Source organism: Pelophylax lessonae (assembly GCF_965119305.1).
Source record: "Pelophylax lessonae genome assembly, chromosome: 11".
Lineage (NCBI taxonomy): Eukaryota > Metazoa > Chordata > Amphibia > Anura > Ranidae > Pelophylax > Pelophylax lessonae.
Window position 1 is genome coordinate 182,322,466 of NC_138778.1, and position 288,358 is coordinate 182,610,823.

At 43.0% G+C, this 288,358-nt stretch overlaps 2 protein-coding genes across 6 annotated transcripts in view; one reads left to right on the forward strand and one right to left on the reverse strand.

The window, feature by feature from the left end:
* Positions 1 to 4,138: 4,138 nt before the first annotated feature.
* On the forward strand, positions 4,139 to 141,220 carry MARCHF10 (membrane associated ring-CH-type finger 10). 4 transcript variants are annotated; one of them, XM_082271269.1, is made up of 11 exons: positions 4,139 to 4,257; positions 14,613 to 14,718; positions 35,627 to 35,782; positions 42,834 to 42,990; positions 46,192 to 46,329; positions 50,437 to 51,475; positions 59,263 to 59,429; positions 75,655 to 75,764; positions 78,892 to 78,996; positions 103,124 to 103,166; positions 141,074 to 141,220. In XM_082271269.1, the coding sequence occupies exons 2-11, from the start codon at positions 14,629 to 14,631 to the stop codon at positions 141,100 to 141,102; spliced, it is 2,034 nt and encodes a 677-aa protein (XP_082127395.1). In that variant the 5' UTR covers positions 4,139 to 4,257; positions 14,613 to 14,628; the 3' UTR covers positions 141,103 to 141,220. The 4 variants fall into 4 exon arrangements, with proteins under 4 accessions (XP_082127395.1, XP_082127397.1, XP_082127396.1 ...); XM_082271271.1 differs by having other exon boundaries at positions 78,892 to 78,987; XM_082271270.1 differs by having other exon boundaries at positions 50,440 to 51,475.
* A 25,521-nt stretch (positions 141,221 to 166,741) lies between these two features.
* Positions 166,742 to 288,358, reverse strand: part of MRC2 (mannose receptor C-type 2) — a 128,527-nt gene continuing 6,910 nt past the window's right edge. Inside the window, exons 2-30 of one of the 2 annotated variants that reach the window (XM_082271265.1) lie at positions 231,229 to 231,618; positions 229,216 to 229,389; positions 227,345 to 227,509; positions 226,931 to 227,044; positions 224,783 to 224,920; positions 222,360 to 222,551; positions 212,274 to 212,428; positions 210,925 to 211,032; positions 208,204 to 208,319; positions 205,898 to 206,046; positions 204,505 to 204,719; positions 202,769 to 202,911; positions 202,583 to 202,685; positions 195,892 to 196,030; positions 191,376 to 191,408; positions 188,604 to 188,764; positions 186,967 to 187,034; positions 186,133 to 186,233; positions 185,523 to 185,668; positions 183,944 to 184,058; positions 180,218 to 180,375; positions 179,977 to 180,082; positions 179,521 to 179,759; positions 177,280 to 177,448; positions 174,065 to 174,214; positions 171,227 to 171,346; positions 170,365 to 170,544; positions 168,892 to 168,918; positions 166,742 to 167,286 (exon numbers count right to left, since the gene is read on the reverse strand). In XM_082271265.1, coding sequence (XP_082127391.1) covers positions 167,066 to 167,286; positions 168,892 to 168,918; positions 170,365 to 170,544; positions 171,227 to 171,346; positions 174,065 to 174,214; positions 177,280 to 177,448; positions 179,521 to 179,759; positions 179,977 to 180,082; positions 180,218 to 180,375; positions 183,944 to 184,058; positions 185,523 to 185,668; positions 186,133 to 186,233; positions 186,967 to 187,034; positions 188,604 to 188,764; positions 191,376 to 191,408; positions 195,892 to 196,030; positions 202,583 to 202,685; positions 202,769 to 202,911; positions 204,505 to 204,719; positions 205,898 to 206,046; positions 208,204 to 208,319; positions 210,925 to 211,032; positions 212,274 to 212,428; positions 222,360 to 222,551; positions 224,783 to 224,920; positions 226,931 to 227,044; positions 227,345 to 227,509; positions 229,216 to 229,389; positions 231,229 to 231,618 — 4,295 coding nt within the window. In that variant the 3' untranslated portion in view covers positions 166,742 to 167,065. Of the gene's footprint in view, positions 167,287 to 168,891; positions 168,919 to 170,364; positions 170,545 to 171,226; positions 171,347 to 174,064; positions 174,215 to 177,279; positions 177,449 to 179,520; positions 179,760 to 179,976; positions 180,083 to 180,217; positions 180,376 to 183,943; positions 184,059 to 185,522; positions 185,669 to 186,132; positions 186,234 to 186,966; positions 187,035 to 188,603; positions 188,765 to 191,375; positions 191,409 to 195,891; positions 196,031 to 202,582; positions 202,686 to 202,768; positions 202,912 to 204,504; positions 204,720 to 205,888; positions 206,047 to 208,203; positions 208,320 to 210,924; positions 211,033 to 212,273; positions 212,429 to 222,359; positions 222,552 to 224,782; positions 224,921 to 226,930; positions 227,045 to 227,344; positions 227,510 to 229,215; positions 229,390 to 231,228; positions 231,619 to 288,358 lie in introns of both variants that reach the window. The other variant, XM_082271264.1, reaches the window with a different exon arrangement.

Below are 288,358 nucleotides of genomic sequence, written 5' to 3' on the forward strand. Positions count from 1 at the left end.
AGGAAGGCGCAGTTGTGGCCCTAGTGCAATGGAGTCGTGCAGATGCATGTCTAGCAAGTGACATGATCCGCTTAGCAGCTACTTCTCAGAGGCCTGCAGTGAAGAAGCATGGCAGGGGAAGAGTTACAGTACCGCGCGGGAAAGAGCGCCACATGCAGATCTGCCCAGTAGGAGGAATCGTCGCCCAATATGGTGAAAGGGTGGAGATAGCGGGAACATCCGGCCAATCTGGAGTGACCCAGGAGACCCTATTAATATCCCCTCCTTCGGGTGTGGCCATGCGGGAGACATGTGTAGGAGAGAGAAGCATGTAGTTCATGAGAGAAGCGAAGAGTGTTCCCGTTATTACTGCCACCATGGATGAAGACCCTGCGAAGCAGAGCCGAGAGCAGACCCACCAGCCTGATCCCCCTCTAGTCTGGGATACCAGTATACGGATGGTGCCGGACGGTGGACTCACGCTGTGCACAGGGGGTGGCCATGAGTTCCTAGGAGTGGTATGTCCCCAGTGTGCCACTTTTACTTTGAGGGTGCAAGCGTGGGTTCAATGTGGGCAATATGGTGATCTGCTGCTCAGGGCAGAGAAGAGTGAGGGCTGCCCTAAGAAGCTCACCGTTATGTGGGAGACAGGCCTCACTCAGGTGACTGGGAATGAGTCAAAGTTCCTCCGCGGAGCCGGGAGGGGCATGTTCAGACTCATGTTGCAGCTGGAGGCGCTGCCAGCAGTCGGTGGGCCTGTAGTCTGTGGGAAGGGAGTTTGGTCGCATAACTCCATTGGGAGGGGATCCTTGTCCACACAGACAGTCGGAGAGTGGCCAGAGGATGTACCTACCTCAGTGGCCACAGCAGGATCCACCCCCATCAGTGTCCCACAGCCTGCTAAGCCGGCAGCGATTCAAGCATCACCTTCCAGCACAAGTAGTGAAGGTGAGAGATGTCCTGTGAGAGTTAATTCCCCATCTTTCTACATGAGACATGGCTCACTTGAAGAAGGATGAAAGTGGATGATTGGGGATCTATGGATGAGACTGAGTGGAAATGGGGGTCAGAAGCTGGGAACAGCTCCCCAGGTCCTGAAGTGACTGTGCCACTTGATCAGGAGGCTATAAAAAGAGGGAACTGGCTCAGAAATTGTGGTTCTGCGACTCTTACATCGAAAGGGTCCCAGACCTCACCTCTCCCGGGAACATTGCTAGGGCCCGAGGCCAAAATGCAGCCTATGAGGAAATGATCCAAAGGGTGTGTACCCCATTTTCTCCACCAAGGAGAGGAAACAGGAGAACTCTCCCCCGGTTGTCCAGGATGCAACGGTGGATGCAAAAGAAGGTTGCACTTGAATATGGATATGACTACCCCTACGCACAAAGGGAAGTAATGTTACTGGTGGAAAAGTTCCGGGACTTTTGGTGTGACAAGCTAATCTGAGACTTCCTGTTTGTTCCAAAACCCTACAAGGATTATCCTAAAGAGAGGCTAAAGGAAAATTTTACAAGGTCAAGGCTCAATGGAACTATGGACTCTCCATCTATATAGATAAGGTGGAGGTACGCCGCCCAGATGGATCAAGGCACGCTTAGTCCATCAGAGTCAAGAAAAAGCTAGGAGAGTATGTTTAGGTCCCTTACCCTGATTATTACATCTGAGGACTGCAAGTATTCCACTTCAAAGGAGAAGATTCAGGAGCAAAGAAAATAAATTGCGCGGCCGGCTGGCTACCACAACTGACCAAGGAAACTTAAAAAAAAAAAAAATGCTGAAGTTTTTCAAGTTTACAATTGTTTGAGTTTAATGCAGACCTCTTAGGGCCATCAGGCCCGGGTCTTCTGGAAGTTGTTTGCTGTATTAGATCCCTTGGGCCATCGGGCCAGGATCTCTGTGGATTACAAATAGCTGTGTGGGACGTCATCCACAGCTTTGACAAATGAAGATGTTGTTGATACAAAGTTCAAGTGTCCAGGAATTTTGGAGAGGGGTGCCCCACAGGCCCCCTGTGCTACTTCCCTGACTCAGCAGGACTGCAGGTCATACAGAACTGTGACTTGCCCTGTCTCCTTAAGGAGGTGCTTGGAAAGACAGCCAGAGGGCGCTGTGTTCACTTCAACAAAAGGACTCTGTATAGATAGCTATTGTCAGGGGACAAGCTCTTTTAGGAAGGAGAGGCCCCTGGCGAGTCAAAGCACTGGTTAGCAGAGGTAGTCAGGGAGGGAGTGGAAAGGTCACCCTTGCAGTGAAAAGGAGGGTCTTTCCATTCAACTGTCAAGATAGTTAGGCTTGCATTTTCCTATGTGTATGCAGTTGACTAACTTTTGCTTCCTTTATTTCTGTACAGGTGGGACCATCTTAGAGATAGTCAGTCAAGAAATTTGCATTGTATTTTTCTTTATTATTCTCCACCAAATGAGTTTGTTTGTTGGGGGGTGCATCAGTTCTCATGCACCTTAAGCTGTTTATAAAATTTGTACAGCAGAGTGTAAAGATCTATTTTTCCACCGTAATTTATTTGTAAATTCGTTTTTCCCTTTTCCCCCTTTCCAGGTTAGTGGGATACTCCTGATTTTTGGCAGAGTTTTTGACAGGAGACAGTTGCCTCAGAGTCAGAGGGACCTGACTCATTTTGGTGTGGGGTGGATGTAGCACCCTACAGGTAGGTGCTAGGTAAATGCATAGTGGGCCTTGTTTGCCTAATAGCAAGGCCATGATTTATTTTGGTCAGGGTGTCATGGCTCTCAGGTGTGTCTGCTGCGAGGGGAGTTTCCCCACTGGCACTGTGAGAGGCTTCTCATAGGGCAGTGGAGGAAATCCAATCAGGGACACATTCAGGCTTGTAACTACACCAGAAGGCAGATTCTGCCGCAGAGGATTCTGGGAGTGGGTATAAGTTTGAGGGGAGTGCATGACTCAGCGTCTTTGGCGGGAAGCAGAGTCCCAGGAGGGAGAGTACGGCTGTCTCTCCTCCTGTCAGAGGCAGTGGATGCCTCTGGGTGCTGCCTGGGAATCCAGAGGGTGCTGAGTTGAGCTGAAGGGGATCCGGTGTGCTGAGAACCAGAGGAGAGAGAGAGGGGTCCAATCCCAGGAAAGCCTACAAAGGTCGTGAGTACTGTGGATTGCCCCTGGGGGTATGCCTAGTGTCAGAGGGGACCACTCCAGAGAAGGTTCTGGGATCCAAGAGTCAGCTAGCAGTAAAGGGGGTGCCTGGTCGGAGGACCCTGAAGCAGTAGAGGGGGTACCTAGGTTGAGGTCCCTGAAGTAAGAGGGGGTACCTGCAGTTTGGGCCCTGAAGAGTCATTGTACAGTGTGGAGTGTACTAGTTGAGAGTTGCAGCAGAACAGGAATTTACAAAGTGCTACCTCAAGCCAGCGCAGGGCTGGAGGGAGCTATTCAGTGACTTTTGAGCAAAGCAGTGTCAGGACTCAGGGGTCAAGTGTTTTACAGTCCTGGATCTTCTGGGCTAAGGTCAAGGTTCCAGCACAGTTTTCAGTGTTAAAGTATATCCAAGCATCAGGAAGCGTTGGCTAGCTTCGGCTGGCATCAAGACAGCGCTGACAGCCAGGCATTTTTCTCTAGAAGAGTCCCAAAATTGTACCTAGTTGAGCCAGAGGAGTATCCCACTCATTCCCTTCTCCTATCCCCAAAACATAATAAAACACACAAACCAAAGATGCCGGAATTGTCATTGTCTCAGTTTTCACACCTGGAGTTACAGCTCAAATGGGCTGGGAGTGTTACCGGTAACAATGGCAGACCAATGCCTGGAAAACCTGCTACATATTAAAAATGTATATAAGTTTATTATTGTATATCATTTTTATGTCTCTCCCAGGATAATATAACAGAAAATACATGAACCATCTGGTAGTAAAATGCTCAGTAATGAAGGAAAACTGGCAGCCGTTGTAATTTTGTGATATGTAAACTACACAAACAGACAGTCTGTAATTACAGGCAAAAAAAAAACATGACAGACTGAACTGACACTGTCACTTTAAGCTTACTCTGCAGCAGGCTGCCTGTGTGATTGTTTCTGGCCAGGCCCCATTACTATGGATACTGTGGTTCCTTTCCTTTTATTACTTCCTATAGCTCCCCCTACTGTTACCATGGTCACCCAGAGACGCTTTTCTCTGGAGCAGGTACAGTAGAGCTCACCAAAACAGCTTCAACATTTCCAGCATAACAAAAACCTGTTAAACACAAGACCCCTGACTGAGGCCGGAGTTGATGTCCACAGGGAACAGTTACTATCGGTGTTGCATCACGGTATGTGAGATCTGCGTAACAATGTACTAATCTGAGTTCAGGCCAAGCTGTACCTTATTATCTGCTGACTACCGGCAAGCTGGTATTTTTAGCAAATTAATGGCAGGAAAGATCTGTTTTGACGATTTATGTAGCACAAACTAGAGGTATGCCAGGTTGCATAGTAACAAGCTTCTCTGGAAGAGACGAAAATGTTTTCTAGTACATAATGCAGTTCCGATTACAAATACAAAAATTAGAAGGCAGATGAAAGAAAAATAAAAAAGGCATACAACAGAAATATACAGCATACATTTAGGCTAGGTTCACATATCTGTGGGTGGGGAACGCACATGATTAGGCTAGGTTCAAATATCTGTGGGTGAGGAACGCACATGATTAGGCAAGGTTCACATATCTGCAGGTGGGGAACATGCACGATTAGGCTAGGTTCACATATTTGTGGGTGGAGAACACACATTGATTAGGCAAGGTTCACATATCTGTGGGTGGGAAAAACACACGATTAAGCTAGGTTCACATATTTGTGGGTGGGGAATGTGTACGATTAGGCTAGGTTCACATATCTGAAGATGGGGAACACCAGAGGTGGGGACTCGAGTCACATGACTTGACTTAAGTCAGACTTAAGGATTTTGAGCTGTTTGGGCATTCAAAGTGTTTATTTAATATGCCAAGAAAAAAGCACTAAGCAGTTTTGTTAATGTTGAAAATAAAACAAAACCTTTGCTGACCACTGACTTTTAACTGATTTCAAGGTGAAAATTGGGGTAGATCAGTATTTTGACTTGATTTGGCACTTGACCAAAATAAATGACTTGACTTACCTGACTTCTAGCAGGGACTCGACTTGACTTGCTTGCTTTTCGCCACAGTAACTTGGGACTTGCTTGTGACTTGCACATGTGTGACTTACTCCCATGTCTGGGGAACACATATGATTCACATATCTGCGGGTGGGAGAACACACGATTAAGCTAGGTTCACATATTTGGGGGTGGGGAATGCGTACGATTAGGCTAGGTTCACATATCTGCGGGTGGGGAACACGCACGATTCGGCTAGGTTCACATATCTGCAGGTGAGGAACGCACACGATTTGGCTAGGTTGACATATCTGCAGGTGGGGAATGCACACGATTAGGCTAGGTTCACTTATCTGCGGGTGGGGAAGGCACACGATTAGGCTAGGTTCACATATCTGCGGGTAGGAAACACACACGATTAGGCTACGTTCATATATCCGCGGGTGGGGAATGCGCACATGATTAGACTAGGTTCACATATCTGCGGGTGAGGAACATGCACGAATAGGCTAGGTTCACATATTTGTGAGTGGGTAAGGCAGCGCTGTATCTAGGCCTAGGCCGACAAGGCCCAGGCCTAGGGCGGCACTTTGCGGGGGGGCGGCAAAAAAGCCGCCCCCCCCTGCACGAACTCCCCCCCAACCCGTCCTCCCGGGACCCGCCGGGTACCGGCAATGTTCTGCATCCTTCCCGCGGCCGCCCTCTGCCGCACACAAGCAGTGACAGACAGTCCCAGGCGGCCGGCGGCTTGAATAAGTAAACACACTTGCGGCTTGTTTCGCTGCAGTCTGAAGCTGCTGAAGGGGCGGCGTCGCGGCGATGTACTTTGCCAGAGGGGAGGGACAGTGTCACGGTCCCCATAGATGCTTCTCCTAATTTAGGTGGTGGGGCGGAGCCTAATTCTCCGCCCACCCTCCTCCGCGCGGCCGCCATCCCTGCACATCCATTCCCGAGAGGACGAGGAGAGACCGAGAGAGACAGCACTACTTTGCAGGGGATAGAGTCTGAGACTGAGTGAGAGCAGTCTCAGAGCACGGAGCAGAGGAGAACCCGGGAACCCCCAGGCCAGGACAGCAGGAGCAGCGAGCAGGTACTGTGCTGCAGCCTGCAGCTGTTCACTGACTGCAGTACATTTTAATAGAATGTAAACTGTTTAATGATGTTGCATTGTGATTTCATCAAGTGTTTCATGCATGCTGAAATCAATGAAAAATCATTAAACAGTTTACATTCTGTTAAGGTTCATGTACTGTTAAAAAAATAAAAAAAAAATATTAAATCTGAAAAAAAAAAAATGTACTGCAAAATATGCTCTAATTACTACGCTGCCTGTATCTTGGCCTAGGCCGACAAGGCCCAGGCCAGGCCTATGGATGTTCTAGGGATTTTTTGCAGCCCCCCCACACAAAAAAGCCCCCACCCTGTCCCTCCCTGACCTGTCCCATGCTGCCTCCCACCGCCACAGGCTCCACATTACTCAGAATAACTGGATCTGATAAGATGCATAAATATGAGATCATTAAAATCACATAAAATCACATCCATAAAGTCCATTAATAAAGTGCATAGAGCATTTCAAGGTGCATTCATGAGGAGTCCAAAGTGCAATCATGCAGGATCAATGGTGTGAATTATAGGACCACCCTTGCATGCCACCACCTGGCTGTCGCGGCACTGAAGGTGGTGGCATGCAAGGGTGGTCCTATAATTCACACCATTGATCCTGCATGATTGCACTTTGGACTTCTCATGAATGCACCTTGAAATGCTCTATGCACTTTATTAATGGACTTTATTGATGTGATTTTATTTATTTATCTCATATTTATGCATCTTATCAGATCCAGTTATTTTGAGTAATCACATTGTATTGGCACTTGGCAGTGTGTTATAGTGGGACGTCATCACGGTCACCATCCCTGCGCTACTGAAATTCCAGTTAAAGAGCCAGTTCTTTTTTGGTAAATTTTATTTTACATGCTGTGAAATTATTAGGCCCCTTTCACACTATCCATCCGTCGGACGGATTCCGTTTTTCTCAGCGGGGGATCGAGCCGCTGATCCCCTGCTGAGCAGCAGGAGGACAGCTGTGTCTCCGCGCTGTGTGCGGAGACACAGCTGTCAGTTCCCCATGCATCTCTATGGGGGAAATCGGATGGGAATGGACCGCCTGTCCGTTCTCATCCGATCCCATCCGATCCGCTGGATGGATGGAAAATAGGGTACAAATACAAAACAATAAAATATACAAGTAGGCACTTGGTACCCACTTTTAATGTACAGAGAGGAAGAGGTTGGGCCTAAACAGGAAGGGGCGTGGTTTGCAGATGACAGGGCGGGTCTTAAACAGGAAGGGGTGTGGCCTTGACAGGAAGGGGTGGATCATATTTAAATTAGGGGGTGCACAAGATTAGTCAGGCCTAGGGCAGCACAAAACCTAAATACACCACTGGGGTAAGGCACACGATTAGGCAAGGTTCACATATCTGCGGGTGGGGAACACACACGATTAAGCTAGGTTCACATATTTGTGGGTAGGGAATGCGTATGATTAGGCAAGGTTCACATATCTGCGGGTGGGGAACACACATGATTAAGCTAGCTTCACATATCTGTGGGTGGGGAATGCGTACGATTTGTCTAGGTTCACATATCTGCAGGTGTTGAACGCACATGATTAGGTAAGGTTCACATATCTGTGGGTGGGGAATGCACACGATTAGGCTAGGTTCACAAATCTACTGTTGGGGAACACGCACAATTTGGCTAGGTTCACATATCTGCAGGTGAGGAACACACACGATTAGGCTAGGTTCACATATCTGTGGGTGGGGAAGGCACAGGTTTAGGCTAGGTTCACATATCTGTGGGTGGGGAAGGCACACGATTAGGCTAGGTTCACATATCTGTGGGTGGGGAACGCACACGATTAGGCTACGTTCATATATCCGCGGGTGGGGAATGCACACATGATTAGACTAGGTTCACATATCTGCAGGTGAGGAACATGCATGAATATGCTAGGTTCATATATCTGTGGGTAGGGAATGTGCACGATTAGGCTAGGTTCACATATCTGCGGGTGGGGAACGCACACGATTAGGCTAGGTTAATGGCAGGAAAGATCTGTTTTGACGATTTATGTAGCACAAACTAGAGGTATGCCAGGTTGCATAGTAACAGGCTTCACTGGAAAAGAGGAAAATGTTTTCTAGTACATATTGCAGTTCTGTTTTCAAATACAAAAATTAGAAGGCAGATGAAAAAAAAAAAAAAGGCATGCAACAGAAAGCCACAGCGCACAATTAGGCTAGGTTCACATATCTGCAGGTGGGGAACGCACAGGATTAGGCTAGGGTCAGATATCTGCGGGTGGGAAATGCACATGACTAGGCTAGGTTCACATATCTGTGGATGGGGAACACACACGACTAGGCTAGGTTCACATATCTGTGGGTGGGAAACACACACGATTAGGCTAGGTTCACATATCTGCGGGTGGGGAAGGCACACGACTAGGCTAGGTTCACATATCTGTGGGTGGGGAACACACACGATTAGGCTAGGTTCACATATCTGCAGGTGGAGAACGCACACGATTAGGCTAGGTTCACATATCTGCGGGTGGGGAAGGCACACGATTAGGCTAGGGTCAGTCACATATCTGCTGGTGGGGAAGGCACAGGATTAGGCTAGGGTCACATATCTGCAGGTGGGAAACGCACACGATTAGGCTAGGTTCACATATCTGCGGATGGGGAAGGCACACGATTAGGCTAGGGTCACATATCTGCTGATGGGGAACGGGCACAATTAGGCTAGGTTCACATATCTTCGGGTAGGGAACACACATGCTTAGGCTAGGTTCACATATCTGTGGGTGGGAACGCACATGATTAGGCTAGGTTCACATATCTGCGGGTGGGGAACGCACACGATTAGGCTAGGTCACAAATCTGCAGGTGAGGAATGCACACGATTAGGCTAGGTTCACATATTTGTGGATAGGGAACACACACGATTAGGCTAGGTTAACATATCTGTAGGTGGGGAACGCGCACGATTAGTCTAGGTTCACATATCTCGGCGTGGGGAGCCCGCACAATTAGGCTAGCTTCACATTTCTGTGGGTGGGGAATGCGCATATGATTAGGCTAGGGTCACATATCCGTAGGTGGGGAACTCACACGACCAGGCTAGGTTTACATATCTGCGGGTGTGGAACGCGCACGATTAGGCTAGATTCACATATCTGCAGGTGGGGAGAGTGCATGATTAGACTAGCTTCACATATCTGCGGGTGGGGAATGCGCAAATGAGTAGGCTAGGGTCACATATCTGCGAGTGGGGAAGGCATACAACTAGGCTAGGCTCACAAATCTGCAGGTGGAGAACGCACACGATTAGCCTAGGTTCACATATTTTGAAGTGGGAAGAGCGCACGATTAGGCTAGGTTCACATATCTGCGGATGGGGATCGCACATGACTAGGGTAGGTTCACATATCTGCGGGTGCGAAATGCGCAAATAATTAGGCTAGGTTCACATATCTGCAGGTGGGGAACGCACACGAATAGGCTAGGTTCACATATCTCCAGGTGGGGAATGCACATGATTAGGCTAGGCTCACATATCTGTGGGTGGGGAACGCATACTACTAGGCTAGGTTCACATATCTGCGGGTGGGGAACGCACACGACTTGGCTAGGTTCACATATTTGCAGGTGGGGAACGCACATGATTAGCCTAGGTTCACATATCTCGGCGTGGGAAGTGCGCACGATTAGGCTAGCTTCCCATATCTCTAGGTGGGGAATGCGCAAATGATTTGGCTAGGGTCACATATCTGTGGGTGGAGAACGCATACGACTAGGCTAGGTTCACCTATCTGCGGGTGGGCAATGCACATGACTAAGCTAGGTTCACATATCTGCAGGTGGGGAACGCACAAGATTAGGCTAGGTTCACATATTTGCGGGTGGGGAGCGTACACAATTTGGCTACCTTCACATTCTGCGGGTGGGGAATGCGCAAATGATTAGGCTCGGGTCACATATCTGCAGGTGGGGAATGCACACAATTAAGCTAGGTTCACATATCTTTGGGTGGGGAATGCGTATGATTATGTTAGGTTCACATATCTGCTGGTGGGGAACACAGACGACTAGGCTAGGTTCACATATCTGCTTGTGGGGAAGGCACACGATTAGGCTAGGTTCACATATCTGTGGGTGGGGAACATGCACAGTTAGGCTAGGTTCACACATCTTCGGGTGGGGAATGCATACGACTAGGCTAGGTTCACATATCTGCGGGTGGGGAATGCACACGATTAGGCTAGGTTCACATATCTGCGGGTGGGGAATGCACACGATTAGGCTAGGTTCACATATCTGCGGGTGGGGAAGGCACATGATTAGGATAGATTCACATATCTGCGGGTGGGGAAGGCAAATGATTAGGATAGATTCACATATTTGTGGGTGGGGAACGCATACGATTAAGCTAGGTTCAAATATCTGCTGGTGGGAAACACGTATGATTAAGCTAGATTCACATATCTGCTGGTGGGGAACGCACTAAATTACGCTATATATACATCTGTGGGTAAGGAATGCACACGATTAGGCTAGGCCCACATATCTGATGGTGGGGAACGTGCATGATTAGCCTATGTTCACATCTGTGGGTGGGGAACGCAACACGATTAGGCTAAGTTCACGTATCTGAGAGTTGGGAACGTGTATGATTAGGCTAGCTTCACATATCTGCTGGTGGGGAACACGTATGAATATGCTAGTTCAAATATCTGCGGGTGGGAAACGCACACAATTAGGCTAATGTTCACATATCTGAGGGTGGGGAATGCACACGGTTAGGATAGGTTCACATATCTGCGGGTGGGGAATGCGTACAATTAGGCTAGTTTCACGTATCTGCGTGTGGGGAACACGCACGATTAGCCTAGGTTCACATATCTGGGTGTGGAGAGCATGGACGATTAGGCTGGGTTCACATATTTGCTGATGGGGAATGCCTATGATTAGGCTAGGTTCACATATCTGCAGGTGAGGAATGCACATGATTATTCTAGGTTCACATATCTGCAGGTGGGGAACGTGTACTATTAGGTAGGATTCACATATCTGAGAGTGAAGAATGCATACGATTAGGCTAGGTTCACATATCTGCTGGTCGGGAATGCGTACCACTAGGCTAGGTTCACATATCTGTGGGTGGGTAATGCGCACGATTAGGCAAGGTTCACAAATCTGCGGGTGAGGAACAAGCACGATTTGGCTAGGTTCACAAATCTGTCGGTGAGGAATGCATACTATTAGGCTAGGTTCACATATCTGCAGGTGAGGAACAGACACGATAAGGCTAGGTTCACATATCTGCGATTTGGAAACGCACAATATTAGGCTAAGTTCAAATATGTGCAGGTGGGGAATGTGTACGATTAGGCTAGGTTCACATAACTGCCAGTGGGGAACGAGTATGATTAGGCTAGGTTCACATATCTGTGGGTGCGGAAGGCACACAATAAGGGTAGGTTCACAAATTTGTGGGTAAGGAATGCACACAAATAGGCTAGGTTCACATATCTCTGGGTGGGAAACGCACGTGATTAGGCTAGGTTCACATATCTATGAGTGGGGAACGCGTATGATTAGGCTAGCTTCACATATCTGCTGTTGGGGAACGCGTATGATTAGGCTAGGTTCACATATCTGCGAGTGGGAAATGCACATGATTAGGCTTGGATCACATATCTGCAGTTGGGAAACGTGCACGATTAGGCTAATGTTTACATATCTGTGGGTGGGGAACGCGTACGACTAGGTTTGGTTCACAAATCTGTGGGTGAGGAATGCACACGATTAGGCTAGGTTGACATATCTGTGGGTGGGGAATGCACATGATTAGGCTAGGTTCACATATCTGCAGTTGGGGAACGAGCACGAATAGGCTAATGTTTACATATCTGCGGGTGGGGAACATGTCTCTAACATCCACCAGCTCTGTGATCTCATCATGGAGGAGTGGAAGAGCACTCCAGTGGCAACCTGTGAAGCTCTGGTGAACTCCATGCCCACGAAGGTTAAGGCAGTGCTGGAAAATAATGGTGGCCACAGAAAATATTGACACTTTGGGTCCAATTTGGACACTTTCACTTAGGGGTGTACTCACTTTTGTTGCCAGCGGTTGAGACATTATTGGCTGTGTGTTGAGTTATTTTAAGGTGACAGCAAATTTACAGTTATACATGCTGTACACTCACTACTTTACATTGTAGTAAAGTGTAATTTCTTCAGTGTTGTCACATGAAAATATATAATAAAATATTTACAAAAATGTGGGGGGAAGGGGGGGTGGTACTCACTTTTTGTGAGATACTGTATCTGCGGGAGGGGAACGCGCACGATTAGGCTAGGTTCACATATCTGTGGGTGGGAAATGCACACGATTAGGCTAGGTTCACATATCTGCGGGTGGGGAAGGCACACGATTAGGCTAGGGTCACATATCTGCTGGTGGGGAAGGCACACGATTAGGCTAGGGTCACATATCTGCTGGTGGGGAACGGGCACAATTAGGCTAGGTTCACATATCTTCGGGTAGGGAACACACATGCTTAGGCTAGGTTCACATATCTGTGGGTGGGAACGCACACGATTAGGCTAGGTCACAAATCTGCAGGTGAGGAATGCACACGATTAGGCTAGGTTCACATATTTGTGGATAGGGAACACACACGATTAGGCTAGGTTAACATATCTGTAGGTGGGGGACACGCACGATAAGTCTAGGTTCACATATCTCGGCGTGGGGAGCCCGCACAATTAGGCTAGCTTTACATTTCTGTGGGTGGGGAATGCGCATATGATTAGGCTAGGGTCACATATCTGTAGGTGGGGAACTCACACGACCATGCTAGGTTTACATATCTGCGGGTGTGGAATGCGCACGATTAGGCTAGATTCACATATCTGCGGGTGGGGAGAGTGCATGATTAGGCTAGCTTCACATATCTGCGGGTGGGGAATGCGCAAATGAGTAGGCTAGGGTCACATATCTGCGAGTGGGGAAGGCATACAACTAGGCTAGGCTCACAAATCTGCAGGTGGAGAACGCACACGATTAGCCTAGGTTCACATATTTTGAAGTGGGAAGCGCGCACGTTTAGGCTAGGTTCACATATCTGAGGGTGGGGAACGCACATGACTAGGGTAGGTTCACATATCTGCGGGTGCGAAATGCGCAAATAATTAGGCTAGGTTCACATATCTGCAGGTGGGGAACAGCACATTTTCACCAGCGCCAAACCACATGGTGCCGCAGCATCATGCGTCTCAGTGCAATGATATTTTAACAAAGGGTTGGGGATTTCTTTCCTTGCATTTCTTTTGGGTAGGACAGCCCATTGAAATTAATGACCTGACGTGCATGCGCAAATGCATTTGCACATATCTGAACAGAGCCTTAATGGCACCCCCACACAATGACAAATTCACCACATGTTTGTACTTCAGACCACATGGTGCCACAGCACCATGAGGCTCCATTTGGCACAATTTTAAAAAAAAAGTGTCGGAGACTTCTTTCCCCACGTTTCTGTGAAATGAATGGGCTGTCCTGCACGCAGAATGCAGCCACACAAGTCTGAACGGAGCCTTACAAAATATCATACCAAAAAAACAAAAAGCAAATAAAATATCAGTAAGATCAACAGCAATGTATACCAACACAATCTGTACCCCTTTTAGGTAGAAAAGCTCAGATATAAAAATTAAGTAGCAGTCAGCTGGTTTCCTTAGAAATGTTTTTTTTTCCATTGTCAGCTCTGTCAACATAAGCTGAAGAAATGTTTTGTTTTTTTATTTATGTATTATAGGTATTTATATAGCACTGACAATCTATACAACTATTACATATTGTACATTCACAAGTCCCTGCCTTAAAAGAGCTCTAACAGTGACCACACACATACGCTTCAATTTTTTTAAATTATCATTCGATTTTGAGATCACATGGTGGAAACAGAGGTGTGATCAATAATTACCAATAATAAGTTACACTTATTATTTAACTATTGATTGAAATTCACATCCCCATTTGTGGCAGATCGATCAAATGGGCTATCAACCATAGATCGATCATTCCTATTGGAAACAATCGATCAGAAAATAAATCAATCAAATATCAAAGCATGTTTGGCCACCATAAGGTTCATATCTCATACACACAAATAATAGGGACCATTAATGTATCAGCATGTCTTTGGTGTGTCAGGGGAAGCCCATGCAAGCACAGGGGGAGAAGCATATAGTGTTCTGTAGATGAACCAGAAATCCCCAGTTTTGAAAGGCAGGGATGCTAATTATGAAGCTGCTCTAGTTTTTTTTTTTTTTTTTTTTTTTAAGCCTAGATATTTTTATCTTTTCTATACTGCCAAAATGTTGTACTATAAAAAAATTGCCTAAGCTGTGAAAAAGAAACTAAGATCTCCCAATTGTACTATGAATAAGTGTAACTTTCCAACAGATTGACCTTAGGGACAATGATGGACAGAAAGTGGGACAGAGGGAAGTCGATTGTCAATGGACAGCACATGAGAGCCATGAGGTATCAAACAGATACAGAATATCAGGTAATGTACCCAACAGGTCTACTGTATATGTGCTACAATAATTGGTTCCTGGCTGCTTACATCCCTTACATTAACCGGCATAAATAAAGATAACCAGGCATGTGTCAAGGTCTTACCTTACCTTCCTGTTGGCAGCCATCTTGGACATTTGCAGACTGCGGTCTCTAATAAATAAACTCTGTTTGCATCATCACTTGCCTGCTGCCTGGGCGTCGCTCAGTGATGATGTTGCACACTTGACTATATATATTGTATATATCACCTGATAGCTTGCAGTTCTTGCCCTTGTGTTTGTGCTCCAAGGTGCATCACTGCTAGCGGTCTTCTGTTCTCTGTGTTCCTCCGTGTATGGCCTGGCTTGGCTGACAACTTTCCTGGCTCTTGACCCCGCTTCGGCAGACAACCCCGCATCGGCAGATGATCCGGCATCGGTAGACTACCCGCTACTGGACTCGACCCCGGCTTGGATGACTACTCGCTTCTAGACTCGATCCTGGCTTGGATGACTACTCGCTTCTAGACTCTATCTCGGCTTGGATGACTACCCACTACTGGACTTGACCTCAGCTGTTCCTGATTTTGCTCCTCACTCTTGCTGTGCGTTTATTGTTGTTGCCCTAATGAACTGCTTTATTTTACCTGCATCTTCGTGTGGTCTGGTTTCCTGGCACCCTGACAGTAAACAAAGGCCCATGTATCCTGAGGATGCAGGTGCTCCTATGCTCCCCATACTGGTTACCAGGCTCGATTAACAAGATCACCTTTTGGGTCACTTTGCTCAGGCGTTGCAGACGTTGCTTGAACGCACAGCACACCTTGCTCCTGGGGCTGCTAGGTAGGTGGTCCCTCCTGCCGCTGCTCCTGTTGCCGCTTCTGCAGCTACAATCGCTGTTACCAGAGGGATGACTGGCTCAGCCCCCCTCCCGCAGCGCTATTAGGGGTGAACCGAGTCAGTGTCATGGCTTCCTAAACCAAGTGGGCATTTATTTTGAGATGGTTCTTTAGGCGTTTCCCTCTGACAGGTCCAAGGTGGGCTTCCTAATCTCGTTGCTCTTGGACAAGGCCTTGGCCTGGGCAAATCCCTTAAGGGAGAATGATATTCCTGTGATACTCGATTACCCAAGTTTTGTTGCCTCCTTTTGTAGGGTATTCGATGTGCCTGCTCGCACTGTCTCTGCTGCTAAGCTGCTCCTGTCCATTCAACAGGATATACGAACCGCTGCCAAGTATGCCATCGAATTCCGTACCCTGGCAGCAGAGGGGGCTGGAATAATGAGGCTCCGGTTGCTGTCTTCTCTCATGGTCTGTCCGATACATTGAAGAACAAGACTGCGGCCAAGGATCTCCCTGACGAGCTCGAGGCTCTCATATCTTTCCTGATTTTGATCAATACCAGGCTTAGGGAGAGACCATAATTTAAGGAGCGCCTGTGGAGGCTTCCTACCAGATTGGCTCCTACGTTTTCTTGGCCACCCATGCCTCCCTCACCTCCCACGCCTCCTGGGGATGGTGCGTCTGGCTGTGAGCCCATGCAGCTAGGGTTCACTCACCTTTCCGAGGCTGAGCGGGCCTTTAGGAAGAGGGAGGGTCGGTGCCTGTATTGCGACTTTGGTGGGGATTTTCTGGAATCTGGGAAACGCTTGCACCTAAGGACCTGTCGGGGGCAGATCTTAGGTGGAATTTCCTCATCCCCAGTTTCCCGTAAAGACAAACCACTAATCACAGTTGTCCTCTCCTGGGCAACAGGTTCCATGGTTACACAGACGTTGGTAGACTCCGGTACTGGCGGTTACTTAATTGACAGTACGATTGTTGTTGAAAATTCCATACCCTTGCAGCCTCGTGTTTCCTCACTAGTCATCGAGGCGATTGATGGCAGACCCCTGCAACCAGCACAGGTTACCCAGCAGACTGTTCTGGTTGATATAGTGATAGGGGCTGTTCACAGGGAGTCAACCTGTTTCAAGATTATATAGTCCCCACACTACTCTGTTGTTTTGGGGTACCCTTGGCTTCAGAAACACAATCCAACCTTTGATTGGCAGTCAGCCAAGATCCTCTCTTGGTCTCCACAGTGTGCCACTGTTTGTATCCATGGGCCTACTAAGGTAGTTTGTACCTCCTCCGATTCAGTGTTGCCTACTGAATATCATGAGTATCAAGATGTATTTGACAAGGTATGCGCTGGTATTCTTCCTCCTCATCGTCCATATGATTGTTCCATTGACTTGCAACCTGGTGCCATTCCCCCTCGTGGCAGGATTTATCCTCTCTCGGTTGCGGAGAATAAGGCCATGGAGTACGTGGCGGATGCGCTTACTCGGGGGCCGTTTTTTTTTCTTCTTAAAGAAGGGGGGTGAATTGAGACCTTGCATTGATTAAAGGGGCCTCAATCACATCACAGTCAAGAATGCGATTACTGCGTTGTTCGACCGTCTCAAGGGAGCAACGATCTTTACCAAGCTTGACCTAAGGACCGCATATAACCTCGTAAGGATCAAGTAGGGCGATGAGTGGAAGACCGCGTTTAATACCAGAACCGGTCATTACAAATATCTAGTGATGCCCTTTGGCTTGTGTAATGCGCCCGCTGCCTTCCAGGAGTTCATCATGATGTCTTTCATGATATGTTGCAGAAATGCGTGGTAGTCTATTTGGACAACAGTTTGATTTACATGGACTCCATTGAATCACACTACCTGGATGACAGACGAGTGCTGTTGCGTGATAATGGGCTTTTCTGTAAGCTTGAGAAATGTGAATTCCACCTGTCTCAGGTTGCCTTCTTGGGCAACATCATTTCTGCTGAAGGGTTCTCCATGGACCCTCAGAAGGTTTCTGCTGTTCTACCATGGCCTCGCCCTAGTGGTCTCCGTTCCATTCAGCATTTCCTTGAGTTTGCCAACTTTTATCGGAAATTTATCAGGAACTTTTCCTTTTTGGCCAAACTTATCTCAGATCTGAGTAAGAAGGGCAGCTATCACCACAATTGGACGCCTGCTGCCATCCAAGCTTTCAAGGCCCTCAAGTCTGCTTTTGCTTCGGCTCCCATTCTGTCTCATACCAATCCTGGTTGTTTGGTCTGTGCCCAGAACAAATCTCCGCAGCACCTTCCCTTGGGCCTACTGCATCCCATTCCCAATGGGGAGCGTCCCTGGTCTCACCTAGCCATGGATTTTATTGTGAAACGTCTCGAGGTTACGCAGTTATCCTCATGGTTGACGGCCGGTTTTCCAAAATGTGCCACTGTGTTCCGTTAAAGCGGCTGCCTACTGCTCAGGAGCTTGCCTCGGTGTTTGCCAGGGAGGTTTTCTGCTTACACGGGTTGCATAAGGAGATTGTCTTGGACCATGGGAGCCAGTTTGTCTCCAGGTTCTGGCACGCCTTTTGCTCCCAGTTGGGTATTCAACTCTCCTTCACCTCAGCCTACCATCTGCAGTCCAGTGATGCCACTGAGTGTTCCAACCAAGCTTTAGAGCAATAGCTCCCCTGCAATATCTCTGACTATCAAGACAATTGGATTGATCTGCTACCCTGGGCAGAGTTTGCCAGGAACTCTGCCATTAACTCATCTTCCGGAATATCTCCATTCATGGCCAATTATGGGTTCCAATCTGTTGTGTTGCCTGAACCGTTCTTGCCACAGGACATCCCGGCTGTGGAGGATCATCTTTGTGCCCTCCATTCCTCTTGGGTGCAGATTCAAGAGTCTTTACGGGTCTCTGCACAGTGTCAGAAGCTCCAGGCAGACCGGAGACGTTTATCTGCTCCTTCGTACCAGGTTGGGGAGAGGGTGTGGTTGTCAACCAGTAATCTCAACCTCAGGGTACCCACTCCTAAACTGGCACCCCGTTTTGTTGGGCCTTTTCGCATCCCCTGTAAAGTAAACCCGGTGGCCCATGCCCTTGATCTTCCTCTTGGCATGCGTATCTCCAATGTCTTTCACGTGAAGACACTGGTTTACAATCAATATACTTCTTCACTTCCTTGCCCTCGTCCCATTCCTGAGGAGTATGTGGTTAGCAGCATCTTGGATTCTCCTCTGTTCTGAGGTCAGGTTCAATACCTGGTGCACTGGAAGGGTTATGGTCCTGAGGAGCGCTCCTGGATTCCTCCACCGATGTTCATGCTCCTGCCCTTCTCTGCATGTTCCTCAGAATCCATTTTTTGCTCCGCAGAGGAGGGGCCGTTGAGGGGAGGGTACTGTCAAGGTTTTACTTTGCCTTCCTGTTGGCAGCGATCTTGGACATGTGCAGACTGCTGTCTCTTATAAACTCTGCATCATCATTTGCCTGCTGCCTGGGTGTCGCTTAGTGATGATGTTGCACACCTGACTATATATATCACCTGATAGCTTGCAGTCCTTGCCCTTGTGTTTGTGCTCCAAGGTGCATCACTGCTAACAGTCTTCTCTTCCCCTTGTGTTTGTGCTCCAAGGTGCATCACTGCTAGCAGTCTTCTCTTCCCCTTGTGTTTGTGCTCCAAGGTGCATCACTGCTAGCAGTCTTCTCTTCTCCATGTTCTTCCTTGCATGACCTGGCTTGGCTGACGACTTTCCTGGCTCTAGATCCCGCATCGGCAGACGATCCGTCATCGGCAGACTGCCCGCTATTGGACTCGATCCCGGTTTGGATGACTACCCGCTACGGGACTTGACCCTGGCTGTTACTGATTTCGCTCCTTACTTTTGCTGTGCGTTTATTGTTGTTGCCCTAATAAACTGCTTTTTTTTACTTGCATCTTCGTGTGGTCAGGTTTCGTGGCACCCTGACAGCATGATACACATCAGCAGAAAATATATATCTCTATGCGATCACATTGCAACGAAAGCTGTTATAAATTAATCTCATTCATAAAAACTCTGCTTCTACCAGCGAGCAGTGATTGGCCCACAGCTATCACATAGTTCCTGGGCAAATCACAGCAGCCTGTACCATGTGATTAGCTGTGACTGGGAACTGACTTTGGATAGAAATAGACAATGTTTTAATAACCAATAACCTTTCACTCCCACAGGCGTATGTCATACGTAGGCAGCAGCGTGGGGTTTTACAAACGCTGACATATCTGATAAGCCAAGTTTTGGCTTTCAAGGACCACCGTAGTGTGCTCCCGCATGCTATGAATCCAGTGCCCTGTTGTCCCACCTGCAGGCCCGGGACCCCGAGGCTGAGTACCATCACATAGACGGGAGGGAGACTAGCGTACATCCAATCACTGATGTTCTCTAGGTAGGATGAACACAGAATCAACCTGCATTACGTCAGTTCTGGGTTTGGCTGTCACTCACTCTATTAGATTCAGTGGATGGCGGGTGAGACATCAGGGGTCTGATATACCACCACCATTTTATTCCCTTTAAATTTTCTTATTTCAGAAAATATATGTTTGATAGTTTTACCTTTACATTTTATTATAAACGTTTGCAAAAAACACAAGAGACACACTGGCAGTGAAAGGGTTAGAAAATGTATTCTTTTCAATTCTAAAAAAAAGGCTGTCTGCACAGAGACCAACTAGCAATCAACAGCCTCCATTACTGGAGGAGATGTCAATGATGGACATGTGACATTTCAGGCTTTTTTTTGCTTGGAGGTGGGGGAGAAGCATTGAGTATTTTTGGCTGGAATTTACCTTTGCACATTGTGTTTAGTCAAGAACAGACTGGACAATATAGTAGCAGCACACTGATGCCATACCTCTGTTCTTTCCTCTTGTAAGTATGTGCACCCATTTCGACTGAGAACTGTGCAAACCAATAGGGCCCTGATTAGCTCAGAAATGTGATTTATTTTGTTTCCCCTTAGTAATATGAGGTACTATTGGAAGCTAATATTAAGACACTTAAACATAATTAGACACTGAGAGGTCTATGTATATAAAAAAAAACACTTTGCAAATGTCTCATCATTTGCATAAAAGAGTTAACATTTAACAAATAGAGAAATAGGCTAATATTATACAGTAGGCTGAGAACATTCAACCATGAGGGGAAATAATATGAGGGAGACTTCTGCACTGTGTACAAAGTGTATGGAGATTCTTGTGCAAACAGCCAAATGAACGGGTGTTCAGCTTAGCAAACCTTCAGTGAAGCATTTAGCAGCGGTGTTACTACCACTGCTAAATGTATTGCTCCTTGTTGTTAGGGTGCCTGCACCTGCCACTGTCCTAACAAACAAAGGAGCTGGGATAGTGTAAAAAAAAGAAAACGGCTTGAAGTTCCCCCTCCCAAAAACTGATTCCAAGCCCTTCAGGTTTAGTACGGAAGGTCCCCCCCCAAATTTCATACCAGATTCTTATCCAAACATGAGGCTTGAGTGGCCAGGAAGGGAGGGGGAAAATTGTGCACCCCCCTAACCCCTGAACTACTGCATACTAGGCTCCATGTCCTGAAAATAGGGGAGTTACCCCCTGGTAAAGCCCCTTATCCCTAAGTAGATGAGGTCAAAAGCCTCTACCCCACAACCCTGGCTCAGTGGTTGGCTTGTCTGTGGGCGGGGGGCTTATCGGAATCTGGAATCCTCTTTAAAAATAAAGGAGCCCCAGATACAGGTTCCTTCCCTCAGTGAACCAGTAAGGGGTACATGGTACTTATTCACACAAAAAAAAAAAAATGTCAATAGTAAATAAACACAGTCACATACACAGTCCCACGAGGTAAACCCCTTGTCAGTTACGTTGTTCAGTAATGATCTATGTCAGTCATGAAGAACCACGCCAGCCAACCTGCTGAAAGACAAAGAACTCGCTGCCTGTGGCACATACAATCCCGCCACTTCACTCCCACCACGCCCTGCCACTGCAATGTAAAAAAAGGGGCAGGATCTCCTGGATGAAGTCATTGACCATATATGGTCATGACCAATACTGATATGTTGCCTCATCATGGGCTGTTCTAACACTACAAATGTAGAACAGTACAAATGGTGGCAGCGCCATCATATACACTTAAACAGGTCGCATTTAGCAAGAGTAGCGCATGCTGAATGAGACATGCCACATCATGAGTTCAACCCTGGGCTTTCCATGCCCTTCTTTAGGTAGGTGGTCAGGGGACAGTAAAACCACATCTGCTTTTACCCTAACCTTCTAATGAAAATCTGCACTAGATTGATCAGATGAATATTGGTTTAACTGAAACTAGCAAAATTGAATACAGAGGGGTGCATCACTGTTGTGGTGGTGGTAAGAAGAGTGGGCGAGCGCAGAATGCCCTGTGTTATTGTGCATTGAAGTAATATGCAGTAAAATGCACATTACTGCAACACAGGTCTGAAGGGGACCTTGTGTCTGTCTACACTTCCAAATAACATAATTATTATTATATAGGCTTTATATGGAGCCACAAGCTTGTGCAGCGCTTTACAAATTAAACAGTACAGTTCCAATAAAATTCAAGACAAGAATTTTAGGTGCCCCTGATTCTATTGACCCCCTCTCCATGTTATATAAAACCTCTCCATGCTGTATAAAACCCCCTTAGATCAGTGGGCAATGGAATCCAACAGCCTACACCATATCTATTGTTCCTCAGTGAAAGAAGCCTTTCTGCAGGCTTACAAGTAAATAGCGTTTGCATGAAGAACCCAGTACCCGGGCATTCTAAACCGTGAGATCTACCTGACACCCATCACTCCTACCACTGCACCCCTAACTCTAAATGTCTCTACCTCCCAGCACCCCAGAAACTACACATTTCCAGAGATGTATAGTAACTAAGTAGAACTACTTCACTACTGTACTTAAGTACTGAAAGGCGGTATCTGTACTTTCCTGGAGTCAAATTTTTTTCTCCTACTTCCACTTTTACTTCACTACATCTTTTCGATGATTTTAATACTTCTACTCCAATATTTATTTTTTGTGCTGCATAGTTACTTGTTACAATTATAAATATTACCACTGCCAGAACAGTAGATGGCAGGTTTCATGAAGTTCAAAAAAATGTCATGTGTAAATCAGCGCATACGAAAATAAATGCTACTGTATGTATAAATAAAATGGTCTACATATCTGCTGTTAAGGGGAAAGAGAACCTCCCCCAACCAAGGAGAGTCACAAGTGTACATAGACCTTTTTTCTGGTAAGAGGCTGATTTTGCTTTTTTCACTGGAAGTTGAGAGCACAGGTATTGAAGTTTTGTTTCACTGGAAGAGTCTATTTGGATATTATTTTGCACTTACCTTTATCCGCCGGGTAAGGGGGAAATCCACAAGGTGGTGGGAGTCTGCACCTATTATTTGGAATAGCACCTGTTTGATTCCTGCACCTTTTAAAACATATTCATTTTGTTTTGTCACATATATATGGTATTATGGCATTATGGCATTATATATATATATATATGGACTTTTTATTGACTTTGATTTCATACACTCTTCCTTTATTTCATTATTGGAATATATTGTTGTATATCACATTGGTTTATATATGATTTTGCGCACCAATAAGCTGTGGAGAACAAAAAAACATGCAGGGAAGAGAAGGAGGGATGCTTTAAAGGGGAAAGGGAGCACTTGTACTTTTACTCAAGTATGGGTTTCGAGTACTTTATACAAGTGTGCACATTTCTACCATCATCTGGGGGCACTATGCCTAATGAATGTGTTCCCAGGAAAAGGAAGAAGGGGAAGAAGAAAAGTCAAATCCACTAACCACCTACATTACTTTGGAACCCTTCAAATTTGCCATCCATCATGTAGAAGTTCCACATTCAACAGTATTCTTTCTATTACTTTCAGGATATACATTTTATTTAAAATGGAACACCACTATTTTTTACTCCTGCTTCCTAAGCTTGATGTCTTTATGTTATTATTTTGCAATCTCTACATCTAGGAAAACTAAAACTTAATTTTACTTCTTGTATTATTTTGCAATAAGTATACAGTAGGAAGATGGCTGTCCTTCCTTGGTGGAGGTGGCAATAGTTTAAGGGCTGGTTCACACCAGCAGCGGCATTAGAAAGCAGCAGTGATGTCAATGCACTGAAAACAGCACACGGCACTGTAAAATTTTTTCCTTCACTTTACATGTCACAAAGTGAAATTTCATTAAGTTCTATTTGCTGCAGCAGCTATGCGATGTGCTGTACTATGTTGCAGCACGCTGCAATACATAAAGTACAGCAGTGTGTTTGTCTGAACTTACTTACCCTATCTTACTGTACTTACCTTACAATTTATCTTGCCTATGCATTGGGACTGCGATGGGAAAGGCTGCCCAGAGCAGGCCAATGCACCTGGTTTGAAGATATAGTATCTCACAAAAGTGAGTACACCCCTCACATTTTTGTAAATATTTTATTAAATCTTTTCATGTGACAACACTGAAGAAAACACTTTAATATGAAGTAGTGAGTGTACAGCTTGTATAACAGTGTAAATTTGCTGTCCCCTCAAATTAACTCAACACACGGCCATTAATGTCTAAACTGCTGGCAACAAAAGTGAATACACCCCTAAGTAAAAATGTAAAAATTGGGCCCAAAGTGTCAATATTTTGTGTGGCCAACATCATTTTACAGCATTACCTTAACCCTCTTGGGCATGGAGTTCACCAGAGCTTCACAGGTTGCCCTTAGAGTCCTCTTCCTCTCCTCCATGACGACATCACAGAGCTGCTGGATGTTAGAGACCTTGAGCTCCTCTATCTTAGAAAAGACAAAAAAGAAAAAGAGGGGCGCACCGACCTAGTGCATTACCATAAAAACATTTATTAAAATATTAAAAAGTGTACAAAGTACTCACAAGACTGGAGTGGTACAACACACATCAAGAATAGCATATACAGTCTCCAAGGTAGCCAGGTCCCAATTGTGACGAATGCGCATGCAGATAGTCGCATGGGGCTGCTGTGGCTAGACTGACGCGTTTCAGGGGCGAGCCCCCTTCCTCAGAGCCAGAAAAAATGCTGCAGCATTTTTTCTGGCTCTGAGGAAGGGGGCTCGCCCCTGAAACGCGTCAGCCTAGCCACAGCAGCCCCATGCGACTATCTGCATGCGCATTCATCACAATTGGGACCTGGCTACCTTGGAGACTGTATATGCTATTCTTGATGTGTGTTGTACCACTCCAGTCTTGTGAGTACTTTGTACACTTTTTAATATTTTAATAAATGTTTTTATGGTAATGCACTAGGTCGGTGCGCCCCTCTTTTTCTTTTTTGTCTTTTCTACCAGTGGTTCTGGATACCCTTGATCCTGAAGGGGGCAGCAAGACCAAACAGCTCTCTTTACATCTGAGTTTGTAGTGCACCTCTTTCTACTCCATCAGACAGCACTTGAGCGCAGGAGGTTTTGTTTTTACTTGAATATGCTCCTCTATCTTACTTTTGAGGATGCCCCACAGATGCTCAATAAGGATTAGGTCTGGCCAGTCCATCACCTTTGCCCTCAGATTCTTTAGCAAGGCAGTAGTTGTCTTGTAGGTGTGTTTGGAGTCGCTATCATGTTGGAATACTGCCATGCTGACCAGTCTCCTAAGGGAGGGGATCATGCTCTGCTTCAGTATGTCACAGTACATGTTGGCATTCATGGTTCCCTCAATGTACTGTAGCTCCTCAGTGCCGACAGCACTTATGCAGCCCCAGACCATGACACTCCCACCACCACGCTTGAATGTAGGCAAGACACACTTGACTTTTTACTCCTCACCTGGTTGCCACCACATGCGCTTGACCCCATCTGAACCAAATAGGTTTATCTTGGTCTCATCAGACCACAGGACATGGTTCCAGTAATCCATGTCCTTACTCTGCTTGTCTTCAGAAAACTGTTTGCGGGCTTTCTTGTGCATCATCTTTAGATGAGGCTTCCTTCTGGGATGACAGTCATGCAGACCAATTTGATGCAGCGTGCGGCATATGGTTTGAGCACTGACAGGCTGACCCCCCAACCTTCAACCTCTGCAGCAATGCTGGCAGCACTCACACGTCTATTTCCCAAAAACAACCTCTGGATATGATGCTGAGCATGTGCACTCAACTTCTTTGGTCTACCATGGCGAGCCCAATTCTGAGTGGAACCTGTCCTGTTAAACCGCTGTATGGTCTTCGCCACCATGCTGCAGCTCAGTTTCAGGGTCTTGTCAATCCTCTTTTAGCCTAGGCCATGTTTATGTAGAGCAACAATTCTTTTTTTCAGATCCTCAGAGAGTTCTTTGCCATGAGGTGCCATGTTGAACTTCCAGTGACCAGTATGAGAGAGTGAGAGCGATGACACCAAATTTACACACCTGCTCCCTATTCACACCTGAGACCTTGTAACACTAACCAGTAACATGACACTGGGGAGGGAAAATGGCTAATTGGGACCAATTTTGACATTTTCACTTAGGGGTGTACTCACTTTTGTGGCCAGTGGTTTAGACATTAATGGCTGTGTGTTGAGTTATTTTGAGGGGACAGCAAATTTACATTGTTATACAAGCTGTACACTCACTATTTTACATTGCAGCAATGTGTAATTTCCTCAGTGTTGTCACAAATGTGAGGGGTGTACTCAGTTTTGTGAGATACTGTATAAGCAGTACTTCAAGCAACCTTACAAATACTGTACATGAGGTGTGTGCTTAATACATGTAATCATGTCTCATTTTTGTTTAATCACACGTGCGTTTTGAACAAATCTAATTTGTAGAAAACATCTGTTTCCATTCCATAACTCAGCACTATTAACATTTTTATCACTGGGTGTAAGCCCAAACAACATTCCAGGAAAAAAAGAAGGACCCTATTGTTCCTTTTAGCTGTGTAATCAGCTTCCCCAAATATATTGATATTACAAAAATCTAATTAGCTTGCAAATTAGCAGTAAATCTGTTAAATGGATTCCACCCTTAGCAGTGTTGGAAGAAAGCATTAAAAAAAATAATAATCCATTCTATAAAGCCATATAGTACCAAAAGAGGAATAGAGAAAGATCTTTGTGTCCTTAAGCACTGTATTATTGTTAGTAATATAGGTTAATTTAATTGATATAGCTGCGCATGCGGCTCCAAAATGTAAGTGCTGCCCAGAAACAATAAAACTGGATTGGATCAGAATTAGATATACTGTATCCATAATTGTGGTACAGATATATCCGTAATAATGAAAATGTGGTAGGAAGACAAAAAGAGAAGTAAGTAGAAAGAGAGAGAAACAGAAAAAGATGGAGAGGGAGAGAAAAAGAACATAAAATGTTTTATGTTGCTTTAGTGATTTGAACGCAGCTCAGTGTATATCTATTCCTATGTGCTGGGGTAAATGAACTCCTGTGTGCGTTTGTTTCAGTTATTTCATACCTGTCTGGCCAAACAAGATGGCCCAAGCACCCCAGAACCCAGAAGCAGCCAGGAAGAATATGGTGAAAGCATGAAACCTTGCAGAGTGCATCGCTGGAGCAGAGGGGAGCATAGTTCCACTTCAAAACAAAACTTTAGTCTTTTTATGGAGTTGAATTTTTTTTAGATATATTTGCGGAAGCTTAATGTTAATCACCTTAGAACATTTTTAAACATTAAATCACATTGATAAGTTTAGTTTGTTTCTTTTTTTAATATGTATATACGTGGCAGTTTTCTGCCTAACTAAATTCCTGCATCTCTCAATATTGATCTACCAGTCTGCTCTGTCTAACTAAAATAATGTCCCTCTAATGTTCAACAAAATACAGATCACCCCCTAGTGGCTGATCTACTCATTTATATATTTTTTACAATAACAAAATGTGGGACACACCACCATATTAGTTACATAAAATATTATTTTAATGTAAACATCACTAGACTCCACACATGCTAAAGTGGTATCATAAATGAAATGCTGCTACCCAGCTAACAAATGCAGCCTCTTAGGCAGCCATTTACCTTAAAACAATAACGATACCCGGACATGATAATAATAATAATAATATACATTATTTTATATAGCACCTTTAAATTAGAAGTTCAGTCAAATCCTAACTACACTGCTCAAAACGTTTAAAGGAAATGTTTTTCATAAAGCATAGCATCAAGTCTATTAAATTCCTGGGATATTGATCTAGTCAGTTAAGTAGCAGAGGGGGTTGTTAATCAGTTTTAGCTGCTTGGGTGGTAATGAAATTAACAACAGGTGCACTAGATGGGCAACAATGAGACGACCTCCAAAACAGTTAAGGTTTTACAGGTGGAGGTTACTGATATTTTTTTTCCTGCTCATCTTTTCTGACTATTTTTTACTAGTTTTGCATTTGGCTAGGGTCAGTGTCTATACTGGTAGCATAAGGCGATACCTGGACCCTATAGAGGTTGCACAGGCAGTCTAACTCCTCCAGGATGGCACATCAATACGTGCCATTGCCAGAAGGTTTGCTGTGTCTCCCAGCACAGTCTCAAGAGCATGGAAGAGATTTCCAGGAGACAGGCTGTTACCCTAGGTGAGTTGGACAGGGCTGTATAAGGTCCTTAATCCAGCAGCAGGACCGGTATCTGCTCCTTTGTGCAAGGAGGAACAGGATGAGCACTGCAAGAGTCCTACAAAATGACCTCCAGCAGGCCACTGGTGTGAATATCTCTGACCAAACAATGAGAAACAGACCTCATAAGGGTGGCCTGAGGGCTCAATGTCCTCTAGCGGGCCCTGTGCTCATTACCCGGCACCGGGGAGCTCGATTGGCATTTGTTATTGAACACCAGAATTGGGAGGTCTACCACTGGCTCCCTGTGCTTTTCACAGATGAGAGCAGGTTTACCCTGAGCACATGTGACAGACCATAAAGGGTCTGGAGAAGTCGTGGAGAATGTTATGCTGCCTGTTACATCGTTCAGCATGACCGGTTTGGTGGCGGGTCCCGTTCTTAACCCCTTTACGACCACCCGCCGCAGATTTACTGGGGCAGGCAGCAGCTCCTGGGCAAACTGACGTAGCTCTAAGTCGCTCACTCTCATGAGGCTAGGGGGTGAGCGCGCTCTGCCGGCAGCGTGCTACCGCCCCTGCTCGTCAGCGGGGAAGTCTGTGCGTGTGTCAGCTGGCTCTGATTGCTGCCTGACACCGGCGATCTCTCCCCACAGACAGAGGACGGTCGGCTGATGTAAACACAGCCGTCCATCCTTCTCCCTGAAGTGATCACAGAGCCTATGTGATCCTACTATGTAGGATCGCATGTCTCTATGGTCACTTCACTGAGGAAGTCCAACCCCCCTATAGTTAGAATCAATCCCCTAGGCTTACATTTAACCCCTTGATCACCTATACTGTTAACCCTTTCCCTGCCAGTGTCATTATTACAGTAACAGTGCATATTTATAGCACTGATTACTGTAGTAATGTCACTGGTACCCCCAAAAGTGTCAAAAATGTCAGTTAGGGGTCCGATCTGTTCGCCGCAATGTGGCAGTCCCGCAAAAAATCGCAGATCGCCTCCATTACTAGTAAAAAAAAAAAAAAAACAATAAAAATTACATAAATCTTTCCCGTAGTTAGTAGACGCAATAACTTTTGCGCAAACCTATCGAAATACGCTTATTGCGATTTTTTTTACCAAAAATATGTAGGAGAAAACAAATTGGCCTAAAATGTTAAAAAATTTTGATTTTTAAATTTTTTTGGGAATGTCATATAGCAGAATGTGAAAAATATTGTTTTTTTTTTTTTCAAAATTGTCGTTCGTTTTTTGTTTATAGCGCAAAAAAAAAAACTGCAGAGGTGATCAAATACCACCAAAAGAAAGCTCTATTTGTGGGAAAAAAAGGACGTCAATTTTATTTGGGTACAGCGTCGCAGGACCACGCAATTGTCCGTTAAAGTCATGCAGTGCCGAATCGCAAAATAGGGCCTGGTCATTAAGCAGGAAAATCTTCTGGTCCAGAAGTGGTTAAACTTACTCCAACTCCCGTTCTAAGCCTATTCTAACTATCCTGTAAAGGAAAGATGTCTATACATGACCTCTCTAGCAGTCGGCTTCAATGAAGAGGAGAGATTGCCAACACGGTTGCAGGGTCTGGACGGTGACGTCACCCATAGGCTTACTATGGGGCATCCATTCCAGGCTGTCCCTCCTCTACACTGAAGTTGGCATTGGGGTTCGATCATGTGACCGGACCGGAGCACTCTCAGCATAGGTAAGTATAGACATCTTTCCTTTATGGGGAAGATAGAATAGGCTTAGAATGGGGCGGGAGCAAAATAGGTATAGTTAGGATTTGACTGGGTTTCCACTTTAATAACAGTATCTTCTCAAAGCACTTCACAAAAGAAACAAAAACAAGTGATACACAAAAAAAGGAATAAAAGAACAGTTAGGTGAAGGCTTGTGTAGCACCCTACTAGGTAGGTGCTAGGAAGAAGCATATGGGTGGCCCTGTCTGCATATCAGGGGAGCCTGATCATTTAGTTAGGCTGTCACATGTTTCAAGGTGTGACCTGTTGTGCCTGGGGAGTCTCCCCACTGTGTCCAATGAGGGCTCTTATTGGACAGTGGAGGAAACCTAGCTAATAGTACACCAGGGCTTGTGGCTATCTCAGTGGGTGGAGTTTACCACAATGCATCCTGGAATGAGCTATAAGTCTGAAGGGAGCACGTGATAGCATCTTTGGTGGGAAGCAGAGTCCCAGGAGGAGGGTGATGGCTGTCTCTCCTCCTGTCAGCGATAGTGAAGGTGTCCTGGGCAGTCAGCCTAGAGAATGAAGGTTGAGCTGGGCTGCAGAGAAGGATCCAGAGTGCTGTGGACCGAGTGGAGCTGCTGGGCAGATGTTTCGGGGAAAAACAGTGTCGTGAGTACTCAAAACCTCCCAGGGGTCTGCCTAGGAGAGGGGACCACTCCAGAAGGTCAGAGGGATCCTGGAGCCAGCTAACCTGTGGAGAAGGTTTAGAGAAAGGGGGTGCCTGTGTCTAAGCCCTGAAGATAAGTGAGAGAAAGAGGGTGTCGGTGTGTGCCCTGAAGTGTTTAGCAGCACAGCAGCAGTACAAGTAGCTACCTCAGTAAGAAGTGCTTAAGGGAGCTCAAAGAGGACTTCTTTATGTAAGAAAGCAGTCCAAGGTCAGTTTGTAGTTAACAGGCAGTAAGTCAGCGTTAACCAGCGTCAACCGGCGTTGACCGGCATCTAGCCAGCGTCAAGTCAGCGCCAATCGGCATTTTCATTTGTCCCCAGCAAATTGTGCATAGTTGAGCCAAAGGAGTATCCCATTAATTTCCTTCTCCCATCCAAGTTCTCAATAAATACAAAAAACCCAAAGATACCGGACTGGTCATTGTCTCAGTGCCCACACTTGGAGAAACATGCACAAAGTTACTTTTGTTGCACCCGGTGACCCAGGGGGACCCATATCCAGCAAAACGGCTGGGAATCCTGCTACACTTGTCTAAGAAAAGTTTTTAGTTTTGATTTAAGTTTTTAGAAGGCAAATCTCTGATGTGCTTGGGAGAATTCCAGAGCTTTAGGGTATTACAAGAGAAAGCCCTGTCCCCCATAGAGTGTAGATGGGTTTGCAGAACACACAGAAGAACAAAATTAGAGAAGCAAAGGTTAAACGGGGGGCTAGGGTGGTAACATTTCAGACAGATATGGGGAGCCAAGCTGTGCAGAGCCGTATGTGAGCAAGAGGGTTTTGAAATCAATGCGAAGCCTGACAGATATCCAGTGCACAGTCTCAAATATAGGAGTAATATGAAAGTATTTTATAATATCTTTTCATGTGACAACACTGAAGAAATGACACTTTGCTACAATGTAAATAGTGAGTGTACAGCTTGTATAACAGTGTAAATTTGCTGTCCCCTCAAAATAACTCATAACACACAGCCAATAATGTCTAAACCTCTGGCAACAAAAGTGAGTACACCCCTAAGTTAAAATGTCCAAATTGGGCCCAAAGTGTCAATATTTTGTGTGGCCACCATTATTTTCCAGCACTGCCTTAAGACTCTCTTGGGCATGGAGTTCACCAGAGCTTCACAGGTTTCCACTGGAGACCTCTTCCACTCCTGCATGATGACATCATGGAGCTGGTGGATGTTAGAGACCTTGCGCTCCTCCACCTTCCATTTGAGGATGCAGATACTCAATAGGGTTTAGGTCTGGAGACATGCTTGTCCAGTCCATCACCTCTACCCTCAGCTTCTTTAGCAAGCAGTGGTCGTCTTGGAGGTGTGTTTGGGGTCATTATCATGTTGGAAAACTGCCCTGCGGCCCAGTCTCCCAAGGGAGGGGATCATGCTCTGCTTCAGTATGTCACAGTACATGTTGGCATTCATGGTCCCCTCCATTAATTGTAGCTCCCTAGTGCCGGCAGCACTCGTGCAGCCCCAGACCATGACACTCTCACCACCATGCTTGACTGTAGGCAAGACACACTTGTCTTTGTACTCCTCACCTGGTTGCCACCACACAGGCTTGGCACCATCTGAACCAAATAAGTTTAACTTGGTCTTATCAGACCACAGGACATAGTTCCAGTAATCCATGTCCTTAGTATGCTTGACTTTTGTAAACTGTTTGAGGGCTTTCTTGTGCATCATCTTTAGAAGAGGCTTCCTTCTGGGACAACAGCCATGCAGACCAATTTGATGCAGTGTGCGGCGTATGGTCTTAGGAATGACAGGCTGACCCCGCCACCCCTTCAGCAATGCTGGCAGCACTCATACGTCTATTTCCCAAAGACAACCTCTGGATATGATGCTGAGCACGTGCGCTCAACTACTTTGGTCGACCATGGTGAGGCCTGTTCTAAGTGAAACCTGTCCTGTTAAACCACTCTATGGTCTTGGCCACCGTGCTGCAGCTCAGTTTCAGGGTCTTGGCAATCTTCTTATAGCCTAGGCCATCTTTATGTAGAGCAACATTTTTTTTTCAGATCTTTAGAGAGTTCTTTGCCATGAGGTGCCATGTTGAATTTCCAGTGACCCGTATGAGAGAGTGAAAGTGATAACACCAGATATAAAACACCTGCTCCCCATTCACACCTGAGACCCTGTAACACCTTGTAAATGGCTAATTGGCCCAATTTGGACATTTTCACTTAGGGGTGTACTCACTTTTGTTGCCAGCAATTTATGTTGAGTTATTTTAAGGGGAGAGCAAATTTACACTGTTATATAAGCTGTACCCTCATTACTTTACATTGTAGCAAAGTGTCATTCTTTAGTGTTGTCACTTGAAAAGATGTAATAAAATATTTATAAAAATGTGAGGGGTGTACTCACTTTTTGTGAGATAATGTAAGTTAGTCTGTTTAGTATGGAACTAGGTACCCCAGTAAGTAGAGCAATGCAGTAGTCAAACTTGGGGGAAAGCAAATGTTTTGATCAACTTTTCAGTGTATTATACCATGGGGAAAAGTTGAGCAATGTTTCTCAAAAGGAAAAGAAGATGCTCTGACAACATTCTGTATATATAAATCAAATGTTAAGCTAGCATCAAAAATCACTCACAGATTTTTTCAATTTCGGCTTATACTCATGTAGGGTACCATCAACATATACAAATATAAGATGTGGGTGCCAGTATGCATGACTTTAGTCTTGTCAAAGTTTAGTTGAAGGACTCATCCATATTTTTATGTCACAGATACAGTTGGATAGGAAAGAAACTAGTGTATTATGGATGTACAGTATATCTTATTATTATCAGCATAGATGTGGAAATCTATAAATGCTAAAAATGAAGGGACCCAAGACAGAGCCCTGAGGGACTTTGAACTTAATTGGACTGATTTAAGACTGGAATACCACCAAGGGAGACAAATTTAAAACAATGTAACGCTCCTGCGTTTTTATATGGTGTGGATTTTCAGCTGCAGAAATAGTTCCACGTCAGTAGCCATGTAAGAGATATGCTGAGATACCATTCCCAACCTCAATGACTCATCATGTGTGGAAGGTCTTATTTCAGCCAGTAAATACACACAATTAGCAAGCTGGTTCTTAGAGTGACTTTATGCATGTGGTAACACAATGATGAAGGTTGAGGGATAGGTTGAGTGGAGGTGGTAGGTGATAGACACTTGAAGGTGAGACAGTAGCAGATGGATGCAGGAAGGTTTAGCAATGTTGTATGATAGCAGATGATAGAATAGCAGGTGGACATACAAAAGAGATCAACCCAGTGCAGAAAAGTAGCAGTAGTCTCAAGAGCTAGCAATCTAGTTTATGCAGATGTGATAAACAGTCTCTACTATGCAGAGCTAGATAGTGTAAGCTTAGTATAAGTTTATAGAGAATTCCCCTGCGGGGTACTTAGCACTATTAGCGATACAGCCGAAGGGTGGTTCAGGAGAGGCGGATGATCCAGTAGCGGGATACAGGGATCAGCGCAGCGAGGTTCCGTCAGCGAAGTAAGCTTGCAAGCATGGAAGCTTCAAGCAAGGTTAGCATCCAGATAAGGGTGTTTGAACGAACACATGTGAGTGAGAACCGACGCCTTAAATAGCCATCTAGTCCGGCGCTGAGTGATGACAGCTCCAGTCTTAAAGGTGTATGCGCACCTTTCCATAAGTAAATGGTAAGGCGCATACACTTGTGGAAAGTGTCATTTAGGGTACCAAAAGGTACCGGAACATTACAAACAATCAGTAAGACATGACATGAAGCATTTCATAGCAAACTCTGAAATTTCAAATATTGGTTTCAAGGCAAGAGAATAAAGTACTTATTCTTATCAGAACATTTATTAACTTGAATGTCATTTTGAAAGTATTTTGTTTGCTTTTAACATTTGATTTTGTCATTCCCTGAACAAAAACCACATTGTTAGAGATTTGTTTGTTCAAGTAAATTTTTTTTCATCCTGCTCATTCAAATTTTCTTGTCACTGTGGTCAAAAACGAACATTGATTTGACCTCTAACAATTGGTAAATTGAATGATCGTTCCTAAAACAAAAGTAATTTTAAATAAAATTCTTCTAGTGCATGGTCACCTTAAGAGATAATGATCTACATCAAGGGTCCCCAAACTTTTAAACCAGTTTTATGTTCCTTTGGCTGTGGGGGGCAGACTGTGGAAAACAAGAGTAAACAATGCCCCATCCTTAGTTTTAGTGGGAGGAATAGTGTCTCATCATTGGCGTCAGTGGGGGAATGGTGCCTCATCATTGATATCAATGGGAGGAAGATTGTCTCAAGGGCCAGGTAAAGGCAAGTAAGTGGCCACATCTGGCCCCCGGGCCATAATTTGGAGACCACAAAGTGTCTATGGTCAAAAAGAGTCAAAAGCTAATAAACGTCAATATTGGTTTTGACCAGAGCAGCTCCTTTGCTATGCAGTTGTAGAAATCCAATTCAGTCTATAACCAAAATTCCTAAAATGCTGGACTTAACTTTTGGCACCTAATGCTACCAGTTCCTCACCAAACACAAAAGCACAAAATACCTAGCACTATAAATGCTAAAGTGACCATAGATATAAGATGAATGTGCCAGATGATCACTATTTGCCTGAGAACAATCAGATTTTGGTGCCAGCAGAAACTACCAGCCACCCTTATCTAAGCAATCAAAGCAGAATAGACAGCGTCGTTATGTAAGCCATATAATTCATGTGTTCATTTTTTCATTAACAATTACAATGTGTTATGTACCACCTTTTCTGTCTCCAGCTCTTTTATTGACTGTAGCATTTGGTTTGCTTATTACAGCAGATTGTGTATGATATAAAATTAGATTTTTAATATCCAGCCTCTAGGGTCTACCGACTACCAATTAAACAGAGTGGCATGGGAAAAGAAGGCATGCAGCATATATATAGAAAGAAATGTCAGGGAATTTGGCAGTGCAGACACTGCAAATGATATCTAGACAGATGTATAGATCTGAGGGAGAAACAGATGTCACGGTAAAGAACAGTCTGCGCTCCCGCATGGGTTTTTTCTATATAGTCCTGAACTATTCCTGCATCTGGTGATAACGATATAGTCATTGAGCTTAAGAATCACACCTGTTTTTCCAGGCCTATTTACGTCACCAGGAACAGGAGAGGGAGCAGGCTGAGCGTGTAAGAGAGAAACAGGCTGCATTAAAACACAGCTCTCAACATGGTAGATCTATCTACTCAACTCGAAGTTACAACAAGCCTTGGCGGACTGGGGTGACCGCAAAAGAACAGGTAGGACTATAGATGTTTTGTAAGAACATTGGAATGACACATTTGGCTGTATGTAATTCTCTTCATATCAAACTGAAGAAAAAAAAACAGAAATGTAAAGAAATGTAACATTTGGGAACTTTTCAAGAACCTCCTTAACTGCAGAAAAACAGTACCAAGGGATTTTGGAAGGCTCCCTGGCCCTGTGACTGTTGCCAGTATGGATCAAGGCTGTGAGCTCTGGAATATTAAAGTCTACAGGATGCCCTTGATCAGCAAAATAAGCTCTGTGTTCAGCTCAAATTATATGTATATCCATTTTTTTAAGTTTTGGATAAAATAGGGAAGGATTGAAACCACTGTTTTTGCTGTGTGTCTCACTGGGGAGAAATTTCCATTCACTTCCTGTCCCAGAGATGCAACAGGAAGAAAGAAAAAATCTCTACAAAGTGATAAGAATTCCGATAGTTTCCAGAACAGGTGTCCTATTAGAAGATTAACTCTCAACTCTGAATCTGCTGCCTCTTACTGCTTTCATGACCATGGTCGCTAGGACATATAGAGAGGGTAACTCTATCTAGTTGGGACCTTAACAGCAAGAAAAACTCAACAAGGTTTCCAATTCATCCAAAACAAAAAACAAAAAAATGTTTTGGTTACACGTACACTTATTGAGTTTTGTGAAGTCATAGACCAGAGTCTGTAGGTGTGCTGTAAAAGAGATGTGTGATGATTGATTTATGGGGGATTTGAGGGTCCTAATCATTTTTTATTAGCTGTCTAATGTTGCATTTCCAAGTTGTTGGGTAAAGAGTTGATATGATTCCCTGTGTTATATGTGTTACCAGGATGAGGAGCCATAGTTCAAACTCTGTTGTCAAGTGGATAAAACACTGTGAGCAAATGAGAGTCTGTTCTGTTGCCAATTGGACAGCAGCAAATGGACCTGCAGCTTCATCTCAGTTTTACACTATATCTGCTGAGTGCATTCAGGGCAAAATAACAGGTTAAGCGAATAGCAGGCACCCTCTTGACCTTACCTCCACTTAACAGCAAGCATTCAAGGCAGCATTGTGATATGCAAGGTAAAAAGTCACATGTTTCTACATAAACAAAGCAAGGATCTAATAACACCGGATGGTACCTTCTGTCTAGCTAACCATTTTTTTACCCGGAATGGACAAAGTACAGGTTTGCTTTTGGAAGAACTCTGCTGATCTATCTGACAGTAACATCCAAGACACTATTTGCTATTGCATTTGGCTTTGAGGCAACCTGAAGCATTATGAAATGTGCAGTACCATAACTTAAGCAATAAGACTCTGTACTTAGGTCTCTTGAACTGTAGGCACTTGCACCTAAATAGTTATTTTATTGCACACTAAGGTGATCCACAGGTTTGCCCTTGCAGGGTGCCGCATTGTAGATGGCCTAAAAGTGTCCGTGAATGGCCTGACATTTTTACATTTCAACTGATTGCCTGTACATATGTATGCTGGATGTACTTACTATACATAGAAATTTTTAAAAAGTAAAGTAAAGAAAATCTGTTACTGATGGATAATTATTATCAGCGATGCAGGTCTATTCGTTAGCAGGGTTGGGAAGAAAAACAGAGGCATGAGTTTCAAGCGAGAACAACCACTATTCTCAGTGAGAGATCTGACAGTTCTAACGCATCATAATTATTTTATTCACTGATTATAATTATCTCTTGTACACAAGTTAAGGGGATGGCAAACACACCCAATCTGAAATGTTTAAATCTGGAAAAACAAGTCTATTACAAACGGTGAAGATGGCATGAATTTTCTCAACTAAGATCAATACGTCCTGTCCTCAGCTGATTGTATAATTTTCAGAATGTGCTGATTCTCCACAGCTGCATCTCACTCAGCAAGTCTGACCACAGCAAATAATTTATAGTGCGTGACACATATTTAGGTCTGCAATCTGCAAACAGAAAATATAGCATCCCAGTGACCCTGTGACAATGCTATGAAATATAGCAATATAAATTATAGAGATAGAAATGACAAATACATAGCAAACCTGTACTACACTGACTATCAAGCAACATCCACATGCCTTGAAGGCCAAGGTTATCAAGTGCCCAGGGTTAAGATGCCAAACTGTGCCATGCGCCCCCCTTTAACTTCCCCTTACCCACAGCCCCTCCATTCAGTTTGTTACACATGAGTCAATGCCAAGACAGAAAAATATTTAAAATTGTAATAAAAATTGGTTTAATTAAGTCAAACCAGATTTGACTCACAGCTGCCACCCTAGTCCTGAGTGTATACATATATTTAATGAGCAGTATTGCACATGTAGCATGTCACAATGGGGTTGATTTACTAAAACTGGAGAGTGCCAAACCTGGTGAAGCTGTGCATTGTAGCCAATCAGCTTCTAACATCAGCTTGTTCAATTAAGCTTTGACAAAAAAAAAAAAAAAAAAAAACCGAAGCTGATTGGTGTTTATGCAGAGCTGCACCAAATATTGCACTCTCCAGTTTTAGTAAATCAACCCCAGTGTGTACATGTTCATGAAGGCAGGTTCTGTGTTATATGTGTAGTTTAACCAGTGTATATCACATGTAGTTGTGAACAGGGATACTATGAAAACTGAGTTTATTACATGAGTATTGTATATGGCTGGGTACACAAGGGCGAAAACATTTGGTCAGTGTGTCCAGCAACCTGTCCGACAAAAGCTGGTCTGACTACCAGCTTTTGTTGAAGGGACCTGCTGGAAAACCAGCATCCAATCAGCGCTTGCTGCCATTGGCTGACCAGTGTGTTCTGGGGGTAAGTCCCCCTGTTAGAACACAAGAGCACTGGGTGGGGAGATTGCTGCGCCAAAACCGCTTGTGCTAGTAGGGCGATCTCCCGTTTTTTTTTTTTTTTTTTCGTTTAGCCCACCGGGTTGAATAAAAAAAGCTTAGTGTGTACCTGGCATTTGCGCGTATAAATATATAGAGAGAGATTGCTGTAAATTGAGTGTGTGTACAATATGGAGGTAGTGGACGGCACAAACTCTGTAATGGAACACTTGACCTTTATTATCAGTGCAACCTATTTTTCCAGAAAATTCCACAGAGGGAGTGGTTAAAAGCAGGTAAAGCCACCCTATATTTTGATTTGTAGGTCTACCTGTATTTGGATGTGTAGTACTTACCTGTTTTTAATCATCAATGGTTTAATAGCATTATCCTACAGCTCTGGCTCCCCTATGTCAGTGAGCAGCTGTTGCAGGGGAGGGGAAGCTTCAGGAGCACAGAATTTACAGCCGTTGCTGAGCGCTTCTTTACACAGGGCACTTGGAGCTGCGTGAGCAAGTGCCCAGACCGGATTAAAAAAAGGTAAGTATACAGATTTATTTTATGCATGCAGGATAGGTAGGTTGAGGGGGAGGGATGTTTTCAAGAATAGTTAGTGTTGAGCAATACTATACCTTTAAACATTTTACTATCATTTACTTTAAATGTTTATACTCTGTGCATATAATAAACATGCTGTATTCGTGTTTGCTCAGGTCTAGTCAGCAGGAATAATTATATGTTGGAAGGATCATCCAGCTTCTCCAAGCCTCAGTCACAGACAGCGCCACACTTTACTATTATTGTGCACCTATTATGTCCAGTCCCAGAGGTTGTTAAGGAGCGAGCTGCATTAAGCGTTGGCTCCTTTACTGAGCAGTGATGTGAAAGCAAGAAGTTGCTAGACTACAGATGACAGGACTAGGTGCTAAGACAGGGACACTGCATCTGTCCCTGAAGCCCAACAGAAGGGAGGGTAGGTTCGCATGAAAACACTACAACCGGGGCAGCTGACCCTCCAGCACCCCTTCCCCCATTTGCCCTGGCTCTGCCCAAACTAAAACATAACTAAAGTTCATTTTATTTGGAGGGAGGGATTTTAAACAACTTCATGACCCAGTGTCACACCTGGGAGTAAATACATTTCCTTAAATGGGCCATAGACAGCAGAAAAAAACAACATTTCTAAGGTTCTAAGATTATGACAGACGGTGACTGTAGCCATGAAATTAAAATATGCTTGCTTCTTGGGAGGAAAGCAATTGCAAACCTAGACAACATTTTAAAAAGCAGAGACATCACCCTACCGACAAAGTGCCGTATAGACAAAGCTATGGAAACTCCTGTAGTAACCTTTGGCTGTGAAAGCTGGACCATAAGGAAGGCTGAACGCTGGAGAATTGATGCTTTTGTACTACGGTGTAGGCGAAGACTCTTGAAAGTCCCTTTGACAGCAAGAGGATCAAACCAGTCAATCTTGAAGGAAATCAACCCTGAATATTCAATGAAAGGACAGATCCTGAAGCTGAAATTCAAATACTTTGGCCACCAAATGTGAAGTGAGGACACATTGGAAAAGACCCTGATGCTGGGAAACATGGAAGGAAAAAGGAGAAGAGGACGACAGAAAACAAGATGGATAGATAGCATCATCAAAACAATGTAGATTAATGCCCCGTACACACGTACCGATCGTCGGCCGAACGATCGGCCGTCTTTTGTCCAGGGCTGTCGGTGTCTGTTGAAAAGTGCAAAAGACTGCACAAGAATTTTGTCCGCCGACTACAGCCGACTGCAGAAGTGATGTCATGTAATGGTTAACTTTCCCTGTGTTTTTTCTTTTCTGAGCATGCCCAGTCTTGCAAATCTGCTGTCTGTCGGCCGAATTCTGTACTGATTGGTGAACAATCGGCCGCTCTGGTGTCGGCATACAAAAATTTTCATGCTTGCAAGACAGATTCTTTTCGGCCGAAAGTGCGCTGTCGGCTGTCGGAAGCATCATACTAACAAGCCTACAATCGGCAGATCGGTCGTTGGCCGAAGCTTTTCGGCCGACGATCGGTAAGTTAAGCAAGCTCCAGAAGGCAGTGGAGGACAGAAAAGCCTGGCGTGCTATAGTCCATGAGGTCACGAAGAGTTGGACACAACGAAATGACCGAAGAACAACAACAACCCTTCTTGTTCCAGTGAAACAACAGCAATAGGGGCAGCAGTAAAGAAATGTTTTGGGACCCTGCAAAGCAGAAGGACATTTCTAGACACTGAAACGTGATTAGCCTGGCAACTCTTAAGATGTCCATACACCTCTCAAATGTCTAATTTCTGCGTAATTGTCTGTTCGAGCTGTGAGTAGCCCTGTTGGCACCACCAGGTTCGGCAAAAGTCAAAAGAGCCAGATGAAAAGTTATCAACCAAACAGTGACTACTTCCAGTCAGACATAGTCACTGTTTGAGTATTCAGCACCTGCAGACTCTGATGGTTGCTGGATACCATAGCTGGCAAGGAAGACTGCTTCAGCCATTCTGTTTAGCATGAATGAAGGCAATTATTGGATTTCTCTTATTCAGCTTGCAAACAAACCCTATAACGCTGATGGGATGCTTACAGCAGTCAGCTTTTATTTATATGTTTTAACCTCTTAAACAAAAACAAAAACAAAACTGCTGTTTTAGCTGCTAGCCTATCTAGCGTTAGGCTTTAACTTATTTGTAGCTTACTGTCCATCCAAAACTACATGTCAATATAAGACTACCCTATCAACAGACTGACAACGCAGGTGTGTGGTTTTTCTGCAGAAGGAACAATGTTGTTAGCTTATCAAAGGAAAAAATAACAGGTAATACAATTATTACAGACAGGACTCATAAAAACTAAAATTGCCGTGTTAATGCCAGCGGTCATCTGCATCATATTTGTGATTTTTGATTTAGCCCATATTTTTCTTTAATTGGGGGAGTACTGTGGGATACAAAGATCAAAATATAGATATGTTTTTGTACCTCAGTATACAGCTTGGATGTTTTTTTTTTCTTTTCATAAACAAACTGATTTATAAAACTGAAATGACATTTTTTATAGCAAAGGTATCTCTTGTTTTTAAATTATACCAGTAAACAACACCTACACAAAATAGGGAAAAAAAAATCCCAGCAAAAAACAAAATGAATCTGTTAATTTTATACATTGTGAACACATTTAAGTGATAATCACTGCACCAGACAAAAATAGATAGTGAGATTATTAAATGTGAAGCAAATTGTGTTTTGTGTGATTTAATTATAATACAAGATTCAAGGTTGTGTAATCTCAATTTCATGTGTGTGGGGGGATAAATGTGCTGTGGGGTCATACTGTAGAGAAGGTAGTGCCTAAGCCAGGGAATGCACTGATCTACCTTTTAACATGGCAAGATTCAGGACTATTCAGAAGATAGCAGCAACTACAGAGAGGTAGCCAGTAATGTAGATGGCTGCAGAATGAAAATTAGCCACAGAGAACCTGAAACATCTTCAAACTTAGTCTTAAATAAAACATAGTGTTTTTCTAGTATGTTATTCATTCAATGCTTTGACTTAAGGCCCGTACACACGTACCGATTGCCGGACGTAAATATTCGGCCAACGTCCGATCGGCCGATTGTCGGCTTGTTAGTATGATGCTTCCGACAACCGACTGCGACTTTTCGGCCGAACAAAATCTGGTGTGCATGCTATAAAATTTTTGTTGGCCAACACCAGAATGGCCGATTGTTCGTCAGTCAGTACAGATTTCGGCCGACAAAAGCCAGATGAGCAAGACTGGGCATGCTTAGAGAAGAAAAAACACACGGAAAGTTAACCATCACATGACATCACTTCTGAAGTTGGTTGTTGTTGGCCGACAAAATTCGTGTGCAGTCTTGAGCACTTTTCAACCAACACTACAGCACTGGACAAAAGACGGCCGATCGTTCGGCCGACAATCGGTGCGTGTGTACGGGGATTTAGTTTCATTTTTGCTTTTTTTCCCCCCAATCACTGTGTAAAATGGTATAGGTTTCACCAGATGGTTTTTCATTGCAGGGCACAGTAGTGATGTGGCAACTAGTGGAAGGAACAGCAGCTCCCAGCATGGGACATGCCATCTGACACATTGAACATCTAAAAATAATAGAAAAGACTTCAACCTCCCGTTAAATGATTTGAAATGATTTTAATTTATTTGCCTGGAATGTGATTTATTATCTTAATAATTTTCCTCTGCCATACAGATTTCTGGGAGGTTGGCAGATGAGAATGGTGACATGAAACATCGGTACACCAGCACTGTGTCCAAACTACCCTCTATAAAAAAGGACAAAGAACCTACAGGAAAGAAAGTTGTATTGCATTCTAGTACAATAAACAGAAAACAGAAATCAAATACTGGTAAGCTGAATATTATATCACTACCATGTTAGGATACATTTCTAAAGTACACAATAATGTACTGTGCTTAAAACATGCTGAAGTATTTTTGTGTTCTTGGTGCTAGTGTTAACACTTCATACATACAGTATCTCACAAAAGTGAGTACACCCCTCACATTTTTGTAAATATTTTAATATATCTTTTCATGTGACAACACTGAAGAAATGACACTTGGCTACAATGTAAAGTAGTGGGTGTACAGCCTGTATAACAGTGTAAATTTGCTGTCCCCTCAAAATAACTCAACACACAGCCAATAATGTCTAATCTGCTGATCTGTGAGTACACTCCTAGGTAAAAATTTCCAAATTGGGCCCAATTAGCCATTTTCCCTCCCTGGAGTCATGTGACTCATTAGTGTTACAAGGTCTCAGGTGTGAATAAGGAGCAGGTGTGTTCAATTTGGTGTTATCGCTCTAACTCTCTCATACTGGTCACTGGAAGTTCAACATTGCTAAAAAAAAGCTAAACAACACTACCGCTGAAAAAAAGCTGAAAAATGCTACTGCAAAAAATTTAAAAAACTCCTTCTACAGCTACAGCTTTCTACTGGCATTTTGATAACGTCCAATGTGCATAAGGCATAAATGTAAGGAGCATCTTCCTTTTGACCCTCACACTAATGTACAGTGAGCTGTAGAAACAGTATTATTAGCAGAGGTTCCCTGAGACCAGAAAGGTATTTCAAGGATTCTTCCATGGTAAAAAGATTGAGAAAGGCTTATCTGGGGCAAATGGTGAATGGAAACAAATGAACCTACACAGGCATAATAAGAATATGCAAACTGCTTGGAGATATCATCTCTGTAAGGAGAGGAATGCAAAACAGTGGGCCCCTTCAACTATAATGATACGATTAGTTATGGTCTTTTTTTGGTGTGGGGGGGGGGGGGGAGATGCAACTTGTATAAAACAATGAACCAGAGTTCTGCAAGTTCAAATAACACTCATTCCCAGATGTAATAATAACTTTCAAAGCAAATACAGCCTTAAAGCTGAACTGAACACAGTGAACAATGGAAATACACAATTGTTTGCTGTCTTAGGAGTGAGGCACCACTTTCTCTTTTAAACTTAAAGTAAACCTGTCACATTGCATATCTTGGGCAAAATAACAGGCTCTCTTTATAGTGCACCCGCTCTGCTTTTTTTACTCACCTTTCCCGTGACCCTCTCCCGCCCCATTCCCCACCAGTCAAAACCCTTAGAAATATGCAATATGGGGGAGTATATGTCTGCCCCCTTTTTATCACTATACAGTTCAGGGCACCAACTATGTCAGTATGGAAGGAATAAAAAGGGTTAAGGACCTTCCTCCCATCCTCGCATAGCAGGTAAAATGCACTGCATAGAGGGAGGAAGTAGAGAAGATCGCATGCTTTCCCATACCTGGAAGTATCAGTTATTTCCAAGGGCTCTGGATGGTGAATATAAACATACAGCTCCAAAACAGACAGACACTAGCCATTTTCTTGTCAAGGTCTTATTCACACAGGTACTCTGTCTGTGTGAATGTGAGTGCTTTGTTCATGCAGCTGAAGCTGCCTGTTATTCTATGACAGGGGTCTCCGAACTATGGCCCTCCAGTTTTTCAAGAACTACAATTCCCATCATGCCTAGTCATATCTGTGAATGTCAGAGCTTTACAATGCCTCATGGGACTTGTATTTTCGCAACAGCTGGAGGGCCATAGTTTGGAGATCCCTGCTCTATTGGGGATACATTGGCTGTATTTTTACACCTACACCTACATACCTGTCAAATTAGGACCTGTGGAGGTGTCCATACAACCGCTGGTCTCCATAGCCTAACATAGGCTGCATGCACACAGCTTCAGGCGGCTCTAACCACATAAACTGCTGATTTACACTGTACAGGCCACAGTGCCCATGTGATGAACCTAGTGGAGCACTGAAATCCCAAACTCAGGATGCAGTTAACCAATATATTTTTTTAACTAATTGTATTATATTCGACTTTTTAATTAATATCATGGTTTTAAATTAATATGAATTTATTGTTGGCCATTATCGGCACCTTTTGAGGCAGTGTTAAAAATTCTGCTTGCTGCATTTTTGGTGAATATTTGGCAACTGGTACCAAAAAAGCACCTCCCCATTGAAATGCATTGAAAACGCAGCAAGAATGCATCACAAATAGACCTGTGTTGCTTTTTTTGATAGATTTTTTGAATCACATGACCTAGGAAAAACATACCATAAGCAAAGTAAAATTGCTGCAAAATTGCGGGTGTTTTCCACAGCCATTATTGGCACTTCTTTTCTTTCAGCACAACGCTGAAAACTCTATTTGTGTCCGATAATTTTCTGCGAAAAAATTTCCGTGCATTCCTAGAAGAATCCCAAGACTTCACTCACACAGAGATTTAGCTTTATTTATTAATTCAATACAGTTGTATCCTTTAGATTTAGCAGGAATTTTGTAAGTTATGTAGTGTTTGTGTCCAATAATATGATTTTGTTTATTATTAGCAAAAATATTGTTTTGATTTTATCAGTGGGGGGGGGGGGGGGGAGATATTTTTGGTTCTTCTTCAAAGTTCACTGACATGTGGTTTACTCACTGCATTACTACTCCTCCTGGGGTAATAGATTTTTTCCCCTCCCGGCCATTGAACCACACCCAATTTTAAACCATATCCATTTTGTGCCACGACACGCTATATGCGCCACTGGTCACTGTCCCCCTGAAATGTCCCACATTATCAACTTATCAACTAATATTTGTATATATATATTTATATATTGTATATATATTTGTAATATATTTTTTTTTGCCAAAGACCACACATATTTTCTAATTCTTATAATGTATGTATCTAAATTCAGCATCGATTTCATAGGCATTATTTAGCAAGTAAGCATTGTAATGAAATCAGGGGCCACATTTTTGTTCTGCTTGATAATTGTTGTTACTTGCTTTTTCTCTAATCCTATGCAGTTCCTTATGACAGGTGGAAAGCAGCTCCCTTAAATGAAATGTCAAATGACACATTGATGTTACAAATCGAAGCATGCACATCAAAAATCTTTGATGTGCGAGGTGTCAAGAGGCATGCAGCCTCAGGGATCTTGCAACACAGTGACATATTAAAACCATTTTCAATTAATTTCTGTTTTATTTCCTTCATGCTGCTAGTTTCTCAACCACCTATTACAGTGGAAAAGAAAAGAGTACATGTACGACAGCCTTCCTCGAAGTCCAATGTCACACATTTTAATAATGCCACAGGCAGGAGAGAGTGGCAGAAAAAACCTAGGGAACCAAGGAAGCAGGGTGAGTCTCAGCTTGACTTGTGCCAGCCAGGTTTTCCATATCATGTTTATGTGTTGCTTCTATTGTTACACCTCCTTCAGCTGTTACACCTTTAAGGCACAGTGTCACATTTTATGGAGATGCCACAAGAAGGAAAACAAAGGGTTAAAGTGGCAAAAAAAATCCAGGGAACCAAGGAAACAGGATGAGTCTCAGTTTTGCCATCTCATGTTACTGTCCTGCTCCTATTATCGCACAGTACTCAGTATATCTCTGTTTCTAAGTGTTGTTTACTGCCCATTACCTTGTTTAACTAACTGGATGTTAGGATTCCCTTTGATATAATATAACATTTACAAGAAACATACAATCTTGAGGTAAATGTTTTTTTTTTGTTTTTTTTGTTTTTTGTTTTTGTTATGTTGAATCTATTTTTTATTCATTTTCAAATGAAACAGCATAGAAGTAAAAAAGTATACATTGAGATTTAACCAGTAGGCAAAGTTATAAAAAAAAGCAGGTATGATATCTCAAATTAGCAAAAATCCAAAGTACAGTTTAAACATGTAAAAGGTTCTTATATACAGCATGTATATTTTTTGTAAACATGTTAATATGGCAATAACTATGACCAATTAATAGTAAACAGAGCAAGACAGAAAAATACGACCATACATATCCAGTACTTTGCTAACATTCCCACCCAACTAAAACTATAGATAAAAGGAACATCCAGAGTGAACATGTATTATTCCATCATCCAGAAGAAAAAAGGCAGAAAAGATGAGAATGGTAGAAATAAGTGAAAGGGGAAAAGAGAGGGAGAAAAAGGGGAGGGGGAGAACAAGATAAGGCGTGATGGGAGACAGTGGTGTATTTTGATTTTGTGCTGCCCTAGGCAAGACTAAAATTGGGCGCCCCCCCTCCTCCTATGTAAATTTGTCCCACCCCTTCCTGTTTAACGGATGTGACTCCCTCCAAAATTAAAGGACTCCAAGTCCCAGCAAGGACCCCTGAGATCTCACGAGGGGGGATGGGGGTTATAGGGGATGGGAGAGAGAGAGGGGAATGGTAAGGGAGGGTGAGTGGGAGATGAGAGAGAAAGAGGGTGGGAGAAAGAGCGAGAGAGGGAGAGATCATGGTGGGAGAGAGAGAGGGGGGATGAGAGAGAGACAGAGGGGAGTGAGAGAGAGGGGGAATGGAGAGAGAGAGGGGGGGTAGGAGAGAGCGCGAGAGAGGGTGTGGATGGAAGAGAGAGAGGGGGGGTGGGGGAGAGAGAGGGGGGTGGGGGAGAGAGAAGGGGGGTGGGAGAGAGAGGAAGAAGTGAGTGGGAGAGAGAGAAAGAAGGGAGTGGGAAAGAGAGGGAGAGGGGGTGGGGGGAGCTCTGGGCGCCGAGGAGGAGGAAGTTAAATCCTCCTCCACTTTGAATTATGGGCAGGGCCAGGGAGTCACGGCCGTGACGCCACTGGTTGCTAGACGCCAGGCAGCTCTAGCAACCAGTGGCCAATAGAGTCTCAGATGGAGGTGGAAGCTGCTATTTTGCTGCCCCCCTGCAAAGTGCCGCCCTAGGCCTGGGCCTTGTTGGCCTAGGCCAAAATACAGCACTGATGGGAGAACCGAGTGCCATCTATTCACGAGAGGTCCTGGGAACAACATTGTGGTAAACCAAATTAGCTATGAATGGCTCAAAACCAGAAGAATATCGAAAATGTGACCAAACAGTCCACATGAGAGAATAGAATTATTTTTTTCTAAATGTTCAACCCTATCTAGTTCACAAGGCCAGTCAGTTATCGTGGTATCTGATCAACGCCAATGTCTGCTAATAACAGAGCGAGCTGATGTGAGGAAATGTCTAATTAGACTTTGATTCGTTTATAGGAGCCTGGCACCATAGATAACAGAGTAATGTGGGGTTAATTAGGGATTTCGTCTCCCACTAGTCTGTCATACAATTGGAGTATCTTCTCCCAGAATAGGGAGATATTAGGGCAGATACCCCAGATATGGGTCATAGTGGCAGGAGCCTGCAAGCATCTCCAACATATCTCCGAGACAGAAGAATCAATTTTATTCTAAGACAGTGGGACAACGATACTTGAGGTGGATGTTAACCTAAAAAATATAATTGGCTCAAAACTTCTTTGGTATATGAGCACCATCAGAAAAATAAATCTGTATAATTAAAACATCCCCCATTTTTTCATCAGATTAACAATTTCTTCACATTTCAGATGTTGCTCTGTTGTCTGTAGATCCCCTAATATTCTGAGTTTAGTTGTGGCTTTGTATCATGTGACGCTCTGTATATCTTGCTGACAGACTCTGTCCCTTCCACAGCCACTTCCTTCAGCTGCTAGAATCTATAACACTCCCCTTTGTAGTCTTTCAGACTCTGCAAATTATGTAATTTCCTTCACAGCTCTGATGATGGCAGGGATTGAATACATCCTGATAAGCAATCAATCCTACCAGGTCACACCTACAGGAGGAATCCAAACTTCCCATGTCCTGCCAGATCACAACATAATTCAAGAAGCTAGCTGTGCTGCTGCTGTGCAGGATTGAATAGATCACAATTAGAATTCCTGCCCAGTTAAATATTCCGACCAGTGAGGGAGAGTCCCACCCCTCATATCCCACCCTCCAAGAACCCTGCTCTATGTGAAGTGATTCATTTATACTGTAACAGTGTAAATTTGCTGTCCCCTCAAAATAACTCAACACACAGCCATTAATTTCTAAACCACTGGCAACAAAAGTGAGTACACCCCTAAGTGGAAATGACCAAATTGGGCCCAATTAGCCATTTTCACTAGAAGTTCAACATGGCACCTCATGGCAAAGAACTCTCTGAGGATCTGAAAAAAAGAATTGATGCTCTACATAAAGATGGCCTAGGCTATAAGAAGATTGCCAAGACCCTTAAACTGAGATGCAGCACGGTGGCCAAAACCATACAGCGGTTTAACAGGACAGGTTCCACTCAGAACAGGCCTCGCAGTGGTCGACCAAAGAAATTGAGTGATGCACGTGCTCAGCATCATATCCAAAGGTTGTCTTTGGGAAATAGACATGCACTTGCTGCAGAGGTTGAGGGGGTTGGGGGTCAGCTTGTCAGTGCTCAGACCATATGCTGCACACTGCATCAAATTGGTCTGCATGGCTGTCCTCCCTAAAGGAAGCCTAATCTAAAGATGATGCACAAGTAAGCCCACAAACCGTTTTCTGAAGACAAGCAGACTAAGGACATGGATTACTGGAACCATGTCCTGTGGTCTGATGAGACCAAGATAAACTTATTTGGTTAGATGGTGTCAAGTGTGTGTAGCGGCAACCAGGTGATGCGTACAAAGACAAGTGTGTCTTGCCTACAGTCAAGCATGGTGGTAGAAGTGTCATGGTCTGGGGCTGCCTGCACTGGGGAGCTACAATTCATTGAGAGAACCATGAATGCCAATATGTACTGTGACATACTGAAGCAGAGCATGATTCCCTCCCTTCCCTTCGCTCTTCTCCCTCTCTGCTCTGCGGCGCCGGCATCACTGGTGTGGGCACCCGGCTGTGAATCCACAAACTGTCACAGCCGGGTACGCACTGCGCATGCGCGAGTTGCGCTATGCGTCGTAATTGGCCGGCAATCTTCCAGGACCTCTGACATGTCCCAGAAGATTGCAGGGAGGGAGGGAGGGGGAGAGGAGAACTTCCGCTCAGGGCCCTGCGGCGCTCCGAGCGGAAGTGGGAGCGGGTACATGTCAAAACTAGGTACCCGCTCCCCCCCCAAAAAAAAATGACATGCCAAATGTGGCATGTCAGGGGGTTATTCCTACCTAAAACGGAAGTTCCACTTTTGGGTGGAACTTCGCTTTAATATATATAAATGAATATAACAATCACTCATACAAGCTCTGTTGGGGATTTATAAATACATAGAAGCATATTTAATGTCATTTTAGTCCACCTTTAACCACTTACAACAAACTTTTATTCTGTCCCACCCTTTCCAAATGAGAAAACAAAGGATCAAGGCAACCTACCACCAACAGTTTCTTTTGAAATTGACTGAAAATTGTTGTGTCAAAAAAACACCTTCTATCTTTTTCCAACAACTATTTATTTTCTGTCCAGCAGAGATTAAAAAACACAGATTTACAGAACAAGAGAAAGAAAGTGCAACTGAAAACCAACCGCCTTGTTTGGAGCAGAACATGAAAAGTCACAACAACCATCATGATCGGGTCTTGGCTACTTCCTCTGCACCATTACTTGATGATCTTCAAACCATTTCAGAACCAATTAATTTCAGGCAGTCTCCAATCTACACAAGTGATGAAAGTTTTAATAGAATTCTAGAAATAAGCACTGAAGATGATATAGAAAATGGAGAGTCAAGTAATAATGATGAACATAATGATAACGTATCTCTTTCTGATAGTGTGCCTTTGCCTCTGGGACCACAGTCTTATGGTACACCACTCATTGATCACAATATTTGGAGAAACAGCTTTTTAGAGTTGGATGAGGAAGCCAGCAGTGACAGTGAAACTGAGGATTTTCAAGTCATACACAGATTAAACCATGACTTCAATGCAGAGACTACCAGAAACAGGTTGAATATTACAACAAGTTCTGTGAGAAATTCCAATAATCTTCCACCCTTATCATCACCTAGAAGTTTGGGATTAAGGACGACACTTCAACAAGTTGCTGACAGTTCCCAAAATAATACTCAAGTTTCTTTTTTTAACTTGAGGGATATGATTGAGCTTCGAAGGATCGGTGTTGCAATAGCACCCCAAACTCAAGAGCATAACAGGCAATCTCTTGTAGCAGAGACCGCACTACCCCAGCTGCATATTAACTCAAATACCAGCAATGTGCAGAACCACGAGTATCATTCTAATCCCCAAACAACTTTTAGAACAGAAGAGAGCAGAAACAGGACTAATCCTACCAGTGAAGCCTCTTCCAGCTCACATGATGCTACTCTAAGACCCAGCCTGCCTTCTACAGCACCCTCTATTACACTTCTGCATGAGAACCTTGATTTGATTGTCCATACAATCTCCATGCAGAGACAGACTGAACGAAATATCAACATGACACCAGAAAAAGAGAACGTGAAGCCCAAACCAGACCCTGAGAAGCTTAAAAAAATTCAGGAAAGGTAAGCAGGTTTGACATAGTGTCATTTTCTAACAATCAGCTGTTAAACTGAACATACTTAGAAGTTAGAGATGTTTTTTCAGGAAAAATAAAACTGGACCGAAAGTCCCCCAGGTAAACACAAAGGTGTCTCCTGTCTTGCATTGCACTACAAACTGCAGCTACAATTTTAAATGTCTCTTTCTTTACATAGTTACATAGTTACATAGTAGGTGAGGTTGAATAAAGACAATAGTCCATCCAGTTCAACCTGTGTAGGTGTGTGTGACCGTAATCATCTCACATACCCCTGAATGTTCTGATCCTTGAGATGTACGTCTAAGAGTCTTTTGAAATAATAAACACCTGACAAATATTCTAATCCCTCTTCACTCCATCCAAAACAAAACAAAAAGTTTTCATTTTAGTTATACTTTAACCACTTCCGAACCGCCCGCCGGTCGCACTTTGGTCGCGCGCCTGCAGCTAGGGGGCGAGCGCACGCTGCGCTCCCACCTCCACTTGTCAGCAGGGACTCCGATGCACGGGGAAGTCAGCTCTGATTGCCACCTGCCACCCATGATCGCTCCCTGTGTTGTAAACACAGCTGACTGTTCTTCTCTCTGAAATGATCACAGAGTGCCTGTGATCCTTCTATGTAGTGTGTATATTTTTTTTTTACCAAAAATATGTAGCAGAAAACAAATTGGCTTAAAATGTTAAAAAATTTTGATTTTTAAATTTTTATTTTTATGTTATATAGCAGAAAGTGAAAATGATTGTTTTTTTTTTTTTTTCAGAATTGTTGCTCTTTTTTTGTTTATAGCGCAAAAAAAAATAATTGCACAGGTGATCAAATACCACCAAAGGATAGCTCTATTTCTGGGAAAAAAGGACATCAATTTTATTTGGGTACAGCGTCACACGACCACGCAACTGTCCGTTAAAATAACGCAGTGCCGAAAAATGGCCTGGTCATTAAAGTGGAAGTATCGTCGCTTTTTTACCTTTTATATAATAAGGTTTACCTGTAGGTAAAATTAATATCTCCTAAACCTGCAAGGTTTAGGAGATATTCTAAAAAGAAAAAAATCCGCGCTTAGGATAATTACAGTTGATGCTGGCTGCAGCCCACCTGTACACTATATTCCTAAGAGTATAGTAAGATAAAAAATGCAAGACCAGGTTGATGGCGCTGCCAGTATATACCTGCTAATCCGTTTGCTTTCTGATGATGCTAAAATAAATGTTAAAATGTAAAATTGATAAAGTGTGTTGTGCTTCAAAAATAAATATTGAATATGAAATAAAGTGTCGGGTGCTAAAAAAATTGGGGTTAAGTGCAAGGAATGGGTGATCCAATTCTGTGAAAAATGTACAATTTTACTGGTGCAAGCTCCAAATATAAATAAATGAATTAGTTCCTAGGTGAGTGAACCTTAAAATAAGTAAGCCAACCCGGGAAGGATTGGTAAAAATATTGAATCAACCTAAAATCATATATTATAACATACGTGAACTGTGAGATCTTTAAAAAGTGAAAATCATTAAAAAGTGCAAGTTTTGCAATAGGAAGCATCAAATGTTAAAACGCAGGTATACAAATAAAACGCTAAAGATGTAACATCAGAACAACAGGTACTGGTAAGTCCGTAATGGCTAAAAGTCCTAGAGGAAAGGTGAGTCCCACTATGGTGAAACACTCCCTAGATTAGGGGTGCAAAAAAGTGACTGGTGCAGGTGCTCTGGCAGAAGTTATGGTGATACTCGAGTGCCGGTGACCATTCAGTGCTCCCCGCACCCCTTGGACCGCACTCACCAGATTTGATCACCCCTGCAGGGGTATCAGGCCTTGGATCAATAATCCTGGGGGTCCCCTAATACTGTATCGCTAATATGGTCCAATGTCCTGCCCGAGTCCTCCGGATCGGGGTCCTCGCAGTTAGGATCCACGGGTATATATATGGGGGAAGAAGGCTTCACATAGAGTAGTACCGTTTGTGTAAACAGGCTTTATTTAAACAAAAAATGGGTACTTACAAACGTGACAAGTGAATAGGCAGGTGAAAACAACAATCGCCGCGGACTTCCGGGACGCCGTGCGAGCCACGGTCCGGATGTGCGTTCCACTTGGGCGGATGTGGCGTGATGACGCTCTACGTACGTTTCGTCGATTGACGTCTTCAGGAGACTTTTAGCCATTACGGACTTACCAGTACCTGTTGTTCTGATGTTACATCTTTAGCGTTTTATTTGTATACCTGCGTTTTAACATTTGATGCTTCCTATTGCAAAACTTGCACTTTTTAATGATTTTCACTTTTTAAAGATCTCACAGTTCACGTATGTTATAATATATGATTTTAGGTTGATTCAATATTTTTACCAATCCTTCCCGGGTTGGCTTACTTATTTTAAGGTTCACTCACCTAGGAACTAATTCATTTATTTATATTTGGAGCTTGCACCAGTAAAATTGTACATTTTTCACAGAATTGGATCACCCATTCCTTGCACTTAACCCCAATTTTTTTAGCACCCGACACTTTATTTCATATTCAATATTTATTTTTGAAGCACAACACACTTTATCAATTTTACATTTTAACATTTATTTTAGCATCATCAGAAAGCAAACGGATTAGCAGGTATATACTGGCAGCGCCATCAACCTGGTCTTGCATTTTTTAGGAGATATTCGCCTGCATGCAGCCGCTGAAACCAGCGGCGCATGCGCTCTGAAGGTCCGGCGGACCTTCAGAGCTCTTTGCCATCTCCTTGCCAGATAGTGACTCCCGCGCGCAAGCGTCATCGCGGCTCCGGCCACTCAAAGCGCCGGAGACGCCGAACCCGGAAGAGACGCTGAGGGAACATGACAGCGATGCATACTAGCTCATTATGCCTTTGTCCTGCAGGGTTTTTTGGTTTTTTTTTTCAGTGAGGATACAACCGCTTTAGGGGGGATATCTTCCAGTCTAGAAGTGGTTAAATTGGTTGTGAACCTCAGACCTTGAAATACAGTGCATCCGAAAAATATTCACAGTGCTTCACTTTTTTCACATTTTGTTATGTTATAGCCTTATTCTAAAATGGATTAAATTATTTTTTTTTCCTCATAATTCTACAAATAATATCTCATAATGACAACATGAAAGAAGTTAGTTAGAAATCTTTGCAAATTTATTAAAAAAACAAAAAAACAAAACAAATGTTTATAAGTATTCACAGCCTTTGCTCAAAAGCAAAAAAAAAAAAAAAGCACCTTTGGCACCAATTACAGCCTCAAGTCTTTTTTCAGTATGATGCTACAAGCTTGGCAAACCTATTTTTGGGCAGTTTCTCCCATTCTTCTTTGCAGGACCTCTCAAGCTCCACCAGGTTGGGTGGGGAGTGTCGGTGCACAGCCATTTTCAGATCTCTCCTGAGATGTTCAATTGGGTTTAAGGCGGGGCCACTTAATGACGTTCACAGAGTTGTCCTGTAGCCACTCCTTTGTTATCTTGGCTGTGTGCTTAGGGTCGTTGTCCTGTTGGATGATGGATCTTCGCCCCAGTCTGAAGTCCAGGCTGCACTGGAGCAGGTTTTCATCAAGGATGTCTCTGTACATTGCTGCATTCATCTTTCCCTTGATCCTGACTTGTCTTCCAGTTCCTGCCCCTGAAAAACATCCCTACAGCATGATGCTACCACCACCATGCCTTACTGTAGGGATGGTATTGACCAGGTGATGAGGGGTGCCTGGTTTCCTCCAGACATGACACTTGCCATTCAGGCCAAAGAGTTCAATCTTTGTTTCATCAGACCAGCGAATTTTGTTTCTTATGGTCTGAGAGTCATTCAGTTGCCTTTTGGCAAACTCCAGGTGGGCTGTCATGTGTCTTTTAATGAGGATTGGCTTCCGCCTGGCCACTCTACCATACAGGTCTGGGGGGTGGAGTGCTGCAAAGATGGTTGTTCTTCTGGAAGGTTCTTCTCTCTCCACAGAAAAACACTTGAGCTCTGTCAGAGTGACCTTCGGGTTCTTAGACACCTCCCTGACTAAGGCCCTTCTCCCCCGATCGCTCAGTTGGGCCAGGGGGCCCGCTGTAGGAAGAGTCCTGGTGGTTCCAAACTTCTGCCATTTATAGATGATGGAGGCCACTCTACTCATTGGGACCTTCAATGCTGTAGAAATTTTTCTGTACCCTTCCCCAGATCTGTGCCTCGATAAATCCTGTCTCGGAGGTCTACAGACAATTCCTTGGACATCATGGCTTGGTTTGTGCTCTGAAATGCACTGTTAACTGTGGGGCCTTATATAGACAGGTGGGTGCCTTTCCAAATCCTGTCCAATCTACTGAATTTACCACAGGTGGACTCCAATCAAGTTGTAGAAACATCTCAAGGATTTTCAGTGTAAACAGTATGCACCTGAGCTCAATTTTAAGTGTCATGGCAAAGGCTGTGAATACTTATGTACATGGGATTTTTTCTGTTTTTTATTTTGAATACATTTACAAAGATTTTGAAAAAAACTTCTTTCACGTTGTCATTATGGGGTATTGTTTGCAGAATTTTAAGGAAAATAATGAATTGAGTCAATTTTGGAATAAGGCTGTAACATAACAAAATGTGGAAAAATTGAAGCACTGTAAATACTTTCTGGATGCACTGTATGAACAAAGCATATCCTTCTATAGTGTGTACTTGTCTCATTTAAAAGCACTAAGGCTGGCCATACACTATACAATTTTCTTGTTCAACTTTCCTTTAGATTTACCAAAACCATATAATATAAGGTCAAACCTAAACACTTTCAATTTGTATGCAATCAGGCAGGCCCTTGCACTACATAGTTGAAGGTAAATCTAAAGGAAATTGAATAGGTTAAATTGTATAGTGTATGGCCAGCCTAAGTGTCATTTCTGTCTGCTGATTTGTTCCTCTGCTATCAGCAATAATCACTGACAAGTTTTCCTGACACCAAGAGAAAAATGGTAGTAGAAGAGGGGACCTCCAGCTGATTGACAGCCTCAGCTCTGTTCCTGTGTGCTGTGTGAACGCATTTACTACATGTAAAAAATACAATTCCTGCCTCCTCACTGCCAAGCAGACCTATTTTATCACTTTCATTAATAACTTAACATCCCGTCCCCATAAACTCTTCTCTACCTTTAAAGCTCTACTTCATCCTCCACTGCTTCCACCCACTAACTCACTCACTGCCCAGGAGATCACCAATCACTTCAAACATAAGATTGATACAACTCATGAGGAGATCTCCACTGCACAAATACCTTCTCCACCTAACGCCCCATGTGCATAGGTGCAATCATTATGCACAAAAATGTTATATATTAACTACCTACAGACCACCCTCCAAGGGCACCCCTGAGGAAGGAGTCCAGTTTACACTCCGAAACGCGTCGGGTCAAACCCGGGGGTCAAGTGGTCTAAGTTTCACTGTTCTATGTGGAGTAATTTATAGCTTGCCTACTGTTTTTACATTTCTGTATTATTGAATAAAATTTTCTCTTTTTATATATCTTTTTTGTCATATGTTTTGGTGCCTTTAAAATCCCACCCAAGGGGAACCCCTTTTGGTTTGAGGTGCAATCATTAGTTCCTTCATTCAACTCCACCACTTTAAACAAGGTTGCTAAACTTTTCTCTAACGTCCACCTTACCGCCTCCCCCTCTACCCTGTACCCACACAAATGCTACAGTCACCCTCTGGCTCTATCCTACACTCTCTAACTCACATCTTCAATCTCTCCCTCTGTTCAGGCATCTTCCTCAACTTTTTAAAACATGCACTAGTCACCCCCATACTTAAAAAGCCATCACTAGACCCCACCAAACTTAACAACCTATGCCCCATCTCCTTGCTCCCATTTCTTTTCAAACTCCTTGAACATCTAGTCTACAACCGACTGAACGACCACCTCGCCGAGAATAATCTTCTTGATTCCCTTCAGTCTGGATTCCGCCCTCAACACTCCACGGAAACTGTTTTCCTAAAACTCACAAACGATCTGCTAACAGCTAAATCCAATGGACACTATTCTGTACTCCTACTTCTGGACCTCTCTGCTGCCTTTCACACAGAGGATCACCCCCTCCTCCTCAAAAAACTCCACGCCTTTGGTCTTCATGACCGTACTCTTCGCTAGTTCTCATTCTATTTATCCAACCGCACCTTTAGCATTACTTACAATTCTACTTCCTCCTCTCCCTTTCTCTGTCGGGGGTCCCCCAAGGTTCTTTTCTTGGACCTCTCTTATTCTCCATCTACACCTCCTCCCTGTCTCAGGTAATAGCCTCCCATGGCTTCCAATACCATTTCTATGCTGATGACACCCACTCTCTCTACCCCTCAGCTCACTCCTTCAGTCTCCTCACGTATTACTAATTTACTAACAGACATATCAGCCTGGATGTCACACCATTTCCTCAAACTCAGTCAATCCAAAACTGAGCTCATGATTTTTCCTCCTCCACGTGCCTTTTCCCCTGACTTCTCTGTCAAGATCGATAGCATGGCTATCATCTCGTCCGCACATGACACGGTTCTAGGTGTAACCATGGACTCTGACCTATACTTTCAGCCCCACGCCCAATCACTGTCCAAATCTTGCTGCCTCAACCTCCGCAACATCTCCGAAATACGCTCCTCCCTAACCAATGACACCAGAAAGCTCCTAGTTCACTTCCACCTCGACTCCTGCAACTTCCTCCTCATGGGATTACCTTTACATAGGTTATCCCATATCCAGTTCATCATCAATGCTGCTGCCAAACTCATCCACCTTACCAACCATTCAGTCTCTGCTTCCCCTCTCTGTCAATTCCTACACTAGCTTCCACTCACCCAACAAATTAAATTCAAAATAGTAACAACAATTTACAAAGCCATCCACAACTCAGTTCCAGCTACATCACTAACCTAGTCTCAAAATACCAACCTACTCTTTCCCTTCATTCCTCCCAAGACCTCCTGCTCTCTAGTTCCTTTGTCACTTCCTCCGATGCTTGCATCCAGGACTTTTCTCAAGACTCTCTTATCCTATGGAATTCCCTACCCCAATCTGTCCAACTATCTTCTACTCTGTTTGATTTTAGACGATCCATGAAAACCCTTCTATTCAGAGAAGCCTATTCTGCCCCTACCTAACAACTGTACTTTTATTTTCTCCATAAGATCATCTCCCACAGTTACTACCTTTTGTATCACTTGACCCTCCCTGTAAGCTCTAACAAGCAGGGCTCTCTGATTTCTCCTGTATTGAATTATATTGTAACTGTACTCTCTACCCTCATGCTGTAAGGGTTTACAACCACTTTAAGGCTAGGTTTCCACTAGTGCGGCTACGAAGTCGTGCTACTTCTAGCACGACTTCGTAGCAAAAGTAAACCGCGGCTTCAGTTAGACTTGTCCCTCATATATAGAGGGAAGTCGCGCTCAAAAGTAGTACACGATTTACTTTTGAGGTCGCGGCAACTGAAGCCGCGGCAGTGGAAACGGGCCCCATTGAAAACAATGGGTTTTGACTTGCTGTGCGACTTGACATGTGTCAAGTCGCACCGCAAGTCGCACTAGTGGAAACCGAGCCTTAGTCCTAAAGCTGGAATCTAGTGATTTGTGGGACTCATACTGAACAAATATGAATATATTGCAGCAAATATGAATAGTTTCAAACTACAAAAAAAATAATGTAAAAGACATGACCGGGTTTGGTTGTTTCTTGTTCATTTCAAAGTGTTGAAAGTTTACTTTATTTATGCAGATAAGTCTTCAGAGTTAATTTTTATTTCTATCCACGTGTCCAGTTTACTAGAAGAGGACTCAGAAGATGAAGGGGATCTGTGCAGGATCTGTCTTACAGGAGACAAAACCTCAGAAAACCAACTTTTAGCACCTTGCAGATGTAAAGGGAGCTTGAAGTATGTACACAAAGAATGCATGAAGAAATGGCTGCTCAGTAAAATTAAATCAGGTGAGGACAGAATATTAAAGTGATACTAAAGTCTCCTTTTTTTTTAGTTATGTAGCACTACTCCCTTGGGGGTTTCTGGTATTTGCATGTTCTTCTGTGTTGCTTTGACCCTGTGAACTGTCTAGCCCACCTGACACTCTAAGTTCAGACGTGTTGTGATTCATGGACACAAAGCAAATCTGTTTATCCTCTAAACTATACTTTACTCAAAAGAAAAGGCTTAAAGAAGGTATAAATCAACTAGGCCCTACGTAAACTCCCAGGACTTAGTTGAAATAATACTAAAAGAAAAGTTAAATAACCAGTTATAGTAACAAGCAAATAACACCACTACACACAGTATCAGACAGTAAGTGAATGAATCTCTCAGAAAGCTATGTATTGCTATATGATCTATTCCTACTAAAGGGGAACCCCAGGCCGGCCTACAGCACCTTTATCCTAATGAGAGATGAGGTCATCTAGATACCAGTAGCATGTCCCCTTTAAAAGCAATAAGATAGGAATGTTCAAAATGCAAGGCCTTGCAATTATCTTCACCAGTAGTTGCAGCTCAAAGAACAAATGATTCCAGAGTGTAGCACAGTGTGAGACAGGCAACGCTAGTTCCCCTAACTGATCCAAAATGCAAAGTGACTGTATACAGTGTTCAAGAGATGCTGTAACAATTGATAACTTGACTTTGAGCAGGTGCTCTCTCACCAATCCTGAAGACCCTCTTATAACTCCTGGACAGACAAGCAAAGTCAACTCCCCACGCTGTGAGACTCTGAGATAGCCGTGCTCTGCTGATTCAGTAAGTCCCAGCGACTACGGCACGATCAGAGATGCTGCAGGGATGTCCGTGATTTGGCGTGTGTCATCCATCCGGCCTGAGTCTGCTGAAGGCTGGGTGGCGTGCAGTAGGCCATAGTTCTCTATCTCTCTGCGGCAGACCGATGCACACACGATGGATCCTAGGAAGCAAGAGAACGTGGGCCTGATCAGCTGATCTGTTTATAGTCTCTCCCAGAATTCTCTTGTTAGGAACCTGTCAGGAAGGCTCTGGCAGTGGATGAGTTAAGACTCACAGGCTATTCCGGCTCCACCCCTCTCATCTAGAAAGAGCTCTATTTAAGCTGGATCAGCACACAGGTTCAGTGCTGTCTTGTCTTCAGCTCCTGCCGTTGTTCCTGAACCTGTGACCTGTTTGCTGCTGATTTCCCGTTGACCTTTTGGCTTGTTCCTGACTCCGCTCGTCTGCTGCCCGTCCTGACCCCGGCTTGTTTGACCATTCTCTCGGATCTCCCTTGCCTGTTTACCCGCCTTCGGACCTTGATCGGTTCACCCGTGGTGGGGCGACCCTGAGGACCGCGACCTGGTATCCACATGCAGCGAACTCCATCCTCACCACTAGAGGCTCTGGCGAAAACCGGTGGATACTTAGACTCCGCACCTCAGGCTAGCCTGTGTCACTTACCTTGGGGGTTCCGTCCAAGCTCTGCCCTCTAGCGGACATCGGGGTCTATCTCTGTCGCCAGGTTACCACCAGCACCCTAACATCTCTCCTGGAGCGAATGGTCTGCTGGGAGGTGTAGTCCACAAACAGTTCAGCAGTGCAGTAATACCTTTCAGGAGATTAAAGTTCCCACAATGCTCTCTTCCAGTCTCAGGAGTATGATGGATGAAGATCTGAGACCAACACTAGGAGAGCACAGTCTGAGAGAGCAAAGAATAAGTCTGCAGTGTCAGATAACTGTAGTCTGCTCCCTGATACATCCTCCCTCCAATTGAAAGTCTTTGGTCCCCGAAGTCAAATATAACTTCTTTAACCACTTAAGCCCCGGAAGATTTTACCCCCATTCCGACCAGGGGGTATTTTGCGATTAGGCACTGCGTGACTTTAACGGACCATTGCGCGGTCGTGCGACGCTGTACCTAAACGAATTTGGCGTCCTTTTTTTCCCACAAACAGAGCTTTCTTTTGGTGGTATTTGATCACCTGTGCGATTTTTTGATCACGCGCTATAAACAAAAAAAGAGCGTCAATTTTGCAAAAATAACAATATTTTTCAAATTTTTTTATATGAAATTCCCCCCCAAAAAAATGTAAAAATCAAAATTTTTTAACATTTTCGGCCAATTTGTTTTATGCTACCTATGTTTGGTAAAAAAAAATCGCAAAAAGCGTATTTTGATTGGTTTGCGCAAAAGTTATCGCGTTTACTAACAAAGGGAAAGATTTTTGTCATTTTTGTTGTTTTTTTTTTTAACGCGTAATGGCGGCGATCTGCGATTTTTTTGCGGTACTGCGACATTGCGGCGGACAGATCGGACCCTTGACTGACATTTTTGACACTTTTGGGGTTACCAGTGACATTTCTACAGTAATCAGTGCTATATATATGCACTGTTACTGTAAAAATACACTGGTAGTGAAGGGGTTAACTTTATTTGGGAGGGAGGGGCTGTGTGTGTCCCTAGGGGTGTGCTTTCTACTGTGATTGGCTGTGGCTTCAGCTGTAAGGACACTGATCAACGGATCTACATAGTAGATCCATGTGATCAGTGTCTTTGCAGCGAGGAGAATGACAGGCAGCTTGTTTACACAAGCTGCCTGACATTCTCCCTCTCCCCCGCCGATCGCCGAGTGACCGGCGGACATCGGGTCCGCTGGTCACACGCGCGGGGGGGTCCGTGACCACGCGGGAGCGCGCCTCCGGGGGCGCGCGCTCGCTCCCTAGACCCTCACAAGCAAGCAACGTAGCCCTACGTTAGTTTGCCTGTGAGGGGCTGACCGCCGACGTAGATAGTCGTGCGGCGGTCGGCAAGTGGTTAAAGTAGTTATTAAGAATTATCTCAAAAAGAATTGCAAATAATTATTCTGCTAACCCGAACCTACAGTAGCAAATAGCTAATAGAGGGATTTTCCAACAGTAAATGATATAAGTCATCAGACAAAGTTTAATCATTTTGATAACAGGCCAATAATAAATTAGTGGTCCACCCAGAAGTGTCAAGGGGTGGAACAAGGTCATCCTCCACCAAAGGTTCGGTAGAGGAGGCTGGCACTTGACTAGAATGTTGAGCTGTAGAAATATGTTAATCTGAACTTTCTCCAAGAGTGTCGTATCTTAGTCTCTTGGGTGGGTGGATTTCCTGCCTAAGCCTGGAATACATGTTTTCTATGGGTTCAGGCTCACGCCCCAGGCCACAAAAACTACAACCAGGCTCTGGTTCTTCTGAACTATTGGGAGCAGTTCCTTCTCCTTCACCTTGGATGGAAGGGATTGGGTCTTCTCCAATATTTTGTACTTCAGGATTGTCAGCTGGTTCTAGCTTAATTCCTCCAGTCTTTTTTTCAGGGGATGGTACAGGTCTCTCTATCTCAACAGGCTGATGTTCTACCCTTTCAGATGGAGACACTGCTCCTACATCTTCCATTGAAGGCCGAGAAACTCTGGAGGTGTCCTCAAGTGGGGGAACCCACAACCAGTCAAGAGTCAGTTCTTTTTAGTCACTCTCCTCTTTGTCATCCTCTCAGAATGCTGGTTTGGGTGTTTGAGAGGTTCTAGGCCTTAAAACAGGAGAGCAGGGTATATCGGAACAAGGGGTGAAGACACCAGAATAGCCTCACATATGGGCAGAAGGCGGTTTTGATGCCAGGTTTTAAGGGGACCAGTCTTTCCCTCTGAGTGGATTTGATACACAGGAAGCTCAGGTAGCCATCTGCAGACAATGTAAGGTTGGGAACGCCATTGATCAGCTAGTTTGTGTTTACCTGGCACTCCCAGATTGCGTAATAACACTCGATCGCCTGGTTGCAAGTCCTGAACTCTCACTTTAAGATCAAAATGTTGTTTGTTTCTTTGTTCCCTTGCAGTGGGTGCCTCCTGAGCTTTCTCATAAGCAGTCTTCAAACTCTTTTGAAAGTCTATGAACATACCGTTGATAAGAGGCCTGAGAGGTGTGATCTGGTGACGTCCCGAAGGCTAGGTCCACAGGCAGACGGGCCTCCCTCCCGAACATGAGTCGGTAGGGAGAGTACCCAGTGGAGTCGTTAACCGTGCTATTGTAAACGTGAATTACAGCGGCAATGTAGTCACACCAGTGCTATTTCTTCTCTAACAGTAAAGTTCCCAACATGTTCAACAAAGTGCGATTGAAACGTTTTGGTTGCGTATCCCCTTGAGGATGATAAGGGGTGGTCCTGGACTTTTGAATGATTAGCAGTTCACACAGTTGTTTTACTAATTTACTTTCAAAGTCCTGACCTTGATCCGAATGGAGACGCTGGGGCAGGCCGTAATTAATGAAGAACTTCTCCACCAGAGTCTTGGCAACTGTACTGGCTTTTTGATCCTTGGTCGCGAAAGCTTGAGCATAACGGGTAAAATGATCTGTCACAACAAGGACATTACTGCGCCTACCCAGATCACTTTCTAGACACAAGAAATAAATGCACACCAATTCCATTGTCCCTTGACTTCGTAGATGCCCCGCTGGGGCAGCCCTGCTGGGCAGAGTCTTCCTTTGGATGCACCGAATGCAAGAGCGGCAGTAACTTTCAACTTCAGTCCTCATGAATGGCCAATAGAAATGATCCCTAACTAGCTTAAGGGTTCTATCCGGTCCCAGGTGTCCATGATCATCATGAAGAGCCATCAACACTATCAACCTGTGCTTTTCAGGAAGAAACAATTGTCGAACACCTTCTGGTTTTATAGATGGGCACTTCTGATATACAATACCATCTTCCAACTGAATTCATTCCAATTCTTTGTAAACTACGTTAGCACCATCGACCAAACTTTTCAACAGCATCTGGGAGTCTCGAGCTACCAATGCCTTCTTGACAAGGTCACATAGTGGATCTTCCTGCTGATCCCTTCTTAGATCAGCCTTTGTCAGGTGAGGCATTTCTTAACTGCAAACTTGAGTCAGGTCACGGCAGTACCAAAGTACTCCAGCAGAGGTACCTCCCACAGCTTCAGGTCCCATGGCTCCCTTTAGATGATGCTCTACCCCCTGACATACTGCATGAACTCCTTTGGGGGTAAAATGTATCCAATTCCTAGCACCATCATCCATCCGGTCTTCGAGATAAAGCATCTGCATCCCGGTTTCCTTTCCCTGGCTGATACTTCAGGCTGAATTGAAATTTGGACAGTGCAGCCAACCACCGATGTCCAGTGGCATCCAACTTAGCAGTAGACAAAAGATAGGTCAAGGGATAGTTGTCTGTTTTAACCACAAACAAAGCTCCACTAAGGATTCAGGGTGACAGGTTGACCTGTAACGTTTAAGACACTGACCGGGACTCTCCCCCTGGTTCTCGACAACATCTTCGTGGGCACAAGTTCTGGTCCTAGTTCTAGGACCAAGTAATCTTGCAGCTTGTCTACTACTGCCCAACTGAGGGCCAGAAACTCTAACTTGTGCACAGGGTGGTTTTTCTCAGAGGGAGTAAGACTTTCACTCACATAAGCTATTGGACAAAGCTTCCCTGCCTTCTCTTGATACAGAACTCCACCGAGCCCATCTCGGCTAGCGTCCACATGTAACTCGTAAGGCTTAGAAGGGTCAGAGTAGGCAAGAACTGGGGCTTCCCTAAGGCTCTCCTTCAGGCGCCTAAAAGCCTTTTCACACTTTGGCATCCATTAAACCTGAACAGACTCACTTAGTCTTCTAGGCGTTGTTCACCTGGACACAACTTGTGCGAGTCTTCATTCCCTTCCCTCTGCAACAACTCTTTTAGAGGTTTTGCAATTTGCGCAAAATGTTCTTTACAAACCTTCTATAATAAGAGCAAAATCCTAGAAAGGACCTCAGCTCTGGAACTGTCCTTGGTCGAGGCCAAGTGGTGACAGCTTCAAGTTTTCATGGGTCAGTGGCTACTCCATTAGCCGAGACCACATGCCTCAAAAAAGTTACTGACGTTTGGTAAAATTGGCACTTCTCCAATGACAATTTCAGGTCCTCTGCATGAAGCCTCTGAAAAACCTTTTCTAGTCGTGCCTTGTGTTTCTCTAGGGTCTTGCCAAACACGATGATATCATCCAGGTACACAAGCATCTCCATCTGTGTTCTCCATCAACCTCTGAAAGTTGGCTGGGCTCCTGCCAATCCCTGTGGCATGTGATCAAACTTGAAGAATCCCAATGAAGGTCGTCTTTTCTCGTCATCAGGGTGCATTGGTATCTGGTAATATCCGCTCTTCAGATTTAACACACTGAACCACTTTGCTCCAGACAGACACCGCAAAGCATCTTCTATCCAAGAGATAGTGTACTGATCAGGTATGGTTCTTCGGTTTAGCATTCTATAATCAGTACACATTAGAATGGTTCCATTCTTCTTGCGCACCACCACAATGGTGGATGCGTAAGGGCTTCTGGATTCCTTAACCTCCCTGGCGGTCTGATTATGTCAGAATTTTTGATCTCAAAGCGGTACATTGTTTTGCATGGAAATCTGTTGTTTTATATTTTTTAGTGAAAGAACAGAAGATGTTGCTATTCCATAATTGCTGTATTTTGGATCACATTTTGTTCCTTTTCCAGTGTATATCACTGAATTCCAATGTAGCCAGTTGACAATTCGCATAGCATGTAGGATTTTACGCCAAATGGTGCCCTCTTTAAAGCAATGTATTGCACCCAGCTGAGCCTTCCCTTGTAAGCCATTAGACTTGCATCTATGCTGATGTCTCTTTCTGGCACATAGCTCCGTTGGAAATTCTGTAGAATCATTTGATATACTTCTCCAATGGTCCTTTACTTTTTTTGCAGGATGAGTAGTTTCATCAAATTCTTTATGGTTTTCGAAGTGGCGATATTTCATTATGAGGGAAAATCTATACTCTGACATGACCATGCCAAAGAATGGAGTGGCAAGTAATGTATTGGTTGTCCAATACCACTGCTGCAGGGATTTCCCCACCACTCCCTGAAGAATTATTAGGCCCAGAAATTTCCAAATGTTATCTTTGGTCACTGGTTCCCACTTTCTGCATCTTGCAAACTTAGCCAATTGTTGCTCTTTGTACCGGTTTGTCTTGGTAACTATTTTTTCAATAACCTCATCGGAAATATTTGTAGATATGTCAAGGGATTGTCATGGTCAACATCAACTTTCATACTAGGTACTCCAGTAAATGGGAATCTTGGGGGTGCTGCCTGATCCATACCGCAGTCATACCGCAGTCAATAGACCACCAAGTTCTCACATCGCTGAGCTCAGTCGCAGAATCGTCGCTGTCCTCACTTTCAGTACCTGATGACGAATTTTTCCACAAATCACTATCGCTCAGTTCTTCAAATAATTACGATTCACTGTCGCTTTTTTCCAGTTAGTCTAAAAGCACTTTTGAACTAAAAGAACGCTTTTTGGATGCTATGGACGTTCCCAATTTTCCAGGCACAAAGAACCGCAAAAGTACAGGCAGAGCACTGAAAAAGCCACTAGGTGAAAAACTGTGGTGAAATGGCTTAATACAAAGTTGTAATCCTAACAGATTACACTGTATCATGAAATTTGTTTTATTTACTTTTTTTAAATTCCCGCCGGTTCCACCCCCTGTGTCCCGGCGCTCACAGGGAAAGGAACCGGAAGACGTGCCAGCATCAGCCGGAGAACACAGCGGGAGGATGACTGAAGATCGTAGCGGAAGGTAAGTGTGATTGTGGGGTAATCTCGAGTGTGGTTCGCAGTTACCACTTTTGGCACTGTAAATTATCCCCGAGCCACACTCTGGAATACCGCCAGTGAGGTTAATGATCCCTGACCTCTTCAACACAGCTAATTGCTCCCGAAGGTCTTAAATGTCACTAAAAGGGATCCACCGAGCTCTCCCCCAGAAAAGTTTGTCTTCACTCAGCCAAATTCAGTGTTGGGCCCTCTTGGCACAATCCACATCAAATTAATTAATAGAAAACATCTCTTCCCATCTTGCTAACTGGGCTTTGAACCTCTCTTTCCAGTTGAGAGGCATAACAGGAAATTCCACTTGTGTAAGGAATATACTAGGGTATATGCCCCGCGCCTGGTGTTTTAAGATAAATATGTGAGTATATAAATAGTGTAGGTAAATAAATTGAATAAATAAGTACAAAGATGTGCGTTTGCAGCAGCTGCTATAGAGATAATGTGAACGGGATGTAGGAAAATAGTCTATGGTAGACTACCTATAGCGCTTGCTAAAATTGATTTAAATAAAGGTGTTCAGTAAATGTAGATAAAAAATAGATAAAATAAATAATCCTCTAGTTATATATGGTGATATACACAAAAATAATTCATACATAAAAATTCATTAAAGGTGACTGCAGTGAAAATATCATATAGTGATATACACAAAATAATTCATATATAAAAGTCCATTAAAGGTGACTGTAGTGAAATATCATAAGAAAGTTCAATAAGGTTCCCAAAATTTTAAAATCCAAAGTAAATGGTGAGTCTCTTGTGCAAACAATGCTTATTCACAAACAGTAGGTGCAAGTGCTCAGCGTGGTGATTTCTCAGTTCGCTCTGTGATTATCGGTGCAGTTTCTATTTCCACTGTGATAAATGGTAAGAGTGGGTCACTTACCAAAAGGTGTGGGTCATGTATGCCTTATGGCATCAAGACCAACCAGGCTTAGATAGCCTTCCAGGCTATGATAAGGATCTCCTCGTGGCTTGTTTTGGGTAGATAGGACGGCGGGCTCGCCCTCTCTCTCCTCTCACCTCAGGCTGCTTTATCGTTCCAGTGAATTCCCCATAATGCAGCTTCCTTGAATGGTCTTCTGAACCATATTATCCAACATCGCAGGAGTGGCTGCACTCACCTGTCCTAGCACCATACAAGGCTTTAGGCTGACAGGTTGACCTGTAACAGTTTGGACACTGGCCAGGACTCTCCCCCCAGTTCTTGAAAACATCTTCGTGGGCACAAGTTCTGGGACCAATTCTATCCCTGTCTCTTCTCCCAATGGGTCAGCTTCCAGCACCACGAATGGTTCTGGCTGGTCCAAGACAATTTGACAGTGGCTTTCATACATACTCTCTCTCCAGGCTGCAAAACTTTCTCTCGAGTATCCAATGACTAAAGTCTTCCCACTCCTTCAGCCGCTGCCCTTTGTACTTGGACCACACGCTAAAAGGCTTGTCTCAGCTAAGGGTGTATCTTCTCTGCAACCGAGCCCTTTGTGCCCAGCGGGATGAGTAGCCTTCGCACTAGGTCAGTGTTTTTTCCTATTAACAAGAAATTCTGTCCTGCTCCTGGAGGCCGAGGACAAACAACCGCTAGCGTATCAAAGGTATCTGGCTTCCCAGCCAATGAAAGACTCAGACTCAAATGTTATCTTTATAGGTACAGTATCTCACAAAAGTGAATACATCCCTAAGTGGAAATGTTCAAATTGGGCCCAAAGTGTCAATATTTTGTGTGGCCACCATTATTTTCCAGCACTGCCTTAACCCTCTTGGGCATGGAGTTCACCAGAGCTTCACAGGTTGCCTCTGAAGTCCTCTTCCACCCCTCCATGACGACATCACGGAGCTGGGGGATGTTAGAGACCTTGCACTATTACAGCTTCCATTTGAGGATGCCCCACAGATGCCCGTTAGGGTTTAGGTCTGGAGACATGCTTGGCCAGTCCATCACCTTTACCCTCAGCTTCTTTAGCAAGGCAGTGGTCATCTTGGAGGTGTGTTTGGGGTCCTTATCTTGGAATACGGCCCTGCGGCCCAGTCTCTGAAGGGAGGGGATCACGCTCTGCTTCAGTATGTCACAGTACATGTTGCCATTTATGGTTTCCTCAATGAACTGTAGCTCCCCAGTGCCGACAGTACTCATGCAGCCCCAGACCATGACACTCCAATCACCACGCTTGACTGTAAGCAAGATACACTTGTCTTTGTCCTCCTCACCTTGTTGCCACCACACATGCTTGACACCATCTGAACCAAATAAATGTATCTTGGTCTTATCAGACCACAGGACATGGTTCCAGTAATCCATGTCCTAAGTCTGCTTGTCTTCAGCAAACTGTTTTCAGGCTTTCTTGTGCATCACCTTTAGAAGAGGCTTCCTTCTGGGACGACAGCCATGCAGACCAATTTGATGCAGTGTGCGGCGTATGGTCTAAGCACTGATAGGCTGACCCCTTCAACCTCTGCAGCAATGCTGGCAGCACTCATACATCTATTTCCCAAAGACAACCTCTGGATATGACGCTGAGCACGTGCACTCAACTTCTTTGGTCGACCATGGCAAGGCCTGTTCTGAGTGGAACCTGTCCTGTTACACGACTGTATGGTCTTAGTTATTGTGCTGCAGCTCAGTTTAAGGGTCTTGGCAATCTTTTTATAGATTAGGCCATCTTTATGTAGAGCAACAATTCTTTTTTTCATATCCTCAGAGAGTTCTTTGTCATGAGGTGTCATGTTGAACCTCCAGTGACCAGTATGAGAGAGTGAGAGCAATAACACCAAATTTAACACACCTGCTCCCCATTCACACCTGGGGCCTTGTAACGCTAACAAATCACATGACACCGGGGAGGGAAAATGGCTAATTGAGCCCAATTTGGACATTTTCACTTAGAGGTGCACTCGCTTTTGTTGCCAGCGGTTTAGACAATAATGACTGTGTGTTGAGTTATTTTGAGGGGACAGCAAATTTACACTGTTATTCGAGCTGTACGCTCACTACTTTACATTGTAGCAAAGTGTTATTTCTTCAGTGTTGTCACATGAAAAGATATAATTAAATATTTTCAAAAATGTGAGGGGTGTACTCACTTTTGTGAGACACTGTATGTATTCATCGTAAGGGAACTTTTGGGTGCCAATGCCCCAGATCTCCAGCTATTCCAGCTTGCACAAAGGGATATGCTAAAAGTGCTTGTCATAGAAATCCCTGTACAATAGTGTCACTTAGGCTCCAGTATCAAATAGAGCTTTAGTGTAGATCCCTTCCATTTGCAGCAAAACTATTGGAGAGGGTCCTACCAAGTTCTTCGGCACGTTTCTGGCATGTGCACCTATAGGCTGGGTCCTAACTAATTTCCTTTGTGGCGATAGAGTCCTCTCTACAACTTGTTTTGGCACGTTTCTGACTTGTGACTCTGTAGCCTGAGCCCTAACTAACTTCCTCCATGGTGATAGAGTCCTCTTCTTAACTCTAGGAGAGGGTGCATTGACCTCCTGTGTCTTTCCCACTAACCCGGGTGACTCATTTTTAGATACAGGTGAAGAGGTAGAAAGACAAGCAGATGACTTTGTCTACTGCTTTTTCTTTGATACTTTTCTGACTTTGGAGCTCTGTTTGGTCTCGGGACGCTCAATTGGCTCCTTCACTGAGGTCCCCAGGAGTTTACCTCCTTCTTTGGAAAGAGTATCTTCTGTAAGGCTTTTAACACTTCTACCAGCAACTCTGGGCTGGCTTCCTTCTTGGGGCATTTAGTCTTGAAATGCCCAACTTCTCCACATTCAAAATATCTCCTTTCCCTGGGAAACAGCCCTGATCCCCCAGGGTTGAATCTTTGTTCCTGCGTCTTGCCTTGGGTCTCTATCACTCGCATCAGAGCCTGATATACAGTATCTGAGTTTGAAGTTGAGCGACTTGAGTCATCAATTCTGCTGATTTCCGGGCGACAGCCAACTTCTTGCTGTCTGGGCTTTCATGCCCTTCCTGGTCTGCTTCGGTCTCACTATCTTCATCCGAGAAACTAAGTTCCGCATAGACAACACGGGCAGAAGCTTTCTGCTTCTTCCCCCTCCTACAACCAACTCTCTCGCCCCTTGACTCTTCTCTACCAACAAAGCTTCCTCCTCCCTTACTTCTCTCATCAGTTCAGGGTAAGTAGAGACTGTTCATGCTCTTTTCAGCAGTAACTTTAACACAATGGGATGATTTGGACAGGCCCCTTGCAAAACCCGATCCACTCAAGCCTGGTCAGCATCCTTGGGGGTCTATGCCTCACTTGAGGATGATCTGGTGTAACATCCTGTCCACTTGAGAAATATATTCAGAAAGTCTCTCCCCTCTTTGTTGGTGGGTGTGGTTGATCCGGGGTCTTCTCTACCTATCCAAAAACCGCATACAAAGCGACTATAAAATCCATAGCCACACAGTCCTTCTTTCCCAAATTACGTATAACTTCGGTTGCTGGACCTCTGAGGCTCTCCACTAAGCCGCTGTCTCTTCACAACCTCTGGCACACTTCATTCTTCTATGACCTGACTCATCCATGTCTCGAATTCCTCTTCGCCAACGGGAGTCGGTAGCTGCCCTGAGAAGAACTGGAGTTTCCTATATCCTTGGTTCGCATTGCGGGAACCATTCTTCCCAAAACTCTGAACTAGCCAGCTCATGTCTTTATAGAACAAAATGGGGAGGCACCAGCCCCACAGAAGTCTGCACCAACTGGTCCTGTTATCCCCGCATTGGCTTGCAGTGGTGATAGCCCCTCTGTGGCCTCCTCCCTCTCTTGCAGTGGGTCCACCGAACAATTACCATTTTCGTCAAGGATACCTCTTCTTCCCGGAAACAGGAAAGTATATCTTCCTGCCACTCCATCAACACCCACACATAGTCCAGAGTAAACTCTGCCTTCACATCCAAGATGTAGGCCCTCTGCTCTGGCACTAAGACACTCACCCACTATCAGATCTCCTTCCCTGTACACTCACTTCCTGAGATCTCTAGAACAGTGCTTCGCTCCATCCGAGCTCCTTGTGCCTTTACCCAGGCGGCTGCAGCAACTGGTCCATCTCTTTCTCTCTCAATGGGTCGTGACTGGGCTGACTAGGGTCTGCAGAAGCAAAGAACATCCTGGATGAGCCCCGAAATGTAGCACTGTCCCTGTAGGGCTTGCTGATTGATGACTTCTTGGGCCTCCTCTGATTACCTGCACACAGTCACTTAGGGACAGTTCACAGATCCATCCTTACTCCCAATGGCTCATTACTCAATAAACAGTCCAGGGGTTTTGGTTTTATATTTATTGTGGAACTTGGATGGGAGAAGGGAATAGTGGGATACTCCAACTGGAACTATCTAATGTTGATAAGGACAAATCTCACTTGGCCTCACCAGGTTATTTGTGGAAGTAGTCACACTGCTTTAACCATACTGCCACTTGTATAGAAGAGTTAAGTCTTCTTGCTCTCTCCAGCAGCAGCAGACTTTCTCTAGCATCCCTGTGACGGTGTTCACCGTCACTGGGAGTGAAAGACAGATAATTAATGGTTCGAATTGCTTCAGATTGGACAGTAATATTTGTCAGCAATATCTTCATATAGAAATATGAAGATTTATTCCCACTTCACACTGGAAGACTTAGACTGTTATAGACCATTGCCATGAAGTCTGAATTCTAAATAATGTGTGTATTCCATGTCCCTGCATGCCAGACAGGCTTCCCTATTTTATTGAAATGGAATGTGGATTGTGCCTGTCCCATTGTTAAATGTTAATGACCTCATATTGTTCTGTCCAGATGGCTAGATAATTAGTTTAGGTTAATTCTGTTCCTCTATACACTTTTATCTGCATATGCTACTGTAATCAGGCAGGGGAGGGATCTTAGATTGAGAATAGCATGTCCTGTTCTCCACAAGGTCCACCTAGGCGGAAACCTTGTGCGGGAAAACTGTATAAAAGTATGTTTCTTGTTCAAAAAAGAGTTATACTTCACCCTCAGTTTAGAGTCCTGTCTCTTATTGGGGGAATCGGTTACAAGGGATTGCTATGCTGTTCATACTCCCTTGTATCATCACTAAGCTCTTGTAAGAGCTTGTAAGAGCCTGTACCTGTTCCTGCTTCACTCTCTGGGGAAAGAGGGGTTCACAAACTGGAACCTGGAGCCTTGTCGTATCTCCAGGGTGGGTAGGGGACAGCGAGACCCCAACCAATCTGCGGCGGTTCGTGGGGTCTGACATGGTTATGGTGTCTGGTGGAGTGCTTGGAGCCCTCGGGAAGCACTAGGAGCATCCGTCAATGGAGGTACCCAGTTGGGGTGCCGGTTTATCCGTTACAATCCCCTTGACTGACATCTGTCGACTGACTCTTCTAGCTGAAGGGATGGCCCTCTCAGGACAGGCCCCATGACAGAGATCTGTATTCACTATATGCAGAATCAGATCCTTTCCAGTGTCTTCCTTCCAGTCAGCTCTGCAGGACCTCTGGGTTCAGCTCCTTTCTGACTCTCAGGCCCTCAGGTCGACCACCTGAGGCCACATGGCCACTTCTACAGAGGAGGGGCTGCCACCCCCGCTCTCCAGCAGAAAGACCCTGAGCACATGTGCCCTTGGTATTTATACAGTATCCCAGCATGCACCAAGGAACTTTCCTCTGCCAATCACCAGGGCTTTACTAAATGCCTGTGCACTCATTTGTCAGGTTTCCTCCCACTGTCCAATATGCCTTCCTATTGGACCAGTGTGAAAAACTTTAGTCAAACTGAGCTGTACCTGAGCACCATGAGCAGACCTCACTAGGTGCAAAATCTAAAAATAACAAACATCTTAAAAGTACCTGCTCTGTGCAGTGGTTTTGCACAGAGCATCCCAGATCCTCCTCTTCTTAGGTCCCTCTTTGGTTCTCCTAGCCCATTCCTCCTGTTGAGTGCCCCCACAGCAAGCAGCTTGCTATGGGGGCTCCCCACACAGAGACATGGTGTGGCCACGGCCCCTTTCTCTCCTCATTGTCTGACTGACTTTGATTGACAGCAGCGGGAGCCAATGATGCCACGCTGCTGTCTTAGCCAATGGGAAGGGGAGTTCCAGGCAGCCGAGACACTTCTGCAACATCGCTGGATCTAGATGGACTTCAGCTAAGTATTAGAGAGGCTGAGGGGTGCTGCTGCACACAGAAGGCTTTTTTATCTTCATTCATAGAATGCATTAGGACAAAAACCTTCTGACTTTGCAACTACTTTAAATTGATGTGCTTGGTTTTATATTTTCTATGAAATAAAGGTAGTTAGATAGGGAGAAAAGCAGCTCTAACGTGCATAAAAGCCAGGCAGACCTAAGACTCCAGAAGCAGATATGTCAGTGCTGCAGAACATCAGGAAAGAAAAAAAGAAGCTGGTAGATGGCCCAGAGCAAGCTCTGAGCCAGATTTGGAGATTTTATTTTGCACTTACTTAAATACTGAAATCACCCTCCACTTTCTTAATTCAATCAGGTAGGACTGCTGAAATCTCTGAGATTGAAGCTCTGCCCTCCTGCCAAAAGCCACTAGGAGATGATCCTTCTTTCCTGGGTTTATATTTAATTTATTTCATAGAGAAAAGAATGCATTTGAAAGTGGTCTTTTCTAGACTATACCTTTGATTTATTCCTCATAATTGTGTGATACATACACACACACACACACACACACATAAACCATAGTTGCCAACATTTGAAAAAAATTTCCAGAGACACTTTGCAGCGCAGCTATCAATTACTTACCACACCCACTTCCCCGAAGCTCCGCCCACTCTGCATAATTAATCCCTGCCTACTTATCAGATTATAGGGTCTACTTCATAAAGAGAGAATTACAGGAATTTGAAAAGGGAATTGAAAACTTGAGGCCAAAGTAGCAGAGTTGGAATAATTCTCGCATTCAGCTGCACTACTTCTGCCTAAAGTTTAAAATTCTCATCACAATTCCCTGCAATTCTAAAATGTCAGCTTGTCGGAAGGTGCTCTGCCTCCCCCTGCTGGCGGATTTGGGAAAGTGCACCATGCTGACACCCTGCCTCCGGTGACACGTTAAATTTGCGACAGGCGGGAAGAGTGAGCGGGCACAGAGAGAGAGACAACCTGCTGCCAGAACTACAACACATAGCTGGGGTGAGTGCGACACTGTGTGGAACAAAATTTAAAAAAAAAAACATTTTTTTTTTTTTTTTTTTATGATTTACATTGTCCCTGATTAACAGGGACAATGTAAATTACCCGGGACAGGCTCCTATTTGCCGGGATTGTCCCGGGAAAAATGGGACAGTTGGCAGGTATGATAAACACACACACACTAGGTCACTTTCAAAGCATATACACTGCATAAAATTACAGGTCTATGGCCTCAGTCCTTATGGCCCCATTATGTTACAAGATCACAGAAATCTTTGGAGACATTTACCACCTTCTACTGTCTCCTACAGTCTCACTTGAAGTTCAACAAGCCAGAGATATGTTTCCTGTTAAATAAGCTGTCAGCCTTAGGAAATGTCTCTCAATCTATAATTATTTCATACTTTAGGAGCTACACTGAGTGCTGTAAAAACCTGTGAGATGTGCAAACAAAACATGGAGTGTAATTTTGAAGAATTCGATGTGGATGAGCACTACAGAAGACATCAGGAAACTCAGGTAATTCAGCATGATGGTAAAAATAGAGGGGGGGGGGGGCATACCAGCCTTACCCATGGGATGCCGACAGCGCTATAGCACATTCCTTTTTTAATTCAGCATGATGGCATTGGCAGACGTGAGTGCTACAGTTCTCGCTAAGAACGGTTTAAACCCCAAGAAAGATAGAAATGTTTATGGTATCTTGAAACTTTAATGGATGAATCAGCACAATGTGAACCTGAGCACCTAGGTCTTGAGTGTATGTTCTACATAGGCCTCAACTTCCTAATGCAATTCTAAGTGCAATTCTAAGAGCCTGTACTGGCTAAAGAGGCCCTTGAACAGAAATAGTTAATGCTAGATGCAGGGCTTAGCTCAGAGTCAAAAGGCTCCCTGGGAACACAGAACACTGATTCTGAAGATTAACAAGATGTGTGCTGTTTGGTTTTTGCTAGTTTGGACACTTGACAGGTCAACTTTAGTTTGCTCAGAGCCAGGGTTTTTTTTCTCAGAGAATAGGTGCAGGAACTCCTCCCTTCTGAGTCACCCCTTGACTCCGTCCCCTACCCACCCCCAAGCACCGTTCCTTGGTTTCACCTCCAACCCACCTCCCAGTACCAACCCTTTTAGAGAATTAACAATAATAAGAAAGGCAATATAATAGATCTAGAAACAATGGACACCCATAGCGTCAATGGACTTCCAACATCAAGCATCAATTGACTCTCTAGCAGCCAGCAGCATTAGACCCCACCCTCAACAGTAGATCCCTCCCAGCAATGACTGATTCCCTGCAACAAAAGACCCACCCAGCAACAATAAATCCCCATGAGCAACAGAAGACCTCCCAAGCAACAATAGACCCCCATCCTCTGCAAAAATAGCAGCAATAGATTCCCTATTAGCCAGCATCAATAGACCCTCCAGGACACCCCAGCACCCCTTGCCATTACATACATTCAGTTTTGGAGGTGCCGGAACTGCGTTCCCCCGCGTTCCCGCTGAAAAAAAGCCCTGCTCAGAGCTATACAGTAAGTGGACACCAAATGCTTTCTGCCTCTTCCATTGTTCTAAACAAGATTATGAATACACTGTCTTCTAATAAATAGCTTCATTATCTGTCTAGACTCAAATTATCACATCAATAACTGTTGCAAATCTGTCATTGGCATGACTATGAAACCAAATCAATTTACCAACCAACAGTATAAAACTAGTGGTTAAATATAGCTGAATATACTTTTATTTCTGTTACCTTTTGACCTGTCCAATGTTTGTAGCCATAAGTGGTGGAAAACTATAGTTGTGCAGTGGATTCATACTGAACAGCTGCACATCACATCAGGAAAGGTTGATCAACCAAAATCTTCTGCTATATGAATTTACATATGAGGCAGGAGGTTGTCCGAGGAAATTCCATTAACTCTGGGGCCCTTGGCTGGATACCCATGATATCAGTGATTCCCTCCTCTCATTGATTTCTGAACCTGAGCCATAGAATACCTTTGTGTTGTGTATTACAATATCTTATGTATAGATTATGTGTATGCCATGTCTTAAGCCTAGTACACATGGGCCAAATGTCGGCTGGCATCGACCGGTTCAATAGAAACGACAGCGGTGTCCCCCCATCAGGACACAATAGCAGCAGGGGAGATCGCTGTACTAACATTGAATTGTTAGTACAGCGGCTCCAACCTAAGCCATCAGTTTGAGGTTTAACAAAAAAAACTAGTGCTGTGTACGAGACATTAATGTGATACTGCAAGTATTTTCAATGAATGACGAGATGTCAGCTTTCTGGGTAGAAGTATTTATTCCAGTTCAGGGGAACACAAAGACCTTACATAATTATCTTTAATTTGGTTGTACAGGTTGGTTTGGCTTGATAATGGCGCAATTCTTGTCTACATTCACTTGTGCACTGTATGTCTTCTGCTATAATCCCTTGTAAGGACTTGTATAGTGCTATTCTTGTCATTTTCTCCTGAAGTGTATCTACAACAGCAATTGCTTTGTGGATTTATGTCTTATTTATATGTACATTTTCAATATTTTCTGTTACTGCATGTTAATCTATGGGAACACACACACAGATAAACTATATTACCAAAAGTATTGGACGCCTGCCTTTACACGCACATGAACTTTAATGGCATCCCAGTCTTAGTTTGTAGATTCAATATTGAATTGCCCCACCCTTTGCAGCTATAACAGCTTCAACTCTTCTGGGAAGTCTGTCTATGGGAATGTTTGACCATTCTTCCAGAAGCGCATTTGTGAGGTCAGGCACTGATGTTGGAGAGAAGGCCTGGCTTGCAGTCTGCGCTCTAATCCATCTAAAAGATGCTCAATTGGGTTGAGGTCAGGACCTTTGCAGGCCAGTCAAGTTCCTCCACCCCAAACTCGCTCATCCACGTCTTTATGGACCTTGCTTTGTGCACTGGTGAGCAGTCATGTTGAAAAAGGAAGGGCCAACCCCAAACTGTTCCCACAAAGTTGGGGCGCATGGAATTGTCTAAAATGTCTTGGGAGGCCAAGCCCAGCCCCTGAGAAACAACCACACACTATAATCCCCCTCCACCAAATGATTTGCACCAGTGCACAAAGCAAGGTCCATTAAGACATGGATGAGTGAGTTTGGGGTGGAGGAACTTCACTGGCCTGCACAGAGTCCTGACCTGAACCTGATAGAACACCTTTGGGATGAATTAGAGTGGAGACTGCGAGCAAGGCCTTCTTGTCTAACATCAGTGCCTGACCTCACAAATGCGCTACTGGAACAATGGTCAAACATTCCCATAGACACACTCCTAAACCTTGTGGACAGCCTTCCCAGAAGAGTTGAAGCTGTTATAGCTGCAAAGGGTGGACCAACTCAACATGGAACCCTACGGACTAAGACTGGGATGCCATTAAAGTTCATGTGCATGTAAAGGCAGGCGTCCCAATACTTTTGGTAATATAGTGTAGTTTATCTACAACTTACCACGTCTATATTTTTCATAAAAATTGCTAAGCAATTAGCCAGCAGACAAGTGCAATATACAAAAAAAATATATTGCAACTTTAACTAAATGTGTTATTTTTTCAATTTAAATCTTTATACAAGCATATAGTGACATGCTTTTTGCACAAAATACAGGCCACCCTAAACCCAAGCCTCTACCTGGTCTTACTGCTTCACTTGTATCAGCAACGGTATGAAGAACTCCTGAGATTATCCAACACTCGAGACCGGGTAAGTGAGGTAAGTAAAAATCAAATCTTTATCAATGTGACAAATAGTAACTGTATAAAAGCAATGAGTTTACTGTATTCAGAAAAATAATGCAATAAGGCAATCCCTTAGGTTAGACAAATCAAAACAGCCACATAACTCATGTACCTAAAACAGGCATGTGCTTAACGGTCTTCCTAGGTTACTCTGTTTTAGGCCTATTCATAAAAATCCTGCTTTAGGAAAATCACAAATGCTGACACTGCTAAAAATTCCTGGCTGTGCTGTCAACCCTTTGGCTTCAATAATGTTCAATAATGTTTTGCCACCAAAGTTTTTATAATGGAAATAATACAATTATACAGCCATATCCATAACAGATGGTCCCTTTTAGGGAGTTTACAATTAATAAAAACAGAAAAAGACCACTTTCCAAAATAGAAAATTCTAACTTATAGTATCAGCACTTATAAATAAAATGGCAGTAAAAAGAAACCTAATAATGAACGTCTAAAATCGACCATACCTTTAATTTGAGAATACATTTCTCTATCGTTCATTGACGGACGCAGTCTCTGATCTTCATATCAGTAGGGTTATACTGCCCCCTACAGGAATAGGACACTAGGCAGAAAAAAGTTCTGGCTTCGTCTATGGGCAGTCCCAGGGGGTATACCCTCTCTCCCTGCTATAGGATGTCAGTTTGCTTGCTGGGATCTCTGGTCCTGGCAAAGTTTCCTGATAGTTTTTTCTTGTTAGCTTTTTCTCTGGATTTTTTTCCTCTGAGATCTACAAGCAACTAAGCCAGATCGGGGCGACGGGCTGGATATATAGCTCCAGTGGTCACCCCAGTCGGCCAGCAAGCGTGCGCAGACCCCAGCTCCGCGCTAAGTCGACTGTGACATAGTCCCACTGGACAGGGACTGGCCCCGGGAGTTAAACGTCTCACCAGGTCACACACGACCGAGTCTAGGCCTGAGTTGCAGCACTCCTATTGGCCGACAGCCCCCCCACTTCGGCAGAGAGGGGTTCTGTCAGGAGATGGTGCCCGCCTGTTCCTGGTATAGTGAGTAAATGACACGCTGGTGGCCCTGTGGGGTCAGTATCAGCTAATGTATGCCTTTCCTCCTCTCAAATTAATGCCAAGACTTCTTGGCAGGATCGAGGCGGAAGGGATTCTGGTCATTCTTGTGGCTCCGGACTGGCCTCTCTGAGCTTGGTATGCCGACCTGGTCAGGTTAGTCGCAAAAGCTCCTTGGAGACTTCCTCTCAGAGAGGATCTACTGTCTCAAGGGCCAATCTTCCATCCTGCTATACAGTCGCTGGCTTTGAAGGCTTGGCTGTTGAAAGCCAGGTGCTGAAGGACAGGGGTTTGTCTGCTTCAATGATTCCTACTCTGCTTAAAGCGAGGAAAGCGACTTCTAAGAAGATCTATCATCATACATGGAAATCGTATATTGCGTGGTGTGAGTCTCTTGGGGTTCCCTCTCGCTCTTACTCGGTGACTCTGATCTTGGCTTTTCTTCAACGGGGAGTTGATCAAGGGTCAGGTTTCGGCCTTGGCAATTTTCTTCCAAAGGCCACTGGCCACCCATTCACTGCTGCAAAGCTTTATCCAGGGGGTGCGACACTTGGCCCCTCCAGTGCGGCCTCCGCTTGCACCTTGGGACCTTAATTTGGTGCTGTCGGTTCTCCAGAAACCTCCCTTTGAAAATATTCGGGAGATTCCTCTGCTTACTTCTGCGCTCAGGGCGTTCTCCCTATCTGGTGGTTCACATGGATAAAGTGGAACTTCCTCTGGATTCGTCCTTCCTTCCGAAGGTGGTTTCCACTTTTCACTTAAATGAGGACATCGTGTTACCCTCTTTGTGTCCTAAGCCTAAACATCCTAGGGAAATTGCATTACATACTTTGCATGTGGTTCTGTCACTCAGGGTGTACTTGGCGACTACTGAATCTTTTTGAAAGTCAGATTTGCTCTTTGTACTCATGGATGGCCCAAAGAAAGGGCTGCCTGCATCTGCTGTGACTATTTCCAAGTGGATCAGGCAGACAGTTGTGCAGGCTTATTCAATTAAGGGTCAGGTTCCACCTTTCCCTGTTAAGGCGCATTATACTCAGGCGCTTAGGGCTTCCTGGGCTTTTTCGCCATTAGACATCTGTGCTTCAGGTTTGCAAGGTGGCTACCTAGTTGTCTGTTCATACTTTTACAAAGTTTGCAAGGGGGATGTGCTGGCATTTGCAGATGCCTCTTTTGGCCGCAAAGTTTTGCAGGCTGCCGTTTAAGAGTGTTTTCAGTCTCCCTTGAGGGTGTTTAATGTTTTTTTCAGGTGGGTCTCATCTTGTTGTTCTGATGAGTCCTATGTTGCCTGGTTGGCTATGGTTTAGCCTTGGGGAATTATTTTTCTGCTGTTCCCACCCCTCATTTTTATGGCACTGCTTTGGGACGTCCCTACTGATATGAAGATCACAGACTGCGTCCGTCAATGATCGATAGAGAAAATTGGATTTTTGTCTATTTGAGTTGGGTTGGTATTATTTTCTCTGACAATTCTTTGATACAAAACTGACATCCTATAGCAGGGAGAGAGGGTATACCCCCTGGGACTGCCCATAGGCATAGCCAGAACTTTTTTCTGCCTAGTGTCCTACTTCTGTAGGGGGCAGTATAACCCTACTGATATGTAGATCAGAGACTGCGTCCGTCAATGAACTCAGAGAAAAGGATTTTACGGTAAGACAAAAATCCAATTTTTACAAGATATTGGGGATCAAATAAAACTGACAGAAATGTCAAAGGCTGGTGTAGGCCATGAATGTGGTAGTAATCAATCTTTGGCTGCCATGCTCTTTTAACCACTTCCCGTCCGCCGTATAGCAGATTGACGGCGGGAATGTGGTTGCATTATCCCGACCAGACATCGAGCGGCGATCGGTGATGCGGCGTGTCACACTGACGTAGGCTCTTTACCATGTGACCAGCCATGTCCAATCACGGCTGGTCACATAGTAAACAGGAAGAGCCGTTGATTGGCTTACCTCAGTACGTGCCTGACAGGCACGAGTAAAGGAGCACCGATCGGCGGCTCCCCTGCCGGGGGGGGGTCGGCACTGGTAATCAGATCATTGATTACCAGTGCAGACCCTCGGGGGGGGAGCGGTGCCACTAGAACCACCAGGGATGCCCACCCATGACCCCAGGGATGCCCACTATGGCCACCAGGGATGGCAATCAGGGCTCAGGGAGCCCCCCATTGCCCTCCCCATCAGTGCTGCCCACCAGTGCCCTGCCCATCAGTGCTGCCTCAGTGCCCATCATTGCCATCTATCAGTGCCGCCCACCAGTGCCCATTATTTCCACCAGTGCCGCCTTTCAGTGCCCATTATTGCCCATCAGTGGCGCCCGTCAGTGCCAATCAGTGACGACTATCAGTGCCCATCAGTGCCCACCAGTGCCGCCTATCAGTGCCGCCTAACAGTGCCCACCAATGCTGCATATCAGTGCTACCTATCATTGCCACATATCAGTGCCCATCAGTTCTGCCTATCAGTGCCGCCTATCAGTGCCGCATATCAGTGCCACCCCATCAGTGCCACCCCATCAGTGCCTCCTCATCAGTGCCTGTCAGTGCAGCCTCATCAGTGCTCATCAGTGCAGGAAAAAACTTATTTATTTACAAAATTGTATAACAAACAAAAAAAATTTTTTTTTTTTTTTTTCAAACTTTTCGGTCTTTTTTTTATTTGTTTAGCAAAAAAGAAAAAACCTTGCGGTGATCAAATACCACCAAAAGAAAGCTCTATTTGTGGGGGGGAAATTACATAAATTTGGTTTCGGTACAGTGTTGCATGACCGTGCAATTGTCATTCAAAATGCAACAGTGCTAAAAGCTGAAAATTGGCCTGGGTAGGAAGGGGGTAAAATTGCCCTGTATTGAAGTGGTTAAAAAACAATGTGGTATTAAAACGGATGAAATATATTTTTTTAGCAGTCGAAGTAGAATTATTTCTGTTTTTCACTTGTTCCATTGAAAGAGTGTGTTCTTTTAACCTAGTTGCCATATACATTTTAGCTACCATAGCTGCAGGTATAAATAGTGTTCATATAGGACATGTTTTTTTTTTTTTTTTGTTCCTGGATATTTGTTCTCTAGGAGAAAGGCAGAAGAAAGCTATTGAAATCTTTTGTGGCTAGCATTCTGTCCATTTTCTAATATCTATGGTAGATGGCCTGGGTTCAAGAAAGTTTGTCTTCTGTTTTGTACATTAAGAGTGCAGGAATTTAAAGCTCAGAATTCTGGAGGTAGCTGGAGGGGTGCTACTAGTTTGCAGCTGTGAGATGGAAACTTTTGTTCCAAGTTGTTTTTAATTTCAAATCTTTCTTTTTATCCTAGCAGCAAATGAATAAACAGCTTGTAAGTGGCTTATGGGTGAAAGAAAACATCAGATAGATTTGTGGTAAAAAGTTTGGGATATTAATTTGCATTTGGACAGTGGTATTAGTTAATAATGATTGAGATGCCATCTATAGGAAGATACAGAATGCATTAAAATGGGTCAGTTTACTATAATGATAAATCTGCTTCCAAACTGTAATATCAGGTATGGTGCATGGTTTGCTATATATCAGTACAACGAAGCTTTGGACAAAGCCAGGGCAGTTTTGTCTATATCCGATCTGTGTTCTCAATACAACTTGTATTATTGATTGCCTCCTTTTAGTTATTCGTCGTTAGGGTGAAATCTGCAAATATTTGAGCCAAGCATCAAACATTCCTGTGAAGTCACCTTTTATGTAAATTGTAGCCACAATTCTTGTGTCCCTCATAATGCACCTTTAATAACCCATCCCTGGATAGATAGGGACTCTGCAGTCTGACCTGTTCTCCATGAATGTACATCATTTATTTTGGTTGACTTTTGGAAAAAGAGCTGCAGATAGGTTGAGTGTTGTTTCTTTTAGGGATGTAATAGACTCTGGTAGACCTTGAATTTTGGGATTCTAAGTTATTTTGCACTTGAAAAGTGATTGTAAGCATAAAATGATTTGTATCCTGAGCCATTAAATAAACAAAGAAAAAAGTTTTCCACTGCCCACCTTATTTCTGGTACTTTGGCTTCATAGCCTCAATACTCTCTAGCTGGGCACTGGATGATTCTCTTGTCAGCAGCAAATGTGTCAACCTCCTTATCGCTGCCTAATTTCTTGGCTCTGCTTAGAATGTCTGTCAGAGATTATGTTAGGTGTGCTTTTAAAATATTTTGAACTAAAGATGGTAGGTTAATGGTGGACACCCAAAACTTTGACCTCACAGCACAGGTTGTCCCCTATCAGGGTTTGAATCAGCTAGGAAATGGTAGGGAGGACTAGTGTCTGCTTGTTCTTGTGTTAGCCTCATATCCTCATGCAGAAGAGGTCCTAGGTTGTGCAGCTGTCAGTCGCTGGGATGCTCAAGCTTTCAAGTCATCTTCCTGATTATCTCTGCTGAGAAAAGTGAAAGGCGGTTTGCATTGGCTGTGATGTTTTTAAATAATAGCTTAGATAATGGCTTGTGTGGCGCTCCACCCCAGTAAATCCATCCAGCTGGGTAATATGCATGTACCCTCTGTGCTCTCAATATTTTTTTTACTTGCTAATCAAAGACAAGCATGCAACTAGTGAAATTAGTTCTCCAGATCTGCATACTTGTTATGGGTCAAAAACCAAGAAAGTATTGATGTCAGAAAGTGTCAGGGCTGGGCTTACAGCAGCTCTCTTCTCTGTGCTCAGGCTGCTCAGCTGCCAGATAATTGTCAGCACTCATTGTTTTCTTGGTGGCTCACCTGGTTATCATTATCTGCTCGTCAGTCCCGCCTACAGCCAACCCCTTCTGGCTATTTAAGCTGCCTTGTTCATTCCTTTTCTGCCTTCTCCTTGGTCTGGATATCTTGAGTGTCTCTGCTGTGTTCCTGCCAAAGATCTTGCTCAACTGACATCCCTTCTGGTTCCTGATCCTGACCTTCTGCATCCAACTACGCTGTTTTCTGGCTCCCTGATCACTGGCTTTTCTGATTTCCCATTTAGGCTTCCGAACCCTGGCATATTTTTTGTTTTGACTACGATCTGTACTATTTTCACTATTACATTAATGGTGTGATTTTTATTGCATTTTCTGTCTCAGTCTGATTCATGGTTTCTGACAGAAGGACAGCATTACCACCAAGCAACTAGCATTTTTTTTTTTGGATGGAAGGCACACTAAATGTGTCCCTCATTACAGGTTTCATTGAAAGCAGAATTATACTCACCTCCCCTTAAGTGATGTCCACAAGCTCCCTTACCAGTGCTGACATTCTCTCACTGGCTTCTTCTGGGTGCTGAGTAGAGATGTCCCGAACTATTCTCCGGCGAACATCACTTGTTTGCGTTTGCAGCGGCGGGTGAACATATGCAATGTTCGGTCCGCCCCTATACGTCATCATTGAGCAAACTTTGACCCTGTACTTCACAGTCAGCAGACACATTCCAGCCAATCAGCATACCCTCCCTCCCAGACCCTCCCACCTCCTATAAAAAAGCAAGGACAGCATCCATCTTAGATTCATTCTGAAGCTGCAGCCTTAGTTAGAGCAGGGAGAGTGCTGCTGCTGCTAAATTAATAGCTAGGCCAGTGTTCTGTGTCCACTCCAGTCCTCAAAGACCCATCTGCTGTAAGGACAGCGTCCTGACAGCACCCCAAAAAGCCCTTTTTAGGGCTGGTACATCAGTCTGCTTTTTATATATATATATATATATATATATATATATATATTGCAGTTGCCTGCTCATGTGTGTGAGAGGCCACAGGCCCACAGACTGTACTGTGTGCACACCACTCATATAGGGTGGCACAGTACCTTGCACGCATAGTACCACTAATCTAAAAAAAAAAATGACAGGTAGAGGCTGTCCATACACTGGCCCCTGATAGGGGACGTAACAGGGATTAAACTGATAAGAATAGTACTACTTAACACACCACTCATATAGGGTGGCACAGTACATTGAACGGAGCATGCGCAGTGCCCCAAATTGGAAGTAAGAGGACCGACCAACCATCTTTTTCCATCTCCCGGTTCCTAAAATCGATTCCATACACTGGCCCCTGATAGGGGACGTAACAGGGATTAAACTGATAAGAATAGTACTACTTAACACACCACTCATATAGGGTGGCACAGTGCATTGCACGGCACACGCGCAGTGCCCCAAATTGGAAGTAAGAGGACCAACCAACCATCTTTTTCCATCTCCCGGTTCCTAAAATCTATTCCATACACCAGCCCCTGATATGGGACGTAACAGGGATTAAACTTATAAGAATAGTACTACTTAACACACCACTCATATAGGGTGGCACAGTACATTTCACGGCGCACGCGCAGTGCCCCAAATTGGAAGTAAGAGGACCGACCAACCATCTTTTTCCATCTCCCGGTTCCTAAAATCTATTCCATACACCGGCCCCTGATAGTGGACGTAACAGGGATTAAACTGATAAGAATAGTACTACTTAACACACCACTCATATAGGGTGGCACAGTACATTGCACGGCGCACGCGCAGTGCCCCAAATTGGGAGTAAGAGGACCGACCAACCATCTTTTTCCATCTCCCGGTTCCTAAAATCTATTCCATACACCAGCCCCTGATAGGGGACAAAACAGAGATTAAACTGGTAAGAACAGATTTTTTTAATTAAAAAAAAAGAGGACAGCCTCCTCGGAGCTGGGTATTTTTTGGCCGCGTTACTGAACGCTCATGCACAATGGCTGTATGCTCATGCTTTCTTTTGCGGAGGTGACAAACCTGGTCAGTCAAACCCAAGGCAACATCATCAACCTCATCCCATATGCGTTTTTTCTGGAGCGTGCCCTGTGAAGAGTGCTGGATCAGGCCGTAGATGAGCATGAAGAGGAAAAGTTGTGGTCACCATCACCACCAGAAGCAGCCTTGTCGTTGTCGATTGTTGGACCTGTGGCAACGCAGAGAGAGGAGTCTGAAGAAGAGGAGTCAGAGAAGGAAGGTGGCTTTGAGGAGGTGGAAGACCAACCACAGCAGGCGTCCCAGGGGGCTTGTTGTCACCTTTCGGGGGACCCTAGGTGTTCTACGTGGCTAGGTGGAGGAAGAGACCTTCAATGACGACAGTGAGGACAAGGTATGGTACATGGCTAGCTTGGTATCTAACCTTGTGCAAATGGGGAGTTTGCGGTTGTGCAAATGGACTGTTTGCGGTGCGTTAAACGGGGAGTTTGGTCTTTCAGAGTTTGGTCTGTCACTGTGAAGCGGGCGTAACCCTTACACTACCCGATCAATACAACATCATACCTGATCGTATACACACACTGGATGTTTTAAAGCACGTTATTCCAAACAATTTAGGAATGTTAGGTGATTTATGCCCTTTATGGATTAAAACCCGACTCTGCGTCAACTACGTAATTTTTCCATGGGAGTTTTGCCATGGATCAACCTCCAGCATGCCACAGTCCAGGTGTTAGTCCCCTTAAAACAACTTTTCCATCTCTATTGTGGCCAGAAAGAGTCCCTGTGGGTTTTAAAATTTGCCTGCCTATTGAAGTCTATGGCGGTTCGCCAGGGTTCGCGAACATTTGCGGAAATTCGAGTTCGCCGTTCACGAACGGAAAATGTTATGTTCGACATCTCTAGTGCTGAGTGTTCTACCATCTTGACTGACCTGGCCAGGATGACATAACTCTGTGCATGCACATAGGAGTTTATTCATCCCAGCACCTAGTAGCTCAGTGTACAGATTGAGACATAGGAAGACAAGAATCCTTTTTTTTTTTTATTTATTTATATTTCTTTATTAAATTTTCCAGGTAAAAAATTATTTACAACACTCCAATCGCTGGAGAAGTTTTTCATATACATTTTACACATATTACCTTTTATCCCTTTTTTTTCCCCCCTCCCTTCCTTATCCCTCCCCCCCCCCCCCCCCGTCTCTTCTTATCATTCGACTCCTATTATTTCTCTGTATTCCCTTGTGTCCTTAAACTCTTGCCACTCATCCCAAATCTCCTCTTCATTCCCCTGTCCCTCCTCCTCCCAGGTCCTCAGCTGCTCCAACTTTCTTATTTTCTCTACTTTTAACAGCCAATCTTTCCTGGAGGGGGCCTCTTCTTTTTGCCAATTAAAGGGAATCAAGCTCTTAGCTGAGTTTAATAAGTGAGGGAGTAATGTTTTTTTATATTGCTTCACTGACATATGGGTTCCATGAAACATGCATTTCCAAGGATCCAAGGGAATATCTATTTTAGTAATTTTACTTATTAATTCTATAACTTCACTCCAGAATACTTTAATTTTTGGGCACTCCCACCATATATGGGCTATAGTCCCTACCATCTGACATCCCGTCCAGCAAAGTCTTGAACTCTCTACCTGAATTCTTCCCATCTTATCAGGAGTATTGTACCACCTTGTGATCAATTTATAATTCATCTCCTCCGTGTTGGTGTCTATCGCGGATTTATGTACTAATTGAAGGCTCTTATCCCACTGTTTGTTGTTACTACACGGGCCGAGGCCTCTTTCCCATTTCTCTTTTAATGATATTCCTCTCTCTTTTGTTATTGTTAACAGTATTTTATACACATTCTAAATATTATTTATTATCTTATCCTTAAGACATAATTGCTCAAAAGGGCGGAGGTCGTTTATATCTCTCAATGGCTGCGGTAGTGACAATGTGAAGTGCTTTAGTTGGATATACCTCCACTCATTTATCTTCCAGTTTTCTTTCCTTTGTTTCAGCTCCGCCAAGGTTATAATTTTCCCCTTCTCTACTACTACTACTACTACTACTACAAGAATCCTTTATTGCAAAAAGAACAAAGTATGTCTTTCTGCTATAAACAAAAATCCTTCTTGCAGATTTTTAAATTTGGACTAAAGTTAAGCTTCAAAGGATGGAACTAGAATTAGTGACTTCCAAAAAATTAGTTTTCTGAATCCTGAGGCCAAGAGAGAAATCCAAACTACGGTGCCTTGAAAAAGTATTCATGTCCCTTGACATTTTCCACATTTTGTCATGTTACAACCAAAAACGTAAATGTATTTTTTTTTTGAGATTTTATGTAATAGACCAACACAAAGTGGCACATAATTGTGAAGTGGAAGGAAAATAATAAATTGTTTTCAATTGTTTTCAAAATGTTTTACACATATATATCTGAAAGGTGTGGTGTGCCTTTGTTTTCAGCCCCCCTGAGTCAATACTTTGTATAACCACTTTTCACTTCTTACAGCTCTTTTTTTGGTATGCCTCTACCAGCTTTGCACATCTAGAGGGTGGCAATTTTTCTTTGCAAAATAGCTCAAGCCCTGTCAGATTGGTTGGGGAGTGTCTGTGAACAGCAATTTTCAAGTCTTGCCACTGATTTTCAATTGGATTTAGGTCTGGCCTTGACTGGGCCATTCTAACACATGAATATGCTTTGATCTAAACCATTCCATTGTAGCTCTGGCTGTATGTTTAGAGTCGTTGTTCTGCTGGAAGGTGAACCTCCAACCCAGTCTCAAGTCTTTTGCAGACTCTAACAGGTTTTCTTCTAAAATTATCCTGTATTTAGCTCCATCCATCTTCCCATCAACTCTGACCAGCTTCCCTGTCCCTACTGAAGAAAAGCATCCCCACAACATGATGCTGCCACCATCATGTTTCACTGTGTAGATAGTGTGCTCAGGGTGATGTGCAGTGTTAGTTTTCCGCCACACCTAGCATTTTGCTTTTAGGCCAAAAAGTTAAATTTTGGTCTCATCTGACCAGAGCACCTTCTCCCACATGTTTGCTGTGTCCCCCACATGGCTTCTCACAAACTGTAAACAGGACTTCCTATGGCTTTCTTTCAACAATGGCTTTCTTCTTGCCACTGTTCCATAAAGGCCAGATTTGTGGAGTGCTTGACTATTAGTTGTCCTGTGGATCCACCTGAGCTTTAGATCTCTGCAGCTCCTGCAGAGTTACCATGTGCCTCTTGGCTGCTTCTCTGATTATATTTCTCCTTGCCTGGCTTGTCAGTTTAGGTGGACGGCCATGTCTTGTTGGGTTTGCAGTTGTGCCATACACTTTCCATTTTCGGATGATGGATTGAACAGTGCTACGTGAGATGTTCAACTCTTGGGATATTTTTTAATAACCTAACCCTGCTTTAAACTTCTCCACAACTTTATCCCTGACCTGTCTAGTGTGTTCCTTGGCCTTCATGATGCTGTTTCTTCACTAAGATTCTCTAACAAACCTCAGAGGGCTTCACAGAACAGCTGTATTTTTACTTAAATAAAATTACACACAGATGGACTCTATTTACTAATTACGTGATTTCTGAAGGCAAATTTTCAACTAGATTTTATTTAGGGGTATTAGAGTAAAGGGGACTGAATACAAATGCACACCACACTATTCAGATATTTATTTGTAAAAAAAAAATGTTAAACCCGTTTTCCTTCCACTTCACAATTATGTGCCACTTTGTGTTGCTCTATCACATAAAATCCCAATAAAATACATTTATATTTTTGGTTGTAACATGACAAAATGTGGAAAATGTCAAGGGGTATGAATACTTTTTCAAGGCACTGTAAGAAGCAGAGCAGCAGTGCTTCTAGCAAAATATGTTCAAATTACATTCTGAAAAACACTATCTTATATTCTACTACTCCCAGTACCCTTCAGTACAAGCTGCTGTTGGTTTTAAAATGTTGCATGCTCAAAAACCCTTGAGTGTAAAATTCACTGCCTTTTTGGAAAGTCAATAATCCTTCATATTTTCTTTCAGGGAACTTTAATATATTTTGAAATTAAATTAGGCACATCAAGTTGCTTTATCATAAAATACAGAGAATATCCAATGAGATAAGCGAAATAGGATTTTCTCCTACACTTACCACTGAATTACATTACTGAAATTGCTTTACAGCTGCTGCAAACAGAAGAAACAAATCAAGTCTGTTCTAATATACACTGACCTGTCACTACGATCAGGGAGGTGTTTGCATTCATGAGCTGATAGTATAAAGTTGAGATGAGAGGAATAAATATTTGAGGAATAAAATAAAAAAGACAACTTGGCTGACTCAGCATTTGAAAAAAGGCAATGAGCAGCCCTCCTCTAAACTCACTTAAAATGAACTTGTCAGAGTAGGAATATTCAGGCTGGCATTGCTGACTTGTTTTTAAAGATGGAGGCTCTTGGATAGTCATTCTTATCCTTGCAAGTCAGTAAACCTAGAACAAGCATGCACATTTAGGGTTCTGTGACAATAATAAGCAAAAGCTTGTCCCGTGACGCACTAAGAAGTGAAGGATTATAGCCCTGCAGTATGTATCTTCAAAAATAAGTCAGCAATGGCAGCTTGCATATGCCCATCCAGGTAGGTTCATTTTAATTGAGTTTTCAACCTGCTATGCATATCTTAACCACTTCCCGCCCGCCCTTTAGGCAAATGACGGTGGGAAGGTACATTATCCTGACCGGACATCATATGACGACGGCAGGATGGGGGGCGCGCAGATCGGCGATCAGTGCTGCGGTGTGTCAATCTGACACACCGCATCTCCGATCTCGGTAAAGAGCCTACTGACGTAGGCTCTTTACCGTGTGACCAGCTGTGTCCAATCACAGCTGGTCACATAGTAAATAGGAAGTGCCGTTGATCGGTTCTCCTCAGTTCGTGCCTGACAGGCACGAGTAGAGGAGAGCCGATCTGCAGCTCTCCTGACAGGGGGGGTCTGCACTGGTAACCAGAGCATTGATTACCAGTGCAGACTCTTGGGGGGGGTGCCACTAGAACCACCAGGGATGCCCTCCCATGACCCCAGGGATGCCCACCATGGCCACCAGGGATGGCAATCAGGGCTCAGGGAGCCCGCCAGTGCCCTCCCCATCAGTGCTGCCCGCCAGTGCCCTCCCCATCATTGCTGCCCACCAGTGCCCATCATTGCCCACCAGTGCTGCCTATCAGCACCGCCCATCAGTGCTGCATATCAGTGCTGCCTATTAGTGCTAGCCCATCAGTGCCATCCCATCAGTGCCTCCTCATCAGTGCCTCCTCATCAGTGCCTGTCAGTGCGGCCTCATCAGTGCTCATCAGTGCAGGAAAAAAACATATCTATTTACAAAATTGTATAACATAAACAAAAAAATTTTTTTTTTTCTTCAAACTTTTCGGTCTTTTTTTATTTGTGTAGCAAAAAAGAAAAAACCTTGCGGTGATCAAAATACCACCAAAAGAAAGCTCTATTTGTGGGGAAAAAAAAATACATAAATTTGGTTTAGGTACAGTTTTACATGACCGCGCAATTGTCATTTAAAATGCAACAGTGCTAAAAGCTATAAATTGGCCTGGGCTTGAAGGGGGAAAAGTACCCGGTATTGAAGTGGTTAAAACAGCAACATGCATCAACAGAAAGCTTACCCCTTACAGAAGTGAATAATTCTATGTTTTCTCTAAAGAACTGTATAATATGTATAAAAAAGTACTGTAATGGTGTCGAGTGTTCGGACACCATCTTGTCCTCTCGACATCTATTTTGTTTAGTGACCCAGGCTCCTTGAGCGAAAATAGCCCCCCCCCCCACTGTTCGCTAATCAGTGGAACCAAAAGGCACTCATTCACCCCCACCCAACCTCAATTAGTGTCACTGAATGCCAGGTTTCACACCTTTAATATACACAAGCAGCTTGACCAAGCAGGAGTTGTGTCTCCGAGGACAGCAGGGGGGCAGATTAGATGTCCAGTGAAACTGCCTTGTAAATTCCCAAAGCCAAACTGTTAAGTTACATCTCACAATCCGTGCTCAAATCATATCTTTTTACCCGAACATAACATATTAACAAAAAGTAGATATTTGGGTGCCCCATAAAATACCAATCGAATTAAGTCCCAACACGGACACCTTCATGCCTAGGAAAGACAAGCTAGCGATCCGATGCCGTACAGGTCAGAGGTTATTCCAAAATAACCCATGTTTAGTGTCTAAAGATAGGACATTCCAAACCGGACCATAAGATATCAGTTTCAAGTATGGAGTTATGAAACGGTTACAGATATGAGTGCTTTTATTAATCTGTCAAACGGGGAGGTCCCTTAGCAGTTTATAAGACTCCGAGCCTATTGGCTAAGTACTTCTGATGACACCCCCTGGAGGGTCAGAGAAAAGGACAGGGACTGATAGAGAGCTGAGTTCTCATTCTAACATGGAAGCCATAACATCGCCCAAGGGGAACCAATAATACCTGTTCAGCTTCTGAAACTAAGGTAATACCAGGACCGTTTAATGCAAGTATTTTCATCCTTTCTCTTCATATTTCTCAATTGCTGTATTGTCTCTATTTCTTTGTAACCCATTTTTTCTGTAAATATTTTTATTCACACCAATTTTAAACCTTTCTTATAATTAAACCTTATTTTGAAAAGTGTTAACTTTGTCTCTAAGCTCTTAAACGCAACTTGACCCAAACGAACCTGCCTCCTGAAGCGCGCTACTGTGTGTTACAGACGGTTATTTTAAAGTCATAATTGATATTTGTACTGTTTAGGCTAACCTATCTGGTGACAGTGGGTGTGTTACAGATGGTTATTCTAAAGTCATAATTGATATTTGTAAAATCACGAGCGTCCGCTAAGCTCAGACGTAGCGGTGGTGGCAGAGAAAGGGTTAATCGTTTAATTAACCCGGTGACAATCGCTCTCAGTCTGCTGGCATCTAGATTGTGGTCCTGCAAGCTGGACAATCTGGGTGCTGGGTGCAGCTGAGAGTGGCATTGTTACGCAAGTGACGGCAGGGTGTGAGATTGCTTGGTCTTTGGTCACGAGGTGGATGAGAAGGCCAGGGGTCTGATACCAGCCACCATCACAAGTACAAGAAATACATAAGTATAACATAACATAAACAACATTGTGTGCATGCTTAAAATTAACCAGATTGTGACTAAAAAGTGTCTAAAGTGAAGACACCACTCTATACTTGGCCTGTTAGGGCATTGCTATGTAATGGTTCAACAACCTTTTCTTTTTTGTGGTATGATTGAAGTTTACCCTTTCAATTCCAAGTACACTGGATTGTTTTATATTGTCAATAAAACTTCTTTGATATAAAAAAAAAAAAGTGAAGAAACCGTGTGGTGCTTGCAAGCTCCTATGTTTTTCTCTAACCACTTACCGACCGCCTAACATACATGTACTGCAGCAGGTCGGCTCTATTGTGCGAAATCACGTACCTTGGGGGCTCACGCTCCCTGCTGGAGGCACAATTGCGCACTGATTGGACAGAGCCAATTAGCGTGTCTGGCGGACTTGAAGTCCGCCAGCCATCCGTGATCGTTCCCGAGACAGGCAGAACAGTGGTCTGTCTATGTAAACTAGGCAGATCACCGTTCTGTCAGGGGAGAAAATGGGATTCTTGTGTTCTTGCTAAGCAGGAACATGGATCTCTCTCTTTCCCAGTCAGAACAACCCCCACACAGTTAGCAAGCACCCCCTAGGGACACATTTAACCCTTTGATTGTTCCTGATATTAACCCCTTCCCTGTCAGTGTCATTAGTACAGTAACAGTGCATATTTTTAACCACTTTAGCCCCGCTCACATTGCTGCTACTGCGGCAATGTGGCTCGTTCCCGTCCAGCGACGTAGACCTACGTCGTTGGACTCCTCCCCATGTGGGCTGCGCGCGCGCGCCGCCGGAGGCTCGCTCCCGCTGTTTTCAGTCACAGCGGGAGTCGGGCCAGGGGAGGAGCGGCGGTGATCACCGCCGCTCTTCCCCGATCGTCGGGGAATCGAGTCTGGAGATCCGCCCGCTTGTGTAAACAAAGCGGACAGATCTCCTAAGTGACAGGCAGGGTCACATTGCAGGGTTCAGCATAGCTGAACCTGCGATCTGTCCCTGTGTCACTCAGTCCCCTCCCCCCACACATGTCAGTAAGCACCAGGCATACATTAACCCCTCCCTCTCCAATAAAATTAACCCCTTCCCTGCCAATGTCATTTTTACAGTAATAGTGCATATTTATAGCACTGATTACTGTAGTAATGTCACTGGTACCCCCAAAAGTATCAAAAATGTCAGTCAAGGGTCCGATCTGTCCGCCGCAATGTCGCAGTCCCGCAAAAAAAATCGCAGATCGCCGCCATTACTAATTAAAAAAAAAACACCAAAAATGACAGAAATCTTTCCCTTAGGTAGTAAACGCAATAACTTTTGCGCAAACCAATCAAAATACGCTTATTGCGATTTTTTTTACCAAAAATATGTAGCAGAAAACAAATTGGCCAAAAATGATAAAAAATTTTGATTTTTACATTTTTTGAGGGGGAATTTCATATAACAAAATATGAAAAATATTGTTATTTTTTCAAACTTTTCGCTGTTTTTTTGTTTATAGCGCAAAAAGTAAAAATCGCACAGGTGATCAAATACCACCAAAAGAAAGCTCTATTTGTGGGGAAAAAGGGACATATATTTCGTTTGGGTACAGTGTTGCACGACCGCGCAATTGTCAGTTAAAGTTGCACAGTGCCAAATCGCAAAAAGTGGCCTGGACGTAAGACAGCAAAATCCTCCGGTGGTAAAGTGGTTAACCCTGATCACTGTAATAATGTCACTGGTCCCCAAAAAAAGTGTCAGGTGTCTGATTTGTTTGCTGCAAGTTGCTAAAAATTGCTGATCAACACCATTACTAGTAAAAAAATAAATTAAAAAAATGCCATTAAAATATCCCATAGTTTGTGGACACTATAGCCTTTGTGCAAACCGATCAATAAACACTTATTGGGATTTTTTTTTACCAGAAACATGTAATAGAATACTGGCCTAAACTGATGTAGAAATTTAATTATTTAAATTTTCCTATTGGATGTGTTTTATAGCAGAAAGTTAAAGATCATGTTTTATTTCTCAAAATTGTTGGTCTTTTTTTGTTTATAGCGCAAAACATAAAAACCGCAGAGGTGATCAAATACCACCAAAAAAAAAAAAAAAACCTCTATTTGTGGGAAAAAAAGGACAATTTTATTTGGGTACAGCATTGCACAACCGCGCAATTGTTAGTTAAATCGCAACTCCACTTTTGTTGGGAAAAAAAAACATTCCCCTCTGGGTGATTTATGTACATTGTAAGGATTAAAACAACCTTTGTTGCTGATTACTACCTTTTTTTTTATTCTGAAGAAATCACTGTGTGTACCTCTGTGCCTCTGTACTGAGTGGGTCTAATGGGAGTGGTTTCATAATTATCTGTCAGCTGTGCAGCTGCAGAACACTAATGAGTAAAGCTGCTGGGCTTGCATCCCTTTAGACCTGTTCCTATTGGGAGTATCTCACCAAAAATAACATTTTCGTTTCAGGGGATGCCCGAAATCTGACTTGTATCTTAGTGCAGACTTCTGGGAAAATTGGTGAGCCAATCACACAAGCAGGAAATTATGTTTCTGGGGTGTGGTCAGTATACATTCTGCGTACAGAACACCTCCAGGTAGCCATATTGCATTGCATTTTCGGAAAATTACAGCAGCTGCAGATTGAAAAGGAAAGGTCATTTTAAGCATTCAATTACAATATGGTTTGTGTCGCAATTGTATACGCTATATTATTTTTTCTTTATTTGCTATTTTTTCCTCACGAAAGTGGAGTTACCCTTTAAAGTAATGCTGTGCCATATCGCAAAAAATGGCCTGGTCATTATAGGGGTAAAACATTCCAGGGCTGAAGTGGTTAAAATAATCTCTGTGCCTTGGTGGAGCTTCTTGGGTCCTAGGCTCAGGATGTAAGCTTGATTTCAGCTTCCCTTTAGTCAACTGTCAAATTCTGGAATTTTAGTGGGCAGTAGAGGTAGTGGTGTTTGTCAGGTGAGAGCTGAAGGGGACTTACAGTGGAACTAAAGTAAGAAAATTTTAAATTGTAAACAGGCAGAGTCTTATGAACATTGTATGCCTCTTTTGCAATAGAATACACTTACCTGCATACACGCCATCAGACTGCTCATAGATGGACAGGCTGATTGTACCCGAGTTGATCCATCTATCGACTTGGGTACAATCTGCATGTCGGATTTTTACATGCATTTACATGTTATTACCAACAGCTATAGGCACTAGCAGTAATCAGTGTGTTCTCCTGGCAGGGATGGCTCAGCGCCCCCTTGCCAGAGGAACACAATGGCTCTACAGGAGGGATTCCCCCCGACTGTGTTGATGAGGGAATCAAGAGATTTCTTCACATCATATGATGTCAAAAGGAGCGGTGCCACCTGGTGACATAGCCGGCTGGTCCCACCCCTTGCCTATATAAGAAATGTCAAAGCGCGGACCAGCCATACAGCAGGAGGCCTCCCAGGAGGTGAGAGCATTTTTGTTTTTTACTATTTTTCGGGTCAGCGGGTGGCGTGATTGACAATGGATTTACATCGAGGGACACAATTTTTTTTATTTTTTTTTTTAATAAAGGATTTGTCAAAAACTGCCTCGTGTGTTTTTTTGCTTTTGTGAAATTTTTTGGTGAATGGGTAGGGGTACAATGTACCTGAAACCCATTCACATAGGGGGGGGATCTTGTTATAGGGGGCCTCCAGATTCCAATAAGCCCCCCCTGCCCGCAGACCCCAACAACCACAGCACAGGGTTGTTGGAAAGAGACCCTTGTCCCCATCAACATCCCCCCCGCCCCAAAGCACCCACTCCCCCATGTTGAGGGTATGTGGCCTGGTATGGTTTGGGGGGGGGGGCACTCGCACACCCTCCCCCTTTTTCTGACCTGCCAGGCTGCATGCCGAGATAAGGGTCTGGTTTGGATTTTGGGGATGTTTTTAAAATCTTGGCATGGGGTTCCCCTTTAAAATCCATACCAGACCCAAAATCTGTTTTTTTCTTTAGATTTTTTTATAGACGGGTGCTGGCATTTATAATTAATAAGTCATTTTAAATGGGATTTGACTCATTTTTTTTTCTTTAGAAATGTCATTTTTGCTATAGAATGTTTTATGCATGCTACAGATGCACCACTTTACAGGCACATTAAGGGGACCCCCCCAGGCACTATATTTAAAGGAATTTTTTATTTTTATTGTTGCACAAAAAAAATCACTGCTCCTGGTACTCAGACCTCCATACCCCTATTATGGCCAATTACTTGCATATACGTTTTCAAAATGGGCACTTTTGTTTTTTCCTGTTCGGCTCATATAGACTTCAATGGGGGTTCACCGTTCGAGTTAGAACATTTCCCCTGTTCGGGAGGTCTGCTACGAAACGAACAGGGGAGTGTTCAGCCCATCCCTAATCCCAACTTCTGCCATAGAAAAAAATAAAAATGCAGGGTTAGTGTAAAAAGATATATACCTTTAAAACCTAAAATTTCCCTCTGGTTATTCCCTTGCCTTGGAAAATGTGAATAATGTAGTAGTACTGCACATGTCCTTTTACTGTTATGCCATGCAAAGTATCAAGTTTAGAATATGAATTTGGAAAAAAAAATAAATGTATTTTGTTAATAGATTGTATACAGTGATAATACAGTGTAATACAGTGTATACAATGTACTATATTCAATTTCATTTTACAAAGCAAGCTAGACCACAGTAGTAGTAATGTACTGTACTATAAATTAGGGAAGCCCTGTGAGAGTTGTATGGCAACATTAACATTTTATTGGGCTATCAAAGAAGCTACACACTATAGAGTCAGCAATATAATGTTCTTTGGCAAGGTGTAAATGTGGCAGATGGCTTTATGAATACACAGAATTATTAGGAATCTCTTAGATACACATGAAATGCAAACTTCAATTATTCAGGTTGTGTTGGAGGTCATTCTTATCATTTTACAAAAAAGTATGAAAATTATACAAAATAGTTTTTTTAAAATATTAATCCACATATAAGTCCACAGCCTCGCGGTTGATACATGTATTTGAGGCCCCCTCTATATGTGCAGCAAACATCTTACATGTTGGTCAGTTACATTGACCATTTGGTCCCCTTTTTCTTATCCTTGGATGAAATCGTTTCTGATTCCCCTGGAATGGGATTCTGTCGGACTGGCTGGCTTACACATGGTCCGAATGTCGGCCGATTTCTATTGAACCGGCCAATGCTGCCCAACATTTGGCCCATGTGCACTTCGGTATTCTCCCAATTGAACCTCCAGAGGAAGCAGGCCTGTACCCCGTAAAAAACGTAGAGGAAGTGAATAACAGGAACCCTGTGATAAGTTGTCGAATGCTAAACCATATTTAGGCAATGGCCCTAATAAATTACCCTAATAGGACTCTTTCACACGGTCTGCCTCCGTAGGCGGATCCGTGCTGCTCAGCGGGGATCGATCCGCGATCCCTGCTGAGCCGGCGCATGACAGCTCCGTCTCTGCTTGCAGTGCGGAGAGGGAGGTGTCACAGCCCCCGCTGCTCTCTATGGGGGATCAGATGAGAGTGGACTGCCTGTCCGCTCTCATCCGATCCGATACCTGAACGGATGGAAAAATAGGGTTTCCATCCGTCCAGATTTCACGGACAGGATCGGATACGGGTGTCAGCGGGTGTCAGCAGAGGTGTCTCCGCTGACATCCGCTGCCCCATAGAGCTGCATGGAGGATCCGATCAGATCCGACTAAAAAACTGACAGGCGGATCTGATCGGACCGCCCGTGTGAAAGAGCCCATAAGCCTCTAGAATTCACATTCAGGATTCCTTATTTTCGGATGGGAGATTTACCAATGCAAAGTTGTTTCTAAAGTTTTGTGTAACATGTATGGTATCTCCATTTTATTTTAAATTTGTTACTGAATAAAACTATTTTTTCTATAAAAATATATTTTAGTAAACATAGAGCAGTGATGTCTTTTACTATATAAATATTTATTCTCAGATGCTTTGAATAAGGAATCGCATATTCCTTTCTTTTTATAATATTGTATGGCAAGGATAGCATTACGACTTCCGTATTTTATAACACCATTAAAGTATAAAAACTGTGTTTTTAATGTAGGCAGTATAACATACTGCTGATAGAATAGGCATTATAAAACACTGTCACTCGCACTTAAATCATTCACAGTCTAATAATACAAGACAATTGTTATTGAAATGGCACAGTCCTGCAGACTTTACAGTACACCACAGAGAATGATAGATTTATGAAATCATGCAGGCCACTGTTCTGTTCTTCAATAGCACAGAAAGAGTTCAAAGCTCTATTCATGATAATTTCAGGCTTATGCTCAATTATTACATTGGTATTGCATATACAAATAAGGAATTTAACCACTTTACCACCGGAGGATTTTGCTGTCTTCCGTCCAGGCCACTTTTTGCGATTCGGCGCTGTGCGACTTCAACTGACAATTGCGCGGTCGTGCAACGCCGTACCCAAACGAAATTTACGTCTTTTTTTTCCCACAAACAGAGCTTTCTTTTGGTGGTATTTGATCACCTGTGCGATTTTTACTTTTTGCGCTATAAACAAAAAAAGAGCGTTTATTTTGAAAAAATAACAATATTTTTAACATTTTTTTATATGAAATTCCCCCCAAAAAAGATGTAAAAACCAATTTTTTTTTAAATTTTTGGCCAATTTGTTTTATGCTACATATGTTTGGTAAAAAAAATCGCAATAAGCGTATTTTGATTGGTTTGCGCAAAAGTTATTGCGTTTACTAACAAAGGGAAAGATTTCTGTCATTTTTGGTGTTTTTTTTTTAACGCGTAATGGCGGCGATCTGCGGTTTTTTTTGCGGGACTGCGACATTGCGGCGGACAGACCGGACCCCTGACTGACATTTTTGACACTTTTGGGGGTACCAGTGACATTACTGCAGTAATCAGTGCTATAAATATGCACTGTTACTGTAAAAATGACACTGGCAGGGAAGGGGTTAATTTTATTGGAGAGGGAGGGGTTAATGTATGCCTGGTGCTTACTGACGTGTAGCGGGGGAGGTGACTGTGTGAGTCATGGACAGATCGGATGTCCAGCTATGCTGAACAGTCTGATCTGTCACTCCCTGTCACTATGGAGATCCGCCCGCTGTGTTTACACACAGCGGGCGGATCTCCAGACTCGATCCCCGACGATCGGGTAAGAGCAGCGGCGATCGCCGCTGCTCCTCCCCTGGCCCGACTCCCGCTGTGAATGAAAACAGCGGGAGCGAGCCTCCGGCGGCGCGCAAGCGCCGCCCAGAAGGGGGAGTGTCCAATCACGTTAATACTACGTGGCTGGACGATAACGAACCACTCTGCCGCAGTAGTATTACTGTGAGCGGTTGTAGAGTGGTTAAAGAGGCAGTAAACTCTGGAAGATTTGCCCAAATATAGGCAGGCTGAGAAAAAAAAAAAAAAAGAATAGTACCCAATAGTCATGATTAGGGCCATTATTGACTGAAACACATTGACATTTTGTGGCTGTTACCGTACATACTTACTGAATAAAGCCCATGTTTGAAGAGTATACACCATGGTGCCGTGGATAGTCCCCAATATTGCCTTTGGTTTCCCAAATCTTTTCCCCATTACTTATATACCATCATTTGTTCTTCTCTCTGTTTCTGTGGGGGGGGGGGGGGTGACACCTATCTTGGTAGAGGCAGGACTTTGCATCTTCATGCCAGAGTTCCCAAAAAATAGGCAGCAGTGCCTTTGGTCTCGCACTGCAGATATACAGCTATGAGGCTTTAGGCCCAGTTCAGATATCGTTTTGACGAGCATTTGCGATTCTGACGCAAGATTTACTCATGTTTCTGTGTGTTGCACATAGGGCAGCCTATTTGCTTCAATGGTTTGCTCTATGCGTTTTCGGCACTCAAAAGAAACTCCTGCTCCTATTACGGAAGACAAGCTTAGCGCGATTTTTAAATGTGAATTTTGCCAATTGCGCCAGAATAGCATCCATATTCACACTACATGTTTTGACATGATTTGGAATACAAATTGCCTAATGTGAACAGGGCCTTAGGTCTAGGAGTGTCTTGATACCCCAACATAGCAAGAAGTGCACAATTTTTCAGAAGGAATTCCAAACAAAAGGTACATTTTTTAAGGTACTGCTGAGGCAGAATTCAGAAATGTTTCCTTTTACATAGCAAATCTTCACTTTTTGAGCTCAAGTTCATTGGAATGTACATGCAGTTCTTTTTGAAAAATAGTAACTAATAGTCATACAGGAACGATGGGGCTGCTGTTGTTGCATGACACTTGGAGAAGTATGAGCCATTAAGGCATTATCTTTCATGCATATGCAGTGATATACTCCATTTTCAGTGATTCTCTATATCAGATTTGATACTCTGCAGAGATTCATTGAGATTTAATACTTCTAAAATAAATAACAGGGAAAGAACATTTTCAGGGATTCCATAGGATTTGAACTGCAGTTTCAATCTGTGGTGTATTACAAATTCACCTGCTTTTTACCTGCCCTGGCAGACATAGGAGATAAGCAGGAACAAAGTTACACACGTGGAACCCAATTTTAGAAGTCTCCAATATTTTCAGTGGGAAAAAATGAAATACAGTACATGTACATTTCTGAAATGCAAGTCTATACAACTGTATACCTAGCATATACACCAGCAGCAAGGACTGCCATTTCTCTGAAAAGTAAACCAGGCTTGGACTGCTTTTCAGAGCCGTTTGACAGGCGGTGAGGAGGTGATATTTCACCCCTCATGTCCTGTATTTACCCCCTAAATGCCCCCACTACCTTGCTGCATGCATTGTGCGCGGCCCCATTCACCTGAATGGTGCCCACCAAAGATGATAGGGAGTAAAATTCTAGGTGCAGTTGTGAAGCACAGAATCTCAGCTGTGACACGTGTACAAACAGGCACTGCTTTTGCAGTCTAAGGGGGAGATTTTTGGGGGTGGTAAAAATACAGCTTAGCTGTTAAAGAACAAGTATGAACTTTCGCCCTATAGCTAAACCATCCAGACAGACAAGGTTTGCTTTCTGTTTCTTACCTTTTATTAAGGGTCAGCAAGATGAAGGCAGCAGGGAAAAATCAGATACTCTTGGAGGGTGTGCACTGATCCAGCTAAGCCAGCACTTTACCCGAACTGTACCTGTTGGGGTATATACTGTACATAGTGAGTATTGGATGTAAAGTAATATAACTGTTCATTTTGCAGATTTCAAGACGATTTTCCAATCTGAGCTTACACAGGCGTGAAAGTAAGTAAATTCACTTTATGATAAATGTAAACATGTTGGCATAGAAATGTACCTAACTGAGCCCCATGGCAAAATCATGACTGGGAACCAACAGTATATCAGTCCAGCAAGTGAAACTTTGTTCTAGAAAACTACTAATTGATATCCTAGTAGTCTGTTGTCCTTTCAAGTCTTTGATGTGTGGATACCCACCTAAAAAATTTTATATTGATTTTATTAAACTGTCAATTATATTAAACAATGAAAAAACAAATCCCTCCTTAAGTAAAGCAAAGGTCAGGATTTTATTGGAAGCATTTTGGCGTAAAATAAATACAATATTAAGCTTACTTTGTTGCTTTTTGAAATGAAGGGCACGGTGCACAGAGCCACTCTTTTGAACTTCTTGCCTGCCATAGCAGCTGGCACAGGACTACACATCTCTTGTTCCCTCATACCACCACTGTCATTTACTAGGGTTCTGGACTGGTCAGTGCTAAATGAGAAGATCTGTCCTGTAGGCAGACCTCAGTGTGAGCAACGAATCAGAAGACAATGACGCTGTGTGCCAACACATGAGTTTGTAGTGTAGAGGAGGAGTTTGCATTCCTATGGTGACAATGCTTCCCCTGCTCAGGGAGCTGCTAAAGCTGCCCAAACTTTGGTGCATTTTTGAATGATACAAACAACTATATGAAAATTCTATATATATTTGGCTATTGTCATTTGAAAGTACTTCAAAATTCCATTTGCTTTTCACATTTGACTTTGGAATGAATTTATTTTCCCGAGTGAAAACCACAGGTGCTCATTCGAGAAAAAAAAACACCCATCCTGCTTCTCAAAGTTTCTTGTTGCTGCGGTCAAAAACGCCTATCGATAAAAAAAGATTAGGCATAAAAGAAATTAAAATTTGGAGTGAAATTCTGATACTTTATGGCCAGTTGTGGGCAGCATTGTCACACTATGTAAATGACCATGCTTATTTGCATTGTTAATTTCCCTTGCATGCATGTTTGACATATTTACCAAACATAGAAGTTTTGCATTTGCAAAGCATGTTTGATGCGCATGCACAAGTATACGCCAATGCTTTTTAGAGTTTCAAGAATACGGCTGCATGCAGTCATTCACTTGTACGTATAGCAGGCTTTCCAGTGCCTTGAAAAAGTATTTATACCCCTTGAAATTTTCCACATTTTATCATCTTACAACCAAATTAGTTATTAGAATTGTATGTGATAGACCAACACAAAGTCGCCCATAATTGTGAAGTGGAAGGAAAATGATAAATGGTTTTAAAATTTTTTTAGAAATAAATATCTGAAAAGTGTGGCGTGCATTTCTATTCGGCCCCCTTTATTCTGATACCCCTTACTAAAATCTAGTGGAACCAATAGCCTTCAGGAGTCACGTAATAAGTAAATAGAGTCCACCTGTGTGTAATTTAATCTCAGTATAAATACAGTTGTTCTGTGAAGCCCTCGGAGGTTTGTTAGAGATCCTTAGTGAACAAACAGCATCATGAAGGCCAAGGAACAAACCAGACAGGTCAGGGATGAATTTGTGGAGAAGTTTAAAGCAGGGTTAGGTTATAAAAAGATATCCCAAGCTTTGAACACCTTACAGAGCACTTTTCAATCCATCATCTGAAAATGGAAAGAGTATGGCACAATTGCAAACCTACCAAAACATGGCCGTCCACCTAAACTGACAGGCCAGGCAAGGAGAGCATTAATCAGAGAAGCAGCCAAGAGGCCCATGGTAACTCTGGAGGAGCTGCAGAGATCCACAGCTCAAGAGGGAGAATCTGTCCACAGGACAACTATTAGCTGTGCACTCCAAAAATCTGGCCTTTATGGAAGAATGGAATAAGAAAGCCATTGTTGAAAGAAAGCCATAAGTAGTTTGCAAGAAGCCATGTGGGGACACAGCAAACCTGTGTGTAGCACTGTCCCCGTAGGGCTTGCTGTATGATGACTTCTTGGGCCTCCTTTGATTACCTGCAGACAGTCGCATAGGGACAGTTCACACATCCATACTTATTACCAATGGCTGATTACTCAATAAACAGTCCAGGGGTTTTGGTTTTATATTTATTGTGGAACTTGGATGGGAGAAGGGAATAGTGGAATACTCTAACTCAGGGGTGTCCAAACTACGGCCCTGCAGCTGTTGCGGAACTACACATCCCATGAGGCATTGTAAATCTCTGACATTCCTGGACATAACTAGGATGATGGGAATTGCAGTTCCTGAACAGCTGGAGGGCCATAGTTTGGACACCCCTGCTCTAACTGAAGCTATTTAGTTGATAAGGACAACTCTCACTTGGTCTCACCAGGTTATTTGTGGAAGCAGATACACTGCTTTAACCATACTGCCACTTGTATGGAGGAATTAAGTCTTCTTGCAGCAGACTTGATGCAACTACATTATCTTTAGGACACTCTCTAGCATCCCTCTGACTGACACCCGTCCACTGACTCTTTTAGCTGAAGGGATGGCCCTCACAGGACAGGCGCCATGACACAGATCTGTACTTACCATATGCAGAATCAGATCCTTTCCAGTCTCTCCCTTCCAGTCAGCTCAGCAGGACCTCAGGGTTCAGCTCCTCTCTGACTCTCAGGTCCTCAGGTCGACCACCTGAGGCCGCATAACAACTTCTATAGAGGAGGAGCAGTCACCCTCTCCCTCCGGGACTCTGCTCTCCAGCAGAAAGACCCCGTCAAGCACTTCTGCCCTTGGCATTTATACAGTATCCTAGAATGCACAAGGCACTTTTCTCTGCCAATCAACAGGTCTGTACTAAATGCCTGTGCACTCATTTGTCAGGTTTCCTCCCAATGTCCAATATGCCTCCCTATTGGACCAGTGTGAAACAATTCAGACAAACTGAGCTGCACCTGAGCACCATGAGCAGGCCTCACTAGCAGATCCTGCTTTCTGGTAGGCAGAGAACAATACAGATTTACCTGGCTATCTCTGGAGTAAGCAGAAAGGATCCAAAACTGTACATACAGAATCTCACAAAAGTGAGTACACCCCTCACATTTTTGTAAAAATTTTAGTATATTTTTTAATGTGACAACACTAAAGAAATCACCATTAATGGCTGTGTATTTCTAGGGGATGACAAATTTACTGTTATACAAGCTGTACACTCACTATTTTACATTGTAGCAAAGTGTAATTTTTATTCAGTGCTGTCACATGAAAAGGTATAAAAACAATATATAAATATTATATATATATTTACAAAAATGTGAGGGTTCCAGTAATCCATGTCCTTAGTCTGCTTGTCTTCAGCAAACTGCTTGCAGACTTTCTTGTGCATCAACTTTAGAAGAGGTTTCCTTCTGGGACAACAGCCATGCAGACCAATTTGATGAAGTGTGCAGCCTATGGTCTGAGCACTGGCAGGCTGACCCCCCCCCCCCCTCCCACCCCTTCAACCTCTGCAGCAATGCTGGCAGCACCCATACGTCTGTAGCACCACCCCCGCAGGAGCTGCTGATTATGTTATTGGGTCTACACCCTGCCTAACAACCCTATAGAACTGGCTCGATCCCTCCTCAGGCACAACTGACCCAGAATAGGACTGGACTATCAAATGGATACACAGGTTGGAATACAATACTTCAATATGCAACAGTGACTTATTACCTTCTTGGTGGTAGTCCTTCTGGGTGACACGATAGAACAGCACACAGGATTGTAATTAACCAAAGCTTAATTTACTGTATATCAAATTGAACAAGGGAGATACAATAAAACACAGTTCCTTAAAATGGGTCACTTAAATCAGCTTTAAAAGATAAAAGAAATACCCCACACTACTCCCTCATTGATGCTAGACACAGTACCAGATAAGTAGGCCTATCTGAGTCCCAAAGTCCTCTTCCTTCTTCTTCTTCTTGAGTCTTCGCTAGCAAGAGTATTGAATAGAGCTCATTTGTAATCCAAATTAGGAATGAAGATCAAGAGAGAGAAAAAGAACAGTGGACTGTTGATTGCCACTGCAGGGTGTCTGTGTAGCTGAGCGGTAACTTCCGTGAGTGAGGTAGGCCTCTGGCGGCTCCTTTAAAGTTATTATTGATTGTCTAAGAATGTCCTGAAGTGATATTCTAATCTACCCCGGGGTATATCACCTTCTATTGCGCTATCGCTATATGTAAGTAAAGCCACTTCCTTGACAGACAAAGTCAGTCTTTTTGGGCAAGTGCCCTCTCACCACAGGAGTTTCCCTTTCGCGCGCTCCACTGCGATCTCAGTCCTTTGGCTCGATATCAGCCTTGCGTGGTCTTTCTGGTGGATGGCTCCGGTCTCTGCGAACAGAGGTAAGGGGCTCCGGGAATGTGTCTCGTGCTTGAGATGGGACGGTTCAACGTCGTCACTCCAGGCTTAGAAACTTTGGCCTAATATCCAGCATCAGTCCTCAGCTCCAGCTTCTTAGTTCCTCGGAGTCCAGCGCAGAAGGGCCGAGCTTGGCTCCTCCCTTCCTTTAAATAACTTCCCCCAGAAAGCTGTGCGGTGCACCCTGGGTCTTACAATGCACACTGGGAGATGTAGTCTTTTCATCAGGCCAAAAAGGAAGTCACAGCCCGGGAAATTCCATGCAGCTACCACTAGAGGGAGCCTAATTCCTTCTCACATATCAACAGTATCTTTAGGCATATTTAACCCCGCTACACACTCCCCCCACTTGAGAAACTTTGGTCCCCAAAGAGGTCAACAGTATGGACCCTAGTGCATAGGTTGGCATAAGATAACAAAAACATTAACATATGCCTAACAGGGAGTTATCTGGCTTTTCAGGAGCAGAAGCCAAACTCAACAACTGCATATTACAACACAGGTTCGACAAGGGAACCTCCCACCAATTGTCGGGGGAGGGAAGACAAGTCTGGTTACAGACCCCCGACACTTGGGTGGCTTGTACAGATGTGCCTGGGGGTGAGCTAGGGTTGTCTTCCACCAAATCGGCGGTGGAAGAGCTAGGCTGGTCAGGAGATCTTTTTGAGGTAAAGACAGCTTCTTCTGAACATTCACCCAATTGATCATAGGTCAATCTCTTTGGTGGATGAATGACTCTCCTTTCCCTCTGTTCCTGTGGAGGCATGCTCTCAGAGGTACTAGGACCAGGCAATTCAGCGGATTCATCATTGTCCACCTCTTCATGTCCCCACACATAGGAATCTGATGGTTCAAGAGCAGTGAGTTCTTCTTCAGAGAAAGGTGCAACCTCCTCTTCAGGGTCTTCTTCCTCAGCTACTTCTTCTGGAAGCATGTGGGAGGGTATGAATTCAGGGGCTTCTGCCCGAAGGGCTCCTCTGTCAGCCAAGTCAGATGAAGACAGGGAGGCAGGTGTGGGTTCTGGCAACTGAGATGACCACAACCAGTCAGGTACCTCCTCTTCATCTTCCAAATCTTCAGATGGAGAACTTCCCTCTCCCTCCTCTGGGAGCGTCGTCTGAGATCTGGTAACTGGTCTGGACCGGCGAGAAGTCGAAGGGGCCTCTGACAAATCTTCCACAGGGGGCATACGAACCGCTTCAGAAAGAGGTAGCAAATGGTTCCTATGCCAAGTCTTCAATGGACCCACACTTCCTTCAGGCCGAATTTGGTACACAGGAAGGTTCGGCAGTTGCTTGCAGATAACATAAGGTTGGGACTTCCAGCGGTCTGCCAACTTGTGTTTACCCGGGACACCCAAGTTTCTCAACAAAACCCTGTCCCCTGGTTGCAAGTTATGGATCCGAACTTTTAGGTCAAATTTTTTTTTATTCCGCAGTCCACGTTGATCAGAGGTGGCCTGAGCATTGTCATAGGCTGCTTTCAGACTCTTCCGCAGTCGGTCCACATATCCTCTATGCGATGCTGAAGAGGTATGATCAGGCGAAATGCCAAAGGCCAAATCCACTGGTAACCGAGCCTCCCTCCCAAACATCAGCCGATAAGGGGAATAGCCAGTAGCATCACTGACAGTGCTGTTGTAGGCATGCACAATGGCAGCTACATGTTTGCCCCAATGCTGTTTCTTCTCTGAGCTCAAAGTTCCCAACATGTCCAAAAGAGTCCTGTTAAATCGTTCAGGCTGGGCATCCCCTTGTGGATGGTATGGAGTGGTTCTAGTCTTTTGAATGCCTAACACATCTAACAGTCTCTTGATCAGTCTGCTTTCGAAGTCCCTTCCTTGATCAGAATGGAGGCGTTGTGGTAGCCCATAGTGTACAAAGAACTTCTCTACAAGAACTTTGGCTACCGTTGAGGCCTTCTGATCCCTTGTTGGGAATGCTTGAGCGTATCTGGTAAAATGGTCTGTTACCACAAGGACATTCCCTTGGCCACTCAGATCAGGCTCTAAGCAAAGGAAATCAATGCACACCAGCTCCATGGGTCCCTGGCTTTGCAGATGGCCCATTGGGGCTGCTTGATGTGGCAGAGTCTTCCTTTGTATACACCGGACACAAGAATGACAGTATCCTTCAACTTCGGCCCTCATACAAGGCCAGTAGAACCTGTCCCTGACAAGCTGAAAGGTTCTTTCGGGCCCCAGATGGCCATGATTATCATGAAGAGTGGTCAGAACTCCCTCTCTGTATTTAGCTGGTAAGAATAGTTGCCACTTCTCCTCCGGATCTTCAGATGGACCTCTCCGGTAGGCCACTCCTTCTCTGATCTGTAACCGGGTCCACTCTTTATGCAACAAACGGGCCCCTTGAGGGGAGTCAGTTAGAAGTAACTCAGGGCGCTGGATCTCCAAGGCTTCCAACAGAAGTTTTCCCAAAGGGTCTTCCAACTGCTCCTTCCGCAAGTCCCTTTTGGACAGCCGGGGCAAATCTTCCCCTCCAACCTGGGTCACCCTGCAATAGTATTTGGGCACTCCGACAGCCGAAACCCCAATCTCTTCTGCTCTTGACCCTCCTCTGGATTGGAATTCCGTTCCCTGATATAGGGCACGCACCCCTTCTGGAGCCAAATGAGTCCATTCTTCCTCAGGTTCCTGTGGAGCATGCAACCTTCTGGATAGGGCGTCTGCATCCCTGTTTCCAATTCCTGGCCGATACTTCAGGCTAAAATTGAAACTAGAGATGGCGGCCAACCATCTGTGTCCTGTTGCATCCAGCTTGGCCGTAGTCAACAGATAAGTGAGGGGATTATTATCCGTCTTGACAATGAATTCAGCTCCATACAGGTAGTCTTTCAGTTTGTCAACCACTGCCCACTTCAAGGCCAAGAATTCAAGTTTGTGGGTAGGGTAATTCCTTTCAGCAGGTAATAGGCTTCTGCTCACGTAGGCGACAGGTCGCAGATGACCCTCATGCTCCTGGTAGAGTACCCCCCCAGCCCATCTCGGCTGGCGTCGACATGCAGTTCATATGGTTTTGTGGGGTCCGCATAGGCCAACACAGGGGCAGTGGTTAAGGTCTTCTTCAGCTGAACAAAGGCCTCTTCGCATTCTGGGGTCCACTGATCCTGGATGGATTCCTTAGCCTTCCGGGGTCCCATGGTGGACTTTGCCGGCTTTACCAACTCAGGAACATCATCTTCTTCGTTCTTCAAGAGCTCATTTAAGGGTTGGGCAATCTGGGCGAACCCCTCTACAAACCTCCTGTAATAGGAGCAAAAGCCCAAGAACGACCGGAGCTCGGTCACATTTGTGGGTCTCGGCCAGGAAGCGACAGCATCCAGCTTGTCCGGGTCGGTGGCCACCCCTTCTTCAGACACGATGTGGCCCAGGTAATGGACCAAGAACTGATAGAATTGGCACTTCTCAGGAGAAAGTTTCAGACCTTCTTCATGTAGCCTCTTCAGGACCTTTTCCAGCCTCTCCTCGTGTTCTTCCAAAGTTCTGCCAAACACGATAACATCATCCAAGTACACCAGTACCTCTATCAAATTCATATCTCCGACGGTCCTTTCCATCAGCCTTTGGAAGGTAGCAGGGGCCCCGGACAACCCCTGAGGCATGCGATTGAACTCAAAGAACCCCACAGGGGTGATGAAGGCCGTCTTCTCCCGATCTTCAGGGTGCATGGGGATCTGATAATACCCACTCTTTAAGTCCATCACACTGAACCACTTCGCCCCCTGACAGACTCTGTAGAGCATCTTCGATTCGAGGAGTGGTATACTGGTCTGGGATGGTTCTTCTGTTCAGCGTTCGGTAGTCGATACAAAGCCTCAGAGATCCATTTTTCTTCCGGACCACCACTATCGGAGAAGCATATGGGCTCCTGGACTCTCGGATAATCCCAGTCCTCTTGAGTTCTGCCAGCTGTTGACGTAGATCTTCCAAGTCACCTAAGGGGACTCGCCGGACTCTTTCCCTGAAAGGCTTGTCCTCACTCAGGCGGATCTTATGAGTGGCACTCCTGGCACATCCCACGTCAAACTCGTCCTTAGAGAATATTTCCCTCCATCGAGCAAGTTGTGCCTTGGCCCGCTTCACCCATTCCGGTGGGAGGGAAGCGTTTCCAGAGCAGAGCTCCTCTATGACAGCTTCGCCCTGTTCATTTTCTTTAAGATCAATGGGGGCAACTGGGGTAGCCGGGTTAACTTGACCCAGGAGCACTCTGGCCGGTACCTTCACCGGTGTAGTGGAGGTGTTTCTGACACTCACTAAAACCCTTCCACGGTTTTTCTGTAACTCCTTCAAAGGGATCACTTCAGGGATCACTTCTATCCCTCTCTCTCTTTCCTTTTGACCTGATTCAAAGATGATAAAAGGACCCGGTTGTTGCCATGTGAGTTTAACAGAAGCCTTAAGACAGGCCACCTCTCCTGGCTGTAGGACTTTTTCCGCTCTGTCCAACTTCCAGAGTCGTCCAACACCTTCTGCGGGGGTCTCTTGTTCCAAAACTAATCGTTGGTAGGCCTGCCGTAGCATGGGGTGGATCCTTGGCGCTGGAGCATCTTTTCCCTGGACCAGCTGTATCAGAAGGCGCCTTACCAGGTCAGTGTTTGTTCCTACGATAAGAGAGCTTTTGTTGGCCCCTGGTGGACGAGGACAGACCACCGCTAAGGTGTCGAAGGTTTCCGATTTACCAGCCACTGATGGATCAAAGGTCAGCTTGATTAGCAGATACCCGTCATAGGTGAAACTTTTAGTCCCAATGCCCCATATCTCCAGATCTTCCAACTTCTGCAAAGGTAGATGGGTAAGATGTCTATCGTAGAAATCTCTATACAAAAGAGTCACTTGGGCCCCTGTGTCAAGGAGGGCTCTTGTGTAAATTCCTTCTACCTGAACTGAGACCACTGGGGAGGGCCCGACCAAGTTAGTTGGGAATTCTCTTGATGTAGCCTTGTTGTCTGATTCAGTTCTCTGTACCCAGGCCCTCTTTTCCTTTTTCTTCCTTGGAATGGGCCCCCGCTGAACCCGGTGTGCATTGATTTTCCTTCCCTCAGTAACCCGGAGTCTATAACTGGGGGTATTGTATTTGGGCTTGACCCCCTGACTCAGTGTCCCTGAACCGGTGAGCCTCCTGGAGTCCCTGAAAACTGACGGACACCCGGTTGACTCCTTCACCGGTGTCCTCTGAAGTTTCCCGCCGGCTTGCGAGGTTTCGTGGCAACCTTTCCTGGGCTGGGACATACTCCTCTAACATGCCCAATTCCCCCGCAGTTGAAACAAGTTAGCAATCTTGCAGGTCTTGGCTCTGGATCTGCGCTGAGGCCAGCAGGTTCATCTGGCTTCTCCGATATACCCCCCTTGGGCAGAGTGGATACCTGACCAGTCAGAATGGACACCATTTCTATTAACTGAGACACTTGGGTCTTTAGGAGTTCAACTTGAGAGTCACCCTCTTCTACACTTATCACTCTAACTCGGGCGGTTGAGTCAAACTGCCGACTTTTCTTTTTGTTATCCAACATGACCTCTTCCTCTCTGACCATTCGAATCAGGTCGGGGTATTCTAGAATGCCGCCATCTTGACGAGTTCGTAACAGTATGGCAATGGGATCTAAAGGTTGAGCCCCTTTCAGAACCTGTCGTGCACGAGTCTCATCTACTTTCCGGGGGTCTATTCCTTTCTTTAACAGGATCTGGTGGATAATCCTATCCAGGCGTTTAATGAATTCGGACAACTTCTCCTCCTCTTCTTGATAACAGTGGTCCAACTGGTAGAGAAGTTCAGCCGCGTTCTCCGTCCGACCAAACACATCTTGCAGAATGTCCAAATAATCCTGTGCAGTGCAGTTCTTCTTGCTAAGCTTTAGATTACGTACAGCCTCTAATGCAGGTCCCCTTAAACTCTCTGTGATTCTCTGCTTCTTGTGCTGTTCTGGTACCTCCCATTCCTCCAAAGCCTGAGTGGCGGTGTCTAACCACTCCTCGAACCCATCTTCTGTTGAAGGCACAGGCTGTTTCCCAGAGAATGTCCGGAGTTTCCTATATCCAGTCATCAGATAGCTTGGGGAGTCCTTACTACATTTTGCTACAATCTCCCCAAGAACAGCACACAGTTCTGAGCTGAAAGTCGACAAGGGTGATGACTCAGGATGCCCTTCTTGGACACCTGTTTCTTGGCTGGATACCCCAGGAGTGGTGGATGAGGGACCCGTGGTTGGAACTCCTGGATGTATTAGGAAAAGTTCTGTTTGGTCAGTAGTTTTTACACTGTTTCCATTAAAATAGTCAGGGACCCCCTTCCTCCACTCACACAGTGCATACGTGTGTGGGACGGTGGTGTCGGTTTTTATGTCAATCACCCAAAATTTTCTGTCTGTGGATAGTGCCCTTAAGACAAGGAGGAGCTTTTCTTCAGTCCAGGCTTCTCCTTTGATTTCAACCACCAGGCCATTTTCCACTGTGACATTCTCTTCCTTGCACCACTCAGCTGCAGCGGCAGGATCCATTTCTGCGTGGGAGGGGATTCTGTAGCTAAGAGGGTTGTGTTGCAGGACTGTAGATATCCCGGACGAGCCCCCACGTGTAGCACCACCCCCGCAGGAGCTGCTGATTATGTTATTGGGTCTACACCCTGCCTAACAACCCTATAGAACTGGCTCGATCCCTCCTCAGGCACAACTGACCCAGAATAGGACTGGACTATCAAATGGATACACAGGTTGGAATACAATACTTCAATATGCAACAGTGACTTATTACCTTCTTGGTGGTAGTCCTTTTGGGTGACACGATAGAACAGCACACAGGATTGTAATTAACCAAAGCTTAATTTACTGTATATCAAATTGAACAAGGGAGATACAATAAAACACAGTTCCTTAAAATGGGTCACTTAAATCAGCTTTAAAAGATAAAAGAAATACCCCACACTACTCCCTCATTGATGCTAGACACAGTACCAGATAAGTAGGCTAATCTGAGTCCCTCCCCCAAAGTCCTCTTCCTTCTTCTTCTTCTTGAGTCTTCGCTAGCAAGAGTATTGAATAGAGCTCATTTGTAATCCAAATTAGGAATGAAGATCAAGAGAGAGAAAAAGAACAGTGGACTGTTGATTGTCACTGCAGGGTGTCTGTGTAGCTGAGCGGTAACTTCCGTGAGTGAGGTAGGCCTCTGGCGGCTCCTTTAAAGTTATTATTGATTGTCTAAGAGTGTCCTGAAGTGATATTCTAATCTACCCCGGGGTATATCACCTTCTATTGCGCTATCGCTATATGTAAGTAAAGCCACTTCCTTGACAGACAAAGTCAGTCTTTTTGGGCAAGTGCCCTCTCACCACAGGAGTTTCCCTTTCGCGCGCTCCACTGCGATCTCAGTCCTTTGGCTCGATATCAGCCTCGCGTGGTCTTTCTGGTGGATGGCTCCGGTCTCTGCGAACAGCGGTAAGGGGCTCTGGGAATGTGTCTCGTGCTTGAGATGGGACGGTTCAACGTCATCACTCCAGGCTTAGAAACTTTGGCCTAATATCCAGCATCAGTCCTCAGCTCCAGCTTCTTAGTTCCTCGGAGTCCAGCGCAGAAGGGCCGAGCTTGGCTCCTCCCTTCCTTTAAATAACTTCCCCCAGAAAGCTGTGCGGTGCAGCCGTGCACCCTGGGTCTTACAATGCACACTGGGAGATGTAGTCTTTTCATCAGGCCAAAAAGGAAGTCACAGCCTGGGAAATTCCATGCAGCTACCACTAGAGGGAGCCTAATTCCTTCTCACATATCAACAGTATCTTTAGGCATATTTAACTCCGCTACACGTCTATTTCCCAAAGACAACCTCTGGATCTGATACTGAGTACATGCACTCAACCTCTTTGGTCAACCATGGCGAGGCCTGTTCTGAGTGGAACCTGTCCTGTTAAACCGCTGTATGGTCTTGGATACCGTGCTGCAGATCACTTTCAGGGTCTTTGCAATCTTCTTCTAGCCTAGGACAATTCTTTTTTTTTCAGATCCTCAGAGAGTTCTTTGCCATGAGATGCCATGTTGAACTTCAAGTGACCAGTATGAGAGAGTGAGAGTGATAACACCAAATTGAACACACCTGCCCCCCATTGACACCTGAGACCTTGTAACACGAATCACATGACATCGGGGAAGGAAAATGACTAATTGAGCCCAATTTGGACATTTTGACTTAGGGGTGTACTCACTTTGGTTGCCAGCAGTTTAGACATTAATGGCTGTATGTTGAGTTATTTTGAGGGGAAAGAACATTTACACTGTTATACAAGCTGTACACTCACTGCTTTACATTGTAGCAAAGTGTAATTTCTTCAGTGTTGTCACATTAAAAGATATATTAAAATATTTACAAAAATGTGAGGGGTGTGCTCACTTTTGTGAGATACTGTATATGGACCACCCTAGATTACAGTTTGCCTTGATAGTGTAACGCTCCTGCGTTTTTGTTATAGGCTGGATTTACAGCTGCAAAATCTCCACTCAGTAGTCATGTAGAGATGTGTTGAATACCAGATCCAACTCTCCAGGACTCATCACCGTGGGCCTGTCAGCTTCAACATACAGATATATACACACTCAATGAGATGTTCCTGGAGTGATAGGATGTATATGATAGTATGAAGGTGATGTGCTGAAGGGACAGGTGTGAACAGTGACAAGGATGGTAAGCACTTGATAGGTTTGTACAGGAGAGTTCAAGATGGTATTTAGGAATGCAGATAGGTTAGTATCGAGTATGCTAACAGGTGGTGAGGACAGCAGATGACAAATACAGGATAGACTAACCCAGTGCAAGGATAGATAGTAGTAGACAGGAGAGCTAGCAATCTATGCAGCAGTGCAGATGATAGATGGTAGTAGACAGGAGAGCTAGCAATCTATGCAGCAGTGCAGATGATAGATGGTAGTAGTCTCAAGAGCTAGCAATCTATGTAACAGGGCAGATGATAGGATAGTATGGATAGGTAGTAACAGTCCTTAATGCAATAGTAGTAGTGTAAGTTATGGAGGTTTCCCCTGCGGGGTACTTATCACTATAGTATAGTAGTAGAAGGGTCCGGTGATGAGGAAGTGATCCAGTAGCGAGATACAGGGATCAGTAGCGAGGTTCGGGTCTGAGGAAGTGATCCTGGTAGCGAGATACAGGGATCTGTAGCGAGGTTCCACAGCGAGACACGCTTGTAAGCATAGATGCAAGGCAGGTTGAACGAATATGTGAGTGAGAACGCCGGCGGTTGAAATAGCCGCTCTGCGGCGCTCAGTGATGACAGCATTGGTCTTAAAGGTGTATGCGCACCTACCAGAAGAGAATGGTGGGACGCATACACGGAATGGAAAGTGGAATAAGGGTACCAGAGGTACCAGAACATTACAGATAGACAGGCAGGTGTACCACAGCTGAGGCCTGGATTGGTTCCGATGTGGCTTGGGGACATATAGGCTGTCCCAAACAGCCTCTTCACACTAAGCCCCCCTCTTGCTCTCGATTTTTTCCATTATCTCCCGGGGAACATATAAATATCCGTACTCCACGGCCACCTTCCTTTGGACAAGGTACTGAAAATGTGAGAACCTGGGAAGTGTCTGCCTGTCTCCTCTCCCAGGTGGGGTATAAGGGGTCTCCACTTTGGCAGTCAGCTTGGAGTAGGCATCGTTCTGCGCCCGAGCCAGGGCATAAGTGGAAGGTGTGGATAGGTCTGGGACCCTAGTGGCATAGGCCTCACAGTGTAACGCTCCTGCGTTTCTTATATGGTGTGGATTTTCAGCTGCAGAAATAGTTCCACGTCAGTAGTCATGTAAGAGATATGCTGAGATACCATTCCCAACCTCAATGACTCATCATGTGTGGAAGGTCTTATTTCAGCCAGTAAATACACACAATTAGCAAGCTGGTTCCTAGAATGACTTTATGTATGTGGTAACACAATGATGAAGGTTGAGGGATAGGTTGAGTACCCCCCCCTTAAGGCCGGCTCCGGAAGGCCTCTAGAACTGGTTTTTCCGGGTATTTCGAGTGAAAATTGCGAATCAGTCTAGGGGCATGTATATCAGAGGTATCCAGCCAGGTGTCGTCTTGGGGCCCATAGTTCTTCCATCGTACTAGATATTGGAGTCTTCTTCTGTGGATACGAGAATCCAGAATCTCCTTTGTCTCAAATTCTTCTCCGCCTTCAACTTGTACAGGAGGTGGAGGTGGGATGGTAGGCCTTATTCCTTGGTTAGGAACATGTGGCTTCAATAGCGACACATGGAAGATGGGATGGATCTTGAGATCTGCCGGTAAGGTGAGCTGTACTGCAGCTTTTCCAATTAGTTTCCTGATTGGGAAGGGTCCCAAGAATAAAGGCCCAAGCTTTTTGCTAGGGATCTTTAATCTTAAATTTTTTGTTGATAGCCAAACGAGGTCCCCAATAACATACTGAGGAGAAGGTCTTCTACGAAGGTCGTAGTACCTTTTGTGTTGACTATGAGCGTGTGATATGGTAGTATTGAGTAAACCCAAAGAGTCTTTTATTTGGGTAAGGTAATCCGAGGCTACTGGGTTACTGATATGTTCCGGTACCTTTGGTACCCTAAATTACACTTTCCACAAGTGTATGCGCCCCACCATTTACTTTTGGAAAAGGTGCGCATACACCTTTAAGACTGGAGCTGTCATCACCCAGCGCCGGACTAGATGGCTATTTAAAGCGCCGGTTCTCACTCACATGTGTTCGTTCCAACACCCTTACCTGGATGCTAACCTTGCTTGAAGCTTCCATGCTTGCAAGCTTACCTCGCTGACGGAACCTCGCCGCGCTGATCCCTGTATCCCGCTACTGGATCATCCGCCTCTCCTGAACCACCCTTCGGCTGTATCTCTAATAGTGCTAAGTACCCCGCAGGGGAATTCTCTATAAACTTATACTAAGCTTACACTATCTAGCTCTGCATAGTAAAGACTGTTTATCACATCTGCATAACTAGATTGCTAGCTCTTGAGACTACTGCTACTTTTCTGCACTGGGTTGATCTCTTTTGTATGTCCACCTGCTATTCTGTCATCTGCTATCATACAACATTGCTAAACCTTCCTGCATCCATCCTCTACTGTCTCACCTTCAAGTGTCTATCACCTACCACCTCCACTCAACCTTTCCCTCAACCTTCATCATTGTGTTACCACATACATAAAGTCATTCTAGGAACCAGCTTGCTAATTGTGTGTATTTACTGGCTGAAATAAGACCTTCCACACATGATGAGTCATTGAGGTTGGGAATGGTATCTCAGCATATCTCTTACATGACTACTGACGTGGAACTATTTCTGCAGCTGAAAATCCACACCATATAAGAAACGCAGGAGCGTTACAGATTGAACGAACCAAAAATGGATTCAGCAGAAATAACCACTCAGGTGACACAATTAAAAGAGCAAGTATCTGCGTTAATACACGCACTTGCTGAATTAAAAGAAGACAATCAGGCTCTGTCGCAGCAGGTAATTAGACTGACACAACTTACCTCTGCTCAGTCCCCTGAACCCAAGAGAAATCCCCCTTTGGTATTTACAGGCGATCGCAAAAAATTTCGCGAATTTAAAAAAGCATGTGAGTTACTTTTTTTGCTAAAACCTCGTACCTACCTTACTGATCACATTAAGGTTTGTACTATTATTTCTTACCTATCAAGCGATCCTCGAGCCTGGGCAGATTCTCTTTTTGAGAAAAACGACCAGCTTCTCAACTCCTATGCCTTGTTCCTGGCAGAGCTCACTAGCCTATATGATGACCCCAATAGGCAGAGTACTGCTGATCTTCAGTTAAGATCCTTGAAACAAGGAAGGAGGCCTGTAGAAGACTTTGTCGCAGAGTTCAAGAGATGGACCCTTGATTCAGAATGGAATGATGCATCTCTGAAAACCCAATTTAGGCTTGGCCTATCAGAAGCCGTTAAGGACGAGCTCGCCCGAGCGGATCTGCCAAAAACCCTGGATGCATTAATACAACTCAGTATTACCATAGATAGAAGACTACGAGAAAGAAAGGCTGAAAAGATGGGAATGCCATTATCCGTTTCCTCTCGGAGTCTGGCCGTTCCTATGGAGGTAGGAACCATACGCCCACCGCTATCAACTATGGAAAAAGCCAAAAGACGAAATGAAAATCTCTGCTTGTACTGTGCATCCCCGGATCACAAGATAAACGTCTGTCCCCTAGTCAACAAAAAGAAGGGTGAGTGTTCACATGTCTCTCTAGGAGGATTGACAACTTCATTCACTAACCCCTACATTTCTGTTTTTTTTGACATTACAGTGGGACCAGAACAGGATTACTACTAAGGCCATGATTGACACAGGATCTTGTGGAAATTATATGGATATATGTTTTGCTGCTTTAAATAAAATTCCTATTATTTCTAAACTCAAACCTGTCTCCGTTATCCTCTGGTCCGATCACCGATCAGACACAAGCACTTCTAGTCACTATTAACGAGTCTCATAGGGAGACTTCTACCTTCGATTTAATACCATCACCCCACTTTCCCATTGTGTTGGGACTTCCCTGGTTGCACACACACCAACCAACCATAGATTGGAAGAAACGGTCCTTGACCTTCCCTTCTTGTTATTGCGAGGAAACGTGTAACCTCCCGTTTTCCGGGAAGATTCTGTCTGTGGTGACAGATGAGATTGCACCACTATGTTATCAGGATCTTTCTGAGGTTTTTCTTGAGAAAAATGCTCAAGCATTACCTCCTCATCGAGACTATGATTGTAGCATTGATCTACTCCCAAATAGCAAATTGCCGTTCGGTCATGTATATCCTCTTTCACAGGATGAACTTGCCCATCTCAAAACCTATTTGGATGAGAACTTGGAAAAAGGTTTTATTAGACCTTCCACTTCTTCCACAGCAGCAGGACTCTTTTTTGTTCGCAATAAAGATTCAAGTCTCAGACCTATCATCGACTACAGGAAATTGAATGCTATCACAATAAAAGATCGCTATCCTCTACCGCTTATCCCTGAGCTCATTGAGCAGGTGCGTGGAGCTACCTATTTTTCAAAATTAGACCTGAAAGGAGCATACAATCTCATTCGAATCCGTGATGGACACGAGTGGAAGACTGCATTCAGAACTAGATACGGATTGTTCGAATATCTTGTGATGCCATTCGGCCTATGCAATGCCCCTGCAGTTTTCCAACGATTTATAAACGATATTTTTAAAGACTTACTAGATGTCTGTGTTGTGGTATATCTGGACGATATACTTATATATTCACGGACCCTGTCTGAACACATAAGACATGTAAGACTTGTATTATCGAGATTGCTTGCACATAATCTTTATGTGAAGCTGAAGAAATGCTTGTTCCATAAAGATGAGGTACTCTTTCTAGGCTACATCATATCCAAAACAGGAATCGAGATGGACATGAGTAAAATATCCTGCATTCAGGATTGGCCTACACCAACTACACGCAAGGCGCTACAGCGATTCCTGGGATTTTCACATTTCTACAGGAAGTTCATAAAAAACTTTTCTGCTATTGTGAGACCCCTCACACAGCTCACTAGCATAAAAATACCATTTAAATGGTCAGAAGAAGCAAATAAGGCTTTCCACTTGTTAAAGACAAGGTTTACTTCCGCTCCCATATTACGCCATCCAGACCCATCCCTCCAATACATTCTGGAGGTAGATGCGTCAAACATGGCAGTAGGAGCAATACTCTCCCAACGACCTACCCACACTTCACCACTTCATCCAGTCGCTTTTTTTTCTAAATCCCTGAGCAGTCCCGAGATAAATTACCCCGTGGGTGAAAAGGAACTGCTTGCTATAAAATTGGCTCTGGAGAATTGGCGACATTTACTCGAAGGCACCCAACTACCAATAATTATATACACGGACCATAAAAACCTCCAATATCTTCAGACTAGCAAAACTCTCTCGCATCGACAGGTACGATGGTCACTATTCTTTCTAAGGTTTAACTTCCTAGTGACCTACACACCTGCAGATAAGAACAAAAAGGCGGATGCACTATCACGACTAACTGAAGAAAATTACTTTGAAATCCCTTCCGTTCCTATAATACCTCACAAACGCATTATTGGAGTTGTCCGTTCCTTAAAGGAAGAGGTTCTGCATGGTATAAGTTTGGATTCACCCCCACCACAACTAAATACTGATGCAGAAGGCTTCCTCTACTACAACGACAAACTTTACATACCACCTACCCTACGCACCAAGATCTTGGAATTATCGCATGATGTGCCTATGGCAGGACATATGGGTATGACAAAGACTTTCAATTTGATTTCTCGACAATTCTGGTGGCCTGACATGAAAACATCTATACAAAAATTCGTCTCTTCATGCAATGTCTGTGCCAGGTCCAAAATTGACACTACGAGACCATCCGGTCTACTATGCAGTCTACCAATACCCCAAACTCCATGGGAGGTTTTGTCATTGGACTTCATCGTAGAATTGCCTCCTTCTAAAGGATTTAATACCATCTTGGTGTCAGTGGACCATCTGACAAAGATGGCACATTTCATTGCTATTCGCAGACTACCTTCGTCCAAACAAACGGCAGAACTCCTGATGAAACATGTCTTCAGATTACATGGTATCCCAAAAACTCTTCTGTCTGACCGTGGATCCCAATTTATTTCTAAATTCTGGCAAGAACTATGTCACATACTACGGATTGAGCGGAAGCTCACTTCTCCTTACCATCCGCAGACCAACGGACAGACTGAAAGAGTCAACCAATGCATCGAGCAGTATTTACGTTGTTACACTTCTTACCAACAGGATGATTGGTTGGATCTTCTCCCCCTGGCAGAATTTGCCTACAACAACGCAACTCACAGTACAACCAAGCAGAGTCCGTTCTACTTGAACTATGGGTTCCATCCCTCTATTCTCCCTCCACGCATCCTTCCTTCAAATAACCCAGTAGCCTCAGACTATCTTACCCAAATAAAGGATTCTCTGGGTTTACTAAATACTACCATTGCACACGCTCACAGTCAACAAAAGAAGTACTATGATCTTCGTAGAAGACCTTCTCCACAGTATACTATCGGGGACCTCGTTTGGCTCTCAACAAAAAACTTGAGACTGAAGATCCCTAGCAAAAAGCTTGGACCTCTGTTCTTGGGACCTTTCCCAATCAAGAAACTTATTGGAAAAGCTGCAGTGCAGCTTACATTGCCAATGGACCTAAAAATCCATCCCATTTTCCATGTGTCGCTACTAAAACCCCATGTTCCGGACCAAGGAATAAGGCCTAATATTCCACCTCCCCCTCCTGTACAAGTTGAAGGTGGAGAAGAATACGAGATAAAAGAGATTCTGGATTCTCGTATCTACAGAAGAAGACTTCAGTACTTGGTTAGATGGAAGATCTATGGGCCCCAAGACGACACCTGGCTAAACACCTCTGACATACATGCCCCTAGATTAATCCGCAATATTCATGCGAGATACCCAGACAAACCAGCTCCAGAGGCCTTCAGGAGCAGGCCTTAAGGGGGGGGTATTGTAATGTTCCGGTACCTTTGGTACCCTAAATTACACTTTCCACAAGTGTATGGTGCAAAGTGTGTTCCTGCTGAGAGCCTCAAATTATGTGCCACATCCCGATATGTAATGGAAAAAAGGGGGTTCCCCTGGGATTGGGACTTTTTAGGCACTGGTTGACAAATCTTAGACGAATAATAAAATGTAAATATTTTAATGAAAAAATGCACAAAACAGAAAAAACATATGAACAAGCAAATATTGTATAAAAACAATTGCAAGCGCAAATATATGTGCAATGTAACCAGAGAAAACTCAACCAAAGGACCAGGAGATCCGACGCGTTTCGGGGTTCTTGAGACCCCTTCGTCAGGGATAACGCTGGTGTCCTATCTGTAGGTATTTGAAAAGACATAATATATAATATTTTGGCAGACCATATCTGTTTATACAGTACATGCATGACAAATTTCTGTAGATGGTATATTACTTACATGGTTGGTTTACACAAAGGTTTTAGAGCTTGCAAAATTAAAAACAGGAAGAAAGCTGCGATCCAAGTGTCACCGTATGCCTTAAGGGTTTTTTGTCTTTCTTAGGCTGTTATACAGCCATCATAAGATGGAGGTAGGGAGAGGAGAGATAAACTTTTGCTCCACTGAAGCTTCCGATTCAGAACAGCTGGAGTCCAAAGGTAGCTTAGCTTAGCGGGACATGTCAGACATGAGCCTGTCCAAATTGCTGAAAAATCATAAAAAGAAAAAGATGTAGATACCAAAGAGCACTAAAACCTTTTTCTCCTTCTTTCATGTTTTATAGAGATATATGTCCCTGGTGGAGAAAGAAAAGGGGCAGAAATATATGTCCCTGGTAGAAAAGGAAGGACTACCAGAACAATGGTGTATCTATATTTTCAAAATCCCAATGAACACCACTATATTTGGCTGGAGCCAATTGTATTTTAAATTGTAAAAAATGCCACAAAGAAAAACCATATGAAAAAAATAAATCATTTTCTTACCAATTGAATATACATTGAATACAATATGTTCAATGTGCTTATATGGCAGTGGGCAAAGAGATACCTATCTCAAAGTAGAGAAGGATGAATACATAGTGGTGTATCATAGGAATCCGAAAAGATACCATTAGTAGGAAAAATTGGTTGCTCAAATAGTACTCCATAAGGGTGAAAGAATGAGGAATAAGATTGGAATGCAGAAAAACAAGATCAGATAAGTAAAAGAAGCTTTTGAAAAGGTTACCTTTAAAACTGACAGAGGATCAGAGATCTGCATGGACATCCTTCTCCCAGCAATGGATCGCACAAATGATCCATGCTGGGAGTCGGTATTAATAGTGTCCATGCAGCTGATCCTCATAAGGCTGATGAGAGCAGATCACCGCCGCCAGCTGAGGGCTCCCTGGGCGGTGTCTGCCGAGTGACGGACACTGCGCCCGACGTATTGGGGTGCGTCATGGCGCCGGATGTGGGCGTGACCGGCACGTCATCGCCCACCGACACGGAAGTGATGTCAGCGCATCGCACAGGAAGTGCGTTCGCTGACATTCCGGGGATGTGGCTGACACTGAGAAGTGTCAGCAGAGTATGTATCCATCTACCCGGATAGGAGGGGGCCTGTCAAAAATTGACAAGTCCCGCTTTCCGTGCCGGGCTGTGCTGGAAAGGAAGCAAGCAGAGGAGCACTGTATATCATAAATGACTCCATGTCATGAAAAAGCTTACAAAGCGAGCTGCTTATGATGGATAATATATCATTATATTATAAAGAAATGATCATGTCTGATCAATAAACAAAAGGCATTTGGTAAATGGTGAGCACAGCTGTCTACCTGTTTTTTTACAAAGGGCGAAAAAATATATATATACACGGGCATTGGTATGTATAGAACATGATACAGAGGAATAGTGATAACAGAATATAAAATATAATATATAACAGGTACAAAATATGTATGACAAAGCCCAATGAGGTGGATAGGATGTGATACAAAAGATACATAGAATTGTGTTTTTACTTCTCCATCCCACCCGAATGAAAGCCTTCCAAAAAGGGCTTGAACGAGATTGCCTCGTTAAGTCCAGGGGGCTCAGTAGCTCTAAGTGAATATATCCATCGAAGCTCCAGCTGCAGGAGACGTTTATGCGCCCCGCCATTTACTTTTGGAAAAGGTGCGCATACACCTTTAAGACTGGAGCTGTCATCACCCAGCGCCGGACTAGATGGCTATTTAAAGTGCCGGTTCTCACTCACATGTGTTCGTTCCAACACCCTTACCTGGATGCTAACCTTGCTTGAAGCTTCCATGCTTGCAAGCTTACCTCGCTGACAGAACCTCGCCGCGCTGACCCCTGTATCCCGCTACTGGATCATCCGCCTCTCCTGAACCACCCTTCGGCTGTATTCCTCCGCAGGGGAATTCTCTATAAACTTATACTAAGCTTACACTATCTAGCTCTGCATAGTAAAGACTGTTTATCACATCTGCATAACTAGATTGCTAGCTCTTGAGACTACTGCTACTTTTCTGCACTGGGTTGATCTCTTTTGTATGTCCACCTGCTATTCTGTCATCTGCTATCATACAACATTGCTAAACCTTCCTGCATCCATCTGCTACTGTCTCACCTTCAAGTGTCTATCACCTACCACCTCCACTCAACCTATCCCTCAACCTTCATCATTGTGTTACCACATACATAAAGTCATTCTAGGAACCAGCTTGCTAATTGTGTGTATTTACTGGCTGAAATAAGACCTTCCACACATGATGAGTCATTGAGGTTGGGAATGGTATCTCAGCATATCTCTTACATGACTACTGACGTGGAACTATTTCTGCAGCTGAAAATCCACACCATATAAGAAACGCAGGAGCGTTACAGTTACTCGATGGCAGGATGCGTGGTGGAAGAAGAGTGGGATGAAACCCATAGTTCAAGTAGAACGGACTTTGCTTCGTAGTACTTTGGGTTGCGTTGTTGTAAGCAAATTCCGCTAGAGGAAGGAGATCCACCCAATCATCCTGCAGGTATGATGTGTAGCAGCGTAGATATTGCTCAATGCACTGGTTGACTCTTTCAGTCTGTCCGTTGGTCTGAGGATGGTAGGGAGAAGTGAGCTTTCGCTCAATGCGTAAAATTTGACAAAGTGCTTGCCAAAATTTAGAGATAAATTGTGAACCACGGTCGGACAAAAGAGTCATTGGAATTCCATGCAACTTGAACACATGTTTCATCAGTAGTTCCGCTGTTTGTTTGGATGAAGGTAGTCTACGGATAGCGATGAAATGTGCCATCTTTGTCAAGTGGTCCACTGACACTAGGATGGTATTAAATCCTTTGGAAGGTGGTAGTTTTACTATGAAATCTAAGGACACAACTTCCCATGGAACCTGGGGTATTGGTAGACTACAAATAGTCCAGATGGTTTTGTAGTGTCAATTTTGGACCTTGCACAGATGTCACATGAAGAAACAAATTTTTGTACAGACGTCTTCATATCAGGCCACCAAAACTGCCTGGTGAGCAAATTAAAGGTTTTCGTCATACCCATATGTCCTGCCATGGGTACATCATGCGATAACTCCAAGATCTTGGTGCGCATAGTAGGGGGTATGTAAAGTTTGTCATTGTAATAGAGGAAGCCTTCTGCATCAGTACTTAGTTGTGGTGGAGGTGAATCCATTCCTATACTGTGCAAAATCTCTTCCTTCAAGGATCGGACAACACCAATAATGCGTTCATAGGGTATTATGGGAATGGAAGGGATTTCGGCGCAGTTATCTTCGGTTAGTCGTGATAGCGCATCCGCTTTTTTATTTTTGTCTGCAGGCGTATAGGTCACTAAGAAATTAAATCTTAAAAAGAATAATGACCATCGTACCTGCCGGTGGGAAAGAGTCTTGTTAGTCTGGAGGTATTGAAGGTTTTTATGATCTGTATATATGAGTATTGGTAACTGGGTACCTTCGAGCAGATGTCGCCAATTCTCCAGTGCCAATTTTATGGCAAGCAACTCCTTTTCACCCACTGGGTAATTCACCTCTGGGCTGCTTAGTGATTTTGAAAAGAAAGCAACTGGGTGGAGTGATGAAGTGTTTGTTGGTCGTTGGGAGAGAACTGCTCCTACTGCCATACTTGACGCATCTACCTCTAGAATATATTGGAGGGATGGGTCTGGATGGCGTAGTATGGGAGCAGAAGTGAAGCTTGATTTTAACAAGCAGAAAGCTTGATTTGCTTCTTCTGACCATTTGAATGGTTTTTTTATACTTGTCAGTTGTGTGAGAGGTCTCACAATGGCGGAAAAGTTCTTGATGAACTTCCTATAGAAGTTCGAGAATCCTAGGAATCGCTGTAGGGCCTTACGAGTTGTTGGTATAGGCCAGTCTAGAATACAGGATATCTTACTCATATCCATCTTAATTCCAGTTTTGGATATGAAGTATCCTAGAAATAATATTTCTTCTTTATGAAATAGGCATTTTTTTAATTTCACGTATAGACTGTGTGAGAGCAGTCTGGACAACACAAGTCTTACATGTTTTATGTGTTCAGGCATAGATCGAGAATAGATAAGTATATCGTCTAGGTATACTACAACACAGACATCAAGTAAGTCTCTAAAGATGTCGTTTATGAATCTTTGGAAAGCTGCGGGAGCATTACATAGCCCGAATGGCATCACAAGGTATTCGAATAGTCCGTATCTGGTTCTGAATGCTGTTTTCCACTCATCCCCGTCACGGATTCGGATTAGGTTGTATGCCCCTTTCAGGTCTAATTTGGTGAAATAAGTAGCCCCACGCACTTGTTCAATAAGTTCAGGGATAAGCGGCAAAGGATAGCGATCCTTTATCGTAATCATGTTTAATTGCCTATAATCGATAATAGGCCTGAGACTGGAATCCTTATTGCGGACAAAGAAAAGTCCTGCAGCAGTGGAAGAAGTAGAGGGTCTAATGAACCCTTTTGTCAAATTCTCATCCAAGTATTCCTTGAGGTGAGAAAGTTCATCCTGTGAAAAGGGATAAACATGACCGAAAGGCAATTTGCTGTTAGGGAGTAGATCGATAGTGCAATCGTAATCCCTATGGGGAGGCAACACTTGAGCATTTTTCTCAAGGAACACTTCGGACAGATCCTGATAGCATAGTGGTGCAATTTCATCTGACACCACAGACAGAATCTTCCCATAAGATGGGAGGTTACACGTATTCTCACAATAGTGAGAAGGGAAAACCAAAGTCCGTTTTTTCCAATCTATGATTGGTTGGTGTGTGTGTAACCAGGGAAGTCCCAAAATAATAGGAAAATGGGGTGAGGATAGTATATCAAAAGTGATGGTCTCCACATGTGACTCGTTGGTAGTGGCAAGGAGTGCCTGTGTCTGGTTGGTGATTGGACCAGAAGACAGTGGAATACCATTAATGAAACTAACAGAAACAGGCTTAGATTTTGAAATAATAGGTATTTTATTTAAGGTAACAAAGCGTGTATCAATATAGTTTCCACAAGATCCAGTGTCGACCATAGCCTTGGTGGTGATCCTAGTTTGGTCCCACTGTAATATTAAATGAACAAAAAGATAGGGGTTAGAAAAGGAAGTCGTTAATCCTCCCAGCAAGACATGTGAACACTCACCCTCTTTTTTGCGAACAAGGGGACAGGTGCTTATCAAATGATCCGGGGATGCGCAATACATGCAGAGATTTCTGGATGTTCTTCTAGCTCGTTCAGTAGTCGTTAAAGGTGGGCGTATGGTTCCTACATCCATGGGAGTAGGGTCAACGGCCGAAATCCGAGAAGGACTAGACAATGGCATTCCCATCTTTTCAGCCCTTCTTTCTCGCAGTCGTCTGTCGATGTTGATACTAAGTTGTATCAAGGCCTCCAATGTGCCAGGTAAATCCGCTCGGGCGAGCTCGTCTTTAACAGCTTCCGATAACCCAAGTCTGAATTGAGTTCGCAAAGATGTGTCATTCCACCCTGAATCAAGGGTCCATCTTTTGAACTCAGATACAAAGTCTTCTACAGGTCTCCTTCCTTGTTTCAAGGCCCTCAACTGCATATCAGCAGTACTCTGCCTATTGGGGTCATCGTTTAAGCTGGTGAGTTCCGCTAGGAATAAAGAATAGGTGTTGAGAATCTGATTATTATTCTCAAAGAGAGAGTCTGCCCAGGCCCGTGGATCACCCGTCAAGTATGAAATAACGGTACAGACTTTGATTTGATCAGTGGGGTATGTACGAGGCTTTAACAAAAAAAGCAATTGACATGCGTTTTTGAATTCCCAAAATTTTTTCCGGTCGCCTGTAAACACTAAAGGGGGGTTTATTTTAGGTTCAGGAGGCTGAACAGCAGTAAGCCGTGAGAGCTGGGTTACCTGCTGTGTTAAAGTCTGATTCTTTTCTTGTACGTCAGTCAGAGCAAGTATTAACGCTTTTACTTGTTGTGTTAATTGTGTCACTTGAGTGGGTAATTCTGCTGAATCCATTTTTAAGGTTCGTTCAATCTGTAACGCTCCTGCGTTTTTGTTATAGGCTGGATTTACAGCTGCAAAATCTCCACTCAGTAGTCATGTAGAGATGTGTTGAATACCAGATCCAACTCTCCAGGACTCATCACCATGGGCCTGTCAGCTTCAACATACAGATATATACACACTCAATGAGATGTTCCTGGAGTGATAGGATGTATATGATAGTATGAAGGTGATGTGCTGAAGGGACAGGTGTGAACAGTGACAAGGATGGTAAGCACTTGATAGATTTGTACAGGAGAGTTCAAGATGGTATTTAGGAATGCAGATAGGTTAGTATCGAGTATGCTAACAGGTGGTGAGGACAGCAGATGACAAATACAGGATAGACTAACCCAGTGCAAGGATAGATAGTAGTAGACAGGAGAGCTAGCAATCTATGCAGCAGTGCAGAGGATAGATGGTAGTAGACAGGTGAGCTAGCAATCTATGCAGCAGTGCAGATGATAGATGGTAGTAGTCTCAAGAGCTAGCAATCTATGTAATCTAGTGCAGATGATAGGATAGTATGGATAGGTAGTAACAGTCCTTAATGCAATAGTAGTAGTGTAAGTTATGGAGGTTTCCCCTGCGGGGTACTTATCACTATAGTATAGTAGTAGAAGGGTCCGGTGATGAGGAAGTGATCCAGTAGCGAGATACAGGGATCAGTAGCGAGGTTCGGGTCTGAGGAAGTGATCCTGGTAGTGAGATACAGGGATCTGTAGCGAGGTTCCACAGCGAGACACGCTTGTAAGCATAGATGCAAGGCAGGTTGAACGAACATGTGAGTGAGAACGCCGGCGGTTGAAATAGCCGCTCTGCGGCTCTCAGTGATGACAGCATCGGTCTTAAAGGTGTATGCGCACCTACCAGAAGAGAATGGTGGGACGCATACACGGAATGGAAAGTGGAATAAGGGTACCAGAGGTACCAGAACATTACAGATAGACAGGCAGGTGTACCACAGCTGAGGCCTGGATTGGTTCCGATGTGGCTTGGGGACATATAGGCTGTCCCAAACAGCCTCTTCACACTAAGCCCCCCTCTTGCTCTCGATTTTTTCCATTATCTCCCGGGGAACATATAAATATCCGTACTCCACGGCCACCTTCCTTTGGACAAGGTACTGAAAATGTGAGAACCTGGGAAGTGTCTGCCTGTCTCCTCTCCCAGGTGGGGTATAAGGGGTCTCCACTTTGGCAGTCAGCTTGGAGTAGGCATCGTTCTGCGCCCGAGCCAGGGCATAAGTGGAAGGTGTGGATAGGTCTGGGACCCTAGTGGCATAGGCCTCACAGTGTAACGCTCCTGCGTTTCTTATATGGTGTGGATTTTCAGCTGCAGAAATAGTTCCACGTCAGTAGTCATGTAAGAGATATGCTGAGATACCATTCCCAACCTCAATGACTCATCATGTGTGGAAGGTCTTATTTCAGCCAGTAAATACACACAATTAGCAAACTGGTTCCTAGAGTGACTTTATGTATGTGGTAACACAATGATGAAGGTTGAGGGATAGGTTGAGTGGAGGTGGTAGGTGATAGACACTTGAAGGTGAGACAGTAGCAGATGGATGCAGGAAGGTTTAGCAATGTTGTATGATAGCAGATGATAGAATAGCAGGTGGACATACAAAAGAGATCAACCCAGTGCAGAAAAGTAGCAGTAGTCTCAAGAGCTAGCAATCTAGTTATGCAGATGTGATAAACAGTCTTTACTATGCAGAGCTAGATAGTGTAAGCTTAGTATAAGTTTATAGAGAATTCCCCTGCGGGGTACTTAGCACTATTAGCGATACAGCCGAAGGGTGGTTCAGGAGAGGCGGATGATCCAGTAGCGGGATACAGGGATCAGCGCAGCGAGGTTCCGTCAGCGAAGTAAGCTTGCAAGCATGGAAGCTTCAAGCAAGGTTAGCATCCAGGTAAGGGTGTTTGAACGAACACATGTGAGTGAGAACCGGCGCTTTAAATAGCCATCTAGTCCGGCGCTGGGTGATGACAGCTCCAGTCTTAAAGGTGTATGCGCACCTTTCCAAAAGTAAATGGTGGGGCGCATACACTTGTGGAAAGTGTAATTTAGGGTACCAAAGGTACCGGAACATTACAATACCCCCCCCTTAAGGCCTGCTCCTGAAGGCCTCTGGAGCTGGTTTGTCTGGGTATCTCGCATGAAAATTGCGGATTAATCTAGGGGCATGTATGTCAGAGGTGTTTAGCCAGGTGTCGTCTTGGGGCCCATAGTTCTTCCATCTAACCAAGTACTGAAGTCTTCTTCTGTAGATACGAGAATCCAGAATCTCTTTTATCTCATATTCTTCTCCACCTTCAACTTGTACAGGAGGGGGAGGTGGAATATTAGGCCTTATTCCTTGGTCCGGAACATGGGGTTTTAGTAGCGACACATGGAAAATGGGATGGATTTTTAGGTCCATTGGCAATGTAAGCTGCACTGCAGCTTTTCCAATAATTTTCCTGATTGGGAAAGGTCCCAAGAACAGAGGTCCAAGCTTTTTGCTAGGGATCTTCAGTCTCAAGTTTTTTGTTGAGAGCCAAACGAGGTCCCCGATAGTATACTGTGGAGAAGGTCTTCTACGAAGATCATAGTACTTCTTTTGTTGACTGTGAGCGTGTGCAATGGTAGTATTTAGTAAACCCAGAGAATCCTTTATTTGGGTAAGATAGTCTGAGGCTACTGGGTTATTTGAAGGAAGGATGCGTGGAGGGAGAATAGAGGGATGGAACCCATAGTTCAAGTAGAACGGACTCTGCTTGGTTGTACTGTGAGTTGCGTTGTTGTAGGCAAATTCTGCCAGGGGGAGAAGATCCAACCAATCATCCTGTTGGTAAGAAGTGTAACAACGTAAATACTGCTCGATGCATTGGTTGACTCTTTCAGTCTGTCCGTTGGTCTGCGGATGGTAAGGAGAAGTGAGCTTCCGCTCAATCCGTAGTATGTGACATAGTTCTTGCCAGAATTTAGAAATAAATTGGGATCCACGGTCAGACAGAAGAGTTTTTGGGATACCATGTAATCTGAAGACATGTTTCATCAGGAGTTCTGCCGTTTGTTTGGACGAAGGTAGTCTGCGAATAGCAACGAAATGTGCCATCTTTGTCAGATGGTCCACTGACACCAAGATGGTATTAAATCCTTTAGAAGGAGGCAATTCTACGATGAAGTCCAATGACAAAACCTCCCATGGAGTTTGGGGTATTGGTAGACTGCATAGTAGACCGGATGGTCTCGTAGTGTCAATTTTGGACCTGGCACAGACATTGCATGAAGAGACGAATTTTTGTATAGATGTTTTCATGTCAGGCCACCAGAATTGTCGAGAAATCAAATTGAAAGTCTTTGTCATACCCATATGTCCTGCCATAGGCACATCATGCGATAATTCCAAGATCTTGGTGCGTAGGGTAGGTGGTATGTAAAGTTTGTCGTTGTAGTAGAGGAAGCCTTCTGCATCAGTATTTAGTTGTGGTGGGGGTGAATCCAAACTTATACCATGCAGAACCTCTTCCTTTAAGGAACGGACAACTCCAATAATGCGTTTGTGAGGTATTATAGGAACGGAAGGGATCTCAAGTAGTTTTCTTCAGTTAGTCGTGATAGTGCATCCGCCTTTTTGTTCTTATCTGCAGGTGTGTAGGTCACTAGGAAGTTAAACCTTAGAAAGAATAGTGACCATCGTACCTGTCGATGCGAGAGAGTTTTGCTAGTCTGAAGATATTGGAGGTTTTTATGGTCCGTGTATATAATTATTGGTAGTTGGGTGCCTTCGAGTAAATGTCGCCAATTCTCCAGAGCCAATTTTATAGCAAGCAGTTCCTTTTCACCCACGGGGTAATTTATCTCGGGACTGCTCAGGGATTTAGAAAAAAAAGCGACTGGATGAAGTGGTGAAGTGTGGGTAGGTCGTTGGGAGAGTATTGCTCCTACTGCCATGTTTGACGCATCTACCTCCAGAATGTATTGGAGGGATGGGTCTGGATGGCGTAATATGGGAGCGGAAGTAAACCTTGTCTTTAACAAGTGGAAAGCCTTATTTGCTTCTTCTGACCATTTAAATGGTATTTTTATGCTAGTGAGCTGTGTGAGGGGTCTCACAATAGCAGAAAAGTTTTTTATGAACTTCCTGTAGAAATTTAAAAATCCCAGGAATCGCTGTAGCGCCTTGCGTGTAGTTGGTGTAGGCCAATCCTGAATGCAGGATATTTTACTCATGTCCATCTCGATTCCTGTTTTGGATATGATGTAGCCTAGAAAGAGTACCTCATCTTTATGGAACAAGCTTCACATAAAGATTATGTGCAAGCAATATCGATAATACAAGTCTTACATGTCTTATGTGTTCAGACAGGGTCCATGAATATATAAGTATATCGTCCAGATATACCACAACACAGACATCTAGTAAGTCTTTAAAAATATCGTTTATAAATCGTTGGAAAACTGCAGGGGCATTGCATAGGCCGAATGGCATCACAAGATATTCGAACAATCCGTATCTAGTTCTGAATGCAGTCTTCCACTCGTGTCCATCACGGATTCGAATGAGATTGTATGCTCCTTTCAGGTCTAATTTTGAAAAATAGGTAGCTCCACGCACCTGCTCAATGAGCTCAGGGATAAGCGGTAGAGGATAGCGATCTTTTATTGTGATAGCATTCAATTTCCTTTAGTCGATGATAGGTCTGAGACTTGAATCTTTATTGCGAACAAAAAAGAGTCCTGCTGCTGTGGAAGAAGTGGAAGGTCTAATAAAACCTTTTTCCAAGTTCTCATCCAAATAGGTTTTGAGATGGGCAAGTTCATCCTGTGAAAGAGGATAAACATGACCGAACGGCAATTTGCTATTTGGGAGTAGATCAATGCTACAATCATAGTCTCGATGAGGAGGTAATGCTTGAGCATTTTTCTCAAGAAAAACCTCAGAAAGATCCTGATAACATAGTGGTGCAATCTCATCTGTCACCACAGACAGAATCTTCCCGGAAAACGGGAGGTTACACGTTTCCTCGCAATAACAAGAAGGGAAGGTCAAGGACCGTTTCTTCCAATCTATGGTTGGTTGGTGTGTGTGCAACCAGGGAAGTCCCAACACAATGGGAAAGTGGGGTGATGGTATTAAATCGAAGGTAGAAGTCTCCCTATGAGACTCGTTAATAGTGACTAGAAGTACTTGTGTCTGATCGGTGATCGGACCAGAGGATAACGGAACACCGGTAATAAGACTTACTGAGACAGGTTTGAGTTTAGAAATAATAGGAATTTTATTTAAAGCAGCAAAACATATATCCATATAATTTCCACAAGATCCTGTGTCAATCATGGCCTTAGTAGTAATCCTGTTCTGGTCCCACTGTAATGTCAAAAAAACAGAAATGTAGGGGTTAGTGAATGAAGTTGTCAATCCTCCTAGGGAGACATGTGAACACTCACCCTTCTTTTTGTTGACTAGGGGACAGACGTTTATCTTGTGATCCGGGGATGCACAGTACAAGCAGAGATTTTCATTTCGTCTTTTGGCTTTTTCCATAGTTGATAGCGGTGGGCGTATGGTTCCTATCTCCATAGGAACGGGGTCAACGGCCAGACTCCGAGAGGAAACGGATAATGGCATTCCCATCTTTTCAGCCTTTCTTTCTCGTAGTCTATGGTAATACTGAGTTGTATTAGTGCATCCAGGGTTTTTGGCAGATCCGCTCGGGCGAGCTCGTCCTTAACGGTTTCTGATAGGCCAAGCCTAAATTGGGTTTTCAGAGATGCATCATTCCATTCTGAATCAAGGGTCCATCTCTTGAACTCTGCGACAAAGTCTTCTACAGGCCTCCTTCCTTGTTTCAAGGATCTTAACTGAAGATTAGCAGTACTCTGCCTATTGGGGTCATCATATAGGCTAGTGAGCTCTGCCAGGAACAAGGCATAGGAGTTGAGAAGCGGGTCGTTTTTCTCAAAAAGATAATCTGCCCAGGCTCGAGGATCGTTTGATAGGTAAGAAATAATAGTACAAACCTTAATGTGATCAGTAAGGTAGGTACGAGGTTTTAGCAAAAAAAGTAACTCACATGCGTTTTAAAATTCGCGAAATTTTTTGCGATCGCCTGTAAATACCAAAGGGGGATTTATCTTGGGTTCAGGGGACTGAGCAGAGGTAAGTTGTGTCAGTCTAATTACCTGCTGCGACAGAGCCTGATTGTCTTCTTTTAATTCAGCAAGTGCGTGTATTAACGCAGATACTTGCTCTTTTAATTGTGTCACCTGAGTGGTTATTTCTGCTGAATCCATTTTTTGGTTCGTTCAATCTGTAACGCTCCTGCGTTTCTTATATGGTGTGGATTTTCAGCTGCAGAAATAGTTCCACGTCAGTAGTCATGTAAGAGATATGCTGAGATACCATTCCCAACCTCAATGACTCATCATGTGTGGAAGGTCTTATTTCAGCCAGTAAATACACACAATTAGCAAACTGGTTCCTAGAGTGACTTTATGTATGTGGTAACACAATGATGAAGGTTGAGGGATAGGTTGAGTGGAGGTGGTAGGTGATAGACACTTGAAGGTGAGACAGTAGCAGATGGATGCAGGAAGGTTTAGCAATGTTGTATGATAGCAGATGATAGAATAGCAGGTGGACATACAAAAGAGATCAACCCAGTGCAGAAAAGTAGCAGTAGTCTCAAGAGCTAGCAATCTAGTTATGCAGATGTGATAAACAGTCTTTACTATGCAGAGCTAGATAGTGTAAGCTTAGTATAAGTTTATAGAGAATTCCCCTGCGGGGTACTTAGCACTATTAGCGATACAGCCGAAGGGTGGTTCAGGAGAGGCGGATGATCCAGTAGCGGGATACAGGGATCAGCGCAGCGAGGTTCCGTCAGCGAAGTAAGCTTGCAAGCATGGAAGCTTCAAGCAAGGTTAGCATCCAGGTAAGGGTGTTTGAACGAACACATGTGAGTGAGAACCGGCGCTTTAAATAGCCATCTAGTCCGGCGCTGGGTGATGACAGCTCCAGTCTTAAAGGTGTATGCGCACCTTTCCAAAAGTAAATGGTGGGGCGCATACACTTGTGGAAAGTGTAATTTAGGGTACCAAAGGTACCGGAACATTACACACAGAACCCCAGGTTCCTTGCACACTTCATCTGAACAACTGCTGCCTCTGTCTCCTCACTAAGTGAACTAGAACTTGCAGGACTTATTCTTCCTTCAGTTCCCCAGTCCCACTCAGCTTCCATGTCTGATCCCCAGTCATTGATTCCCTCTTCCAGGGATCCATAACTATACACAAAACTGGGTGACTCCACATCAATGGCCCCTGCCTCCCCCTCACTGGACAAACTGGAGGACTTCAACTTCTGGGCCCATTGACGCCCCTCTGCCTCTTTAAGAGCTGGACTGTTGGTTGCTGTAACTGCCACCAATTCACCTTGCAGCCACTGCTTAGCCCTTACAACTTGTGTGCAATACACCTCTGAGATGTGGGTCTCCCTGGTTTGGCAGATGGTTGTGGATGTTTGCACCACTGGTCCCGGCCCCAGCGATACTCTCGGCACTCGCTGTCCTCTCCCAAAAGAAATGGCCACTATAGGTGTCAGCAGTTTAGATGTGGTTCCTACTTCCCAATTCACATACAGTCTTTTGGGCTGGCAATCACTCTGCTCCAACTTTAGCAACATGTCACCGCAGTGTCCACACTGTCCCCACGCTTGCAGTCACACAAACACATTCAGGCATCTGCCACATACCAGTCCAAGGTGTTCCTTGTCTCCCCCGCTACGCAAAGCCAGACTTCCCTTGGGCATTATTCGGACCCCTGTGTTCAACAGGGTCAGATTCTGCGATTTAGTCTGCTCTGCAGGTTCTCCGCCTACATGTGGGATAGCCCCTGCACTCTGGCTCACTCTGCCATCTTGCTCCTCTACACACATGTCTGCTCCTCAGCTAAACCTGACGACAAGGTTGACGTCTCAGCTCTCATCCTCCATTCCAAATGGCGGCCCGCATACGGCGACTCCGCCCATGTCCCCAGACTAGCTGACTCTCCGGCGGTGGCTTATCCTGCAGGGCAAATTTTTTTGGCGCGCTCTCTCCCGCGCTCTGCAGTAACCCCTTCGCTGCTGCCATAACGCTGCTCAGCCTGCTCGAATGGTACTGCAATGCAGATTGTGTTCCCTGCCACAGATATACATACATCTGCCTCTTCTGTCTTGACTTGAGCTCCGGTTGCACTTTCTTGTTCCCAAGCCAACTGAACTCTCTCACTGCTGTTAGGAATTGTCCTGCTGTTACCGACTCCACGGCAGACATTCTCTTTCACAGCACATGTCCTGACATACCCCCTGATGCGCCGATGCCCACGCCCTGGGTCACTGCTTTCTTCACCATAACCTGAAAGCTCACATGCACTGATTACTATAAAGCAGACACGATTTTCTCATACAATACAGCACATCCTTTCTCCATCGACAGTCTAGCACTTTACTTGAGAAGACATGACGTTTCTTGAGTAAATGTCCAGGTGTTGCCTGTAGCAACCACTGCCATGACCATGACTTGAAAGCACACTTGCACTGATCACTGTAAAGCAGACATTACTTTGTCCTACAATACAGCACATCCTTCCTCCACCGACACTCCAGCACTTTTCGCGAGAAGACATAGCGCTACTTGGGCAAATATCCGGCCGTTGCCAGTAGCAACCACTGCTGTAACTCAGAGGAAATCATGGATGACGCCCCCAAATGTAGCACTGTCCTCATAGAGCTTGCTGTATGATGACTTCTTGGGCCTCCTCTAATTACCTGCCGACAGTCACTGAGGGACAGTTCACACATCCATCCTTATTACCAATGGCTTGTTACTCAATAAACAGTCCAGGGGTTTTGGTTTTATATTTATTGTGGAACTTGGATGGGAGAAGGGAATAGTGGGATACTCCAACTATTTACAGTTGATAAGGACAACTCTCACTTGGCCTCACCAGGTTAATTGTGGAAGCAGACACACTGCTTTAACCATACTGCCACTGTCTTGCTCTCTCTAGCAGCAGACTTGATGCAACTACATTCTCTTCAGGACACTTACCAGGGCTGTACTAAATGCCTGTGCATTTGTCAGGTTTCCTTCCACTGTCCAATATGCCTCCCTATTGGACCAGTGAGAAACACTTCAGACAAACTGAGCTGCACCTGAGGACCATGAGCACACCTCCCTAGCAGATCCTGTTCTCTGGTAGGCAGAGAACAATATAGATTTACCTGGCGATCTCTCTGGCAAGCAGAAAGGATCCAAAACTATACTCGCTCTACCACCTACCTAGGAGGGTGCTACATGTGGAAGAAAGTGCTCTGGTCAGATAAAGGCAAAGCTGAACTTTTTGGCCTAAAAGCAAATCGTTATGTGTAGCGTAAAACTAACACTGCAAATCACCCTGAACACACCATCCCCACAGTGAAACATGGTGGCGACAGCATCATGTTGTTGGGATACTTTTCTTTAGCAGGGACAGGGAAGCTGGTTGGAGTTGACAGGAAGATGGATGGAGCCAAAGATTGAGCTATTTTGCAAAGGAGAATAAGCAAAATCTTCACTCTCTAGATGTACAAAGCTGGTAGATACATACTTGTGTTACTATAGATATTTGATAGTTGGATTCTGTATTAAGAAGCTAGGTTCCTCCACCACCATTGATATGCAAATAAACCATTCCGATTGGTTTTGGAGCTAAACAGAGGTATGGGGAGGTGGGGTTTAGGACTTTTGAAACAAACATGTGTTTAGGCAAAGGAGAGTTGTTTTTGGAACACAAAAGGAACAACATGTCTGCTTTAGACTTGAAATGAGGATTTTGGAGAAAGCAGTTCATCTCCATAAGAAGATATAAAGAAGAAATATTTAAGAAGGAATATTTACATCCTGTGGGTGGTCTCTGGTCTACAGGACTATAAATAGAGTCTCTAGCTTAGGGGAAGGGAGGTTCATTTTGAGAGGTTCATTTTTTGGAGCCGTGGAAGGAAAGCATGCAGCAAAAAAACTCACTGTCCTGTTCCAGTTATCGAGTGCAAGCTGTTGTCAGAGTTAAGTATTATTTGACCTTTCTTTGGGATATTGGGAATAGGAGTGTCTGTTTGAGTCTTTTTTTTTAATGTTTATGGTAACTTTTATGTAAGGAATCTTTATTTTGATGTCCAGTAAAGTTTTGTTTTATGCTTTTTAGCAAAACTGCTCTTGGTGTGTCAGTTCATTTTAAATATTCACTAGATATTTCAGTGGCTGTCCAGTATACCTTCATTATAAATTTACCTTTATTACAATACCCAAAAAGCTGTAATTGCAGTGAAAGGTGGTTCTATAAAGTATTGACTCAGGGGGGCTGAATACAAATGCACGCCACACTTTTCACATATTTATTTGTAAAAAATGTTGAAAACCATTTATCATTTTCCTTCCACTTCACAATTATGTGCCACTTTGTGTTGGTCTATCACATACAATTCCAATAAAATACATTTACGTTTTTTGGTTGTAACATGACAAAATGTGGAAAATTTCAGGGGGTATGAATACTTTTTCAAGTCATTGTATACACTATGTGCAGCTCACTGGGCACGAGAAGGCACCTGGAGAATAACACTCTCTATGTAATCAATGCTATTAAAATCACATGAGGGAGGAAGAATGGACAAAAAAATAGATAAACTTGTTTACTAGTTATATTTTGTGATTTCAAAAGCTCCCCCATGAAACAATAGAATGCATTTCAGTTAGATAGTGTTCTCTTCTGCTCTAGAGTGTCTTTGCTTGGCCTCTGAGGATTAAAGAGTAACTCCACTGTTTTTGAGAAAAGAAAACTCCCCTGTGGGTGATCTACTGTACGTACATTGCAGGGATTTTAAAAAATTTGGTAGCAGATTCCTGCCTTTTGTTATTCTGAAGTAATAGCTGTTTGCTTGCCTGTGTCCATGTGGAAATTGAATCTAATGGGAGTGATTTTATACATATCAATCATCTGATGCACTTGCAGAGTTCTAATGAGGAATGTTTCAGGGTCTGCATCCCTTTAGATGTGATTTCTTATTGGTAGTATCTCACCAAAAATGACATTTTGTTGCAAGGGATGCCCAAAATCTTACTTGTATCTTAGTGCAGACTTCTGGGAAAATCAGTAAGCCAATCACACAAGCAGGAAATGACACATCTGAGGTGCATTCTGTACACCATCTGTGTACAGAACACCTCCAGGTAGCCATATTGCATTGTATTTTACAGGGCATTAGAGCTCTGCAGATTGAAAACAAAAGATAATTTTTTTACCAACATTCAATTACAATATGATCTGTGTAGCAATTGTATATGCTATAATAATGTTGTTGTTTTTTTTATTTGCTATTTCTTTCCCACAAAAGTGGAGCTACCCTTTAAGATAACCCAGAAACTGCCTCTAAGAAAAATGTACAATGACAAAATATTTCTCTTAACAGATTCTAGAGAAGATAACCAGGACACCTAAAAATGCAAATTCTACTGAAATTGGGCTGAAAAGCTATACAAAAAGAATTTGGTGTGAAGATGTTACAGAATCCTCACTGGTCATCCTCATCTGCAATTCATTCCAACATTGACAAACCTCCACAGATTTACTCTAAGCCTAATCAATAAAATAATTATTTATGAGTCAATTAAATTAAAAAAAATAATAATTTAAATGTGAAAAAATATTTACAGTTGTTTCAGATAAGGTTGAGATGGTGAAAGTTGTGAGGAAGTGAGTTTAAGCTGAATTACAGACAATCAGCTAAACACAAAACTTTAAAGAATAGTCATTGATGTTTTAAATAGCTTGAACCAATGTAAGTACGTATATACCATACTTGGCTGATACCCCTGGAAGCAGTGGAGAGTTGGGGCAGTGACGTCAGACTCCCCACCTCATCCAATCAGAAAAAACTTTGTATTCATTCAGAAAAAAAACAAAGCATTCCATGAATGGCACCCATGCCACGCGCCCATCCTTCTGTGCTCACAATGCAGGAGAGCAGCAGCTCTGCTCAGGCCCCTCAATCAAGTGGAGATCCGTGTAGTAGCAGTATCTTCTTCAGTGATTTCTATCTTCCAAGAGTATCTGCCAGGTATTGTATATACATATTTACACTGGTCCAAGTTGGACCAAAATCGATGCCTGATCAGCAGCTAGCTCAGCGCTCAGCCTATTGCTGATAACCGGAGCCAGCTGTTCCCATCTCTGCAGCCTGGAGCTCCAGTGAACACTGGAGGAGCAGAGCAGAGAGAGCGGTGACTGGCAGTGACCACTCTCTCTACAGACAGTCCCTGGGTTATGAACAAGATAGTTTCTGTAGGTTTGTTCTTAAATTGTTACTAAACCCAAGTTTTGGATAACATATGGAAGGGTTAACTGGCCATACAGTGATGTGGGATTGCTGTCCAGTCCGCCAGACAGTAGGTGGCAGCATGTGATGAGCAGCAAGAAGGCAGCCTGGTGGTTTCCAGAACCGACATGACGTCATGCTGCCTGTGTTCTTAAGTACAAGTCGTATGTAGGTCGGATTTTTATAACTCGGGGGTCTGCCTGTATTCTGAGCAGGCCGAGAACTAAGCGGAAAGTGATTGCTCAGTTCTCGGATTTAGAGCTGGAGGGGGACAGCTGCAGCAACACAGGGATGCTGCAGCATGGAGGTGAGTATGTAGGTTTTTTTTTCTTTCAAACACTTCTTCTGTAATGCCTAAAATAAATGGAATTTCAATGTTCTGTGTACTGTGGGAGACCAGATAGTAAATTCAGGGTCCTGGGTTTAGTAACACTTTACGTTTAATTTGTGTGTACGTTGGAATTTGTGTGTACGTTGGAACAGGTACAGATTTAAAGTGCAACTCCAGCCAAAAAATTACATTTAAGTTTTTTGATAGCATATGGAAGGGTTAACTGGCCATACAATGATGTGGGATTAATTGTTTAATTAGGCATTCCACGCTATGGTAATTAGGGAAGGGCTGCTGCCTACCCCAGAGATACCACACAAGTGGGAAATCAGGAATAGAAATTAAGAAAGAGGGGAGGTAAAAAATAGCGCTGCCAATGATATACAAAAAAAAATAAATAAAATGTAATACTTTTTGGACCATAAATAAACGTGTTTGCAATCTAAATCGTGTGAATGAACAAATAAGTGATGTAAGTGGAAGACACTCCACTGTAAAAAGCTAAAAACAAAAGAAAAATGTATACACATGCAATAAACATAAGTGTAAAAAATATATACATATACTAGTGTTATGTAACGGTATCAGCCAAATGATCAGACCAGTGGTGATGTGCAATTACTACTTTACTTAACAATGTGGAACGTAGATTACACAGGAGATCATGTGAACAGGGGTTTGCAGTACAAAACAGCAATATGAGGAAGGGAGAAACATTCATAAAACATGTGAAAACAATTCTATTGCAGTTCTAGTAATGGCCACTAAATGGCAGCAGAGTGTTCTGAGTTCAGTTTACAGATAGGATAAAGATCTGAAGATTTCTCACGTGTTCCCAGAGATTGATCGTTCATTCAGCAGACTGGGAGCCGTGGGGTTTTCCTGCTGGCACAGACTTCACACAGTCACTGCTGATGCTGACTTTGGTCAGGAGGCTCTGGGGGCCATAGATAGGACCAACCTACTGCTTGGAAAGCTTCTCCACATGGACTGTAACAGAGTCCTCTCCAGTGACTGGGGCTTGGATAGATGCTGCGTGCTCTTGTGCTCACTGCTGGTGGCCCACACACCAGACCGATCGAATGAGGACCCAGCACCTGGGGACAGCTCACTTGCCCAGTCACTGCTGTCCCATCAGGCAGGATCTCTCTGAGCACAGGAAGCTGGGCGGAGCTGGCATTTATACTCCCTGGGCGTGTCCTGGAACTCAGGGGATGCTGGGAGCCCAGGGGATTGTGGGGAATAGAGTTAAAGGGACTTGCACCTGCATCTGGATAAAGGGACACACCACTACACTATTAAACCATAAGTGCAAAAATTGTATATATAATATTAAAGCAAAATGTGCAATAAAAACAGTCCAAGATATGTGAATCAAAGTCCTTAAGATATGAGTCAAACTTTGATGGAAATCACACATTTAAAACGCTTTTATCAAAAAAGCGGCAAGTGAAAAAACTGACTTGTGCCTTAATATTCAGTGGGAGATAAGTGATGTTCACTCGTGCTCCCCCCTTTTGGGCCCACACTCACCACAGAGTCGCACCCCTGCAGGGGCAAAGAGCATAAAGATATAAGCCAGATGCAGATCCTCTCTCCTCTTACTCCTTATCTGTCTGGCTGCTAGATCTCTGAATATACTCACACATGGATAGGTAGACAAAAGAAACAATCCATAGTGTGAATCTATAAAAACTGAGTTTTACTTACTTAAAAGCAGCTAAATGCACACTTTCATTCTCGCTGTGCAATCAGAGCATGGACAGGTACAGTTTCCAAGGCTCCGTGCGTTCCACGGACCGGGCTATCCAAAACCGAGGGTGACGTAATGACGCTCGAAGTACCTCCCAACACGTTTCATCAGAAAGACGTCATCAGGAGCGCATATAGTAATGTGGGATTGCGGACTGGTCTGCTGGACAGTAGGTGATAGCATGTGATGAACAGCAGAATGGCCTCCCAGGAGTTTCCAGGAACAGCGTGACATCACGCTGCCTGCATTCTTAAGCATGAGGCGTATGTACGTCGAAAGTTTGTAACATGGGGACTTCCTGTATTCTGAGCAGGCCGGGAACTGAGCGGCATGTGATTGCTCAGCTCTCGGGTTTTGGCGGGGGACAGGTGCAGCAACACACTGATAATGCAGCATGGAGGTGAGTATGTAGGTTTTTTTTTCAAACACTTCCCCTTTAACTACTTGCCGACCACCCCATGCAGACTTACTGCAGCAGGGCGGCTCAGCTGCACATAATCACGTAGATCTACGTGATTATGTGCACGCGGTCTCGGTCTGATTAGACACAGCGGGAGCCAGTCCACGGGAGGAGTGGGCACGATCCCCACCGGCCTCCTACGATCTTTGGGGAAACTGACCGGAGAGCCGCCTGCCCATGTAAACAAAACAGGTGGCTCTCCTGTCAGACGGGCACAGTGAGATCGCGTGTTTCAGCTAAGTTGAAACACCGATCGCTGTTTGCCTGTCACAGAGATCTATTTTCCATCCTTCTAGAGCACAGGTGTCAAACACAAGGCCCGCGGGCCGAATCCGGCCCTCCAGGCCATTTTATGTGGCCCTCGCACCTCTCCTGTAGCTGCTGGAGAGTTCCAGTTCTCCTCCAGACCTTATACTTTCTGCTTTCCAGCAATGCCTCCAGCTTCTTCCCAGCAGCAGCACAAGGTAAGGGAGGTGTACTGTGATGTAAGGGAGGGTGGGGGACTCAACTTTTGATGGTGGAGAGGCTCTTGACGTCTTATGTAAGGGTAGGGGATGCTCTTGACATCTAGTCTTACAGATACAACCGGCCCTTTTGAGGGCAATCATAATGCTGATGCGGCCCGCGATTAAACTGAGTTTGACACCCCTGTTCTAGAGGATTGGATAGGATCGGATGAAAATGGACAGGTGGTCTGTTTTCATCCGATCTCCCATAGAGTAGAGGGGGCTCTGACAGCTCCATCTCTTCAAAGTAAGCGGAGACGGAGCGGTCATCAGCCTGCTCAGAGGGGATCGTCGGATCGATCCCCGCTGAGAAAAACAGAATCCACCGAGTGGACCTCTCATGTGAATGGACCCTTACCCTATCCTTCGCTCCCCTTTGCTGTGTTGGCCTTTCCTTCAGCATTCTCATGTCCAATGCAGGACTGTGGTCCCAACATCAGTCTTGATGACATCAGAGAACCATAGACTGCTAGAGCATAGGGGAGAAAAGGCTGCAGGGATGAGTCTAGCAGCACAGAGGAGCCTGCCGAGTGAGGAATCAGGCAAGAAAAAGTCCTTTACCAAGTCCCCTAGACATAAATGAGCAGTTAATCCATGCAGTGCCAGTGCAGCTCCACTGCAAAGGAGGAATTTTAGGTTTCCTGTAAATCGGTTTTATCAATAAGGCAGACAGAAAACATCTGCTGTCTATGTGCCCTGCTCATACCACAAGGCTACTGTGAGGTGTGCTGCACATCACCACACTACAGCATGTTGCAACAATGTGCATAAACTTGAATGAAGTGTTATTTTGTGACACAGAAAAAAAAATGTTAACAGCGAAATATGTTGCACCGCCCCTACACAACACAGCCTGCAGCATGTAAGTGTCCATACTGATGTAAACAACACTTAATGATTATAGTATCATTGCGACATGTGTACCTTTAAACTGTCAAAAGTTCCAGATGATGAAGACCTCTTAGAGTCACTTCTTGTCTTCTTTCACTGTAAAGAGTACCTGAGGCTGATATCACACGGCGATCTTGACCCTATTGTTAAATTACTAGTGTCAGACTCACTAAGGCTGGCCATACATTATACAATTTTCCTTTGGATTTACCAAAACCATATAATATCGTGCCCAGGAACAAAATAAGTGTGGGACGAAATGCGTCAGCTGGAGGAACGTGCTGACGTCACCACACTTCATATATCCCGGAAGGACGGGCAGCTACACAGAGCCAGCCGGCATGTACAGTATATTATTGATGCAAATTCTAAGTAGCTTTGTTGGAAGTGCAATCTCTTTTTATTATAAATAAAACGTTTAGGCTCCGTTCACATGTATGCGTTTTGGGGCGTTTTTGGAGAGTTTTTCTGCTCTAGGATCAGCTCTCAAAACGCCCAACAAGACAAATCCTATTCATTTCAATGGCCCCTGTTCACATCTGAGAGTTTTGACGCTGTGAGCAAAACGCCCAACGCTTAAAAAAGTACATGAGCTTCTTTTTGGGCAGATTACAGGCGTTTTCCATTGGTCTCTATTCAATCTAAAAACTCCTGCACAAAAAAATGCCTGTAAAAATGCCTGTGAATCGCGGTAAAAATCGCGGTAAAAATCGCGGTAAAAAACTCGGGAAAACGCTACGCTCAAGTGTGAATGTAGCCTTAATGATTTTTTTTTTTTTTTTTTTTTAGCCTTAAGGATTTTATGCTTTGGCGAGTTTTTTGGGGATCTTCTGTAATCAAGTCTTCTTGAGGGTGGATTTCTTTGTTCCAACTTAAAGCTCCCCTGGATGGATAGAGGCCCTGGCTGGCACTCTTTAAGGTGGAGGTGTCCACTAAGGATTATGCGATTTTCTGGTGATGAATGGTGTGCTTATCGTTTGAAGGGCTTTGTTTTATCACAATTTGGACTTTACATTTTTTATTAATTTTTTTATTTTTACAATTATATTTTCACATTTCTGTATTAATTTTCCTATCTTCTTATCATAATTTATTGCAACTCTATTAGGGTTTGTAGTTGTTACTGTGTGTATCTCACAGGAGAGTTGCAGCTCCATAGGCTGGCCATACACTATACAATTTTCTTATTCAATTTCCTTTAGATTTACCTTTAACTATGTAGTGCAAGGGCCTGCCTGATTGCATACAAATTGAAAGTGTTTAGGTTTGACCCTATATTACATGGTTTTGGTAAATCTAAAGGAAAGTTGAACAAGAAAATTGTATAGTGTATGGCCAGCCTTAGGTGTAATATTGTAAGGCAGCCTTTCTCAACCTTTTCAACACAGAGGAGCCCTTGAAATAAATTTCTGGTTTCGGGGAACCCCTGCTAACAATTAAAAATCTACAACTCATGACACATTAGTGTGACAGTCAGTAAGAAGAATGCTCCTTACCCTGGTCATCATTGGGAGGAATTACCCCCTTAGTGCCAGTTCACATATATGCAATGTGGGAACCCTGCGAATCCACTGCAGGTTCCCGCATCGCATTAGACCCACAGGCAATTCACACTGACAAATGCAAATTGCTGGGGGTGTCAATACGAAGTTAACTACAACCCCAGATCAGTTTGCATATTGCAGTGCGAACTGTCAGTTCGGACATGAATCGGATCGCATAGGTTTGAACCACCATGCGATCCGATTCTGCTGCGGACTCAAAAAAGGGTCCTGTGCGTGTTGTGTCCGAATCCGATGCAAATTCAGCCATACAATGCACTACAATACAGTGCACTCTGAAACCACATGCAATATCTGTCATCGCACTGATGTGAACTGGGGCTTACAGATAGCTAAAAGGAACAATGGTGTCATTGGAAACTTATCGGAGAGGCAGAAATTGCCCATTGCTCAAAAAACCCCTAGAAACCTCAGGAGGAACCCTGGTTGAGAAACCCGTTGCATGATAATAGAGCAGTTTTTTCCTTGCTGAAATATAATCTCAGAGTTTAACCACTTTACCACCGGAGGATTTTGCTGTCTTCCGTCCAGGCCACTTTTTGCGTTTCGGCGCTGTGCGACTTCAACTGACAATTGCGCGGTCGTGCGACGCCGTACCCAAACGAAATTTACGTCCTTTTTTCCCCACAAACAGAGCTTTCTTTTGGTGGTATTTGATCACCTGTGCGATTTTTACTTTTTGCGCTATAAACAAAAAAATAGCGTTTATTTTGAAAAAATAACAATATTTTTAACATTTTTTTATATGAAATTCCCCCCCAAAAAGATGTAAAAACCAATTTTTTAAAAAATTTTTGGCCAATTTGTTTTCTGCTACCTATGTTTGGTAAAAAAAATCACAATAAGCGTATTTTGATTGGTTTGCGCAAAAGTTATTGCGTTTACTAACAAAGGGAAAGATTTCTGTCATTTTTGGTGTTTTTTTTTTTAACGCGTAATGGCGGCGATCTGCGATTTTTTTGTGGGACTGCGACATTGCGGCGGACAGATCGGACCCTTGACTGACATTTTTGACACTTTTGGGGTTACCAGTGACATTACTGCAGTAATCAGTGCTATATATATGCACTGTTACTGTAAAAATGACACTGGCAGGGAAGGGGTTAATTTTATTGGAGAGGGAGGGGTTAATGTATGCCTGGTGCTTACTGACGTGTAGGGGGGGAGGTGACTGAGTGAGTCATGGACAGATCGGATGTCCAGCTATGCTGAACAGTCCGATCTGTCACTCCCTGTCACTATGGAGATCCGCCCGCTGTGTTTACACACAGCGGGCGGATCTCCACACTAGATCCCCGGCGATCGGGGCAGAGCAGCGGCGATCGCCGCTGCTCCTCCCCTGGCCCGACTCCCGCTGTGAATGAAAACAGCGGGAGCGAGCCTCTGGCGGCGCGCAAGCGCCGCCCAGAAGGGGGAGTGTCTGACGACGTTAATACTACGTCGTCAGACGATAACGAACCACTTTGCCGCAGTACTATTACCGTACTCGGTCGGCAAGTGGTTAAACCTAAACACTTTCAATTTGTATACAACCAGGCATGGATTTGCACTACATAACTGAAGGTAACTGTGCAATGTTTGGCCAGTTTAAGAGACTCCCTGCTAGTCTCTGTAGAATTGCTCCCTCGCTGACTCATTTCTGACGAGGGAAATTCAGCAACGTTCGGAGCTGGCAAGATTCTGATTCCACAGAGGTAAGTGCTGTGTCATATCGATAGAGTCACCTGTGTGACATCAGCCTGAGTATAGGAATATCACCTCCTCATCCTAGCTCCCTAATGAGTCAATGGCCTGGAACAGGCCAGCAGGATGCCAGTTTAACCTCTTCAGACTTTAACCACTTAAAGCGGAGCTCCACCTAAAAGGGGAAGCTCCACTTGTTTGCTCCCCCCCCTTCCTCCGCTGCCACATTTGGTACCTTTATGGGGAAGGGGGGAGCGGATACATGTCAAAACCAGGTACCCACTCCCACTTTCAGGTAAGATTTCCACACAAAGATTGTGGCAATCTGAGCAATTTCCAGCCTTCTGGGAGACGCACAGGTCCCAGAAAACGGCGGGACCATGCAGAAAAGCACAGCGCGACTTGCACATTCACAGTAGGAAACAGGCTGGGAAGCTGCAAGGCTTTACTTCTGTTTCCCTTAGTGAAGATGCAGACGCCTGCACCCAAAGCCGATGGAAGAATCAGCTAGGGGTGACGACATCGCGGGATACCTGGACAAGTAAGTGTCCTTATATTACAGGTCAGCAGCTACAGTATTTGTAGCTTCTAACTTTTCATTTATTTTTTTTTACAAGCTGGAACTCCACTGGTTAACCACTTAAGCCCCGGAGGATTTGGCTGCTCAAAGGCCAGGGCCTTTTTTTTGATTCAGCACTGCGTGAATTTAACGAACAATTGCGCGGTCGTACGACGCTGTACCTAAACAAAATTTACGTCCTTTTTTTCCCACAAACAGAGCTTTCTTTTAGTGGTATTTGATCACCTGTGCGGGTTTTATTTTTTGTGCTATAAACAAAAAAAGAGCGACAATTTTGAAAAAAATAACAATATTTTTCACATTTTTTATATGAAATTCTCAAAAAAAAAGGTAAAAATCAAAATTTTTTAACATTTTCGGCCAATTTGTTTTCTGCTACATATTTTTGGTAAAAAAAATCGCAATAAGCGTATTTTGATTGGTTTGCGCAAAAGTTATTGCGTTTAATATGTACGGGAAAGATTTATAGCATTTTTATTGTTTTTTTTTTAACGGAGAATGGCGGCGATCTGCGATTTTTTTTTGCGGGACTGCGACATTGCGGCGGACAGATCGGACCCCTGACTGACATTTTTGACACTTTTGGGGGTACCGGTGACATTACTACAGTAATCAGTGCTATACATATGCACTGTTACTGTAAAAATTACACTGGCAGAGAAGGGGTTAACTTTATTGGTGATCAGTGGGTTAAATGTATCCTTAGGGACGTGATTCTAACTGTGGGGGGGGGCGTGGCTTGTGATGTAACCACAGAGACATACGATCCTACATAGCAGGATCGTATGATCTCTGCAGTTACACCAGGGAGAATGACAGGCGGCTTTGTTTACATTAGCCGTCTGCCTTTCTACCTCTCCAGCAGGAGATTGCGAGTGGCTGGCGGACATCGGAGCCGCCAGTCACTCGCACGGGGATGGCCGGGAAAGAGCGGGGGCGGGAGCGTGCCTCCGGCGGCGCGCGCTCGCCCCCTACAGGCTCCTGGGCGAGCGACGTAGTACTATGTCAGTTTGCCCAGGAGCGCCAGACTGCCGCAGTAAATGTACTTGTGGCGGTCGGCAAGTGGTTAACCACTTAAGCCCCGGAAGATTTTACCCCCTTCCTGACCAGGGGGTATTTTGCGATTCGGCACTGCATGATTTTAACGGACAATTGCGCGTTCGTGCGACGCTGTACCTAAACGAATTTGATGTCCTTTTTTTCCCACAAACAGAGCTTTCTTTTGGTGGTATTTGATCACCTGTGCGATTTTTTGATCATGCGCAATAAACAAAAAAAGAGCGTCAATTTTGCAAAAATAGCAATATTTTTCAAATTTTTTATATGAAATTCTCAAAAAAAAAAAAGGTAAAAATCTAAATTTTTTAACATTTTAGGCCAATTTGTTTTCTGTTACATATTTTTGGTAAAAAAAAAATCACAATAAGAGTTTTTTGATTGGTTTGCGCAACAGTTATTGCGTTTAATATCTACGGGAAAGATTTATGTAATTTTTATTGTTTTTTTTTTAAGGAGTAATGGCGGCAATCTGCGATTTTTTTTTTGCGGGACTGCAACTTTGTGGCGGACAGATCAGACCCCTGACTGACATTTTTGACATTTTTGGGGGTACCGGTGACATTACTACAGTAATCAGTGCTATACATATGCACTGTTACTGTAAAAATGACACTGGCAGGGAAAGGGTTAACTTTATTGGTGATCAGTGGGTTAAATGTATGCCTAGGGGCTTGCTTCTAACTGTGGGGAACGTAGCTTGTGATGTAACCACAGAGACATACGATCCTACATAGCAGGATCGTATGATCTCTGCAGTTACACAAGGGAGAATGACAGGCGGCTTTGTTTACATCAGCCGCCTCCTTTCTCCCTCTCCAGCAGGAGATTGCGAGTGGCCGGCGGACATCAATGCAATTTAAAAAAAAACACACTTTGATGAATTTAAAAAAATCTAACATATACCCCAATTTTTCTGTATAAAACGAAAGATGATGTTACGCCGAGTAAATAGATACCTAACATGTCATGCTTTAAAATTACGCACGCTCGTGGAATGGCGCCAAACTACGGTACTCAGTAGGCACTCATAACAAGCCGCAAACTGATGACACACAAAACTGCTGGAAAATAAATCTTGGGCATCAATTTGCTGCCTCTCTCAAAGTGCTGCCTGCCTGGGTCTAATGGGTCCTGGTCCAGAGGAGGGTTAGTGCTAGAATTATTGCTTCTGCTCAGACGTTCGTGGGAATTTCTCACATGTGTGGTGCAAACACTGTTTGCATATGTAGGCGTGACCTATGTATGCGTTCACAACTGCGTGCAAGAACAGGGGCAAAATAATGTTTTTAAATGTATTTTATTAATTTTTTTTAGTTTTTACACTGTCCCTTTACATTTTTCTGGCAGGTGGCATAAACTCAGCTCAACCACGGGGTTTTACTGCCCCCCCCCCCCCCCAACTGCTTGTGTGATTGAGCTCCAAGGCCTGGCTCACACTGGTGCAACTGCGATTTTATCTAAATTTCTAATGTGATTATGCAGTGCAACTGTAGTACGACTTGGTGTGTTTTGATGTGATTTCCATACTACTGCGATTCCTGGATGTGGAGGAGAATAGTTGGGGGAAAATTCACCACAATCGCATAAAAAAAACAAGTGTTGATGCATTTTTGATGCATTTCCATTGAAGTTTACATGGCACAGTAGAACAGTTTCGTTGCCTTGATGTGAACAGGCCCAATTAAAATGGATGTGATTTCCGGTGTATGCCATTCTGTGTGACCCGAGTCACATCTGAAATCACACCAGTGTGACCCTGGCCTAAGGCAGACTATAGATGGTGCAAATTTCTTTCCTGCAACCACGGGTTGCAAGAAAGAAATTGACACAATTCCCCCAATTTAAAAACAGTGCTAACAGGGGAATCCCTCCTGCCGAGCAGGAGGCTCACGGAGCTGTCCCCGCCGGGAGAAGAGTGATTATTAATAGCGATAATCGCAAGTGAATCCAGCAGGCTGCTTGTACCCAAGTTGATCGATCAATTGATCAATCACCTTGGTACATTCAGCCCGCCCACACCCAGTTCAAATCTCAGTAGGAACTGTCTATGCCCGGCCTAAGAGTGTGTCCACATGTACAGACAAGAAACGATAAAAATAGGCAGCCGAGCCACGCTTTTACTGCCCTTCTTAACCCAACACAGCAGTCGGAGTGGTTTATAAATACATTGAAACAAAATTATACCCCCCACTGAGAGTTGCGGGCGATACCACTGCAGAATGCAAACTATTCACGTGAATGGGGGCTGTGCCGCAACCGCAGCTGTGGTATGACGGTGTGGGCTTTTCAGGGTTAAATACAGACGCCGAGGAGGCCTAGTGAACGGACATTACTAGAATACTAACTTTATACTTTTCTATTAAAAATATTAAATAAATGTAGACATTTCTGGAAACAAACACATATGTGCAGAAACTTTCCTCATTCCAATAAATGTGAAGTAAAGAAGTTCCTGGGGTTCAAAAAATAATACGATGAAATAAATGGTATGATCTCATAATGAGGACTAATACAATTACAAATAAAAATAAAATAATAGAAGAAATAAAAAATAAAATGAAAGAATAATAAAGACGCACCTGGGGTTCAAAAAGTAATACGATTAAATTAACCACTTTACCCCCGCTCACTGTGCCTCTACTGCGGCACAGTGGTTAGTTCCCGTCCAGCGATGTAGACCTACGTCGCTGGACTCCTCTCCTTGTGGGCGGCGCTCGCGCGCCGCCGGAAGCTCGCTCCCGCTGTATTCAGTCACAGCGGGAGTCGGGCCAGGGGAGGAGTGGCGGCGATTACCGCCACTGTTCCCCGATCGACGGGGGATCTAGTCTGGAGATCCGCCCGCTTGTGTAAACAGAGTGGGCGGATCTCCTAAGTGACAGGCAGGGACAGATTGCAGGGTTCAGCATAGCTGAACATCCGATCTGTGCCTGTGTCACACAGTCACCTCCCCCCACACACGTCAGTAAGCACCAGGCATACATTAACCCCTCCCTATCCAATAAAATTAACCCCTTCCTTGTCAGTGTCATTTTTACAGTAACAGTGCATATGTATAGCACTGATTACTGTAGTAATGTCACTGGTAACCCCAAAAGTGTCAAAAATGTCAGTCAAGGATCCGATCTGTCCGCAGCAATGTCGCAGTCCCGCAAAAAAAATCGTAGATCGCCGCCATTACTCGTTAAAAAAAAACACCAAAAAAAAAAACAAAAAAAACTTTCCCCTAGTTAGTAAACGCAATAACTTTTGCGCAAACCACTCAAAATACGCCTATTGTGATTTTTTTTTACCAAACATAGGTAGCAGAAAACAAATTGGCCAAAAATTTTTAAAAAAATTTAGATTTTTACATTTTTTTTTGGGGGGGGGGGATTTCATATAAAAAAATTTGAAAAATATTGTTATTTTTTTCAAAATTTACGCTCTTTTTTTGTTTATAGCACAAAAAGTAAAAATCGCACAGGTGATCAAATACCACCAAAAGAAAGCTCTGTTTGTGGGAAAAGAGGACGTAAATTTCATTTGGGTACGGCGTCACACGACCGCGCAATTGTCAGTTAAAGTCGCACAGTGCCAAATCGCAAAAAGTGGCCCAGACGTAAGACAGCAAAATCCTCCGGTGGTAAAGTGGTTAATGGTATGAGCTCATAACAAGGACTAATACAATTACAAAAAATAAAAATGAAAATAAAAATAAAATAATAAAAGAAATAAAAAATAAAATGAAAGACTAATACGATAACGTAAATGGTTTGAGCTCATAATAATAAAATAAGAAATGTTTTTATGCAAATTTGAATAAATAAGCAAAAATTAAAATAAAAGAGACTTTGTGTGATTTATTCTGGAATCGCTATATTTGTCACTTTTAAAGAAAAATGGTGAAATGTGAGGTAGAAATGTCCCCTGCATGCTGTGAGCTCGGTGTGTTCTCTCACCTGTCCTGAGGAAAGTTCCCTCATTTACCTCACGGTGATTGAAGGCGGGAAAACTCCCTCATAGAAGTCTATGCTGTGGGGAGCGGCGCCATCTAGTGCTCTATTTTATGTACTGCACTGAACACAGGGTGCTTTACAGTGAATGGTGGACACGTTAAAGTGATACTTTTTTTTTTTTTTAATAAACAAGATACTTTTTTTTTTTCCTAATAAACAAGATGTTGTAGCTAACTGCTCTGCGCAACAATATTGCACAGAGTGGACCCTTACCTCCTCTTTTGGAAGTCCTCCATCGGCGCTGTTCGTTTCTCCCTGCTGCTTAGCAAGCTGGATGCTACTACAGAAGCACATCAGAGCCCGGGCTGTGTGTGTCCAAAGACACAAACAGTACTGGTAAGCCACACCCCCGCTCCCTCCTTACAGAAGTTTGACTGACAGCAGCAGGGAATGCAGTACTGTAATCTAAAAACATTTAGACTTTAGAACCACCTAATAGCGGCAGGGCTGATGATAGAAATTGCGGGGGGCCCCATACAGACTACCTGATCGGGCCCCCCCCCCCTAATGAAATATTAAGGCTCCATTCACACATAGGCATCACGGATCGCAGGCAGAATTGCAGCGATTCTGCTCACGATCTCGAACCATTGCAAGTTGCGGGACGCCCGTGCGATTCAGAGGTCCAACTCGCCAGCCTGTATATTTTTTTAATCTCATCTTCATTTTATTTATTAACTGTTTTTTCTTTTAGATTTATCAGAAATGATGTGAGTTATGTTGTACTTGTGTCTGCTATTAATGATTTTATTGTAATTTTAGCTAAATATATCTTTAGGCTTTATTCACATATAGGCATCTCGGATCATGGGCAGAATTGCCGCAATTCTGCCCGCGATCCCGAACCATTGCAAGTCGCGGGACGCCCGAGTCATTCCCGTGACTTGCAATGGCATCCCAAACGTGGCACAATTTTGCTGCGATTGTCGCCCAACGAATACCAGGAAATTGCACAAACAGAATTGTGGGATGCCTGTCACCCAAAAAAGTACAAGAGCTTCTTCTGGGCGACAGGCGTCCTGCGATTCTGTTTGCGTGATTTCACTGCGGTTCGTCAGGCGACAATTGCAGCAAAATCGCGCTGCGTTTGGGGTGCCATTGCAAGTCACGGGAATCACTCAGGCGTCCCGCGACTTGCAAGCATTCAGGATCGTGGGCAGAATCTCGGCAATTCTGCCCGCGACCCGAGATGCCAGATGGGAATAATAAAGCCTAAAGATATATTTAGCTAAAATTACAATAAAATCTCCCAGCTGCTTTAGGGGATGTGGCCAGGTGGGCACTGCCTTCCACACATGGTGGGCTTGTGCAAAAGTCAGACGGTTCTGGATCCGCACGTACAATTTTATTTATTCTCTTATGCACATTAATCTGGTAAAATCCCCTCAACAGGCACTTCTAGGCAACCCATTGAGGGAGTACCAAAACATGCCAAAGACCTTATAGCCTTTATATTTACAGACACCAAAATAGCGATAGCCCGCTCTTGGCGGACTCCAGTGGTACCGATTGAGCTGCTAAAGGCCAAACTGACCTGGATCATGATAAATGAGAGGATGGTGGCGATGCTCCATGATAAAATGCATTTCTTTGAGAAATCATGGGACCCTTGGGTACGATACCTAGCTGGCCCTCCTTAAACTGAGGAGGAGCCTTCATCTACCAAGACCGCATACCCTGTATATAAACCCCGACTTCGGGGGCATGAGCCTGGGCACAGACTCTTTCCTGCCGCTACTATTTCCCTCCTACTATCTACCCCCTACTGGTTTTCCCCTGTCTTTCATCCTCTCCTTGTCTCTCCCCTATCTCTCCATCTCATTCTCTCTTTTTACTTTTTATATTTGAACTGTTCGACACAATGATATGGATGTTAACGGACCACGGTTGGTCCTCAGTTTTTCATTACTGTGGCCTCTACCTCTGCCGACCATGCAGGCGGCATTCCTGTGGACTTGCAGATGGTGGACGCCTCCCTTGTTAATAGTGAAGTAATAGGTTGGGGGTTGGGGGGCCGCTCTCCCCCTTGGGGCGCAGTAAGTTCCCATGGGGGCGCCGGAGGGGGGGTGGCGAGGCCAGACTGGCCTATGTTGACTTGGTTGGCATGGGGGTTGCACTTTTTGCTACAGTTTGTGCTATTTCTCAACCATTTTCACTTCTATATCTGCTGTTTTGAATGGTTCCTGTTTGTGATTTTGTTTCATGGTCATGGACTGATTGTACTTTTGTATTTTTGTGATATTTTCACAATAAAAATATTGAAATCTAAAATTACAATAAAATCATTACTAGCAGACACAAATACAACATAACTCACAGAATTCATTCTAAATCTAAAAGAAAAAAGTTAATAAATAAGAATGAAGATTAGATGAAGAAAATATACAGGCTGGCCAGTTGGAGCTCCAGGATCAGAGAGACAGAGGGAGAGAAACAAAGTTAGACATATAAGACTGTAAGACCTCGCGCTTGTGGTAAAAAGTGCTATAAATAAATTAATAGAATCTGTGTAAGCTGCCTGCTGCAAGAAAAAAGTGCTAGTGCTTTTTTGGTATGTCGGTCAGTGGTTGCAGCGCTGCTTATAAATATCTGTGCCAAATAATTTAAATATACATATATAACAACAAGTGCATCTCTGAATATCAAAAAATATCAAAATATAAAGTGCAAAAAATATCACATTATAAAGTGCAAAAAAGGTGCATAATCAATGTCCATAATACAGTCCTTTAAAGTAACAAAAGTGCTTGGTGCTTGATCCGTGCTTGATTTGGGGTCACCCCCTGTGATAATCTACTTACCACAATGTGGTCAAAAACAGGCAAGGAATGCTGGTCATCATATACTTGAAATCCTTTAGGACTGTTAGGGCGATTGATGCCGGAAAGATCCTTTTCAAAGCTTAGTAATCCCGGGTTTCCTCACAAAAACCGAAACTGATCATGGTGAAGATCGTTTGAATAATTGCGTTTATTGAGGCAAACAAAGGGAATACTCACAAACATAGTATAAAAACATGTAAGGATAGAAACTCGACACGGTGGTCAGCTGCTCCCGCAGCGTGCGCCTCACCGGCCGGAAGTGACGTGGCAATCCGCTCGGCCAATTGCTAGACGCGTTTCGCTGTCAATCACATCGTCATCTGTAGCTCCATGTTTGTGAGTATTCCCTTTGTTTGCCTCAATAAACGCAATTATTCAAACGATCTTCACCATGATCAGTTTCTGTTTTTGATATTCAGAGATGCACTTGTTGTTATATATGTATATTTAAATTATTTGGCACAGATATTTATAAGCAGCGCTGCAACCACTGACCGACAAAGTTAGACATAAACTCAGGAGAAGACCTAACATTAGAGCCAGGGCTGGGAGGGGAGCCCACACAGGGAGGGGGATTAGTGAGGGACAACTGTACCTTTCTCAGCAGATAAAAGCTGGCAGCAGGGAGAGGGAGAGAGTTCAGCTTTCAGCTGCTGGAGGAAGAGTTCAGTATTTGTTGTCCATCACTAATCCCCCTTCCTGTGTGGACCCCCCTGTGTGCTTAGGTCCCCTACAAGAGGACCGGTGGTCCCCCCCCTATCAGCAATGAATAGCGATAGTAAGCTCTACCATTTTTTAATGGGTTTATGCTGTAATGTGCTGCTTTATTTTTATGCCCATATTCGTGGGGCCTTTGGGCAGAATGCGTCAAGGACTAATGGCCGAGACACAGACTTCTTGCATCTCTTTAGATTGTAAGCCCATTGAGGGCAGGGACTAATATGAATGTACAAATTATGTGTAAAGCGCTACAAAAATTGACAGCAGTATATCAGTGCAGTACCTGTAAAAAAAATTTTTTATATTTCAGGCATTCGTCCCTGGGCGCCTACTGCCCTAAATGTTCAAATTGCTAGGTGCACCCTCCAGCCTGCAGGTGGGGACGGGCGATCATCCCTGGTCCGAGGACAATCATCTTTCTGCTACTGCAGGTAATCACTCCCTGTGCAATTCCCAACACTGCCTGCGGTCAGCCTGGCTGTCATTGCTTTGTACAGACCTCCTAGCTGTGACTGTCCGCACACACCCAGGTGCAGGTTTTCACAACATGCTTTCCACCCCACTACCGATTTGGCCACGTGGGCTATTTCTCCTCACTTCCTGTCTGAGTGGTCACCAGGGCCGGGACAAGGGGTGGGCAGGAGGGGGCGGTTGCTCTGGGTGCAATGGTTAATTGCAGGGATGGAGGGGCACCTTGAACCTAACCCTAAGGAAAGGGGGGGCACAGTTTGGCATTCTTGCCCTGGGCGCTGGATGACCTTGTCCCGGCACTGGTGGTCACTGAATGAGGAAGTGACCTGAAATCTTACCAGTGGTGGTATAGAGAGAAATTTAAAAAAAAGAATTTCTAGTGCATTACCACTCTCTTCAATGAGAAATAAAAAAACAGAATTTCTAGTGCATTACCACTCTCTTCAATGCAAAAAATTTTTCATTTTTGATAAATGTGTAATTTATCCAACCTCATGAATTATCAATAGAGATAAAATTTGTTGTACAGATCATTACTCTATGGGCCTTTTCAGACAGGTGACCTGTAGGTGGCTGATAAATAGATATGTATACAGCGCTATATAAAATCAAATAAAATGACAATGTGCATCATATAAATCAATAAACTCGCTTAAAGTGTAATATATATTCCTCTTAAGTGCAATAATTATGTCCATAAGGTGCATTCAAAATAAAGTGCATAAGAGTCCACTAAAATATAAATATAACCGTGGATTAAAATTCAATAAAGTGCTTGATAGATGTTTCATATAGGGGGAGGAGACCTGGACGGACGAGCAGCGACCCACCAGCATGGCTCCCGACAGCTACTGTTTTTGGCGTGTACGGCCCGCACAAGCCCATTGTGCCGATTCATGTGAGTGCAATTCTACTTTGAATGTGAATCAATTAAAGGATAATAGCAGTGTACACTTAGATGCCTCATTATCTTTATTCACATATCATGTCCATGGGATGGTGAGAGATCGATTCAGGAAGTGGTCATATTGAGGATTCAATGCTGGTTTAATGCTTCAGTGAGGTGAGAGGCCATCTGGTGGCTAAACGGTGGTGGTGTCACTTGCACTTTTATATGAAACATCTATCAAGCACTTTATTGAATTTTAATCCACGGTTATATTAATATTTTAGTGGACTCTTATGCACTTTACTTTGAATGCACCTTATGGACATTATTTATTGCACTTAAGAGGAATATATATTGCACTTTAAGCTAGTTTATTGATTTATATGATGCACATTATCACTTTATTTAATTTTATATAGCGCTGTATACATATCTGTTTATAGTTCATTTCTCCCGTTATTGAAGAAGGTTTTATATAGCTGCTGTATTTTCTTTATGTGTCCCAAATTATTGGGTCTTAACACTACACCCCTTTATATTTAATTGCGCTGATTTACTTTTTTGCACAACTGTAGGTGGCTGAGCCATGGATTTTCCTCCCCATGGCCACCTACCCAAGTTATAACGAAACAGCCAAACAGGGCTGTACACGTGCTGCGGCTGTAATGCTTTGTGCCATTGGTCAGACTCACCCATTGAGTTCAATAGGACCACACTGCAACCGCGAGCCAAACACTCAGACTCGCAGTTGTGGTGCAGTCCCAAAATGTAAACTTGAGTTTTAACAATTTAAAAATAAAAGTAAAAAAAAGAAATAGGCTTTAAGAGGTGCTGCTGCTGCTATACTGCCCTCTGAAAAGCATTTCACCACAGATAATTTTTCAGAGGGCGGTAAGCAGTGCCACTTATGTTAAAGAAGTCTTAGTTATTTGTTAGGCTAAAGGAGACAACACAATAGTATGCTAAACACTTCTTTCATTTTACAAATATTATTTTACATATCCACTCAAAAATTGTAATAAAAGCTCAGCACAATACCACCAAATAGATTTTTGAATATATGTATGTGTAAGTTTTAGCACTTTAAAGTGGACCTAACATCAGAGGTATTTTTTTCATGTGCATTTATGCTATGTGTAACAGTGACAACATCTTCATTTGCTTCTTTCTCCAGAAAGACAGAGCCATCTTTGTTCAGGCATCATTTGAGTTCACATCTACTTACTGGGCTGAGATGCTGGCTCAGAGAAGGCACACTCATGTAAATCCTGGTTCTTGGGCGGTCTTGGGCTATAATCACAATTGCCTGACACAAATCAGACTCTGTTGCAGCCTCTCACCATTTGACATGTGTGACAGGAAGTCAGGTAAATCTGTGGGTGTTGTCACAGACGGGAGATACATTTCTGTCTTGTTTAGACAATTCACCAATTACTATCAGGTGTCGGCTGCAGAGGTAGCCAGAAAGGTTTAAGGACTTTGGAAAGCTTCAGCTATTCAGAATGAGGCAATTAAGGCCTCTATGAGTTATCCAGAGGATGACTACTGATTGCTGCATCCTGAGGCTTTGTGCGTTAAGGAGAGCAGTGAGCTGAGAGACTTCTGAAGGTGAGGTGGTGTTGACTTTTTCTGTGTGAAAAAAAAACAAATAGACTATTGGTCTTCTGCTGTATGACCAGCAGTGTCTACCCAGCAGTAGGTTGGGACAGACACCATAGGTAGGTTCCTGTGTTGTGAAGGTAGACGCCCCAAGTTTATTTTATGTTTGTTTGATTTATGCTGTTTAGATGCTTGCACTTGTTTCCAGCAAATTGGAAGAATAAAACCATAGACCGTTGTTTTCAACCACTCCTCGGCTGTCTCTCTGTGTAATGAACCAACCCAAGGGGTCACCCACACCCGCTACCGAGCTAACCCCTTACACATGTAACAAAGTTACAATGTTGCAGTCGGATCAATGGGGAAAGGAGACTGAAAAAAAGGAGACTGAAAAAATGCTCTCTCCTGCCTGTGGCAGACTGATGACGAAAAAAGCATCTAAGAGGAGCTGGGCCTTTGATGTAGTGGGAGGAGTCGGAGGACAAAAACATTCACTGACTTAGGCAAGGCTGCTCAAATCAGGCAAGGCCACCCTCCAGTGGGTACCCCAAACAGGTTACCAGAAAAAACACTAATGGAAGAAGCGCCAGTCCAAATTAATTGCCTTTGGATGGCTCTCCCAGGCACTGTGACGTACAGTACCTGTACATCATGGTGAACTTCCTGGTTTAGAGGTGCGATTACACACTCCCCCTGCTGATCTAAGCTGTGATTGGACAGGGCACAAGTTTGTCAGCAGGTTACAGCCATGGATTTGGTCTGTATACCTGCTGGTCGGCTGTGGTCAATCACAGCACAGAGAAAAAGGAGGAAAAGTAACTTGACTGAAAACTGAGGGTCACTTTTAGAATTAAAGTGGTTGTAACCTTAAAAATAAATTCACTGCCAGCCCCTCTTTTTTATCCAGCCATAACACACAGTGTGTTTTTTTAAAACGATGTCTTTAAAGTGGAGTTCCAGTGGAGTTGTCACCTTTCAGGGGGGAGGGGGGAACGGGTACCCGTTTTTGACAGGTACCTTTCCCCACTTCCAGGAGACAGCGCCGCGGCGCTGTCCCTCGGGAAGCTTGGCCCCTCCTCCTCCTTCCCCCGCCGCCGAGCCAATCCGAATGTGCAGCGCGCTTCGCGCATTAGGGATCAGCCCAGGAACCTGTAAGGCTTCACTGCCGGGTTCCCTCCTCGGCAATGGCGGCGGCAGCACTTGACAGCCGATGGAAACATTGGCTGCGGTACCGACATCGCTGGACTCCAGGACAGGTAAGTGTCCTAATATTAAAAGTCAGCAGCTACAGTATGTGTAGCTACTGACTAATTTTTGGAGGGGGAGGCTGGAGGCTGGAACACCGCTTTAAACACCTTTTTTCACATATCTTCAGGCCGGTCACATGGCTCCCGGCCAATCTCCTACTCTGATCCAGGGCTGCAGCTGGAGGCCGCTCAGCCCCTCCTGCTGTAGCCCTAGATGAAGGAAATAGAGCGGACGGGGGTCACGTGATTGGCCTGAAGATCTCTGAAAAGAGGCTTTCGTTTAATAAAAAAACACTTACAATGTGCATTATGGCTAAATAAAACAGAAGGGTTGGCAGTGACATTTTTAAAAGTTTTTTTAGTACTAATCGCAGGAGGCGTGGGGGCAGCTCCCAGCTGACAGGCAGGGAGGAGGGGGAGAGAAGAGTGCAGCGAATGCCGGAGGCATGTAAACTGACCACAGTAGTCAGGGCTCAGCAGCCATAATTACCGTGGTCAGCACACAGAGGGGGACACAGGAACTGACAGGATCATCCAGGTTTTTTTTAAAGCTTACAGAGGGACAGGTTAGACAGCAAAAGCACTGTGCTGTTTAACCTGCTATGAGGAGGGACCAGGATGCTTTTTTTTTTTTTTGAAGGTTACAACAACTTTAAGGTACATTGGTTTTAAAATAAATATACTGTTTTCAAGCAAAATTACAAAGAGGTCTGTTTTAAAGATCTAGTGTCATGCACAAAATAACAGAAATAAGAGATAACGTAACACATGAATGCGGTCATGTTTATTGCCATTGAAAATATACCAATACGTCATACCCGGACATATGGGTATACATACATAGTGTTTTTATGCCTGACTCCCAATTTTAGCACACGGTGCTCTGGATGTGGGACTCCTGGATTAACCCCTTGCCTTTCTACCAGAAGGTGCACTTTAGCAAATATGGCTCATAGAGGCAAGGGGCGCGCATACATTTACTAGCCATGGGCTGCAGCAGACAAGCTAGCTTTGGCTCATCCTTGATATTCTCCTACTGACATCTCTCCTGCTGGCTTTAAAGGCAAGGGCTAGCTGTGTTCACTCTTAGCATATGTGCAATTTCTGTTTGATTGCTGACAAGGTGCAGTATAAATTGGTATACAGTAGTGGCAAAATGTCACAATTTTGGTCCTTATATATAAAAAAAAAAAACACAAAGAAAAAAAGAAAGAAAGATGCCATAAAGGCTAAGCATTACTAATGAGACATCAGAGGAAGAATGGACAAAAAACGTTTAAACTTGCAGATAAAGTCGTAACACCTATGATAGACTAGTCCACTTTTTCCCAAATGTTGCCCCCCTTTATGATGTTGCCAAGTAAAATCTTTCATTCCGATTTTTGTATTCTGTCATCTCTAAGATTAATCCCCTTAACTTGCCAAGCACATGAATCCTCCATGACAGCTAACAAGGTAACCAATCTGACAGCTCAGATCAAACCCCATTATAGGTATCTTGTTTATTTCTCACTGCTAGTCCAAACATATCCACAGGGTTTAATTTGCCCCACCAGGCCATTTTATGCGGTCCCCGAACCTCTCCTGCAGCTGCGACACCCCTCTCGTCTCCGCCCCCACCTTGTCTTAGCAGTCAGCGCCAGAGAGGAGGACAGAACTCCTCCTACAGATCCTGTGCCTCTCTGTGCAGCCTCAGCACCTCCTCGTCTCCACCTCCCCTGGTCTCAGCATTCAGCAGACTCCGGCAGCGGACTCCAGCCCTCCCCTCTGGTCCTCCTCCAGACCCTGCACTTTCTGCTTACCAGTCCCACCCCAAACTTCTTTTCCCGGCAGCAGGACAAGATAGACATTGTGATGTAAGGGAGGGTGGGGGACGCATTACTTCTGATGGGGGGGGGCTCTTGACATGACATCTGATTTAAGGAAGGTTGGGTACACTGGACATCTGCTTATAATTATTGTGAGAATAAAACAATTCTATGTTTGACACCCCTGGTCTAGACCCATAAAAATTTGGACTAAAACTGCTGAAGTGTCATGAATGTTGTTCTTGGGCGCTCCTCAACACCCAACCCATAATCAAGGTACTCTCTCCAAAATGGCTACAGGAGCCCACAGTGACATTTCCGCCCACAGAAAGAACCTCAGTCAAAATGATCCTAAAGGCAGAAGTGTTAACTCTAAATATCACTTATTAGGAATTTTAATTCAAAATTATTTGCTGGCTGTTATAAACTGAAATCACTACGCTAAAGATTAATCCAAAACGAAATAGTGATACCGCTACAGCTAAACCAAAGATATCCCAGGATACAAGCACAGATATAAATCCAAAAATCTCAAAAAGTATGAGCGCAAGGTATCAATTTTTCTTCCAGCGTTGAAAAAAATATAACAACCATAAAGCTGTGACATAATATTACACCAATATAAAAAATGTCCATGTGACAGTCCAATACTAATGCTGAAATCCACCAATGTGAATCGTAATGTATTTAAAGAGTCCAAATCATGCTCCAATCTTGCAGTAAATTGTGCTGTAAACATGTCCTCTGCAATTCCATGCCCCCCTCTTAACATACTGACACTCACCAGACACTTTGACCCAATATTGTCTGGGTCTGCTTGCGTTTTAACATGACAATCTCAAACTCTGTATCTCCACTTACTTCCTTGTGGTCTAAGCTCCAATAAATTACTTAGGGATAAAAGTTTAGAAATGCTCTCATAGTGCAACCAGATTTTATTATTAAAATCTGTGATATCAAGGTGTTTGAATAAAACTCACATTTGCCTGTGCCCAAGCTGGCACTGAGTGATTTCAGCAGTGTATCTGTATCCCCTATGCCAGCCTTTCAGGAAGATAGTGTAGCTAATGCTAATTCTCATACAGCTAATGCTAATTCTTCACAGCCACCTTCTTTCAAAATGGAGACTCGGTGTGCGTTCCACCAGACGGAAATTCCGTCAACCAGAAGTGACTTCAGAAGCTACATTACCCGGCTTCAATGGTTTCTGATGATGCTATTAGGGTAAAACGCGTTGAGCCGGGGTTACGTAGCTTCTGACAAACTGTCTGGTGAGTATTAGTGTGTTAAGAGGGTGAAGTAGAATCGCAGAGGACACATTTTACAGCACAGTTTATTGTATGATTGGAGCACGATTTTGAGTCTTTGGATACATCAGGATTCAAATTGTTGGATTTGAGTATTAGTATTGAGCTATCACATGGGCATTTTATATTTGGTATTACATGTCACAGCTTTAAGGTTAAGTTGATTTTATATATTTTTTGAAAATTATACCTAGCACCCATACTTGGTGAGATTATTTGCTGTCTGTGCCTACTTTTAGAAATGGGCTGTCAGTAGAAGCCATACTGTGTCCAGCTCTAGTGCTGCATGATCATGATTGACGCAACGAAGCGTAGAATGGAGAGCTCAAATTGGCTCATGAGAGCTGAACATCTCCGATTGTTCCTGATTCAGACCTTCAAAGTTATGGAATCTCACTGGCCAGTTTTAGTAAATTCTTCTACGAGTGTTTGACAGAGTCATGGGGAATCCACAGCATGTTTTTTTAAGAATGGGGTTTTTTTTTTTGTTTGTTTTTGCACTGAGGTCATTTTATGTGGACTGGGTGGATAAAAAATGGATAGCCGAGGACTTTAAAAGACTATTCCCTAACATCATATGTTCACTCCTGCGATGACTGTAGGCAAACGAGAAAGCAGGCAGATGTAAACCTCAGATGAGCAGAGGACTGTGATGTTGAATCTTGCAGGAAACCATCCAGAGGAGAGGCATGAATCACCATTATAAATGTCCCACATTTTGGGGGTCTATTTATCAAAAAAATCTGTGCAAATATCGCAAGCATTTTCACAGCTGTCACAAATAATTCCCTTAATTTGTATAGTATGTTTTTTACTTCCTATGATCATCGGTGCCATGTGGTGGGCATGATGCCGTATTTTCCTGATAGAGGTATTTCAGGATAATTCAACATTATTAAAAGATGACACTGGCAATCATAGTAAGTAAACCGATTTTGATGATTATCCTTGACGGCTGTGCGAATGCTTGAGACATTCCCATAGCAAATTTTTTATAAAATAAAGACTGTACTGTTCTTAATACCACACGGGAAATACAAGCACTAAACTTTGGTCAAACTCAAAAATTTAGAGTGAACACAGCTTAAGCCCAATTTATTCCCCCCAGTCTCAAAGAAAGGTCTGCTTTGGAGTTTACAATGGTAAGGAGACTATTGGGAGTAAGATGGCGGTACCGTTACGGCTTCTTTGATGTCGGAGCAGCTCGAAAACCATTGCTCAGCAATGTACGACGGCCCCCAAGTAACACTGACAGTGTAGAAATCCATTTTCAATAAAGGGGGCATCCTGCACCCTCTGTAAAATCAACAACTACCATGGTCACCAGGTAGTGGGAAGAATTAAAAGTCTTGAACGACCCAAACCCCCCTTGTATTTTAACATGACGTCCCTTGAACCCTGTCTTATTCCTGCTCATTCATTTCCATGTCTGACACCAGTATGTTCTTATCAGCTGATCCTCCTGGCCCGGTACTGGCACGGCTGTATCTTGCACTTTCGAATGCTCCTTGTTCTGCTGCAAGTTTTCTGCGTCGGTACAGGTAGATGATCACAACCACTAAGATGCAAAGGGCAAAGGTAGAGAGGACCACTATTGCCACTGCCGTGCTGTGTGGTGGTAAAACTGCAGGAAATAGATCAGCATAAGAAATTAAGAGTGACATTAGAAAATATTTACATACAACTAAAGAGGAACTAAGCCCACAATAGAAGACTCAGTTTTTTTTGTTTTTTTTATAGTGGTTCGTAAGGTCTCGAACTGGACCCAGCTGGGCTACTGTAACTGGCTGTAGTAATTTAGATGGTACGGAGCATGAGAGCTCTATCATTTGTTCTTTAGTGGATTTTCTATAGTAAAATCTAAAGAAACTACCTTTCACTGCTGACAAAGGTAACTTAGATAAAAGCCTAGCTAAACTCAGTCCTGTTGGATGTGAGAAGAGACCACAGTAAATACCAGAGGGAAACTAAAACCTGCCACACTTCACCGATTGCTTAGGAAAATATAATTCCTGGCACTAACATGGCAGCCAGAGGTGTAACTAAAACCTTCAGGGTCCTGGTACAAGAATCCATAATGGGCCACCCTGACCCTTAGACAGAGTCCAGTCACAAGTGTGACCTTTGTGACCCTGGTAGTTCTGCCACTGGTGTCAGTAGTTTTTTTATTTTTGTTATTTTCTTTTTTTATTATTTTTTTCCATTTCATTTTTTTTGCAATTTTATTTATTTTTTATTTATTTTTTAGGAGCCCTGCTGGGGGGTTTTGGTCAAATATCAGAAGTCTAAACAGACCTCTAATGTTTCACTTCTTGAGACAGAGAAAGGAGATTGAGGACACAGCCCTCAATCTCCTTCTCTGCAGCCTCAGGAGCCTAGAATGAAAGGACAGGAAAGCTCTGTGCAGAGCTTCCTGTCCATTCATAAACACAGTTTACTATGCCTCAGTTATCAATGAACAAAGTGGACTGATATGTTCATTAAGACAAGGAGGGGGCCGGTAAATGTCACACTTACAAGACCCTTCCCCGCTCTGCTTCCTGGCATATCCTCTGCAGCAGCCGGTGGGAGAGGGAAGGAGGGAACCCGGCAGCACTGCGGTATATGAGGGATGGGGGGCCAGGTGATCACACAGGGGCCTGATAACAGTAGGAGGTGGATAGGAGGGGAGGCAGGGTGGCATATAGAGGAACTGATCCCCTCCATTCTGCTCTTGCAGCCGCTGAAAAGCTGCAGTAGGAAAATTGAGAGGATTGGTTCCTCTACATGCTGCCCCTCCTATCCAGATGTACAAGGGCCGCATGGGCCCCCTGGAGCATAGGACTGGGTCTCTGTTGTGACCCCTGCCACCCTGTAGGTATGCCCCTTATGGCAGCATACTACCACATGTATCCTGCCATGAATTAGCGCTAAGAAAATTTCAAGGCCGGTTCACACTAGCAGTTAAGGGGCATTACAATTTGCAACTGAGCTGCGTTCATTTTTACCACCCTCAACAGCTCCCTCTTTAACTGCAGAGTCATCGGCTGGGACTATACACATACCATGGCTGTGAGGCTTTGCTTCATGGCCACAGCGGGAAATATATCACCTGTTGATTTTTTTCAAATATAGTGTATTTATAACTAAAACTCTGCTTTTGGGGGATTCAACTCTCTGTTTTTCCTGGTACAATCCAAAATGTTACAGGTATACAGAGTTATTCAAATTTGTTTAAACTCATACTTACTAGATTTAGCAATGTTTTCTTCTTCCGCTAATAAAAAGCAGGATTTTGGATAAAGAAGAGATAAAAAAAAACAAATAATTAGCTATGAATTGCAAAAAAAGACATCAGTATGTGCAATAGTAAAGTTAAAGTGGAACTAAACTCTCTCAGTCATTAACTATTTTTAATCTTTATGCTGCTAGCAATAGTAAATAGATAGAAAGATATATTATATTTACTTGTTTTAAACTTTTTTTTTACATTTCTTCAGTTGCCTCCTGGTTTCTGGCCTAGGCCAAAATTATGTCATAACTCCCCAAAATCTTCATGGGCATGTTTTTCTTTTATATGGAGGAGGGGAGCGTGGGTTTTCTCAGCTAAGCACACCCTCCTGCCTGCATGCTGGAGCTGTAGGATTCCAGGAAGTAAATGCTACATGAATCATCTGCCCTTACTCAAGATGGCCTTTTCCAAAGTGTTTTCTTAATAAAAACAAAGCATGGAAACAGAGAAATGGTTTGCCTTCAATATTAAAAATGAATAAACAGCATTTTGCTATTTAAAGATCCACTTTAAAGCGGCTATTACAATTACATAATAACACATAATTTCTTAGGGATTCGTCTGTATTAAATCAGGAAAAGTTAAAAAAATTATAAATCCAAAAATTCTACCATCTGCTGAGAATAGGACACTACTTTTCCCTGCGCCCAGTCAAGCGACTGATGGACACTTGGTTTCCATCAGAGGATCTAAAGCCCTGGTGCCCAACTTGCGGCCCTTTGGTATATGTGTGGCCCTCGGACCTCAGCAGTCTGTACTGGGAACATTTATAAGGGTAATAGCATTGATCTCTACTCACCTTATGTAACATGTACCCAGTTTGGTATTGTCTTCTCCAGCATATCCCCAGCCAAAAATATAGCATGTCCACACTCTCTTACCCTCATTTTCTCTATTAGATCTGAAGTTCCTCATAGTCCTCTCAAGCATTACATATATTTACCATTATATTTAGCCCTTTGGTGGTGTCTGGGGCTGCATTTGGGGCCCCCTTTAGCTCATAAGTGTCAATCACTGACCTAGAGGGATTGATGTGCAAACAATACTGACCCATTTCCTGATATCAGTAATCTATTATCCTCCACACCAGGGATATGCAAACTGTGGCCCTCCAGCTGTTGCAAAACTACAAGTCCCATCATGCCTCTGGGTGTCATACTTGTGGCTGTCAGAGTCTTGCTATGCCTCATGGGACTTGTAGTCCTGAAACATCTGGAGGGCCACAGTTTGCATATCCCTGCTCTACATTGCCACAGACTAGCAAGTATTAAAGAAAAGAGGAATTGCCCTTTTTGTAGTTATTGCTACTCTTTTGGGGCTTTTAACTTTTCCTGGATTTGAGGTGGGCACCATTTTAAAATAAGGTCCAATTATATGTTTCAGTTTCAATACTTCTAGCCCAACCTCTGAAAGTGTGAAGGCAGAGCTCACCTCTGTAGAGTTTGCATATAACTCCCTTTCTGATGTTAGTACAAGATCCCAGACTCCAAACTCCATTGCTGCCTTCAATCCAGTAACAGGAATTTGGACTCAGCAAGCTGGGGCCCGAATCTTGCTGACCCCAGTTTGAGTAATTGACTGGCGTGTTATCATTCCACAAAAGAGAGCCTTCTGCAATACAAGAAGATGCAGGATGTTACATCATGGTTTTATTACATCATGTTACAAATTGACCATACAATCTCTCTGCAATCAAATTTAGAGTTACCAAAACCATGTAATCTAAAGACCCATCTAATCTATACAATCAATTTATAGCCAATCAAACAGGTCCTAAACCTGTTGGTAGGTAGATTCACAGGTGATTGAAAAATCAGATTGTAATCTGTGACTAACAATATACTGTACTATCTCTTTTGATCTACCTACAACTATGTATGTCTAACTGCATAAAAAATGAGATGTTTAGGACTATTATTACATACTTCGGGCAAATCTGAAAGTGCAGAAATTGTACAATCACACAGCAACACGTATAGCCAGGTTTAGATGTCAGATAAAAACATTCAATCATTTCAGTAACAATTAGCAGGGAAATGAGTTAACAGACAGCACATTAGCTTATCAAATATACACCATGCACTGTCCTCTAATTAGATTAATTACACCACAATGCCAGTCCTAGTTTGTATTTTTTTAAAGTGATGCAGTCATTTTGGTTAGTCCCAGCACGCTCAATCATCTGCAAACTATGGAAAGTTTTCAGGTGGATTTGGCTTCCAATGCATGAACATAAGCAATGTAATTATTGAGGACTACCTTTTATCCCTTAACTCAGACAAAAATATCTTACCTTTAATACTAAAGGACATGCCAAGCCAGGCTCCTTGTGTCTGGCTTTCATATGTCTGCAGGTGTTCCCAGACAAAAAGATTTTCTGTCTCATCTACAATGGTTAGAACATCACCACCAGCTAAAACACAGTAATTAAGAGAATTATTGTATTATTTTAATGCATGTTTGAAAGTGTACAAGATAATCAATTGTTATACATGTGTTTTATATAAGATCTGATTTAGGTATGTGGACTAATTTTACATGTCTACATTTGACAAATGTTCTTATGAATGGATCAGCATCCCTATAGCTTATTTAGGGAATGTGCAAAGTGGAAGCCTAGCTCCACATTTAATGTCCCTTTAAATAGTTTGCTTGGGCAAGCTGACCTAGACAAACTATTTACTGCACTAACAGTTGCGCTTGTTGGGCAGGTACATACAGTCTACAATGTTGTGTGCCTTCGGTGGGATAGGAACTTTCCCCTCCCACTCTCGGAACAAAAAAAAAAGTTGAAATATTAATGGTTAATAAAACAGAAAAGAAAAAAAAAATCAGCAGGAAAACAATAATTGAATGGAGAAGGAGAATAAGGCGTTAATTAGGGCTGATTAGTGTACACAACCATGCTGGCTTTGATTATTCAAAGCCAACATAGCTTTTCATTTGGACGGGGTGTGTGTGTGTGTTCGAGGGGGGGGGGGGGTTCATGACCTGTGTACAGTGGTGACTTTTTTTGGGTGTGTGTAGCCAGACCATTCATTTTAAAACCAAATATTACATTTGGGTATATTTGCATTTATGGTGTTTTAGGCATTGTAGTTTGCATGTAATAGCCTTCTGTATATATCTAAAAGGCTTGAGTCTGGCCTGTTGCTGGGTGCTGCCATCTTGAATGTAATGTTAGCATCCCCAGCAGATTCAGAGGTCTCGCTCAAATGACACTCTATAGTATTGCTCTTTGCTCCACCCACAGCAGTTACATAAAAGTTTATGAAGGGAGGTAAGGAGAAGGGCCAGCGTAGACAGTAATAGATGCTCCTGGTAGGGAAGAGGACATGAAATGCAAGGAGGGAAAGGGAATTGTGTCTGAGCTTGAAAAATTAGATTTTTGTACTTACAGTAAAATCCATTTCTCTGAGTTCATCAATGGACACAGTGCTCCATGAATCATAACTGCTGGGTTATATTGCCTCCTCCAGGAGTAGGACTAGGCAAAACAAAAAACACCTGGCTACGTCCATGGGCCATCCTCAGCTTGGTATATAACCCCCCTCTCTACTCTAGGTAACCGGTTTAGTAGCAAGCAGTATTAGAAGTATCAGAACTCCATAGAGGGGTGGGTGTGGTATTCGTCAATTTTATGGTAAGTACAAAAATCCAATTTTCTCTTTCATTTATCAACGGACACAGCGCTCCATAAATCATAACTAGTGAGACGTCCAAAAGCAGTGCCAAAAGGAAAATGAGGGGTGGAAAAAATAACCCAAGGCTAAACATAAGAGCCCTTAACCAGGACACAGGAGCCTTAACTGGGTCACAGGAGCCCCGTCTGAAAAATAAAAACGCCCCTCTTAAACAGCAGCCTGCAAAACTTTGCGGCCAAAAGAAGCATCTGCAGGTGCCAAAGTATCTACTTTGTCGAATTTTTGAAGTTATGCACCAACGACCAAGTGGCCGCCTTGCAAACTTATGATATTGATGCCTGATGACAGAAGGCTCAAGAAGCACTCAGCGTCCCAGTAGAATGCACCGTGAAAGGGAAAGGTAGAACCTGACCTTTAATGGAATAGGCCTGACTCACCGTCTGTCTGATCCATGTGGAGATGGACTCAGGACCTAAAAAACCTGAAAAGGACAAGCTTTGTCCCCCTTTCTGGGTACCCCCGAAATAAATATTTAGTGGATCCCCTTGACGCTCATGAAGAAGGTCCACGAGGCCGGAAACCAGTGAAGATGTCCCCCCACATCTTCCTGCTGAAGGGGTCTTGTATGCGGGTCTGGAGAAGATAGCTCTAGGCTTACCAGACCAAGGATGCTTGGAAAGCCCCGGGGAAGATTTGAAAGATCTATTTCCCTTATTCTCGGTCCCAGAAGTACAAAATAATTTTCTATGTGCTGAGAAGGAGGGCCCCCATCTGCAACGAGGCTCCTTTCCTAAACTATAGCAGGAAGGTACTCTTACAACAAAAAAAATTTAAGGAAGGAAAAAAAAATTTCTAGGACCAGAGATCCCAGCCGGAAGCCTAGGTCCTTACTCCTGACTAGACAGATTAAAGCTGATTACCTAGAGCAGAGAGGGGGGTTATATACCATAGCTGTATCTATGTTGTCTCCATCCAGAGACCATGCCTCCTTAAAATGTTTCACCATGAATGGCTTGATCACAAGACTCCTTATCTTTATGATTAAGCCATTCATGGTGAAATGTGTTAAAGGGCGGTGGTCTTTGAGTGAAGACATTATGGATACAGCTATAATGTTGCTAATTTAATAAAAGTACCTACAGTAGGTGAGTAGGCACTGGAGTGGGGCTTTCATTCATCTATTCTCTTTAATGGTAAGTGAAGACAAGCTTTGGCACCCTCCTGTCTAACCATAGACAAGAAGGAGAAGCAGGTCAGGAGCCACAGTGGTGTTGTTAGTGATGTTTCAACTACAGATTCCCTTTAAGGTTTTTTAATAAACAGGTCAAAAATTTTGAGCTAGGCTTCAGTAGCAATGAATAAGCACAGGAGTGTGAAACATATTTGCTGCTTTTATGAAGTTTCAATAAAAAAGTGGTTTTATCCCTGGAAGTGCCTCCAATCTCTCCTTCTTCTACATAGGCTTCATATTTTGCTATCGTGATTACCTTTCTGGCATGTTTTTGCAGCATCCTTCTGGCTAATGTTGACCTCCATATGGAAGGAGTAGCAATAGTCACGGAATGGAATCCAAGAGGAATCACCTATTGAATTCGGACAGCTGCTGTTGAAACTCCACTTATGGGTTTTGGTAGATTCTGTTTAGGAAAAGAGAGAGGAGGGAACATGTTAAGACATTGGGACATACGGGTACGCCGCTGGAGTCCAGTTTGAAAAATATATTTTTTTTAACCAATGCTTTCCTAAATGTAAACATGTCAATGAAACCTTAGTGACCAACTAAGAAATGGTTATATGCAAGCTTCCTCAGTAGCGGGTGCCTATTGAGCTATGCTTTTTGTTAGGCAGCAATGTGAAAAAACAATTAGTAAGCTAAGTATGCTACCCAGAAAAGACTTTACCTGTTTCAAAATCAGTAAATTTACTGTAAACTCTCTGTATTAACTACAGTTCTGCTGTAGAAGGCACCTTTTGAGCTGCTTCACACCACAACACACAGTAATGCATAGCACATAACGTGTGTGAACATTTGCTGCAATGCATTGTAATAACACATTGCAGGGTTTGATTTTTTACGTCTTTTTATTTTCTACAATAATTCTATATAATGCAGTATGTTGCGACGCACAACGATAAAATGATCCCTGCATAATTTTATCACAACAAAGGCCAATGTACATGTTGCCGTGAACAGAGCAAAGCTTTTTGATTTGTCTTTGCATTGGAACAGCACTGGGCAATACTACCCAATGCAGCCCAATGGGACTAATGAGAATGAACCCTAAAGAAACCGTAGAACTGTACATCCTGAAGCCTGTCCTGTGTAACTTAATCTGTCCTTCATGCATCACCAATCACAATCAGTCTTCCATAGTAGGAAGAATACGACTGGTACTTGTGAGAAACTTCTTAGCTCTTAGCTGTAATGGATGTTTTTCAGAATATTTCTCCTGCATTATAACTAGGAGTTCTCAGATCATCAGATTACCGATAAAAGGGATGGGGGAAGACTGGTAAACAAGTGCAATGTCTGAATAAAAATGAAATACTAAGTGGGTAGGCTGTGTTCATACGTATTTTAAGGCTTATGTTTCCAATGGAGTGTCTCTTTAATATGTATGACAAAGGGGTCTAGCTCTCTTAACTTGCATTTTAAGACCATTTTGTGTATTTAAAGTACCTCTTTTCTTTTTCTTCGACCATACATATTACTTTCTTACCTAATTGATTCCTGACTAACATGAGACAACAAATGTCTTCTAAGCTAGCCCATAGACCTACAAGCATTTCTCCAATGTCTGTAGACTCCTTAACCAAATCTTTACAGTTTTTTTAATTTGGTTCTTAAGAAGGATTTCCAATTCATAGAGGTAATCAATGAGTTAAGCTCTTTCCACTTACACTAACTAACCGTTACTTCCACTTTAGGATGAGGCTGCTTAGAGATTTTCTACTCTCATCTCATTAACTTCTAAAGGAGAGCTGAAGGTTGTTTGAAGTCTCAGCCTTTATATCTTAGCACTGCTGAGATGGATTGCATGTTCAGGGAGGTTCTGCCATAGTTAATCTCATAACTAAATAGGTATATATGGCGTCACCTCCCCTACAACCAGCAGAGATCTTTGATAAAGTTTGAGACTTCAAACAATATTGTTTTCTTTGAACGTGTAAAATATCACTGAAAGCCTTCTTCTGCAAGTGGGTAGTTTAAATTTGGCCATACACTGATGGAAATTTGTCCAGTTCAGCAGGGACCAACTGAATTTTGGTAAATGTGTGTGGTCATCCTGCTTTGATCGACTTCTGTCTTAAGGACAGGCTGGAGAACATTTGTTGATTAGCTCTACCCACCTTCCTTGTCCTTACTCGCTGCCATAGCCCAATTAAATACCCAGTAATTTTCATTATGGAGTAATATGTGACACCCCCACCTCAACATAATATAATTTGGGATGCTTGAGCAGCCAATTGCCAGTCCCTGGTGCTGTCACTTGTGAGCAAAGACAGAGGCTTTCAGAATCTGGTGCAGGTTTTCACTTTGCATAGGGATTTTAAATACAGTGAATCAAGGAAACAGGAAGCATGGGGAAGGTCAGAAAAGCCTGTCTATGGCAAAGTTGGTTTTAAAAGATATATTCCTAAACTGAGTGAAGTGGGGCAGGGCTTAAGCTGGCCATATGCTCATAGAAATTCATCTGGTTCAGCAGGGACTGGACACATTTCAATAAGCATGTGACTTTCCCTCCTTAACAGCAGTTAATCATCTTCTGTCCAGGGGGGGCATGCTGGAAAACTTTGTCGATCAATGGCTACAGCCCCAGATCTGTGTATTCTGACAGCAGTGAGTCCTACTGTCAGAATACAATATCCCAGTTTTAGGGTCTTCTCTATCGACCTCGTTTGTGTGGATTGAGAAGTCAAGGTAAGCAGAAAGCCATAATTGTGAGATATTATAAAAAAAAATCCTCATACAACTGGATGACCTATTAAAGTAGCACATGTATACATTGTGATGTGGAACATACTACTAAAATTAAAGTGTAACTAAACCCAGGACCCTGCATTCACTATACCTGGTCTCCCACAATACACAGAACATGGAATTGCAATTATTTTAGTAAATCTAAACTGCTAAATACCTTTTATCATCAGCAGTTAGAGCAGTCTTGTGACTTCTATGAGTGTCTGGTTAAAGCTTGTAGGAGTTTTCATACTGCTCTCACTGTCCTATAAGACTGCTGGACCCCTGACCCTCTGTCTGGACGGTGCTGATTGGAAATGTGCTGATGAAATGCACTCCCAAGAAAATAAAAAACTCTCTAGCAATACACAGGCTGCACAAACTGAGCATGTGCAGCCTGTCCCCTGGTTCTGTAAATATCAGGTTATCTTTTGGAGACAGTGGAAGAAGGAGATGATCAGAGGAGACAGGATCAAACAGCCTTTTTCCACAATGCAGATTAACCCCTTAGGTTCCACAGTGAGTATAACAAGCATGCTTTACTGCTTTTACAGATTGATTTTACTTTTGTTGGTTTAGTAACACTTTAACACATATCTACATCTAATTTAGAAAAGGGATACACAGTACTGTCAGTCTAGCATGCTTTCAGGTACTGGGAGATATCCATTGAGAAAGGGGAGAACAACTAACTACAAAGACATAGAATAAAAATGGAAAAATAATAATGAAATTGCTTACGAGTGTTGTAGTTGCAAATTGCTCCAGGTAGTTTATGATCACAGTTTGCTGTGCTCCATGTTCCCTGGGCATCCATATATACACAGCCACTCAGGCGCTGTGGCTCACCATCCCTCCAGTTGATATATGAAGTTCCATCGTCTGTTAGCCAAGAGTAGGATCGCCCACCCTACAAAGTATGGAATAACACTGGTTTAGGCAAATATTCCTATATAAATGGCAGTTATTTCTAAATTGAGGTTGATAGGAATTTTCAGTATGCAAATTTTAGAAAACATAACAGAAGCAGAGCCCATCTACGAGTATCAGCTAATGGACATGTAATTTGAAATCAATGTATGCAGCTCACCTTGGCAAGAAAACACCAACTTGTGTTCCAGGTGATAGCCTTAAATTGCAGGAATCCACAGTACACTCCCAAGAGATCTATACAAACATATCCAAAGGCTTGGTGTATCACACTCAGCATTAGCGCTGCTAGATATTGGGAGTCCACAAGGTGCGGAGTAAGGAGGTTAATAACGATAATAAACAAAAGTCCCAAATTTATTAAAAGCAATAAAACTCAACATTTTAAAGCATGCATTGCTTCCTCGTCACTCCTGAAGAGGGAGCAATGCATGTTCCGAAATGCACTGAGTTTGATTTTTAGTAAAGTAGGGACTTTCATTTATCTATTGTTATTATGATTCTCCTTGTGGATTCCCAATGTCCAGCAGTCCGGATGTTGAGTGTGGTACACCCAAACTTGGGATGTGTTTTTAAAGATCCCTTGGGAATATTCTATGGATTCTTCTATTTAAGCCATTCAACTGGGACAAAAGTTGGTGTTTTCTTGTCAAGATGAGATGCATTCATTGATTCTAATTTACCTCTCTATCTGTTGATACTTTGCGATGCACTCCGCTTATGTTTTGCTTCTAGTATACACTTTATTGTCAAAAGTATTGGGGCACCTGCCTTTACACACACATGAGCTTTAATGGCACCCCAGTCTTAGCCTGTGAGGCTCAATATTGAGTTGGCCCACTCTTTGCAGCTATAACAGCTTCAAATCTTCTGGGAAGGCTGTCCACACTATTTAGATGTGTGTCTATAGGAATGTTTGACCATTCATGCAGAAGAGCATTTGTGAGGTCAGGCACTGATGTGGCCGAGAAGGCCTGGTTCCCGGTTTGCGCTCTAATTCATCCCAAAGGTGTTCTATTGGGTTAAGGTCAGGACTCCATGCAGGCCAGTCAAGTTCCTCCACCCCAAACTTGCTCATCCATGTCTTTTTGGACCTTGCTTTGTGCACTGGTCCAAATCATTTGGTGAAGGGGGGATTATGGTGTGGGCTTGGCCCCTTGGTTCCAGTGAAGGGAACCTTTAAGGTGTCAGCATACCAAGACATTTTGGACAATTTCATGTTCCCAACTTATGGGAACAGTTTTGGGAAGACCCCTTCTTGTTCCAACATGACTGCACACCAGTGCACAAAGCAAGGTCCATAAAGATATGGATGAGCGAGTTTGGGGTGGAGTCCTGACCTCAACCGATAGAACACCTTTGGGATGAAATAGAACAGAGACTGCGAGCCACAATCCACATCAGTGCCTGACCTCACAGACATGCTTCTGGAAGAATAGTCAAACATTCCCATAGACACACTCCTAAACCTTGTGGACAGCCTTCCCAGAAGAGTTGAAGCTGTTATAGCTGCAAAGGATGGACCAACTCAATATTGAACCCTAGGGACTAAGACTGAGATGCCATTAAAGTTCATGTGCATGTAAAGGCAGGTGTCCTAATACTTTTGGTAATATGGTGTAAATGGGATCCTGTGCAGCACGGCCGCCATGTAGCAGTAAATCTGCTATAGGGCAGTCAGCAAGTGGTTAATCTGACTTTTTATAAAGTCACCAGTAGAAGGCACATTTAACAAGTCTATCAGTTGGTGACAGTTGATGTGTTTTCGGGGATTTCTGCTTGCTTCCTGTATCATTCTCATGGGGACAGCAAGGTAGGCAAAATCCCCTCAATGGGTACACAGACAACAAATTAATTTTGATGGATTCTAACTCCTTCTTGCTCCATCCAAAACAAAAAAAAAAAAAGAAAAAAAAAAGATAAAAAGGTTTGCATGGATTGATGTTATATAAAAGTCATACCAGTTATCAAAATCAAAATAACTTGATATTTTTAAAGTGCTATTTCACATTTCACATTGAATACTTTAACAGAAAACACAAAGCGTGGCACCTCTTCATTCGACAGCCCAATCCAAAGAGGGGTCTTCTGTCCGGTTACTGCAAGGGTCAGATATGCCTGTTGGTAGGGGTCTGGAATGCTCGTTAAGGTGGCATTGCGAGTTTCGCACAGCAGACGAGCTTCAGTCCAAGTCATTGGTTTTTGCAGAATGAGGTAGGAGCTGTTCCTGTACTGAAGTCTGGTGCTAGGTGGAAATGGAAAAGGCTCGGATGCTGGGCTCAGAGAGGGCACTGCAGAGAAAATATTTTATAAGAACTAAAAAAAAACAGAGACTTACTTCAACAAGCAGTGTTATAAGCAGTAATGGGAAGAAAATTACATAGTAAGCAACAGATTTAATAGCTGAATTCTGATTGGATGTTTTGGTGTCCTTCAGTTTTTAGATTTTCTTTGTTTTGCCACATAAGCAATCTAGACTAGAAATGTGGTCGCACACTCACAGCGCACCTTTGTTGATCTGGCAGATGTATCCATGCTTTTCTATACATAGTTTGTCGTCCCATCGCCCGGTGAACTGTGGTTGTGGTCCATGCCAGATTGCAGCGCAACTAACCTGGAGATATCATAAAAAAAAAAAAAAATGTTTTTTGTTTTGGTTTTAAGAATGTCATGTTCTGTTCTATATGATTATTTTAAAGATTATGTTATCTAGAAAGGTTCTAGCGCTGATAAAGGTAAATTGGCTCACCATCTTGCCATTGGAAGAGCTCTCCCTGGACGGTGCCCCTGGTGCCCAGTTCACATACGCCAGAGGCTGACCCTCTTCCCATTGGAATCCCTGCTGTCTATTGTTCAGACCAATCCAGAGGTCAGAGGTGATGTTGGGAAGTATGGATGTAATAAAAGCTGAAGAGAGAGAAGTAGAAAAACAGAAAATAGACTAAAAATTTGTATTTAGATTAAAAAGTAATATTTAGGTGTTGGATATAAGCCAACAGTTAAGCCTAGTACATGAGGGCCGAATGGCTGTTCGGCCGGCTCCTGTCGAAGGGGCAAGACCGAAAAAGGTCTGCCATTTAGCTCCTGATCAGTGCTCTAAGCCAATGGCTGAGAGCACTGATGAGAGTGTTCTGATGGGGTGCTGTCCCTATGTCAGAACACAATAGCACAGCAGGGGAGATCGCTGTACTAACATTGGATTGTTAGTACAGCGGCTCTGACCTGAGCTGCAAAATATAGCTTGTACAAGGCTTTAGGCTGGCCATACAGGAGTCATTTTTTTCATTCAACCAGTGGGTTAAGCAAAAGAAAATTACTTGATTCCCTTACCCACACACTTGATGTGGATGGAGGCATCCCAACTGCTGAGCTATTGTATTCTGACAGCAGAAAGATTTCTTACCCATCGGAGTACACTGATCAGCACCACTGGCTATAGCCAGTGGCCCTATCGAGAGAACATTTCCCAACAGGCTGATTGTACACAAGTCAATTGATAGATCAACTTTTGTACAACCGGCCTGCCCGTACATGGATCAAAATTCGGCCGATCCATTCTGAACTGGCCAAATTTAAATCCGTGTATGGCTGCCTTTAGACCCATAACCTTTTTGGTGATGAGATCTCCCAATGGGATTATTAGGTAAAAGTCAACTGTAGTACTGTGTCCACGCACATACCTTTACCAACAACAGTGGCATCACTATCCAAACTTTTTGTCAACATTTGTGCAGTCTCAACTAGAACTGCAAATCTTCATGTACTGCAGAGGGTCAAAACTGTTGCTAGGCCCATGCACAAATGGTTCTCTCTCTAATTTACAACCTGCGTACACACATGACGTTCTGTACAGTTTAAAGTGGCTTATCTCTTTCCTTTATACAGTCAGGTCCATATATATGAACACAGGCACATTTTTATTTTTTTTCAGGTATTTACCAAAACATATTCAAGCTATAGTTATATAATAGATATGGGCTGAAAGTGCACACTCTATGGTTTATTTGAGGATATGTACATCCAAATCGGAGGAAGGGTTTAGGAATTACAGCTCTTAAAGCGGAAGTCAACTCTTGAAAAACTTTTTCCCCCTGCAAAGTAAATGCATACTGTGCTAGTATGCATCGTATACTAGCACATTATGTGACACTTACCTGCAACGATGCCCGCGTTGTCCCTGCTGCCGGGCGCATCCATCTTCACCCGTCTTCTTCTGGGTCTGCGGACTCCGGCTGTATTACTGGCCGGAGCCACGTGACGTCACTCCCGCACATGCGTGCGGGAGCCGCCAGTCACAGCACAGGGCTCTGAAGAAAAGGCACGGCCAGGCCGTTTCTTCAGAGTGCATGCGCCGATGACGTCATCAGCTGCATGCACTGTAAATATCTTCTAAACGGTGCAAGTTTAAGAGAAATTACAGCACCTATAGGTAAGCCTTAATATAGGCTTACCTATAGGTAAAAGTCATTAAAGTTAACAATAGCCATTCCCCCTTTTATAAGGGTCCAAAAGTAATTTGACAATTGAATCAAAAGCTGTTTTATGGCCAGGTTTGGGCTACTGCTTCATTATTTCTTCATTAATCAAGCAGCTAAAAGGTAGGGAGTAAGTTCTAAGTGTGGTATTTGCATTTGGAATCTATTACTGTGAACCTACATCATGCATTTAAAGGAGCTGTCTATAGCAGCAACATTAGGAGTGGCCAAATCAACAGTTTGGTACATTCTGAGGAAAGAAGAACACACTGGTGAGCTCAGCAACATAAAAAGGCCTGGACGTCCATGGAAGACAACTGTAGTGGATGATTGCAGAATCTGCTCTATGGTAGAGAAAAACCCATTCACAACATCCAGACAAATGAAGGACACACTCCAGGAGGAAGGGGTATCATTGTCAAAGTCTACAATCAAGAGAAGACTTCAAAAGAGCAAATACAGAAGATTTACCACAAGGTGCAAAACATTTATAAGCCTGAAGAACAGAAAAGCCAGATTAAACTTTGCCAAAAAACATCTAAAAAAGCCAGACCGGTTCTGGAAAAGCATTCTTTGAAAGGATGAAACTAAGATTAATCTGTTCCAGAATGACAGGAAGAAAAAAGTGTGGAGAAGGCTTGGAACAGCTCATGATCCAAAGCACACAATGTCATCTGTGAAACATGGTGGAGGCAGTGTGATGGCATGGGCATGCATGGCCTCCAGTGGCACTGGGTCATTGGTGTTTATTGATGATGTGACAGAAAAATGAAGCAGCTGGATGAATTCTGCAATGTTTATAGATATACTGTCAGCCCAGATTCAGCCAAATGCAGCAACGTTTATTGGATGGCGCTTCACAGTACAGATGGACAATGATCCAAAACACACTGCAAAAGCAACCCAGGAGCTTCTGAAGGAAAATAAGTGGAATATTCGGCAATGGCCAAGTCAATCACCTAATCTTAACGCATTTGAGCATGCTTTTCACTCGCTGAAGGCAAAACTGAAGGCAGAAAGGCCCACAAACAAAGAACAACTGAAGACAGCTGCAGTTGCAGCCAGGTAAAGCATCAGAAAGGAGTCTTTAGTAATGTCCATGGGTTCCAGACTTCAGGCAGTCATTGCCAGTAAAGGATTCTCAACAAAATATTAAAAATGAACATTTTATTTATGATTAAATTCATTTGTCCAATTACATTTGAGCCCCTGAAAATGGGGGGGACTGTGTATAAAAATGGTTGCAGTTCCTAAAATGTGTGCTTGATAGTTACGTTCAACCCCTTAAATTAAAGCTGTAAGTCTGCACTTCAAATTCATTTGGATTGTTTCATTTTAATTTTATTCTGGTGGCATACAGAGCCCAAAGTATGAAAATAGTGCCTGTGTCCAAATAAACATATATGGACCTAACTGTATATGTTTTTCCATTCAGTTTTTTTGCTTTCAAGACTCTGGTAGTCCTTTGATAAAGAACAAAATAGAATAGGGGGGCAGCACGGTGGCTAAGTGGTTAGCACTTCTGCCTAGCAGCACTAGGGTCGTTGGTTCACATCCCAAACATGGCTCTACCAGCATGGAGTTTCCATGTTCTGCATGTGCCTGTGTAGGTTTCCTTTGGGTACTCCAGTTTCCTCCCACACTACAAAGACACGCTGATAGGTAAATTGCCCCTACTATGTGTATGTATGATTGCAAGTTATGGACCCTAGACTGTAAGCTTCTTAAGGGCAGGGACTGATGTGAATGTACAATATAAATGTAAAGCGCTGTGTAAATTGATGGCGCTATATAAGTACCTGAAATAAATAATAACGATATTTGGCTACCTCATAGGCTAAACATGACAAACTTTTTGTTTTTACATATAAGATACAAGGGAGGGACTGATATAACCTTTATAAAATGGCTGTGCAGTTTTTACAGACAGCTCTTGTGGATGTTTTTTGCCAGGAACACATTACTGTTGAAAACCAATCAGTGCTCATGGTAGCACTTACCCTGTTCTAAATAGTTGTCAATTGTGGCGATCTCTCCATTTAGGACTTTGCAAAACTCTCGAGCTTGTTGCCATGTCCTACTCTCGCCCTTACCATCTGCTCTCACTCCAAAACACTGCATGGAGATAAAAATCAACAAGGTCATACTAGGTGCACTTAGTGACATACAGCATAGCGTTATATATTGGTCTTAGACAGTTATCCAACCCCTGGACTCACAATAAAAAATAGGTCAGAACTTTCAATAGCTGTAAGGCAAAACTGGATGTGGTCATGAACATATTAGTCTTTAGTATTACAGATAACAAATGCAGTTGTGGGACAGAAGAAAAAACTTTGCATATTGCTGCACTGACCATGATTATTCTGCTCTTATACCTGTAGAATTTAATTTGAATTTTTGTATGAGAAACTATAAAAAAATGATCGTCTGACCATTGATGGTGTCTTCATGAACTTGACTAATTATAAACGATGTTTGCTTTGAGTACCATGTCAATGTCTCGATTTTCATAGAATGAACATTCTGCTTCCGGATTAACTTTGACGAGTTCATGTGTATAAGACCAGTTATGATTTTTCTCATTGGGGAGCGAATTCAGTGATTAGAAATGTGTTTGTTCCCATTAGATTTGGCAAACATTTTCCATCCTTGTCCTTTGATTTTTTTTGTTCTCACTGATCAAAATCAATTGTTGAATTCTTCCCTTTAACGCTTAGGTAATAGAACGAACATTCCAAAAATTACATCTTTCAAACTAAATTCTGCAGGTGTACGGCCAGCTTTAGTTTAAAATTCTGCTGTAGTAATTTGCCAGAAGAGAAAGATCCATCATAAAATGACATGTTTAGCTACACTTTTTTGTTGAATAAATAACACTATTTTAGTCAACTAAACTATGACTAAAGCTAAAACAATTCAGATCACTAAAATATGACAAACTAAAATGGCATTTTGGTTTAAAATACTAAAATATGACTAAAACTAAAATGGCATTTTAATCAAAAGACTGACTAAAGCTAAATCAAAATATGAGGTCAAAATTAACACTGAACTACCACATAGGAATCAGCTGCTGAAAGGAAAAAAAGTAAAGGCTTTTCTTATATCTTTCTTAAAATTGAATGTTGGTAATATATTCAGGTAACATGTACAATGGCATTACAGCCAATAAAGTTTACAGTATTTTGTGTTTGTGTTTTTCTCTTTTAATTGCACTTTTGTTTGTCAAAAAGCAATGTTTGGTTTATTTATGAAGCTTGGTTTTATTTATAAAGATGTTATATATCAAAATGGCAAAATCTGCATCTGTAGTGCATGTTCAAACCTTAATACCATAAATAATATGTTCTAGAGAAATGCTTAAATAATGCACTACAATTTAATCTAAATCCATTAGATTTTAGTTGACTAAAATGTACTGGAGATTTTAGTCAACTAAAATGTTGGAGATTTTATTCGACTAAAATGTACTGGACATTTTAGTAGACTAAAATACGAATAAAACTAAAACAGCTCAGATTACTAAAATACAACTAAAATTAAAATGGCATTTTAGTCAAAAAACTATGTTCTAACCTTGTTCATGAAAGGTAGCCAGGTCTTGGGGCAGCCACCCACACTGGGTGGAGAAAGCGGAGGTAAGGTGGGTGGTGGGACTGTGGTGTTTGTCCGTTTACATATATATGGCAGAGCAGTGATGCATTTCTGATCACCCCATTCTCCTGCAGACAAAAAGAGCACCATGTGTTTATGCAATACTCAAATTTACAATTCTAGTAAAACAAATACTTGGCCAAGTGACTCATTTTGGAACCAAAGACATAAAAACTGCTTCAGTATAAAAGCTTCAACTTCATTAAACTATTGGCTTTAAGTACAATCTAAAGATATTGAAGGACAAGTTCAGTAATTATGTTAAAAAACGCTAGTCCCCCAAACACACTAAGGTGGCCCCCACCCACAGAAGCCTAATTAGTTCATCTGATAGTGACAGCCTTCCACTTTGTCTATTTCCTGGCCACTAAAAATATAGTGGTGGTCCGCTGTACCATAAACTTAAATGGGACATACCTCAGACTGATCTAAGTGGTTCAGGTATATTATATGACATAAAATCAAAAGAAGTGTCCTTGCTAAAAAGATGGTTCAGTTGTGTTCTGAGCCCAAATACAAAAGTACTGCTTACCTCTAACTGCTGTCATATACACACATTTCTTTTCTCTTGAAATGCGGCCTATCCGTCCAGGAGCCCATTTTACGTAATTGAGTACAGTCTTGTCTGACCATCTGCAAAAAAAAAGTGCAATTTACCATAAAGATGGCTAAAAACCAGTATTTCATTTATTTCACGGCCAGCACCGCAGAACAAGCATAGACTCTGGTAAACCCAACTAAACAATGATTTATCCAGTTCTGTATTATTCCACTTTTTTTTTACCCAAAGGAACTTTGTCAGATTATATCTATCTCCCAATCATACAATGTCTGCTCACAGCCAAAATATTGGTTTGGTGAAGCTTTGCAGGTGTACATGAACTGGTCTTCATCTGAGTACAAGGCTCATCGATACTGTTTATTTTCAATGTCTAAGGACTACATATCCCATGGCATCTTGCTGCCTGGAAGTATTGATTCCTGTACTGACTTCCGCCTCCTGAGACTCCTCATCTCAGCTCCTCTATAATTCAGATGGCAGGCTCTGTAAATTCTTTGACACATCAGTGCCTTCTAGTAAGTCATAGTGAATACGTGTCACAGAATTCAAGGCAGTAAATGTGGGGGGATCTGCGCAAAGTAGGTTTACAAACTTCAAGATTGTTCAGAGTATTAGGAGTAGGCTAGAAAATATTTAATAATGCAGTATGGAATATGAATATATTTTTTTACATTTTCACCATATATACACTTTAACTGACTTAACCTAATCAGGACTATAGCATAAAAGTTATGCATCATTTATTTTGGAGTTAAATGCCAACTTGCAACAAACATTTAATAATTTACCTTCACAGCAACTCACCTGAATCTCCCATCATTTTCATACGTGTGAAGTCCGATCCACCAGTGCTGCTCTTGCACTCGAAGAGACTTACAGGGGATTAAAACACAGCATTAGATTCATATGATAAAAAAGCAAATATAAAGTGCTCCACGTCCTAGTAAACCCCAAAAATGTATGGAGAGCTCTGTAGGGCTTCACAAGGGACTTGCCCTTAGGTAGTTGGGTTGTGCCTGCAAAGATTACCGCCTTCTCAAGTGTATGGGCAACAGTTACAAAACAGAAAGCACAACAAAACAGCCAATGAAAAGGGAAGTACTGGCATTCTGGTGGGGAGGAGGTGCCTTCTGCCAAAATTCTGATCTTTTGGCTTATGCTTGCAAATTAAAATATAGCCCTCCATTCAGCTCCACCATACAAATTCTCACTAATTTCCAGATGCCTTTTTTTCCAATACATTTTTATTAAAAATGTTAAACATACTGTATGTAGCCCAGACCCCTAATAGCTCCCTCTGCTTTGTCCCAGGTTCTCTTCCTGACCAGGTCCCCAGACAGCCAGGCACACAAAACTTGAACATTCTCTCTCTCACAATTACCAGGCAGTGGATGTCTTTTTATGATTTATTGCTGGTTAAACAAGGATGGGGTAGAGTAAAACTTTAGGATACTGTAGAATTTAGAAATGATTTGGGTTTTGTCGTAGGCACAACACATACTATGTTCGATAAGAAATTATTTGGACACTCTCTATTGTGTCTTCTCTCTTCAGGGCCACCTCCCTTCTTTGCAGAGGCTAGAAACCCCAGCACTTATGGAACTCCCAGCAGGGCAGATCCCACTTTAGCAGCATTGACACAGTCACACAAGGAGTTTAAAAGCAAACAGTCACCAGGATCCCACTTGCAAACCTCTACTTACTGTGTCTCCAGCTTGGATACCTCCTGTCCAAATACTGGATGGACACTGTACCGTGAAGCTCCAGGCCACATCTTTAGTGCACCCCTTAAACCTGGTTCTAAACTGCTTCCAGGAAAATAGCCCCCCCCCCAGCTCCCTCTGAGCTGAGATCTCTGTGACTTCTCTGCAACAGTCTTTAGCTAATCTGCCACAGGGGGAAGCAGCCCTTAAAGGCCGGGATCTTCTCCTCCTAGACAAGAACCAGACTGCTTCAGTCCTCAAACTATTTATGGGCTCTCTCTGCCTTCTGGGCACACTCCTCAGGGATCGCCTAGAAAACCATAAATATTCAAAGCTCAGGGTCTGCCTCTTCCAGCCCACTATAATATACTGTAGAATCTACTAGAAGGCAAGGAGATATAGTTGAGCCTGCAGCCTGTGTGACCTAGAGCAGCCAAACGAATTACACACTGGAAACTTCCATAAAGTGAAGGGAAATTACAGTTTTGACAGTTATCAATAAAGCAAGGGTCCCTCACCTCATATTCTAGGGACAATTGTAATATTTTAGATTCTTAGACACTTTTGTCTCCATTAACAAAGGTCAAGAGTGACAGCATGTGCAAACAGCAAACTGTTTTGGCTGGAGTTATACCTTAATAGAAATATTAGCAAGTTATGGCTGAATAAGTCTGACCCAGGAAAACAAATGTGTGTTGCTCTTGTGAAGCAATGATCACATTTAGAGTTATTTTGTACCTTCTGTAGGTTCTGCACTAGGAAGTCTAGCTCTGCTGGATTATGAACAGACGCTAGCTCAGCCCCAAACCAAGTGCAGATTCTCTGAGCCTGTTGCCATGTGGATCGATGCTCAAAAAACTTATAGTCTGCATTGTCAAATCTGATCCACTCGGTGTTTCCTGAAAGATAGCATAGTGAGACAACTGAGAAGAAGTCAATGGGCCGAATTCAATATAGATACTGTACATCTTCTAACCAAATTAACCAATGAGTATGCAAAAGTTTCAAGTAGGCCTAGCATCAGATATAGTTTTTCATGTTAAGGGCATGCATCCTATGTAATATTTACCTGTAATGCCCCATACACATGATGATAATATCAGACAAATGATCATCAGTTTTATTTTGCATGCTAGTCTAATATCGAAAATAAATAGGTTACTAGAGTTTCGACAATTCTCGTATAGCAGAATACAACTTGGAAAGTGATGTAATGTATTGTATTGTAATGTATTCTTTCATTTCCAAGCATACAGGGTCTTAGTCACTCAGTTTTTTTTGGATGAATACTGTACTGATTAAACACAAATTATCTCTTGTATCATGCGAGAAACATTTTCCTGCTTGTCCCTTATAATTTCACATGAACTGTCGTGATCGGCTCTCTAAAGCTGTGGACTACCGATCAGCTTATTAGACGAGCGATTTGACAGCGGTATTTTTCACCCAATTTTCTCATCATGTCTAAAAGGGTTTACTATTAAGTATGTATTGCCACTCATGGAGGCCACAATACTCTCCCTGACAATGCGTTCATCTGCTTTTCATCAGGACAGTACAATTTTGTGTAGGCATCATCTTGGGTCAACATCTGCTTCTTGGACTGAGATACTGGCTACTAGAATCGAGTTTGCAGTCATGCAAATCCCAATGCCTTTGTGGTTCTTTGCTGCGTTCATGTATGTCTGCCACAGATCAGCCAGCTGTAAGCTTTTGCTTTGCGATTTGCTACAAAGTTACACTGTCCCGATTCGATTGCTAGGGAGTTAAATGAGGATATGTTGGTCAAGCACCTAATCAGAATTCTGCTAGGTATTTAGATCTGTTAACATCTTAGTTAAGAGACTACTCTCTAAGATCTGAAGAAGAAGATTTCTGTTTCAGTAGGTTTTTTTTTGGTTTTAACAAGTGGTTAACATGCAAAAGTTCCACCCATGCAGGGGCTAACATTGAGGTTGAAACAGAAATTAGCTTATAAGGAGGGAAAAAATAAGGTGACACATAAACAGAAAAAAATGAGAGCTAACACAACTCCAGTAAATAAAAGTGTTCATGAAACCATAAGGACCAAGGGGTTCTGGTGAGGTTTCCCACAACTATCGGGCATCAATATCCAAAAGGTGGTGCAATTTACAGCCTATACTGAACTAAAAAAGGATAAAAGAAGCAGAAATCAGAAGAAAGTTAGGCAGGAAATGAGAGAAAAGGAGTTCACTCACCTTCCAAGTAGGGAGCTAGATAACAGATAGGGGAGTCTAGAGAAGAAAGGGAGGCCAGAAGGATTGAGGCCAAGAGATGGGGAAAAGGTAAGGGTTTGGGAACATCGGGACTGTCCGTAATAGGCGGCCCAAGCTGGCTAGGAGGAGGGTAGGAAAGGCATTTAACATCCATGGTTCCCAAATTTTGAAGAACTTGGCATGATAGTCATTGCAGATGCTCGACATCTGTACATTAAGCATTAATGCGGTCATTCGATCCCTCAACAACAAACTTGGAATTGGACAGTGTAACAAGGCAAACTTGGCTTCTTTTGGTATTGGTAGATGAAACAACGTGAATAGGAGGCCAAATACATGAGGCCGGAAGCCAATTAGTCTAGGACACTTTCACCATATATGTATAACATCTCCACGATGGCTACAACCCCGGAAACAGCGGTCACTGTAGGGCGGATTGGCATGGGCAATGCGAGCAGGGACCTAATACCAACATAGGAACACCATATATGTGAAGAAGAGGATTTAATCCAGACTGGCATTTGATTGATTTTTAAGTAGAGGCTTGTCAGCCAGATGGTGTCTACAGGGCCACCCACAGCTCAAATGTTGGCCGATTCAGCAGGAATTGGCTACAATTTGAGCTGCGTGTGGCATGCAAAACTATCTTCTAATTGCAGCAGAGAGGTGACATCACCTTAGCCAAGGCAAAGTCACCTGACAGGAGCTCAAGGCTGGCTTTGTAATATTGGGAAGGCTTATAGGCAATTAGCCACAATTAATTCAGCCTGGCTTGAAAAGATACTGAAAGGTCAACTTTCAGGTGCTGATCAAAACAAATCAATAAAGGTAACATTTGAACACGTAACCGATTTACTGTTCAGTAGTCCCTTAATATATCAACCAACATTTTGTTGCCCATCTTTGCCTACTGTGGCAGATAACACTGACCTATAGGCTATCCAAAAAGAGTTGAATAAATATCAAATATTTTCTGTACAGATGATTTTTTGAATGTTATTCATGTGTATATAAAACATTATTTGCATCCCAATACAAGGAACTGAAAGTGTTATGAAAAACAATTAATGATTTGTTAGCTTTTATTTTCTTACCTTCACAGCAGAACTTAAATATGTAACCTTTTTGATTGTTATGTGCAATGTGCTTTCATTACTATGGCAAAGTGAAAGAGGCTTCCACAAGCTAAGGCATTACAATAATGTACAACAAAACAGCATATGAAATATCTGAATAACTATGTAATGATACAGAGGAGAAAAATCAAACTCACCCTTTGGAACTTCTGGTTCTTTGATGTCTGTTCCTGAACATTCAAAAGAAAAAAAGAAACAAGTATTCTATCAAAAATTAAACCAGGTCATTGATTCATAGATGGAATATTGTAACCAGGGCTGAATGTGTACCCAAAGTAGAGGATCTGCCAAAACTTTATTTTATTAAGTTTAGATCAGATCTGAGAACACACAGACAACAGTAAACACCTAACAAAAGTTGTATCATTTTCCCACTCCATCCAAGACTAAAAAAGTGGGACTGGAGTTCCACTTTAATGCATGAAAATGGTCATATACATTGATCAGCTATAACATTATGACCACCCACCATAATCCGTCAGAGCATGGACATATGAACTCCCCCTGACCTCTGAGGGAATGCTGTGGTATCTGGCACCAAGCCATCAGTAGCAGATCCTTTAAATCCTGTAATTTGCGAGGTGGGGCCTCCATGGACTTGTTTTCCAGCACATCTCAAAGATGCTTAATTTGGTTGAGATCTGGAGAATTTAGAACCCAAGTCAACACCTTGAACTTGTTGTGTTCATCAAACCATTCTTGAATTAATTAGACCAGGCCACCTTTTTTCATTGTTTTGCGGTTCAGTTCTCCTGCCCATTGTAGGTGTTTTTTGTTGACTGTGGACATGGGTCAGCATAGGCACCCTGACTGGTCTGGGGCTACGCAGGCCCATACTCAACATTATGCACTTTGTGATTGACACCTTTCTGTCGGAATCAGCTTGAACTTTTTAAGCAATTTGAGCTACAGTAGCTCTTCTCTTGGATCAGACTGTACAGGGCAGCCTCCGCTCCTCATGTGCATCAGTAAGCCTTGGCTATCCATGACCATGTCACTGAATCACCAGTTTTCTTTGCTTGGACCAATTTTGGTAGGCCCTGAACACTGCAGACTGGGGAAATCTCACAAAAGCTGCAGTTTGGGAGATGCTCTAACCCAGTTGTCTAGTCTTTATAATTTGGCCCGTGTCAAAGTTGCTAAAATTCTTACCCTTACCCATTTTTTCTACCTTCAACACATCAACTTCAGGGAAAATATGTTCACTTACTGCCTAATATACACCTCCCCCCCCCCAGATTGTTATGAGGTAATAATTGTTATTCACTTTACCTGTCAGTGGTCATAATGTTATGACTGATTGGTGTATGTATACACAGTTCCTTGAAAAAGTATTAGTACCCCTAGAATTTGTCCACATTTTGTCATGTTACAACCAAAAATGTAAATGTATTTTATTGGGATTTTATGTGATAGACCAACACAAAGTGATAAGTAATTGTGATGTGGAAGGAAAATTATAAATGGCTTTCAAAATTTTTTACAAATAAATATCTGAAAAGTGTGGTATGCATTTGTATTCAGCCCTTAACCCTAAACTAAAATCTAGTGGAACCAATTGCATTCAGAAGACACACAGTAAATAGAGTCCACCTTTGAGTAATTTATTCTTAGTATGAATACACCTGTTCTGTGAATCCCTCATGGATTTTTTAGAGAACCTTAGTGAACAAACAACATCATGAAGACCAAGGAACGCACCAGACAGGTCAGGGATTAAGTTGTGAAGAAATTTAAAGCAGGATTAGGTTAGAGAAAATATCCCAAGCTTTGAACATCTCTTGGAGCACTGTTTAATCTGTCATCCGAAAATGGAAAGAGTATGGCACAACTGCAAACCTACAAAGACTTGGCCATCCACCTAAACTGACAGGCCGGGCATGGAGAGCATTAATCAAAGAAGCAACTAAGAGGCCCTTGGTAACTCTCGAAGAGATGCAGAGATCCACAGCTCAGGTGGGAGAATCTGTCCACAGGACAACTATTAGTTGTGCACTCCAAAAAACTAGCCTTTATGGAAGAGTGGCAAGAAGAAAGCCATCATTGAAAGAAAGCCATAAGAAGTTCCATTTGCAGTTTGCGAGAAGCCATGTGGAGGACCAAGCAAACATGTGGAAGAAGGTGCTTTGGTCAGATGAGACCAAAATAAACTTTTTGGCCTAAAAGCAAAACGCTATGTGTGGCGGAAAACTATATCTGAAAATCACCTTGAACACTCCATCCCCACCATGAAACATGGTGGTGGCAGCATCGTTATGTGGGGATGCTTTTCTTCAGCAGGGACAGGGAAGCTGGTCAGAGTTGATGGGAAGATGGATGGAGCCAAATACAGGGCAATCTTAGAAGAAAACCAGTTAGAGTCTTTAAAGGATTGCAGACTGGGGCGGGGGGGTCACCTTCCAGCAGGACAATGACCCTAAACATACAGCCAGATCTGCAATGGAATGGTTTAGATCAAAGCATATTCATATGTTAGAATGGCCCAGTCAAAGTCCAGACCTAAATCTAACTGAGTATCTGTGGTAAGACTTGAGAATTGCTGTCCACGGACACTCTCTATCCAATCTGACAGAGCTTGAGCTTTTTTGCAAAGAATGGGCAAAAATGTTACTCTCTAGATGTGCATAGCTGGTAGAGATATGCTCAAAGAGACTTGCAGCTGTAATTGCAGCGAAAGGTGGTTATACAAAGTATTGACTCATGGGGGCTGATTACAAATGTACGCCACACTTTTTAGATATTTGTAAAATATTTTAAAAACCATTTATCATTTTCCTTCCACTTCACAATTATGTGCCACTTTGAGTAGGTCTATCACATAAAATCCCAATAAAATACATTTACGTTTTTGGTTGTAACATGACAAAATGTGGAAAATGTCAAGGGGTATGAATACTTTTTTTCAAGGCATTGTAGCAACTATTAAAAATATGAGGACGCATTTTTAGTTCGGAAATGAAAATGCAACAGTGAAGGATTTTCTTCAATAAAAAATTATATTAAAAAAAACAGAGCAATGTATATACAAAGAATAAAACATGGAGAAGGGGCCTGAAACAAGGAAAAGCGGTATGACCAGCACATTAAGGAAATGAAAAAAAATGCATAGCTTTTGCCATGTTGTATAAAACCGACCAACTCAAACTTCCAGTAGCAGCATACTAAGTGATGTATCCAAGGACAGAAGATGGAAAGCAGCTTTTATCTCAAACCCAATGATTTACCTCCTTAGTCTGCAAAAGGATATGCCAACTTATCCAGCTAAGTCTGAAACCAACCTATATTCCAAATCTAGGTTAAAGTGCACTGGTGGCTGGTGACATGAGCAGACTGTGGTGCTTGATTACACACCCAAATAGTATACCCATCAACAGGACTGCTGTTAGAAATCGAGGGGCCCCGTACAGACTACCTGGCAGGGCCCCCCCAAGAAAATATTAAAGATATATTTAGCTGAAATTACAACAAAATCACTATTAGCAGACTATTAGCAGACACAAATATAACATAACTCGCATAATTACTGCTAAATTAAAAAAAAAAAAACTATGTTAAGTAAAAATAAAGATGAGATGAGAAAAATATACAGGCTGGCCAGTTGGAGCTCAGTGATCAGAGAGACAGAGAGAGAGAAACAAAGTTACAAATAAACTCCTGAGCAGAGATAACATTAGAGCCAGTGCTGGGAGGGGGGGCCCACACAAGGGAGGGGATTAGTGAGGGACAACTGTCTCTTTCTCAACAGATAAAAGCTGATAGCAGGGAGAGGAAAAGATCAGATTCAGGTGCTGGAGGAAGATTTCTGTATTTGTTGTCCATCACTAATCGCCCTCTCTGTGTGGGCCCCCCTGTGTGCTCGGGCCCCCTACAAGAGGGCTGGTGCCCCCCCCTATCAGCGGCCCTGCCCATCAAGCTCCTAAAGCTAAACTCCTGGCACCAATATTTGTAGTTTTTTAGCTCCTTACCCCTACAGTCTAGCATTTTCTTCCTTCATCAGAATACAAATAGGACCTTTGGCTTTACAAAACACATCCTGTGATGAGGCTGTGGGCATATTGACGCATGCACAGCTGCAGCAGGATAGCACTGGTGTCAATCTTAGCTGCAACACTTTATGCTGGCCATAGACAAAGCTATTTTTTTTACTGCAACCAAGGATTGCAGGAAAGAAAATTGAAAATTGCTTGAATCTTTCCCACAGAGCCATTGTGCTCTCCTGGTCGGTGGACAGACGAAGCCATCCCCACTGGGAGAACACAGCAATTATTGCTAGCAACTCTAACAGATGCTAGCAATAATCGCATGTAAAATCCAACAGGCTGGTTATACCAAATGTGATTAAAATTGGGTACATTAAGCTCGCCCATACATGGTTTGAATCTGGGCCTGTTCCTGCTGAACTCGAAAGAGATTTGAACCATCTATGTCTGGTTTTAGTCAGCAGAAAACTTTAGTCAATCAGAAGCTCTATAAAAAGGCACAACTAAAAGCTGAATTTTTAAGGTACTAGACAAACAATAAAAAATAATCTACACAGCCAATATAATATATAAACATATCAAAATCATGGTGCCAAGAGTTAAAGTTTAATTCTGATTAATTTATTCAGCTTTATCTGATATACGGAAACAGTTGGAAGTCAGGGAGCTGTACCTTTAGGCAATTTGCATATCCAATCCATCTGAGAGTCACACTCAATAGCCACCCACTGTAGAGATGACAGATCCAGCACCACACACCTTCTTATATCATCATTGTCTTGATAGCTGCGGTCAAAGTTATGATAGGAATACTGAAATAAATAGGCAGCATTAATTGGGTTTCCTGTGATCTCTTAAGGCTCGCACACACGATTAGAAAATCGGGAGTAAAATTTTGACCGATGAACGATCTGCCGATTTTCGGATCGTTGGTATAGTGCTTTTGACAGCCAATTACGAATTTTCATACGACAAAAACTGGATGTGCAGGCTATAAAAATGTTATCGTGCGTGAACACAACGTCTGATTTTCTTTTAATTAGTACAGTTTTAGTCTGAAAAAAATCACAAGAGCAAGACTACGCATTCTCATAAACAAAAGAATACAAGCAAAACAATTCAACACATGACATCACTTCTTTTTTTTCAATCAATACATTTTTTATTGAGTTTCAAATACAGATGGAAAAAAAAAAGAAAATCACAGTAACAGAATGTGATATAGGAAAATAACCACAACAAGGTAGAACATTAACAAAAAGTGGATAATACAGTATTCAAACAGTAGTATTAGCTTCGTACAAGTGCTTAGGCATCATGCATGCAAAGGTTAACAAAGTTTATTCTGATGAAGGGAGAAGAAGAGAGGCGTCGAACTACCCCGACTTAGAACCCCTAGGGGAACAATGTCACCAAGCCACGGGTTGTCGACACCCCTCATCATCCCCCGGACCAGAATGAGTAGAATAGAAAGTTACATTATAAGCTTCTAATATCAGGTGTTAAATAGGGCCACTCCGACCAAGATTTTTGAAATTTGTGATGGGTTAATGCGTTGAAGGATAAAGCGTTTTCTAGTTTATAGTTCTCATTTACCAGGGTGATTGCCTCAGAAAGGTTTGGGGCATCGGTGGTTTTCCACTTACGTAGTATTAAAATTCTGGCAGCCGAAAGTAGATGTACTATCATTTGTCTATACGTCAGTGGGTATAATTCAATATTTAGATTCAATAATGCCAACTCTGGTTTGGGCGGCGTTAATATTCCAGTGATAGATGCCATACATTTGAAAATTGCTTTCCAAAAGCTTGTGAGGGAGGGGCACTCCCAGAGGACGTGCTGTAAGGTACCCACTCTACCACATTCTCTCCAGCATAGTGGTGAAAGGGAGGGATTTATTTTGGATAACCTATAAGGAGTGAAATACCACCTATTTACAATCTTTGTCATCATTTCCCAATGATTTGTACAAAGTGATAGTTTGTGGGTCGAATTGATCGCTATTTGCCATTGCTTTAGGGTGAAGGATTTATTAAGCGTTTTCTCCCATTTCAGCATGTGTGGTGATTTAATTTTAAGGGAATCAGATGTAAGGCAGGAGTAAAAGAGGGATATACCTTTAGTAAGGGGTGGTACAGTGGAGATGAAATTCCATGTTTGGGAATTAGTTAGTAGTTCTGATATTGGATGTTTAGCTAGAGTGAAAATGATCTTGGAGATGGTGAGTGATAGGTCAAGTGGAAGGGAGAATTCCTGGATAATTTCCTCTTTATCTTTAAGCCTACAATTACTGCAGAGTTGTTTTATGAGTGATAGACCGTGATCACCTAACTTAGTGACATTAAGCTTTTTAAATTTAGATTCTAATATCTTGATGGGAATATCACAGGCGTGGAAAAGGTTTACCGTGGGTGTTAATTTGGAAATAGCTCTCCAAGCTTGCAGAGAAGCTTTGACTGTGATGGGAATGTTTGGCCAGTTCCAAGGTATCCATAAATCACACTGAAGCATGAGTGTTAGGTTTTTAGTCGGCACCAAGTCTTCCTCAATTAATGCCCATAATGGGGTTTCACTACTGGTGTTCCAATGTTTTAGTTGGTCTAGCCTGGAGGCCCACCAATAAGCTTGTAAATTTGGTAGTCCAGCTCCTCCCATGGATTTGTGCCCAGTGAGTACATGGAAGGCTTTTTTCCCTGACCATATCAATTTCCTAATAATACTTGTAAGGGCATTCAAATTTGTTTTGGGCATGGGGACCGGTAATGCTCTACATAGGTATAAAATTTGAGGAAGGATGGTCATTTTTATTACCGCCATTCTCGCTCCCCATGTTAGGTCAATTTTTGAGAAATTATTAAGGTCTTCACAGATTTTTTGCTTTAGGGGTTTTAAATTCGAATGAATAAGGTCAGAGGTTCGAGGTGTGATGGTAATTCCCAAGTAAGATATTTTTTCATCTGTCCATGAGAAAGGGCAGTTTTCTAGCAAACGTTTTTTTTGTGTCAGGACTAACATTTAGATTCAGGACATCACTTCTGAAGTTGAATTCTGTCGTACGAGAATAACCTCTTCACTTTCCATGTGAGAATAGCATGCAACAAGAACTAAAGAAAATTTGTCCGATAATCTGATCGTGTGTACGAGGCTTTAGTAGAAACATTCACACCTCTACTAAAAGTAGACATTTTGAAGGCACCTCTACTATATGTAGACTTTTTGTATTAACTGATAACAAGCAGCCAGGGACACATATCAATGTAACGAGACACTTATCATGTAATGGGTACCCAGAGGTAAGAGAAGACTATTATGCCCATAGATACCAGCATACTGTACCAGGCAACTCTAGGAAAAAAAAATATTGAATAGATATGTTTAGCCAGTTTCTATTGTACAGTTTGGAGTATGTCTAGCTATGCTCCTGCTTTCACTCGCATTGGCATAAATATGCACATTTTGTGTTGTCTGATCATGTATGTTTATGCCACAATCTGATGAATTTAAAATCATTTTTTAACAATTCTTCCAGAAATTAGATCCCATTCTCGTGTCTGAATACCTTCCACTGAGTATTTGCAATGAGGCTGCCAATAAATCGGAAGCTCTCTTATGAACTGAGTCAATAGAAAAAAAAAATATTCCAGTCAGTCAGGAAAGAAGGGATGAAGTCATTATATCTGGTCTGACTTTTTATAAATACCGTAGGTATTGAGTGTAAAGTGGATTTTTACACAGTTTTAACCATGGGCGGACTGACAACTCATTGGGCCCCTGGGGTTAGCAACACAGGGAGTAGCTTGTCCCCTTTTCCCTAAGCACCCCCAGGTTTTTTCTGTGACAGCTGCAGGATTGGCTCTTACTCAGCTCCATCCATTGGTCAGAACTAGGGATCGACAGATTATTGGCAATGCCAATACATCGAGGGCCGATATGCACTTTCACCGATATATCGGAATCGGCTCCTGAGGTTACCGATATTGCCGATATTTAGGGAAAGTGCATGTACCGGAGTGATGCCTGCAGCTAGAGGCATCATCCCGGTACTGGCGTCCATAGCTGTCTTGTAATGACAACTGATGCGGCTGAGAACCCGCTCGGCTGTCATTACAAGGAGCGGGAGGGGACGTCTCCCCCCTTCCGCCGCCTTCCGCAGCTCGCCCGGGTCTCCCGTCCCGCCAGGAGACCCGGGCATCCTACCTGCATGGCCGCTAAATAGAAGACCCCGATTAAAGCTGCATTCGGTTCTGATCAGGACTCCATGTAAAAACCCGGAAGAGAATTCATGACATCACTTCCGGGTACTCGGCGGCAAATTAAAAAAAATGCGAGCAAAACGTGGCGTTTTGAATGCTTTTAACTGCAGAGGAGGGGTTTGGGGTCTTTTAGACCCCCAGATCCCTCCACGAGAGTACCTGTAAAAAGAAAAATTTTCCTAAATGTTTTTAAATGTCCGAAAATATCAGCCAATATCAGCCGATACCGATATTTGATGACCAAAATATCGGTATCAGCACTAAGAAAACGATATCGGTCGATCACTAGTCAGAACACCCGGCTTGTTCACAGGGTTAGTGAAGCGGACAGCACATGACAGTACTATTATTTTAACTGTTTCTTTCCCCTGTTTATGTCAATAAACTGTACATTTCTTGACAATATTTGCAATGGCATCAGTATTTTTTATTACAGCCCCAAGCACCTTCTGGGGAGAGGTTCTTTGTTGTGGGTAATCAGAAAGGAGTATACTGCTTTCGGAAAAGTGAAATGTCTACAGAGGGAAAAGATTCCTACATAAGGATCCCAGGAAGAAATGAAATAGCACACAAGTGTGTAGCCCCCAGTGTGATAGGCACAGACAGGATAGGAAAGTGCAGCAAAAGTGGGGGATGTGTGGCTTCTTTAAACTCACCATGGGATATACTTAAGTCCCGGTTCACACTTATGCAATGCGGGAACCCTGAAAATCTACTGCAGGCTCTCGCATCGCATTCCCAGCGCAGGCAGTTCACATTGCCATATGCAAATCGCTGGGGGTGTCAATTCAAAGTTAACGACACCCCCAGATCAGTTCACATATCACAGTGCGAACTGACATTCGGACATGAATCGGATCGCATAAGTGTGAACCACCATGCGATCTGATTGTGCTGCAGACCCAAGAATCAGGTTCAAATTCAGCCATACTATCTGTATGGCTGAATTTGCATTGCCCATACATCGCACGTATCTGCCTTCATGTAAAAGATCCCCTCCCCCACATGAGCATAGGGTTGCCACCTCATCCCTTTAAACCAGGACACATATGAATTACACAGTTTGTGAGGCTGATTAGGGTCCTTTCACACTTGTCCGTTCCACCGACATTATTAATATAGATGTATGTCATTTTTATTGTTTTTATTGTTTTTTTATTAGTAATGACGATGATCTGCAAATTTTTGGCGGGACTGCGACATTGCGGCGGACAGATCAGACCCCTAACTCACATTTTTTATACTTTTGGGGGGACCAGTGACATTACTACAGTAATCAGTGCTAAAAATATACACTGTTACTGTAATAATCCCACTGGCAGAGAAGGGGTTAACACTGTGGTTGATCAAGGAGTTAAATGTGAGCCTAGGGGAGTGATTCTAACTGTGGGGGGGCATGGCTTGTGAAATGATCACAGGAGCTCTGTGATCATTCCAGAGAGAAGAACGGTCTCTGTCCATTCTCCTCTGTCAGTGGGGAGCGATCGCGGGTGTCAGATGGGGACAAGTGGGGATGGGAGCGCGCACTCGCCCCCTAGCTACAGGCGCGCGACCAACGAAGGACTACGTCGTTTCACGCAGGAGGGCCAGCCCGCTGCAGTAAATAAGCGGTGGGCGGTCTGGAACCGGTCAATGTGTTTCCTGGTTTAAAAGGATGAGATGGCAACCCCATGTGAGCAGCTCACCCCAATTGATAGAAGATGTCTTCCTGTGCCTCATCCCGGGAATGTGGTGACTGTTACAGCTGTCCTCTTATCAGTAAAGAGCAGCAGACTGAAGATGAACGGTCATGACAAGGAACTAGACTCCCGGCTTGGACAGCAGCCTGTTCCGTTCTGCCGGGGTCTGCTCTGCATTCACCAGTGTTCACACACAGCACACAGGGGGAAAGAAGCAGCAGAAGTTGGGATGCGATGCAGGAGACTTCTAAAGCTACAGTGGGAAGCCTGCATGGGGCCCCCTACTGGGCCTGGGTCTTTGGGCAGTGCCAGAATGGACAGTCCGCCCCTGGTTTTAACAGCTGCTGTCTATGGATTGCAAGAGTTGTGACATGGGAGAGGGAGAAATAAAGAGCTTAGAGCAGCCTCTTTGGCCATGTATTATTAGATAGGATGATATGGGCCTCTAACTCTAGTGATGCTCAACTCTGGATTACAGGCAGTAAAAGGATCTCTTACTTTTATGGTGGGAATTGGGAACATAGTAGACACAAAGAAAGGACTGTACTGATCCAAGCCCCCCGGGTGTATTCCTCCAGTCCACCTCCTCATTTCATATTCCAGATGTGCCTGCTATACCATGTACTTATGTATGAAAAAGTATCCTGTTCTCTTTGTATTGCTTCCTTTGTGTGAAATTCTGGTGTTCCTGACAGTCTCTCTGCTTTCCTATTAAAAACTGACCACGCTAAGTAGGAGAGCACAGCATGGTCAGTCCTCTAGGGGTCCTGTGCTCCTCCAATGATCAGACTTGTCCTGACATGCCCTGCTGCACAGCCATTTGCTCGGAAGCTCAGTGTGCTGTTGTTGCACCTCTGCAGCTGGTAACAGAGGGAATGGGATCACTTATAAAAAAGAGAAGAAAAGGTATTGATTATGTTTTTTAATATCTTTACACAAATGTTTTGCCTTTTTAATTCTATTTTAAACTCAATGGATTGTTTTACAAGATGATCATTTACAATCAGTTTAAGAACTTATCCCGCTTGGCACATACAGGTATGGCAAAAACGAAGAGCAAAGCCACATTCCCATAAAATCTCAACATAAGGTTTAATAAAAGCTGTTAGCTTCTGACATAGTCCCTGTCCTAAGTCACCCCCTAACACATTTCACCCCAATTGGGCTTATTAGTAGAGGTCCTAGACCTTATAGACTTCTACAAAAAAGCCCAACTATGGGAATACGAGCCACAGGGACGTGGCTTAGGACAGGGACTATGTCAGAAGTCAGTTGCTATGAATACATTTTATAGCGAGACTTTATGGAAGTGCGGCTTTGTTCTTCATTTTTGCTGTAAATGGTAACATATATTTCAATGCTAGAGGGTGCTTATTAATGCTTATATGTTTACTGCTATACATTTATATATTGTGGCACATAATTGACTCACCCCCTGTCCATCGCTCCAGACCCAACTCTGATCACCACTGGGATCTCTGCGGTTCAGACCAATCCAAAACCAGAGCTGCTCATGATTTTCTGGTTCCGATTCACTGTGAAAAAGTATATAATCATCAGTCTGGTCCAATTGCATGGAGGGTTACAAAGTGAGAGTGCGAAGACAGTGAGAACGAACCCAAATATTTTGTTCAGGAAATGAGCCACATAGTGTTCTTCTGCTACGCTGGAGACACTGAGCAGCTGAGCCCCAATTTCCCGGCAGGACTGCTGAGCTGAAATCCAAGACTTTTTTTCTTGTAGCTTCTCCGAATGATAAACCTGAATAGGAGGACAGAGAAAATAAGTCCATAATTTGGACAGCATATTAGCAATTGTGATGGCTCCTACACATCCTAGAAAACAGCAGACTTATCTAGGCCAGGCAGTATGGCAGCCTGTTGGTTTACGCTCTTGTCTTCCAGAACTATATTCCTGTGTAGAGTATTCAACAAAGACATTGCCCATGTGGGCTTTATCTGTTCTCCCTCCTGCTTAAAATGGACAAGGGGTCCCCCTGGGGTGCGGGATTTTAACGGCAAATACACTTCCACAAAGAAGTAAAATTTAAATCATTTTATTAATAGCAAAAAATTTTAAAATAGTTCTGTGAAAGATCTGAGGTATACAACCATTACAATATATACAAAGAATGTGTATGGATGTAAAACCAAGGAAGTAGAGATGATGATGGTACATATACTTAGTGGTATATGTTTGGTTTGAAGGAAATCCTCCCACCCGACGCGTTTCAGGCACACAGGCCTCCTGCTTAAGGTGAACCTAGCATCAGATAGATATATGTTTTCATGTTAAGTGCATGCTGAATAATGTGTAAGTGTGAAAGTCCAGGTATTTATTACCAATCAAAGTATTCCCCCTGACAATAGTTTCATCTTCTTTTTTCGTCACAAGAACGTAGACATATTTATTTAAGCCCAATCCACATTCACCATCTACTTCCTGGAGTACGTCTCTGGCTCAATGGTGACCCATTTATATAAATCCTGAGTCCTGAACAGTTCTTGGCTGTGTTTGCAAACATCTAACACATTTCAGCCCTCCACTGCAGCCTCTCACCTATGACTTTGTACAAGTTACAATACGAGTCTGATCACTGGGGAGAGGTAGGGGACTGAGGAAATGCTCCCTCTTACCGGCAGCAGATAATTAACCTTATCCTAAAATAGGAAAAGTCTTTTGAATTGAGTTCATGGACTGTTCTTCAATGATTAAAGGATAAAAGTTTTTTGTTAAACTGTTACTGTATATTGTGACATAACAAGATTTTCTTCATACTTCTTCATTTTAAACGAATAAAAGGTCCACTTTAAGTTTCTTCCAACTGAATCAATCTACTGCCACAGTCCAAGAAACGGGCACTGATAGGCTCAGTTGTTTCTGTCGAAGTTGGCCTTGGAATATATATGTCTGCATGTTTTTGTAGAACCCTAGGGACTCTTTCACATGGGTGCTCTTGCCAGTACAGTGTGAATGAACGCCTTATTTATGTGGCTACACCGACCTGGAGCTGCATGCAGGCGGCCCTTGTTTCTCAATGGGGAAGCAGTAACTGTACAGACATATCCCCATAAACAAGATGCTCCTTTACGCTGTACAGGCAACAGCACCAGTGTAAATGAGCCAGTGTAAATGAGCCACAATAAGTGCTGTGAAAGGCTTTATGCACCAAGTAATATGCTGCAGAATACTGTATATTGAAAGATGGATATATCAAGCAAGGTCTGATATGTTACTACTGATAAAAAACATATTGTTCTAAAACCAGGAATAGCTGTGTTTAAAAGATTCTCTGACTTTCTAAAAAAATATTATTTTTAGCACTGTCAATTTATTCCACGTCTCTGTGCTCACCTTGTAGCAATGCCTTAGAGTTGATGCAGAGCTCCAGCCATCTGGGCAGCTTCCGTTAAGGCTGGGTGTGGGCCGAGCTGCAGGTAACAGGGGGATCATTGGGATCAGGTTCTGCATACAGATGTACTTTGCACTGAATGTAACGCAGTCCTTTACCTCCCAAAGACCAACAGAGCGTCCGGTAGCCAACACAACACATCCCCCTTTATTATAGCCTGTGTAGATGAAAAGAAAAAAACGAAAATAAATAACATAAAATAGTCATTGAAATTAGTAATAAATAGCATATAAATATTAAACATCACAACACAAACATTACAGGAGGGCAATAATCTAAAAAATTAATTTACAGCAAATGCGGAAAATAAACAGTTTAGTTGCGTCTCTTCCTCTTACGTTGAGAAGAGTTTTGGACACCTTACATTAAATTTAATGTTGAGCTTTTAGAGAGACTAAGAATATGTCATATTTTACTGCTGTTTTACTGCTATGCAGGGCTCCTTCAGAGAGATTTTCCCTCATCTACTGTTTCAGTGAGATCAGTTTCACTAGACAAGAACTGAGGGTAAATCGGAAAAAAAAAAAACTTAAATAAAAACAATGGTTTTAATAGAGTAGGGGCAGCTTCCCTATGTAATTGTAATATAGCACCCGTTTATCATGCAAGCCATGGGGAAGGTCATGGTTGGTCCTAATGCTTCAACAATTCAAGTAAAAAAAAATCATATTGCTAAAGTTATAATCATTCAAGTCTACCCTCCTATGAACACCTATGAAAGCAGATAAATGTGACCTGGTAACCAACATGTACAACTCAATTAAAATTCAGTGTAGCAAAGCTATAACAACACTGCTGCAGGTCAGACCCTAATCTATACAGCAGGTGCATGTATGGTTCGCCTCCGAATGGCAATTCAAATGCAAGTGGATCACTGCACCCTGATATAGTATAAAATAAATTTATATATTTTATCTTGTAGATTAAAAACATCATGGCAAACACACAAGGAACAGGCTGGTGAAACATGAAACCTGTAAAACGCATTAATCCACCTGTTCCTTGGATGTGTGCCATGATGTTTTTATCTTTATAAGATTGAAAAAAGTATCCGATTTTCTACTACAATGGTGTGCGGTGATCAAATTGAATTCAAATAAAATTCAGTGGTTTCACACTGTATGGACACAAAAATATCTTTGTAAATATTCAGCCTTCCATCAAAAACATGACATGAGAAATGGCTTAGGCTCCACTTATTTTCTAAAGTTCTACTGATTGTTTCCAAAATTGAAATTATGTTGCACACAGATAAATATTCTCAGTTTTCTCTGAGAACATGAGGCATGTGGGAGTTTGGAGTTTGGTAAGACAGTAGTTGCTCACGGTCCATACCAGGTTCATCCCGGTTCCAGTGGGTGTAAGTCACTTCATCACCATTGTACCAAGTGAATACTCCAGTGCGGTTCAGATCCTGCAGTGCTGTCCAGTAATAGCTTCCGTCTGATCCATACAGAAGACTATTAACAAATGCCTGCTCAAACCTGCATGAGACACAGCAAGAAAACAAATATCAGTGGTGATAGAGCAAACTCAAAAAATACTAAGAGCCCATTCACACTAGCGCGACTTGTGAGGCAACTTGTGTTGCCCCAGGTAGCTTGACATAACAAAAGCAATGTTAATCAATCAGTGCCGTCTTAATTGGCACTACTGAAGTTGCTCCGACTTCAGAAAAGGGTCCTGTACTACTTTGAGGCGACCTGTGATCCGACTGTCCCATATACTTCAATGGGAGTTGCCTCCTTATCTTAATTGACACGACTTGTTATCAGACTTTCCAGGAAGAAGAAAGAGATTAGCCAGACATTCCCCACAGACAAAGTCGCCTGTCTCTTCAAAGTAGTGCACAAGTCTCTTCCAAGTCTCTTCCAAGTCTCTTCCAAGTCTCTTCCAAGTCTCTTCCAAGTCTCTTCAAGTCACGGGGCGACTTTCTGGTAGTGGTAGTGTGAACCAGCTCTAAAACCTAAAATATGTAGCAAATTCTAATTGTTGAATAACAAATATGCATGATCAAATCCACAAGTTTTTAGTGCTTTATGGAACTTTGGCTATTGTTCATAGCATAATTGATTTAGCTTCAGGTGCTCTTCGCTAGTTTAGGTTTGTACATTAGCTGTAAATTTGAGACATCTGGGTCAAGCAGAACAGAGGCCTATATAAAGTGAATATTATGCCCATGTAGGGCAAAGCAATACGTTTACTGAATTGTCAGCAAATTACTCATCTCCTTTTACTTCCCCACTACTCCATTCACACATCAAACACAATGAAAGAAAGCACTGTATGTTACAGCACTTGACCAATCCGTTATATCAATGCTATCACATGAGAAAAAAGGGAATGAGTCACATGCACTTCTATACCTGGTAAAAGCTGGGTATTTTTTCAGCTGCTGAATGGTGCAGTAAAGACCAAAGTAAAGGTGAGAATGTGATGCTGGGGAGGGGGGGGGGGCAGTAAAGTTTACCCATTGTTTTGCCTTATATTAGGACCTATACAGTGAAATAGGGCTACGTCGCTAGCCTGTGAGGGTCTAGGGAGCGAGCGCGCGCCGCCAGAGGCGCGCTCCCGCGCGGTCCCGGACCCCCCGCGCGCGTGTGCCCGACGGACCCGATGTCCGCCGGGCACTCGCGATCTTCCGTTACACCGGAAGAAAGGCAGGCAGCTAATGTAAACAAAGCCGTCTGTCATTCTTCCCTGTGTAAGAATGGAGATCAAACGGTTCTGCTATGTAGGACCGTTGACCTCTGTTCTTACAGTAGTAGCCACAGCCAATCACAGTTAGAAACACGCCCTTAGGGACACACTTAACCCCTCCCTCTCCAATAAAGTTAACTCCTTCACTGCCAGTGTCATTTTTACAGTAACAGTGCATATGTATATCACTGATTACTGCAGTAATGTCACTGGTAACCCCAAAAGTGTCAAAAATGTCAGTCAAGGGTCCGATCTGTCCGCCGCAATGTCGCAGTCCCGCAATAAAATCGCAGATCGCTGCTATTACTCATTAAAAAAAAAAACAACAAAAATGACAAAAATCTTTCCCTTAGTTAGTAAACGCAATAACTTTTGCGCAAACCAATCAAAATACGCTTTTTGCATATTTTTTTTTTACCAAACATAGGTAGCATAAAACAAATTGGCCTAAAATGTTAAAAAAATTTTGATTTTTACATTTTTTTGGGGGGAATTTCATATAAAAAATGTGAAAAATATTGTTATTTTTGCAAAATTGACGCTCTTTTTTTGTTTATAGCGCATGATCAAAAAATCGCACAGGTGATCAAATACCACCAAAAGAAAGCTCTGTTTGTGGGAAAAAAAGGACGTCAAATTAGTTTAGGTACAGCGTCGCACGACCGCGCAATTGTCCGTTAAAGTCACGCAGTGCCGAATTGCAAAATAGGCCCTGGTCAGGAAGGGGGTAAAATCTTCCGGGGCTTAAGTGGTTAAAATCTCTTTTACGTAAACCAGTTGATGGCAATTATGTAATTTAGGCAAACCTTTAACAAACAAGCAAGTGTGGGATTCCAAAAAACCTTAGTGTCACTACATGCTTTAATTATTATTTAAATTGAACATATGGAAAAAATGAATCGAACACTTATAAGTTGATATCTGCCCTTGAGGACACCTACCTGTTCTGCACAGTGACCAGTCTAGAGCTGCGGTCAGAGCAGGACTTGATTGCTTCATTGTACGTCACTTGGTCATCACTCAGCCAGTAACAAGCAGGACTGTGCCAACTCCAGCCCTAGAGAAATTAGGAATACTGTTCAGACTATATTGTATATAATGCTGCCAAAATAAAATAGGAAAAGTAGTCACTTTTTTGCAGGTGTCTTAAGACAATAAAAACATATTGATCTTCCAGTGCATTGTGTCCAGCCAGTGATCTCCACTAGATGGTGACAACTATCTACTTCTCAAAACAGATTGTACTAGCAGTGCATTTTGCCTGTTATGCTTGTTTTACAGTTTGCTCCGCTCACACGCAACCAATAATTTCCTGTCTGATTCCGCCTTAATTTAGTTGTAGGAGCACATTGACAGAAACAACATGCCGAGCTTCTCACACAGAAGTGATTTACTTTGTGGGTGGACGTAGGTTACTAGGTGACAGAACGATGCTTCTTTTGGAGAAGATTCAACCAGGTGTGCTGCTTAGGTTATTCTGGAGGCTAGAGAACATAGATAGCACAGAAAACATTGGAACTGCTTCTCGCAGGAATTTTCCACTAAGTTCGCATCTAACCAACTTATTCTGTACTTAGCACTTTTAAAGAGACAACAGTTCCCCCTTGAGGATGCCAGTGTCAATAATCAAGAAGACAGGGCTGGTTGACCAGCTGAACACACACTAGGAGTTACGTGCAGTATCACGATAAGTGTATCACTAGGCACCATGCCAATGACTTAACATCTACACCCACCAGAGAGACAAAAAGTCTTATTAATGAACACACATTGCATATCCATCAGTATTCTGAAAAAGTACATCCTCTAAAAGTATACTTTAGTCTAGCATTAAAATGATGCATTGCAAGTGAAAGGCCAGTACGTTTACAAGAGACTTCTAAGGTGGCCACCTTTTTTCAGGAGCCATCTTCTAAAAAAAAAAAAAGCGCCACCTGTATCAAGAGACTGCTGAGACAGCCAATTGCTAAAAAAGATGGTCTTTTTGGAAAAAAAAGATGGTCAAGACCACTAGCTGCAGAAATGGGACTGCTAAAAGGGTCAGCTTCTACAAAGAAATGCCAAGGCTCCTGCCTGTCCCAACTGAACACTAAGTTAGATAGAGACAGTTACAGACAGCTGAGGTGGCCACTTGTTACAAGAGACTGATAGCAGTTCTTGACATGGTAATTTTTACATTCCAGGTGCTTCAAAACAAACATTTTGAAAGTTAACAGCAGCCTCTGCTACTGAGAAAAATTGTGCATATTGCCAATCCACTTAGGCTCCGTTCACATGTAGGCGTTTTGGGGAGTTTTTCTGCTCTAGGATCAGCTCTCAAAACGCCCAAGACAAATCCTATTCATTTCAATGGCCCCTGTTCACATCTGAGCGTTTTGACGCTGTGAGCAAAACGCCCAACGCTCAAAAAAGTACATGAGCTTCTTTTTGGGCAGATTACAGGCATTTTCCATTGGTCTCTATTCAATCTAAAAACGCCTGCACAAAAAACGCCTGTAAAAACGCCTGTAAATCGCGGTAAAAATTGTGGTAAATTCGCGGTAAAAACGTGCGAAAACGCTACGTTCAGGTGTGAATGTAGCCTTATGCCCTGTCTGCCATTCACAGAAATCAAACTACTACTGTCCCACAATGCATAGCATTCTAGGAATAGAGGAGGAACACTTGAATGACAGGGTCTCCTCTGCCCATTCACAAAGTGTAAATACTGCGGGAGACTAGTATTATGAGTTCTGTAAATGGCAGAGAGGGCAGTAGGGGGCAAATGAGTGGAGCAACTTTTCTCAGTAGCAGCGGCTACTGTTAACACTCACAAAAGGAGGACAGCTGCTTAGGGCAGTATCCAGAACCTCTTAAGGAGGCACTGAATGGAAGATTTTTACAAGAACCATATAAGAGGGTACACATCATTGCGCATGATTGAGTTTGGTGCTGTATCCAAAAAACACCCCAAAAAACAAAACTTCAGCTTTTAAAAAAGGCATTTTTAGTTTTGTCTGTGTTGCTGTAAGAGAGATTTCCCTTCACTTCCTGACCTTTTTCTAATCGGGAAGTGAAGGAATCACTGTGGTGAAAACCTGACACAAGTTTTAGTTCTTCCCCACTCTGTCCAAAAACAAAAGAATGGATACACACTTTGATAAATTAAATTTTAACATTATACCTATAGGTATCTGAGTGTAAGTTCCATCACAGATGATATTTATTGGACACGGATTCTGGGATTTATTGAATAATTTTAATGTCATATACTGTATACCATGAGCACTGACAAAGGTGAGTGAAGTATGGGTTTCGAGCTACAGACAGGTATGGGGGCTGACATACTTCCCGCATACTACTTTTATATGCTATATGAAATATAATCATAACATATGGCAGAGCAAGTAAAGGCCTGGAAGTAACTTGGAGTTGAATGTAAACAAAATTAACATTAACTCAAAATGTGTGCAAATTACCCGAGCAAGCCTCAGACCATACTACAGTGCCTATTATGGTGCCTCTGAGTGATAAGGTAATTGTTAGAAATAAAAAGATTTAATTCAACTTTTAATCTACACTGAGCTCCTACTACATACAATGTCTGATAAACATGATGCAGCGACAAGCTAAAACGAAACAGTTATTAAGGATCTACAAATCCCAGCATACCCTGCCAGTACCTTTTGGCACCCATGATTGTCCTCAGAGCTCCCTTGTGTGACTAATCCAGGTTTCTTACAGATTGATGGCAGTGTTTGGTTGCATGGACTGTCATTCCATTTTCCCTCCTATTAAGAACAGATTCCATTAAAAACAGACAAAACACTATAAAACAAAACATGTCTTAAATTGTAACTCCACTTGAATATCCAGTGTCCATGAACTAATTTCAAGGAAGCTTAAAATAAAATGTAAAAAAACTTTGGAGTCCTGGAGTCTGGAGGCTTTGAAGAGCTTTGGGTGCGATAATGCCTAGGTCCACAATTTACCTGGTAGCCAGACCTCATTATTAGCTTCAACTGTCAACAGACCTTTATACAGTATCTCACAAAAGTGAGTACACCCCTCACATTTTTGTAAATATTTTATTATATCTTTTCATGTGACAACACTGAAGAAATGACACTTTGCTACAATGTAAAGTAGTGAGTGTACAGCTTGTATAACAGTGTAAATTTGCTGTCCCCTCAAAATAACTCAACACACAGCCATTAATGTCAAAACCACTGGCAACAAAAGTGAGCACACCCCTAAGTAAAAAAAGTCCAAATTGGGACCAAAATGTCAATATTTTGTGTTGCCACCATTATTTTCCAGCACTGCCTTAACCCTCTTAGGCATGGAGTTCACCAGAGCTTCACAGGTTACCACTGGAGTCCTCTTCCACTCTCCTATGACGACATCACGGAGCTGGTGGATGTTAGAGACCTTGCGTCTCCCAGTTTCATGATATATGGCAGGGACACCTTACTTGGCAGGGACACCTAACTATTGCATGTTAAAAGTCAGGAGCTTCTTATAAGCCATATCACGTTTTGGTATTCGAACCCTTTGGGAACCTTGGGCCAAAAAGGATGAATGAATGAAAGGAATTGTTATAAAACTTGCCGTCAGTTTGATTGGCATTGAGCTGCTACTGTTGTAAACCTTATCAGAGAATTAGAAATGATTGTGGATTGGTCTAAACCAGGCAGTCTCAACCAGGGTTTTGTAGAACCCTAGGACTAATGAAGGGTTGTCTATGGGTTCCTTGAGCTATGATAGTGATGCATAGTTCCAGGTCCAATGCTACTTGGCAGAGCCAGCGGCATGACTGAAAGGTTGTAATTCTGGCCACCTTGTAAGGTGTATTTTTTTTCCACTTATCACCACCAAAGTAAGGGGCATTTACCAAATGACCCCCCGATGGACTGATCTTACCAGGGGGTCCCTGAGACCTAAAAAAAATTACTTCAAGTTTTCCTCTGCAATAAAAAGGTTGAGAAAAGCTGGTCTAATCACAGATAAAAGCTGATAGCTTATGACTCACCGGTCCCCAGATAGTCACACAATCCTCCATGCTGTCCCTAAAGTTGTTGGGTTCAAAAGGATGCCAAGAGGTAAAGGTAACTGCACTCCCATCTGACCATTCAAAGCTCATCTGATGCTTGATGTCATTGAGCCCAATCCACAACTCTTCCACATCTGGGGAATATATAAACAATATTCTTCAAAGATTTTGAAATCTATATTAAGCTTCAAAAAAGCTGAGAAGGCGGCAGTACATTTCTAAGCCAAGCCAAATGTTCCCAGGTTTAAAGTGTAGTGGTTACCAGAGAGGAAAGTTGTACACCATAGAGCCATGTGATAAGAGGCTGCTGGCCTGCCCACTGCACTGTAAACACCCCACTGAATCTGGCTGGAATGGGTTGTAAAAAACTCAAACTAATGGCAAGCTAAGTGAATACAATTTCAATGCTCCCCAAAAAAGCGACGGTGGTTCATTGAGTGACTTTAATTGTGCTGCGAAGTTGGTTGTTCTCAAAGAACACGTGTGACAGACATAGTCAGAAAGAAAGGTGCAAGTTCTTGTTTTCTATATACTGCATTTCTAAATACAGTGTCTACGTCAGCATTAAAGCAACCCCAATCATTACAGCATTAAGGCTCCGTTCACATGTAGGCGTTTTGGGGGTGTTTTTTCTGCTCTAGGATCAGCTCTCAAAACGCCCAACAAGACAAATCCTATTCATTTCAATGGCCCCTGTTCACATCTGAGCGTTTTGACGCCGTGAGCAAAACGCCCAACGCTCAAAAAAGTACATGAGCTTCTTTTTGGGCAGATTACAGGCGTTTTCCATTGGTCTCTATTCAATCCAAAAACGCCTGCACAAAAATCACCTGTAAAAACAAATGTAAAACGCCTGCAAAAACGCCCATAAAAATGCCTGAAAAAAACGCCCATAAAAACGCCCGTAATAGCAACGCCAAGATGTGAACGTAGCCTAAAGCAACCCAAAGACAAGAGATGACAGCCCTCTGGAATGCATCCTGAAAAAATGGTTATTTGTAAAACCAAAAATTTTCTACAAACTATTGAAGAAAAAAAATGGTTTATAAACTCGCAAACCTAAATAATTGAATAAAATTGATACAAAATAGGTTTTCCAAGACTAGGGATTTTATTTTTAAAGTGATATTAAATTGGTATTAAACCCAAAACCAAAAATTAAATATGTTGCAGCATACCAATCCTTAGATGCAGTGGCTGCTTTTGTTTTCTTTTTTTTACTCATTTTTCCCTCTGTTTTCTCCTAGTGATCTGGCAAGTAACACACCTCCTGTATTAAAGTGCCTTCACTCTGGATGAAGGAGCATGGGGGCACATTTGGATGGCAGCATTATAAGTATGGGTGGAGGAGAGTGCTGGATGTACGAGAATTTAGATACACTAACAAATTGAAGCCTAATTCCAGCTAAAACTTTATAAGCAGGTACAGCAAACATTTTTTTTTCCTTTTGGGATACAGGATTTACATATATAAATAAAAACGAATCATTGTAAGCACCCCTACCAATGTTAAATGAAATGGTTTGCTTCATCTCTGTAATCTGATACATCTGGAAGAGAGCGTATTCTTTTGAAAAACAACAGACTTACTGGCTGAATCAAAAATGCAAATAGAAGAAAAAAAAAAACCTTAAAAAAGAAAATGAATGCAGCTATCAAATCTAAGAATTGGTAAGCTGCAATATAATTAACCACTTAAGCCCCGGAGGACTTTCCTGTACTCAAATGAAATTGACATCCTTTTTTTCCCACAAACAGAGCTTTCTTTTGGTGGTATTTGATCACCTGTGCGATTTTTATTTTTTGCGCTATAAACAAAAAAAGAGCGTAAATTTTGAAAAAATAACAATATTTTTCACATTTTTTTATATGAAATTCCCCCCCAAAAAATGTAAAAATCAAAATTTTTTAACATTTTAAGCCAATTTGTTTTTCTGCTACATATTTTTGGTAAAAAAAATTGCAATAAGCGTATTTTGATTGGTTTGCGCAAAACTTATTTTTACTAACTAAGGGAAAGATTTATGTCATTTTTATTGTTCTCTTTTTTAACTAGTAATGGCGGGAATCTGCAATTTTTTTTGCGGGACTGCGACATTGCGGTGGACAAATCGGACCCCTGACTAACATTTTTTACACTTTTGGGGGTATCAGTGACATTACTACAGTAATCAGTGCTATACATATGCACTGTTACTGTAAAAATGACACTGGCAGGGAAGGGGTTAACTTTATAAGCGATCAAGGGGTTAAGTGTGTCCCTAGGGGCATGATTCTAACTGTAAAGGGGCGTGGCTCGTGATGTAACCACAGAGACATACGATCCTACATAGCAGGATCGTATGATCTCTGCAGTTACACCAGGGAGAATGACAGACGGCTTTGTTTACATCAGCGGCCTGCCTTTCTCCCTCTCCGGCGGGAGATCTCGAGTGGCCAGCGGACATCGGAGCCGCCGGTCACATGCGCGGAGATGGCCGTGAACGAGCGTGGGTGGGAGCGCGCCTCAGGCGGCGGCGCTCGCCCCCTGCAGGCTCCTGGGCGACTGCCGCAGTAAATATACCGTGGGCGGTCGGCAAGTGGTTAATGTTTGCTTCTGGGTTTATTACAGCTTTAAAGAAAACTTTTTATTGTTAAAGCAAAATGACAATAAATTGTATATGATTACTTTCCAAAAAGAATACATTTTTATATAGGCAACATAATGCTTTAGGAAAAGATTTCTCTACGCCTCCAGGCTGGCTGCTGTGTCCAAAATGCAAAAGAATGCAGAGTCAGCGCTTCTCTAATGCAAAGAACAGATGACTGAAAGAGCCCCAACAAGGCCAAAGCTACGGTCCGGCCAAAATGTGTTCAGCAATCTGCAGAACTGATTACACAGCAACCAAACTGGCCTTGTGTACAGCCGTGTTCTAGAGGGAATCGAAAATCTTTTACATATGTGAATGTGTTCTTCCTATGTGCAATAAATGTATCAATACATGGTAGAAAAAAAGGAAAAGTTTTCTTCTGTGTAAAGTTTGCAATTAAATATCAATATGGAGACCACCCTATTAGCCAGGTCCATATATATATATATATATATATATATATATATATATATATATATATACATACATATAGTATATACAGTGTATCTACAGTTGTGCTCGTAAGTTTACATACCCTGGCAGAATTTATGATTTCTTGGCCATTTTTCAGAGAATATGAATAACACAAAACTTTTCTTTCACTCATGGTTAGTGTTTTGCTGAAGCCATTTTATAATCAATAAACAGTGTTTACTCTTTTTAAATCATAATAACAACAGAAATTACCCAAATGACCCTGATCAAAAGTTAACATGCCCCAGTTCTTAATACCGTGTATTGCCCCCTTTAACACCAATGACAGCCTGAAGTCTTTTGTGGTATTTGTGGATGAGGCTCTTTATCTTCTCAGATGGTAAAGCTGCCCATTCTTCCTGGCAAAAAGCCTCCAGTTCCTGTAAATTCTTGGGCTGTCTTGCATGAACTGCACATTTGAGATCTCCCCAGAGTGGCTCAATGATATTGAGGTCAGGAGACTGAGATGGCCACTCCAGAACCTTCACTTTTTTCTGCTGTAGCCAATGACAGGTCGACTTGGCCTTGTGTTTAGGATCATTGTCAAGTTGGAATGTCCAAGTACGTCCCATGCGCAGCTTCCGGGCTGATGAATGCAAATTTTCCTCCAGTATTTTTTGATAACATACTGGATTCATCTTTCCATCAATTCGGACAAAATTTCCTGTGCCCTTGTAGCTCACACATCCCCAAAACATCAGCGATCCACCTCCGCGTTTCACAGTAGGAATGGTGTACCTTTCATCATAGGCCTTGTTGATTCCTCTCCAAATGTAGCGTTTATGGTTGTGCCTAAAAAGCTCAATTTTGGTCTCATCACTCCAAATGACTTTGTGCCAGAAGGTTTGAGGCTTGTCTCTGCTGTTTGGCATATTGTAAGTGGGATACTTTGTGGCATTGCGTAGTAATGGCTTTCTTCTAGCAGTTGTGGCTGAAATCTACCTGACCGTGGTTTGGTTTCAACAGAACCCCTCATTTTCCACTTCTTAATTACAATTTGAACACTGCTGATTGGCATTCTCAATTCCTTGGATATCTTTTTATATCCCTTTCCTGTTTTATACAGTTCAGCTACCTTTTCCCGCAGATCCTTTGACAATTCTTTTGCCTTCCCCGTGACTCAGAATCCAGAAACGTCAGTGCAGCACTTGATGAAAGATGCAAGGGTCTGTCAGGAGTCCAGAAACTCATTGACCTTTTATACACACACACATTACAAGCAAACAGATCACAGGTGAGGATGGTTACCTTTAATAGCCATTCAAACCACTTTGTGTCAACTTGTGTGCATGTTATCAGGCCAAAATCACCAGGGTATGTCATCTTTTGATCAGGGTCATTTGGGTGGTTTCTGTTGTCATTATGATTTATAATTATAATTATATATATATATGATTTATATACCGGTACTTAAAAGAGTAAACACAGTTGATTGATAATAAATGGCTTCAGCCAAACACTAACCATGTTAGTTAGTAAAAGAAAAATTTGGGTTATCATTTATATTCTCGAAAAAAATGGCCAATAAATCATAAATTCTGCCAGGGTAGCACAGATGGGCAAACTTATGAGCACAAATGTGTATATATATATGTATATATATATATATATATATATATATATATATGTATATATATATATATATATAAAATATAGTTAGCTCAGTGGTAGATGCATTTTTAGGTGAGTCCACATCAGTCTGAAACTCAGTTTTAAGGGTACGGCAGCCCACTTTTTTTTCTTAACCACTTGACCTCCAGAAGATTTACCCCCCTAAATGACCAGGCAATTTTTTGTTATACGGCACTGCGTTACTTTAACTGACAATTGCGCGGTTATGAAAGGCTATACCTAAACAAAATGTCCTTTTTTTTCCACAAATTGAGCTTTCTTTTGCTGGTTTTCATTTTTTTCATGACCTATAAACATGACCTTTGCACTATAAACAAAAAAAGACCGACGATTTTGAAAAAAAAAAAACAATATGCTTTACTTACTGCTTTAAAAAACATCCAATAAAAAATTTGAAAAAATCATATTTCTTCATTAATTTAGGCCAATATGTATTCTGCTAAATTTTGTTGATAAAAAAAAAATCCCAATAAGCGTATATTGATAGGATTGCGCAAAAGTTTTAGCAGCTACAATCTATGGGATATTTTTATTTAAATTTTTTTACTAGTAATGGCAGCGATCAGCGACTTATAGCGGAACTGAGATATTGCGGTGGACAGTCGGGACAGTAACTGACACTTTTGACACTTTTTGGGGACCAGTGACACCAATACAGTGATCAGTATTAAAATATTGGCACTGTCACTGTACTTATGACACTAGCTGGGAAGGGTTTAACCACTTTACCCCCAGCCACTGTGCTGCTACTGCGGCACAGTGGCTCGTTCCCGTCCAACGACGTAGACCTACGTCGTTGGCTTCCCCCCCCTGTAGGCGGCGCTCGCGCGGCGCCGGAGGCGCGCTCCCGCTGTTTTCAGTCACAGTGGGAGTCGGGCCAGGGGAGGAGCAGCGGCGATCGCCGCCGCTCTTCCCCGATCGTCGGGGAATCGAGTGAGGAGATCCGCCCGCCTGTGTAAACACAAGCGGGCGGATCTCCTAAGTGACAGGGACTGACAGATCGGAGTGTTCAGCATAGCTGAACATCCGATCTGTCCTTCTGTCACTCAGTCACCTCCCCCCCACACGTCAGTAAGCACCAGGCATACAAAATACAATACATACCGCAAAAAAAATCGCAGATCGCCGCCATTATGCGTTAAAAAAAAAAACACCAAAAATGACAGAAATCTTTCCCGTAGTTAGTAAACGCAATAACTTTTGCGCAAACCAATCAAAATACGCTTATCGTGATTTTTTTTCACCAAACATAGGTAGCAGAAAACAAATTGGCCAAAAATTTTAAAAAAATTTGATTTTTACATTTTTTTGGGGGGGAATTTCATATAAAAAATGTTAAAAATATTGTTATTTTTTCAAAATAAACACTCTTTTTTTGTTTATAGCGCAAAAAGTAAAAAGCGCACAGGTGATCAAATACAACCAAAAGAAAGCTCTGTTTGTGGGAAAAAAAGGACGTAAATTTTGTTTGGGTATGGCGTCGCACGACCGCGCAATTGTCAGTTAAATTCGCACAGCGCCGAATCGCAAAAAGTGGCCTGGACGTAAGACAGCAAAATCCTCCGGTGGTAAAGTGGTTAACATCAGGGGCGGTCAAAGGGTTAACTGTGTGCCTGACCAGTGCTTTACTACTGTGGGGAAGGTGCATCTACTGGGAGAAGGCATAGATCGGTGCCCCTGCTTAGCAGGGACACAAAATCCATGTCTTCTGTCATGGCAATCTGCCTTGTTTACATAGGCGGACCACCATTCTGCCTGTCTACCGAAGCATCTGCGGGTGACAGCGTACATTGAGTCCTCCGTACCCGCTGATCAGCTCCCGCTGTGTCTAATCCCAGCGGGAGCAGGCCGCAGGCAGTGTGTATGTGCGTCCTAGACCTGGAACTGCAGGAGAGCTGCCTTGCCGCTGTACATATTTACAGTATATGCTCAGAAAGCGGTTAACCTATTCCTGTCCACGTTATAGCCGAAAGATGGTTACAGCACGGGCCTAAATTGCCGGGAGGGCATTCATGTACATCCTCCTGTGCATGAGCTGCCCGTGCGCCCCCTGCGAGGTGTGTACGGCTCGCTCTGTGATCTGCGAGTCTATGAGATCCTCGCCCCTTACTACGTGATCAGCTGTCAGCCAATGACAGCTGATCACTTGATGTACACAGAGCCGGTAATCAGTTCTTTTTTCCCCTTACACTAGAAAAAAAAAGCCGATCACCAGCTTCTGTCAGAGGGACATCTGTCTTGAAGACAGAGAGCCACTGCAGCTTCATCTGTGCCCATCAATGCCACCTACCACTGCCCACCAGTGCCACCTTTAAGTGCAAATCAATGCAGCCTATCAGTGCCCACCAGTTCCACCTACTAGTGCCACCTATCAATGCCCACCAGTGCCACCTATCAATTCCCACCAGTGCCACTTATCAGTGCCGATTAGTGCTGCCAATCAGAGTCTCATCATCAGTACTGCCAGTGTCACCCACCAGTGCCTATCAGTGCCCATCAGTGCCTACCATCAGTGCCCATCAGTGCAACCTATCAGTGCTACCTAATAGTGCCACCTATCAGTGCCCTTCAGTGCTGTCCATCAGTGCCCATCTGTGCTACCTATCAATGCCACCTATCAGTGCCGCCTTATCAGTGGCCATCAGTGCTGCATTATCAGTGCCTATCAGTGCCCATCAGTGCAGTCTATCAGTGCCTATCAGTGCACATCAGTGCCGCCTCATCAGCGCACATCATTAAAGGAGAAATATGACCTGTTTGCAAAATTTAATAACAAACTATGAAAACTGATTTTTTTCTTTCAAAATTTTCGGTCTTTTTTTGTATGTTTAGCAAAAAATCCCAGTAATGATTAAATACCACCAAAAGAAAGCTCTATTTGTGTGAAAAAAAAGATAAAAATGTATTTGGGTACAGTGTTGCATGACTGCACAATTGTCATTCAAAGTGTGACAGCGCTGAAAGCTGAAAATTGGCCTGGGCAGGAAGGGGGTTTAAGTGCCCAGTAGGCAAGTGTTTAAATAAAAAATCAAAGTAAAAGTTCCAACAAAGATTCCCACTCAGAGGCTTTTCCAGCTTCGAAATAACAGCCGATAACTGAAAAAACAGAGCCCCCCGGCTCTCTTGTCAGCAGCACCTCTGTTGTCGTTGGTCTCCCTGACCACAGGCTATTCAGGCTCTCTCAGCCTTGGTTAGAGCACCTTGTTGTATGGGCCCACTCATGGCATCCTTATATGGTGTTTCAGCCCCTCGAGCTTGCTCTCTCCAGAGGCTTCTAGATTCCCTGCAGCCCTTTGGACCTGCTAGCCGCCTCAGCTTTCTCTGCCTCCCAGACCCGCATAGCTGTCGCAAACTCTATCACTTATTGGGCAAGGAATTCCCCCTCACAAGAGATGCAGATCCCAGTTCTGCTGACAGGGCTCTGTCCCCGATGGCAGCAACTTCCAACTCTGTGCTACTCTCAAACCTGACCTTATAATGACCCTGCGCACCTGCGCACTCACACAGGCTGCAGGCCTCTTGCAAAGTCTGGACACAGGATCAAATGTTCTGTCCCACCCAAGACACCATGGAACCTTCAACCTCCAGGCCACAACCCAGGACTAGCACCTTTGAGAATCCTGAGAATCCTGTGTCGTTTTTTCCAACCATTTTCACGGTGACCACGCCTTGCACTGTCATGCTGTATATATATATATATATATATATATATATATATATACAGTATATGTATATACACAGGGCTTTTTTTCTCCGAGAATATATGCAGGTACTCCCTTCTTCTGAGTCACCCCTTGTCTCCACTCCCTACCCTCCTCCTAGCGCTATCCTTTGGTTCTACCCTCTGACCATCTCCCAGTACCCCCCCTTTTAGAGAATACAGAACTAAGTATCATCTTTTGGTTCTAGGTAATTTGTATGGAATTTATTAATGATAACTAGAAAAGAAGTAAAATAGATTCCCTGGAATCAGCAACAATAGATCCCCCAGCAACAATAGATCCCCCAGCAGCAATAAATCTTCCCCTGCAACAATAGAAAAAACAGTAAAATAGATCCCCTGCAATCAGCAACAATAGACCCCCAACAACAATAGCCCCCCAGCAACAATAAATCCTCCCCTGCAACAATCGCCCCCCCCCCCCCCCCAATAAATCCTCCCCAGCAACAATAGACCCCCCCCCCCAACAACAATGGCCCCCCAGGAACAATAGTTCCCCCAAGCAACAATAAATCCTCCACTGCAAAAAAAGCCCCACCCACAACAAAATGCCCGCCAGCAACAATAGATTCACCCCAGCAACAATAGATCCCCCAGCAGCCAGCATCAATAGGCCCTTCAGCTCACCCCACTGGCCCCAGCATCTCTTTGCTATTGTATACATTCAGACTTGGAGGTTAGGCTAAAGCCTAATTAAACAAACTGAGGTTAGAAGCTGATTGGTTTCTCTGCAGAATTGTGACTAATTTTGCCCTCTCTAGCTTTAGTGAATAAACCCCAGTATGTCTAATGGACACCATAACATACAGACAGCCACACCAGGAGATATAATACAGCAGAAGAGAGCCCTATTCCAGAGCTAGCATTGTCCCAGGTGACCAGAAAGCTGGTAATATTTAGCACAAGGTTGCATCGAGGACAAGTAAAAGTTGACATGATGGGCTCATTCCAGTACGCCAAACTTTGTATTGGGAAGGGATGGTTACTTCTAGGAAAAAGTAATACCAGAGCTGGGTCTTCCAATGAAGGAACAGCCTCACATCTACTATAAGGCTCCGTTCACATCTAGGCGTTTTGGGGCGTTTTTGGGGAGTTTTTCTGCTCTAGGATCAGCTCTCAAAATGCCCAACAAGACAAATCCTATTCATTTCAATGGCCCCTGTTCACATCTGAGCGTTTTGACGCTGTAAGCAAATGCCCAACGCTCAAAAAAGTACATGAGCTTCTTTTTGTGCAGATTACAGGCGTTTTTCATTGGTTTCTATTCAATCTAAAAACGCCTGCACAAAAAACGCCTGCACAAAAAACGCCTGTAAAAACGCCTGTAAATCGCGGTAAAATCGCGGTAAAATCGCATTAAAAATCGCTGTAAAATCGCAGTAAAAACGCGCGGAAACGCTACGCTCAGGTGTGAATGTAGCCTAACAGGGAACTATGAAAACAAACACAGTGGCAGTCTGCCATGTTGGTTTAGAAGTTTTTATCAGATGTCATGCCATTGAATGTAAAAACACATAAAGATGAATTTGGCCCAAGGGCCTTTTGGCTTTAGTCAGCCTTTGCTGCTACACATGTGGCTAAGGATGGTTCCTGTCATAGGGGACTCACCTTGTTTAATCTGCTTGGTAATATATTCTAGCTCCAATAGGCTATGAACACTAGCTAGGTTCCCCTCGCTCCGTACACATGCCTTCCTAGCCTCCTGCCAGCTCCTCTTCTCATTGTTTAGACGGTAGCAGTTAGTACCGTAACTCTGCCATCCAGGGTCACACTGCACAACAACATCTGGTTCAATGGGTTCTGTTGGGAACACAAGGCAAGACATTAGAAAAGGTTTGATAAAATCATCTGCTTGAAGCCAAAAATGTACTTAGGAAATTTTGGACAGTCAACACCTCTAGCTTTGGCTCCATATAATATACACACAACCATTACCAGTTACACTAATCCCAGCGGCAGTGGGTAGCGTGGCACTGGCAGCGCACAGTGAGTGAGGACTGGAGTTACACATTTCTTAAGTACTGCAGAACGCTCACAGTGCCTTATGATCTTTAGCATTAGCATAATACCACAGCACAGCAGGCGCTCATGGCTCTGTTACATGGCTGTTGGGTACTGACTTTGTTCATTTATGGCTGTCCTGTGTGTTACAGAATGTAACACAGTACAGCCATAGCGAAGCCAGTACTCAACAGCCATGTAACCGAGCCATGAGCGCCTGCTGTGCTGTGTTATTATACTAATGCTAAAAAACACAAGGCACAGTAAGATGCAACTTTACACTTGCATTTAGGGGGGCAGTGAAATGCGCAGCTGAGGTGCATATTTATGGCCACCCAACCAATGCCCTTTAACTATTTTAGTCCTGGCGCCCTTTCAAGGCGGCACACTCCAGGCCCAGCCCACTGCATATCTGTAAAGGCAACTGTTGGGTTTCATGTGGAAGTGATAGGACTGAAGCTGCTCAATCCCACCCACAACCACTGTATGCCCTGCTTGAAGACAAAGCTGCATTTTTCCGGAGGCAGGTTCAGGGGAGGGGCCAGGGGTGGGGTCAAGGGCAGGGTCAAAGGGGGCCCCATCGTGTAGGCTGTATAGGACACCATGATTTCTAACAGCAGGCCTGGGGAAGAGGCAACCTTTACTCTGTTTTCCCTGGTGAGAAACCTTTCTTTCCAGAAAGTGCATAGTTGGACAAAAATCTAGTGAGCTCCTAACTTGACCTAAGCTGACAACACAATGCCCTTGCTGTACTGGAATCCCAAGCAGTGCTGTCTGCCCTCTCTGCATTTCTTTTTCTGCTGGACTACAGAACACCTCCCCCTTGTGTTATTGCGATGAGGAAGTCAAAAGGTGATTTTTGTTACAAACTTTGAAACAAAATTTGCAGCGCTAATTATGTTTATACAGTTAGTGCTCAAATGTTATAAAAGTGAAAGTTCAAAAAAGTCCAATAATAATAATATGTGCAATTGTAATAGTGGTTCTGGTCCTAAGAATATTAGTGATCCAACTCCACCATGTCATCTACCACCAATGCAAGATGGACTCTTACCAAAGCCAATGGACTCTATTACGGAGTAAAATGAGCCTACTATGATGTATCCACATGTGTCAAACCTTAGGGAATCACATATCATAAAGGAGCATCTCAGTAAATTTGATGTAGCAAGGTGTAACCATGAAATAAAATGGAGAAAAGCCCTCATAGTGTAAAACCTTAAAGGAGCTTTTATTTGTGCAAAAGGTTAAAAATACTCACATATTAGATGATAAAAACAGCACCGTATACAAATACAAGGCTTATAATCCAGATACAGATTGTGTGCACAACAGACAAGCGCGGTGACATCACATACGTTGGCTCTTCCCAGCGCGTTTCGTCATAACATGCCCCTGATGGCGTTAGTTACGAAGAAATGCGTAGGGTGGAGCTTCTGTACGTGACGTTGCCACGCTTGTCTGTTATGTACACGATTTGGATCTCTTTTCATGTATTGATTGTAATATTTGGATTTGTATACTGTGCTGATTTATCAAAGAATATGTGAGTATTTTTTACTTTTTGCACCAATAAAAGCTCCTTTACGATTTTACACAATATGGGCTTTTCTCCATTTTATTTTTAAGGTGACACCTTGCTCCATCCAATTTACTGAGATGCTCCTGGATTATATTTTATTCCTTGAGGTTTGACACATGTGGATACATCATACTAGGCGCATTTGACTCCATAATAGAGTCCATTTGCTTTTGTAAGAGTCCATCTTGCATTGGTGGTGGATCACGTGGTGGAGTTGGATCAGTAATATTCCTAGGACCAGAATCACTATCACGCTTACACATATTATGATTGTACTTTTGAAGTTTCACTTTTATTACATTGGAGCACTAACTGTATAAATCCTATTAGCGCTGCAAATTTTGTTTCTAAGTTTTATTGAACAGCATGTCTGACTGTTTTTGCTAGCGGCTTTATTACTTCTGTCAGCGCGTTTTCTTCTTTTGTTTATATTGTGTTACAAACTCACCTACAGGAGGAAGACTTCTCTTGGAGCTTTTCTTACATACGTAGGGAAGGGCATTATAGCAGTTACGGTTCTGCCAGGCCCCCAAGGACTCTGTCCGAATAACTGCACAGTTTTCTTCTTCTGAATTGCTAGGCTGATCTACGATACAATGAAAAAGAAAAGGGAAAACTGATGAGCAGGGAGAAAAGAGATGAAAACAGGTGAAGTATACCAGCAGGGGATTGCGCTCACCATATTGGTAAACTGGACAAGGACCTAGGGAAACATCATTCATGGACAAAATACCAAAACTAGTTTATGATCCATATATTCTTTTTCTTTTCATTCAATTCTTTTTATTTTCTTTACTTGTTCTCTTATCTGTTTCCATCAAAATAACAGAGGAGTATAGAAGGTGAAAGTTAGATATAGAAGAGCACTCAGTCAGCCATTGGCCATCATGTTAATTTTTAGTGATAGAATGCATCGAGAGGTGTCTTTTAGCCATGGCCATATTTTATTCTGGTGAGGTTTATCTTTGTTTGCATTGCTTTTTATCTTTTTATTCCCCTTTCTGACAATGGAAATATACACAGTATATGTCAGTGTTTCTCAACTCCGGTCCTCCGGGCACACTAACAGGCAGGTTTGCAAGAAAACTGAAATACATCACAGGTGATATCATTTCCTGCTCAGTGATTGCAGTATTCTAGTCTGAATCCCCCCAAGGTAATACTTAAAATCTGGCCTGTTAGTCTGCCCTGAGGACCGGAGTTGAGACACACTGGTATATGCTAACCATCATCTTACATATTATATGTTGTATGACTCTTTGATAGTGCCAGACCTGCCTGTGGGTGGGGCCAGGACTTGGGTACCCAAAATGGGGGAACAGTACACAGAAAGCACACAGAATCCATAAAAAGGGTTAACTGATTCTTCTATTGTCGAGTTGTAAGTGAACAGTCAGCAAGCCAAAAGTAATCTGCAAGAACTAGCATTAGTACAATGGCTATAGTAACTGCACTTGCAGAAACAGTTCCATATACTCTTATACTAGAACTCAGTAACACTGATGATACAAGCGCAAATACAATAACATTGGTGGCCCACAGTATCTCTCAGTACTGTATATGTCTCACACAGCTGGCTTACATTGCTGAATGCTGCATCTGTAACAGGAGTGGCTGTCTGGTGAGGTGGCGACACAAGCAGCTTTTGCGGAGACTTGGATTCTCCAAAAAACAAGTCTTCCAGACTAAGAACAGCAGAGCTCACAGCGGTGTCCCTAACCTTTTCCTCTTTAAGCAAGATACTCCCCCAGAGGCTAACGCAGATCATAGATGATACGATTTTCTTTTCTGCAACCAATGGAATCGCTCGATTTCCCCATCAAAACCGTCAGGGTTGATTGGGAAATCCCTCCTGTGAAGCTAATGTGTTCTCCCAGTGGGAAGGAGCAGGGAGCAGTCCCTGCTGGGAGAACACAGTAATTATTGCTAGCGGCTATATCTTGCACTTTGTTAGGGTTCAAGAATTGATTACCTAATAATAAACTCTATAGAGTTTTTGCTTTCTTCCCATGCAAGCATGGAGTTCCTCCGGATTTAGTGATTTCTGCCCCATTTACTTCTACCCAAATGTATCTTACTAGGTATGTGTCTGCATGATTGTGGTAGAGACATTAGACTGTAAGCTCCTCCAGGACAGGGAATGATAAGTGGTCTGTGTACTCTCTAAAGCCTCATACACATGCGTCGAAAATTGGCAGGGAATTTTCGGCCAACGTCCGATCTGCCGATTTTCGGCTTGTTAGTATGATGCTTCCGACAACCAACTCCGACTTTTCAGCCGAAAAAAATCTGGTGTGCAGACTATAAAATTTTTGTTGGCCGTCAAAACACGGCCGATTTTCGTGCAGTCAGTACAGACAGAAAACCAACACATGACATCACTTCTGAAGTAGATTTTTGTTGGGCGAGAAAATTCGTGTGCAGTCTAGGCACATTTCAACCAACAAAAAACCACTCTGGACAAAAGTCGGACGATCGGACGGCCGATAATCGTTGCGTGTGTACGGGGCTTAAGGCTCTGTTGAATTTGTCAGTTTTCTGTAAATTAATGTCATGAATAAAAGCAATGCTATTGCATCATCTAACCTTTACATACCATTCTCCCAGTTCAGGTATTTTAATGGAGAGCCATCTGACCACTGCCAGCCACCATTAACATTAAGATCATTTAGTCCTATCCAGAGAGTGGAGCTGTATCCGGTTAGGAGCCCTATGAGGGAATGAACAGATAAAAAATAAGTGATAGAAGTCATACATAACTTGATTATTAAGAGCATGGAGACTGAACAACCCTAGTCACCCTAGTCAGTCAATGTCATATGATGTACTAAAAACCATTGGCAAAGTTGTACGTGTCATCATATTTCAGTTTCCTGAAGTAAGGTTAGCAAAGATGGTTTCTGTTAGAAAGCCATAGGTACCTGCGTGATAATCAACATTTTTCTTCTTTTTTAGTCAATCATATTAGCAGTTTCATGCTTTCAAAAACATCACAAGTCACTGACTTTACCGTTTATGTATGTCTGTTCATGTATCTCATTGATACTGAGGAGATTGGCATCTTGCTGAAGGCAACTGGTCCAGGCCTCGCCCCATGAGAGTGCCGACTGGAAATTAAATTGGTAGCAGCTGTGGGTAAGTGGATCCTTGTCCCAGAAAGTCTCACAATCCGTACCTAGAATATAGTATAGAAAATAAGAATGATACTGTTATAAAATGTCTGTATATAGCCCTGCACTAACAAGATGCTTAAATATTTGGTTCAGCATTTTTTCTGGCAATAATGCAACAACAAATGTGTAAGCATTGCTGGGTATTACATACAGAGATTTTCTAACTTGTTGAAAAACCTCTGCGATAGATTCCGAGACCAAATTTAGAATTTTCAGAATGCGTCTGGTAACTTGACAATAACTCTATGGCTATATTGCCTACGAAAATAACTTTTACATTGTCTTTTTTTTTTTTTTTTTTGTAAAATAGTATAAAAATGAAAGACATAGGAAATGTGTCTATCATTCCTGTCATTGTTCCTCTGTACATCAACAGCAATATATATATGTGAATGTATAAGCAGTATACAATGCGAGGAAGTACATTAGTATGAATAGCATGTTCCAATACAATGGATGCAAATGGCAATGGGATAATTATCCCACTACGATGTGCATAATGGAGTACAAAGAGAAAAGTATCATAAACCCATATATAAAGCTCAGCTAGGGCCACAGGAGTAAGTTACATCCATACAGGCAGATGTCAGATGGTGAGATACCTTACAAGGGGGTGTAGTCAGCTGAATGGTTATGTTATCTCAAAGAGTGGCCAGCGATTGCATAATGGGCAATTCAATGGCCAAGGGTCATTTGAACTCATGTTGTCAAACAAAACAACAGGCCAGACCAGATGTCATAAATCTTCTATCGGTTATTCTTAACAGTGTACACCCATCTCTCTTCCTTCATTACCCTATCCACTAGCTTCCAGTCCTGTAGGGTAGGACAATGGGTTTGTTTCGAAAAATTTCAGTATAAGGCTTTTAGCTGCATTTAAAAGTTGCAGAATGATGCAATATTTATATAACATTAAAGAAGATGGGGTGGCATGAAATAATTAGTGGAGAGGAGTGAATTGTATAGATTTCAGCATAGTCTTGTGGATCCAGGGTGATAATAACTTCCAAAATGGAAGGAAGAGAGGAAAGATCCCTGGTGCCGCGCATCCATTGAGTCCTATGGTGGTATGAGAGAGACAACCTAAGCCTGGGCTCCTACCAGGTCACACCCCCAATAAATTTCACCCCGCCCCCCGGGGCTTAGTCATGGGGAACATGAGGGACTATGACTAAGCTCTGGGGGGGTGGAGTGAAATGCATTGGGGACGAGGCCTGGTGGAAGCCCAGGCTGAGGTTGTCTCTCTCATACCACCTTAGGACTCCATGGATGTGCGGCACCAGGGATCTTTCCTCTCTTCCTTCCAGTGACTACGGGAGCTGGGACAAGCTCCATCCCTTGCTGGTACTCCTGCAGTGGATGCAGCATCACCCAAACTACTCCCCATAGTGATTAAGCCTGAGCAGCATACTAAACAAACTGTGGGTCACAATGAACTTCCAAAATGTTTGCATTTTGGGACAATGAAACCATAAGCTCCATAAATTAGATGTAAATTCAATAGCAAAAACATCATATTCTTTAACACATTTATGTCATTTCAAAAGTAATGTTCTCTTAAAGAGCTTATTCATACCATGATGTGAATTATAACATGTTACCACAATGCATGGTAAGGCACTGCAGATGTGAACCATTAAATTTACCTAAATGCCCATTAACAGTGAGCAGCAATGCACATATACACATTTCAATTATTTCTGCTTACTTTTTACAGGGCAGAAACCCCACTTTTCATCTTTGCCATAGTCAACAGTGGTTGCACACCAAAGATGGCCATCTTCTCGTCCTGTGCTTGTGCAGGCATAGAACCACTGGTTGTCATACTTGAAAGGTATAGCACAGGGCCGCCCATTGGAGTTCCCTTGTATAGTGTAAATATCTGAACAGAGATTGGAAAAGAAAAAGTAATGATGGAGTAAATAAACTAAAAACAATCTTCAAATACATTGATATGATCTATCATTCAAAATTGTTAGTCTGTAAATCCAACCACAACAGGAATTTCAGTGTTTGGAGGTCACTTGTGAGTTTATACACCTATTTATTTGTTTGATGCCTTCATTGAAAAAGTTTCCTATTCAGAACTTTACACCCCCTCTTACAAAGCCTTTAATAGACCTGTCGCTCATCTTTGTGGTGGACTTTATAATGAATGTTTATTGATAAAATGAGATATCTAACAGGAGAGCATGATACCACACTGTCATGGCAGCGGCGGCAGGACTGAACATAAACTTCTGATGGGGATATCATGCCACTAGATTACTCAAGCCTGCTTATAATTGGATTTGTCAGAAACCGTGCAAGTATGGAAAATCAGTGCTGAGTGGACAGCTGTGAAAGCCAGCTAACCAACCAGTTTGGAAAATTCCTCTGACACCCATAATCTTGTGCGGTATAAGCGTAAGTGCCAATTACATACTGTATCAGCAATGAAATGTGCTTGAATATAAATTATGCTGAAAATGATTATGATGAATATTTTAGCACCGAAACATCTGCACCAAAAACAAATGCAGCAACATCTGTAAAAAATGTACCATGCAAACGAGTAGATAACATGGAAAATGCAGCTATATTGTCATAGAAAATGAATGCTTTCAATAAGCTTTGTTGGTAATTGGTTCCCTGATAAAGCGAGAGATCATTCCCATGGCATAATTGTCCTTAGAAAAGTCTCTTGGGAGATGTTTAAAATGTTGTCTGCTACTCTATTCATTCCTCTAGATAAGGCAGAGGTCATTACTCTAGATATGGCAGAGGCAGCTAAAGATAACCCAGTGACCTGATTACTCCTCGGAAGTCAGTGCCATAGAGATTTCCCAATTTAATGGTGGTTGTGCGTGTGGGGAGAACAAAAGACAAAAGGTTGAATTATTCTTTGCTAAAAAGTAAGATTCTCTCATGTATGGTCACCTTTATTATATATATATATATATATATATATATATATATATATATATATATATATATATATAGTATCTCACACAGTAGGTGCCATAGTAATCTGTCTGTATTATACACAGATCAGCCTTTAGCATGCTGAGTGGTATGCTCTGGTACTTTATCTGTTTTTGTTGTTTGGTTTTGGTGAATTATTGAATTTTTTTAACTTAAAATAATAATGTGGATTAGTAAAGCAACATACTCTATTTATAATTGTAATTGTGAGGTTTTTTTTTTTTTTTAATACCCTTTCTTAAAATAAACGCTAAGTGAAAGAAAACCATTGGAAGAAAAACGTAAAAATACTCACATTTTACCCGGGTTTCCAGCAAGCTAAGCAAAGCAAATGTGACATCACTAGGCCCTTTCCAGGATCCTTTGGGAGCTGAGGAACCCAAATCTCTTTGTATAAGGTTTGGTCGTTTCTTGGAGAAGGACCAGTGACAACACCCTAAGCTATAGGAAGTACCTAGAAACTGGGGCGTAAGGTAAAATTTATTTCTAATTTTAATTTTTTTTATTTTCACTAGGGTCATATTTTTTAAGCAGTGAATCTAACATTCAACAAACATTTCCTACATGGGAATCTTTGAGGTACATGTGTTTAACACCACAGTGAGTGATTCACCACCAGTGAACGTTTGTTGACGTCTTAATTTTAGTGGTAGTGGTCTATAAAAGAAATGAACTTTGCATTTTTATGGATGGGCTGCTTTATGAAGAGGTCCACTATAAAGGTGTTTGGGAGATTCTTGTATTAAATGATCCTTACCCTGAAACACAGCAGAACAGATACTTTTGTCTGTTCCAAATATCAACCACTGCCCAGATGTTTTGGCTGGTGGCTGCTGTAATCCAGTGGCATTAGAGGTCTGTGGAAGTAACGCAGCAGTCAGCTGCTCCAGCAAAGTCTCACAGCGGCGAATAAAGTAAAAGTTCTCATCACATTGATAGGTGGAGATGGCATTGGATGTGCTGTTAGAGGCAGACGGTACCAACAGGCACCTTAGAGTGCCCAAATTGAAGAGCCGGCGGCGGGACACCCAAAGCCATTGCTGCTCCGGTTTGCTGGACTGACACGGCCTTGCTATTCGAACCGTGCTTTCTTCAGCTTCCAGACATCCTTCAACATCAGAACTGTACACCAGGAATGATTCTGGGTCTATAAAATAGAAGGATGCAAAATCCTGTTAACATTTTTTGCAGTTTTTTCATGTTATGAATGTGCCAGCAGAATAGGTAGTAAAAGGAAAAAAATAAAATCACAGAAAAGAGATCACAAGTGTGATGTAAAAAAATGAATGACATAATCTTTGCCAGGGTGGTTAAACAGTAAACCAATCTGTAACATAATAATATTCTTCCAACTGCATGAAATAAAGCCCATAAACTGTATGTAAACCTTCTGATTTGCTCCCTCTTTGTCTATTTATTATGCCCTTTGCAAGCTTTTTTTTTAAATATCTTTTTAATAAGTGCACTTGTTGATCCTGTCATAAATTCAGAACTGTGCTCTGCACATTTCCCGAGTTATCTAAAAAACCCTTGGATTACAGAACGATTAGCCTTTATGTTTGTAGAGATCAGGGAATGTTGTTAAGTAGTTCAGCAAAAGATATTGGGCACTGCTGACACCACTCAGTCCACAAAAATGCTGTGTGTTGTCACCGAAAAAAAATAACTTAAAGTATAATCAGTGGCGGCTGGTTCTCAAAATTTTTGGGGGGGCGCAAAAATAAAAATGTAATAGGTATTGCTTCCCGCCAAAAAACGCAGTAAAAAAATTGCGTGACTTTGAAGCTGTGCCCCCTTCAATGCAATGAACACTGTGCTGTGCCCCCTTCAATGCAATGAACACTGTGCTGTGCCCCCTTCAATGCAATAAACACTGTGCTGTGCCCCCTTCAATGCAATAAACACTGTGCTGTGCCCCCTTCAATGCAATAAACACTGTGCTGTGCCCCCACAATGCAGAGTTCAGCGTGCATGCCCCTTTAAATTCAGAGCGCCACAGCATTGTCCCCAATCACTGCAGAGCGCCACAGCATTGTCCCCAATGATTGCAGAGTGCCCTCAGCATTGTACCCCAATGATTGCAGAGTGCCACAGCATTGTACCCCAATGATTGCAGAGTGCCACAGAATTGTACCCCAATGATTGCAGAGTGCCACAGCATTGTACCCCAATGATTGCAGAGTGCCACAGCATTGTACCCCAATGATTGCAGAGTGCCCACAGCATTGTACCCCAATAAATACAGAGCGCCTCAGCATTGTACCCCAATAAATGCAGAGCGCCACAGAATTGTACCCCAATGATTGCAGAGTGCCACAGAATTGTACCCCAATGATTGCAGAGTGCCACAGCACTGTACCCCAATGATTGCAGAGTGCCACAGCATTGTACCCCAATGATTTCAGAGCGCCACAGCATTGTACCCCAATGATTGCAGAGCGCCACAGCATTGTACCCCAATAAATGCAGAGTGCCCACAGCATTGTACCCCAATGATTGCAGAGTGCCACAGCATTGTACCCCAATGATTGCAGAGCACCACAGCATTGTACCCCAATAAATGCAGAGTGCCCACAGCATTGTACCCCAATGATTGCAGAGTGCCACAGCATTGTACCCCAATGATTGCAGAGCGCCACAGCATTGTACCCCAATGATTGCAGAGCGCCACAGCATTGTACCCCAATAAATGCAGAGTGCCCACAGCATTGTACCCCAATGATTGCAGAGTGCCACAGCATTGTACCCCAATGATTGCAGAGCGCCACAGCATTGTACCCCAATAAATGCAGAGTGCCACAGCATTGTCCCCTAATAAATGCAGAGTGCCCACAGCATTGTACCCCAATAAATGCAGAGTGCCACAGCAATGTACCCCAATAAATGCAGAGTGCCCACAGCATTGTCCCCCAATAAATGCAGAGTGCCCACAGCATTGTACCCCAATAAATGCAGAGTGCCACAGCATTGTCCCCCAATAAATGCAGAGTGCCCACAGCATTGTACCCCAATAAATGCAGAGTGCCACAGCAATGTACCCCAATAAATGCAGAGTGCCCACAGCATTGTACCCCAATAAATGCAGAGTGCCCACAGCATTGTACCCCAATAAATGCAGAGTGCCACAGCATTGTCCCCCAATAAATGCAGAGTGCCACAGCAATGTACCCCAATAAATGCAGAGTGCCCACAGCATTGTACCCCAATAAATGCAGAGTGCCACAGCAATGTACCCCAATAAATGCAGAGTGCCCACAGCATTGTACCCCAATCAATGCAGAGTGCAGCGTGCGTGCTCCCTTCAATGTAATGCACTTACCTGGCGGCGGCGGGTTCTTCCCTCCTCAATCCTCTCTGCGGCGGTGGCGGGAAGGAGAGCGGCTTCTCCCTCGTCCTCTGAGCGACGGTGACGGTGAGTGACTGACTCACGCACCGGCACCGCCCCCATTGTGACGTCAGGGATCAGATGTCCTGGATGATGATTGGTCCAGGCTGGAGACTGGACCAATCACAGCCAGGATATCCGAAAGTGGGGGTGTCCAATCGCAAGGACTTGCGATCGGGTTACGCCCCCAGAAGGCTGCCAATCGGCGCCTCTTCTGGGACGTAACCCCACCCCCCCCCCCCTAGCCACCACTTCCCTTACAAAGGCCGGCGAACCCAATTTTTTTTTTTAAAAAACTTTATTTGTTCGCTGTCATTTTTTTTTTTTTTTTTTTTCTTTTTTTTTTTCTTTTTTTTTAGGCGTAGGGGGGCGGCGCCCTGGCGCCCGCTATGCACGGGCCGCCACTGAGTATAATTATTAGAAATTCTGTATAAAGCCTTACAGGACAGACAGTGCACAGTCCACGTGGGCTTTGCTGCTTAACTGCAAACAGGAAATAGGAACTTTATTACAGAGAAAAGACCCAAATATTAACCATAGAACAGCTATGAACTTATAAACACTGCTATCTACTGGTGGAGGAATAATTCTGTAATAAATACTAATAATGATGTAGTTGTTGCATGAAATACAAATGAACATTTTATTCCAACAATTATTAAAGTCCAAACTTTTCTTTTAGTTTTGGATACTGTGGCGAGGTATTAGAACCCCTGTCAGGTTTTTATCACAGTCTATACCTATGTTAGAGAGTTGCACACCCTCTATTTGTCCTGTTTACCATAATCAACGAAAGTGAAAAAAAATCTAAAATTTTGGATTTTCACCAGAACAAAAGAATAAGGGAAATCTTTTAATTGGGACACTAGTTCTGGTGATCTTGGTGACAACCAGGGATAAGTCTCACATTTTAGGGGTTTTCTCTATTTCCTGTTTTGGCTATGGGACGAGAGATGAAGGGAACTCTCCCCAATAGGATAAAGTAACAAAAAATATTTTGCAAGGTTTATAACCCTCCCTTAACTAATTCAAAATGAAAAAAAAAAAAAGGTTTGGCCTTGAGTTCTTCTTTAAGAGCTTGTTGCATTTCTGGCAGAATAACAGATATTTTTCTGTGCATTCAGAGTCTGCTTGTATTGCAGAGATGTACTGTATATTTTTTAAAGTGGTGTTGCAGCCATTTTTGTGTTTATTAAAGGTCAGCAGCTACAAATATTGTAGCTGCTGACTTTTAATAAACACACACTCACCTGTCCCAGGATCGATGTGGCTGCCTGAAGCCTCGGTTCTCTTCCTCAGCTCTCCCGGTGCTGGCATCTCTAGTATGGGCACCCGGCAGTGACAGCTTGCGGCTTCACACTGCACATTCGTGAGTCACACTGCACATCCTGAATGGCCGGGCAATCTTCTGGGACCTGTGACGTGTCCCAGAAAATTGCAGGGAAGGAGGGGAGGAGGAGAACTTCCGCTCAAGATGCCTAGGCAGCCCAAGGGAAAGTGGGAGTGGGTACCTGTCAAAGCTAGGTACCAGCTCCCTCCCCCCCCTATAAAAATGACATGCCAAATGTGGCATGTCAGGGGGTCAGGAGTCCTTAATCATTTGCCGACCGCCTGGCGCAGATATACTGCAGCAGGCTGGCTCGGCTGCGCGAACTGGTGTGTAAGTACGTCGGTTTGCGGGAGCGATCGTGGGGTGCCCCCATTAGGCAGGGGGGAAGCCAATCCTCGGGGTCGGCGCCCTTGATTGCCACCGGCACCCGTGATTGCTCCCCATGGAGATAGAACGACGGTCTGCTGTTGTAAACACACAGTGAAAAATATTGTTTTTTTTTTTTTTTCAGAATTTTTGTTTATAGCGCAAAAAATATAAATCAAACAGGTGATCAAATACCACAAAAAGAAAGCTCTGTTTGTGGGGAAAAAAGGACATCAATCTTATTTGGGTACAGAGTCACACGACCGTGCAATTGTCCAATAAATTAAGGCAGTGCCAAAACGCAAAAAATGGCCTGGTCATTAGGGGGTAAAACCTTCCGGTCCAGGAGTGGTTAAAGTGGAACTTCCACTTTTGGGTGGAACTCCACTTTAAAGCAAACTGTGCTTTGCTTACCTTATATGCATCCCCATTGGCTCAACTAGTGTTGTATAATGAGACTGGGGACGCTTGGTATACAGACCTATTCAAGCCTATGGGGCCAGAATGGCCAGCAAAGACATTCATTTTCATCAGATCAGGCAATAAACACCAGAGAAGGCCACAGAGCATGAACAAATGTAAGTAGTAGGTAAGGAATGGGACTTAGCTTAGTTTAAGTTGGGTTGGAAGGTATTTAGCAAAAATGTATATAAATGTACAGCCGAACTTTAAGAGAGCGCACAGTTCACTGTTGTAATTAAACCCAGAATGGTTTACTTGGTGCTTAGTAAGAGATCAACTTAACTGCAAGAAAAGAAAAATGTTTTGTTAAGAGAGATTTATTAGCTGTGTAGCAATTGTTCCAGTTCTGTAGCTCTATTCATACAGACAGCAGCATCTGATGGGCTTCTAAATTGAGGAAAAAAAACTATTGAGTAGATTTTCAAAATGTACTCAGTCCCATATTACATGTCTGAAGACAGTTTCCATCATTTTGGCATTTGGAACTACATGGCTGAGACCAGCTCTGTTTAGTGTGATGGAAGTAATATATGCTTGGCGAATTATAAACAGTTGAGTAGGACGATTGTTCTCTGCTGGGGATACAGCCAGGGGAGTTCCTGGACCCCTTCCCATAACTCTTCATCAATAGGCAAGATAATGTTCTTACCATGGAGCTAGTTCTTTTTTTTTTTCCCCCTTTTCATTTTTGAAACATATGCTTTATTAAACAAAACCTGGCAAAACAGGCTACCATCAATGACCTCTCCTTCTTAGAATGCTAATTACCTTGCTGTATTGCTGTCATATTGTCAGTCTAATGACCTGGCACAAGTATGCAGATAAGAATGCCTAACTTTAGTGATTTTCCTTTGGTTGGCTTTAATTACTGATATGAAGACACAATAGCATTTACTCTAGTTCTTTGTAGAAATGCAATTGATTGTATTGTAGTAAATATATAATTGGATTATATTGTGTTTTATAGCTGCCTGGAGTTCAGATTGAACATGAGCCTCAAGAGTGTACCTTGTATTTTGTAATTTTTTAAATTGCAGTTGAGTTAAAAAGTTTGCATACCCTGGCATACGTTTTGTTTAATTAAGAAGTTTTGTTTAACCACTTAAAAACCTAGCCTATTTTTTACACATGTTGTTTACTCGTAAAAATCAGTATTTTTTTGTTAGAAAATGACTTAGAACCCGCAAACATATATATATATACAGTAAAACCTTGGATTGGGAGTAACTTGGTTTGAGAGCGTTTTGCAAGATAAGATTGCTCTACTGCAGGGTAGTCTTCCCGGTCGGTGAGGACGATGGTCTATGTGGACAGCTTTACCCCAGATGCTTGCCTTCTTAGATGTGCCTGTTTTAATCATCAACCATGTGAGTTGCTAAATGTTGAACCTTCATTCAATTTAACCATATTGCTACACTTAGAGGAGCCTCTATTGTCTTTTTTACTCTGTAGCTCCTGCTGGATTTTGCTTCTAATTCCCTTGTGTAGGCGCCATTTGTGGATGGACATTTTATGGTTACACAACCTATCACATTGCTATTATCTTTTTATATTGAGTATAAACTGAAGGACTTACGAATAAATGGTTGTGGAACTAATCATCTGAGTTTCCATTATTTCTTATGGGGAAATTCTCTTTAATATAAGAATGCTTTGGATTACAAGCATGTTTCCAGAACTAATTATGCTTGCTATCCAAAATTTTACTGTATATATTTTTTAGCAAACTTTGTCATATTTTATGTCACGCGGTAATTGCGCAGCGATCTTTCAAGGGAAATTTTTAGGGAAAAAATACATTTTACAGAATTTAAAAAAAACTAAACAGTAAAGTTAGCCCAGTTTTTTCTTGTATATTGTGAAAAATGACATCACGCCGAGTAAATAGATACCTAACATGTTACAGTTTAAAATTGCGCACACTCGTGGAATGGTGACAAACTAAGGTACTTAAAAATCTCCATAGGCAAAGATTTTAAATTGTTAAACCACTAACTGTTTAGAGTTACAGAGGAGGTAATTTTCTAGAATTATTGCTCTCACTCTGACGATCGCAGTGATACCTCGCATGTGTGATTTGAACACCGTTTTCATATGCGGGCACGACTTACGTTTGCGTCTTCTTTCTTACACAAGCTCACAGAGATGGGGGCTCTTTAAATTTTTTATTTTATTTCCTATTTATTTTATTTTTTAATCTTAACACTGTTTTAAAAAAATTAATAAAATCTTATCACTTTTATTGCTGTCGCAAGCAATGTAAACATCCCTTGTAACAGTAATAGGCAGTGACAGGTACCCTTTATGGAGGGATCGGGGGCCTAAAAGACCCCTCCACTGCACTTCAAAGTATTCAAAACGCAGAAATCAGCATTTTTTAATACGGTCACTTTTTTTAAATTGGCGCCATTGGCAGCCGAGTAAACCGGAAGTGACATTGTGACGTTGAATCCGGGCGATAAGCCAAATCGGGGGGGGGCGGTGTCCCCTCCCGCTCGCTGGGATAATGGCCGAGTGGCTTGTTATCTCCTGTAAGCCGACCGCTGGCTTTAAAAAACAGTACTGGCTTGATCATCATCCCGGTACCACCACTTCTTCAAGCCGACGTGCAGATACGTTCATTTGCGGGAAGTGGTTAATAAAGAAATATGCCAACGCCACAAAAAAGCCTGGTTACAATATGCCCCACAACATTTTGACATGCCTCACTGGGCTTTTTTGTGGCATTGGTGCAGTAGAGGCTTCCTTCAGGCAACTCAACCATACAGATTATTTTTGTTCAAATATTGTCGTATTGTGCTCCTTAAAAACAACTACACCGCCTTTTTCCCGAGCAGCTTGCATTTCTCTTGAGGTTACCTGTGAGTTTTTCTTTGTATTCTAAACAATTATTCTGGCAGTTGTGGCCACAATCTTTCTTGGTCTACCTGACCTTGGCTTGGTATCAGGAAATCCCCAAATTTTCCACTTCTTGAACAACACTGACTGGCATATTTAAGGCTTTGGATGTATTTTTTTATATCCTTTTCCGTCTTTAAAAAGTTCCATACCTTGTTACGCAGGTCTTTTGATGGTTTGCTACTGCTCTCCATGGCTCAGTATCCAGCCAGCTCAGTGCATTTCACGTGAGAGCTACAAAACTCCTTGACAATTTATATACATACACTAACTGAAATATTAAAAGCCACAGATGTACAAAATCAGTCTTTAATTGCCATTTAACCTGTGTGTGACACCTTGTGTGTATGTACCAAGGCCAAACATTCCAGGGTGTGTAAAAACTTTTGATCAGGGCCATTTGGGCGATTTCTGTTATCATTATGATTTAAAAAGGAACCACATGGATATGTGATAATAAATGGCTTCATATGATCACTATCCTTAATAAAAGACAGTTTTTTTTAAATGATCTGTCTATTTTCAATATTAATGGCAAAATCTTAAAATTTCTGCCAGGGTATGCAAACTTTTGAGCACAACTGTAAATAAAAATGTATGATCCATGTCTGGTCACTTCTTCTCCTCAGCCTGACATAGCTGTCAATGGAGAGGGTGAATGTGGACATGGCATGGCATCTACTGACTCCCAATTATGGTAAACTAGGACGGACCCAGGCAAAAAAGTATTTTGGGTGTCTGGGCTAGATGTGTTCATTTGCATAAAAGCAGCCTTGCAACCTCAAGAAACAGATAGAATGGTTAACAGTTTATATTTAGAGATCTAAACAACTCCAACATTCGGAACTATAGGTATGTTTTCATTCTATTTCAATCACTCTTTCCTGTTCTTGGGAATTGTTAGCTGGCACCAAGTTTCTCACTGAGTTTCTGCGATGAGTCTGCATACCAATTGTACACATGTGTGAGTTCATATGGGTTACGGTGATTTAATTTAAGGCACAACGGGAAACCAAAAACCAAAGAGGAGTTAGAACAGCAGGGTTTAAATATACTCCTACAGGAAATGGTTCTCCGTGACATTTCTGGATGGCCAGCGGGCAATCAAGTCCTGAAAATGGCGTTTGGATGATGAAAAGTGTCTGCATGTAGTTTAAGTAAAGCACCAATTTTGCTTTAGATACTACTAAATATATATTGCAAAGATTTTGTCTGTTGATTTTCCTTCCTGTTTTCTTACAGTAAATACGGGTTAATGAAATAAAAAAAAATAAGGCAAATTGTGGTTTCTCATAGAGGATATGCCATCAGTTCCATAGTTCTGTATTTGAACACAGAACAAGTCATGTTAATTGCAGGGCTCAAAATTTCAAGTCATGAGCTACTAGCCAGGCCTTAAGAGTTACTCACCACTTGTTGCCCCACCCAAACCCTACCCTGCTCCGCCCCTAAACACGCCCTCGTAAAATATCTCATAAAATTACACTGTTAAATGTTTTATTCAGAATTAAGTTACAAAAAAATATTAACAACAACAACAACTTTAGAGTGCCCACAGCGTGCCCCCTTTCAATGCAGAGTGCCCACAGTGTGCCCCCTTCCATGCAGAGTGACCACAGCGTGCCCCCTTTCAATGCAGTGTGCCCACAGCGTGTCCCCTTCAATGTAGAGTGCCCACAGTGTGCCCCCTTTCAATGCAGAGTGCCCACAGCGTTCCCCCTCTCAATGCAGAGTGCCCACAGCATGCCCCCTTTCAATGCAAAGTGCCCACAGCGTGCCCCCTTTAAATGCAGAGTGCCCACAGCATGTCCCCTTTCAATGTAGAGTGACCACAGCGTGCCCCCTTTCAATGCAGAGTGCCCACAGCGTGCCCCCTTTCAATGAAGAGTGCCCACAGCGTGCCCCCTTTCAATGCAGAGTGACCACAGTGTGCCCCCTTTAAGAGCAGAGTGATCACAGCGTGCCCCCTTTCAATGCAGAGTGCCCACAGTGTGCCCCCTGAAATGCAGAGTGCCTACAGCGTGCAGAGAGACCAGCGTGCACTTACCTGATGCAGCGGCTGCTTCTCCTCAATCCTCCGCGTCTCCTGAGTCCTCCTCCTCCTCCTTGGCCAATGGCAATTGTTCGCCTTTCGGCCAATCAGGAAACGGGTCTCGGACCCGCTTCCTGATTGGCCAGGAGGAGGATCAGGAGGAGGATCCGTGTGACAATAGCGAATTTTCATTCGCTATTGTCACACAATAGGTGGGCTCAGGGCGCACTGCTCTGTGCCCCGGGTCCACCCTTTTCTTACAGCACAGCCCTTACTCGCCATCCTCATCATTCCACTCGCAAAATGCAAGCAGGCAAGAGGAATTTTTGAGGGCTGTTATATGTACATTAGCTCTAGTCCTAAAAACAGCACAGTACCATTTGGGTGTGGAAACCCACCCTCAAACCCAGCGCAGTGCTTTTGATGCAGGAACCCGACCTTAAAGTGGAAATGTAGGCAAAACTTTTTTTTTTCATTTTGGATAGAGTAAGGGAGGGTTATACCCCTGTAAGGTTTCTTTTTGCCATCTGTGTCCCATTGAGGAGATTTACCTTCACTTCCTGTCCAATAGCCAAAACCGGAAGTGAGAAGAAACCCCCGCAAATTAGGAGAATCTATTGGGGATCCCCAGGTCACAAGAACTAGTGTCCCTTCTATTACTTTTCTGGAGACAACCCAAATAGAAAAAATATAAAGGGTGAATCTCCTTATTGGGGGCACAGACAGCAAAAACTGACAGGGGGGTTCCCTCTCCACTTTATTCAAAACTAAAAAAAAAAAGTTTAGCCTTTAGTTATACTTTAAACCTCAGGAAATACATTTCCTGGGGATCTACCCTCAGATCTGGTACTGTACTATTCATTGCCCACCCTCAAACCCAACTCAGTAATGAATCCAGATTTTTTTGGTGCCAAGAGCAAACAATTTTAGTGTACAAACCATGGCCCCAAAATTCTATTCCCAATACTTATCTTCACACTGACAATTACCCATTTATTCCGTTACCCTTACAGTTAAAGTGGTTGCAACCTTAAAAAAAAAAAAAAAAAATCCTGTTCCTTTAAGGCATGATTTATAGCACAGTGTTTGAGCTGTGTAATTTGTCCCTTCCTATGTTGTAATATCCCTGGTTGATTTTGCATGTTCCTGTGTCCCCCTGTGTGTGCTGACCATGGTTATCATGGGTGCTGGGCCATAATACCGTGGTCAGTTTATGTGGCTCCGTCATCCTACTCTCTGCTCTGAGTGTCTCCCATCCCCCCCTCCCTGCCTGTCAGAGTGAGAGCCGATCTCCTTCCCGCCCCTCCCGCCACTATTCCGCTGCAATATGTAGCAAATATACTTACTTTGGTTTACACAGTTATTAATTACAGTGTGTGTTTTTTTGTTTTTTTTTAATGACAAGGCTAAAAACCTTTTCTAACAAAGGCTGGCTGACGTCAGAGGGGAATCTCAGCCCCCCGCACTGCTCTCCTTAGATCGGGGAAAGAGAGCAGAGGGGAATCACGTGACCGCACAGCTTTTCACAGTGTGAGAAAAGGTATTTAGCCTTGTCATTTAAAAAAAAACACACACTATAGTTAATAACTGTATAAACCAGAGTGGAGACCAGCAAAGTCACAATGAGGTCTATTTACTAAAGCTAGAGAGGGGAAAAAGATTTTATTGCTAAAGCTTAATTAATTAGGCTGAGATTAGAAGATGGTTGTTTTTTTTTTTTTACTAAAGCTAGAGCAACATTTATCACAATTCTGCAGAGAAACCAATGTGACTTTACAAACACTTTAAAGTGGACCTTCACTCAAAAGTACTGCTCATCCTCCTCTCCACCCCCACCCCTAAAATACTCTCCACCCCCGTCCCATCACACTCCCCACCCCCATCCCTAACACACTCTCCACTCCACCCCTAACACACTCTCCACCCCCACCCCTAACACACTCTCCACTCCATCCCTAACACACTCTCCACCCCCACCTCTAACACACTCTCCACCCCTATCACACTCTCCACCCCTACCACACTCTCCACCCCTACCCCTATCACACTCCCCACCCCCACCCCTAACACACTCTCCACTCCATCCCTAACACACTCTCCACCCCCACCTCTAACACACTCTCCACCCCTATCACACTCTCCACCCCTACCACACTCTCCACCCCTACCCCTATCACACTCCCCACCCCCATCCCTAACACACTCTCCACCCCCACCTCTAACACACTCTCCACCCCTACCACACTCTCCACCCCTACCCCTATCACACTCTCCACCCCTATCACACTCTCCACCCCCACCCCTATCACACTCTCCACCCCCACCCCTGTCACACTCTCCACCCCCACCCCTATCACACTCTCCACCCCCACCCCTAACACACTCTCTTCCCCCCACCTCTAACTCACTCTCCACCCCCACCCCTATCACACTCTCCACCCCCACCCCCACCCCTAACACTCTCTCCACCCTCACCCCTATCACACTCTCCACCCCCACCCCTAACACACTCTCTTCCCCCACCTCTAACTCACTCTCCACCCCCACCCCATCACACTCTCCACCCCCACCCCTAACACTCTCTCCACCCCCCCAACACTCTCTCCACCCCCACCCCTAACACTCTCTCCACTCCCACCCCTAACACACTCCCCACCCCCACTCCTAACACACTGACCACCCCCAATCCTAACACACTTTCCGCCCCTCTCCACCTCTAACACACTCTCCACCCCCACCCCTAACACACTCTCCACTCCCACCCCTAACACACTCCCCACCCCCACTCCTAACACACTGACCACCCCCAATCCTAACACACTTTCCGCCCCTCTCCACCTCTAACACACTCTCCACCCCCACCCCTAACACACCCTCCACTCCCACCCCTAACACACTCCCCACCCCCACGCCTAACACACTCCCCACCCCCACCCCTAACACACTTTCCACCCCTCTCCACCTCTAACACACTCTCCACCCCCACCCCTAACACACTCTCCACCCCACTCCTAACACACTTTCCACCCCTCTCCACCTTTAACACACTCTCCACTCCCACCCCTAACACACTCTCCACTCCCACCCCTAACACACTCTCCACTCCCGCCCCTAATACACTCTCCACCCCTAACACACTCCCCACCCCCACTCCTAACACACTCCCCACTCCTAACACACTCCCCACCCCTAACACACTCTCCACCCCTAACACACTCTCCACCCCGCTCCACCTCTAACACACTCTCCCCCCCACCCCTAACACACTCTTCACCCCCACCCCTAACACACTCTCCATCCATCCCTCTCCACCCCTAACACACTTTCCACCCCCACCCCTAACATACTCTCCACCCCCGCCCCTATCACACTCTCCACCCCCGCCCCTAACACACTCTTCATCCCTGCTCCTAAAACACTCTCCACCCCTAACACACTTTCCACACTCACCCCTAACACACTATCCACCCCCACCCCTATCACACTTTCCACCCCCATCCCCAAAATATATCAAGACAATATTTTCACTAAAAATACAATAAAATCATTATTAGCGGACACAAACATAACAATGAACTTGTGTGAATTAGCTCTTTTTAATTGTTTTTTACATTAAAAAAAAATTATAATTTATTTTACAAATGTTAAAAATGTTTACAATTATTTTTCCTAACAATTTTTTTTAATGAATATATTACAATGTTTAATTGTTATTTTCTTTTTACAATTTGTTCTTTTTTTACAGGACAGGGAAGCCTTCAGCACTGCAGGGGAGGGGGGGGGGGGGTGGGCGGCACAGTGAAAGGGGACGGTCAGGTAGAGGGGGGATCAGAAGCAGGCAGAACAGGGAGGGGGATCAATGTCAGAGAGGCAATTACAGGAATGATGTCCTGTGTCTGTGTCTCTCCCTGCAATAGCTAAAAGCTGGCAGGAGTGGGAGAAACTGGCTTTCAGCTGCTGCAGAGAGCCACACAGGGCTTCCTTCTGTACATTGCCCCTCTGCCCAACTGCACCAATTCCCCATGCTGTTGGGGCCCTCCTGTGTGCCCGGGCCCCCTACAGGAGGACTGGTGGTCCCCCCCTATCAACGGCCCTGACCCCCATACCCAGAAGCCCTGCTCCAATAGAGCAATTAACCAACAGTCCACCCCCCCCCAGAATGCCCATCTATAGAAGGCCATGCAGCAACTCAACACTGTACACATGCCATGGCCATGATGCTGTGCTTCATGGGAGAAATAAAACTGCATGTTTGTACTGCTGCCAAACACAATCTATTTAGATGTATAGGGCCACTCCGCATCAGCCCTGCAACCTTGTGGTTCAGCTTTGAAATAGTTAAAACAGGCAGTAAGAAGGAATATAAGAAGTATTTCTGACCTGCCGATTCTCAAAGCACAATCTTGTCTGGAAGTGAAGGAAACCTTACTATTGTCTACTACAATTTAGTAACACTGGTCAAGTTCCTCCCTCAGCCTGTGACTGGTAGGTGAAAGGGGACACAACAAACCATTGCGCTCATCCCTCTGTCACTCTGCTCTCTCCTCCTATTAGTATGCTCATTGCACTGCAACACAAGTTATTGGCTCCTTGTGCTGCTTCTCCCTCTCCCAGTCTGAGCTCTAGTGTACAGGAAAAGCAAAAGGCTAATATAAATTGAAATTTATGTAAAAAAAAAAATGCATGTGATGATGTACTTTAAAAAAACAGAACTGCATATTTTGTGTGTTTTAAACCTGCCTGGGGTTCAGTTTTAATAAAGTTTCTATACTGTGGCATGCAAATAAACATGAGGTCTGTCCCTATCGGACCAGAAAACTTATTTTATTAGACATGAGGAGGAGAGGAGATTGTCATCTTGGGAGGGAGGCAGAGGTCACATACTTCTGCCTTTTTGTTTTCATCATGTTTTTCTACACTGTATGTGTTTACCAGAACCACAAAAGAGAAAATCCTGAGCTATTTAAAGGGACAAAAGGCTTAACGAGCTTCCCCAACAATGGAAGGCTCCATGTACACTGGGCTTCAAAAAACATCTGTTCCCTTGGCAGAAATAAACGCTCATATAGAGCTTTTTTTGTACCTAGTTTAGATGAGTTTAGGAGAGTTTTACATTTTTTCTGCCAGAAGGCTCCAATCAGAAACGCAAAGGCTGGCCATACACTATACAATTTTCTTATTCAATTTCCTTTAGATTTACCTTAAACTATGTAGGGCAAGGGCCTGCCTGACTGCATACAAATTTAAAGTGTTTAGGTTTGACCCTATATTACATGGTTTTGGTAAATCTAAAGGAAAGTTGAACAAGAAAATTGTATAGTGTATGGCCAGCCAAACCAGAAGGGGTTTTTTTCGGCCTCCAAACATTGAGCTTAAAATATGACTTTAATTATCCTAATGTGCATGGACACATAGGATAACAATAAGCTGCTTCTACAGACAGGACACAAAACTCCTGTAGAAGCAGCTATTTTTAACTACTTCTGGCTTGGAAGGTTTTACCCCCTTAACCACTTTACCACCCGAGGATTTTGCTGTCTTACGTCTGGGCCACTTTTTGCAATTTACGGCCTTTTTTTCCCCACAAACAGAGCTTTCTTTTGGTGGTATTTGATCACCTGTGCGATTTTTACTTTTTGCGCTATAAACAAAAAAAGAGCGACAATTTTGAAAAAATAACAATATTTTTCACATTTTTTTTATATGAAATTCCCCCCCCAATCAATTTTTTTTACATTTTAGGCCAATTTGTTTTCTGCTACATATTTTTGGTAAAAAAAAAATCGCAATAAGCGTATTTTGATTGGTTTGCGCAAAAGTTATCGCGGCTACTAACTACGGGAAATTTATGTCATTTTTATGGGGGTTTTTTTTTAACTAGTAATGGCGGAGATCTGGCGGCAATCTGCGATTTTTTTTGCAGGACTTCGACATTGCGGCGGACAGATCAGACCCTTGACTGACATTTTTGACACTTTTGGGGGGTACCAGTGACATTACTACAGTAATCAGTGCTATAAATATGCACTGTTACTGTAAAAATGACACTGGCAGGGAAGGGGTTAACTTTTATTGGTGATCAAGGGGTTAATGTATGCCTGGTGCTTACTAACATGTGTGAGGGGAGGGGACTGTGTGACACAGGGACAGATCGCATGTTCAGCTATGCTGAATCCTGCAATCTGACCCTGCCTGTCACTTAGGAGATCCGCCTGCTTTGTTTAAACAAGCGGGCGGATCTCCACACTCGATCCCCGACGATCGGGGAAGAGCAGCGGTGATCACCGCCGCTCCTCCCCTGGCCTGACTCCCGCTGTAACTGAATACAGCGGGAGCGAGCCTCCGGTGGCGCGCGCGCGCCGCCGAGAGAGGGGGAATGTCTGGTGACGTAGACCTACGTCGCCAGAAGATAACGAGCCACTGTGCCGCAGTAGCAGCACAGTGAGCAGCGTTAAAGTGGTTAATGACCAGGCCATTTTTTTTGTGATTCGGCATTACATTATTTTATAGAACAATTGCGCGGTTGTGCGGCGCTGTACCCAAACACAATCAATGTCCTTTTTTTTTCAACAAATACCGCTTTCTTTTGGTGGTATTTGATCACCTGTGCAATTTTTATTTTTTTGCGCTATAAACAAAAAAAGGTGACAGTTCTGAAAAAAACAAAAAACAATATTTTTCACATTCTGCTATTCCCACTAAAAAAATTTAAAAATCTAATTTTTTCATCCTTTTAGGTTCAATTTGTATTCTGCTACATATTTTTGGGGGGAAAAAATTCCCAATAAGCGTATTTTGAGTTATCGTGTCTACAAACTAGGGGAGTGATTTATGTCATTTTTATTTGGTTTTTTTTTTTTTTATTAGTAATGGCAGGGATCTGGGATTTTTAGCAGGACTGCAACATTGCGGCGGACAGATCGGACACCTAACTGACATTTTTTACAACTTTGAGGGGACCAGTCACATTACTACAGTAATCAGTGCCAAAAATGTGTACTGTTACTGTATAAATGACCCTGGCAGGGAAGGGGTTAACCCAGTGGTGATCAAAGGGCTAAGTGTGAGCCTAGGGGGTGTTTTCTAACTGTATGGGGGAGGGACTTGTGGAATCAACACAGAGACCTGTGATCCTAAATATGAGGATCACAGGTGCTCTGTGTTCATTCCAGAGAGAACAACAGCAGACCGTCGTTCTTTCTCAGCGGGAGAGATCACAGGTGCCCGGCGGCAATCGCGGCCGAAGGCCCTGTGGATCAGCTTCCCCGCTTCTAAATGGGAGCGGGCGCGTGCCTCTAGCGGCGCATGCGCACTCCTAGGAGCGGTCCTGGGAACTGACGTGCCCATACGTTGGTTCGCGCAGCCGAGCCAGCAAGTCGCAGTATATGTGCCGTAGGAGGTCGGCAAGTGGTTAAGCCAGTGTGCATCGACCCAAAATAGGAATAGTAGCAAAGCTAATTTTTTTGCCATAAAAAAAAAAAACAATGATTGTTAATGTTTCATTTGACATTTGTATGTTAAAATGCTCAGTCTAACTCAAACATAAGACTATATTTGGCTTCTGGTATAATACATTGCAGCTTACCAGTCCTTCATGTGATGGCTGCATTAGTTTACTTTTTTTCATTTTTTTTTTATTTCCTTTTTTTTCACCCAATGATCCTGCTAGTAACTCACTTTCTATCCTAGGGTGACAACACTCACTCATTGTACTGTATCTATGTCACCCAAGGACAGGACGTGTGTTAGGAACACAGAACTTCTACCCTTCTGTTTTTCCTTATAACATAGGAGGCAAAAATCAAAACCACTCTAGGCCGTCAATCGCCCCATATACCATTTCTTTCTTTTATTAACCACTTGCCGACCGCTCACATTGAGCGTACTGTGGCAAAGTGGTTCGTTCCTCCCCCTGTGGGCGGCGCGCGCGCACCGCCGGAGGCTCGCTCCCGCTGTATTCAGTCACAGCAGGAGTTGGGCCAACGGAGGAGAGGCGGTGATCACCGCCGCTCTTCCCCGATCGCCAGGGATCGAGTGAGGAGATCCGCCCGCAGATTACAGGAATCAGCATAGCTGAACCTACTATCTGTCCCTGTGTCACACAGTCCCCTCCCCCCACACACGTCATTAAGCACCAGGCATACATTAACCCCTTGATCACCAATAAAAGTTGACCCCTTCCCTGCCAGTGTAATTTTTACAGTAACAGGGAATATTTATAGCACTGATTACTGTAGTAATGTCACTGGTACCCCCAAAAGTGTCATAAATGTCAGTAAAGGGTCCGTTCTGTCCGCCTACAATGTCGCAGTCCCGCAAAAAAAAATCGCAGATCGCCGCCATTACTAGTTTAAAAAAAAACTATAAAAATTATTAAATTTCCCGTAGTTAGTAGCTGCGATAACTTTTGCGCAAACCAATCAAAATATGCTTATTGTGATTTTTTTTACCAAAAATATATAGCAGAAAACAAATTGGCCTAAAATGTTAAAAAATTTTGATTTTTAAATTTTTTTTGGGGACTTTCATATAAAAAAATGTAAAAAATATTGTTATTTTTTCAAAATTGTTGCTATTTTTTTGTTTATAGCGCAAAAAATAAAAATTGCACAGGTGATCAAATACCACCAAAAGAAAGCTCTATTTGTGGGGAATAAAAGGACATAAATTCAATTTGGGTACAGCGTCGCACAACAGTGCAATTCTCCGTTAAAATAACGCAGTGCCGAATCGCAAAATATGGCCTGGTCAGGAATGGGGTAAAATCTTCCGGTCTTAAAGCGGTTAAAAATACGCTTATTGAGAATTTTTTTGTCAGCGACATGTAACTAAATACATTTTGGCCTAAATATATGCCAAAAATTGAATATATTGGATATTTTTTAACTGTCAAAGTAGAAGAATATTGTTATTTTTTCAAAATTGGCGTTTTTTTTTTATTAATATCGCAAAAAATAAAAAGTGCAGAGGTGATCAAATACCACTAAAAGAAAGCTCTGTTTGTGGGAAAAAAAGGACGTAAATTTCGTTTGGGTACGGCGTTGCATGACCGCGCAATTGTCAGTTTAATTCGCACAGTGCCGAATCGCAAAAAGTGGCCTGGACGTAAAGCAGAAAAATCCTCCGGTCCTAAAGTGGTTAAAAACCCTGCCTTTTACCCTGCCTGGATTTCCCATAATTCCTTTAATGCGTGGAGTGCAGCTAATCTATTTCAATTATATAAATTTGTTTCCGCATCTTCTTTACACTCCTTTCCTACCCTATGTGAAACCTATGGCCTTCCCCAATCGGAATTAATAATTGTTTACTAATTTTTTCCAACCATACCTACAATTGGGCACTCTGTTTTCCCAGATGTCGCGTTTCAAGCTTATATGTAATTATGTCCCACATATCAGAGGACATGTTTTTCCATTCTTTATAAACAAATTCTAGCTAGTTTTGATACTAGCCCCCCTCCCTATGTTTAGGAACAAGATCTAAAATTCAATTCATTCAATGATACTGAATGGTCCAGTATAGTGTTAGCCATTAAATCTGCTTCTTCTAATGTTGTTGCTTTAGAAACAAATTATAAGGCTGCATTCACATGTCAGCGTTTGGATCGCGGGCAGAACCGCCGCGGTTCCGCCCGCGATCTGGAGATTATTGCAAATCGCGGGACGCCTAGCGTTGCCCGTTGATTTGCAATAGCCCCCCAAACGCCGAGCGATGTTGCCGCGATTTCCGCCTGCCGAATCGCAGCAACATCGCGCAAACAAAATCGCGGGACGCAATACGCTCCAAAGAAGTACAAGAGCTTCTTTGGAGCGTATTGAGTCCCGCGATTTTGTTTGCGCGATGTTGCCGCGATTCGGCAGGCGGAAATCGCGGCAACATCGCTCGGGGTTTGGGGGGCTATTGCAAATCAACGGGCAACGCTAGGCGTCCCGCGATTTGCAATAATCTCCGGATCGCGGACGGAACCACGGCGGTTCTGCCCGCGATCCAAACGCTGACATGTGAATGCAGCCTTAAGGGTCTTTCTCGTTGGTATTTAGTTCCTGCTAGGATAGCGAAATATGCTCCCCATTACCCTGCAGCTTGTTTTTGTCGCTGTTCAAATCCTGGCACCCAACTCCATATATGGTGGGATTGTCCAATAGCGCAACATTTTTGGAAGGCAGTTTTTGATTTAGCTTCTAAAATGTTTTAAACTTCCATACAACCTAATCCTGCTATAGCTCTTTTGAATCTAAAACCAGATGGAATTACACGGAATCAATTTCACCTTTTTTTTACAGTAAACTTCCATCTTTAACCACTTCCATAACGGCCCAATTCTAGCACTCCGCTTCTACATGTAAAAATCATCATTTTTTTTTGATAGAAAATTACTCAGAACCCCCAAACATTATATATTTTTTTTAGCAAAGACCCTAGGGAAAAAAATGGCGGTCATTGCAACTTTTTATGTCACACGGTATTTGCGCAGCAATTTTTCAAATGCGTTTTTTTTTGAGGAAAAAAACAGTTTTATGAATCAACACTAACAAAACACTAAAGTTAGCTCAATTTTTTTTGTATAATGTGAAAGATGATGTTAGGCCGAATAAATAGATACCTAACATGTCAAGCTTTAAAACTAAACACACTCGTAGAATGGCGCCAAACTTCGGTACCTAAAAATCCCCAAAGGCTCCAAACGTTGTTAAAAATGTTTACAGGTTACCAGTTTAGAGTTTCAGGGGAAGTCTTGAGCTAGAATTGTAGCTCTCGCTCTAAAGTTCATGGCGATACCTCACATGTATGGGTTGAACACCGTTTATATATGTGGCCATGAAGTACATATGCATTCGCTTCTGTGTGCGAGCAAGCGGAGACGGGGGCACATTATTTATTTTTTCCTTTATTTTATTTTATTTTTATTTTTTTATACTTTCCCTTTATTTGATTTTATTTTTGATCACTTTTATTCCTATTACAAGGAATGTAAACATTCCTTGTAATAGGAATAGTGCATGACAGGTCCTCTTTATAGAGAGATCTGGGGTCAATAAGACCTCAGATCTCTCCTATAGGCTGGAAAGCCTAAAATAAATACAAAAAAAAAACAACAACAATCTTTGCTGTCCTGCCGAGATCACAGCAATATTGACAACTGCCAGGCCGGACGTGAAGTCATAACGAGAGTCATAGAGAGGCCAGGGAACCATCTGGTCCTCGGTATTCTCTATGGTGTTCTTCTGCCGCCAGGGGATTCCTTCTCTCGCCGATCGCACGTAGAAGCACCGGAGGTCAGCGGGGGGGGGGGGGGGTGGGGGGGGTTTTCCTTCCACCGCCTGTAAGAACGATCAAGCGGCTGAACAGCCGCTATGATTGTTCTTACTGTGCAGGGAATCGCCTGCTAAAAAAAGTTTAATCTGAATGATGCCTGCAGCTGCAGGCATCATTCAGATATCCCCACATAAAGCCCAGGATGTCATATGATATCCAGCGGTAAGAAAGTGGTTACGTTTTACCTATAGGTAAGCCTATGTTAAGGCTTAACTATAGGCAGTGTAAATATCTCCTAAACATGCACCGTTTAGGAGACATTTTCTGAGCTGGCAGCCAGTTTCATCACTGGAGCATGCGCTCTGAAGGAACGGCCGCCCCTGCCGTTTCTTCAGAGCAGTGTGCTGTCACTGGCGGCTCCCGCTTGCATGCTCGGGAGTGACGTCATTGCGTCTCCGGCCAGTCGGAGCCGGATGCTGCCTTCAGCGATGGATCGCTGGAACGCTTCGTTTTCAGGTAAGTGTAACATAATGTGCTAGTATGTCATGGCTACTAGCACATTATGCCTTTGCCTTGCAGGTAAGAAAAAAAAAAGTGCAGTGGTTTACAACCGCATTAACAGCCGCAAAACAAACCATAGCTAAGGCATGGAAAACTCAAAATCTGACTGTAGCCAGAACCAATAGATCCCTTGTCCATACTAAAATGGAAGCAATTGAGAGTGAGGTTGTTCTCCATAACTATTAGAATGTACTTTATTAATCACCTTGTTTTTAAACTAGACCGACAGTCAACAATCTACCTTTCTCTTTCTTTTCAAATATATGACATTTTTGACATTTGATTTTGATGGTCTATTTGATGCTTATGTAGTGCGATACTGCATTTCATTTTTTATTCGTCTCTTTCCAATTGAAATAATTCGTTTGTTGCCCTTTGAATATGTACCACAATCCTTTTAAATTTCATATTGTTCTCCTTTATTTTATTGAAAACAATAAACAAATTTGACAAGGAAAAACAGGAGGCAGTTTTTGACAAGCCCTTTATGAAAAATGGATAATGTCCCTCATGGTAGCTCCAATGTCAATCACAATTGCAGTCGTCGTCGCCACCGCTGACCCAATAAAAAAATGCATTTTCCCCCGACGAAGACCCCCGTTGTTCTGTCAGCTTCTGTGTCTGACAGTTCATATATACCTATGGGGCGTGGCTATGAGGTGACGTAACCCAAAGACCCCGCCCATTTGTGGTGTCCCGGACCTATAATGCCCGGGTTGGTGAGGTCAAACAGGGGCAGGTTCTTCAGCTGACGTCAACGCATGGCCGCTCCCCACAGTTCTTCATACACCAGAGCTGACAGAATGGGGGAAGCCTTCGCTAGGTTCAGCGGCGGGTTGGCCATCGCAATTGACGTTAGAGCTACCATGGGGGACATTATTTTTTTTGGGTGAATGGGTAGGGGTACTTTGGATTCTATACTCATTCACGTGGGGGGCTGGGATCTGGGGGGGTCCCCTTTCTTAAAGGGGGGTTCCAAATTCCAATAAGCCCTCTGCCCGCAGACCCACACAACCACAGCCCAGGGCTGAGGGAAGAGATCCTTGTCCCCATCAGCATGGGGACAAAGTGCTTTGGGGTGGGGAGCCAGAGCCCCCCCTGCCATGAAGCCCCTCCCATGTTAAGGGCATGTGGCCTAGTATGGTTCAGGAGGGGGAGGGTGCTAGCTTGTTCCTCCCTCTTCCTGGCCTGCCAGGCTGCATGCTCAGATAAGGGTCGGGTATGAATTTTGGGGGGGATCCCACACTATTTAAAAAAAAAAATTTGCTGTGGAGTTTCTCCTCAAAATCCATACCAGACCTAAGAGTCTAGTACGGATTTGGGGGGGGGGGGGGGGCACGCCTTTTTTTTTTTTAATTTTGTCATGGGGTTTCCCCTCAAAACCCAAGTCTCAAAGTCGGATCAAAATCAGATCGCGTTCATTAAAGTTTCATGGAAGTTGGAGTGATGTCACAGGGCAAAGTTGGACCGAGAGTCGTGCAACTTTTATGTCGCACCAGTGTGAACCAGGCCTAATGCTTTGACAAAACCTAGAAGCTGATTGGTAACTATGCACAGCCTCACCTGATTCTGTGTGCACCAGTTTTAGTAAATCCCCCCCATTATCCGCTCAATACAAGGAGTTATACGTCCACAAGATTTCCAGCAGTTCCAACAGTTAAAACATGGCTGTTTTTTTTTTTCTTAAATATTAAGCATGATATACTTACCTGCTCTGTGCCTCAACCCTCTTATTCTGGGTCCCCTGCTGGCAATCTTGGCTTCTCCTCTTCTGTGTCTGCCCCCATAGAAAGTGGCTTGCTATGGGGGCGATTTGTGGACTTGATCTTGGGCCTGGCTGTGTGTGTCCATAGACACACACACAGCCCGGCTCCACCCCTCCCTCCTTACTGGATTTGACTGACAGCAGCAGGAGCCAATAGGAAGAGAAGAAAGAGAGGAGAGAAGACCTAAAGTACAGGGCTGGATTGATACAGGACTCAGGTAAGTGTTTAAGCAGGGGTACTGGGGGGGCTCTGCTATTGTAAGGTTTTTCTTTTTCAGAGAATGCATTAAGGTAAAAAAAAACCTTTTGCCTTAACAACAAATTTCAATACAAAACACATTCAGTGGTTTATATAACTGGACAAAAGGGAGCAAATAAGAGAGATTCCTTGTTACATACAATGTATTTGTAGCAGTCAGGTTAATTGTTAGGGATCAGGTAGGAGGAGGGTTAAGAGTCTGCTTCATGGTTATACAGAGGTCAGAGGTTAGGAGCACTCAAAGGAACATTTATTATAACTTATTTTCAGCAGCAAAAACAAACATATCACCAGCCTACACTTTACAATATAATAACAACATAAATATATATTTCAGAGGTATTCGTCCTGTGAAATGGAATGTACATTTGTTCTTTCACAATGGGGGCAAAAACAAATGTTATTAGGCTATTTTCTATGCAGGTCAAATGTTTTTCATTCATACAAAATATGTGAATCATTGAAAGTACCACCTTATGACCAATAGATGGAACCGATCATAGGTGTGCGCAGCTTATTGCATTAGGGTGTGCACCCCAAAGCCCAAACACATATCCATGTGTATATTCTGATGGTATCAGTAGGGTAGAGATCAGTGTCTGTAGTTCTATTGTTAATTTTTATTCTTTTTTACAATTTTATTTTTTTTGTTAGCACAGTTAGGGAGCTTTGGTGAAATATCAGGGGTCTAAACAGGGGGAATCTGCACCACAAGGGGCGATTAGGGTGTGCCCAGGCACACCTGGCACACCCTGTGCGCACGCCTTTGGAACCGATGACCAAAGGAAAAAAATATTAATTGTCAGCTCCATCTAGAGTCCATAATACAGTATAAATACTCCCCATAAAGTTGCCTGGCTGTCATACCAACCCTCTTGCTAGCATACAATGAGTCAGTCATAGGTGTGCGCAGCCTATTGCATTAGGGTGGGCACCAAAAGCTCAAACACACACACACACACATATATATATATATATATATATAGCAGGGAATGTGTCAGTAGGGCAGTGGACTTTGTCAGAAGGGCAGAGGGGACAGTCTTAGCAGAGCAGTGGACGGTATCAGTAGGTCAGAGATTGCTGTCAGTAGTTTTATTTTATTTATTTTTTTTTATTATTACTTTTTTTGCAATGTTTCATGATTTTTACAATAATTTTTTATTTTTATTTTTTACAATTTTTTAAGAGCCCTATTTGGGGGGCTTTGGTGAAATAGGGGTTTGAACAGACCCCCTGATGTCTCACTTTCGAAACAGAAAAAGGGACTGAGGACAGAGATTCCCCAGTCCCTTTCTCTGCGGCCAGGCCGCAGGGGGAATCTGCACAGTACAGGGTGATTACGGTATGCCCAGGTACACTGGCACACCCCTATGGAGTCAATAACCCAGAACAAAGCAACTCAAAAGGCAGATAAGTACTTCTTACTTTGTTGTTACATTATTTTTATGTATATATTCTCCAGGTTAATGACCTCAAACTGAAGGGTCAACATGACAGCCAGACAACTGGCATTTTCTGATGTAGCTTAGCCACAGAAGCCCCACATTATAAAAGGGTCTGCACTATCCCCGTGTGTCACTCCACATGTTCTCATAGCACGATAGATAGATAGATAGATAGATAGATAGATAGATAGATAGATAGATAGATAGATAGATAGATAGATAGATAGATAGATAGATAGATAGATAGATAGATAGATAGATAGATAGATAGATAGATAGATAGATAGATAGATCTATATATATATATATATATATATATATATTATGTATATATGTTACATATGTTTATGTATATATATATAATATATGTTTGTGTATGTTTTTTATGAAGAATGTGTTGTTTGTATGTGCTTATAATTCTTTTGTGTGATTTTTCTTCCAGTAATTGTTTATATGCACTCTTTTTTGGTGATCATTATAGTACCTTTTTCTTTGACACAATTATTTTCTAAATGTACAGTATATGCATTGTTTTCATGGATGTATATGGCATGGTGTACTGTAGTGTTGTTTTTGCTGGGCTTTGTAGTCACATTTGATGGACCATCCGTTTTAGACTGATTGGTTTCACATGTGGTTTAGAAGCCATAAGCAAGCACACACACACTCTGAGCAATCAGCAATGATTAAGCATAGAAGTATGAAACGCGCCTGCTGACCCTCCACGGGTTGAGAGTGTGTGGCATGTTTTTTTTTTTTTTTTATCTCAATTTTTCAATAAAGAAGCAGTTTTTATCTTCTGGAAGTGCTGCTATCTTCCCCTTTCCATTTCGTATAAAAGGGTCTATTTTAATGTACTTAGTTATGATATTAAAGCAGGAAAAAATAATTATGGTGATGCATAAAAATTCCAAAATTTTACCATTTAGGTAGAACCTCAAGCAAACTGCTAAATGCACAACTAAAACCCATATATATAGTATATGAGGTTTTACCTTCTGAAGGATTTGTGATCCTGTTCAGGAAGTCATTTGATTCACACCGCTCTCCCCTATATCCACTACAGTTTAAAATATTTCCGATAGGATTTTAATTACTCATTAAATTTTGTCAAAATTAGGCCACTGCTATCACAAAGCGTTAAAAAGTACGAATGAGCCCAGTCCCTAAGATAACTGCAGTGAAGGATGAAGGATTTAAAAAAAGCCTGTCCCTTGGACAAAGTCACACCCAGCTTGAAGAGAAATACAGAACACAGCCACTATTATATCATGACTGACCACAGAGCTGACCCTCCTGGGAGCTTTCAAAAACCTTGGCTGTGTTTAGCAGGGCCTGAGGGCGGAGATAGAAGAAGGTCAAGAGCCTTATGTGTTGCTGAACATGAGAGCTGCCTATTAAATAGCTTGGGGGTTAACTCGTTCGGTGCCATTCATCACAATTTACCGTTAAGAGACAAAAAAAATATTCTTCTGGCAAAATGCACATACAATATTTCACAAAAGTGAGTACACCCCTCACATTTTTGTAAATATTTTATTATATCTTTTCGTGTGACAACACTGAAGAAATGACACTTTGCTACAATGTAAAGTAGTGAGTGTGCAACTTGTATAACAGTGTAAATTTGCTGTCCCCTCAAAATAACTCAACATTTAGCCATTATTGTCTAAAGCGCTGGCAACAAAAGTGAGTACAACCCTAAGTGACAATGTCCAAATTGGGCCCAATTAGCCATTTTCCCTCCCCGGTGTCATGTGACTCGTTAGTGTTACAAGGTCTCAGGTGTGAATGGGGAGAAGGTGTGTTAAATTTGGTATTATCTCTACCACTCCCTCATACTGGTCACTGGAAGTTCAACATGGCACCTCATGGCAAAGAACTTTCTGAGGATCTGAAAAAAAAATTGTTAGGCTATAAGAAGATTTCCAAGACCCTGAAACTGAGCTGCAGCATGATGGCCAAGACCATACAGCAGTTTAACAGGACAGATTCCACTCAGAACAGGCCTCGCCATGGTCGACCAAAGAAGTTGAGTGCATGTGCTCAGCATCATATCCAGAGGTTGTCTTTGGGAAATAGATGTATGAGTGCTGCCAGCATTGCTGCAGAGGTTAAAAGGGTGGGGGGTCAGCCTGTCAGTGCTCAGACTATGCGCCGCATTCTGCATCAAATTGGTCTTCATGGCTGTCATCCCAGATGGAAGCCTCTTCTAAAGATGATGCACAAGAAAGCCTGCAAACATTTTGCTAAAGACAAGCAGACTAAGGACATGGATTACTGAAGCCATGCCCTGTGGTCTGATGAGACCACGATTAACTTATTTGGTTCAGATGGTGTGAAGCGTGTGTGGCGGCAATCAGGTGAGGAGTACAAAAACGAGTGTGTCTTGCCTACAGTCAAGCATGGTGGTGGGAGTGTCATTGCCTGGGGCTGCATGGGTGCTGCCGGCACTTCCCCTACCCTCCCTTCAGAGACTGGGCCACAGGGCAGTATTCCAAAATAATAATGACCACAAACACACCTCCAAGACAGCCACTGCCTTGCTAAAGAAGCTGAGGGTAAAGGTGATGGACTGGCCAAGCATGTCACCAGACCTAAACCCTGTTAAGCATCTGTGGGGCATCTTCAAATGGAAGGTGTAGGAGCACAAGGTCTCTAACATTCACCAGCTCCGTGATGTTGTCATGGAGGAGTGGAAGAGGACTCCAGTGGCAACCTGTGAAGCTCTGGTGAACTTTTTGCCCAAGAGGGTTAAGGCAGTGCTGGAAAATAATGTTGGCCACACAAAATATTGACACTTTGTGCCCAATTTAAACATTTTCACTTAGGGGTGTACTTACTTTTGTTGCCAGCGGTTTAGACATTAATGGCTGTGTGTTGAGTTATTTTGAGGGGACAGCAAATGTACACTGTTATACAAGCTGTACACTCACTACTTTACATTGTAGCAAAGTGTAATTTCTTCAGTGTTGTCACATGAAAAGATATAAAACATTTACAAAAATGTGAGGGGTGTACTCACTTTTGTGGAATACTGTAGTTGGTTCCAGTGGCTACTGTGTGTATTTATATATACATAGTATGTGTATTAGGCCAGCTGTTGCATTATTGGCAGAAAATCAGTTTTTCATTTCTAGGTATGGGCCTTAAAGGCACCACGTCATTTTTCCCATATAAGGGCAAAAATCATACAAGCACACCTATAGACCCCTACTTGACCTATACTAACCTTCTAACTCCCTCAAAGTCATATCAAATACACAGTGCTTGGGAATGGTGGAGCATATGACTTCCTCCTAGTACACACACAGGGTTTGATTCTACCCAAGAGGAACCCTTGAAATAATTTTCTGGTCTCAGGGAATCCCTGTTAAATTAATTGATCAGGGGTCAGTGGGAAGAATGCCCTTACATTAGTGGTCAGTGAGAAGAATGTCCCCCTTATATTGTTGATCAGGGAAGAATGAACACACGAACAAATGGGGCGCTCCATGAGATTTCACCCGCCGATGAGCGCCCCATAATGCACTGCGCTCTTGCAGTACATTGATTGCTGATGTTTGGCCAAAGCATGCACCTAACCTGTATGCTTTGGCCAATCACAGCACAATGTACTGTAGGAGCCATGATTGGCCAAAGGCAGTGTGCCTTTGGCCAATCATGGCTCAGGGGCTAAGTCCACACCCCACACTATATAAGGCTACTTACACAGCAGCCACGTATAGTGTGGGACAATAGAGATTAGGCAGGTAGTTAGTGGATAGTAGCCAAGCTGACCAAGATTTCCCATAGACGCCAATGAGCACTGAAAGCTTAAAATTGGCCTGGGCAGGAAGGGGTGCAAATGCCCTGTATTTAAGTGGTTAAGGGGAACCCTATGACAGTTTTTTTAAAAACAAACAGTGTGGGGTCCCCTAAAATCCATACTAGACCCTTATCCAAGCATGCAGCCTGATGGGCCAGAAAAGGAGGGGGACATGCACCTCTTCCCGACAAACCTGGGCTGTGGTTGTGGGGGTCTGAGGGTGGGGGGGGCTTATCAGGATCTGTAAGCCCTCTTTAAAAAGGGGGCTCCCAGATCCCCCCCCCCCATGTGAATGAGTATCGGTACATAGTACCCCTACCTATTCACCAAAAAAGTGAAAAAAGTAAGAACCACAGGAAACAGTTTTTGACAAGTCCTTTATTAAAAAATAGTTTCCCTCGATGTGAATCCATCATCAATCACGACGCCCGCCGGTTCCGAAAAAAAAAAAAAATACGCTTCTGCCTCTTGGGAGGCCTCTCGCTGTCTGCCTTCTCTCCGCTTTGACAGTTCTTATATAGGCAAGGGACAGGGCCACCCGGCTACGTCACCCAGTGGCATCACCCCTTTTGGATGTCACATGACTTCACGTAACGTCAGAAGGGGGCAATTTTGTTTTTTGTCCGGGTCCAGCAGGCGTCGTGATTGACGATGGATTTACATTGGGGAAAACTATTTTTTTATTTTTTATTTTTTCCTTTGATTCTTACTTTTTGACACTTTTTTTGGTGACTGGGTAGGGGTACGATGTACCCGATACCCATTCACATGGGGGGGGGGGAGTTAAAAGATTTGAAAGATCTGAATTTCAGGCCTTATCCAACTGTCCTCAGTCTACCTTAGAGCGATGTGGAATACTTGATAAGTGTGCATTCTTGGCTCTGTCACCTTGTGCTGCTTCTTCCCATTAAAGTGCATTTCCCCTTTTGCAGTCAAATTTGGATAACTCCTACTTTATAATTGCATATGTTCACATTCACATAGAATAACTTAAAGAGGTTGTAAACCCCTGGGTACAGTTTGTACCTATAGGTAAGCCTATAAAATTGAAACGTTTAGGAGATATTTACATTGCATGCAGCTGATGACATCATCGGCGCATGCATTCTGAAGGAACAGCCACCTGTTCCATTTCTTCAGAGCCCTGTGCCGTGACTGGCAGCTCCAGCTCCAAAGAAAGTGGGCTGAATAGGCCTTTCAACAACGTTTTGAGCTATTTTATGTCTCAAAGATGGGACTCCCCTGAAAATAACTTTGGGATGTTCAGATAAAACAGGGCCCAGAACCCGGTCATTTTTAAGGACCGGCCAGTGTTTTTTAATAATATTTTTAATTAAAAAATGCTGGGTAGAATATGAAGTAATAAAAGAATTTTTAAAACTTTGGTTGTTATTACCCTTTAGACTTGGACGTAGCAATGAGGATCTGTCGACAGCCGCTACGTCTCTAATGGTAGTGTCTAATTGGGAAACGTTGTACCCTTTCTCTATAAATTTCATTTTAAGGGTGTTAGCCTGTTGAAAAAAGTCATTTAATTGGGTGCAGTTTCTGCGTAATCGCAGGAACTGTCCCTTTGGGACAGCATTGAGCCATGATTGGTGATGACAACTATCATGTGGAATGAAGCTGTTCCGGTCCGTTTTCTTAAAATGAGTGGTGGTAATGATTTTATCCTCCTGTACCACCAGATTCAGATCAAGAAACGTGATTTGTGTAGAGCTACTAGTGTGATCTAGTTTAATACCTCTATTGTTGATGTTTAAGTTCGAGATAAAGGAGTCAAGTGAGGGGGCATTGCCATCCCATAGGAGGAGGATGTCGTCAATGTAACGCCGCCACAGGATCAACTGCGGCGGTCGATTCGCAAAGACGACATCCTCCTCCCACTTGGCCATAAATAAGTTGGCCAAGCTGGGTGCAAATTTTGCCCCCATCGCGACCCCCCTGTTCTGCAGGTAATGAGTGTTGTTAAACCAGAAGAGGTTATGAGACATCGCAAATTTGATAATGTCTACTATAAACCTCTTCTGTTCGCTGGATAAAGAGCTCCACAGATCTAGATAATACTGTACAGCCTCTAATCCCTGCTCATGGTCAATTATGGTGTACAGGGACGCTACGTCCGCTGTAGCCATAATATACCCTTCTTTCCAGGAAATATCTTGGAGGATATTTAGGACATGGGTCGTGTCTTTGAGGTACGACGGAATTTGTTTAACAAGGGGTTGTAAAAATTCATCAGCATATTTGCCTATCCGGGAGCAAAGGGAATCTATCCCACTGATTATGGGGCGTCCCGGAGGTTTAACGGGATTCTTGTGGACTTTAGGTAAAAAATAAATAATAGGCAAACGAGGTGCGGAAGGTATTAAAAACAATTTTTCTTTTTTGCTTAAAATCCCCTCTTCATGTGCCTTATCAACTAAGGATTGTAGCTCCTTTTTATACTTAGGAGTAGGATTGGAGGCTAAAACTTTATATGTCTCTCTATCGTTTAAGATACTATTCATTTCAGAAACGTAGTCAGTTTTATCCAGAACTACTATGCCGCCCCCTTTGTCAGCGGGGCGGATCACTATGTCCTTATTATCACAGAGTTTTTGAAGCCCTGTATGGAATTTATCCTTAGTAGGAGGTTTTTTGATTCTGATGTTTTCTATGTCTTTCAAGACCAGATCTTTGAAAACCTGGACTGAGGGGGCAATTTTTCCAGGGGTGTTGAACAAGGAAGCGTTAGCCAGGGATGTGTGTACATACCTATGATCGGTATTAGCCAAAGTGCGAGTGGGATTAGAGATAATATATCTCTGAACGTTCAGTTTCCTGACGTACTTTTGCACGTCTATAAAGGCGCTGAATTTATTCAGCGCCTTAGGTGGTGCAAATTTTAATCCACGATCAAGAACGGCTTTTTCATCATCAGAAAACTGAGCCTTTGACAAATTGAAGATGCCAGGATCTTTTACACTCTTCTTCTTTTCCTTCCTTGTCCGCCTCCCCCCTCTGGTCCCTCTCTGTGTTCTATATAGCGTTTGTTTCCTCCTCCCCTGTGAAAATCCCCTTGTTGATAATTATCTTCACGTGAATACTCGTAGGAAGGATAATTTGAACGGGGGGTATTCCTGGGTGGATAGTATTCATTTTGAGGTCTCCTGGTGGCTGACCATCCATTATTAGAGATATCACCCGGATGACGGGTGATTACTCGGTCTCCAGTGTCCAGGGGGGAATCCCATCCCCCATTTTCTAGGGGGGTGAACCTATTATAAAGGGGAACCTCAGACCGTCTTGGTGTTATAAAATTAGGGTTAGACCCTTGTTGATTGCCATTATTATTTCCCCTATTGTAGGGTGGATTTCTATAAGGCAATAGGGAATTATTTGAGTTGTTGTTTCTCAACGTCTGGGGTCCCTGTTTGTTTGGGGGGGGTTTTCGTCCTTTTCCCCTCCTTCCCACCTGTTGTGGTCTAGGGGGAAGGGGGGGGGGAGGAAGAGGTGTGTAGGACTGTGTCTGGATCTCCATTTCCTCATCACGAGGGTTAGAGGTCGCAGAACCTTCAGAATTCCTTACCATTTGCCATTTAAAAACAGTATCATTCTTATAGTCCTGTAAATCCCTATTGTATTTCCGTTTCTTTTTATTTTTTTGTTCAATTATTTCTTTTTCCAAATGTTTCTTGAGTGTGTCAGATCTCTTTTTGTATTCCTCATCATCTTTAAGATCAGCAAGGGACGTCTTGAGAGTCTCAATTTCCTCATTGATCTTAACCAGTTTACTTTTTTTCCTACTGATAAGGAATTGGATAAACCTGACACCTGCCTCATTAAAGTATTGAAACCAGCCTTCTATATCTGGTTCATCGCTTTGGGGGTTGACTTCCCACCTGAGGCTGCGGGGGACCATTTTATCAACTACGTATTTTTCTAAAAATGCAATATCCCAATTTGTATGGGTTTCAGATGTCATCAAATTTTTAAGGCGTAGAAAACGGCCAGCGATGTCATCTGAAACGACTCCGCTGCCATCAAAAACGTCCCCTACATCTAGAATATAGTTACTTCTATATTCAAAAATGTCTATATTGGTTGCCATGATAGACACAAAGTTATAAGTGATAAGCTGCAGAAATGGTGTTAGTAAAAACCAATGTAATATAAATAGAAGAAAAATTTCCGCGCTAGATGTGACAGAAAACCTCCGGGACGCCCCATAATCAGTGGGATAGATTCCCTTTGCTCCCGGATAGGCAAATATGCTGATGAATTTTTACAACCCCTTGTTAAACAAATTCCGTCGTACCTCAAAGACACGACCCATGTCCTAAATATCCTCCAAGATATTTCCTGGAAAGAAGGGTATATTATGGCTACAGCGGACGTAGCGTCCCTGTACACCATAATTGACCATGAGCAGGGATTAGAGGCTGTACAGTATTATCTAGATCTGTGGAGCTCTTTATCCAGCGAACAGAAGAGGTTTATAGTAGACATTATCAAATTTGCGATGTCTCATAACCTCTTCTGGTTTAACAACACTCATTACCTGCAGAACAGGGGGGTCGCGATGGGGGCAAAATTTGCACCCAGCTTGGCCAACTTATTTATGGCCAAGTGGGAGGAGGATGTCGTCTTTGCGAATCGACCGCCGCAGTTGATCCTGTGGCGGCGTTACATTGACGACATCCTCCTCCTATGGGATGGCAATGCCCCCTCACTTGACTCCTTTATCTCGAACTTAAACATCAACAATAGAGGTATTAAACTAGATCACACTAGTAGCTCTACACAAATCACGTTTCTTGATCTGAATCTGGTGGTACAGGAGGATAAAATCATTACCACCACTCATTTTAAGAAAACGGACCGGAACAGCTTCATTCCACATGATAGTTGTCATCACCAATCATGGCTCAATGCTGTCCCAAAGGGACAGTTCCTGCGATTACGCAGAAACTGCACCCAATTAAATGACTTTTTTCAACAGGCTAACACCCTTAAAATGAAATTTATAGAGAAAGGGTACAACGTTTCCCAATTAGACACTACCATTAGAGACGTAGCGGCTGTCGACAGATCCTCATTGCTACGTCCAAGTCTAAAGGGTAATAACAACCAAAGTTTTAAAAATTCTTTTATTACTTCATATTCTACCCAGCATTTTTTAATTAAAAATATTATTAAAAAACACTGGCCGGTCCTTAAAAATGACCGGGTTCTGGGCCCTGTTTTATCTGAACATCCCAAAGTTATTTTCAGGGGAGTCCCATCTTTGAGACATAAAATAGCTCAAAACGTTGTTGAAAGGCCTATTCAGCCCACTTTCTTTGGAGATTTTAGAGGTTTCTACCCCTGTCACAGATGCCAGATCTGCTCCCTCAATTCATTCAAAGGGAGAAAAATCGAAAAATTTGTATCCTCCACGACTGGACGAGAATACAAGATAGATTCTTTCATCACTTGCTCGTCCACCAACGTCGTTTATATGTTGCAATGTAAATGTGGTCAACAATACATTGGACGCACAACGAGGAAATTACAGATCAGGCTAGGAGAGCATGTGGGCAACATTAGGAAAGGCTTCCCTGGTCATAGTGTCTCCAAACACTATGACCAATGCCACCACAAGAACCCAAAAAACACACTCTTTATAGGGATAGATAGGTTTAAAGCTCACTGGCGAGGATCCAACGTAAGGCGAGAAATTTCCAGGATGGAAACTCGCTGGATCTATTGCCTAAAATCCTATATTCCCTATGGGTTAAATGTGGAATGGGATGTAAATTGTTTTATTAATAATAGTTGATTTCAACCTTTTTAATCCTTTTAATCTTTCTCATAAGTTGATGTATATCTTGATTTATACAGGCTGGTTCTAAATTGTGAGGCTATGTGTGATACACATTCCATTTATTAATATTTTGCATTTTTCACATATTTTTCATTTTATACATATTTATCACCATTTTTATTCACTCACTAAAAAAAAAAAAAAAAAAAAAAAAAAAAAAATTTATGGAAATTTTGGATATAGGGAGAGTAAGTAAGGGTTAATTATTTCACAAAATAATATGTGTTCATTCACATGTTAATTTATATTATTCGATTAAATATCACTTATTTTAACCCACTCCCATTTTCACTGTTTTCACCAACAGTGTTTTTTCACATAATTAATTTTTATCCTTTTTGATTTTTATCTCCTTCAGTGGTGTCACACTTATTTGGCCACTAGATGGCGTTTTATATCAATGGAATGAAGTATCACAATGGCCAATTATTAAATATGTAAAAGAAATTTTTCATTACATAGAAGGAATTGGACATCAACTCCTTTGCCTGTTTCAACGATTATCCAGCATTCCACCTCATCCTTAATAATTTTTAATTCCGTTATAGACCTTGGTATATATGTATTTTGGTTTTAACCATATTATGTTGTTGGAGGTTGCACTCTGTACACAGGGGCGCCTGAATACTGACGGTGTTGTTTGACAAACTCTGCTGACACCATTTTTGAACAGTGAGGATCTTCACTTCCTGTTTCAAGGGTTTGACATACTCTGCTGACACCATTCTTGAACAGTGAGGATCATCACTTCCTGTTACAAGGGTTTGACACACTCTGCTGACACCATTCTTGAACAGTGAGGATCGTCACTTCCTGTTTCAAGGGTTTGACATACTCTGCTGACACCACTCTTGAACAGTGAGGATCATCACTTCCTGTTTCAAGGGTTTGACATACTCTGCTGACACCATTCTTGAACAGTGAGGATCGTCACTTCCTGTTACAAGGGTTTGACATACTCTGCTGACACCACTCTTGAACAGTGAGGATCATCACTTCCTGTTACAAGGGATGTGTCTGGAGTGACGACCGCACCTCCGCCTCCGCCCTCTTACCCTGTCAGCTATGGGCGTGAGCGTGTCACTTCCGCCCGGATGACGATGAGTCATCGGAGGATACTGATCATCACTTCCTGTTCATCATGTGATGTGCATCACGTGACGACCGTCTCCCTGCCCCTTTGCCTTTTGAACGAATGGGCATTAAGGAAGACGGATCATCACTTCCTATTAGCGTTTTGTACCACCTATCTCCAGACGGTTTCCTTTGGTCTTTTAACCTATTGGAATCGAGTTATTAACATATTACTCCCGCCCCCCTGGGATTGAACACCCATTGGCAGAGGTGACCGTCATGTGACATAGGTGTGGGGGTACATAGGCGTGTGTGTTGCGTCTGGGGTCACGCCCAGAAGAAGTCTTTCTTATGACGAAACGTTGGCGATCCCAGACATAAACGTCCACACGCCCCCCAACGAAGCCGGCTGTTTATCCATATGCTGATCTGGAGACTTGCGGGACGCCGCGGTTAGATCCATGACCGGCACATACTACATGCCTGTTTTTGTCTTTTAAATTGTAAGTAGTTTTTTTAATAAATTTACCTATTGGTTTACGGGATTACGCTATGGGCCTCTGTTTCTTTCTACATATGGCTTTACGTTCAATGGAGTATATGAGAAGTTCCAAGTGTGCCACATATTAATGTGATCGGTTTAACAACACACCGGAATCGGCTTTCGGCTTTTGGAGTCTTTCGAAGCACCTGAGCTTGATATCGGTTGACCTACTGGTTTACTACTAGCTGGGAGAGGCTGTCTCATTAAATTGAGCAGCCACGGAATTTCGGTAAGCTGCTTGTTATACCTGAGCACAAGGGTGTCCCCTTCCTACACTTTTCCCTGGTGTCACTGGAAGAAAGTTATTTTGCACGTGGATTCACATCTCTGCACTTAATATTGGGACTATTCATTTGGACATTATCCCCTCTCCTTTTTTGTTTTCTTTATATGAGCTTTTCAGCTATATAATTGTATACTGATTTCAGCGCTGCACTTTTTGGTTTTTATTGTATTTTTTGAATCACTGTTAGTTGATTTTGTGCCAGCTGCTCACTATTGTTCTTAATCATTTGGTTTTCTGTCACATCTAGCGCGGAAATTTTTCTTCTATTTATATTACATTGGTTTTTACTAACACCATTTCTGCAGCTTATCACTTATAACTTTGTGTCTATCATGGCAACCAATATAGACATTTTTGAATATAGAAGTAACTATATTCTAGATGTAGGGGACGTTTTTGATGGCAGCGGAGTCGTTTCAGATGACATCGCTGGCCGTTTTCTACGCCTTAAAAATTTGATGACATCTGAAACCCATACAAATTGGGATATTGCATTTTTAGAAAAATACGTAGTTGATAAAATGGTCCCCCGCAGCCTCAGGTGGGAAGTCAACCCCCAAAGCGATGAACCAGATATAGAAGGCTGGTTTCAATACTTTAATGAGGCAGGTGTCAGGTTTATCCAATTCCTTATCAGTAGGAAAAAAAGTAAACTGGTTAAGATCAATGAGGAAATTGAGACTCTCAAGACGTCCCTTGCTGATCTTAAAGATGATGAGGAATACAAAAAGAGATCTGACACACTCAAGAAACATTTGGAAAAAGAAATAATTGAACAAAAAAATAAAAAGAAACGGAAATACAATAGGGATTTACAGGACTATAAGAATGATACTGTTTTTAAATGGCAAATGGTAAGGAATTCTGAAGGTTCTGCGACCTCTAACCCTCGTGATGAGGAAATGGAGATCCAGACACAGTCCTACACACCTCTTCCTCCCCCCCCCCTTCCCCCTAGACCACAACAGGTGGGAAGGAGGGGAAAAGGACGAAAACCCCCCCCAAACAAACAGGGACCCCAGACGTTGAGAAACAACAACTCAAATAATTCCCTATTGCCTTATAGAAATCCACCCTACAATAGGGGAAATAATAATGGCAATCAACAAGGGTCTAACCCTAATTTTATAACACCAAGACGGTCTGAGGTTCCCCTTTATAATAGGTTCACCCCCCTAGAAAATGGGGGATGGGATTCCCCCCTGGACACTGGAGACCGAGTAATCACCCGTCATCCGGGTGATATCTCTAATAATGGATGGTCAGCCACCAGGAGACCTCAAAATGAATACTATCCACCCAGGAATACCCCCCGTTCAAATTATCCTTCCTACGAGTATTCACGTGAAGATAATTATCAACAAGGGGATTTTCACAGGGGAGGAGGAAACAAACGCTATATAGAACACAGAGAGGGACCAGAGGGGGGAGGCGGACAAGGAAGGAAAAGAAGAAGAGTGTAAAAGATCCTGGCATCTTCAATTTGTCAAAGGCTCAGTTTTCTGATGATGAAAAAGCCGTTCTTGATCGTGGATTAAAATTTGCACCACCTAAGGCGCTGAATAAATTCAGCGCCTTTATAGACGTGCAAAAGTACGTCAGGAAACTGAACGTTCAGAGATATATTATCTCTAATCCCACTCGCACTTTGGCTAATACCGATCATAGGTATGTACACACATCCCTGGCTAACGCTTCCTTGTTCAACCCCCCTGGAAAAATTGCCCCCTCAGTCCAGGTTTTCAAAGATCTGGTCTTGAAAGACATAGAAAACATCAGAATCAAAAAACCTCCTACTAAGGATAAATTCCATACAGGGCTTCAAAAACTCTGTGATAATAAGGACATAGTGATCCGCCCCGCTGACAAAGGGGGCGGCATAGTAGTTCTGGATAAAACTGACTACGTTTCTGAAATGAATAGTATCTTAAACGATAGAGAGACATATAAAGTTTTAGCCTCCAATCCTACTCCTAAGTATAAAAAGGAGCTACAATCCTTAGTTGATAAGGCACATGAAGAGGGGATTTTAAGCAAAAAAGAAAAATTGTTTTTAATACCTTCCGCACCTCGTTTGCCTATTATTTATTTTTTACCTAAAGTCCACAAGAATCCCGTTAAACCTCCGGGACGCCCCATAATCAGTGGGATAGATTCCCTTTGCTCCCGGATAGGCAAATATGCTGATGAATTTTTACAACCCCTTGTTAAACAAATTCCGTCGTACCTCAAAGACACGACCCATGTCCTAAATATCCTCCAAGATATTTCCTGGAAAGAAGGGTATATTATGGCTACAGCGGACGTAGCGTCCCTGTACACCATAATTGACCATGAGCAGGGATTAGAGGCTGTACAGTATTATCTAGATCTGTGGAGCTCTTTATCCAGCGAACAGAAGAGGTTTATAGTAGACATTATCAAATTTGCGATGTCTCATAACCTCTTCTGGTTTAACAACACTCATTACCTGCAGAACAGGGGGGTCGCGATGGGGGCAAAATTTGCACCCAGCTTGGCCAACTTATTTATGGCCAAGTGGGAGGAGGATGTCGTCTTTGCGAATCGACCGCCGCAGTTGATCCTGTGGCGGCGTTACATTGACGACATCCTCCTCCTATGGGATGGCAATGCCCCCTCACTTGACTCCTTTATCTCGAACTTAAACATCAACAATAGAGGTATTAAACTAGATCACACTAGTAGCTCTACACAAATCACGTTTCTTGATCTGAATCTGGTGGTACAGGAGGATAAAATCATTACCACCACTCATTTTAAGAAAACGGACCGGAACAGCTTCATTCCACATGATAGTTGTCATCACCAATCATGGCTCAATGCTGTCCCAAAGGGACAGTTCCTGCGATTACGCAGAAACTGCACCCAATTAAATGACTTTTTTCAACAGGCTAACACCCTTAAAATGAAATTTATAGAGAAAGGGTACAACGTTTCCCAATTAGACACTACCATTAGAGACGTAGCGGCTGTCGACAGATCCTCATTGCTACGTCCAAGTCTAAAGGGTAATAACAACCAAAGTTTTAAAAATTCTTTTATTACTTCATATTCTACCCAGCATTTTTTAATTAAAAATATTATTAAAAAACACTGGCCGGTCCTTAAAAATGACCGGGTTCTGGGCCCTGTTTTATCTGAACATCCCAAAGTTATTTTCAGGGGAGTCCCATCTTTGAGACATAAAATAGCTCAAAACGTTGTTGAAAGGCCTATTCAGCCCACTTTCTTTGGAGATTTTAGAGGTTTCTACCCCTGTCACAGATGCCAGATCTGCTCCCTCAATTCATTCAAAGGGAGAAAAATCGAAAAATTTGTATCCTCCACGACTGGACGAGAATACAAGATAGATTCTTTCATCACTTGCTCGTCCACCAACGTCGTTTATATGTTGCAATGTAAATGTGGTCAACAATACATTGGACGCACAACGAGGAAATTACAGATCAGGCTAGGAGAGCATGTGGGCAACATTAGGAAAGGCTTCCCTGGTCATAGTGTCTCCAAACACTATGACCAATGCCACCACAAGAACCCAAAAAACACACTCTTTATAGGGATAGATAGGTTTAAAGCTCACTGGCGAGGATCCAACGTAAGGCGAGAAATTTCCAGGATGGAAACTCGCTGGATCTATTGCCTAAAATCCTATATTCCCTATGGGTTAAATGTGGAATGGGATGTAAATTGTTTTATTAATAATAGTTGATTTCAACCTTTTTAATCCTTTTAATCTTTCTCATAAGTTGATGTATATCTTGATTTATACAGGCTGGTTCTAAATTGTGAGGCTATGTGTGATACACATTCCATTTATTAATATTTTGCATTTTTCACATATTTTTCATTTTATACATATTTATCACCATTTTTATTCACTCACTAAAAAAAAAAAAAAAAAAAAAAAATTTATGGAAATTTTGGATATAGGGAGAGTAAGTAAGGGTTAATTATTTCACAAAATAATATGTGTTCATTCACATGTTAATTTATATTATTCGATTAAATATCACTTATTTTAACCCACTCCCATTTTCACTGTTTTCACCAACAGTGTTTTTTCACATAATTAATTTTTATCCTTTTTGATTTTTATCTCCTTCAGTGGTGTCACACTTATTTGGCCACTAGATGGCGTTTTATATCAATGGAATGAAGTATCACAATGGCCAATTATTAAATATGTAAAAGAAATTTTTCATTACATAGAAGGAATTGGACATCAACTCCTTTGCCTGTTTCAACGATTATCCAGCATTCCACCTCATCCTTAATAATTTTTAATTCCGTTATAGACCTTGGTATATATGTATTTTGGTTTTAACCATATTATGTTGTTGGAGGTTGCACTCTGTACACAGGGGCGCCTGAATACCGACGGTGTTGTTTGACAAACTCTGCTGACACCATTTTTGAACAGTGAGGATCTTCACTTCCTGTTTCAAGGGTTTGACATACTCTGCTGACACCATTCTTGAACAGTGAGGATCATCACTTCCTGTTACAAGGGTTTGACACACTCTGCTGACACCATTCTTGAACAGTGAGGATCGTCACTTCCTGTTTCAAGGGTTTGACATACTCTGCTGACACCACTCTTGAACAGTGAGGATCATCACTTCCTGTTTCAAGGGTTTGACATACTCTGCTGACACCATTCTTGAACAGTGAGGATCGTCACTTCCTGTTACAAGGGTTTGACATACTCTGCTGACACCACTCTTGAACAGTGAGGATCATCACTTCCTGTTACAAGGGATGTGTCTGGAGTGACGACCGCACCTCCGCCTCCGCCCTCTTACCCTGTCAGCTATGGGCGTGAGCGTGTCACTTCCGCCCGGATGACGATGAGTCATCGGAGGATACTGATCATCACTTCCTGTTCATCATGTGATGTGCATCACGTGACGACCGTCTCCCTGCCCCTTTGCCTTTTGAACGAATGGGCATTAAGGAAGACGGATCATCACTTCCTATTAGCGTTTTGTACCACCTATCTCCAGACGGTTTCCTTTGGTCTTTTAACCTATTGGAATCGAGTTATTAACATATTACTCCCGCCCCCCTGGGATTGAACACCCATTGGCAGAGGTGACCGTCATGTGACATAGGTGTGGGGGTACATAGGCGTGTGTGTTGCGTCTGGGGTCACGCCCAGAAGAAGTCTTTCTTATGACGAAACGTTGGCGATCCCAGACATAAACGTCCACACGCCCCCCAACGAAGCCGGCTGTTTATCCATATGCTGATCTGGAGACTTGCGGGACGCCGCGGTTAGATCCATGACCGGCACATACTACATGCCTGTTTTTGTCTTTTAAATTGTAAGTAGTTTTTTTAATAAATTTACCTATTGGTTTACGGGATTACGCTATGGGCCTCTGTTTCTTTCTACATATGGCTTTACGTTCAATGGAGTATATGAGAAGTTCCAAGTGTGCCACATATTAATGTGATCGGTTTAACAACACACCGGAATCGGCTTTCGGCTTTTGGAGTCTTTCGAAGCACCTGAGCTTGATATCGGTTGACCTACTGGTTTACTACTAGCTGGGAGAGGCTGTCTCATTAAATTGAGCAGCCACGGAATTTCGGTAAGCTGCTTGTTATACCTGAGCACAAGGGTGTCCCCTTCCTACACTTTTCCCTGGTGTCACTGGAAGAAAGTTATTTTGCACGTGGATTCACATCTCTGCACTTAATATTGGGACTATTCATTTGGACATTATCCCCTCTCCTTTTTTGTTTTCTTTATATGAGCTTTTCAGCTATATAATTGTATACTGATTTCAGCGCTGCACTTTTTGGTTTTTATAGTTATTTACATAAACCTGCTCCACATAAACAACTGGAAAGGTAATACACATTATATAAAACTATTTGTAGGTATCCTGTGTGAACAGAACCATTTAACAAACATATAGTGGAGATTTCTATACTTTGACTGCAAAGGTGAAAATACATTTTTAGGCTGGGTTCACACTATTACGAATTGGATATGGGTTTACCCGCATCCAATTAGCATGTCAGGAGATTGTGATTCGCTCTCTATGGAGCCAGTTCACATATATCTGGAGCGGCTCTGGTTCAAATTGCACAGGAGTCCTGTGCGTGTGCGTGTTCTGGTCTGTTTCAGGACCAAATTCAACCAAAAATTCAGACTGAAAACGGACCTGAAACTGCGAAAATGTATGCACTGGTTCCCTGCTGGGAACCGCTCCATGCCGCAGTGTGAACCCAGCCTAAAGTGGTTGTATACATACACCCAGTGAAGTTATTGGCCTCAGGTGATACACAGAGATAAAACCAATCATCCTACATAAGTTGTATCTGTTTTTCTGTATACTTCTGTACAGCCGTTTAAAGTGCTGAATTTATAAACTTGTCCAAAAGTTTAGGAGAAAGAAGGCAGAGTGCTGAAGTTACACTCTGCAGAGCTCAGTGAGAACTCTGAAAGCTAATTGGATGGAAGGGACCCCCCCCCCCTTCACACAGCACACAAGAACAGAGCTGAGGTTGTCAATCAGCTGGAAATCCCTCCCCTGTCACCATTTTTCTCTTGATATCAGGAAAACTTGTCAGAGTCAGAAGTGACTCATGTAGATAGCCTAGGAACAAAGCAGCAGACAGAAATTACACTTAGTGTTTTTAATTGAGACAAGAACACTATAGAAGGATATGCTTTGTTCGTATTTCATGGCTGAGGTTTACAACTACTGTAGGGCTGGCCATAGATCAAAATGGGTACATTCAGCCTGCCCATACATGGCTCCAATCTCATTCCGTCTATGGCCAGCTTAAAAGGGCTTGATTTACTAAAACTGGAGAGTGCAAAACCTGGTTCAGCTGTCCATTATAGCTAATCAGCTTCTAACTTCAGCTTGTTCAATTAAGCTTTGACGAAAAAACCTGAAAGCTGATTGGTTCCTATGCAGAACTGCACCAGATAATGCACTCTACAGTTTTAGTAAATCAACCACTAAGTCACTTTGGTTGGCTTTTCCAAAGATCACTCCCAGGGCTGCACCATACTTTTGTACTTTGATGGTCCCATATCTTGACTAAGTTCTTGTAGCGTATGCAAACCTAACTGGGAGACTCTAAAATATTTATTGTATGTAATAATAATGGACATTCGACTAGAAGGTATAAAATATGCTGGAGCTGTACATTAGTGACTCATTAGGCAGTGAAGACATGATGACAATACCAGTCCTGAAACATGCACCTTCAAAAACAAGACATCAAGGGTATTTCTTGTGCTTCTTACCTGTTGGGTTCCTTTTAAAGTGAACCTATGCTTTTCCCTTGCTTGGAAAAAAAAAACAGGATGACAAGGTTTGTAAATAGCTTCTGGACCTTCTCTACATTGGCCAATATGCCAAAAGCACACGGAAGGAAAATGGGTATAAAGGCCCTCATGGAAAGCAACCATCAAATCCTAATTGTGCCACCTGAAAATGATGTAATGGATGAGTACCTAGAACAGCCTTTTTCAACCAGGGTGCCCTAAGGTTGCTTCAGGGGTACCATGGCAAAATGCCTAAAAATTGCCCAAAAATTGTATGCAAGCCGGCAAGTGGATGAAACCTCTATTAGTTACACAAAGCAACAGGATTTCATTGTGCACCATTACAACCTTCTTGCTGCCGGCATCCAGTGACATTATCAGTTAATAAGGAGGATGTCAGTCGCCTGTATAGGATCCTTGTTTGACCCTGCTCTGCCCTTTTCCATCAGTGTTGGGGGTCACATTAGCTGAATGAGGGAGAAGATAAACATAGGAATACTACTCAGTACCAATTTGCAAAAGTATATTTGCTTTGGAAGAATAAATGGCCACTAATGTTGGGTGTCCTACGTGTGTGGATGTTGCTGCATTATGTACAACTATTAGAATAGTTTTTACATTTTAGAATGGGGCGCCTTCATAATTTTGGAGGGTCCCTCAAGATTGTCCATCATTTTTAACCACTTTACCACCGGAGGATTTTGCTGTCTTACGTCCAGGCCACTTTTTGCGATTCGGCACTGTGCGAATTTAACTGACAATTGCGCGGTCGTGCGATGCCGTACCCAAACGAAATTTACGTCCTTTTTTTACTATAAACAGAGCTTTCTTTTGGTAATATTTGATCACCTGTGCGATTTTTACTTTTTGCGCTATAAAAGCGTAAATTTTGAAAAAATAACAATATTTTTCACATTTTTTTATATGAAAAATCAAAATTTTTTAAAATTTTTGGCCAATTTGTTTTCTGCTACCTATGTTTGGTAAAAAAAATCACAATAAGCGTATTTTGATTGGTTTGCGCAAAAGTTATTGCGTTTACTAACTAAGGGAAAGATTTTTGTCATTTTTGGTGTTTTTTTTTTAACGAGTAATGGCGGCGATCTCCGTTTTTTTTTTTTTGCGGGACTGCGACATTGCGGCGGACAAATCGGACCCTTGACTGACATTTTTGACACTTTTGGGGGTACCAGTGACATTACTACAGTAATCAGTGCTATAAATATGCACTGTTACTGTAAAAATGACACTGGCAGGGAAGGGGTTAATTTTATTGGAGAGGGAGGGGTTAATGTATGCCTGGTGCCTGAGTGACACAGGGACAGATCACAGGTTCAGCTATGCTGAACCCTGCAATCTGACCCTGTCTGTCACTTAGGAGATCCACACGCTTTGTTTACACAAGCGGGCGGATCTCCACACTCGATTCCCTGACGATCGGGGAAGAACAGCGGTGATCGCCGCCGCTCCTCCCCTGGCCCGACTCCCGCTGTGACTGAATACAGCGGGAGCGAGCCTCCGGCGGCGTGCCGCCCACAAGGGGAGGAGTCCAGCGACGTAGGTCTATGTCGCTGGACGGGAACGAGCCACTTTGCCGCAGTACAGTCAACGTGACCGGTCGGCAAGTGGTTAAAGGGTGCCTCGAGATTGTCCATCATTTTTAAAGGGTGTCTTGACTGAAAAAAGGTTGAGAAATACTGACCTAGAACATACCTGAAGAGCACTATAGACAGATTGGTTGTTTTAGTGGAGGAGCAAAGTGTTGTACTCTTAGCACCCAACCTGTAGCCATCACTCAATATTCTCACTACACTGCATCTGATTGGTTCGCTTTGAGTGACTTTACTTTGCTCCCCATATTTGCCCTTTGTGCTGTGTTGTATAAACCCAACCATATTTAGGTTTGAAGAGAAGCTGTGTGTTGGTCATTGTTTCATTTTTATTATTAGACACGTCCCACAAAAAATGACTAAGAGAAGACATTTTCAGCAGAATCCCCAGACAGGAAGCCAACTGTGTTTAGGAAAATATCTTCCCTCACAAATTGTATCACAAATGTCTTCTGTCCTACAAAACTCATAAATCTTTCCTATATTTACGAACCCTACACATAGCGGACTCAATCACTCCGTGGGCTGAATCCTGAAAATTTAGAACACTTCTGCCCTGGGATTTAGCGGTATTTTCTTTGTGTTTATTTATATAGTGCCAACATGTTCTGCAGTGCTTTACAGAGAACATTGGACCATTCACATGAACATCCTCTGCAGAAGTTTACAATCCACACTCCCTACCACAGTCATACAGACACACTGCTGGCCAGTTTGGGGTCAGTTCTGAGTAGAAACCAGTTAACCAATCAGCATGGATTGGATTGTGCAAGGAAACTGGAGTCAACAATATACAAATTCCATGCAGATTGCATGTAGTAGGAGCTGATCCCAGGACTGCATCACTGCAGAGTAAAAGTACAGTATATGTTCCCAAAGCATAGCTACACCCCAAAACAAAAATGCCGTATATATTACAGCTTGTCAGTCTTTAGATGTAGTGGATGCATTCGTTTTCCTTTCATAAGCTTTTTTTCTTTTATTTTTACCCAGTGATCCTCCCAGTCAGGGCCAGATTAACGTAGGGGCTATTGGAGCTGCAGCTCCAGGCCCCTACCTTTTATATAGGCCCCGGGTTGGCCATATTCACTGTTACCGCTCTTCTGTCACTTGTAAACACAGAAGTCTGGCTTCTATGCTCGCTTCCCCAGGCAGCACCCTCAGAACCTCCCCACACAGCGCGAAGGCCGGACAAGGAGGGACAGTTGCCGATGCATGGATGTGTTTATGGGCTTCAGAGACAGCATCCCATGTTGAATTAGGCATGCATGGCTGCACCCTTCCTCCTCTGGGTGCATGCCAAGGCACGACCCTTAAGGCCCTTCAAAATCCTCAGCACCAAGCCCATGATGCTCTTAATCCGGCCCTGCTCCCAGTAACACACAGTCCTCTGGTGACAACACTCACTCACTGTATCTCTAGACTGCTCTCCTGATTTGGACTAAAAACATCTTCCCCTCCACTAATCTCCATTACATAGGAAGGAGGTGTTGTGTAGTTTATATATTTTGTAACTTCAGTCCATACTATTCAATAATATTCAATAGAGAGAGGTTGCATATTACTCTATTCTTACTATTGTGTTATGGGAATACAATGTTTTTCTTTTACTCTGTGCCTGTAGCTTTATAAACTTTTCTCTTTGGCTCTTTTACATTGTTGGACCCCGCCAGCGGATCCACCTGCTTTGCGGGGAATCTGTCTGTTGATCCCCACTGAGCATGCAGATGGAAGGTCCATGTCCACTCTGCTGATGCAGAGTTGACACAGACTGCTGTCCTCTATGGACGGTCGGATGTAAACAAACCACTTGTCCGTTTAAATCCAGCTATCATCCAATCTGACCCCCATTCCGTTTGTAGCAGATAGGATGTCTGCGGGTGTAAACTGGCCACCCACCCCCTAAGACTCCATTCACACCTGGGTGTTTTGTAGCTTGAAGCTCCAAAACATCCAAAATCCTATGTATTTCAATGATGGCTGTTCAAATATGAGTTCTCAAGCTCCTGTAGCTCAACTACTGACATCCAAGGCCTCATGCACACAGGGCTTTAGAACAAAAGAGCTGCAAAGCCACTACCAATGCCAGGAAAAAGCAGCTGTAAAAACGCCCTGTGTGCATGAGGCCTAAAAAAGAACAATCTAAATAAACGGGATACATTCTATTTATGTGCACTTATTGCTTTTTGTGAGTATTTGCATAAATAGCCTCAGTAGTCTGGCATACATTTTTGCCTGCACACCTTTTACTGATTTAGGCTCCATTCACATCTAAGCATTCTGTAAACATGTGGAGAACGCACATTTTACTTGCGGTGTCATTCATTATTAATGGTACCCCAAAAGTTGCCAGGCTGCTTTTCTCCTCCAGCCTCTTTCTGTCTACATGTACTCTCCCCAGTGAGGACTGAACACTATTGCTCCATTTATCTATTACAGACATTAAAAACAGGGGGAAGTTGAGACTTTAAATGAAACCCGCAGCTGCAATCTGAGAGAAATAGATAAATCTATAATCTCACATTAGATAATTCATATATGTTCAATTATGGTCATGGCACGATAGAAACATAGAGCATCACATATATTAATTAATCAATGTACACATGTTTCATCATAACATTACAGTATTAAAAAGTATTATACATATATGTCCACATATTCCATCATAACATAATACAATTGCACATAATGATATCAATGATGACCTAGACACCTCTCTAATCTAACATATACATAAAACCATAGAGATGAGTCATAATTACAAAAAATTCATAAAAGTGATCTGATGATCAGCACATGGTTGTTATAACATAGCATCCAAAACAGCTCTACACGTTTTGTGGATCTATCCATTTATCAGGAGCAGATGTGAGGTTACATAGTTACATAGTAGGTGAGGTTGAATAAAGACAATAGTCCATCCAGTTCAACCTGTGTAGGCGTGTGTGGCTGTAATCATCTCACATATCCCTGAATGTTCTGATCCTTGAGATGCACGTCCAATAGTCTTTTGAAAGCCACCATACTACCCGCAGAAACCACCTCTTGTGGTAGAGAATTCCACAATCTTGTAGCCCTAACAGTAAAGAACCCCCCACGTTGCCTGAGGTTAAAACGCTTCTCCTCTAATCGCATTGTATGCCCCCGAGTCCACATGCAATCCCTTCGACTAAACAGCTTTTTTTCTAAGCTGAGATCCCCATTGAGATATTTAAAAAATTCTATCATGTCCCCCCTCAGGCGTCTCTTCTCCAGGGAGAATAAATCAAGTGATTGTAGACACTCTTCATAATCAAGGTCCTCCAATCCCCTAATTAGTTTAGTTGCCCTTCTCTGGACTTTCTCCAGCTCCAACACATCCCTTCTGAGGACTGGCGACCAGAACTGGACAGAATACTCCAGATGCGGTCGGACCAGAGTTTTATAAAGTGGAAGGATTATAGTCTTATCTCTGGAATACATCCCTTTCTTTATGCATGCTAATATTCTGCTGGCTTTGGCAGCTGCCGCTTGACATTGCATGCTGTTGCCTAGTCTATCATCAACCAAGACTCCCAGATCTTTCTCCATTTTTGATTCCCCCAAGGGTTCCCCTCCTAACGTCTATTGTGCTTTTATGTTTCTAGTCCCCAAGTGCAAAACCTTACACTTCTCTACGTTAAACCTCAGTCGTTGCCCACTCCGTTATTTTGTCCAGGTCATCCTGTAGGATATCTGCTTCATGCTGTGCGGTTATTGCCCTGCCCAATTTTGTGTCATCTGCAAAAACTGCTATTGAACTACTGACCCCGACCTCAATGCTGTTTATGAATAAATTGAACAAGGTTGGACCCAGGACTGAGCCTTGGGGGACCCCGCTTACTACCTCAGACCAGTCTGAGTATGCGCTGTTTATTACCACCCTTTGGACACGCCCTTTTAGCCAGTTCCGTATCCAAAAGCAAACCCTGCTGTCGATGCCTGAAGACCTTTTTTTATAAATTAAGCGCTTATGGGGAACTGTATCAAACGCCTTAGCGAAATCTAGGTACACCACATCCACTGGTCTGCCCCTATCTAGCTCACAGCTCACCTCCTCGTAGAATGCTAATAGATTGGTTTGACAAGAACACCCATTTGTAAACCCGTGCTGGTTACTACTGATGATGCTGTTGTCCTTAGCAAACTCCACGATATAGTCCCTTATCATCCCCTCCAGAAGTTTACATACTATCGATGTCAAACTGACAGGCGTATAATTTTCCGGGACATGCCTCTGACCCTTTTTGAATATCGGAATCACGTTAGCTTTCCTCCAATCTCCTGGTACATCTCCTGTCCTAATACTGTCCGCAAAGATCAAGAACAGTGGTCTGGATATAACCTTACTGAGTTCCTTGAGTACTCTCGGATGTACGCCATCCGGGCCTGGTGATTTGTTTGTGTTAAGTTTATCCAGCCTTTCCCTGATTTCACCCTCTGTTAGCCATAGTGGCAAGTCCTGTGTACTACTACTAACCAAATGGTCATGGTCAGTGTACCCCTCCGTTTCCTGTGTAAATACTGACGAGAAAAAAGCATTCAGCACGGTTGCTTTTTCAGTGTCCTCTGTAACCATCCTCCCATCATCGCTAATTATGTGTGCAATATGCTCTGCCCTAGTTTTTTTGCTGTTGATATACTTAAAGAATTTCTTTGGGTTTCTTTTACTATCCTCCGCTATTTGTCTCTCAAAGTTGATTTTAGCCATCTTGATTTCGTGTTTACACTTCTTATTTGCCTCCTTGTATTGGTCGAAAGCCAATACTGTGCCCTCTGCTTTATATTTCCTGAAGGCCAATTTTTTTCCCCTAATAAGGTTTTTAACGCTACGGTTTAGCCAGCCAGGTTTGGCCTTGTCTCTTCTAAATTTATTTCCCATAGGAATGCACTGCAAGATGCCTTTGCTTAATATGTTCCTAAAGCATTCCCATTTTTCCTCTGTGGTCAGGGATCCCAGGGTTTGGTCCCAGTTTACCCTTTCCATCAATGAGTACAATTTTGGAAAGTTTGCCCTTCTGAAGTTAAGGGTTCTTATGTTCCCCACTTGCCTTGTTTTATTGTTATTTACACTAAATGTGATCATCCTGTGATCGCTAGAGCCCAGGTTGTCCTGGACTCCTACCTCCGAGATTATGTCTGGGTCATTAGTGATCAATAGATCCAGGATTGTATTTTCTCTAGAAGGAGAATCCACCAGCTGTGACATGTAATTATCCTGTAAGGTTTCCGTGAATAGACGGGCCTTATGTGAGTGTGTAGTCCCCTCTCCCCAGTCAATGTCGGGATAATTGAAGTCCCCAATTATGATGACTGATCCTAGCTTTGCCACTTTACCCAAAAGTGCTAAAAATTCCAGCTCTACCTCCTCCCCTTGTTTAGGTGGCCTAAAGCAAACCCCCACAATTACTTTTCCCTTTACTCCTTCCCTAAGGAGTTCTACCCACACGGATTCTAACTCCATACTCATCCCTTCCGTAATGTCACTCCTCTCTATCACCCTTACATTGTTTTTGACGTAGAGACATACTTCTCCCCCTCTTTTTCCTACCCTGTCATTCCGGTACACCGAATACCCTTGGATATTTGCCAGCCAGTCATGTGAGGGGTCGAACCAAGTCTCTGTTATTCCCACAAGGTCTATGTCCTCTTCATGAACTAACATTTCCAACTCATCCATTTTATTAGCTAGGCTCCTGGCATTAGCATATACCCCTCTTAGTTTTACGGAAGTTAAACGTGATTGGTTATGTTTATTCCTGTTTGGTCTGTGGTTCTCCCGCACAGACCTACCGATTGACGTTGTGGGCCTACTGTCGCTGCTGACCCTACAACTGCCTTCAGTCCTTTGCTCCCTCCTAACTGACTCTACTTCTGAGCCCTCCCCCCCATCTCCTAGTTTAAAAGCCCCTCCAACTTGGTGGCCATCTTTCTCCCCAAAAGAGCTGTACCGTCCCCATTAAGGTGCAGCCCATCCTTACTAAAGAGCCGGTAGCCGACTGAGAAGTCAGCCCTTTTCTCCAGGAACCCAAACCCCTCCTTCCTACACCAATTCCTCAGCCACTTGTTAAGTTCCCTAATCTCCTTCTGCCTCTCCTGCGTGGCTCGAGGTACAGGCAGTATTTCAGAGAAAACCACCTTGGAGGTCCTATTCCTCAATCTATTACCTAAGTCCCTGAAATCGTTCTTTAGGATCCTCCACCTACCTTTAACTTTGTCATTAGTGCCCACATGCACCATGACCGCTGGGTCATCCCCAGCCCCACACAACAATCTGTCTGCCAGATCTGCGATGTGCCGAACGCGGGCGCCCGGTAAACAACATACTGTTCGGTTCACGAGATCTTTTTTACAGATTGCCCTCTCTGTCCTCTTGATAATTGAGTCCCCAACTACCACAACCTGATAATTGAGTCTTGATAATTGAGTCCCCAACTACCACAACCTTTCTAACCTTTCCTGATTTACGGCCCCCCTTCTTCCTGGAGCCGTCCCTCCCCTGGCAGCTGGGGGAGGGCGCATGCTCCAGCACTGCCACCCCTGAGTTGATATCCCCCTCAACCTGCAACTCGGCAAATATGTTAGGGTGTACCAACTCAGGACTGGCCTCCCTGACACTACTCCCATTAACATTCCTAACAGTCACCCAGCTGCGTACCTCTGCTGCTTGCGTCTCCTCTAATCCTCCCTCCTCTATGCTGGCCCCTGCCAGCGCCTGATGGGTAATGTCCAAGCTCCTTTCCAGGTTGTAGATGCCACGCAGTCTTGTCACTGTATTCTCTAGATCCACGATGTGGGCTTCCAGAGCAACAAGTCGCTCACATCTTGCACAGCAGTATTCGTCCTCGATTGGTTCATCAAGGAACTCATACATGCCGCAAGAAGTGCACTGAGTGGCATCCCCAATTCTGTCGGACATTATTACCCACTACTCTATGGAGATAATGTTAACGACCTGCTCTTCCTTACCTACACTACACCTCTAACTCCCCTGGTACTAGACCTGGGGTACTCACCAGTCGCTAATATACTAACCAGTCACTAAGATACTCACCAGTCGCAAGGATCATCACCAGTCGCAAAGATACTCACCAGTATCTATATATATATATATATATACTCACCAGTATCTATATATATATACATATATATATATATATATACAGTTGTGCCCATAAGTTTACATACCCTGGCAGAATTTATGATGTTTTGTCCATTTTCCAGAGAATATGAATGATAATACAAAAACTTTTCTTTCACTCATGGTTAGTGTTTGGCTGAAGGCATTTATTATCAATCAACTGTGTTTACTCTTTTTAAATCATAATGACAACAAAAACTACCCAAATTACCCTGATCAAAAGTTTACATACCCCAGTTCTTAATACCGTGTATTGCCCCCTTTAACATCAATGACAGCTTACATAGTTACATAGTTAGTCAAGTTGAAAAAAGACACAAGTCCATCTGGTTCAAAGCTTGAAGTCTTTTGTGGTATTTGTGGACTAGGCTCTTTATCTTCTCAGATGGTAAAGCTGTCCTTTCTTCCTTTCAAAAAGCCTCCTGTTCCTATAAATTCTTGGGCTGTCTTGCATGAACTGCACGTTTGAGATCTCCCCAGAGTGGCTCAATGATATTGAGGTCAGGAGACTGAGATGGCCACTCCAGAACCTTCACTTTATTCTGCTGTAGCCAATGATAGGTCAACTTGGCCTTGTGTTTAAGATCATTGTCAGGTTGAAATGTCCAAGTACGTCCAATGCGCAGCTTCCAGGCTGATGAATGCAAATTTTCCTCTAGTATTTTTTGATAACCGACTGCATTCATCTTGCCATCAATTCCGAACAAATTTCCTGTGCCTTTGTAGCTCACACATCCCCAAAACATCAGCGATCCGCCACCGTGTTTCACAGTAGAAATGGTGTACCTTTTATCATAGGCCTTGTTGACTCCTCTCCAAATATAACATTTATAGTTGTATAAAAAAAGCTCAATTTTGGTCTCATCACTCTAAATCACTTTGTGCCGGAAGGTTTGAGGCTTGTCTCTGTGCTGTTTGGCGTATTGTAAGCGGGATACTTTGTGGCATTTGCATAGTAATGGCTTTCTTCTAGTGACTCGACCATGCAGCCCATCTTTCTTCAAGTGACTACTTATTGTGCATCTTGAAATAGCCATACCATATGTTTTCAGAGAGTCCTGTATTTCACCTGAAGTTATTTGTGGGTTTTTCTTTGCATCCCGAACAATTTTCCTGGCGGTTGTGGCTGAAATTTTAGTTGGTCTACTTGCCTGTGGTTTGGTTTCAAAAGAACCCCTCATTTTCCCTTTCTTGATTAGAGTTTGAACACTGCATTCTCAATTCCTTGGATATCTTTTTATATCTCTTTCCTGTTTTATACAGTTCAACTACCTTTTCCCGCAGATCCTTTGACAATTCTTTTGCTTTCCCCATGACTCCGAATCCAGAAACATCAGTGCAGTACTGAATGAAAGATGCAAGGGTCTGTCAGGAGTCCAGAAACTCATTGACCTTTTATACAAACACACTAATTACAAGCAAACAGTTCATAGGTGAGGATGGTTACCTTTAATAGCTATTCAAACCCCTTTGTGTCAACTCATTACGATTTAAAAAGAGTAAACACAGTTGATTGATAATAAATGGCTTCAGCCAAACACTAACCATGAGTGAAAGAAAAGTTTTTGTGTTATCATTCATACTCTCAGAAAAATGACCAAGAAATCATAAATTCTGCCAGGGTATGTAAACGTACAAGCACAATGTATGTATATATATATATATATATTTATATATATATATATATATATATATATATATATATATATATATATACTGTATATGCAATGAGATACACGATTATTAATATGGTCTACTAGTTGGCCAGAGGGAAGAGGGGGTGGGGGGAAAAAGGGGGAAGGAAAGAAAGGGAAAGGGGAGGAAAAGAGGTTGTTATTTATCTCACAATAGGGATGGAGGTATATGACTCTACCCTGTCATTTCCTCATTTAAAGTCCCATAACCCCCCCCCCCCTTATTTAAGACATTTACCGTAGAAAGCAAGGACAGTTTACACACATTGCGCAATCACATCAGTCCCTGCCCTCAAGGAGCTTACAATCAATAAGGTTCCTATCTCACATACAAACTAGGGCCAATTTAGACTGGAGCCAATTAACCACTTTACCACTGCTCACTAGAGCTCTACTGCGGCAAAGTGGCTCGATAACGTCTGGCGACGTAGACCTACGTCGCCAGACATTCCCTTCCCTCATTCAGTCACAGCGGGATTTGAGCCAGGGGAGGAGCGGCGGTGATCACCGCCGCTCTTCCCCGATCGTCGGGGAATCGAGTGTGGAGATCCGCCTGCTTTGTTTACACAAGCTAACTTAGGATCTCCTAAGTGACAGGCAGGATCAGATTGCAGGGTTCAGCATAGCTGAACCTGCGATCTGTCCCTGTGTCACTCAGTCCCCTCCCCCCACACACGTTAGTAAGCACCAGGCATACATTAACCCCTTGATCACCAATAAAAATTAACCCCTTCCCTGCCAGTGTCATATTTACAGTAACAGTACATATTTATAGCACTGATTACTGTAGTAATGTCACTGGTACCCCCAAAAGTGTCTAAAATGTCAGTCAAGGGTCCGATCTGTCCGCCGCAATGTCGCAGTCCTACAAAAAAAATCGCAGATCGCCGCCATTACTCGTTAAAAAAAAAAACACCAAAAACGACAAATCTTTCCCTTAGTTAGTAAACGCAATAACTTTTGCGCAAACCAATCAAAATACGCTTATTGCGATTTTTTTTTACCAAAAATATGTAGCATAAAACAAATTGGCCTAAAATGATAAAAAATTTAGATTTTTACATTTTTTTGGGGGGGGAATTTCATATAAAAAAATGTGAAAAATATTGTTATTTTTTCAAAATTGTCGCTGTTTTTTGTTTATAGTGCAAAAAGTAAAAATCGCACAGGTGATCAAATACCACCAAAAGAAAGCTCTGTTTGTGGGGAAAAAAGGGACATAAATTTCATTTGGGTACGGCGTTGCATGACTGCGCAATTGTCAGTTAAATTCGCACAGTGCCGAATCGCAAAAAGTGGCCCAGACGTAAGACAGCAAAATCCTCCGGTGGTAAAGTGGTTAACTTACCAGCATCTCCTTGGAGTGTGAGTGGAAACACACACGCATAGGGAGAACATGCAAACTCCATGCAGATTGCATACCTCCCAGCTATCCTTCATTTAGTTGTCCTAGGGTTAGATTTAGGGCAGGCAATAGAATATGCAATTTTCTTTCCTTCAACCATGGGTTAAAGGAAAGAAAATTGCTTGATTCCTCCATCCACGCAGTGCTGATGGGGAAATCCCGTAGCACTATTGGGATCCGCCAGTGGGGCGAGTTCCCCACTGGCAGAATACAATGATCACCACTAATGGCTATAGCCGTCAACAGTGATTGGCGAAAAAAACGACAAGCTGGTTGTACTGAAGTCGATCATTGAATTGACTTCTGTACAACCAGCCTGCCTATAGACGGATGAAAATTCATCCACTTTCTGCTGAACTGGACACATTTCAATCCATCTATGTCCAGTTTAAGTGCTGTAACAATAAACTTATCTTTTCTGGTAATTGTGTTTAAATACAATCAAGTTTGCTTGTGGAGAAACACATGGTGAGTTGACATGGTAAACAATGGCTGGAGCTTTACCTAACCCTTTGATCATTCTGTGGACACAAGTACCCAATCACAACTTGTCTAAGCAGTTAGGATTGTTTTAGGATGAATAATAAAACATTGGCCATCAATAGTGATGATAAACCATGAGTGCATGTGAAAACAGCCTGTGGGCTATTAAGATACTAGTGATAGCTGCCAAGAGTTTATAAGGACTTCCTGTGACATCTGTGGTTAACTATGTACATAAAAGAACATAAAGAATGGGCTAAAGGTTTTGGTAGACTTTATAACATTTGCTTAATTATGTGATTATAATTCCATTCTTCAACTCTATTTTTTTTTTTTTTAGAAATGTTGGTGCAACTTTTATAACCAAGCCCCACCCTATGAAAGACACTAACCCCTGTCTGCGTATAATCTGCATAATCTGGGGTTGTAAAGTCAGAAGGTTTTTTTTTCTAATGCATTCTATGCATTAAGATAAAAAGCCTTCTGTGTCCAGCAGCCCCCCTAATACTTACCTCAGCCCTTCTCGATGTGATGTTGCATGAGAGACTCAGCTTTCCTGGACTCCCCTCCTTGTTGGCTGAGACAGCGGAGTGGCACAATTGGTTCCCGCTGTTCTCAATCAAAGTCAGTGAGCCAAAAATTAGAGAAAGGGGGCGGGGCGGGCCAAGAAGCGGCTCCATGTCTGAATGGACACATGGAACAGCAGCTCAGCTCGGGTGCCCCAATAGCAAGCTGCTTGCTGTAGGGGCATGAAACAGGAGGGAGGGGCCAGGAGTGCCAAAGTGGGACCCAGGAAGAGGAGGATCGGGACTGCTCTGTGCAAAACTATTGCATAGAGCAGGTAAGTATAACATGTTTGTTATTTTTAATGAAAAAAAAAAAAAACGAGACTTTAGTATCCC

Excerpts from the sequence above, each read along its gene's own strand:
- MARCHF10 (XM_082271269.1), top strand. The coding sequence starts at position 14,629 with ATGATGGACAGAAAGTGGGACAGAGGGAAGTCGATTGTCAATGGACAG. Across the intron at positions 46,330-50,436 it reads TAGGGAACCAAGGAAGCAGG|CAGAGATTAAAAAACACAGA; the intron begins GTGAGTCTCAGC and ends TTTTCTGTCCAG. Across the intron at positions 78,997-103,123 it reads CTCGAGACCGGGTAAGTGAG|ATTTCAAGACGATTTTCCAA; the intron begins GTAAGTAAAAAT and ends TTCATTTTGCAG.